At 44.2% G+C, this 288,358-nt stretch overlaps 4 protein-coding genes across 4 annotated transcripts in view; 2 read left to right on the top strand and 2 right to left on the bottom strand.

Annotated features, from left to right (window-relative positions):
- fam43b (family with sequence similarity 43 member B) overlaps positions 1-2,409 on the bottom strand; it is a 3,774-nt gene extending 1,365 nt beyond the window's left edge. The window contains exon 1 of the mRNA XM_073032338.1: positions 1-2,409. This exon is cut by the window's left edge and continues 1,365 nt beyond it. Within this exon, the coding sequence (XP_072888439.1) occupies positions 901-1,797 (897 nt within the window). The 5' untranslated portion in view covers positions 1,798-2,409 and the 3' untranslated portion in view covers positions 1-900.
- A 19,743-nt stretch (positions 2,410-22,152) lies between these two features.
- On the top strand, positions 22,153-38,231 carry mul1 (mitochondrial E3 ubiquitin protein ligase 1). Its single transcript, XM_073032337.1, has 4 exons — positions 22,153-22,288; positions 26,852-26,939; positions 33,645-33,765; positions 36,541-38,231. Exons 1-4 carry the CDS (start codon positions 22,184-22,186, stop codon positions 37,268-37,270), a joined length of 1,044 nt encoding a protein of 347 aa, XP_072888438.1. The 5' UTR covers positions 22,153-22,183; the 3' UTR covers positions 37,271-38,231.
- A 9,230-nt stretch (positions 38,232-47,461) lies between these two features.
- Positions 47,462-50,490, top strand: camk2n1b (calcium/calmodulin-dependent protein kinase II inhibitor 1b). Its single transcript, XM_073032542.1, has 2 exons — positions 47,462-47,995; positions 49,403-50,490. The coding sequence occupies exons 1-2, from the start codon at positions 47,827-47,829 to the stop codon at positions 49,471-49,473; spliced, it is 240 nt and encodes a 79-aa protein (XP_072888643.1). The 5' UTR covers positions 47,462-47,826; the 3' UTR covers positions 49,474-50,490.
- Positions 50,491-113,060: 62,570 nt separating this feature from the next.
- Positions 113,061-281,602, bottom strand: vwa5b1 (von Willebrand factor A domain containing 5B1). The gene is made up of 23 exons (XM_073032499.1): positions 281,212-281,602; positions 242,243-242,428; positions 237,624-237,785; positions 228,660-228,879; positions 227,836-227,845; positions 223,755-223,899; positions 221,403-221,534; positions 203,906-204,030; positions 202,704-202,880; positions 200,511-200,621; positions 188,594-188,796; positions 183,776-183,890; positions 179,612-179,797; positions 177,501-177,651; positions 176,462-176,661; positions 170,153-170,384; positions 156,374-156,682; positions 151,843-151,980; positions 146,771-146,905; positions 128,448-128,513; positions 125,028-125,088; positions 119,899-120,022; positions 113,061-115,128 (listed from the first exon to the last, which is right to left on the bottom strand). Exons 2-23 carry the CDS (start codon positions 242,379-242,381, stop codon positions 114,391-114,393), a joined length of 3,879 nt encoding a protein of 1,292 aa, XP_072888600.1. The 5' UTR covers positions 242,382-242,428; positions 281,212-281,602; the 3' UTR covers positions 113,061-114,390.
- Between the last annotated feature and the right edge of the window lie 6,756 nt (positions 281,603-288,358).

Here is a 288,358-nt window from a genome sequence, read left to right as displayed (position 1 = left end):
AATGCTCCCCACAGACGCTGCTGGTCGAGCTGAGTTCCCCCAGCTCTTGGAGAGTCGCCCCAGATTCGGGCATTTGCAGCCTCTTGATCCTCCAACATTACAGCCCGCGACTGGTTCCATTTCCTCTTCGCTGTCCACGGGACTACTGACAGAGGCCGCTTGGTAACTTCACCCTCTGAACCAACGAATTGGTCACCCGGTAGCTCCGTGCCCTGTCCCCAATCAACGAACAACTTCACTTTCCCCAAAAGTTAACCAGTCAGTTCATACTCGCGTGTCTCTCGAACACTTCGCTGGTAAAAACAGTTTCTAAAGCTGTTCAGAACATGGATTTGGCTCCTGTGACTCGAGCCTGGCAGCGGGATGGTAAACCGGCATTTAAGGTTCCTTCTTGTATCGCAGAGCCGATCTGTCAGCGGCCTCCGACCCGGGTGCGTAGTGTCCGAAGTGAGCGGCGTTAGTCTGACCAATTACTGGTGCGATCCCGTCCCGATTCACAGCTGGGCTCCGATCGCGACGATGCACCGGCTGTCCACTGACTCCTTCTGCCCTGGTGGGATCTGGGCAGGGGACAGAGAGTGGGAAAGGAGGGAGCGTGGGTTCGGGGTGGGGGGGAGGAGAGGAATCTGGGTCAGAATTCAAGGCGAGGGTGGGGTGAGAGTGGGCGAATGGGTTGGAAGTGAGTCGGGGGAAGGGGATTGGAGGAAAGAGTGTTGGAGCTGGTGGGGGTGAGGTTAGTGTGGGAGCAAAGGGGGAACGGAGGGGTAGGCAAATAAAGTGGAGGGGAGGGTTGTAAAGTGGGAGAGGAGATGGAGTATCTGGAGAACAGAGTGGGGAGAAAACAAAAAGTGTTGGAGGACGGAGCGCCTCCTGTTGTCCTCGGGACCCCCGGTGGAGAGATCAGTTAGAGCCCGGCGAAGACGCCTTAGAGCGGCCGCCCGGGTGGGTTGGAGCTTCGTCGGCGATGGTGCAGGAGCCGATCCGCCGGGAGATGCCACCGACATCGGGCTCATCGTCCTCCTGCTCGCCCGCCGCGTCTTCGGCGATGGAGCAGAGCGCCGCCGGGTTCCTCCAGCGCTCGGAGCCCGCCCGGTACGGGCACGGTGAGTTGAGCAGCCTCCGGAGCGGAGCCAGGGGCAATGCAGGGTCCCCGAGCCGCTCCTGTCGCCGGTGCCGGGCGTCCTCCAGCCGCTTGAGCCGCTTGAAATCGTCGAGAGCCGAGCTGGAGGTGCGCAGCAGGAAGAGGGCGACGTCCCGGGCTTTGGTCGCCTTGCTCAGCCGAACGGCGTGACATCGCAGCAACACCGCCTTGTTCTTAAGCTGGTGCCGGTAGACCCAGGCGAAGACCTGCGGGCGCTGGACGTCGGCTCCGCAGTGGGTGATCCGGCGCAGCAAGTACAGATGGCCCGAGTGGCCGCCGCAGGGGTCGGTGGGGCACAGGCGGATCCCATGCGGCCCGACCGTCAATTGCATCCGCGCCCCGGCCGTGCCCTGGTCGCTCCTGGCCCAGATCTTACTCACCACCTGGTCGGTGCAACCTTCACCCCTGGCCCGTAGGGTCACCGCATTGCCCAGGTAGCGCACGCTGTGGCTCGGGTTGTCCCTGTTCAACTGGACCTTGCGCCGGCGGCGCTTGAAGATCCCTCCGAGCCGCTGGAGAGGGCGGTCGGACCAGAAACCTGGGCAAGCCCGCCGGGCCACCGAGGCAAGCAACGAGCGCTCGGACAGCCACCGCTTCGCTTTCCGCCGCCCCTCGTCCTCCGCCAGCACCGCTTTGCCCCTCCGCCACGGCAGCATGGCCGGCTCGCTGGGGCTCCGAGACGGCGAGTGGCCAGCTGCCTCGGAACACTCGCCCCTCCCTCCCTCCTTCCAGCACCCGGTACCCCGCCTCTTGAACGGGGAGGTGTGGCTTTCATCCGTGCCCAGAATCGGGGGAACACCCACAAACACACAGCCGGGAATCACACGCGTTCTTCGTTCACCATCTCTTCTCTAAGACCCTGTCCATGAAATTCTCCGGATGGAATTCAAATGCCGCTACAGATCAGGCAATCTTCATTACTCACGGTTCGGAGTACAGGTTGGAAGGGATTGGCAATCGGCGTTTACATACTCTCAGCGGGATATCCGCACCGGTCCTTCGTCTCTGTAGCCGAGGGTCTCAGAATACCGCTTCGCTGAAAACGATGGGCGCGCCGTCCCGAGGGAAAGTTCACACCGTGATTTGTTTAACTTTTTCCATCAAGCGAAACGCCCGCTGTCAGTTTACTGTTACTCCGGCGTGTGTGTGTGTGTGTATATGTGAGCTCATAACTCGATTGGCGTCAGTTCCTGCTAAGGTTGGCGTCAAATCAACCTTGGAGATCAGGTATTGTCGTGACACGATATTTGTGCACGGTCAGGCTGTGCACTAGTGAATGTATTTTGTGTGCCTTGGTGACCTCGCCGTGTCAGTGTGCTCTGTAGTGAGAGGTGGGCTTGAGGTTTGCCTGTAGTTGATGTGTGTGAGTCTGAGAGAGAGGGCGAGGATGGAGTGGGTGGATGTTTGCGTCTGTATGTGGGTGAGCTGTGTTGCTGAGGAAGGAAAATGTGTAAGCTTTACTGTCTAAGGCTGTTTTGCCCTGTAGATGTGTGTGCATCTGTTGTAATTGTGTGTGTGTCTGTGTGTATGTGTGTCTCAACAGGTATGTATCTGAGTGTGTGTGTGTGTGTCTGTGTGTCTCAACAGGTATGTATCTGAGTGTGTGTGTGTGTCTGAGTGTGTCTTTCTGTGTCTCACCAAGTGTGTGTATATGTGTGTCTGTGTGTCTCAACAGGTATGTATCTGAGTGTGTGTGTGTGCGCACGCGCGTGTCTTTCTGTGTCTCAGCAAGTGTGGTACATAGAACAGGGCACGTTACAGAACAGGAAGACCTGCACTGGAATGATGACAAACTAAACTACAGCAACACACTCAGAGCTGGAGGAACTCAGACGACCGACTTTCCATTTCCCTCCATAGATGCTGTCTGAGCTGCAGAGTTCCGCCAGCATTTTGTGTGTTGCTGTAGATTTCCAGCATCTGCAGAATATACGTGATTCTGAGCACTCCATCCCCTGCATGTTTAACAGCCTCTTTAAAACTATTACTGTCGGCTTCCACCACCATACCCAACAGCACAGTGTAAAAAAAAATCTGCCCCACATATCTCCTTTAACCCTATGTCTCTCACCGTAAATGTATGTCTTCTAGTACTTCTACACCGAGAGAGAAAAAGATTCTGACTATGTTCCATCTCGATGTCTCCCATAATTCTTGTAAACTTCCATTTGGTCTTCCCTCAATCTCTGAAACTCTTTTATTAAAAACACAATTCCGGTTTGCCTAACCTCTCCGGAAGGGAGGGAAGGGTTAGTTTAGAGTACAAGATGGTGGGCTGAAGGGTCCGTACTGTGAGGTAATGTTCTATGTTCTCTCCTTGTAGTTCACGATTCTATGTGCAAGTGTGAATCTTGCCATGCGGGGAGAATGGCTGTTAACACTTTGGGGAAATGTAAGAAAATTAATTTACAAGTACAGTGAGGTAATGTTGCAGCTCTCTCAAACTCTCAGATGTGGACTATTGTTTTCAGTTTGTTCCCCTCATTATAGGAAGGACATGGGAGCTTTAGAGAGGGTGCAGAGGAGATTTACCGGGATGCTGCCAGGATTAGGGATCATGCCTTAGGAGGATAGGTTGAGTGAGCTGAGGTCTTTCTCTTTGGGACGAAGGAGGATGAGAAGTGACTTGACAGAGGTGTACAATATGATAAGAGGCGTAGATCGAGTGGACACACAGAGACTGGTTCCCAGGGCAGAGATTGTTAATATGAGAAGGCATGATTTTAAGGTAATTGCAGAAATGTATAGGGAGGATATCAGAGGTAATTTCTTTACACAGTGTGTACTGGGTGCACTTGCCAGGGGTGGTGGTAAAAGCAGATACATTAGGGGCATTTAAGAAACTCTTAAATGGATGATGAAAAATGGAGGTCTATGTAGCAGAGAAAGGTTAGATTGATCTTAGAGTAGGTTAGAAGGTCTAACGACATGTTGGGCTGAAGGGTCTGAACTGTTCTAAGCTTTTATCTCTATAATTTAAAAAAAAGTGTAATGAAGAAAACTAAGCAAATATGGAATGTTGTTTAGCAGAAAAGTAATTTTGAAGCTGCAAGGAAAAGCATAAGGAAAGGTGTTGTCTCTCCAAAGCCTCAAGATTTAGGAGAGCTATGCAACTTACTAAATATATAAATGTTACTAATTTACTAAATATATAGATGTTACTAATAATCCTTGCCTTAATCACAGTCATGTGCTTCAGGCATAATGGATAATTAACAGAGAGATTTTGAGATCATTCACATCCACGTGTAGTTCAGAGGCTCATGGAAGTCTATTTCACCAGAAACCTTTATCTACTGCTTATTCAATGTCAAAATCGAAATCGAGTTTATTGTCATGTACACAAGTTCAGTTTATTGTCTTTCAGCTGTATAAATGCATACCACCAAAAGAAACAATGTTCCTTTGAACCAAGGTACACAAGACAGGGTATATAATTCATGCACAACATGTAACATATGAAGGTGCAATGAAGAATTTACACATAACATCATATAAGCAGCATTAATAAGAAAAAATATAAATTGTACACATTTTTTATTAGAAAGGACACAATTAGAACAAAATACTGTTGTCCATTTTAGTGCAAAGTGATCAAAGTGGTCACAAAGGGCACGGTATTGTAGCACGGTATTGTAGCACGGTACTGTATTGTAGCACAATTGTAGCACAAACGGTATTGTATTGTAGCACAATACAATACTGTATTGTATTGTACAATACAATACAATACAATACTGTATTGTAGCACAACGCTCCACAGTACCAGCAACCCGGGTTCAATTCCCGCCACTGCCTGTAAGGAGTTTAGATGTTCTCCCCCTTGACACCGTGGGTTTCTGCCAGGTGATCCAGTTTCCTCCCACAGTCCAAAGATGTACTGGTTGGTAGGTTAATTGATCATTGTAAATTGTCGCACGACTAGGCTCAGATTAAATCTGGAGATTGCTGGGTGGCATGACTCAAAGGCCCGGATGGACACTGTATCTTAATAAATAAATAAAATGTTGCTACAAACACAAAATGCTGGAGAAACTCAATAGGTCAGACAACATGTATGAAAATGACTAAACAGTCAACATTTTGGCTGAGACCCTTCATCAGAGCTGGAAAGGAAGTGGGAAGAAGCCAGAATAAGAAGGTGGCGGTGGATGAGGAGTACAATAGGTGAAAGCAGGTGAGGGAGAAGTTGAGTTGATTGGGAGGTGAGGATGAAGTAAGAAAGCTGGGTGGTGATAGGTGGAAGAGTTAAAGGGCTAAAGAAGGAGAGGATAATGTTGCTATAATGGGATAGTAATTAAAGTTTTGTCAAGTGGCTCAAGAACTAAACATTTGAAGAGAAGTAACAATTATTGAGCTGGTGGTGTGGGGCCTCAGTAACTCCTGCCCGATGGATGGGAGCTAAAACAGATGACGTGGACCTTCCTTCCTTTAATACAATGATTGGTGACTGCTAAGAACACTTCTCTGGGAGAATTCTGGAAAATCTTTGTCTTCTTTCAAGCTCAAGGTCCTTCCCTTTCACAGAACAAATTAGATTAACCAAAAGATATTTTTCATTGCAAGTTTGAGGCACTGCGGTGGAGATTTGTGCTTGGATGAAGTTGAATGAATTACTGTTGTTCTAATGGCAATCTATCATTTCTTTTATTAGTGTTACTGCCTGAAGATTGGATCGGAATCAAGTTTATTACTACTGACATGTCATGAAATTTGTTGTTTTGTGGCAGCAGTTCAATGCAATACATAAAATTACTATAAATTACAATGAAAATATATACTAAATAAATAAAAAGTGCAAAAAGAGAGGAAAATAGTGAGATGGTGTTCATGAACTATTCATAAATCTGATGGCAGAGGGGAAGAAACTGTTCCTGAAACATAGAGTGTGTGTCTTCAGGCTCTTGTACCTCCACCCTGATGGTGGTAATGAGAAGAAGGTGTGTCCTGGGTGATGGGGGACCTTAATGATCAATACTGCCTTCTTGAGACACTGCCTGATGACGATGTCTTCCATCGCGTGGAGGTTAGTGCTCATGATGGAGCTGGCAAAGCTTACAGCCCTCTGCACCTTTTTCCAATGCCGTGCAGTGGCCCCTCTGTACCAGACAGTGATGCAAACTAGTTAGAATGCTTTCCACGGCTCATCTGTAGAAATTTGGTGATATACCAAATCTCCTCAAACTTCTGATGAAATGGTTGTGCCTTCTCTGTAATTGCATCAGCGTGCTGGGCCCCCGGGAGATCCTCAGAGATGCTGGCACTTGGGAACATGAAGCTGCTCACCCCTTCCACTGCTGAACCTCAGTGAGATATCATATACACAGTAATTGTAAACCATCAACACAGTCTTTGCCATTAAAATATGGCAATAAACCCTGATTGAATTGCTGTGAAAAGATTTGTAAAGCACAATAAGGAAGTTATTAAACATTTCTCACCCTTGCCCTGCTTTCCCACCCCCCCCCCCCCAACCTTAAGCTTTCCTGCCAGATAGATTTTGGCTAATCTGCAACTTAATTCTTTTTGCTATTCTTTAACTGAAAGCCTTTTTCCTGCCTTGGGTTTGAAAGTTAATTGCACTTTTCTGTGAGAAAGAGAGAAATCCAATTTCCATTACTCCTCAAGTCATAGAGCACTACAGCACAGAAAAAGGCTTTTTTCCTGTCTAGTCCATGCTCAACTGTTATTCTACCTTGTCCTATCAACGTGCATCTGGACCACGGCCCTCATACCCCTCCCATCCATATATCCACCCAGATATCTCATAAGTTTTTAAATCAAACCCACCTCCACCACTTCCTCTGGCAGTTCGTTACACACTCACATCACCCTCTGAGTGAAGAAATGCCCCCTCAGGTTCCCCTTAAATATTTCACCTTTCACTCTTAACCTATGGCCTCTGGTTCTAGTCTCACACAAAAGCAGTGGAAAAAGCCTTCTTGCATTTACTCACCCCTTATTATCCTTCTTAATTTTATAACCTCTACAACATCTCCCTCATTCTCCTACGCTCCAGCAAATGAAATCCCAATCTAGTCAACCTTTCCCGGTACAGTAGCATAGTGGTTGGCACAACGTTTTACAGCACCAGTGACCTGGGTTCAATTCCTGTTGCTGTCTATAAGGAGTTTGTACGCTCTCCCCGTGACAGCGTGGGTTTCCTCCGGGTGCTCCAGTTTCCTCTGACAGTCCCAAGACACACCGGTTGGTAGGTTAATTGGTCATTGTAATTTGTCCTGTGATTAGGCTAGGGTTAAATTGGGGATATTGCTGGGTGGTGTGACTCAAAGGGGCCAGAAGGGCCTATTCCACGCTGTTTCTCAGTAAATAAATAAATGTATACAACCAAACAAGCCAGTGTTCCTTTGGACCAAGGTGCACAACACAGTACATATAACTCACACACAACAGATAAAAAATAATGTCACCACTAATAAATTAACAAATACTAAAATATATTCCAGCACTCCCTGAGCCGGCCATTGAGGAATCGATGTGTGTTTTGCTCAGGTAAGAAGTCATGGTCTCCCACTGCAACCAAGGAAGGCCCCAATTGTGACAGAAGGGCCAGTTCTGTGCTGTATCTCAATCAATGAAAAAAACTCAGGTTCTCTGGTCCCATCTGTACTCTTTCAATCTTATCGATGCCTGAGGAAGAGTATCTTTATGTCTTCCCTGAATGGCTTGGTTCCTGTTTTAAGATCATGACCTCTTTCATTTCAGTGCACTTGCTGAATTTTACTGCATGCATGTTTGCAGGTTCAGTCCTTGCACTGCGGAGGTAAGTAATCTCCAATATATACTGCTGGCTATAAAGTGCATTGGGATGTTCCAAGGCTGCAGAAGTTCTTCCTCATGTGCTCAAATAAATATTGGTTTCCTGGCCTTTATGAGTCAGAAATGCTTCACTTGGCCAACGATCCAATTAAGGGTAAACCGTGGGAGCCCATTTTTGATAACAGGAGCGATATACTAGATTCAGTCACAGCCGAGACCCTTCTGTGAAGAAGCTTGTTTATATTCAGTGATACCAAAATGTTGGAAGAATTCAACAGCTCACACATAAAATGCTGGAGAAACTCAGCAGGTCAGGCAGCATCTGTGGAGAGGAATAAATTGTCTGAGACCCTTCACCAGTTCTGCATTTTGAGCTGTTGCTCTGGATTCCCAGTAGCTGCAGAAGCTCTTGTTTAGGAATTCAGCAGGTCAGGCAGCAGTATGGCGGAAAATGGACAGTGAATGCTTCTTGCCAAGGTCAGGGTGTGTATATCATGTTTGAAGCTTGACTGGTTCCAGCTAAGGTGAGCACCAAATCAACCTTTGAGATGAGGTATTGTCATGACAACGCTTTGTGCATGAACAGGCTGTGTACTAGTGAGTGTATTATATGTTCCAGTGTTCACTCTCTGTCAGTTGTACTGTTATGAGAGGCTGAAAAGCATTGTGTGTGTGTGTGTGTGTGTGTGTGTGTGTGTGTGTGTGTGTGTGTGTGTGTGTGTGTGTGTGTGTGTGTGTGTGTGTGTGTGTGTGTGTGTGTGTGTGTGTGGTGAACTTACAAAGGTATAACATTTCCTCAGGTTGGATGAAGATAGAACTAAATGTCCAGAAGAACCAGCAGCAAGGCCTAGATAAAGTGGATTTGGAGAGGATGTTTCCTATATTGGGGGAGTCTAGGACCAGAGGACACAGCCTCAGAACAGCCTTTAGATGGGATGAGGAGGAATTTCCTTAGTCAGCGGATGGTGAATCTGTGGAGTTCATTGCCACAGATGGCTGTGAGTTCATTGGGTGTATTTAAAGCAGAGGTTGGTAGGTTCTTGATTAGTGAGGGTGTCAAAGGTTATGGGGAGAAGACCGAAGAATGGGGTTGAGAGGGACAAGAAATCAGAATCAGGTTTAATATCGCTGGCATGGATTTTCATGTTTTGTGGCAGCAGTACATTGCAATACATATTATTAAAAACTATAAATTACAATAAGAAGTACATATATTTACATTAAATAAGTAGCGCAAAAAGAGAGGAAAATAGTGAGGTAGTGTCCATGGTTTTATTGTCCATTGAGAAATCTGATAACGAAGGGGAAGAAGCTGTTCCTGAAATGTTGCGTGTGTGCCATCAGGCTCCTGTGCCTCCCTGATGGTAGCAATGGGAAGAAGGAATGCCCTGGATGGCGGGCATCCTTGATGATGGATGCCACCTTTTGGAGGCATCAGCCACGATGGAGTGGCGGAACAGACTCAATGAGCTGAATTTCCTTATTCTGCTCCTATGCATTATGGTTTTAAACAAGCCATGACAGAGTGATGGAGAATCCTCTGAGCTCTGGGTCTGAATCTCTTGACTCTAAGCTAACAATCTAGGGCAGTGGGTTGGCATTGAGTTATAGTTAATAAACCTGCAGACTACGGTGGCTACCCAGCAACAACGTTCACGATTTGTTAAATACACAGCATCATTCACCACAGATTTCATGCTTTATCCACTCTAGATACTGGTTCTGCGCTTTATTTGTATCTATACAGTAAATGCAGCGGAATTACCATACGTGCATACATATTTTTCCTACGTTCACGAGGTGGCTGGAGTTGTGTTTGCATCAGCACGTCCTTAAATTGCTGATAGATGGACCAATTGAGAATTCCACCTGCTTCTGGCAGCGTAGCGGTCAGCGTAACGCTTTCACAGCGCCAGCGACCCAGGTTCAGTTCCCGTGGCTCTAAGCAAGGTGCTTGTAATTTCTCCCCCGAATGTTTCTTTTTAATAGTAGGTTGATTGGTCACATAAGTGTGATTGGGCACTGTGGGTTTATTGGGCTGGAATGTCCTGGTTACTATGCTGTTACTTCAAGTGATTGATTGAATTTTCAAGACTAACAACCAGAGTGACTGATTAAATGAATGAAACGAAGAAACTGATAAACAAACACAGGGCTGTATTAATTCATTCCTGAGGTCCCGTTGCATTCAATGTTCTGACTGGAGTAGCCTCTGGGTTAGTCTATAGGACACGTGAAAAGGATCAGATTCAGAATCAGAATTCCACATCTTCTTCGTGTCTCCTTTCGTGGGTGGCATAGCACTACTACAGAGCCAGCGACCCTGGTTCGATTCCCGCCACTGTCTGTAAGGTGTTTGAATGTTCTCCCCGTGACCTCCGGGTGCTGCAGTTTAACGTCCCACATTCCAAAGACAATCAGGTTTTAGGTTAATTGGTCACATGGGTATAATTGGGCAGTGTGGGCTTGTTGGGCCAGAAGGGCCTGTTACTGTGCTGTATCTCTAAATAAACAAACAAACAAATAAATAAATAGGTGAAAAGTGAAAAAGAGAAAGTTTAAGGGACATGTGTGAGGCCAGTCATAGCCTGTTATTTAGACCATAAGATAAAGGAGCATAATCAGGCCATTTCGCCCATCAAGTCTGCACCACCGTTCTATCTTGATTGACTTATTACTTCTCTCAACTGCACTCTTCTGCCTTCTCCCGTAATCTTTGACACCCTGAAACTATCAGCCTCTGCTGTGAATATATGCAATGACTTGGCCACCACAGCTGCCTGTGGCAGTGAACTCCACAGATACACCACCCTTTGACTAAAGAATTTCCTTCTCATCTCTGTTCTAAATGGACGTCCCTCTATTCTGAGATTGTGCTCTCTGGTCCTAGACTCCCCCTCTATGGAAATCTCCTCTCCACTTCCACTCTTTCTAGGCCTTTCAATCAGAATCAGAATCAGAATCAGAATCAGACTTTAATCGCCAAGTACCTATGCACATACAAGGAATTTACTTCCGGCAGATGTTGTCTCTCTGCTCATAACAATAATAATGATAAATATAAATGAAAATATAAATTGTACATACAGGTAGTGCAATCCAAGTAATAGTTAGCCGACAGTTAACCGGCAGTTAACTGTTCAGCAAAGTGACCGCAGTAGGGAAAAAACTTCTCCAGTGCCTATTAGTCTTAGTCTGGAGGAATCTGAAGCGCCTACCAGACGGAAGCAGATCAAACAGTCCGTGCGCAGGATGGGAGGAGTCCTTTATGATGTCCCCCGCCCTCTTCTTCAACCTGGAAGAGTACAGGTCCACAATAGAGGGCAGGGAGGCTCCAATATTTGATATTTCAACGAGATGTGCCCTAATTCCTCTAAACTCCAGTGAGTGCAGGCCCAGAGCCATCAAATGCTCCTCATATGTTAACCCTCTCATTCCCAGGATCATTCTCACATATCTTCTCTGGACCCTCTCCAATGGCAGCACATCCTTTCATAGGTAAAGGTCCCAAAATTGGTCACAATACTCTAAACATGGTTTGACAATGCCTTAGAAACCTAAGCATTATATCCTTGACTTATACTCTATTGCCCTCGAAATGAATGCTAATGTGGCATTTTCCTTCCTTACCACCAACTCAGTCTGCACGTTAACCTTTAGGGAATATTGCACTCGGACTCTTTCAACTATGATTTCTGAATTCACCCTCTGCTTGGAAAATAATATATTCCTTTTTTTCTTCTAACAAAGTGCATGACCATACACTTCCCAACACTGTATTCCATCTGCCATTCCTTCGCTCATTTTCCTAATCTGCGTAAGTCCTTCTGTAGCCTCTCTACTTCCTCAACACTACCTGTCCCTCTGCTGACCTCCTTATCCACAAAAACGTAGCCACAAAGCCAGCAATTTTGTTATCGAAATCGTTGACATATAACATGAAAAAGTAGCAGACCAAGTACTGACCCCCGCAGAGCTCCACAGGTCACCAGCAGCCAACCAGAAAAGGGCCCCTTTATTCCCACTCTTTGCCTCTTGCCAGTCAGTCAATCTTCTATCCATGCCAGAATCGTTCCTGTAATACCATGGGGTCTTATCTTGTTAAGCAGCACCTTGTCAAAGGCTTTCTGAAAATCCAAAGAAACAACATTCCCTCGATCTTCTTTGTCTATCCAGCCTGTTATTTCCTCAAACAATTCCAACAGATTTGTCAAGAAGATTTCCTCTTAAGGAAACCATGCTGACTTTGGCCTATTTCATCACGTGCCTCCAAGTACCCCGAAACCACATACTTAATAATGGACTCCAACATCTTCCCAATCAATGAAGTCAGGCTAACTGGCCTACAATTTCCTTTCCTTTGCCTCCCTCCTTCTTAAAGAGTGGAGTGACATTTGCCATTTTCCAGTCCTCCAAAACTATTCTTGAATCTCATGATTCTTGAAAGATCATTACTACTGCCTCCACCCCTTTCAGAACCCTGGGGTGTATTCCACCTGGTCCAGGAGACCTATCCACCTTTATCGATTTCAGCTTCCCAAGCACCTTCTCCTTAGTAATAGTGACTACATTTATTTCTCCCCTCTGATACTCTTGAATTTCTGGCATGCTGCTGGTGTCTTCCACAGTGAAGCCTGTCGCAAACGACTTATAAAGTTCATCTGCCATTTCTTTGTCCCCCCATTACTACCTCTCCAGTGTCATTTTCCAGTGATCCAATGTTCTCCCTTGCCTTCCTTTTATTCTTTGTATATCTGAAAAAGTAAACTTTTGGCACCCTCTGTTATATCTTTGAAGCGCTACTGGCGCTTCATATAAATGCTACTTCCAGCCACTGTCTGTAAGGAGTTTGTATGTTCTCACCATGACCACATGGCTTTCCTCTGGGTGCTCCAGTTTCCTCCCACATTCCAAAGGCATACCGGTTGGTGGGTTAATTGGTCATTGTAAATTGTCTCATAATTGGGTTAGGATTGGATTAGGGGATTGCTAGGCAGCATGGCTCGAAGGGCGGCTGGGCCTGTTCCGTGCTGTATCTCATAAATAAATACGTGATGAGACCTGGGTGGCGGCAGGGAATTCAGTAGGTTTTACAGCCTGGGGGGGGCGGGGGGTGGGGGGAAGCCGTTTCCCATCCTAACAGTCCTTGTCGTAATGCTACAGTACCTCCACACCTGATGGTAGGGGTCAAACAGATTGTTGGACAGATGGAAGGGCTCATTGACAATGCTCAGGGCCCTACGCTCCTGATAAAAGTTCAAAGTAAATTTTATGATCAGAGTACATATGTCACCTGAGATTTGTTTTCCTGCAGTCATGCTCAGCAAAGCTATAGAACAGTGACTGCAATATGAGCAATGAAAGGTCAAGTAGAGCATAGAAGACAGCAGACTCTACAAATGCAAATATAACAATAAATAATGAGAGCATGAAATAACAAGATAGCTAACATCTCAGTAGATGAGTGTAATTATCCCCCTTTGTTGAAGAGCCTGATGGTTGAGGGGTAGTAACTGTTCTCGAACCTGGTGGTGTGAGTGATTACTATCTCTGATGTGACTGTTGAGTTTGAGCCGTATGGTCTCGCGTGCGTCAGTGAAATTGATGGTAGCTCGGAACCTTATCTCGGAATAAGCATGAACACTGGCGTCATCTTGGTACTGCAGCTCGATTACTGAGGCTTGTCTGACCTTGCTACAATAGATTTCTCATTATTTCTTTAGATTAGTTCCTGATATGTTCATAAAAATAAACAACTGACTGTATGTTGGGTGAATGGACATTATTAACCCCTTAGCCGGGAAGAGTTTTCACTCACTTATTCACTTGATGCAGATTCAATCATTCTTTAACACAAAATTAAAAGGATCTGGCAATACAGGTCCACAATTCATTGAAGGTGTTGTCTCAGGTAGATAGGGTCGTAGAGAAAACTTATGGCACATTGCCCTTCAGAAATCAAAGTACTGAGTACAGGAAATGGGATGTTATATTGAAACCATATAAAAAAACATGGTGAGGCCTAATTTGGAGTATTGTGTGCAGCTTTGGTCACCTACCTACAGGAAAGATGTAATTAAGGTTAAAGAGAAAAGAGAAAATTTACAAGGATGTTGCCGGGTCTGGAGGACCTGAGTTGTAAGGAAAGATTGAATAGGACTTTATTCCTTGGAATGTAGAAGATTGAGAGGTATAGTAGGGTAAATGCTTTTTCCACTAAGGTTGGGCGGGACTACAACCAGTCGTCATGGGTTAAGGTTGAAAGGTGAAATGTTTAAGGGGAACATGAGGGGAAACTTCTTCACTCAGAGGGTCACGAGTGTATGGAGTGAGCTGCCAGGACAAGTAGTGCATGCGAGATCGAAGTTTGGACAGTTATGGACATGGATGGTAGAGATATGGAGAGCCATGGTCCCAGTGAAGGTTGATGAGACAAGGTAGTTTAAGTGGTTTGGCACTGAAGGGCCTATTTCTGTGCTGTCCTTTCCTATGACTCTATAACTCTAAGAGATTCTGCAAATGCTGGAGGAACTCAGCAGGTTAGGCAACCTCTACGAAGGGTAAATGACGGTCAGGATGAAGTCCTGATGAAGGATCTTGTCCTGAAACATTGACTATTTATTCCACTCCATAAGCTCGATCATTCTTTGTTTATTATAAATGATGCAATACCAGTGATGTACGTATTATGGGCCGCAATCAGTGTGAGAGGTTGTTGATTGTTGACACAGTGCGAGGTTTAAAAAGAGCTCAGGAGCTTTTGGGACTTTTTGGTGGTCTGCAATTATAGAGAGAGGTCATTATTTGGTGATGTGACACAAGGTTTAAAAAAGTCTTAGGTGCTTTCGGGACTTCTCAATAGGCTGCATTCATAACTATTAGGCACCCGGCAGGGGCCAGTAAAAGGAAGCGAGGTGTAAGTGGCCATTGTGCGAGTGGACAGTGTTAAAGTGGTCAGGCTTTGGCTCAACAGGCTTAGCTGAGAACAGACTTAGGCAGATGTTCTAAGTAAATTTCTAGTAAGTTGCTTTTTCTGTTACTGCGCTGAGAATGGGTCCAGAGTTAATGGCATGTTCCTTGTGTGAGAGGTGTAAACTTTGGGAGATCTCCAGGATAACTCCATCCGTACGAAGTGCAGCTCCTTAGAGACCATGTTAACCAACTGGAGCTGCAGCTCCATGACCTTCTGCTCACACAGGAAAGTGAGGAGTTGATAGATAGGAGCTACAGGGAGGTAGTCACCTCTGAGTTAACCAACTGGAGCTGCAGCTCCATGACGAAAATGAGGAGTTGATAGATAGGAGCTACAGGGAGGCAGGTACTTGGGTGATTATCGGATGAGAGAAAGGGAATAGGCAGCCATTGCAAAGTACCCCTGTGGCCGTTCCTCTCAGTAATAAGTGTACTACTTTGGATACTATTGGGAGGTAGAACCTACTGGGAGAAGCCACAGCAACCTGATCTTTGGCAGTGAGTCTGATCCTGGCTCAGAAGGGAAGGGAGCAGAAGAGGAGTGCAGTAGTGACAGAGGATTCAATAATTAGGGGAGCAGACACGAGATTCTGTGGGTGTAAAAGAGACGCCCGGATGGTATGTTTCCTCCCAGGTGCCAGGGTCAGAGATGTCTCAAATTAGGTCCACAACATTCTAAATGGGGAGGGTAGACAGCTGGAAGTTGTGGTACGCATTGGTACCAATGACATAGGTAGGGAAAGGGAGGAGGTCCTGAAGGGAGAATAAAGTGGGTTAGGGAGAAAGCTGGAAAGCAGGACCTCCAGGGTAGTAATCTCTGGATTGCTGCCTGTGTCACGCACAGTGAGGATATAGAATGATTTGACAGATGTATGTGTGCCTGAGGAATTGGTGCAGGGGACAGAGTTTCAGATTTCTGGATCATTGGGATCTCTTCTGGGGAAGGTTCGACCTGTACAGAAAAGACTGGGCTACACAGAACATAAGAAATAGGAGCAGGAGTAGGTAATCCGGCCCATCGAGCCTGCCCTGCCATTCAATAAGATCAGGAACCATAGGGTGACCAATATCCTCGTGGGCAGGGGGAGGGTTTAAACTAATTTGGTGGGGGTGGGGGGTGGGAACCAGAGTGATAGTACTGAGGATGGGACAGTTGGTATACAACTAATGCTGTGTGTAGTGAGACTGTAGAGGAAGGACAGGCAGATGATAGGGCAAAGTTGCACACAATGGGATGAGGTAAAAGGTAACGGGGGGCCAACGTTGAAAATGGTGATGGACACAGGACTGAAGGTGTTACATGTGAATGCATGCAGTATATGGAATAAGGTAGATAATCTTGTTGTGCATTTAGGGGTTGGTCGGTGTGACATTATGGGCATCGCTGAGTCATGGCAGAAAGAAGATCATAAATGGGAGCTTAACTTTCAAGGATACAACTTGTTTCAAAAGGACAGGCAGGTAGGCAGAGAGGCTCTGTTGGTAAAAAATGAAATTAATTCCTTAGAAATAGGTGACATAAGACCAGATGTAGAATCCTTGTGGGTAGAATTAAGAAACTGCAAGGCTAAAAAGACCCTAATGGGAGTTACATGAAGGCCTCCGAGCAGTGGCCAGTGTGTGGGCTACGAATTACAATGGGAGATAGAAAGCACATACAAAGGGGGAATATTGCGAATGGGGAAGATCGGGAAAACCAGGTTGGTGCTGGATCCCAAGAGGCAATTTGTAAAAGTGCCATGAGATGCCTTAATGAGAGCAGCTTGTAGGCTGAGCCCACACGAGGAAATCTGCAGATGCTGGAAATTCAAACAACAACACACACAAAATGCTGGTGGGACACAGCAGGCCAGGCAGCAGCTATAGGGAGAAGCACTGTCACTCTCCCCCCACTACTTTCAAATCTCTTACTATCTTTCCTTTCGGTTAGTCCTGACGACAGTGCTTCTCCCTATAGATGCTGCCTGGCCTGCTGTGTCCCACCAGCATTTTGTGTGTGTTGTTGTGGCTGAGCCCACTAGGGGAATAGCAATTCTATATTGGGTTATAAGTAATAACCAGATTTGATTAGGGAACTTAAGCTAAAGGAACACTTAGGAGGCAGTGAGCATAACATGATAGAATCCACGCTGCAGTTTGAGAAGCAGGAGCTAAAGTTGGATGTTTCATAATTAGAGTGGAATAAAGGGAATTAAAGATATGAGAGAGTTGATTGGAGGGAGACACGAGCAGGGATGATGGGTGAACAGCAATAGCAGCAGTTTCTGAGGAGAAATTCAGAAAGAGCAGGAAAGATGCATTCCAAAGATAAGGAAGTATTATGAAGGGAGAATGAGGCAGCCGTGGCTGACAAGGGAAATCAAAGACAGCACAAAAGCAAAAGAGAGTACATATAATCAAGCAAAAATTAATGAGAAGGTAGAAGATTGAGAAACTTTTAGAAATCAACAGAAGGCAAGTAGAAAACTCATAAAGAGAGAAATGAAATATGAAGGTATGTTAGCCAGTAATATAAAAGAGGATGCAAGAAGTTTTTTCAGATATATAAAGAATAAAAGAGAGATGAGAGTGGATATCAGACAACTAGAAAATGACGCTGGAGAGGTAGTAATGGGGGATAAAGAAATGGCGGATGAACTTAATAAGTATTTTGTGTCAATCTTCACTGTGAAAAAAGACTGGCAGAATGCCAGAAATTCAAGAGTGTCAGGGACAGAGGAAAGCATTGTTGCTGTCACTTGGATAAGATGGAGTACACCCCAGGATTCTAACAGAGGTAGCTGAAGGGATTGTGGAGGCATTACTAATAATCTTTCAGGAATCACTGGAAAATTGCAAATATCATTTCACTCTTTAAGAAAGGAGGGAGGCAAAAGAAAGGAAACTATAGGCCAGTGGGAAAGATGTTGGAGTCTATTACCAAGGATGAGGTTTTGGGGTATTTGGAGGCACATGATAGAACAGGCCATGCTCAGCATGGTTTTCTAAAGCAGAAATCTTGCCTGACTAATCTGTTGGAATTCTTTAACGGAAAAACAAGGAGAGTTAGTGGATGTTGTTTATTTGGATTTTCAGAAGGCCTTTGACTAAGTGCCACACATGAGGCTGCTTAACAAAATAAGAGCCTATGATATTACAGCAAAGGTACTAGCATGGATAGAAGATTGGGTGGCTGGCAGGAGGCAAAGAGTGGCTGTTGGTGAATAGTTGTGTTCCGCAGGGGTCAGTGTTGGGACTACTTCTTTTTACATTGTATATCAATGATCTGGATGAATGACTTGATGGCTTTGTGGCCAAGTCTGCAGATGATACAAAGATAGATGGAGAGGCAGGTAGTGTTGAGGAAGCAGAGATGCTGCAGATAGACAGACAGATTAGGACACTGGACAAAGAAGTGGCAGATGGAATACAGTTTCAGGAAGTGTATGGTCATGCACTTTGGTAGAAGGAATAAAAGTGTAGACTATTTTCTAAACGGGGAGAAAATTCAAAAATATGAGTTGCAAAGTGACTTGAAAGTCGTCGTTGGGATTCCCTAAAGGTTAACTTACCGGTAGAGTCGGTGGTGAGGAAGGTAAATGCAATGTTAGCATTCGTTTCAAGAGGACTAGAATACAAGGATGTAGTGCTAAGCCTTTGTAAGGCATTGGTCAGACCACTTCTGAAGTACTGTGAGCAGTTTTGGGCCCCTTATCTAAAAAAGAGTATGCTGGCATTGAAGAGGATGCAGAATGATCCTGAGAATGAAAGGGTTAACAAATGAGGAGCATTTGATGGCTCTGGGTCTGTACTCGCTGGAGTTTAGAAGAATGAGTGGGGAATCTCATTGAAACCTATTGAATATTGAAAGGCCCAGATAGAGTGGATGTGGAGAGGATGTTTCCTATAGCAGTGGAGTCTAGGACCAGAGGACACAGGCCTCAGAACAGAAGGTTATCTATTTAGAATGGAAATGAGGAAACTTTTCTTTAGCCAGAGGGTGGAGAATCTGTGGAACTCTTTGTCACAGACAGCTGTGGAGACCAAGTCATTGAGTATATTTAAGGCAGAAATTGATAGGTTCTTGATTAGTCAGGGCATCAAAGGTTACGGGGAGAAGGCAGGAGAATGGAGTTGAAAGGGATAATAAATCAGCCGTGATAGAATGGCAGAGCAGACCCGATAGGCCAAATGGCCTCATTCTGCTCCTATGTCTTTTGGTCCTATTATTTTGAATTTGAATGTTTCCTTTCTCCATATTATGGTTCCCACAGTGGCACAGCTGATAGAGATGCTGCCTCACAACCCCAACAGCTCATGTTCAATACTGACCTGGGTGTTGTCTGTGTGGAGTCTGCAAGTTCTCCCTGTGACCACACGGGTTTCCTCCCATATCCCAACGTCTTGCAGGTTAGTACATTAATTGACAACTGTAAATTTTCCCCAGTGTATGAGTGAATGGTAGAGTTGGGGGAACTGGAAGGGGCTGAGATGACAAATAAATAAGACTTGTATGGAACTAGTAGGGTGGAGGGGTGGAGATACGTCTCTACCAAAGGAGGTGTAAGGTGCTTCTTCCCCCCGCTAGCCTACAAGTCACTCTTGGAAAAGGTGTAACACCAACCCCACCCTTGATCAGGGTCACGCGAAGCCATGGGAGCAGGTGGTAGGTGGTCATATGAGCAGCTGGTGCATATCACAAGTCCAGGTTATGCACTGTCACCAGGCAGACAATCTCTGAAGAGTATTGATAATGACAGGAATCACCTGTCTAGTAAAGAAACTGCCCAGAAGGCAGCAATGGCAAACCACTTCTGCAGAAAAATTTCCCAAGAACAATCATGGCCATTTGACCATGATCGCCCATGTTATGACATGGCACCTAATGATGATGATGGTGATGGAACTAGTGTAAATAGTTCTTGTATTAATAGGAGTTGTATTATTATTATTATTAGTAGTGGTAAAATAGTAATAGTATTAGTGTTGTTACTATTTGTTGTAGTATTAATAATAATATTAGCAGTGGTATTAATGGTGGCAGTAGTATTAATAGTATTTATATGGGACTAGTGTAAATGGGTTCCTGTTGGTCAGCATGGTCTTAGATTAAAGAGATTAGAGACTGTCTGTCCATTGGAACATTGAAACATACAGTGAAATGGGTCCTTTTTTGTGCCAATGACCAATATGGTCTGAGGATGTGCTGGAGCAGCCCACACGTATCACCCTGCTTTTGACACTGACATCCATACGTGTTCGGAATTGGAGCACCTGAAGGAAAGCAACATGGTGATGGAGAGGAGGCACAATGTTCTTATGGATAACACAGGAGTCAAACCCAGGCCCTTCATCAGGACCAGAAATGAAAGCAGCAGAAAGCTTAGATCTTGGCAAAGATTCAGCATGACACCTAAAACTTTGACAAACTTCCACAGAAGTGCAGTGGAGAGTATATTGACTGGTTGCATCATGGAAACACCAATGCCCTTGAACAGAAAACCCGACAAAAAATATTGTATACGGCCCAGTCCATGACGGGTAAAGACCTTCCCACCATTGAGCGCTGTTGCAGGAAAGCAGTGTCCATCATCAGGGACCCACCACCCGCCTCCACCCCAGCACCCAGACCAGGCTCTCTTCTCACTGCTGCCATCAGGAACCCCACCACCAGGTTCAGTAACAGTTATTACCCCTCAACCATCAGACTCTTAAACAAAAGGGGATAACTTCACTCACCCCATCACTGAACTGTTCCCACAACCTATGGACTCACTTTCAAGGACTCTTCATCTCATGTTCTTGAAATTTACTGCTTACTTAATCATTATTATTAGGACAGATTAGGTACCCTTCATCCGAAATTCCAAAATCCAAAAACCTCTGAAATCTGAATTTTTTAGCACTGACATGATATAACAATTGGAAAATTCCACAAGGTGCTGGGAAGGGTCCCAGGCGATGAACCACTGACAGTTCTGAGAAGTGACCTCACATATGTAATGAATAGAAGTTCATGAACAATCGAGAAACACTGCATGAAATGAAATATGAAGATCTCAATCATGTATTGTCAGAGTCAGCGTGAACATATGCTGCTTATCAGTAAGCTGATCATGGAACAGTGAAGACCAACCACGATGAAATGAACATTGAAGATAACTGTTTATAACTGTAAATGTTTAGCATGCTGGCTGCAGTAATTTAAGACAAGACACAACAATAATGCCTGCTAATCATGAGAATCTAATACCAGAAAACGTCTATGATGCTGATTATTGTTGTACCTTACATAAACCATTACGATTTTAAACTGTTGCTGGATCAAATCTAACCCCAGAACAAGTCTATGATGCTGATTGTTTTTATACGTTATAACCTAAAAACAGTAAAATACAAATACGGTGTACTGTAACCTTTTAATCGAGACATGGCATCGTAGGTGGAGACTGTCGTTTGTTTTTGTAAAACAGCTGATTCAGGTCTCTCCCGATGCTGCTGAACTGCTTTTCTTACCCTGGACACGCTATATTTTCATCATATTAATGGTATATAACAATTTTTACTGTTTCTTTTACAGTATTTTTATTTTATAATAATTTTTACTATTAAGTACGTATGTGTGATCAACAAGTGTAAGACAAAGACTGCTTACCGGTAGCACATAAATTCAGGGTTGGGAATGATGGCGATCCCAAGCTGTCTCATTATATATTCCAAAATCTGAAAAAATCAAAAATCCAAAACATTTCCAGCCCCAAGCTTTTTATTTATTTGTATTTGTAGTTTGTTGCCTTTTGCACACTGGTTGCTTGTCCGTCCTGTTGTGTGAGGTAGTTCATTGATTCTGTTGTGTTTCTTGTATTCGCTGTGAATGCCTGCAAGAAAATGAATCTCAGGGTTGTATATGGTGACAAATGTACTTTGATAAAAGTTTATTTTGAACTTGGGTTGGACAGCAATTGTGGGGACAGGGAGGCCGGCCGATGAGTGAAGGGCCACAGCGGAAAGCCCAGGAGTGGGGTTAATTATGAACGTTAACATTCCAGGGGGCATACAATAGGTGAAGGGGTAGAGCCATCAGTCTGGGGGCGGAGTGATGAGTGAATGAGCGGGGCTACCAGTCTGGGAGGCGGGGTGATGAGTGAGTGGGCGGGGCTACCAGACTGGGGTGGGGGAGTGATGATTGAATGGCGGAGCCACCAATCTTGGAGACGGGACAATGTGAGAAGGGGCGGAGTTTCGATCGGAAGGGGCGGGACACCACGGACGGCTGCTCGGCAACGGGCGGAAGTGGTGGAGTACAGGGCGATGGCGGTGCTGTTGGGGCTCGGAGTGGTGGTCACGTTCGGGACCGGGACCGCGTTTTGTTACTGGAGGCTCCGCCAGGCCCGCACCGCCGCCCGCCACCTGCAGGTCAGCACCGGGCCGGGGGAGCGGACTACCTGCGGTGGGGACGGGGGCTGAGGCCGTGCCTCTGTGGGGTGGGGGCTGGTGAGGGTGAGGTCCTGATGAAGGGTCTCGCCCCGAAACATTGACTCTTTACTCCTCCATAGATGTTTAAATTGCTGAGCTCCTCCAGCATCTTGTGTGTGTTGCTCTGGATTTCCAGCATCTCTAGGTCTCTCACGAGGATGCAGGGAGACTTCAGGATATGGTCATAAAACACCACAGCACAGAAACAGGTCCTTTGGCCCATCTAGTCCATGCCAAAATGTTAATCTGTCTAGTTCCATCGACCTGCGCCCGGATCGTAGCTTTCCATACCCCTCGCATCCATGTACTTATCCAAACTTCACTTTTAAGTATTGAAATTGAATCTGCATCCACCACTTCTGCCTGCAGCACGTTTCACACTCTCACCACACTTTGTGTGAAGAAGTTACCCCTTAGGTTCCCTTTAAATATTTTACCTTTCATCTTTAACCCATGACCTCTCGTTCTGGTCTCACCCAACCTCAGTGGAAAAAGCCTGCTTGCATTTACCCTGTCTGTACCCCTAATTTGGGTGGCATGGTGGAGATATGTCTCCATCAAAGGAGGTGTGAGGTGCTTCTTCCCTCCGCTAGCCTGCAGGTCACCCTTGGGCACCTGCTTAGCCCACCCACCATCTCTGGGCCACATGAAACCACATGAGCAGGTGGTGGATGGTTGTATGAGCAGTTGGTGCTTAGCTCAAGTCCTGGTCCTGATGTCAGGCAATCTCTGAAGTGTATTGATAATGGCTGGGGTCACCCGTTTTGTAAAGACACTGCCCAGAAGAAGGCAATGGCAAACCACTTCTGTAGAAAGATTTGCCAAGAACAATCATGGTCACGGAAAGACCAGGATCGCCCACGTCATACGATGTGGCACATGATGATGATGATGAGAATACTCATAATTTTGAATAATCCTATCAAGTCACCCCTCATTCTCCTACGCTGTAGGGAACAAATCTCCCAAAAGGTCTCGGAGGGATGTAAAGAAGAGAACAGAATGTGGGGAATAAAATGCAGTCGCCCTCTTCAGTAGAAGAATAGAGATGGGAGGAACAACACAACGCGTTGGAGGAACTCACCAGATCAGGAAATCAAGAAACACTGAACGTTTTTGGCTGGGCCAGTTTATCAGGACTGATTAGGAAGGGGGAAGACTCCAGAATAAGAAGTTGGGAGGAGGGAAGGAGGATAGCTATAAGGTGATAGGTGCTTCCAGGTGGGTGGGGAAGGTAAAGGGCTGGAGAAGAAGGAATCTAATCAGAGGGGAGAGTGGACCATCAGAGGGAGGGGACCCGGGGAAAGTAATAGGCAGGTGCGAAGAAGTAAGGAGGCAAGCAGAGAAAGGAAAAGTCGTTTTGAAGAGACGGATTTGAGTCACACAGGTCCAGCAGGCGCTCAGGGAATTGGTGCTGGAGGATTTGAAGACAAGAGCAGACATGACTGGCTGTAACTCCGTACAGCCTGCTGAGACTCCATCTGGAATATTGTGTCATCTTGACGAAGGAGGTACAGTACTGAGGACAGAAGGAGCGTAGCAAATGTTCACCAGATTGGTTCCCTGGCTGGCAGGCTTGTCAGAGAGGAGAGATTGAGCAGAGAATAGGTCTTTATTTAGAGATGGAATAGAATAGAACTTTATTGTCATTGCTCAAGAGAACGAGTTTGTGGTGTTACTCCAGTCCATGAAAAACAGATATTTACAATGCATGCAGTAAGGCTTAATTTAAAAAAATTCCCATATTTACATGCAACAAGTGACTTCGATGGTCCGTAACACTCAAAGGCCATCAGCAAGCTGGGGTGTCGCATTATTCCGCTGCACAACAGCCCTCGGGAAGAAGCTGTTTCTCAGTCTTGCTGTCTTGGCTAAGCTGTTTCTGTATCTCCTGCCAGATGGCAGGAGATTGAACAGACAGTGTCTGAGATGGGATGGGTCTTTAATGATGTTTCGAGTGCGCTGTAGGTGTCAGAGCTGTAGATTGTCTCCAGGTTCAGTAATTGAGTCTCAATGATGTGCTGAGCCATCCTAATCACCGGTTGGAGTGCTTGTGATCAACTAGAGTCCCACACTGTCATTCCGTATGTCAGTATGCTCTCTGCCACACACTGATAAAAGTTGGCCAGCAATTTTTGAAGCTGATTAGCTCTCCTTAAGCACCTCGGGTAGTATAGTTGCTGTTGTGCCTTCCCTGCTATCAAGAGAGCTCCTCGGATATGTTCATCCCCAACAACTTGAAACTGGACACCCTTTCCACTACCTCACCATAGTGGAGCTTGATCGGGACCTCCTGCCTTTCTGAAGTCAATTATCACTTCTTTTGTCATCTTGATGTTGACTGATAGGTTGTGGTTCCTGCACCAATCGGACAGTTTCAGCACCTCCTCTCTATATGCAGATTTGTTGTTGTATGATACAGCACGGTAACAATGAGCCCACACTGCCAATTTACCTACTAAGCCATGTGTCTTTGGCCTGTGCTATGAAACTGGAGCACCCAGAGGAAACCCACACAGTCATGGGGAGAATGTACAAACTCGTTAACGGCAGAGTCGAATTGAACCTGGAACACTGGTGCTGTGTAGCTCTGTTCCATTAACCACAATGCCACCATTCTGTAGGCTGAAGTTGAAAGGAGTAATGTGATCTATTGATGCTGCCGAGATTAGGGGGTATGTGCTGTGATGAGAGGTTGGACAAACTTGAGTATTTTTCTCTGCAGTGGCAGAGACTAAGGACAGATCTGAGACTATTTAAGGTGGGAGAGGGTATATTCAAAGGAGATGTTTACATAGAGAGTGGAGGATGCCTGGAATGCGCTGTCTGGGGTGGTGATAGAGGCAGAAACTTTAGAGCCTCTTTAAGAGACATTTAGACAGGCACATGAATGTGAGGAAAGTGGAGGGATATGGACATCGTGTAGGCAGAAGGGATTAGTTTAATTGGCCATGTGATTACTAATTTAATTGGTTCAGTAATTGTGGGCCGAAGGGCCTGTTTCTGTGCTGTACTGTGCTATGTATAAAATTCTTACGGATGTGACGGGTTAGACGCAGAGCTGATGTTTGTCGCGGATTGCATGTCAAAATAAAAGAGCTTGCTCATTCATATCAGACAGATGAGAAGTTTCTGCACTGAGAGGGGAGTAAATCTTTGGAGTACTCTATCCAAGGGAGCAGTGAGAGCTGTCACAGTGTATACTGAAGACAGACTAATATGTTGTGTGGCACGGTAGCATTGTGGTTAGCACAATGCTCTATAGCGCCAGTGATGTGGGTTGATTCCTGCCGCTGTCTGTAAGGAGTTCGTACGTTCTCCCTGCACAAAATTGATGCAGCACAAAAAAAACACAAGATAAAGAACACAATGATTTAAAATACATAATACATAAAAGAGTTTGTATATATAGATTGTGTGTCCATAAAGTGATGCTAGGCACAGGAGTGTCTGTACATAAAGTAGTGGTGGTTGGGGGTGTGGAGGCATTGATCAGCCTTACGACTTGAGGAAAGTAACTCTTTTTGAGTCTGGTGGCCCTGTTGTGGATGTTATCTACCCTCGTCTGTGAATGCCGTGGGACAAACAGTTCATGAGCAGGGTGGGTGGGATCCTTCATGATGTTACCATCCCGTTTCTGACACCTTTCTGTATAGATGCTCTTGAAGGTGAGTAGGCTGATGCTGCTAGTGCATTGGGCAGTTCTGAATACCCATTGTAGAGCCTTCCTGTATGCCGTCGGATGCCACATACTGTTACTCTGCAGGTTCATTGTCAGAACAAAAGCCAGGTAACTCATAGCTTCACCTCACTATAATTACAGCCTGTGGTTAAGGATGTTTTTGGTTCTGCTTTGTACAACTGGTATCTTTGATTCTGATGCGGGATCATTTCAGTCTATGCAGTCTGGGAAGACGTATCAGAATCAAGTTTAATATCACCAGCATATATCGTAAAATGTGTTGTTTTGTGGCAGCAGTGCAGTGCAATACGTAATAAAAACAACTGTAAATTATAATGAGGAGTGTATATATAAAATGTTAAATAAATGGAGCAAAAAGAGAGCAAAATAGAAAAAAAAATTAGTGAGATAGTGTTCATCGTCCATTCAGAAATCCGATGTGGAGGGGCTACTATCTCTACGTTCTCCATGTGGTCCCATGGGTTTCCTCTGGGTGCTCCGGTTTCCTCCCACAGTCCAAAGACGTAGCAGTTGGTAGGTTAATTGGTTATTCTAAATTGTCCCATGATTAGGCTCGGCTGAAATTGGGAGTTGCCGGGTGGCGCTGCTCAAGGGGCTGGAAGGGCCTGTTCTGCACTGCATCTCACTAGTAATAAAAAGCTGTTCCTGAAACCGTGTGTTTGTTTTAAGGCTCCTGTACCTCCTCACTGATGGTAGCAATAAGCAGAGGGCATGTCCTGGATGATGGGGAGGCTGTGCAGTGGCCCCTCTGCAGCAGATATGTTTTTGATTTTTTAAAAATAAAATCTGTTTATTTTTAGGAAGCACCAAAATTTCCATTGGATCAAGACCTCAAGTCTGTTCTGTTAAATGCACCAGGGAAATGCCTTCCATACGCTGTGGTAGAAGGTACAAGTTATTAGTGTTATTGTGTACACTCTGGCCACTTTATTATATACCTACTGTACCTAATGAAGTGTTTGCTTAGTTTATATTCATAGTCTTCTGCTGCTGTAGCCCATTTACTTCAGGTTTGACGTGTTGTGGGTTCAGAGATACTCTTCTGCACACCACTCTTGTAACATGTGGTTATTTAATTGCTGTCAGTGTGAACCAGTCTGGCCATTCCCCTCTGATCTCTCTCATTAACACCCACAGAACTGCTGCTCACTGGAAGCCTTTTTTGTTTTTTCACACCACTCTCTGTAAGTACTGGAGACTGTTGTGTCTGAAAATCCCAGGAAATCAACAAATTCTGAGACACTCAAACCACCCTGTCTGGTACCAACAATCATTCCACGGTCAAAGTCATTTACTGTAGATCACGTTTCTTCCCCATTCTGCTATTTGATCTGAACAACAACTGAACCTCTTGACCATGTGTGCATGCTATTATGCATCGAGTTGCTGCCACATGATTGGCTGATGAGATATTTGCATTAATGACAGGTGTACTGGTGTGCCTGATAAAGTCACAAACACAGGAAAATCTTGCAAATCCAGAGCAACACACACACAATGCTGGAGGAACCGAGCAGGCCAGGCAGCATCTACGGAAAAGAATAAACAGTTGACATTTTGGGCCGAGAGCTTTCTTCAGGGCTGGAAAGGAAGTGGAGAAGTTAGAGTAAGCAGATGGGAGGAGGGATGGAAGAAGTACATAATATAGTGTCTGTTGAGTGTATATTTATTCATTTTTGGAGATCTGGGTATTGCTTGCAAGACCAGCATTCATTACTCATCCCGAATTGCTTGTGAGGAAGTGGTGGCTAAGCACTGCCTTCTCCCTCTCAACCCCATTCCTCTGCCTCTCCCTCTCAACCCCATTCCTCTGCCTCTCCCTCTCAACCCCACTCCTCTGCCTTCTCCCTCTCAACCCCACTCCTCTGCCTTCTCCCTCTCAACCCCACTCCTCTGCCTTCTCCCTCTCAACCCCACTCCTCTGCCTTCTCCCTCTCAACCCCACTCCTCTGCCTTCACCCTCTCAACCCCACTCCTCTGACTTCTCCCTCTCAACCCCATTCCTCTGCCTTCTCCCTCTCAACCCCATTCCTCTGCCTTCTCCCTCTCAACCCCACTCCTCTGCCTTCACCCTCTCAACCCCACTCCTCTGCCTTCTCCCTCTCAACCCCACTCCTCTGCCTTCTCCCTCTCAACCCCATTCCTCTGCCTCTCCCTCTCAACCCCACTCCTCTGCCTTCTCCCTCTCAACCCCACTCCTCTGACTTCTCCCTCTCAACCCCATTCCTCTGCCTTCTCCCTCTCAACCCCATTCCTCTGCCTTCTCCCTCTCAACCCCATTCCTCTGCCTTCTCCCTCTCAACCCCATTCCTCTGCCTTCTCCCTCTCAACCCCACTCCTCTGCCTTCTCCCTCTCAACCCCACTCCTCTGCCTTCTCCCTCTCAACCCCACTCCTCTGACTTCTCCCTCTCAACCCCATTCCTCTGCCTTCTCCCTCTCAACCCCATTCCTCTGCCTTCTCCCTCTCAACCCCATTCCTCTGCCTTCTCCCTCTCAACCCCATTCCTCTGCCTTCTCCCTCTCAACCCCATTCCTCTGCCTTCTCCCTCTCAACCCCACTCCTCTGCCTTCTCCCTCTCAACCCCACTCCTCTGCCTTCTCCCTCTCAACCCCACTCCTCTGCCTTCTCCCTCTCAACCCCACTCCTCTGCCTTCTCCCTCTCAACCCCACTCCTCTGCCTTCTCCCTCTCAACCCCATTCCTCTGCCTTCTCCCTCTCAACCCCATTCCTCTGCCTTCTCCCTCTCAACCCCATTCCTCTGCCTTCTCCCCTTTACCTTTGACACCATGATTGATCAAGAACCTATCAACCTCTGTTTTAAATGTATTCAATAGTTTGTCCTTAACAGTGGAGCGGATGTTACCTGTAGTGGGAGAGCCTTGGACCAGAGAGCACAACCTCAGAATTTGGAACAGAGATTACGAGGAGTCTCTCCAGCCAGAGGGTGGTGAAGCTGTGGAAGCCAAGTCATTGCTAGACCTAAAGTGGGAGTTGATAGGTTGTTGATTAGCCGGGGCATCATAGTTTATGGAAGAAGTGCATTGGGGCTGGCAGTGGTTAGCATAACACCATTACGGTGCCACATCCTAGGTTCAGTTCCAACACTGACCAGAAGGAATTCGTGTGTTTTCTCCGTGACCTTGTGGGTTTCCTCTTGATTCTCGTTTTCCTGTTACATTTCAAATGTGTATAGGCTAGGGTTAGTAAGTTGTGGGCATGCTATGTTGGCACCAGAATGTGTGACAATGCTTTCAGGCTGCTCCAGTACATCTTTGCGTTGTGTTGGCTGTGACGCATTTCACTGTATGTTTCAGTGTGCGTGTGATTAATAAATGAACCTGAATCTGATGTCCTGATTGTGAAAGGGATAATAAATCAGCCATGATGGAATGGCCGAGCAGAACTGATGGATCGAATGGCCTAATTCTGCTCTAGTGCTGAGGTTTGGATAATTGCATTAGTGGAGAAGTTCTGTTTTATGTGGGCTCAAATTCATTCCGGTCTCTATAATTGATTCTGTGACTTTGTGGCATACCAGACTATCCACGCTCGTGTGAGCTAATCCCTCCCAAACACACGTACAGTCAGAGCTTCTCAGCTCCATGGCCTGCAGACAGCTCCTTTGACTCAACCTGTAAGTTCGGAATTTATTTTTATTTTATTTTGACATACAACGCGCAACAGGCCTTTCTGGCTCAGTGAGCCACATCAACCCACCTGCTTAACACTAGCCTAATCACAGGATAATTTACAATCAACCTACTAACCGGTACGTCTTTGGACTGTGGGAGGGAACTGGAGTACCCAGAGGAAACCCGCATTTTCCATATTCCCTTATTGAGGATGCTGGGATTGAACTCTGAACTCTGAGGCCCCGAGCTGTAATAGTGTCACGCTAGCTGCTACACTACTGTGGCACCCAAATGCTGACATTGGATTAAAATCTATCATCCGCCAGCTTCTCACTTCATTCCATCCCTCTGCCCACCCAGTTTCCACCTCAGCTGTTCTCGCCTATCACCTCCCAGTGTCTCGCTTTATTCCCCCCCCACCACCACCACCATCCTTTCCCCTCAGCTGGTCTCACCTATCACCTCCCAGTGTATCACTTCATTCCCCTCCCAACCCCCATCCTTCCCCCTCAGCTGGTCTCGCCTATCACCTCCCAGTGTCTCACTTCATTCCGCTCCCCAACCACCATCCTTCCCCCTCAACTGGTCTCACCTATCACCTCCCAGTGTCTCACTTCATTCCCCTCCCAACCCCCATCCTTCCCCCTCAGCTGGTCTCACCTATCACCTCCCAGTGTCTCACTTCATTCCACCCCCCAACCACCATCTTTCCCCCTCAGCTGGTCTCACCTATCACCTCTCAGTGTCTCACTTCATTCCACCCCCCAACCACCATCTTTCCCCCTCAGCTATCCGTTCTCAGCTTGAACTCCTTCCCTTCTCCCACCTTCTTATTCTGGCTTCTTCCCCCTTCATTTCCAGTCCTAATGAAGGGTCTCAGTACAAAATGTCAGCTGCTGATTTCCCTACATAGATGCTGCCTGATCTGCTGATTCCCTCCATAATTTTAAGACTATAAGACATAGGAGTCATTTGACCCATTGAGCCTACTTCACCATTCCATCATGGATTATTTGTTATCTTTCTCAACCCTATGCTTCTGTCTTCTCCCTGTAACCTTTGACGTCCTGACTAACCAAGAATGTAGCAACCTCCAATTTAAATGTACCCAATGATTTGGCCTCCACAGCTGTCTGTGGCAATAGATGCCATGGGTTTTGTGTGTGTTGCTCTGGATTTCCAGCATCTGCAGAATCTCCTGTGTGCACAGCAAAGGCATGTGACTTTGTCATCATTTAATCTGTACTGGGCAGCACGATTCATTACATGAAAACTGAAGCAGCAGGGGACTGTGGCTGACACAGATTTCTAGCAGTAGATGCTGGTACATTGACTCTCTTCCTGAAGCACTGACCTTTAGTGGTAATTAAGATTCTGCTTCCCATCTCACTGTGCTCTGATTTTTAAACACTCACACTTTATGCATCATTTTGGAATGGCTCTGGCACAATGCATTAGTTCGAGTTCAAGTTTATCATCATCTGACTGTACATATATACAACCAAACAAAACAGCATTCCTGTGGACCACGGTGCACACACAGCACATAAACCAATAATTACCATAAATTAATAAAATATAATTCAAAATGCACGTGAGGTGTGCTGCACAAGTAAACAGCTCACTGCCCTAGTGATGAGACCTCAGTGGTGGCAGGGTATTCATTCATCTCACAGCCTGAGGGATAAAGCTGTGCCCAGTTTGGCAGTCCTAGTCCGATGCTACTGTACCTCCTTCCTGATGGTAGTGGGTCAAGCATTTGAAACATATTTCCTTTGTCCAAGTGGAATTACCAGCCTGAAATTCTTATTCAGTCTGGGACTATTTAGAGATACTGAACTGTAAAAGGCCCTTCCAGTCCAACGAGCCCATGCCGCTGAACTACACCAGTGTGACTAATTAACCTATCAACCGATATGCCTTTGGAATGTGGGAGGAAACTGGAGCACCCGGAGGAATCCTACACGGTCATGTGGAGAATGTACAAATTCTTTACAAACAGCAGTGTGAATTGAACCCTGAATGGTGATTGTGGACAGTGTAATAGCGTAACGGGGACAGGTGATTCCTGGGCTGGATGTCCTGATCACTTAAGGAAGGTGGACTGTCTTCAGTTGCCTCTCCTTTCCGGGTGTAGTGATATAGCATATTTTGTGAAGTTTGTTGTTATGTGGCAGAGGTATATGTGTACTGTACACAGTATATGTATGTATACACTCACAGCTCACATAACGCTACCCTGCTTAGAGCTGATTGGTTACAATGCGATTATTCAATTCTTACTGAAATTTTTTTAAATGTCAAAAATTCATTCTAAACAACACTTAAAACTTCTCATGCATGGCTGCCACTACAGTAAACATTTAATCAGCCAATGAGAGTGCTCTATATGCACTCTGAGCCTCTCACAGCTAATCGCATTTTAGTTCAAGCTCAGTTTCCCCCGTGTGTGTAAACGTTCTTGCTCCCTCGCCAATTTATTCCAATTTTTTTTACCCTTAATGTCTGGAAAATGGCTTCCAACTTCCAGTGAGGGTAGTACATCTAAGATGGCAGAGCAACACATCCTGGGTGAATCCGAGGACATGGATGGAGAAGAGGAAACAACAGCAAGAAAACTCACCACAAAATTCCTGAACGCTCGCCTCACCACGATCACACAAATCACGGACCAGTTCATCGATAACGACCCTGACTGAAAGCAAAGCAATAAGGCAAAGAGAGGTGTACTCAACGTGATTTCCTGCTACCGAGAACTGCTCATAAAAGGAAACTTAAGAAAAGCCAGTTAAATCTCAACACCTACTTGAAGAATCAGAAGTTAGTGGAGGACCCACAGCCTGTCCCTCCTCTCAGATGTAATCACCACCACTGCTGCCGCCATGTATTGCTGCTCCACTGATGTACGGGTTAGGCCTGTTTGTGTGTTTGTTACTCCAGGAATTACTGTGTGTACATAAAATAATATTTTAAACATCTCGAGTTTCATTGTTTTTTATCAGACACACATGTCCATTTATGTGATGTTATAATGGCTGATCTTCAGCATTAAGTGAGGTTTGTGTGTGTATATATGTATATAATATATACAAACAGAGTAAATTTGTATATGATTGTATAGATTAAAAGTATGTGGGTGTGTATATACATTAAAGTAAATAAGCATTGCAAAAAGGTGGGGGGAAAGGATGTTGGAAATGGCGAGGGTGCAGCGCTGCAGGCGGAGTGTGGGACGGTGGGTCAGAAGGAGCACCAGGGAGTTGGGGGAGGGGGCCAGACACACCCAGCCCTGAGCTACCAGGCAAGTTTATTTGGTTCTAAACAATTGGTTTATTGATTATTTCGGAATGTCTCTCTGGTGCTTCCCACTCCTTCCCTTTGTCCTTCCCCTTTTCCCGACCATGATTCTCCTCTCCCTGTCCCCTTCCCACTCTCAGTTCACAAGAGAGACCCATATCAGACTCGGGTTTGTCATCACTCACTTATATCATGAAATTTGTCTTTTGTGGCTGCAGTACAATACAATACATAAAATTACTACAGTACTGTGCAAAAGTCTTAGGCACCCTTGCAATATATAGTACATCTGCCTAAGACTTTTACACTACTGTATTTTAAAAGATTTAAACATTTATTTATTCAGAAAATTAGCCCCCATGCTTGTAAATTAAATTTCTCACATTCAGAGAGGCCCTGTAATAGTTATCACTCATCAAATTGCTTAAAAACTTGCAGGAGCCCTCAGACAGGCTATCAGACAAGTCCTGGACACAGACGTCCATGCTGATAGTCTCGTTGAGGGGGGCAGCCTGTGTATCTCAGACAGCAAATTCCACTCAATAGCTGGAAACTTTACAATGGTTTGTTATGCAGAGTGAATGTGTGCTCAGATTATAGAAAAGCTACCTAAGCAAGTCACGGGTAACTGCTGTTGAGTGACAGCTTTAATTTTGTTTTAGGTTTGGTCACCCCTGTCAATGAGATGTTGAACAGCCAGTTTGTGGACAGTTGCAGAGGGGTAATACATCGTTTGGTTTTAAAAGAGCACAATGCAGTGTGGAATCGGACCACGCACCTTTGGTAAGTTTGAGCACGTGGTCCGTCGTATCTGATTGAAGAGTAAGTTTAGACCATTGCCTTTTCACAGATTTTGCCTGATCTGCTAAGCAATTCAGTGTTTTAACCAATTCCAGAAGCAGTATCTGTTGTAATCTGTTTTAGATCTAATCTAATCTCCACTTCCCCTCCCCCACCCCTTGATCTTTCCTCTGATTGGTTTTTCACCTGGCACCTACCAGCCTTCTTCCCACCCTCTCCCCACCTTCTTTATGGGGCCCCTGCCCCCTCTGTCTTCAGTCTTGATGAAGGGTCTTGGTCCAAAACGTTGACTGCTCGTTTCCACGGATGCTGCCCGACCTGCTGAGTTCTTCCAGCTTGTTTGTATATGCTGATTTTACCACAGCATCTGCAGTGTACTTTGTGTTTAGATCTAATCTGATAGTTGTGCTATTTGGAACTGCAAATCACAACTTTTTGATTAAAAATAAAGTTTTCCATATATTCTATTGACAAACCTCAACTCATTCAGAACATCACTGCTAGACTTTTAACCAAAACCAGGATGAGGGGGCATATCATTCCCATACTCGCTATTCTGTAGCGGCTTCCTGTATCTTATGAAATTGATTTTAATGGTATCTTACTAGTTTTTAAACATCTCAAAGATCTAGCACCAGAGTATGTCACAGAATTGTTTCCATTTTATAATCCTACTCAAGTGCTCAGGTCTTTTTCTGCTGATCTCTTAAATTTAAACAAACTCCCTCAAAGAAGATTGGGGCTGAGGGGGAAAATGGATCAGCCACGATGAAATGGAGGAGTAGCCTCGATGGGGCAAATGGCCTACTTCTGCTCCTATATCTTAATGTCTAATGGTTGAAACGATAATTGGTAGGTCAGCTTTTTGAACTATGCTCCCAAACTGTGGAATTCAATGCCTAAAACTATAAGAGGTGCAGACTCAGTTGACACTTTTAAACACCAGTTCAAAACCTATTTATTTAATCTTTTAACTAACATCTTTTTGTCTTTTATTTTCATGTTTATTTTTATTTTATTTTCATATTTCTACTTTTCTCCCATTGTAAAGCATTCTGAACTACTTCATCTGCATGAAAAATGCTCTGTAAATAAACCTATTATTATTACTTTAGTTTCTCAGTTATGTGGGGATAAATTTTCTAAGATTAAAATGAAAGCATCAATTGGAGTCAATTATCAGTTCATTATTGCAAAGGAAAAAAAATCAGTTTTCAGCTATGTTCCTCAAAGACATATTAAAAAAAAATCAAAAAATGGTTAACATTTGCAATTCAGTGTGGTTGTCCTAGTGTGAGCCAGGACTTGGTGCGGGAATATGCCTACAAACTTCTTGTGTAATCAGTTTAGTTTATTGTCATGTGGACAACGATGTAATAAAATTCCTTGTTCATATTAAGTTCACGGGGTGAACTCTGTTACAAAGCTGAGCTTAATTTGCTCAAGCAAGTAACAAACTTTAAAGCTACTCATATACCTGACCCATATTTCCAAATATCAATTTCACTGAGACATGAATTGTCTCAACAAATACGCTTTCACCTATGTATATAATTCTAACCCTTCCCTCCTTCGTAACCCTCCGCTTTTCTAAGTCTCTTGAATGTCCCTAATATATCTTTCTTTTTAAAAAAGAATATATATACCAATTAAGCTCCATCTTCCACTTCTCAGCTGAGCTCTATATCCTGCCAATGTCCTTTTGTAACCTATGACAACCTTCTTTCCTATCCACTACCGTGTACAGTATTGGTGTACATTTAGTGTCAGCGATGCACACACTATGGACACAGGCCGTTCGGCCCAACCAGGATAACCTTTCAAGCTACGCACTTCTCCGGATTGATCTCCATCTGCCATTGACAACAGTTTGTGGTACCATGACTCTATGACTGTTTGGAGCACTAGCTGAAAATAAGCTGGGCAGGGTGACCTGTACATTACAAAGCAGATGAATTGCAAAAAGAACCGTTTATCTGCTTCACTCACTTGATGTTAGTCCAGAGAATTGCTTTTCAACCCTTAATTTGTCACTGAGCCATTAACCTTATTTAATTGTCCCCATCTTATTCATTGCCACAGATGACCACGGAGGCCAAGTAATTGGATATATTTAAAGCAGGGGTTGGAGGTTCTTTTAGTAAGGGAGAAAGCAGGAGAATTGAGTTGAGAGGGATAATAAATCAGCCATGATGGAGTAGAGTCGATGGGCTGTATGGCCTAATTCTGCTCCTATGTCTTATAATCTAAATGCCAGGTTACAACTTGCTTCACACATGTCCTCTTTCACCTTACACCTATTTGTCTGCTTGTTTGTTTGTTTATATATTTAGAGATACAACACAGTACAGGCCCTTCTGGCACCAAGAGACTGTGATGTCCAGTTAAACTGCTAACTCATATGTCTTCAGAATGTGGGAGGAAACCGGAGCACCTGGAGGAAACAAACAGGCCAAAAGGCATCAAGGGATATGAGGAGGAGGAGGTTGAGAAGGATAAAAAATTGAGCATGATTGAATGGTGGAGCAGACCTGATGGGCCAAATGGCCTCATTCTGCTCATGTCTTATGGTCTTGTGTTAGTGATGCATTTTGGAAAAACAAAGCAAAAAATACAATTGGGAAACTGAATATATTTTTCTTGGAAAGAGCAGAAGTAGGTTAAATAAACTTTGGTTGATGAGGAGAGATTACACGTGAGCAAGATTTTACTGTGTCAGTTCCTTTAACTGCTGACTTGATTCTTTTCCTTTGATAGGAATGACTATGAAAAGGTTCTACATCAAAGGACTAACACTGTACCCTTTGACCTTCTGCTGACTGATGGCAACCTTGGTGTATCAGTGAGGGTGATGAAACCCTTGGCATCGTCGGAACTGGACCTGGAAACGGTGTACAGGAAGTTCCACCCCGTAGTGCAGACACTCCCTAACATCATCGTTCATTATATTAGTGGGGAGCGGCCAAAGGGGATCACAGAGATGGAACAAATGCTCAGGGCTGGTGATGTCGTCACAGGGGTCGGCGAACTTGTTTTGGACAATAATCTTATAAAACTTCAGCCTCCTAAGCAAGGGCTTCAGTACTTCATCTGCAGACTCAGTTTCCAGTCTCTCATTGAAAAGCACAAGGCCAAGGTAATGCAGTGGAAAGTCTTGACTATTGTGTTTGGAATTGTAACATGTGCTACTCTATCCTATACGTTATGGCGGCGGTATAAACGGCACAAGATGAAAGAGGAGCAGACGAGGGAGGAGGAAGAGAAGCTGGCAATGAAGAAACGACGCATCCAGGAACTAGGCTTGACGGAAGAAGAGGTCCCTCAAAGTGCATGTACCATCTGCCTGATCAGGGAGCAGAACTGTGTCTTTCTGCAATGTGGACACATTTGTTCCTGCCATGAATGCTATAAGGCACAACTCGTTCCCAAAATATGCCCCATTTGTAAGGATCCCATCTCCAGAGTAGTCCTGTTGTACAATAGCTAAATATTCACCACCCCAATCTCTTCACCCAGCTATGGATACCTCACATTTGCTTTACAACAGGATATACATTTATTGAGAACAATGATAACAGGTACCACGGTGATCGCACTACTACTACTTGTATTACTGGTAATACAAATGCCACTGGGAGCTCGTAGTTATCGCCCGATCTGGACAACACACCTGTCAGTTACAGTGAACAAAATCTACACTGGGTTTCACTTTATATATAACATAGCAAAGGCTTTGATCGCCATCTTGTGGAAGAATAGAGTAGAACATCAAAACCTGCTGGTTTGAAATGAGAACATCTTCAGCATGCATCAGTCCTGATGAAGGTTTCGGCCTGAAATGTCAGCTGTTTATTCAGTTCCTCCAGAATTTTGTGGTTATTGCTCTGGATTTTCAGCATCTGCAGCATTTCTTGTGTTTAAATTGTGCTGCTTGCTTCATCGATTGGATTTATGATTATAAATCTTAATTACTTAAGATGGAAATTTGAAAAATTTGTGGTGGTCTGTAGGTTTAGATCCCCTTCTTCAGCCCTTTACCTCCTCAACCTATCACCCCCCCCCCACATCTTATTTCATTGCACCCTCCCCCTCTCCTGGTCTCACAATCACCTGTAAGTTTGTCCTCTTTCCACATTCCTCCTCCTCCTCAATCTGACATCTTCCCGCTTCCTCTCTCGTCCAAACGACGGGTCTTAGTCCAAACTGTCGACTGTATGTTCCCCTCCGTTTGATGCACAAAGTTCAAAGTAAAGTTACTATCGAAGTACATATATGTCACCGTATCCAATCCTGAGATTAATTTTCTTGAGGGCATACTCAATAAATCAATAGTAGAATAATCATAACAGAATCTGTGAAAGACCACACTAACTTTTGTGTTTGACCAGTGTGCTAAAGACAACAAATTGTGCAGGTACAAAAAGAAAGAAAGAATAATAAATCAATAAGCAATACATTTCAAGTTCCTTCAGCAAGTTGTGAAGTAGGCCAAAAGTGATCCACATTTCTACCAACACTAGAAATATTTAATGCATGAATTAACTTTTTGATGTGTATGAAGCTGTCAGGATTCACTGGTCTGTGCAGATGTGAACACATCTGTATTGATTGCAATAATCTCAAGACACTGCAATGCCATATTCAGAAAGACTGCAATCAGATTGTACCTTGAATATTTTCTCCTCTAGGTAAAATCATATCAGAATATTTCAGTGCGGAACTTGATCTGCGGCTGTGGTCTGAAGCCATTGACACAGCGCTGAACTGAATGACAGTGGCTGTGGCTCCTGGGCTGGTTTTACTCCCCTTGGTGACTCATGGCTATGCACTCACTTCTAGGGACTCGACGGTTTGATGTTTTGTGTGTTATTTGTTCCCTTTTTATTGTTAGTATGATTTGTTCATTTTGTTTGTCTCGTGTGAGGGTTTTCTTTAAGCAGGTTCTATGGTGCTTCTTTGTTTTGAGGTTGTCTGCAAGAGGATGAACCTCAAGGTTGTATACTGTATCCATACCTTGATAATTAATGTACTTTGGACCATAAAACCAGAAGATATAGCAGAATTAGGCCATTTGGCCCATTGAGTCTGCTCCACCATTTTATCATGGCTGATCCAATTTTCCTCTCGGCCCCGGTCTCCTGCCTTCTTCCTGTATTCCTTCATGCCCTGACCAATCAACCAGGCCTTAAATATAGCCAATGACGGCCTCCACCATCAACTGTGGCAAATAATTCCACAGATTCACCACTTCTCATCTCCATTCTCAAAGGACAACCTCTATTCTGAGGTTGTGTACTGTGGATTTAGACTCTCCTACTGTAGGAAACATCCACTTCATCAAGGCCTTTCACCATTCGATAGGTTTTAATGAGGTCACCCCTCATTCTTCTGAATTCTAGTGAATACAGGCCCTGAGCCGTCAAACACTCTTCACATGACAAGCCATTTAATCCTGGAATCACACTTTGATCTTGATCCTTGAATTATTCCAAAATATGCCAAATCTAATATACTTTACACCCCTCTGATTCAATCACATTTTTATTTGATCTGAAGAGCATTTTTTCCAGCACTGATCCCCAGTAGGGGTGGCACCCTGGCATAGAGGTTAGTCCTTTGCTTTACAGTACTGGGGTTCAATTCCTGCTGCTGTCTGTAAGGAGTTTGTACATTCCCCCTGTGACTGGATTTCCTCCCACATTCTAATGATGTATGGTCCAATGGTTCAGTTTAATATGTGAGAAAGTATACAGTATACATCCTGAAATTACTCTTCACAGACATCCATGAAACAGAGAAGAATGGGTTAGGGTTGGTAAGTTGTGTGCATGCTATGTTGGCTCCAGAAACTTGGCAACACTTGTGGGCTGCCCCCATCCTCAAGACTATTGGCCATTGATGCAAATGACACATTTCATGTTTTGATGTATACGTGACAAATAAAGCTAACCTTTTTGTTCCTTTAACTTTAATAGCCCACCAAATGTAAACATGAAATGCTGAAAGAACTCAGTGTGTCAGGCAGCATCTGTGGAAGGAAATGGGCAGTCAGCAATTTGCGTCGAAACCCTTCATCCCGATTCCAACAGTATGATTTTTGCTCCAGATTCCAGCCACTGCAATCTCCATCCTACCCACATTGCACTTTTTTCCGAAAGCTTTTACACTTTATTCTGCATTGTTATTGTTTTACATCATTCTAGCTCAATGCACTGTGTAATGATCTGATCAGTAGGAACAAAACAAGTTTTTCACTGCATCTTGGACCATGTGCCAATAATAAACTAATACCAGTACAATACATCTTCAAGAGGTGGTGCCTCGAGAAGCCACATCCATCACTAAGGCCCCTCGCCGTTTGGAGCACGTCCTCTTCCCATCAGGGAGGAGATACAGGAGGCTGCACACCCGCACTCAAATTACCACAAACAGCTTCTTCCCTGCCATCAGATTTCTGAATGGTCCATGAATCCACAAAAAACACTTCATCATTTACACTGAGATGCTGGAAATCCAAAGTAACACATACCAAATGCTGGGGGAGCTCAGCAGGTCAGGCAGATCTATGGAAATAAAAAAAAGAGTCGATGTTTCAGGCTGGGACCCTTTTTCAGGATCGGAAAGGAAGGGGGAACACCACCACATCATTACTTTTTGATGTGCGCTGTTTATTTGTATTGTATTACAGATGTTTACATCTTTGCACTGTACTGCTATTTCAAAACAAATTTCACGTCAGGTCTGATGAAGGTCTTGGCCTGAAATGTTGATTTTATTCCCTTCCATAAATGTAGGTGGTGGCTTGGAGACACTTCTCTACCAAAGGAGGCGTAAAGTATGGTGCTCCTTCCCTCCACTAATCTTGGGCAAGGTGTGGTACCTGCTTCGCCTCCTTCCCCCAAACCGTATCAGGGTTATGTGGAGTCACGGGAGCAGCTGGTGCATATCACGTTCTGGTTATGTGACCACTGATGCCAGGCAGACAATCTCTGAAAAGTATTGTCATACGAGGGGTGCTTGATAAGTTTGTGGCTTAAGGTAGGAGTCAATTTTAGAAAACCTAGCATGTTTATTTTTCAACATAGTCCTCTCCTACATTTACAAACTTAGTCCAGCGGTCGTGGAGCATACGGATCTTGGACCTTCAGAAAATGTCCACAACTTGGGTGATTGATAAATTTGTGGCCTAAGGTAGAAGGCGATGAGTTATACAGCTCTCATTACATGCACATGTTGTTCAACTCTTTGAGTGATTATGCAGAAAGTGTGAAGCTAACTCATCGGAGTGATTGATAAATTCATGGCCTAAGATAGGAGGAGATGAGTTATTAACTTCAAACTTTGCATAATCACTCAAAAAGTTGAACTGCTTATGCATATTACGAGAGCTGTATAACTCATCGCTGTCTACTTTAGGCCACGAACTTATGAATCGCCTCTGCTGTGGACACTTTCTGGAGGCCCAAGATCTGTATGCTCCACGACTGCTGGACTAAGTTTGTAAATGTAGGAGAGGACTATGTAGAAAAATAAATGTGCTAGGTTTTCTAAAGTTGACTCCTCCTACCTTAGACAATAGGTGCAGGAGTAGGCCATTTGGCCCTTCGAGCCAGCACCGCCATTCACTGTGATCATGGCTGATCATCCACAATCAGTACCCCATTCCTGCCTTCTCCCCATATCCCTTGACTCCGCTATCTTTAAGAGCTATATCTAACTTTTTCTCGAAAGCATCCAGAGAATTGGCCTCCACTGCCTTCTGAGGCAGAGCATTCCATAGATCCACAACTCTCTGGGTGAAAAAGTTTTTTCTGAACTCCATTCTTAAACTATGGCTTCTGGTTTTGGACTCCCCCAACATTGGGAAAGTGTTTCCTGCCTCTAGCGTGTCCAATCCCTTAATAATCATATATTTCAATCAGATCCCCTCTCATCCTTCTAAATTCCAGTGTATACAAGCCCAGTCGCTCCAATCTTTAAGGCCACAAACTTATCAATTACCCCTCGTACGTTTGGGGGGGGGGGGGGGGGGTTAATCTATTAATGACACAGCCCAGAAGAAGACAATGACAAAGAAGAAATTTGCCAAGAGTGGTAATGGAAAGACAGTGATCATGCATGTCATACACCATGGCACATGATGAACAAACGTATAAATGCTGCTGACCTGCCTAGTTCCTCCAGCATTGCGTGTGTTGCTCAGGATATCCAGCGTTTGCAGAATGTCTTGTCTTAAATTTCCCATCATATGTCAGTGATAATAAACCTAATTCTGATTCATTCACTGGATATAGATGGGCACAGGTCCTTCTGGCCTAATGAACTGGCACTGCCCAATTACACCCATGTGACCAATTAACCTACTAACTTGTGTGCCTTTGGAATGTGGGAGGAAATCAGAGCACCCAGCAGTCACGGGGAGAATGTACAAACTCCTTACAGGCAGCAGTGTGAATTGAACCCAGGTTGCTGTAATGGTTGCACTACCATATAATTGGAAATGCCGCCAACATTTATAATCATACAAAACTGGCCCTCCACAGCCTCCCTGGGAAGTATGTTCTAGGTAACTACCACTCTCTGCGTAAAAAGAAAATCATGCTGTGCAAGTCTCCTTTCAGCTGTCACTCTATCGCTTTAAAGCTGCCGTTTCCAATGTTTGACATTTCCACCCTGGGGAACAGGGTAACGTACCACTTCAGTTCATTCCAAACAGAGGTTGAATACCTCTGGACATTCTGGGATATGTGGATGGTGTTGTGATATGAGGGAAGTGGAGCTGATATTAATTGGCCATGAATGGCAAAGCATGTGTGAAAGGCTGAGTGTTCTCGCCCTCCACTTCCTTGTGTTTCTCCATTACATAAAACCATAAGACGTAGGAGCTGAATTAGGCCATTTGGCCCATTGAGTCTGCTCCACCATTGAACCATGGCTGATCATTTTTCCCATCCTCAGCCCTGCTCCACGTAACCTTTGATGCTGTCTCCAAACTAGAACATATAAATCTCTGCCTTCAATACACCTAATAACATGGTCTCAACAGCTGCCTGTGGTAACAAATTGCACAAATCCACCATCTTCTAGCTGAAGAGATTTCTTCCTATCTCCTTTTTAAATGGACGCCCCTTTATCTTGAGGCTGTGCCCTCTAGCCCTAGACTCCCCCACCATGGGAAACATCCTTTCCACTTCTTTGTCTGGCCCTTTCAACGTCCAAAATGTTTCAATGAGATCCCTCCTCATCCTTCTAAATTCCAGTGAGTTCAGATCCAGGGCCATCAAACTTTCCTCATATCATCCTTGTGAACCTCCTCTGAACCTTCTCTGGTGTTAGCACATCTTTTCATAGATGAGGAGCTCAAAACTGTTCACAATACTCATGGTGAGGCCTCACCAGTGCCTTATAAAGCCTCAGCATCACATCCCTGCTCTTGTATTCTAGACCTCCTGAAGTGAATGTTAACATTGCATTTGCCTTCCTCACCACTGACTCTACCTGCAAGTCAACCTCTAAGGTGTTCTGCACAAGGACTCCCAAGTCCCTTTGCATCTCAGATTTTTGGATTTTCTTCCTGTTTAGAAGATAGTCTGCACATTTATTTCTACTACCATAGTGTATGGCTGTGCATTTTCTAACATTATATTCTATTTGCCACTTTCTTGCCTATTCTCCTGCAGCCTACCTGTTTCCTCAACACTACCTGCTGTCTTTGTATCATCTGCAAACTTGGCAACATAACTATCTATTCCATCATCTAAATCAGTATAAAAAGTGGTCCCAACACCGACCCCAGCAGACCACTAGTCACTGGCAGCCAACCAGAAAAGGATCCTTTTATTTCCACTCGCTGCTTCCTACCAATCAGTCAATGCTCTAATCATGCCAGTAACATTCTTGCAATACCATGGGCTCCTAACTTGGTAAGCAGCCTCATGTGTGGCATCTTGTCAAAGGCCTTCTGAAAATCCAAATTTACAACATCCACTGCATCCTGTTTATCTATCCTGCTTGTAATCTCCTTAAAGAATTCCAACAGGTTCATCGGGCAAGATTTTCCTTTAAGGAGACCACATTGACTTTGTCCTATCTTCTGTATCACCAAATACTCCATAACCTCATCCTTAACAATTGATTCCAACATTCCCAGTGACCAAGGTCAGGCTAACTGGTCCATAATTTCCTTTCTGTTGCCTTCACCTTTAAAAAGAGCGGAGTGACATTTACAATTTTCCAGTCCTCTGGCACCATGCCAGAGTCCAAGGATTCTTGAAAGATCATTACTAATGCCTCCACAATCTCAACCGCTACCTCTTTCAGAACCCTGTGGTGTAGTTCATCCTGTCTGGTGACTTAAGTACCTTTAGGTCTTTCAGCTTTTTGAGCAACTTCTCCCTTGTAATAGTAACTGCACTCACTTCTCTTCCCTCACACCCTTCAACATCTGGCACACTGGTAGTTCTTCTATGGTGATGACAGAAACAAAATACTCACCCTGCCTCTCTCTGTTCTCTCCCCATCCCACCTATTATTATTTCTCTGACCTAATTTTCTAGCCATCCTGTTTCCATTCTCACCTCTTTTTTTTTACATTCTTGAAAAAGCTTTTACGATCCACTTTGATATTATTTGCTACCTTGCTTTCATATTTCATCTTTTCCCTCCTAATGATTCTTTTAGTTGCTCTGTGTAGATTTTTATAAGCTTCCCAATCATCTGTCTTGCTGCTAATTTTTTGCTGTGTTGTATGCCCTCTCTTTTTCTTTTACATTAGCTTTGACTCCCCTCATCAGCCACAATTGTACTATTTTGCCATTTGAGTATTTCTTTGTTTTTGGAATAGATCTATCCTCATTTTTTCCCAGAAAAACAAGCTATTGCTGCTCTGCTGTCATCTCTGCCAGCATATCCTTCCAATTTACTTTGGCCAATTCCTCTCTCATACCGCTGTAATTTCCTTTACTCCACTGAAATACTGCTACATCAGACTTTACTTTCTCCCTAGTTTCAAGTTGAACTCAGTCATATTGTGATCACTGTCTCCTGAGGGTTCTTTTACCTTAAGCTCCCTCATCACCTTCATTTCATGACATAACTCCCAATCCAGTATAGCTGATCCCCTAATAGGCTCAATGACAAACTGCTCTAAGAAGCATCTCATAGGCATTCAACAAACTCACTCCCTTGAGATCCATTACCAACCTGAATTTCCCAAAAAAATCTACCATCACTATCATAACATTGCCCTTTTGTCACGCCTTTTCTATTTCCCATTCTAATCTGTGGTCCACATCCCAACTACTGTTGGGAGCCCTGTAGAGAACTGCCATAAGGGTCCTTTTACCCTTGCAGTTTCTTAACCCACAAGGATTCAAAATTTTCCGATCCTATGTCACAACTTTCTACTGATTTGATGCCATTCTTTACCAGCAGAGCCATGCCACCCCCTCTGCCTACCTTCCTGTCCCTCTGATACACTGTGTAACTTTGGACATTCAGCTCCCACCCATCCTTCAGCCATGGTGGCCACAACATTATATCTGACAATCTGTAGTAGTGCAATAAGATCATCCACCTTATTTCTAATACTCTGTACATTGAGATATAACACTTTGAGTGCTGTTTTTGCAACCCTTTTTGATTCTGCATCCTTAATGCACTGATCTCACCCATCAAGTTTATTCTATTGTCTGCCCGCTCTTCCTGACAGTTTGACTGCATGCTATCTTCGTTTTTTCCATCTGTCCTAATCTGAGTCCAGTTCCCACCTCGGCTCCCCGGCCACATTAATGTAATCCCTCCCTAAAAGCTCTAACAAATGTGCCACGAGAATATTTGTCCCCCTTGGGTTCAGGTACACCTGTCTCTTTTGAACAGGTCATACCTCCCCAGAAGAGATCCCAATGATTCAAGAACCTGAAGCCTTGCCCCCTGCACCAGCTTCTCAGCCACACATCTATCTGCCAGATCATCCTGTTTCTACCCTCACTGGCGCGTGGTAGAGGCAACAATCCAGAAATTACTACCCTGGAGATCCTGCTTCTCAGGTTTCTGCCTAGTTCTCTAAATTCTCTCTTCAGGACCTCTCTACTTTTCCTTCCTTTGTCATTGGTACCAATATGTACCAAGACATCCGGCTGCTCTCCCTCCACCTCCAAAATGTTGTGGATGCGATCCAAGACATCCCTGACCCTGGCACCTGGGAGTGAGCATGCCATCCGTTCATGTCCATAGAATCTCCTATCTGTTCCTCTGACTATTGAGTCCCCTATCACTCCTACAGTCCCCTGTCACTACATATACAGTACCTGTTGTAGATATACACACACATAGCTGTTCCACCCTTACACACACACACACACACACACACACACACACACACACACACACACACACACACACACACACACACACACACACACACACACACACACATCCTTAAGATTGTTATAGTCAGGGGTGGTAGTGGGGATAAGCTTCCATTACGCATTAAATGCTCCCAATGGCTCGCATCTCAAATTGCCTCTGACAACAAAGTCCAGCTCCAGACCTTCACATGTGGTTTAGCTGCTAAGCCCGGTGGAACCGTTTCTACTGACAGGAGAAAGGACAAAAGTGGGTTACCATTGCCTTAAAACTAGTCACTTTGGGCAGACGGAGCTTGTCTGCCGTGGTTGGCCGCTCATCTAGGAGAAGGAAAATTCTGATCGCAAACCTCCACCCCCAAACACCACCACTTTATCATTTCCTGTCAGTCACCTCATGTACAGACACTCGTGTGCCTAGTGTCACTGTATGGACATAAAATCAATCTGTGTATATCAGCTTTCTCATGGATTCGTATTTATTGTGTTCTTTATGTGTGCTGCATCGGATCCAGAGTAAAAATTATTTTGTTCTCCTTTACATTTGTGTGCTGGAAATAATATTAAACAATCTTGAACTTGAACTTGTCTTTGTAGTTGGTGGACCCGGCCTTCTGTCCCTGCCACCACCCCCCTCCCCGCTAAATCTCCCCCAACCCCGCTCCTGTGCGGGCTGGGGAAGTCACCAGTCTCATTCGCCAGGCACAGTGTGTCAAAAAAACCCGATTGCAACTCGGGTCGGATTATCCGAGCATTGAGCATGTGCTGGGGTGGGGGAGGGGGGGAGAGAGAGAGAATGTGTGTGTGAGTCAGAAAGATGAGAGAAAGGTGAGAGAGGGAGAGGGAGAGAGAGAATGTGCGTGTCAGAAAGGTGAGAGAGGGAGAGAGGGAGGGAGGGAGAGAGAGGGAGGGGGGAGAGAGAATGTGTGTGTCAGAAAGATGAGAGAAAGGTGAGAGAGAGAGGGAGGGAGAGAGAGAGAATGTGTGTGTCAGAAAGATGAGAGAAAGGTGAGAGAGGGAGAGAGAGAGAGAATGTGTGTGTCAGAAAGATGAGAGAAAGGTGAGAGAGAGGGAGGGAGAGAGAGAATGTGTGTGTCAGAAAGATGAGAGAAAGGTGAGAGGGAGAGAGGGAAGGAGAGAGAGAATGTGTGTGTTAGAAAGATGAGAGAAAGGTGAGAGAGAGAGAGGGAGAGAGAGAATGTGTGTCAGAAAGGTGAGAGAGAGAGAGAGAGAGAGAGAGAGAGGGAGGGAGGGAGGGAGAGAGAGAGAGGGAGGGAGGGGGGGGGGAGAGAGAGGGAGGGAGGGGGGGGGGAGAGAGAGGGAGATGCAGAGAGCGGAGCTCCGGCGCACGGAGAGGCGGCGAGTGATGTACTTGCGTTGCGCGCCCGTGAACCAACCCCCCTACTCGCCGCTCCTTCTGCAATCCACCGACACGAGTCCCGGGTCACCGCCAGCGACAGATAGATAGCAATCACAGACAACAGCAACAACGACAAGAGACCCAAACAGAAACGCCCCGGGAATTCACCGGGACGCGGCGGACGGTCGGGAATACCAGAGGATGTGAGTGAGCCTCAGCGCGCTGAATGACTGGGAAGAGCGCGTCTGCATTGCTGCCGTCTACAGCCCGCCAGCACTCTCCCTCTCCTCCCGCCAGCACTCGGCTCACAGCAGCGCCATGTCCCAGGTTATGCCTTACAGCGAAGAAAAGATTGCGCACTATGGCGACGCGGCGGAGGTGGGCCAGCCGCTCTTCACCTGCCGCCTGCATGACACCGGCAATTTCTTCGGGTCCGCTCCGAACAAGAGGGCGCCCAAGCTGGGCCAGATCGGCAGGAGCAAGCGGGGTAGGTGACGGCGCTCTCCGGGAACCCCCTCACACCCTCCACCGTCGGTGTGCTGCGAACATTTCCCAGCCCTCCCGTTGAACTCTGGCAACATTTCCGAGGGGGTAATCCTTGGGTGTGGGTCTAAGTGAGGGGATGGGGATTGAAGATTGAGAATATCCCGCCACACAGCATGCAGAGGTGTGTGTGTGTGTGGGGGGGGGGGGGGTCGGGGGTTAATGTGGCAGCGTGAAGCGTTGGACTTCGGGTGATCCTCCTAAACCCCGTGCTCCGGTCGTTTGTGCGGCTTTGTGTGATTAATTCATTCAGGGAATAAAAGGGTTAACATTTTAGGAGCATTTGATGGCTCTGGGCCTGTACTCACTGGAGTTTGTAAGAAAGGGGGGGGGGGGTGTCTCATTAAAACCTATCGAACACTGAAAGGTCTGGATAAAGTGGATGTGGAGAGCATGTTTCCTATAGTGGGGGAGTCTAGGACCAGAGGACACAGATAGAGTGGATGTGGAGAGCATGTTTCCTATAGTGGGGGAGTCTAGGACCAGAGGACACAGATAGAGTGGATGTGGAGAGCATGTTTCCTATAGTGAGGGAGTCTAGGACCAGAGGACACAGATAGAGTGGATGTGGAGAGCATGTTTCCTATAGTGGGGGAGTCTAGGACCAGAGGACACAGATAGAGTGGATGTGGAGAGCATGTTTCCTATAGTGGGGGAGTCTAGGACCAGAGGGCACAGATAGAGTGGATGTGGAGAGGATGTTTCCTATAGTGGGGGAGTCTAGGACCAGAGGACACAGATAGAGTGGATGTGGAGAGCATGTTTCCTATAGTGGGGGAGTCTAGGACCAGAGGACTCAGATAGAGTGGATGTGGAGAGCATGTTTCCTATAGTGGGGGAGTCTAGGACCAGAGGACACAGATAGAGTGGATGTGGAGAGCATGTTTCCTATAGTGGGGGAGTCTAGGACCAGAGGACACAGATAGAGTGGATGTGGAGAGCATGTTTCCTATAGTGGGGGAGTCTAGGACCAGAGGACACAGATAGAGTGGATGTGGAGAGCATGTTTCCTATAGTGGGGGCGTCTAGGACCAGAGGACACAGCATCAGAATCGAGGGATTTCCCTTTAGAACAAAGCTGAGGAGAAATTTCTTGAGGCAGAGGGTGGTGAATTCATTGGCACAGGCGGATGTGGAGCCCAAGTCATTGGGTATATTTAAGGTGGAGGTTGATAGGTTCTTGATCAGTCAGGATGTCAAAGGTTAAGGGGTGAAGGCAGGAGAATGGGGTTGAGAGGGCTAATAAATCAGCCATGATCAAATGGTGAAGCAGATTTGATGGGCCAAATAGCTTAATTCTGCTCCTATGTCTTATGGTCTTAATGGTCTTTCTCTTCCCCCCACGTTGCAGTTGTCATAGAAGATGACAGAATTGACGACGTGTTGAAAACTATGACAGAGAAATCCCCGCCTGGCGTTTAAACGAAACGACTCCGCGATGCGTTCGACAATAACCCTTAAAGCAAGTCTTTTGGTTAAAATGCAAGCAGTTCGAGACACTTTAAAAAGCTGTGCGCCGTGTTACTAAAACAGAAAACTATTGTATTTCACGCTTAGACACGAGGGTGAGCAGGGGAAGAGGGTCAGGTAAATGAGGTGAGGCTGAGCGTTGGTCTGCGGCTGTCGTCTATACGGACATTGTTTTAACCCCCCCACGTTACAGCTTGTCTCTGGCGGACTGGCGAAAGCCGGCGAGCGGCTAAGCATCGGGACGGGAGAATGTAGCAGGCACACCCGTGTATTATACATCAGTGTATCGTGTTGCTACCCGCCTGTAATTATGAATGGAGCGCCGTGTTTACGTTTTCTTTACCGCGCGAACACTATAATACCGTGCACCTTGAATGTGAAACCTTATTTTTATTCCCCTCCTCCTTTATTGCAACGTCGAGGAATGTTAAAAATAATATTTTATAGGAATGAAGAGAATGTTTCTTTTTAATTTAGAACTTCCCGTGCAGCTTGAACCCCACCCCCTTGCTAAAATGCAGCCTGCTGAGTTTAAAGTGGAAAGGAATATTTTATATATTAGGATTTATAAACGATATCCTACCGTGCAGTTATGAGGTACCTTTGTTATCGTGCAGTCATCTACTTTCTAGAATGTATGAAGCGCCATCACAACAGTGCCAAATTTCTCGAGAATGCCAGCATTTGCCTATCAGTTTGTCTGTGCTCTTGGTGAATGTATAATTTAATGCTACTTGGCTGCCAGTTTTTATGTTAAAGAGACTAAATTTCCTTTCTTACTGGTGAGATTACTGCACCGCATGAACCTGTGTAAACGCCTGGTGTGGTGGTTTCGTTCTTCACTATGAATCTTGTTTGCAACTTTGAATGGTAGACCTCGATATTTTAATTTCTTAATTGAATATACCGAATGTTGCATCTCTCTCTCTATAGGGCTATACTACAAAGTATAATAAAAAGATGAACCTATGTGTTTGTGAGAGAGAGTGTGTTTCTGTGTGAGTGTGTGTGTGAGAAAGAGTGTTTGCATATGAGTGCTTTTGTGTGTGTGTCCGTGTATGCGTGTTTGTGCGTCTGTGTGTGTGTGTGTGTGTGTGTGTGTGTGTGTGTGTGTGTGTGTGTTTGTGCGTCTGTGTGTGTGTTTCTGTGTTTGTGCGTCTGTGTGTGTGTGTGTGCGTGTTTCTGTGTGTGTGTTCGAATTGTATTTGGTTTACTATTGTCACATGTACGGCGATACAGTGAAAAGTTTGTCGTGCAAACTGTTCACACAGAACGGATCATTACACAATGCTTTGAGGTAGAACAAGGAAAATCAATAACAGAATGCAGGACGAAGTGTAACAGCTACAGAGAAAGTGCGGGTAAACAGTAAGGTGCAAGATCATACCGAGTAGATTGTCCGACCAAGAATTCCTTTCATTGTACCAAAGAACGGTTGCAACATCTAAGAGAGGTTTGGTAAGCACATGGATTGGAGGGGTGTGGAGGACAATGGTCCAGGTGCGGGTGGACGAGCCTAGGCAGAATAACATTTCAACATGGACTCGATGAACCGATTGGCCCATTTCTGTGCTGTAGTGTCTGTGACTCCAACCATTCTAAATGGTGTGGGCTAAAACCCGTTTTTCAGCCTCTTTGATACGTGTGTGTGTGTGTGTGTGTGTGTGTGTGTGTGTGTGTGTGTGTGTGTGTGTGTGTGTGTGTGTGTGTGTGTGTGTGTGTGTGTGTGTGTGTGTGTGTGTGTGTGTGAGAGAGAGAGAGAGAGAGAGTGTGTGTGTGTGTGTGTGTGTGAGAGAGAGAGAGAGTGTGTGTGTGTGAGAGAGAGAGAGTGTGTGTGTGGGGCTTGTTCGGAATGTTTCTCGCATAAATTTATTACGTGCTGAATTCCAGTAATTAGGTGAATTCATACAAAGTGTGCGTGTGTGAGGCGGGTAAACGCGGGAGACCCATCGATCATGAACCCACTGGAATCTACATTAACTACACAAATAAGAGATGTCTGCATGCTGCACGGCCCAGTGTGATTTTAAGGCAATTGTAGCATCGAACATTACATACTGACGTGGACCAGCTGGTCCGTGAACTACAATGAACCGGCAAGACCGTTCTTTAATATTACAGTACTCTGCAGTGTGCGGGAATCCCGACAAACATTCCCCTGCCGTCCAATCCAGCGGTTAATTAAATCATAATTTATTTTTTCTATATCTTCATGAAATAAATTCCATGGCATTGTTTCAGTTAAATATGAACGAGCATGTCTCGTAATTTTGTGCAATGAATTAATCCTTTGGGCAGTTCCAAGATCTACGAGGGAGCTGTTAATGTACCCGCTGCATCATCCGTTCTTCACCTCTCCATCGGCTGAACGGACAAGATGAGCGAAGTGCGGATTGAAATGTTTGTGTGGAGGTGATGGCTGATAAACCGCGGAGTTAATTAGAGGATTTAGCAATGCGTCTGTGTATTGTGTGTTTGAGACAGAGAGGGAGTGGGGTGTGCGTGTGATTGTGTGCTGAGAGACGGAGAGAAAGTGTGAGTGTGGTAAGTGCTTGTGTAGTGTGAGTTTGTATGTGGTATGCGTGTGAGTTTGTGTAAAGCAGGTATATTTGTGTGTTTTATATGTTAAGTGTGAGCCGTATACGTGAGAGAGAACGCGTATCATCTATGTGTGTATCTGATTGTGTGTGTGTGTCTGCTTCTCTGTGTGTTTGTGTGAATAGCTGTGCGCGTGAGTGTCTGTGCGTCTATGCCATCATTTCTGTCTGTGTGTTTGTGTGCGTCCGTGATTGTAATTGTGTGTGTGTGTGTGTCTGTGTGTGTTTTTGTGACCGTGAGTATGTTTGTGTCTCTGCGAGTCTGTCTGTGTTTTTGTATCTGTGTGAGTGTATGTGTGCCTGTGTGTGTGTATGTGTGTGTGCCTGTGTATGTGTGTTTTTGTGTGTCTGTGCATGTGTATGTGTGTGTGTGTGCCTATGTATGTGTGTGTTTGTGTGTGTGTGTGCGTATGTGTCCCTCACCTCCCACATGTGCCGAAGGGGGAAGGGAGGGTCTGTGACAAGCGAGGGTGTCTCATGATAGCGTTCCTTTAGAGCTGGTCTCTGAGCCTCTGATATCCGGCCATCCGCGCCTTACTGCGGACAGTTCACGCCGAAATTCTTAACAATTTGAAGGAAAGCTACTCCATAAAAGGTCTGATCAATCCCGCTTTCAACCTTCCCATCGAGATAAAGATTGTAGATATTAGCAAATTAAAGAATCTCCGTAATCCCCTGTCATTAACGGAGTAGGCGCAATCTCCTTTGCTTCACATCGCACTGAAACTGGAAGGTCCGAGATGCTCGGAACTGATAAATGCAGACATTGAGAGGTGGATCGTTCACGGTAGAAGCAAAATATTAAAGCTGGAGCTTTCTGAACAGAGGGCTAAACTTTGGCAGTGAGTGAGGCTAGAATTATACTTCTGCTCAACGTGTGTGTGGCGGGGTGGGGTGGGGGGGCGGAAAGAATGTGGAGAGCCGATGTTAGATTTTTGGAACCTTAGACAAACACGAGATTCCGCAGATGCTGGAAATCCAGAGCAACAGACACACACACACACACACACACACACACACACACACACACACACACACACACACACACACACACACACACACACACTCACACACTCACACACTGCGAGAGGAACTCAGTAGGTCAGGTAACTTCTACGGAAATGAATGAACAGTGGACGTTTCAGGCCATCAGGAATGTTGACCGCTTTGGTCTTGGCTGAAACGTCGACCACATGGTGAATTCATCACCACAGATGCTGCCTGACCTGTGACTCCCTCCAACACTGTAGTGTAATTCACCATGGGAACAGCCTGAGGCCCAACTCATCCTAGCTACCAAGATGCCCACCGGAAGCACTATTTGCTGGCGTTTGGTTCAAATCGCTCTAAACATTTCCTATCTATGTACCTGTCCAAATGTCTTTCAAATGTCATTATTATACCTGGCTCAACCACTTCCTCTGACATCTTGTTCCATACAATCACCAGCCTCTGTGTGAAGTTGCTCGTCAGGTCTCTCCTCACCTTAATCAATGTCCTCTAGTCTCCCCGCCCCTAACCCACCAATCTCCCCTCGGAGGAATCTGATAGGAGAGGACAGTAAACCATGGAAAGGGAAGGAGAAGGAGGCGAGAGGAAGAGGGGACCAACATCGGATCCGGAGTACCGATAATTTTGTTCTCCTTTACACTCGTAAACTGAAGAATGACAATAAGCAACGTTGAATCGTGAATCACAATGTTCCAGGAACAGCTTCTACCCCTCCGCCATCAGATTTCGCACGTCTCTGTTAACCCGTGACCACTACCTCGCTATACCTCCAAGCACACATTTCATACCCTATACCAGTGATAACAAACCTGATTCTGAGACGGAAACAGGATATCACCTTCCTTGAAGTTATTCTGAAACAAAAGGCGTTACCGATCTGAATCGTCTATAATTACACTGGACTGAGGGGGAATGCATAGAAATTCTCTAATTAATTTTGAATGGCCAACCGGCCTTTAACAATGGTGAGCCGATCCGGGATTGAACGTGATAGCCGGAGTCATTTTATCAATGAAGACCTTGGGTATCCCTAACCATTAGCAACACCACACTACAACAGCCAAGCATTCTGGGATATCGGATGAAATTGCTTCTGGTGAGCAAATTTTGTCTTTAAACAATAGACACCTGTTTTCAGGGGGTTAAGTCAATATAGATCAGATTGCAAGGTTGACTATAAAATGCTGAGAGGAAATGGTGCCTCATTTTCACTAAATTATATATTGCAACCCTATAGACTCGTAGGCTATCAATATAACTGGGGCGCCTAAGACTTTTGCACGGTGCAGTATTTGTCGACGTGGACCGGACAGCGAGTTCGCCGGTGCTGACTCCTCACCCCTGCTAAACGCTGGGTGTATCGTGTCATTACTTTAGGTGCCATCATGGAGTGCTGAAGCCTGCAGATGCTCCCACATATTTTTTTTTTTTTGTTTTCTCACACCAACACCATTCTCTGTAAACTCTAGAGACGGTTGTGTGTGAAAATCCCAGGAGATCAGCAGTTTCTGAGATACTCAAACCACCCCATCTGGCACCAACAATCACTTCATGGTCAAAGTCACTTAGATCACATTTCTCCCCCGTTTGAATGATTTCAAATTGAAAGTCAGTAAAGGCTAATGAATGAATTGGCTTTCCGGAGAATTCCGGGCTGCTGCAGCCTGTCGTGGGGCTGAAGATTAACATTCTGGCGGAAATTATACAAGAATCACCTACAAAGGTCTCTTTGGGGCGGCATTTTCGACCAAGAATGCAGGCAACGGTATAACCTGCCTCAGGCTCAGCGGCAACAAGACACGTGGCTGGGAGAGGAGGTGGGATTCTCGCAACCGGACACGTTTCCTTTCTGCTCAGGGCGCCGTGTTAGATACGAGAGTGCCCAGCAGAATCCGGGGAGGAGGCGCAACGAGATCCTGCCAGCATTCTCTCGTTTTCCAGCTGTCTCAGCTGTTCGGCGTTGCCTGAAGCTGGGACTTCCCTCCAGACTAATCGGACTTCATCGGTACCAGAGTCAGAACATCACTGATACATATCGTCAAATTTGTTGTTTTTGCAATGTAATACATAATAAACTATAAATTACTATAAGAAATATTAGTATTGAATATACAACACTGTTCAGAAGTAACAATGAAATGAAAATTTCATTAAGTATCAGAAAATTTGCTACAAAGAGCAGTAAGCAGTAAAAAAAAAACTAAATTAAATCAATATTTGGTGTGAACACCCTTTGCCCTTAAAACTCCATCACTCCTTAGGCACACTGTCATTCAGTTTTATAAGGAAATCAATTGGTTGTTGCAAGCATCTTGGAGAACTTGCCACGATTCGTCTGCAGACTTTGCCCGTCTCGCTTGCTACTGTCTCTGCAGGTAATCCCAGACAGCCTCGATGATGTTGAGAACTGGGTGCTGTCGAGGTCATAGCATCTGAAACCATAGAAGGTATCTGGCGTGCCTCAGAGTTTTGCACAGTACTGTATTGGATAAGTAGTGTCAAAAGAGCGGGAAAAATAATGAGAGAGTGTACATGGATTCATTGTCCATTTAGAAATCTGATGGCGGGGAGGAAGACTCTGCTCCTGACGCCGTCTTCAGGCTCCTAAAGCTCCTCAGCAAGAGGAGTGCAAGTCCTGGGTGGTGGGGAATGATGATCTGACAGCCGATGTGCGGTTATGGCCCAAGTGCAGAGGGAGAGACACTAAAACGGATCAACAGTTCACTGACTTTTAATAGGAACTGTGCAGAATTCAAGAAAAAAAAACAATAAACGCTAGACAACAGGGCCGTTAATTAAAACTTTCAAGCTAACAGCTAACGTCAACATAATGGCTCGGAAGCCGCACTGATCACTAGATATCAGCCCTTCAGCGTCAATATAAACGACCTAACTTTCCTGGAACAAGCATAAACGTAAATCGGGAGTGTTGATTTTGCTGTGATTTTGGTCAAGACCCAACAGGACTGAAGGGAGTTAAATACAAACATACCAAAACACGAGTTGGCTGGAAGGTGCATTCTCACGAACGTGATCACCAACCCCGTTCCGCAGCCCATCCACCAGGGCAGCCAGATTCCGCATCACAGTCCATGGTTGTGACATGTTCCTGTTCAAATGGATGCAGTATAAAGTTGTAAACAGACAATGGAGGGGTCTAGCACACACACACACACACACACACACACACACACACACACACACACACACACACACACACACACACACACACACACACACACACACACACACACACACATCCAGAGGTACCTACCCTCCCTGAACATGCAATACACCCCCATACATCCTGGTTAAGTCTCTCCCTTAGCCTTCCCTACATTAAAGAAAATGATCCAATCATTCCCTGGAGCAAATATTTTCCAATCCTGGCAACAACTTGGCAAATCTCATCCAATTCAATCACATCTTTTCTGCAAAGTGGTGATCAGAAATGAATTCTGTATTCCAGCCAAGCATCTAACTAGTTTTGCACTGTGTTCCAACACAACCTCAATAATCTCTGATAAAACAGGTCCTTGTGCTTTTGGAACACACACGAAATGCTGAAGGAACTCTGCATGTCTGGGCAGCATTTATGGAAATGAATAAACAGCCAATGTTTCAGATCGAACCAACAAGACATAGGAGGAGAATTAGGCCATATCGCCATTGAAGTCTGTCCACCATTCCATCTTGGCTGATAATATGCCTCTCAACCCCATTCTCCTCCCTTCTCCTTGTAACTTTTGACGCTCTGAATTATCAAAACTTATCAACCACTGCTTTACATATACCCAATGACTTGGCCTCCAAAGTTGACTGTGGTGATGAATTCCACAGATTCATCACTCACTCTATATATCTGTTCTAAAGGGAATACTTCTATTCTGAGGCTGTTCCCTCTGGCCCTAGATTCCTCCACTATAGAAACATCCTCTCCACGTTAATTCTGTCTAGGCCTTTCAATATTCAATAGATTCCAATGAGATACCCCAACCCCCATTCTTCTCCACTGAGCCATCAAAATATTCCTCAAATGTTAATCCTCACATACCCAGAATTATTCTTATGAATCTTCATTGGAGATCCTTTCTTAGATAAGTGGCTCAAACTGCTCATGGTACTTTCTTAACCCCTTTCCAGGTCCCTAAACATACACTCCAAATTACTTTCCCTCTCTATCAATACACACCATTACACATGGCATGGCAGTAACTACACTCAGTGGCCACATTATTGGCTACCTTCTCATCTACTCCAAGGTTCAATGTGTTGTGCATTCAGAGATGCTCTTCTGCACACCACTGTTGTAACGTGTGGTTACTTAAGTTACTGTCACCTTCCTGGCAGCTCGAACCAGTCTGGCCATTCTCCTCTGACCTCTCTCATTAACCAGTCATCCTGACCCAGTCTGGCCATTCTCCTCTGACCTCTCTCATTAACAAGGTGTTTTCACCCACAGAACTGCCACTCACTGGATGCTTTTGTTTTGCGCACCATTCTCTGTAAACTCCAGAAACTGTTATATGTGAAAATCCTCGGAAATCTGCAGTTTCTGAATAGTCGAACCACCCCGCCTGGGACCAACAATCATTCCACAGTCAAAGTAATTTAGATCACATTTCTTCCCCCATTCTGATGTTTGGTCTGAACAACTGAATCTCTTGACCATGTCTGCATGCTTTTATGTATTGATTGGCTGATTAGATATTTGCATGTACAGGTGTACCTAATAAAGTGGCCAGTCAATGTACTCATCAAACCTCTTTTCCTCTATATCACTCCACATGATTATGCATGGTCAGGCAGTAACTATTTACCAAGTAACTGTTAGACAGTGTGATCCCTTCAGTAGAAATGTCCTTCTACTCGTTACCCGACCTAAGTGCGTAATATAATACATTTAATACTGATCTCCTCTTTAACAATAAAGTTCAGGTGACGTTGGAAGGAACAACGATGTCAGCACTTTTATTTATTTATTTATTGAGATGCAGCGCAGAACAGGCCCTCCGGCCCTTTGAGCTGTACCGCCCAGCAATCCCCTGATTTAACCCCTGCCTAACCACAGCTCAATTTACAATGACCAGATAGATAGATAGATAGATACTTTATTCATCCCCATGGGGAAATTCAACATTTTTTCCAATGTCCCATACACTTGTTTTAGCAAAACTAATTACATAAATTACTCAGTAAAAATATGATATGCATCTAAATCACTCTCTCAAAAAGCATTAATAATAGCTTTTAAAAAGTTCTTAAGTAGTTTACTTAAATACATTAAATACAATCAACCCCGGCACTTTAACATATCTTACTCCTGGGCGGTTGAATTGTAAAGCCTAATGGCATTGGGGAGTATTGACCTCTTCATCCTGTCTGAGGAGCATTGCATCGATAGCAACCTGTCGCTGAAACTGCTTCTCTGTCTCTGGATGGTGCTATGTAGAGGATGTTCAGGGTTTTCCATAATTGACCGTAGCCTACTCAGCGCCCTTCGCTCAGCTACCGATGTTATACTCTCCAGTAACCCGTCTTTGGACTGTGGGAGGAAACCAGGGCACCTGGAGGAAACACACGGCCACAAAGGAGCAACCTACCAACCCCTTACGGATAGAGACGGGAACAATTAACACAGAAAAAAAAAACAAAAGCTTTGACATTTATAAACTATCTAGGACATGTAGATCAGGATGAAACCATTTGCCTAGAAGCTACCATTATAAACATTAAGTCCTGAATTTTGTTTGGACAAAGTCCCTGAGTAAACATCAGCTTCCAATCGCTCTGGGTGCTGAAGTTATCTGGAGTTTAAAATAAAATTAAACAGTGACAGAGTGGACAGCCAAAGACTTTTCCCAGGGCAGAAATGGCTAACATAAGAGCACATGGACAGTTCGGTTGATCACTGAGAAGATTAAAGGTTGCCTCAACATCAGGAGCTGAAAAGCTGGCACGGTGATGCAGTGTTCTATCTTCGAAGATGATGTAGATTGTGAAGGGTAAACTGAGTATTATGGGAAAGACCAAAGAGTACAATCGAAATTAGGTTTGAAATTCAATTGGGCGCAGGGTACCGAGAATCTCTGCAAACATTGGAGAACACAGAACTCAGAACGTAGATCAGTACAGCACAGAATGTCCACAATGTTGTACTGGCCATTTAACGTAATTGATCTAACCCTTCCCTCCTATATAGCCCTCCATTTTTCTATCACCCACGTGCCTGTCTGAGACTCTCTTAAATGTCCCTAATGTATCTGCCTTTACCCCTGGCAGTGTGTTCCAGACATCTGTGTAAAAACACTGGCTCGTTTCAACCAGAGTATGTGAATGTTTATAAACTCAAACCCGTCCCACCAGCTAGAAACACACATCATGGGGCATGCGGAGTACTTTGCTGCGGATGCTGGAAGCCTGAAATAAAACAGCAAGTGCAGGAAAAGCTGAACAAATCAGGCTGCATCTGTGGAGAAGGGTTAAACTGAACATGGAACCATACAAACTGGACAACATCATACCTATAGACACCAATTTATACCAACGCCCTCTTCCTGAGTATCGTCCATAACCCCCTATCCCGTCATCTTCAAGTGTGTGTGTGTGTGTGTGTGTGTGTGTGTGTGTGTGTGTGTGTGTGTGTGTGTGTGTGTGTGTGTGTGTGTGTGTGTGCGCGCGATTACGTCTGTGTGTGTATGTGTGTGTGTCTATGTCCATGTGTGAGTGTATGTTTCTGTGTGTATGTCTGTATGTTTGTAAGTGTGTGTGTGAGTATGTCTGTGTGTTTGTAAGTGTGTGTGTGTCTGATTCATCAGTGTCAATTCTGGGTAACACAGCAGATACCTGACTGGAAGGGTTAACTGGTCTGTGGGATTTCACAGCCTAAATGTGCTTCCTAAACAGAGAAGATTAAGTGGTTGCTTTCAGTAAACTGATTAAGATTCAAGATCATTTACTGTTGTTCTTCAGTAACGTGTATAAAGGAGAAGGAAATGATTGTTACTCCGATCCGATGCAGCACAAAAATCAGCACGAGCATAAAAACACAACAAGTAACATGAGTGAATCTCCTGCAATTATGAAGAGAATGTCTGGTTGTTTCTTTAGTAGAGAGCTGATGGTACACTACAGTTGTCCTGGTATGTCCTTGGCGCTGGATGTGGAGAGCGCTGGTAAGACGATTAACTGATACGACTGCGTTGATAGAAACCAATTTATCTTAAGGGGGTACTGGAGATTAGAATGGGGACAGGAAAATCGGGGGTCAGCTCTTTGGGGGTCTTAAGAAAATGTCTTTACACTTAGGGCATAGCAGACAAAACTGAGCAGCTTTAGACCCCATTTCTCAGAAAGGATGTTCTGGCGTTAGAGAGGGTCCAGAGGATGGTGACGAGAATGACCCCAGGAATGAAAGGGTTAACACTTGATGGCTCTGGGCTGGAGTTTAGAAGAATTAGGGGGATCTCATTGAAACCTATTGACTATTCATAGGCCTAGATGGAGTTCATATGGAGAGGATGTGTCCTATATGGGAGAGTCTGGGACCAGAGGGCACAGCCTCAGAATAGAGGGACGTCCATTTAAAACAGAGATGAGGAGGAATTTCTTTTGCCAGAGAGTGGTGAATCTGTGGAATTCATTGCAACAGACAGCTGTGGAGGCCAAGTCATGGGATATATTTAAAGTGGAGGTTGACAGGTTCTTGATTAGTAAGGGTGTCAAAGGTTACTGGGAGAAGGCTGGTGAATGGGGTTACCTGCCTTCATGGATAATAACTCAACTATGGAGGAATGGTGCAGCAGACACGATGGGCTGAATGGCTCAATTCTGCTCCAGCATCTAATGGTTTTATGGTCTTCAGGGGTGGTGGTAGAAGCAGACATATTAGAGACATTTGTGAGGCTCATAGTTGGCACACCCATTACTCCCTGTGTAAAAAACCTACCTTTGACATCTCCTCTATACTTTCCTCCAATCACTTTAAAATTACATCCCGTCATATTAGCCATTTTCACCCTGGGGAAAAAGCTTCTGGCTATCCACTTGATCTATGCTTCTGATCATCCTGTACAGTATTCAGCTCAACATTGTGGGCCAAAGGGCCTGTTCTTATGTTTCACTGATTGATGTTCATTTAGAGATACAGGGCAGAACTGGCCTGTCTGACCCAACGAGCCACACCGCCCAGCAACCCACCAGTTTAACCCTAACCTAATCACAGGACTGACTTATTAACCAGTATGTCTTTGGACTGTGGGAGGAAACTGGAGCACCTGGAGGAAACCCACGCAGTTCTTGGGAAGAATGTACAAACTCCTAACAGACAGTGCAGGAGTTGAACTATGAACTCCGACACCCCGAGCTGTAATCATGTTGCATGAATTGCTGCACTACTGAGGCGCCCATCTATGCTCTGCGTTCTACTCGTCTGGGCACCATGATAGTGTGATGCTATTACAGCTTAGGGATTCCAGTGTTCAGAGCTCAGTTCTGGTGGTGTCTGTAAGGAGTTTGTATGTTCTCACTGTCAACCATATGGGGTTCCTCCAGGTGCTCCAGTTTCCTCTCATACTCCAAGGATGTACCAGTTAGTGGGTTAATTGATCAATGTAAATTGTCTTGTGATTAGGCTAGGGTTAAATAGCTGGGTGACACAGTTCATTGAGTCAGAAGGGCCTGTTCCATACTGTATCTCTATCGAAATGAATTGAATTGACTTTATTACTTATATCCTTCATATACATGAGGAGTAAAAATCTTTACATTACGTCTCCATCTAAATGTGCAATGTGCAATTTATAGTAATGTGTAATAAACAGTATGTACAACAGGACAGTCAATATGACATAGAAATACAATTGCGTCAGTGTGAATTAATCAGTCTGATGGCCTGGTGGAAGAAGCTGTCCCGGAGCCTGTTGGTCCTGGCTTTTATGCTGCGGTACCATTTCCCGGATGGTAGCAGCTGGAACAGTTTGTGTTTGGGGTGACTCGGGTTCCCAATGACCCTTTGGGCCGTTTTTACACACCTGTCTTTGTAAATGTCCTGAATCATGGGAAGTTCACATCTACAGATGTGCTGGGCTGTCCACACCACTCTCTGCAGAGTCCTGCGATTAAGGGAGGTACAGTTCCCGTACCAGCCAGTGATGCAGCCAGTCGAGATGCTCTCAATTGTGCCCCTGTGAAAAGTTCTTAGGATTTGGGGACTCACACCAAACTTCTTCAACCTCCTGAGATGAAAGAGGCGCTGTTGTTCCTTTTTCACCACACAGCTGGTGTGTACAGACCACAGGAGATCCGCGGTGATGGGTATGCTGAGGAACTTAAAGCTGATCACCCTCTCAATCCCAGATCCATTGATGTCAATAGGGGTTAGCCCGTCTCCATTCCTCCTGTAGTCCACAACCAGCTCCTTTGTTTTTGCGACATTGAGGGAGAGGTTGTTTTCTTGACACCACTGTGTCAGGGTGATGACTTCTTCTCTGTAGACTGCCTTATTATTATTTGAGATTAGGCCAATAAATGTAGTATCATCATCAAATAAAATAAATTTTAAAAATATTCTATTTTCTGTGACTGGAGGGATTAAACAAAAAGCTTATCTCTCTGGTGGAATTGCAAACTGACCCAAGTCAAGTTGAATCCCATGTTGTGAGTTCAGCCAGCTGTTTTGCTGACAGTTTTGTCAATGGATTTGACTTTGACAACTGACACGGTCCACCACAGGAAGAGAATGGTAATGATTACACAGCACTGCCTGGTCCCAGTGTCATAAAGCTGTCAGCAGTATTTCTGATATGTGGCAAGTTGACCATTAATGAATATTGGATTGTGGTTGGGAGAGGCAGCGGCGAGTGGGAATTGTCCAGTATTGCCGTTTCATCTCATCATTTGTCAATCTTTTTCTACATTTGATCAGTTTTGCAGATCACTTTCCAAATATGAGGAAGGAATGATGCGTTCTGAGAAAGACAAGTTTTATTTATTACATGTCTGTTGGAACATGTCCACCTATAAATTTCCTGACAACACATTCGTTGTTGGCAGAGTTTCAGATAGTGATGAGAGGGCGTACAGGAGCAAGATGAACCAGCTGGTTGAGTGGTGTTGCAACAACACCCTTGCACTCAACTTCAATAAGACTAAAGAACTGATTGTGGGCTTATTCTGGCTTCGTCCCCTGTCCTTTCCCATCCCGAGGAAGAATCTCGGCCCAAAACGTCGACTCTTTATTCATCTCCACAGATGCTGCGTGACCTGCTAAGTTCCTCCAGCACTTTGTGTGTGTGTGTTGCTTTGGATGTCCAGCACCTGCAGAATCTCTCGTGTTTAGGAACAAAAGCCTCGGTTTTACAGTCACCTGCTGAAACCACGGCAGTGTAATGGTTAGCACAATGCTATTCCTGTGCAGTGCTAGAGTTCAGAGTTCAATCCCAGCATCCTCTGTAAGGAGTTTGTACATTCTCCCTGTGAATGTGTGGGTTTCCTCTGGGTGCTCTGGTTTCCTCCCACAGTCCAAAGGTTGTTCAAGTCAAGTCAAGTCACTTCTTATTGTCATTTCGACCATAACTGCTGGTACAGTACACAGTGAAAATGAGACAACATTTTTCAGGACCATGGTGCTACATGAAACAGTACAAAAACTACACTGAACTACGTAAAACAACACAGAGAAAAAAATACTAGACTACAGACCTACCCAGCTTTGGGTATTGAGGAGTCTGATAGCTTGGGGGAAGAAACTGCTACATAGTCTGGTCGTGAGAGCCCGAATGCTTCAGAGCCTTTTCCCAGATGGCAAGAGGGAGAAGAGTTTGTATGAGGGGTACGTGGGGTCCTTCATAATGCTGTTTCCTTTGCGGATGCAGCGTGTAGTGTAAATGTTCGTGATAACGGGAAGAGAGACCCCGATGATCTTCTCAGCTGACCTCACTATCCGCTGCAGGGTCTTGCGATCCGAGATGGTGCAATTTCCGAACCAGGAAATTGTTGGTATGTGAATTGGTCGTTGTAAATTATCCAGTGAACAGGTTAGGGTTAAAGAGATGGGTTGCTAATGGTGTGGCTTGAAGGGGCAGAATGGTCTGTTCCACACTGTATTTCCGAATAAATGGGTAAAATAAAATGATAGTCTGTTGCTAGGGATTAGAGAGAGAGAGAGAGAGAGAGAGAGAGAGAGAGAGGCTTATGGATATTGAACCAATTCAGAACGTGACAAATGCCTGCTGAAATTGTGTGCTTGCTGCTTCTGGCACCGCGTACGATTTCTATAGTTAATTATCACATTTGTCGTCTTTGTTAACAGGACTGCGAGTTGCAATTAGGCAAATGTGATACACAGGCATCGGTTTACAGGAGGTTATCTGCTCCCTGGAAACAGTGAGAGCACATTGAAATGAAGAGTGCGGTGTTGCCCACAATCCACCATGGTGCACTAACTGCCAGCACCTTGCCGTGTCCATGGCAACAGTTATTAAAGTTGTGTTCTGTTGCAACCAAGCTTAGGAAGCAGTAACTAATTAAAACAAAATGCTAGAAGAACTCAGCAGGTCAGGCAGTATCTACGGAGAGGAATAAGCAGTCAATGTTTTGGGCCAAGACCCTTCATCAGATCTTGATCAAAGGTCTCGGCCTAAAAAGTTGGCTCTTTATTCCCATCCACTGATGCTGCCTGACCTGCTGAGCTCCTGTAGCACATTGTGTGTATTATGCTGGACTTTCAACATTTGCAGAATCTCTTGTGTTAATAACTAATTAGCTCTTCCCACGATGAATCACGTGTATGGAATTCCTCTTTTGAATGGCATGGTAGTGTAGTGGTTACAGCACCAGAGTCAGGGTTGAATTCCTTAAGGGACTTTGTACATTCTCTCTGTGACAGTGTGGGTTTCCTCTAGGTGCTCTGGTTTCCTCCCACATTCCAAAGACGTACCAGTTAGTAGGTTAATTGGTCATTGTAAACTGCCCTGTGATTAGATTAGAGTTAAGTAGGTGGGTTCTGGGTGGCATGGCTCATTGGGCTGGAATGGCGTGTTCTGCGTTGTATTTCTAGATAAATAAATAAATAAATAAAATGAATATACATTGAAGCAAACAGTAAAATGTGTTGTTTGTGTTCACAACCACACACTCGAGGATGTGCTGGGGGCAGCCTGCAAGTGTTACCACACCTTCCAACACCAACATAGCATCCCCACAATTCTCAGAGCGAAGATGTCTGCAACCCTTCTACGGTACGATCTCCTGATGGTTACAGTATGCGATTTCCATGGTCTGAGCATGAATTTGCTTTGGCTTCAGTTACAGTGATTCCCCAAAGGAGCATATTAATTTCTGCTAATTTAAGGAGATATGCGTCCCAGCTGACACTGGCCAGTGCTAATTGGCATTACAACTGTTGTGTATTTAACATTTTAGTAGTATTTGAGTAATATTGTAAATATATTGTTTCATTAAGGATTGTTTGTTGCTTGCATAATGCATTGTGGGTTATCTGTAAAAGTAAGTAAATGGCATACGTCATCATGTCACCATGTGATAAGTGTGCGCCTTGTTAGAAGTAAAAATGAACTAAGGCTCGTATCTCTTGGCTTCCTCATTTTCCTTTCAAATAGCTTTATGTTTTGGAGTTACGAAACAGAACAGTGGTGACAAGGAGCAGCACATTTTCTTGCAAATAGAAAAACGATTGAGTAAAGTAATGGCAAAAAAACAGAAGAATTCATGGGTTTGCAAACAGTGAGTACCAGGTGATAATAATCATTAAAAAGAAAAGAGTAGAAATGGAAATATTGATGCATTTGATTACACAACAGATAACTGGACATTATATATGGAGCGGATTGGGCAGTATTTTAAAGCAAACGGAATAGTCAATGAGAAACAAGTATCAGTTTTGCTAGGTGCACTGGATTTAATGGCATACAATTTGCTTAGAAACTTAACTGCTCCAACCAAGACAGCTGAAATGAACCATGCTGATATTGTAAAAGTAATGCAGGAATATTTAGGAAAGAAACCATTGTTGAATTGAAGAGCATTGTCGGTTCAATGATGAGCTTAATGATGCACTGAGAGATTGTTTAGTTTGTGGGATCTTACAAGAAAGTATTCAAAAACGGCTCCGAACTGAAGCCCAACTCACATTTAAAAGATCAGTTGAATTAGCTGTATCAATAGAAACAGCAGACAGAGACGCAATTGAGTTGCAGTTGGGAATGAAGTGAGCATGAACAAAATTGCAATGTCCAAGCAGAAACCAGCCTGGCCAAAAAACTTATGTTTCGCTATGGCAAGGGATCACGTACACCAGACAAAAGTGAAACTTGCAGAAAATGCAACAAAGTAGGACACATACAAAGACCGTGTCGGGCCGATGGAAATAAATCGACTGCTGAGGGAAGCAATAAAGATAAAATGTAAAGTTGCAGTTTCAAAAAGAGCACTAATCTGCATGCTGTTGATGAAGAATCTGACTGATGAGAGTGACTCAAGACTGGCTGGCCTAGATAGTTACAATGTTAAACCTAACAATAGTCAATCTATACGGCTTATACCAGAAGTGAATGGCAAATCAATTAAAATGGAATTGAACACTGGTTTGGCTGTTTCAGGCATTCCACAAAATGAGTTTGAATGGCATTTCAAAGATACTGAACTGAAGCCAGCAGATATCCAACTAAGAACTGATACTGGAGAAAAGATAACTCCTGTGGGAATGACATTCATAACAGTGAAATACCCAACCAACAAGCCACATTGCGCTTGTATGTGGTAAAAACAGGAGGACCAGCATTGTGGGAGGCATAATTGGCTGAGATGTCTATAACTAGACCGGAGATCCATCCACAATTTGCATCCCTGTGATGAAACCATATGAAAGTGAATTAAGAAAAGCACTGGATGATGCCACAGCAGTGTTGAAGGACGGCATTGGAAAACTCAAACATAAAGGGTAAAATAGTGTTAAATGAAAATGCTGCACCCAAGATTTATAAAGCCCATCCGATTCCTTTGACCATCCATGATAAAATAGCCAGTGAGCTATATCGCACGGAGGCTGAAGGAGTTCTTTCAAAGGTTGAGTGGAACCCATGCGTAATGCCAGTGGTCCCAGTGGCCAAGAAGAATGGGTCTGTCAGGATCAGCCCAGCACAGAGAGTAGGTCAAAGTCCTCTGTCCAGGACAGAAGATATCTTTGCAAACCTTTCTGGAGGAAAACACTTCAGGAAAGTGGACTTCCTTATGGAAGGAGAGTCCAAACTTTTTCCCACTCTAAACACTCAGAAAGGCTTTATCGCTGTGATAGGCTTATCTTTGGAGTAGCTTCTGCACCTGCACTCTGGCTGAAAGCTATGGACCAGGTGCTGCAAAGCTACCCAGGCATTCAGTAATGGTGTAATTGTTACTGGTAAGGATGACAAGGGACATCTCAAAAATCTTTAAACAGTGTTAAAACATTAGAAGATTATGGGCACAGAGCACGACACAACAAGTGTGAATCCTTTAAACCAAGCATCACTTACTGTGGTTGCACCATTGACACACAAGTGAACAGTGGAAATTCAGGCAGAGGTGGTTGCTCCAAGGCTAAAGGACATGTCACAGTAGGATTTCTCAATTACTATAACAGAGTCCTGCCAAACTTTGCCACTGCGCTCCAGTCCCTGAACTCATTACTACAGACCAGGAAGACATGGCAATGGACGAAGCAGTGCGAGGTGGCTTTTCAAAAGGTAAAAGAAAGGGTGACATCGGACACTGCACTGACACATTATGATCCTCATTGTCCAGTGAAGCTTGTCTGTGATGCCCCACATTATGATATGGGTCAGACATGTCACATGTCATGAGTGATGGACGGGAACGCCCCATAGTCTTTGCATCACCTTCCCTTACCGCTGCAGAGAAAAATTGCACACAGATTGACAGAGAAACCTTAAGAACATTTTAACTAGTACGTGCATGGGAGGGGGTTTACCCTCATTACAGATCTTCCTTATTGCTTGTACATAGTGATGGAGATGCTACTAAAGATTTTCACTCCCTCATGTTGTGTGATGGATGTAAGAAATGAAAAGTTACAATTCCAATTCGAATTCCGATCAAACACTAGTGTCTATTTTCCATCCGCAGAAGGGCGTTCCATTAACAACAGCAGCACGAATGAAGAGCTGGGCTCTGTTTCTTGGAGAACATCATTACAAGATTAAATTCAAGAGGAATAATCATGGAAATGGTGATGGATTGTCCTGTTTACCCTTTGAAAAGGAAACACCTGAAAAATTTGCAGAAGAGGACACTCCTCTTGACCTATTCTCCCTAAACCTATTAAAAGGAGCAGAATTAGGCCACTTGGCCAGTCGAGTCTGCTCCACAGAGATTATTATGTCAGAGATGGTTCAAAGGGAAACCAGGAAAAACTCCACACAGTCTCAGGTCTATATGGCCACCTCAGGTGGTTGGAATGTGCAGCAGGAACGCCAGTTCCTCCATTTCCACCATTCCCGGGATGAACTTGCCCTTGATGGAGGTTGAGAGGTGAAGCGTTAGAGGAGCTCTGTCAAAATGAAAGCATTGGCTCAAAGCTTTGTCTGGTGGCCTGGGATAGATCAGCAGATCAAGCAGCCTGCCATGCACTGGTAGAGATGGCAACACGTCCAGAAGATGCCAAGAGCAGCACCTCGCCATCCCTGGGAATGGCCTGCACTACCCTGGTAGAAGATCAATGTGGATTTTGCCAGACAATTTCGTGGTAGCAGCGGCTGCAGCTACTAAGTGGCCAGAAGTGTTCCCAATCGCCTCCACCACAGCCCTGCACTCTGCTGGGAAGCCTCAATGCAAGGACTGGTGATCCACAACACTCAGTCAGCGACAATAGACCACAGCTAGTTGAAAAACAGTTTCAGCCATTCCTGAAAATGAATGGAATAAAGCATATTACATCTGCACTCTACAAGTAGCTTGTCAGAAAGGTTTGTTCAGAGACTAAGGAATGCACTGTGATCAATGTCAGTAGAACACACTACACTCACTCTGAACCAGAAGCTCACCAATTTCCTCCTTGCATGTCGCAGTGCATCACACTCCACAGCTCACCAGCTATGCTTTTCCTGGGTCGTCCCTTAGTCAAACCCAACCTCAGAAGGAGGATGCAGGACAGACAGCTGAGACAAATTGAAGGCTCCTCAAACAAGAGGCTCGATGTTTCATTCCTGGACAAGCAGTCCTGGCGAGGAACTACAGAGATGATCGAAGGTAGGCAATCAGAAAGATTAAGGACAGAACTGGACCACTCTCCTACCCAGTGGAGACTGTGTCTGATATTATCTGGAGATGACATTTTGATCATTTGAGTAGAGCAGAGTCAATCGTTAGAGAAGAAAGCTGGCCAGAGCCGGAGGCTTCAAACCCGAGATTGTTTCAAAGCCACAAAGACTCAACTGCAAAGCGGAGCGACCCCCCACTCGCTGGGACAGAAGAGTAAGAAATCCTCCACAGCAATTGCCTTTTGGCCTGATTGGCGCAATTGAAAATTCACTCTGCTGTAGATATCTGTATATAGTAGTTGTATTATGTAGTGCACTGAGTATATAGTTGAGATGCATTCTATATTGAGTTGGAGATTATAGCTAAGCAGAGAGGAGTGTAATGTATTTCATATTTCAGTAATATTGTAAATATATTGTTTGATTAAGCATTCCTTGTTGTTTACATAGTGCATTGCGGGTTATCGTATGTGATGTATGTGAATGGCCTACGTCACCACATGATAAGTGTGCACCTCACTTCAAGTAAAAATATCAACTAATCACCTGCCTCCCTAATTTTCCTTTCAATTTGCTTTGATTCCTTGGAATTACAAAACAGAACAGCAACCCTCTCGGGTATTACTCTGAGTCCATCCACACTCATTGGGTGTGAATGAGCAAACGACAACAGATTAGAACCTTTGTGCAGCTAAACTAGATAGTTATTTTAATATCCCTTGCTAAGCAAATCTGATTTAGAGTGATGTTGCCATAGCAGAGCACTACAGATTCATCCTGATGAAAAATGCAAGTGATCACAAATATTTTGACTTTACTTAAAGTGGCCTAGATTTCTGAAACTTTTTACAGTTTGCGAGGTGATTTAGCATATGGTGTGGTGGCCTTTATTAGTTCAAGAGCTGTGACGTGATGTTGCAGCTCCACAAAGCCAGGGATAGATCTCAATTGAAATATTGTGGTCCGTTCTGGTCACCTCATTACAGGAAGGATGTGGAAGCTTTGGAGAGGGTGCAGAGGAGATTTACCAGGATGCTGCCTGGATTAGAGAGGGTGCAGAGGAGATTCACCAGGATGCTGCCTGGATTAGAGAGGGTGCAGAGGAGATTCACCAGGATGCTGCCTGGATTAGAGAGGGTGCAGAGGAGATTTACCAGGATGCTGCCTGGATTAGAGAGGGTGCAGAGGAGATTCACCAGGACGCTGCCTGGATTAGAAAGGGTGCAGAGGAGATTCACCGGGATGCTGCCTGGATTAAAGAGGGTGCAGAGGAGATTTGCCAGGATGCTGCCTGGATTAGAGAGGGTGCAGAGGAGATTCACCAGGACGCTGCCTGGATTAGAGAGGGTGCAGAGGAGATTTACCAGGATGTTGCCTGGATTGGAGAGGGTGCAGAGGAGATTTACCAGGATGCTGCCTGGATTGGAGAGGGTGCAGAGGAGATTTACCAGGATGCTGCCTGGATTGGAGAGGGTGCAGAGGAGATTTACCAGGATGCTGCCTGGATTGGAGAGGGTGCAGAGGAGATTTACCAGGATGCTGCCTGGATTAGAGAGGGTGCAGAGGAGATTTACCAGGATGCTGCCTGGATTGGAGAGGGTGCAGAGGAGATTTACCAGGATGCTGCCTGGATTGGAGAGGGTGCAGAGGAGATTTACCAGGATGCTGCCTGGATTAGAGAGGCTGCAGAGGAGATTCACCAGGATGCTGCCTGGATTGGAGAGGGTGCAGAGGAGATTTACCAGGATGCTGCCTGGATTGGAGAGGGTGCAGAGGAGATTTACCAGGATGCTGCCTGGATTAGAGAGGGTGCAGAGGAGATTCACCAGGATGCTGCCTGGATTAGAGAGGGTGCAGAGGAGATTTACCAGGATGCTGCCTGGATCGGAGAGCGTGTCTTATGAGGATAGGTTGAGCTTTTCACTTCGGAGTGAAGGAGATGACTTGTTAGAGGTGTACAAGATGATAAGATGCATAGATCGAGTGGACAGCCAGAGACTTTTCCCCGGGGCAGAGTACAAGGGGGCATAATTTTTAGGTAATTGGAGGAAACTATAGTGGAAGTGTCAGGTCTTTTACACAGACACCAGTGGCTGTGTGGAATACACTGCCAGGGTTGATGGATGAAAGAAAAATGGAGGGATATGTGGAAGGGAAGAGTTAGACTGATCTTAGAGTAGGTTGAAAGTTTGCAGAACATCGTGTGCCGAAGGGCTTGTACTGTTCTGTAATGTTCTATGCTCTATGTTCAACTTGATGTCATAGTCCATGTGAAGTGTCTAGTCCCTCACATTGGAATCAGAATCTGAATCGAAATCAGAATTGAAATCAGGATCAGGGTATAAAATTATGAAAATTAATATAAGTTAAATTAAGAAACGCTGAACATAGAAAGTAAATAAATAGTGTAAAAAGAGTGAAACAGTGAGGTGATGTTCATGGATTCACAGACTGTTCAAAAATCTGAAGGTGGATGGGAGGAATTCTTTCCTAAAACATTGAGTGTAGGTCTTCCGTCATTAAGGACCCTCAGCGTTCAGGACATACACCTACTCCTACAGGGACACCTGCTCCTACAGGGACACCTACTCCTACAGGGACACCTGCTCCTACAGGGACACCTACTCCTACAGGGACACCTGCTCCTAGCATATATGTCAAACTCAAGGCCCGCGGTGGAATTATCTTTGGCCCGCGAGATAATATCTAATTACTATTAAAGCTGGCCCCAGTAATCGAAGCGCCTATGGCGTATGATATGGCTAATGCTGAGTTTATTCAGGTACCAGGTTTTCAGGGTTTTTAGTGTTTATTCGGCAGTCTTGCTCGGCAGTCTTCTTCATAAGAAACGGAATTTGTAAAGTGAAACACTTTGTAGTTATAGCAGAGACTGAGACACATGAGAGCAGGCTGAAAAAACGGAGGCAACAAAAGCACAGGGACACCTACTCCTACAGGGACAGGAGCCAGATGACACCCTCTCACAGCTTAAAACCAGCTTCTTCTCCTCCACCATCAGATTTCTGAATGGCCCACGGAACTAGAAGCACTTCCTCAGTGTTTTTCTATTTTTCCACTAGTGATGTTGAATCTTTGTTCCAATTTAATATGAATGCAGACAGAATCAGAATCAGGTTTGTTATCACCGACAGATGTCGTGACATTTCTTGCCTGGTGGCAGCAGTACAGTGCAATGCATAAAATATATTATAAATCGCAATAAGAAATGTATCTAAAATGTATAAGTAGTGGAAAAAGAGAGCAAAGATAGTGAAGCAGTGTTCATGTTTTCATTGACGACACAGAAATCTGATGATAGAGGGGAAGAACGTTGAGTGTGGGTTTTCAATTATTGTCATTAAAAGCAGGCTGATGGAAGTGACTGTTTTACAGGATGAGCCTGCAGTCAATATCTTCGTGCAGGGTTAATCCACCAGGAAATGATGACACCCTTCATGAATGTAAACAGACAGCATCAGCTTTGCCAGGTAGAGTACTGCTGATTGATGGATTATAATTGGTGAATCGATCACGAGTTCTATGTCTTAGAAGATTAATGACACATTTATCTTGGCCTCAGCCCACAGCCCAATGCTGACAATACCAAATACACGTTGATACACGCACACGTAAATTTATTCCCTCTCCTTTTGCACTACTTATTTAATTTATATATAGATCTTCTGCACATGTAAAAAACATCTGTAAAGTGAAGATGCTGCCAAAAATAATGAAATGAAAAGTTTCTAAACATCAAAAAATTACTAAAAGAGCAATAAACAATAAAAAGCTAAATCAAATCAGTAATTGGTGTGACCACCCTTTGCTTTTAAATGCAGACAAGTGTGAGATGTTAGGACCAATCAGATTAGGTCTTCCACAACGTATGGCGGGGCACTGAGGAGTGCTGTAGGACAAAGGGACCCGGGAATACAGGTCCATAATTCATTGAGAGTCGTATCAGAAGTAGAAAGGGTCTTAAAGAAAGCTTTTGGAACATCACCCTTCATAAATCAAAGTATTGAATATAGGACATGGCATGTTATGTTGAAGTTGTGTAAGACACAGTAAGGACTAATTTGAAAGCCGGATATATGGTACAGGGAAGATGTATATAAGGTTGAAAGAGTACAAAGAAAATTTACAAGGATATTGCCTGGTCTGGAGGACTGAAGTTATAAGGAAAGATTAAAAAGGTAAGGACTGTATTCTTTAGAATGTAGACGATTGAGAGGAAATTTGATAAAAGTATATAAAATTATGAGGGGTGTAGATAGGGTATATGCAGCCTTTTTCCATTGAGGTTGGGTGGGTCTACAACTAGAGGTCATGGGTTAAGGGTGTAATGTGAAAAGTTTAAGAGGAACATGAGGGGAAACTTCTTCACTCAGAGAGTCATGAGAATGTGGAACGAGCTCCTAGCGTAAGTGGTGTATCTGAGTTCGATTTCAATGTTCAGGAGACGTTTGGATGGGTGCCTGGATGGTAAAGGTATGGAGGGCTATTGTCCCGGTACAGGTTGATGGGAGTGGGCAGTTTAAATGGTTTTGGCATGGACTAGATGGGCTGAAGGGCCTGTTTCTGTGCTGTACTTCTCTGTGACTCCATAGCTCTAATTCACAGTTGCGCAGTTTCATAAGAAAATCGGCTGATAGGTTGTTCCAAGCATCTTGGAGAACTTGCTGCGGTTCTGCTGCAAGCTTCGGCTGTCTCGCTTGCTTCTGCCTCTCCGGGGGGATTGCAGGCAGGTCCTGTGAAGGGCATCTCATCTCAGACTATAGAGAAGTCTAGCTGCCTAAGGCTTTTGCACAGTACTGTATACACCTCTGAGTGTGATTTACAGTTATTACTAATATGTATTGCAATGTGCTGCAGGGAAACAACAAATTTCATGACATACATCAGTGATATTAAACCTGATTTTGATCTGGAGACATCCTTCTGTGAACTTGCTGCCTATGCATAACTTTCAAGCTTCAGTTTATGATCTTGGGCATGCATACACAGGATATCAATTCCACATCAAACACTGCCTCAAATTCCAAACATTAATTGTACACCAGAGACTAACAAAGCTAATGAACTGATTCCAGCTTCGGCATAAAGAATCATTTACGCATCTTTGCAACCAAAATGAATACAAATGTAAATGGCTCTATATAATATGCCATCAATTCTGTGTTCCGCTATCTGTTCGTATTAATTTCCCTCTGTGGTAAAGCACTAATCAGATAACAGTAGTAGTGTGGTCACTCCAGTCGTGTATGGTGTTCTCCCAAGGGGTTGCTTCCTTAATGGAGATTACTTGTGTGTGACTTTGTTTAACGTGGGGAGGCTGATGCATGGGCAGCCATAACTCAATCCCTGAGAAATCAGGGTCAGGGATAACATGGGATGCAAGATGGCTGGGGACCCTTCATTGCGACAGGTTCCCTCTGCCCTTGCTGTCGTTGCGATCTATCTTCTTCCGCCAGCCTCACTTTGAGGCCTTGGTCGGATCGTTCTTTGTCTGAAATGTCCCCATTGACCTTACCACAATGGGTAGCCTTACCAAGAGCAAAATAACAGTAGTAACGTGAACACTTGAGTTGAGGATGCTGTTCTCCCAAGGGTTTGTTTCCTAAATGGAGAATGCCTGTGTGTGATGTTGTTTAGCTCTATCCTTGGCAGATCGGGGTCACGGTCCAGTGGCATGGCATCCAAGAAGACTGGGGGCCCTTCACTGCCCTTGTGATGTGTCATAATCTTCTGCCCACTCCACCATTAAGGTCTTGGTTGGATCAGTTTTTGGCTGGGACATTTTCCTTGACCTTAGCCACCATGGGTGACCCTACCAGGAACTAAGATCCAGATGGCATCAGTCTTAGGATTTCAGGAGCTTACAAGCCTCTCAACCAAGCCAAGGTGATGGTGTTCAAGAAGTCACAAAAATTAACTTAGTGAAGCAGCAACACACTATAGACATAGCAAACTTAGACTTTAAACAAAGTAAACTAAAATATAAAATATACCAACAAGACCTCAACTGCAAGCTTATTGTATTTATTTTTATTTACAGATACCACATGGAAACAAGGTGAAAGAAGGAAGGAATCGAGTCTGGGGTAGTGTTCAGATTGGTTCAGGAACTTGATGGTGGTGGCGGGGGGGAAGCTGTTATTGAACCCTGAGGTGTGTGTCTTCAGGTGCCTGATGCAGCTACGAGAAGAGGGAGTGGCCCAAATGGTGGCAGGTCCCTGGTGAGGAATGTCCCCTTCTGGAGACAGCGCCTCTTGTAGATGTCCTTGACGGTGCGGGCAGCTGTACTGGTGTTGGAATAGGCCGAGTCCCTTGCTTTCCTATGGGTTGGCATTTCCAAACCAGGCTGTGAAGCAACCAGCATCCAGAGCCATTGACGGGAACAGCGTTATACTGATGACTGTGAGGCTAAGCGCAGCTCCAATACCATACTTAAGTTTGCCGATGACACCACTGTCAGTGGCCGAGTCAAAAGTGGTGATGAATTAGTATATAGGAGGGAGACTGAAAATCTGTCTGAGTTGTGCCAAAACATCAAACTCTCTCTAAATCTCAGCAAGATCAAAAAGCTGATTTTTTTTAATGTATAAGAGCAAAAGGCCACATCATTAGTCCTTATGTGCTCGGCTCTAGAAACACTAACATCCACAAATACATATTCGTGGATCTAAGCTTACAATTAGGGATGTAAGGGGATAGACACTCCAAAATATACAAAGCTAGATAAAGAACACAATAATAAAAAATCATAATAAATAGAAATACATAATATTGCTTATATATATTGATTGCATGTCCATAAAGTGACACAGGCACAAGAGTATTTGTAGATAAGGTGACAAGTTTACCTCTGCCCTCCCTCTATTCCCTGGTCTGATCTTTTACTTCTTCTGACCTGCCTAAGACTTTCTCCTGGTGACCCTGCTCCTCCCCTTTCTCCTATGGTCCACTCCTCCCCTATCAGATTCCTTCCTTTCCAGCCCTTGACCTTTCCCACCCATCTGGTTTCATCTTTCGCCTTCCAGCTAGCCTCCTTCCCCTTCCCCTACCTTCTTATTCTGGCATCTATCCCCTTCCTTCTCAGTCTTGAAGAAGGGTCTCGGCCTGAAACATCAACTGTCTATTCAGTTGCATAGATGCTGCCTGACCTGCTGAATTCCTCCAGCGTTTTGTGTGCGTTGCTTCTGTATATATGTCCTTGGTGCTGGTGGTGCATTGGTCAGTTTTGAATACCCGTTGTAGATCTTTCCCGTCCACTTCAGTTCAGTTTCCAGTGATGCAGCTGGTTAGCATGCTCTCCACTGTGCATCTGTAGAAGGACATAAGCGTTGATGTACATCGACATATAGACCACTCATTGAAGTTGTGATTAATCCAATTCTAACCTTACCTCTGCATTGTAACCTTTCTTTACCTTGTTTATCAACCATCAATTTACATCTGCAGGCGGATGGGGCTCACCTGCCGCAGCAGGCAGCTCATCGAGCAGAAAAATTCTCATCTCAAACCTCTGTTGCTTTGTGGCTATACCTGGTCATGGGGAAGGGTTTGGGAGTAAACCCTGAGGATAACTCCAGAGCTGGAGTCCCTAAGGCAGTCCCACTTTGAGTCCATCACTGACCAGAGGCTGGAGTCCCTAAGGCAGTCCCACTTTGAGTCCATCACTGACCAGAGGCTGGAGTCCCTAAGGCAGTCCCACTTTGAGTCCATCACTGACCAGAGGCTGGAGTCCCTAAGGCAGTCCCACTTTGAGTCCATCACTGACCAGAGGCTGGAGTCCCTAAGGCAGTCCCACTTTGAGTCCATCACTGACCAGAGGCTGGAGTCCCTAAGGCAGTCCCACTTTGAGTCCATCACTGACCAGAGGCTGGAGTCCCTAAGGCTGTCCCACTTTGAGTCCATCACTGACCAGAGGCTGGAGTCCCTAAGGCAGTCCCACTTTGAGTCCATCACTGACCAGAGGCTGGAGTCCCTAAGGCAGTCCCACTTTGAGTCCATCACTGACCAGAGCTCCTGCAACGGTGTTGGTACCAAACTTTGGAGTCGTCAGCTGTGTGGAGAGGGGAGCCTGCTGCGTGGACAACTGCTTGCTCTCCATATCGTACTGCCCTGACTTGCGTATTGACTTCGATAGCTAGGATGCAACATCTGTGGTTGATTCCTAACATCGGAGGGCCTTCATCTGCCATGAAGAGTCTGATGGGTTAAGAGCCTTGAAAAGATTCATGATTCTTTGTCTTCTGCTGCTATGCTCCCGCATCTAAGCTCCATCTCTGCCTGAATTTTTCTTCATGCTTGTAGAAATCCCTACAGAGATCAGGATGCCGTTTTCTCCTGTACTTGAACGCTATTTTTATTAGAAGGGGCACCAGCATTTATTGCCATTCTTATATAATAAAGGAGATCGAGTGCTGTGTTTTATTTAACTATGAAGAATGGAAAGTAACGGTCTCATCCCTAGTAATAAGATTAGAAGTTCAAAATTCAAAGTTCAAACTAAATGTATTTGCAAAATAAATATATGTCACCATTTGTAACCCTGAGATTCATTTTCTTGTGGGCATACTCAGTAAATCCAATAGCCGTAATAGAATCAATGAAAGACCCACACCCAATAGGACGGACAAACAGCCAATGTGCAAAGGACAACAAACTGTGCAAATACAAAGGAAAAAAATAATAATAAATATATAAACAATAAATATCAAGAGCATAAGCTGAAGAGTCCTTGGAAATGAGTCCATAGGTTGTGTGAACAGTTAGTGTTGGGGTGAGTGAAGTTATCCCCTCTGGTTCAAGATCCTGATGGGTGAGGGGTAATAACTGTTCCTGAAGCTGGTGGCGTGAGGCTCGAAACTCCTGTACCTTCCTCCTGATGGCAACTTTAAAATGATAAATGATTTGGAGAACCAAATCCAATATCAGGATTTGTAACAAAGTGGATATCATATTGGACCTCAGATGTGTGAGCCAGTAATGCAAATATGGTGGTTTTAAGTTCCGCCAGAGTGAGCGATTTTTAAAAGGGATGGCAACATGGCAGTTAGCACATTTTCTTAATAGCACCAACAATCATTGTTTAGTGTTCAATTCCCACTGCTGCCTGTAAGGAATTTGTATGTTCCTCGAGATCGCATGGGTTTCCTCTGGGTGCCCTGGTTTCCTCCCACAGCCCAACGATTTGTGGTCAGTTGTGGACATGCTTTATTGGCACTAGAAGCATGGCTGCACTTGGGGCTTGCATGCCCAGTACAATCCTTGGGTTGTGTTGGTCACTGAAGCAAATGAGGCATTTTACTGTATGTTTGGGGTGCCATGGCAGTGTAGCAGTTAACAGAACACAATTACAATTCATGGCTTTGGAGTTTGGAGCTCAATTCCAGCATCTGCTGTAAGGTATTTGTATGTCTTTCCCATGAATCATGTAGGTTTCCTCTGGGTGCACCTGCTTCCTCCCAAAATCCAAAGGTGTACCGGCTGGACATTGTAAATTGTCTTGTGATTAGGCTAGGGTTAAATCGGTGGGTTGCTGGTGTTGTAGCTCATTGGGCTGGATGGCCTGTTCCGCACTGTATCTCTGAATAAGTAAATAGACAATTAATTTACAGAGCAATCAACCTCAAAGAGGAAAAATGAACAGAGCAGCACAGGACATACACAGGCCCTTCAGCCCATCTAGTCCATGTTGAACTGCTATTCTACGCAGTCCCTTTTACTGGCACCTGGACCATTGCCCTCCACACCCCTCCAATCCATGTGCATACCAAACCCCTCTTAGATGTTGCAACCGTTCTTTGGTACAATGAAAGGAATTCTTGGTCGGACAATCTACTCGGTATGATCTTACACCTTACTGTTTACCCGCACTTTCTCTGTAGCTGTTACACTTCGTCCTGCATTCTGTTATTGATTTTCCTTGTTCTACCTCAAAGCATTGTGTAATGATCCGATCTGTGTGAACAGTTTGCACGACAAACTTTTCACTGTATCGCCATACATGTGACAATAGTAAACCAATTACAATTCGAACACACACACAGAAACACGCACACACACACACAGACGCACACACGCACACACACACACACACACACACACCTTTCATTGACAGCTCGTTCCACACTCTCACCACCCTCTGAGTGAAGAATTTCCCCTTAAACATTTCACCTTTCACCTTTAACTTATGACTTCTAGTTAGACCATGAGGCCATAAGGTATAGGAACAGAATCAGACCATTCCATGAAGGCTGATTTATTTTCCCTCTCAACCACATTCTCTCCATTGACACCCTTACTAATTAAGAGCTTATCAACCCTCCACTTTAAATACACCCAATGATTTGGCCTCCACAACCGTCTGTGGCAATAAATTCCACAGATTGACTACTCTCTGGTTAAAAATGTAAATATATCCTCATCTCTTTTAAAGGGATGTCCCTCTATTTTGAGTCTGCTCCCTCTGGTCTTAATCTCCCCCACCACAGGCAATATGCCCTCCACTTCCTCCCTATCTAGCCCTTTCAATATTCCAACAGTTGACTGTTTATTCCTCTCCATAGACGCTGAGTTCCTCCAGCATTTTGTGTGTGTGTTGCTCTAGGTTTCCAGCATCTGCAGAATCTCTTGTGTTTATAAATACATACACAGAATGTAAGTGTGTGGGTAAGAGGGGGAAGGTGTGAGCAGGTGGAAGGGGGGAGGCTGTGAGGAGATGTTGGGAGGGGTAGAGAATAGGAAGGGGAGGGTATATATTGGGCAGATGGATTACTGGGTGTGAAAGAAGTTGAGTTCAAGTTTTTTAGTTGCTGTAAGCAGGGATATACGGGGAAATGTCAGAATAATTTGCTATTTTCAGCAGCAGAAGTGGCCGTGTGGGAGGACTTAAGGCAACTTCTTACATAACACCAGAGTGTGTGAAACGTGTTAAAGAATGCAGCTTCTGAATCTTCTCCGCTTACTTCAGTTCTGGTTGGTTAAAGATCTGTACTTTCTCTCTCTCTCTCTTGTTTGCACCAGGAATTTGTGCTGTTGCAGTTTAACCTGTGTGTTTATCAATTCACGTTCAGCTTTCCGAAGTGTTAGAAGTAATCTTTAGGCTTTTGGGTCATGAGGCAGAGTGGATTTGTTTGGAAAATGTGCACATTAGTTGTGGACCGGCTATTAATTAAGGTACATTTATTGTCAAGTATGCATACAACCTTGAGATTGTATCCTTGCAGGCAGCCACCAAACAGTGAAACACGATAGAACCCACACAACAAAGACCATCAAACACACAATGTGCAAAAAAAAGAACAAGTCGTGCAATCAGCCAAACATCAGCTTGTTATCCGCTTTTGGGTCTGGGCTCCACCACAAGGACCCGGCCCCAAGTCCACTCCAGCAATGGCCAAAGTTAAACAGTAGTGTGACAGTTAATTTCACCACCGTTAATTCTAGTGGATGTTGTTTTATTTCTCAGTGTGAGCTATTAGTGAACTTTAAAATAATTATCAGTTATGCAATCTGAGATTTTTTTTAGAAGATTGCATTTGCTTGTTGTCATTATTGCCAGTTTTTAATTAGCTTGATTTTATCCTTATGAACACTGAGATTAAACATTGAAAATATAGAAATACATAACAGATGCAGTCTGAAAGTTTTTTAAATTCAGGAAACACTCAGCAGGTAATAGGAACTGGTTTATTATTGTTGCATTACTCTTCAACCGTCAGGCTCCTGAACCAACATGGGCATCTTCACTCACCTCAACGCTGAACTGATTATTGAACACAACCTCTGGACTCATGTTCTCAGTTTTATCTGAACTGAATTTTACAGGAGCCCCATTGAGAGCGTCCTGACAAGCTGCACCTCTATCTGGTACAGGAGCCGTAGAGCATCGGACTAAGAATGGCTGAGAGGGACATAGGAGCCTCCCTACCATCCACTGGGGATGTTTATCAGGAGTGAGGAATACGCAGGGCCCTTAGTTTTACTAAGAGTCCTACCCATCCATCCAGCATTCTCTTTGATATTCTACCATCAGGCAGGAGACTCCGATGCATAAAGACAAGAACGGTCAGGATGGGAAACGGCTTCTTCCCTCAGGCCATTAGGCTTCTCAACTCTCTGCCACATTGCATGGAAATGTCACCAATTAATCTGTTCTGTACCTGACAATATTTAATTTATGCACTTTATTTATTTATGCATAACTCATTTGTGGATTTAAATCTGCTCTTCAGCTTTCTTTCTGTTTTCTCCAGTCCTGCTGAAGGGTCTTGGTACAGAACGTCCACTGTGCTCTTTTCCATGGGTGCTGCTTGGCCTGTTGAGTCCCTCGCAGAGCAGCGAGCAGAATCTGAATGGCATTTTAATTTTTTTAATTGATAGTGTAATACTATTTAATTTTAAGGCACATTGTCTCCCTAAAACTATGAGCTGTTAAATCTCAAGTTAATCATTTGCAGTTTCTCAGCTGCAGAGAGAGGAGATGATTTCCTTTATTCTCGAGATTGCCATGTTGGGTAGATCTTTGGGTTTAGTAGGTAGATCTCTGGGTTTAGTTGGGAAGATCTCTGGGTTCAGTTGGGAAGATCTCTGGGTTCAGTTGGGAAGATCTCTGGGTTCAGTTGGGTAGATCTCTGGGTTTAGTTGGGAAGATCTCTGGGTTTAGTAGGTAATTCTCTGGGTAAAGTGGGAAGATCTCTGGGTTCAGTTGGGAAGATCTCTGGGTTTAGTAGGTAATTCTCTGGGTTTAGTTGGAAAGATCTCTGGGTTTAGTAGGTAGATCTCTGGGTTTAGTTGGGAAGATCTCTGGGTTTAGTAGGTAGATCTCTGGGTTTAGTAGGTAGATCTCTGGGTTTAGTTGGGAAGATCTCTGGGTTTAGTTGGGAAGATCTTTGGGTTCAGTTGGGAAGATCTTTGGGTTCAGTTGGGAAGATCTCTGGGTTTAGTTGGTAATTCTCTGAGTTTAGTTGGGAAGATCTCTGGGTTTAGTAGGTAGATCTCTGGGTTTAGTTGGGAAGATCTCTGGGTTTAGTAGGTAGATCTCTGGGTTTAGTTGGGAAGATCTCTGGGTTTAGTAGGTAGATCTCTGGGTTTAGTTGGGAAGATCTCTGGGTTTAGTAGGTAGATCTCTGGGTTTAGTTGGGAAGATCTCTGGGTTTAGTAGGTAGATCTCTGGGTTTAGTAGGTAGATCTCTGGGTTTAGTTGGGAAGATCTCTGGGTTTAGTAGGTAATTCTCTGGGTTTAGTTGGAAAGATCTCTGGGTTTAGTAGGTAGATCTCTGGGTTTAGTAGGTAGATCTCTGGGTTTAGTAGGTAATTCTCTGGGTTTATTTGGGTAGATCTCTGGGTTCAGTTGGGAAGATCTCTGGGTTCAGTTGGGAAGATCTCTGGGTTTAGTAGGTAATTCTCTGGGTTCAGTTGGGAAGATCTCTGGGTTCAGTTGGAAAGATCTCTGGGTTCAGTTGGGAAGATCTCTGGGTTTAGTAGGTAGATCTTTGGGTTTAGTTGAAAAGATCTCTGGGTTCAGTTGGGAAGATGCTCTGGGTTTAGTAGGTAATTCTCTGGGTAAAGTGGGAAGATCTCTGGGTTCAGTTGGGAAGATCTTTGGGTTCAGTTGGGAAGATCTCTGGGTTCAGTTGGGAAGATCTCTGGGTTCAGTTGGAAAGATCTCTGGGTTCAGTTGGGAAGATCTCTGGGTTTAGTAGGTAGATCTTTGGGTTTAGTTGAAAAGATCTCTGGGTTCAGTTGGGAAGATGCTCTGGGTTCAGTTGGGAAGATGCTCTGGGTTTAGTAGGTAATTCTCTGGGTAAAGTGGGAAGATCTCTGGGTTCAGTTGGGAAGATCTCTGGGTTCAGTTGGGAAGATCCCTGGGTTCAGTTGGAAAGATCTCTGGGTTCAGTTGGGAAGATCTCTGGGTTTAGTAGGTAGATCTTTGGGTTTAGTTGAAAAGATCTCTGGGTTTAGTTGGAAAGATGCTCTGGGTTTAGTAGGTAATTCTCTGGGTAAAGTGGGAAGATCTCTGGGTTCAGTTGGAAAGATCTCTGGGTTCAGTTTGGTAGATCTCTGGGTTTAGTAGGTAATTCTCTGGGTAAAGTGGGTAGATCTCTGGGTTTAGTTGGGAAGATCTCTGGGTTTAGTTGGGTAGGTATTCTGTTTCAGCCTAAGACAGGGTACTCGACAGGGTACTCAATATGCCGAGTGGCCTAATTCTGCTCCTACGTCTGATGGTCTTATCAGACCGTAGGGTATAGGAGCAGAATTGGGCCATTTGGCCCATTGAGTCTGCTCCATCATTTCACCATGGCTGATCCAATTTTCCTCTCAGCGCCAATCTCTCGCCTTCACCCCGTATCCCTTCGTGCCCTGACCAATCAAGAATCTGTCAACCTCTGCCATAAATATACTTAAAGACTTGGCCTCCACAGCCGCCTGTGGCAAAGAATTCCACAGATTCACCACTCTCTGTGACTGTGGCACCACAAACAGATGCGCTGCAAGGCCGTGTGGCTCTTTGGGCTGTATGAGCCTGTTCTGTGTTGTATCTCTAAATAAGTAAATAAATAAACACGGTTGAAGAAATGCTTGTTGGGAAGATGTTTTGGGTTTCAACCTGAGACATTTGCCTTTCTCTCAAACAGCAGGCTTGCAAGATGTTCACAGCTTATAGTGTTGCCAAGGTCAAGTCATGAATATTCATCAAGTTTTAACTATCTGCAAAATAAACAAGACAAAAATAAACCCAAGCAAATCAAAAGTTGACAATCACTTAAATGTATTCTCTCCAAAACCCCACCCTCTTTTCTTTTCTTTTTTTTAGTTTTTTAATACATTTTCTACAAAGATACAGATAAGAAAAACCCCGGATCAAAATGAAGAACATTGATACAGTGCAAAAATAAACATACAATAATAATATGATACAAAGAAAGATAATTGAGAAAGCACCCAAATTGAAGATATGTAAAATTAGTATCCTCCCCAAGCCCCGCAACAAAAAAAAACTCCAGACCAACCACAACACAATATAGAGAATATAAATCAGGACAATCAAACCCCCAAAACTGTAAATACACTTAGCAACAGAAGATATTAATACCTACTACAAAAAAAAAGGAGCTGAAAGCAAGGGGCCGAAAAAAAACCTTAGTTAAGAGGAAGGTTATGAAAGTACTCAATAAAAGGTCCCCAGACCTTATGGAACTTTAAATCTGAATTAAGGACTGAATAATGAATTTTTTCAAGGTCTAAGCAGGCCATAATATCGTTAAGCCATTGAGCATGTGTGGGCGGGGCAACATCCCTCCATCTAAGGAGGATTAAACGTCTAGCCAGGAGAGAGGCAAAAGATAATATTTGACACTTAGTCGAACTCAGACGTAAATCTGTCTCACCCAAAAAACCGAACAAAGCAATTAAAGGGTTAGGTTCTAGGTGGTGATTCAGAATATACGATAACGTTATGAAGACAGTCCACCCTCTTTTCTTGCTGTTGCCGTCAGGAAGGAGGTACAGGAGCCTCAGGATTTACACCTCCAGCTTCAGGAACAGTTGCTACCCCTCAACCATCAGGCTCCTGAACCAGAGGGGATAACTTCACTGAACTGTTCGCACAACCAATGGACTCTCTTTCAAGGACTCTTCATCTCATGTTCTTGATATTTATTGTTTATTTATTTATTATTATTATTATCATTTCATTTTGTATTTGCACAGTTTGTTGTCATTTGCACACTGGGTATCTGTCTTTGTCATATCTGGCCATTCATTGACTCTATTGTCTTTCATGTATTTACTGGGAATACTCACAAGAAAATGATTCTCAGCGCTGTATATGGTGACATAAATGTACTTTGAAGAGCATGTTGAGGAAGATGGAGGCTCAGAAGAGTGAAAATTCTGAAACCTGGTGCAAGCAGCCTCAGCACTGAATGGATTCCACAACTGCGGCCTGCAGGCAATGGGCTCCGGGTCCGGCAGCACTCACCTCAACACAGAAACCGGGCTCCTGGACTAGTTTCATTCACATCAGCGCCGAACTGGCTCCATGGCTGTGGATTCACCTTCAGGAAATCTGAACACTCCCTTTGGCCCTTTAAACCGTGCCTTCCAGAACCCCTGACAACACCCTAGCCTAATCACGGGACAAATTAACCTACTAATTAGTACATCTATGGACCGAGGGAGGAAACCGGCACACGTGGGAAAACCCATGCAGTCACGGTGAGAACATACGAACTCTTAATAGACAGTGTCAGAATTCCGTTCCAAACTCCACTGCCCTGAGTAGCATCACACTGACTGCTACGCTACCATGGCAACCCCGGCTTCTGTTTGTTATTTATTTGCATTTACTTTTGTTTGCTTGATTTGTTCTTTCTTCGTACATTGGCAGTTTGATGGTCTTTGTGGTGTGGAATCTCTCAAGGATTCTCTTGCGTTCCTTCATTTTGTGGCTGCCTGCAAGAAGGCGAGTCTCAAGTCTCTGTATGGTGGACGTACTTTGATAATGAATGTGCTTTGAATCAACAGGTAGGGCAGCATCTGTGGTGGGAAATGGACAGTCGATGTTTCGATCCTGCATTGGTGAGACGGGGACGTGCCTATCCTAGCGAGTGAAGTCAGCTCTGGTGCAGTCCTGGGTGTGATCTACAGTGAGATCCAACAGCCAGGAAGGTGGTTCCGCAGTTCTGGAGCGGAGAGTGAAGGGCATGGTGAGGCACCGCGGTGAGAGGTCATGGTCATCCACTGAAATTGACTATCCGTACCACTGGGCCCAGACCTCTAAGGTCAAGAGAGTGGAACTCCCCCAGTTCAACAGCTTTTCCACTTTAAAAACTCTCCCACAACGGTCGCCTGTCATTGTTGGATATGATGGACAACCGTAAAAGATTAAAGATTACCTTCATTTGTCACATGCACATCAAAGGATTGAAACATTCATTGTTCATCCATCTTGTCTGAGGTCTTGCACTGATTCCTTTGTGTTTCTTTGTTCTACTGTGAATGCCGGCAAGAAAACGAATCGTATATGGTAACGTGCATGTACTTTGATAATAAATTTACTTTGGACTTTAAACTTCAATTCACATTATGTACAAGGATGCTGTCCCAAATGACAGACCATGTCGGCGATGATTCACTTAACTGACCATTTTACCTCCAGATTGTTTGAGGACACACAATCAGCTCGGTCAAACCCTTTGTCACTTTCAGTCACACCCACGGTAACAACTTACATCAGGAAGACAATATGAATTTGCACCAAGAACTACCATCTGATTGTTGAAAGCACAAGTAGTGGCTATTGAACCCGAGTCGTGGATGCTGCAAAAGTGCTATGCTAACCAGTCTGTTTTACAGTCAATTAATTCATATCCAGTTGATTCTGGTTAATTAGGACACATTGGGACCAGTACATTTCGATCCAATTTAGCAGATACCCCAATTAACCAAAGTTTCATGGAGATATGTAAAAAGATATATAACGACTAATTGAGTAACAAATGATCTATTTAGATGGAATACAGACAAATTAGAACCCTACCAATACCACTACAGTACTATAAAACTGTGTATTATTCCTAATAGTTATTGACAGAGATATTAATCCATTGCTGTGTTCTTTTGATTGACTGTATATTAACAAGATCGGTGCAGACACCTAGTGCAGATAACGGACTGCCTTCAAACAATGCTTTTGACGATTTCATCCTCCAAATCTTCATTTCCATTGTAACATTCAAGATGATTGCTGATACCTTCAAATTGTTCATAGTTCCTAACTTGTTAGAGCAGTGAAATTTTCACCCTCAGCCGTTTCTGGCATCTCCGAGCATGAATGCCTGAAATCACAGTGTGCAAAGCAGTTCAGACTTGTCTCACTGCTTATTTCTCACCAACTACCAATGACAAAAATTGCTACCTTTTGACCACAAACACACACAACTGAAGCAATTTAAAAATTGTTCGCTCTAAGCATGTATCTAACAGCCACAGAATGTGCACACGATTGATGCTAATTAGAAACTGCTTGATAGCAGCCCCCTGTCCCAATTAAATGACATAGCATCCCAAATAAATGAAGGGAATCCTGGCTATTTTACTGATTAGTTTTTATTTCTTGATGAATTGTCCCAAATATGTGGCTGCCCTGTTTAACCAATGGCCCAGTTAACTGGAATCCACTGTATTTCAAAGGTATTCACGCCGAGATTGCTGGGACTGCTTTGAACTGGAGCTGACAATGAAGTTCCAATGGCAGCAGCTTCTAACAATGTGGTAGGATGTTTATCACAAGCAGTTAGCCTTTGTTTAAGAGCAGCTTCAACTTTCCACCCATCTGGAGGTAGTTATCCCCACTCAGTCTAACAATACTGAGATCAGTCTCATCACCAGGTCTTTCCTAAAGTACTTCTATCTGCCTGGATTAAAGTGCGTGTGCTCGAAGATTCATTGGCAAGGCCGATGATGGAGGCCTCGGTTGTGGTGCGGACCAGGCCTTCATGCCACAGGTTTAGATACATCTCCACCAAAGGAGGTGTAAGGCACTCCTTCCCTCTGCTAGCCTGTAGGACTCCCTTGGGCAAGATGTAGCACTGGTCAAGTGAGGCCATGGGAGGAGGTGGTGGATGGTCGGTTGAGCAGCTGGTGCATATCACCTGTCCTGTTACGCGATCACTGACGCCAGGCAGACAATCTCTGAAGAGTATTGATGATGGCTAGGGTCACCCGTCTTGTAAAGACACTGTCCAGAAGAAGACAATAGCAAACCAGTCCTGTAGAAATATTTGCCAAGAGCAATCATGGTCACGGATAGAGAAAAGAAAAAGAACAACAGTGTGAATGGGGTCTTCCGCACAGGCAATGTTCAGATTAAGGACAAGTGGAAGACCATGTCTGCCCACATGGCACATAATGATGATGATAATTGTAATTTATAGTAATGTTTAAGTCTTGCACTGTATTGCGATCACTCAAGTCAAGTATGAAGCTCTCCCGAGGGGTTAGTCAAGGCATCTGGGGACCCTTCCCTGCTGCAGCCATCCTGCACCATCGCTGGCCTTGTGATGTGCCATCATCTTCCACCAGCCCCACCATCGCTGGCCTTGTGATGTGCCATCATCTTCCACCAGCCTTCCTGCACCATCGCTGGCCTTGTGATGTGCCATCATCTTCCACCAGCCTTCCTGCACCATCGCTGGCCTTGTGATGTGCCATCATCTTCCACCAGCTCCACCATCGCTGGCCTTGTGATGTGCCATCATCTTCCACCAGCTCCACCATCGCTGGCCTTGTGATGTGCCATCATCTTCCACCAGCTCCACCATCGCTGGCCTTGTGATGTGCCATCATCTTCCACCAGCCCCACCATCGCTGGCCTTGTGATGTGCCATCATCTTCCACCAGCTCCACCATCGCTGGCCTTGTGATGTGCCATCATCTTCCACCAGCCTTCCTGCACCATCGCTGGCCTTGTGATGTGCCATCATCTTCCACCAGCTCCACCATCGCTGGCCTTGTGATGTGCCATCATCTTCCACCAGCTCCACCATCGCTGGCCTTGTGATGTGCCATCATCTTCCACCAGCCTTCCTGCACCATCGCTGGCCTTGTGATGTGCCATCATCTTCCACCAGCTCCACCATCGCTGGCCTTGTGATGTGCCATCATCTTCCACCAGCCCCACCATCGCTGGCCTTGTGATGTGCCATCATCTTCCACCAGCTCCACCATCGCTGGCCTTGTGATGTGCCATCAGCTTCCACCAGCCTTCCTGCACCATCGCTGGCCTTGTGATGTGCCATCATCTTCCACCAGCTCCACCATCGAGGTTTTGGTTGGATCACTCTTTGTCTACAGCCTCCCTCTTGAGCTTACTGCCAAGGGTGAGCCTACCAGGAGCTAAGCTCTGGACACCATTGTCCTCGGGATCTCAGGCACTCTCAAGCCTCTCCACCAGTCTCCGAGGAGACTGTATTGAACTGCTGCCACAAAGCAACAAATTTCATGAAATATGTCAGTGATAATAAACCTGACTCTAATCTTTAAAAATAAAATCATTGTTACCAGTTACATTTTGCAGAGATTAAAGAATTTGCTTATACCTACTTAGTAATCTTTTTTTTCCTATCGTCCTCATTTGAAGGACAGTATTGACCATGTGGCCACATCATGTGGCAACCTTGCCTTTTCATTTCTTTAGCATTTTTGTCTGTGTAACACGCTGTAAGGTTTCACTGCTAATGTAACGGCTTCTCTGTGATGTTCCACTGCTGAGGTAATGGTTTCTCTGTAGCAGCAATGTTTGGGTTATGACTAGAGATAACAGGGCATGTTAGCCAATGAGCAGGATGTTGTTCTTTCTTGTGTGTCCGGGAGCCGGGAATTTGCGTTCTTTTGCCGGGGAGAGATCGGGGAGAAGAGACGAATGGAGAGAGTTGGTAGACTGCTGGATGGAGTGGATTTGGAGCGAGGGTCCGAAGGTCGGAGGAGGTCGAAGGTGGACGATCGGAAGAGGTCAATGGTGGACGAACGGCCTTATCAGTGAGCTCCAATGTTGTAGATTAGCCCTGTCTCATGAGAGTGGGCCCTTTTTTTGTTTTTTTTTTACTAACTATAGTCAATTAAGAATTATAAAGCTCAATCGTTCAATTGTTTAATCACATATTGTAACAGGAAACACATCACATGGCATCCACCCAAACGAAACGAGATTTCTTAAGTTTGGTCTGGTCTGGGAGCTATCATCCCCTAAATTAAGCCGCTAGCTGAACCAAGAGTTACATCTGTTTTTTTCTGCTACCAAGTTGCTAGCTCAGCCATATCCAACACAGATGGAAAGCATGCAAGGAGCTGGCCAGATTCAAACCCAGGACCATTAGCCTCAAAGTCCAGAGCTGATGCCACTATACCACAGGCCAGCTAATGTAATGTAATTGTGATGTAGGGACAGCATTTTGGATTTTAGGACAGATATTTATAAATACTGTGTTGATATCAAGGCTTAACCTGATATTTCTTTCAGACTGCTGACATTTTGCACTAATTTTCTGTAATGACTATAATCATTTTCTAATTAAGCAAAGTGCTAGGGTTTAGTTGTGAAGAAAATTATGAGTAATATTCAAATTAACCCTTCACTGTTTTCCTCCAGATAGTTTAAAATAGAAACAGTCAGTTGTAGATTGCCTGCGATGGGATTGTCTGCCACAGCTGTAATTCCGGCCCATTCCAGTCACCGGTCGGAGATGATTTATATACACCTCCAAGGATTGTCACTTTGTACAGGAAATGACATTAAAAAATTTGTAAACTTGAATCTTGAATCTAGATCTTGAGCTTTGCATTTGTCATTTGCTGTAAGTCAACTGTCTATTCCACAAGGCAACACGAGTGAATCTGCAGATGCTGGAAATAAATAAAAACACAAAATGTTGGCAGAACTCAGCAGGCCAAAACGTCGTCACTACCTCCTCTCATAGATGCTGTCTGGCCTGCTGAGTTCTGCCAGCATTTTGTGTTTTTATTTTTTTTGTATATTCCACAGAGTGTCTAAGGGGACATTGCAAACAGGCCAAGATAATTTTCAATCCTTAGATAGTCCCAGATGGCACGCTGCACCGAGGGTTGGCCATATTTAAGTCTTTTATAATCCCAGGATTCCAATATTCGATCTTCCGAGGGAACAGCGATGTTCATAATAACAGCAGTCCCCTCCGTAGGAACCCTGGGCTCCTCCAACACCTCGTGTCCCCCTCGCCGAATGGATTTTGCTACCAAATGGGCAACCCGATTATGCCTTGCGCAGTGTGCATCATGAGTGACAGAGCACGACTGCAGGATGTGACTCAAGGACTCGGGTGCCCCACACAGACCTCGGCAGTTAGTGTCCACACCCCCCGGTCGGCCACCGGACCTCCGTACTTTGGTCCCCAGGGTGTTGGCTCTCAGCTGTGGTCCACGAATGAAGAGCCTGGGAAACACCCTGTCAGGTGACTCGATCCAAGCTCTTGATTCACGAATCACCTCAACGTGGCGCAGATATTTACAGTCCAGGTTGACCGCCAGTGCGGATCGCCAGGTGGCCCTCGCTTCGAGTTTGGTTCCCCCCGGGGTTCCAGGAAGGGTGAATTGCGAGATGACTTTCGCAAACTCCGGCAAACCCGAAGGACCGGATTGTGTGAGGCGAGGAGTTTCTCCATCCGCACCATGGGCATATTCCTTATATTTCCCCTGAGAATTCCAGATTGATTATATTACACCCCACTGAACATACTGTGACCACTAGAGGACGTATTGAACAATTGCATATACATATTGTGATCACTAGGGGGACACACTGAGCAATTGCATATACACACTGTGACCACTAGGAAACATACTAAACAGTTACACTTATATAGGTAGTTATATGTAATCCAAACAAACAATTAATTAATTGTTAAATTGCAAATAACAATTAAGCAGAGTAATCCTACAGCTCCAACCTCCAGAATTCAGTAGACTTGCAGATTTGTAGACACTGAGCCTCAATATCCCTAATGGAAATCCACATATCAACACAGCTACTGCATTCACATGAGGTGATCATTGTTAACAGTCAATGTTTATCTCACAATTAGAAGGTTACAAGAAAATACCATCTGGACAGACATCAACACCAAACTCCGATGCCAGACGAAATGTAAAATAATAAAGATGTTGGAAGTTTTGAAATGAAATGAAATTTTTAGGCAGATTTGTTTAGTTCAAGCTCAAGTTTATTGTATTCTGACTGTACATATATACAACCAATTTAAACAATGTTCCTCCGGACCACAGTGCACCTACAAAACATACATCACACTCAGCACATAAAACAAAATATCACCACAAATAAGTTAATAAAATTTAATTCAAAATGCACGTGAAGTGCAGAACACAGGTAAACTGTAAACAAGATAGCAAATAGCTCACTGTCCTAGTGATGAGACATTAGTGGTGGCAGGGTATTCATTAGTCATCTGCTAGAGACTGTTAGATAGGTACATGGATGAAAGACACAAAACTTTGAAAGCATGTACCATTTGAACAAGGACTGCTTCTGTTTGAATAGTGTCCTAGCATGATACGATGGACTCTTGTCCTCACATTTACCTTGTTATGGCCTTTCACCTACTATCGGCACTTTCTCTGTAACTGTAACACTTTATTTTGCATGCTGTTATGGTTTTCCCCTGTACTACCTCTGTGCACCATGTAATGAATTGATCTGTGTGCAGGAGCAGTTTCTCACTGTACCTTGGCACATGTGGTGTTAATACACCAATTTACTGATTTATATTCCTTTACTAATTGTGTTTTGTGGACTTTAAATCCACACAAGACATGTCAACATCCAGAAAACACATCCCTCAAACTCTTTGGCCACCCTTTTCTACAATTTCCCTACACTCCCTGCACAACTATAATACACGACCTCTCTCCATCACAGAAATACAGCCACATACTCCACTCACACACCCACAGTCTACAGTGTATGCAGACACACACACACACACACACATGCCCACAGCGTCCAGCGTACACACACAGACACATACTCATAGATATCTTCACACTCACATTGTCTCTCACTCTCTCTCTCACTTCTTTCACACACACACAGACACACTCACACTCACAATAACTCACACACATAGATGTAGTCTCACACAATCACACATACACTATGACATAAACACACATACACAAACACACACACACACACACACACACATTTATGTACATTATTCATTGTTTCTCAAGAAGTCTTTAAATATCCACAAACAAAATGGATGTACTTGCAAATAGTGAGATGGAATAAACGAGAATCAATCACTCTTTGATTCACAGGTTTAATTTAGTTTGATTTATGAAGACAACAGTTGAAATGATTGAGTGATAAAGAGGCTCCACTCAATTCATTTCAATTTGACTTCCCATTCTCATTCTGCCATGTCAGTCCATAACCTCCTCTTCTGCCACGATGATGCCAAACTCAAGTTGGAGGAGGAATACCTCTTATTTCATCTGGGTACCCCCCAACTTGATGGCATGGACATCAATTTCTCTAACTTTTGATAATTTCTCCCTCCATCCCTTCTCTCTTTCTCCATTCTCCCTCACCTCACCAGCCAGCATGTACTCTTTCCCCTTCCCCACCTTCTTATTCTGGCTTCTTCTCCCTTCATTTCCAGTCCTGATAAAGGATCTCGGCCTGAAACATCGACTGGTTATTTCCCTCCATAGATGCTGCCTGACCTGCTGAGTTTCCCTAACGTTTTACGTGTGTTGCTCACTGGGGGCATTGATGGGTAATTGGTTTATATTGTAATGAGATAAAGTGTTGAGATGGCCTGTTTCCGTGCTGTAATTGTTATATGGTTATACACGTAGAGAGATTACAGTATGGAACAGGCCTTTCCGCCCTAACAAACTGCACTGCCCAGCAACCCACCAGACAACTGTACAATGGCCAATTAACCTGCTAACTTTGTCTTTGGACTATGGGAGGAAACTGAAGCACCCGGAGGAAACCCACGTGCTTGCGGGGGGAATGTACAAACTCCTTACAGCTGGCAGTGGAATTGAACTCTGAACTCCGATGCTCTGAGCTGTATTTGTGTTGTGCCAACCAATACACTGTCGTGACACCAGGGTGAGGAACACTATCTACACGCCATCCACACCGATCATTTCACCTCATCAGTATGCCAAGGTAGTACAAAGGAAAGGACCCGGTGGCACAGCCTCAGAAAAGGACAATGTCCCCTTTAGTACAGAGATGAGGAGGAATTTGTATGCGTCCATTAGAATCATTTAGCCAGAGGGAGGTGAATCTTGGAATTCATTGTCACGGTTATCTGTGAAGGCCAAATCATTTCCTATATTTAAGGCAGAAGTTGATAGGTTCTTGATTAGTCAGCGTGTCAAAGGTTACGGGGAGAATATGAGGTTACAGTTGAGAAGGAAAATAAATCAGCCATGATGGAATGGCAGAGCAGATTCAATGGGCTGAATGGCCTAATTCTGCTCCGATGCCTTGTGGTCTTATAGGAAACAATAACAGAATGGAGAACGAAGTGTTACGATTACATAGGAAGTGCAACGCAGGCAGGAGCCTGCTGGCTGAAGATTAGCAATTGTTTCTGAACCTGGTGCTGTGGGACATAAAGATCCTTCTTGATGGGTCCCTGATTGTGAGTAATGTGTTAAACAGAAATTTCAAAGTTAATGATTAGAACTTGCTTCCTGCATTAATGGATCGACTGTTATTAAACTTGAATACAGTTATCTTAAAAAAAAGTGAGAATGGATTATCTCCTACATTTCTAGATACGGCAAAAAAGCCTAATATAGCCCTGACCTTCAAAGCAGGTCAGAGGAAAGGAAAGATATTCAGGTTCCGTTGTTGTTCAGAGAAAACAGCAGAATGCGGAAGACTTTGACTGTGGAATGAGTGTTGGTGCCAGACGGGGTGGTTTGAGGATCTCAGAAACTGCTGATCTCCTGGGATTTTCACACACAACGGTCTTTAGAGTTTACAGTTAATGGTGCGAAAAGCAAAAAAAAATCCAGTCAGCAGCAGTTCTGTGGGTGAAAGCACCGTGTTAATGAGAGAGGTCAGAGGAGAATGGCCAGACTGGTTCAAGCTGACGGGAAGGTGACAGTAACTCAAATAACCACATGTTACAACAGTGGTGTGCAGAAGAGCATCTCTGAATGCACAACATGTCGAACCTTGAAGTGGATGGGCCACAGCCTGTGAAGACCACACCAGGTTTATTAACTTATTTAATGAGATACAGCACAGAATAGGCCTTTCTGGCCCTTCAAGTCGTGCTGCCCAGCAGTCCCCAATTTAACCCTAGCCTAATCATAGGACAATTTGCAGTGACCAATTAACCTGCCAATCGGGACTTTAGGAGGAAACCACGGGGATTTCATACAATCTCTCTACAGGCAGCAGTGGGAATTGAACCGTAAAGCATTGCGCTAGCCACCATACTCCTGTACCTAATGAGTGTAAGTCTGTCATTCTCCAGTTGCGAGCGCTAGTGCTGTGTGCAGTTCTGTCACTTTGATTCCTACTGGGAGGTTAAGCATTAATTAACCTTGTTTTCTCTTTGCGTTTCCCATGCTGTTTCTTTGCTGGGTTCCAATTAGTGCTCCTGAAATCAGGAAACAATTCGGCCTTCTTAGAGAACAAAACACTCCAAGCTCAAGTGGGAAGAAGCGAAGAAAGGTTCCACAAATAAAAATCTTTGATGAAGGTGTGAGGTTAATTTGACATTCTGAAAGCAATGTACACCAAAAAACAAACTAGCCAATGTTTATTTTCTTGCGACTTAGTATTCCCTACAGCATGTTGTGAAGACCGAGGCCTGGGGCCCGCCTTTGGTCAGGGTTGACCATCGATGTTGTATCCTAGCTGTCTACCTGATACGCAAACCTGGGCAGTTCCACATGGAGAGCAAGCTGCTGCCCGTGCTGCAGCCTCCCCTTCTTCACGCAGCTAACGAATCCGTATGAATGGCAGAGACCCACACGGTTTGGCACCAGCAGTGTCGCCGGAACTGCCGGTCAAAGTTGAACTCAACATAAGGCTGCCTTAGGGGTTCCTGCTGTGGATTTTTCCTTGGGGTTTGTTCCCGAAGCCTTTCCATTGAGTGGGAAAGACAGCAAGGCAGCGGAGAGTTGAGATCAGAGTTTTCCTTCTCCTAGATGAGTTGCCAACCACAGCGGACAAGCCCCATCTGTCCAGAAAGACCAGTTTGAACCCGACTTCCCCCTTCTCCTGTCAGTACAAATGGTTCCACTGGGCTTAGTAGTTAAGCCACACGTGAAGGCCAGGAGCTGGACTTGGTTGTCAGAGACTATTTGAGACGCATGTCATTGGGAGCATTTAATAGGTATTGGGAGCTTATCCCCACCACCTTCCCCACCTTCAGCTATGACAGCCTTAAGGAACCACAATGCTAACTGTAGAGTTGTTGATGTTGAGTGGGTAATTTTATTAAACCATGAGAAATTTAGCTACTCCTTTGGAAAGGTTCTCAGTGTTTTAGATACTACACAGAAATAGGGCATTTGGCTCTTTGAGTCCTCACTGGCCAGTAAGCACTAAGTTGCATTTTGACATCCAGGATCCTGGGCATTACTATTTCACAGAATCAAGATTAACAGAAGGCTCGGCCGAGGATGTCCTTCTTGCCGCAGTTGGTAAAATTCCACCTTCCCCGGAACATCCTGGTGCAATTCCACACTGTCATCATGGAGAGCATCCTCACATCAGCCATTACTGTCTGGTTTGGTGCGGCATCCCCTCACAATGTACACAAACTCCAGCGAGCTGTCAGGTCAGCAGAAAAGGTTATTTGTTGCAGTCTGCCATCATATGTGTATATGTCCAGGACAAAGAAGCAGGCAGGAAAAAAAATCATTGTGGGCACTACTCACCCTGAAAACTGCCTTCCTCAAAAGCTCCCTTCTGGAAATTCCTATAGGGCTCTTAAAACAAACTTCACACCATGTTTAAAGATCTTTCCCCCACACATTTAATCTGATCAACCATATTCATTAGCTCACCCCACCCTCCTCTACCCTTGTCACTGTGCTGTAAGCATTTTAAACCACATTTTATAATGCCATTTATATTTTGAATACATGCTGGTATTTGTGTATGTTATTCCTTATCTGTACTTTAAGTTAATTTTTAATTTTTTTATTCTTTATAATTGATGTTTCGGTTGTAGTGAGAACTAGGCCTTAAGCCTCAGGCTGGCCTGCACTGCAGACCGGGTGAGAGGCATGGCGCCCGAGCTCGGCTGGGGCCTGGCCTCTCCCATCAGTGCTGCCCTCCTGTGTTCGAACGGTGGAATGACAGGCTGGACTGTATGGATTTGCTCATGCCAGGAGACTGTGCCATCGATTGCTGGTCCTTGTTGCTCAGGGTCTTGGATTATGTTTTTTTGAGTGAACGTGCTCCTTCGCTCACTATCTTGAATTAAAGTACTTGCCATTTTTGAAAGTTTGCTTGCTACTTTGAATGCTTTGCACCTTGACACCAGAGGAATTAAACTTGATTTCACATTCTCAGTTTAACTGTTGTTCATTCTTTGGGGCACTGCTCTGCTTTTGTGGATGTTTGTGAAGAAAAAGCATTTCAGGATGTATATTGTGTACATTTCTCTGACATTAAGTTGAACCTTTGATTTGATTTGATATGATAATTTTTTATTGCTGCATGTTTCACCCTGACCAACACACCACAGCAAATTTCTAATCCATGTAGATGTATATGGAGAATAAAGCTGATCCTTGATGCTTGTTCTCCAGCCATTTTCATCAACTTCCCCCAGATTCTACCACACTCAGGCCATAAGGCACAGGAGCAGAATTAGGCCATTTGGCCCATCAGAACTATTCTCCCATTCCATCATGGCTGATTTATTTTTCTCTCTCAACCCCATTTTCCTGTCTTCTTCTTTTACACCCTGACTGATCAAGAACCTATCAACCTCTGCTTTAAATATACCCAATGATTTGGCCTCCACGGCCACCTGTGGCGATTAGTTCCACAGGTTCACCTTCCTCTGGCTAAAGGGCCAGAGCATTAATGGCTCCTCTCGTGCTATCCCCTGCATTTCCGGGATCATTCTTTTCAGACTTCACTGGACTCTCTCCGAAGCCAGCACGTCCCTTCTTAGATAAGGGGCACAAAACTGCTCACAACACTCCAAGTGAGGTCTGAACAATGCCTCAGTCAATGTCAAGTCATGTTCAAGTTTATATCAGTTGACTGTACAACCAAATGAAACGATGTTCCTCTGGACCATAGTGCACCCTCAAAACATGTGTCACACACAGCACAATAAAATAAAAACATTACCACAAATAAGTTAATAAATATCAATTCCATGTGCATGTAGCGTGCAGCACAGGTAAACAGTAAACATCTCACTGTCCTAGTGATGAGACCTCGGTGGTGACAGGGTATTCATTTGCCTCACAGGCTGAGGGAAGAGGCTGTTACCCAGTCTGGCAGTCCTAGTCCTGATGCTCCTGACAGTAGTGGGTCAGAGATTGGATGGTAGGGATCTTCAACAATGCCTCGGGCTCTTCACCTGCAACACTCCCGATAATCTTCCCAACAGCTTTTACGGTCTCTGCAGCACACGCAAAATGCTGGAGGAACTCAGCAGGTCACACTTTGAGACCCTTCTTCAGGATTGGAAAGGAAGGGAGACGATGCCTGAATAAAAAAGAATGGGGGGAGGGGAAGCAGGATAGCTAGAAGGAGATAGTAGCTAAGTGGGTGGGAGAGGTAAAGGGCTGGAGAAGAAGGAATCTGATAGGAGAGGTGAGTGGACCATGGGAGAAAGGGAAGGAGGAGGGGCCCCGGGGGAGGTGGGGGAGGGGGAGAGAAAATGCCTTTAATGTAAGGAGAAGTCAATATTCATGCCATCAGGTTGGAGGCTACCCAGATGGAATATAAGGTGTTGCCTCTCCTCCTCTGTAGGATCTTGCCTCGCAGCTTCCATACCGCACATTGATGCAGCCTGACATGAAACTCTCAACAGAGCTCCTATAGGAAGTTGTTAGAGTGGGGACGGGGAGCCTCGCCCGCCACTATCTTTCTAGAAAGTGTAGGCGCTGCTGTGCCTTCTTGACTAATGAGGAGGTGTGGTGGGTCCAAGTTAGATCGTCCACACACAGGAACACTCAATGTGAGTCACTGAGGGACAATTTAGAGCAGCCAATTACTAACCTGCCAATGTGTACGTGTTTGGAATTGAGAGGAAAACGGAGGATCCTGGGGAAGTGTACGCGGCAGCAGGGAGGCAGCAAACGCAGCCCAGAGGTGTTCAAAGTCAAGTTTATTGTCATCCTTGCAAGTCCGTGTGTACAGAGCTGCGATGAGAAACTTCCTCGCTGCAGGATCACAGGCACACTGCCTCGGAGACTCAACGCCCACAAGGAAAACATCAATTACACAACATTTTACAAGAAAAAACACATCAGAACAAAAAGATTTTAGAAAATACTGAAGTGTTTTCATTGGAAGCAAACTGTTTACTCAATATACTGGTCTACAAAACATTGATTTCTCCAGCTTTCAGTAATTTCTCCCCCTTCCCCTTTCCTCTTCTTCAATTCCTTGCCCTGGGCCCCCTCTTACCCCTTCTATTCTCCTCACCTGTCTATCACCTCCCCTGATGCCCCTCCTTTTTCCCTCTCTCCCGTGGTCCATTCTTCTCTCCTATCAGATTGCTTTTACTTCAGCCCTTTGCCTTTTCCACTGATCACGTCCCAGCTTCTTTCCTCATTTCCCCCTCCTGGTCTTACCTATCATCTTCTAGCTCGTTCTTATTCTGACTTCTTTCCAGTCCCGATTAAGGATTTGGGCCAGAAACATCAACTGTTTATTCATTTCCATAGATGTTGCCTGACTTGCGGAGTCTCTCCAGTATTTTGTGTGCGTTGCTCTGCTCTGTAAAGAGCTTTCCAAACTGTACTTTGACCTGACTTCCAACTCCTTCTCAACCCCGGCACTCTTACCAGTTCCTTCCAAACCTATCGAGTCTTTCCTGTTTGACGAGGGAAGGACGGTTATTCAGTCTTCTCCGAGGAGCATCATCTTGTTGTGGTGGAGAGGCTTGTGAGTTCCTGGGATCCCAAGAGTGATGCTGTCTGGAGCTTAGGTCCTGGTAGGGTCACCCATGGCGGTAAGGTCAAGGGGAAGTTCCAGACAGAATGATCAGAATCAGGTTTAAAATCATTGGCGTATGTTGTGAAATTTGTTGTTTACGACAGCAGTACTTTGTAATACAAAATAATAAAAACTGTAAATTTTTAGTATAAAATTAGATATTAGTATATAATTAAAATTAGTATAAAATGTTAAATTAGATAAGTAGTGCAAAAAAAGAAACAGAGTAGTGAGGTTCATAGGTATTTTAAATGCCAACACGATGTTGCATACTGTATAGCTGTAGCTGTGGGCTAAAACAGGAATATCTGATGATTTCTATCATAGCTGCTCAACAAAGTCACCTTCTCAATGGTGCCACCAGCAATTCCTGGATGGTGGGTCTGGCAGAAGATGGTAACACATCATATGCAATGACGGAGGCCGCAGCAGTGAAGGGTCCCAAGGTGCCTCCTACTCCATGCCACTGGACCCGACCCCGATCTGTCAAGGCCTGTGCCTCAGCCTCCACATGTCGTCAAACCCATGCACCGACTTTGCCCATTAAAGGAATAACCCCTTTGGAGAACATTATACACAACTTCTACTGTTATCAGATTAACCCTTTATCACACGGAGAAGTTAATACGAACAGATAGTGGAACACAGAATTGATGGCATATTATATAGAGCCATTTACATTTGTATTCATTTTGGTTGCAAAGATGTGTAAATGGTTCTTTATACTGAAGCTGGAATCAGCTCGTTAGCTCTGTTAGTTTCTGGTGTACAATTAATGTTCGGAACCTGAGACAGGTTTTAAGTTTGTTCCAGAGGTATTTGGAGTGCAAAGTATTAAAGCAATTTTTCATGCTGATGGAATGCATACAATTATAACCTGCAGACAACGTCATGTTGAAACGCTCAGCAGAGAGCGATGGTGAGGGGGCTGCTGGAACATTTCAAATTGTAGCTCTGTTTCAATTTTCTTTTCCCATGACCGTTTTTTAATGACTTTAAGATTCAACATAGTTTAAGGTTATTTAATGTCATTTCCAGTACACAAGTGTAAAGGAGAACAAAATAATTGTTACTCTGGATATGATGCAACACAAAAAAAATCACGATAAGATAAAGAACACAATAATAATTTAAAAGCACAATAAATATAATTACATAAATTAGTTTATATATGTAGATTGATTGTATGTCCATAGAGTGATGCTAGGCACAGGAATGTCTGATAGGAAATGATAAAGTAGTGGAGAGGTGGGTTTGTGGGTGGAGTGTAGATCAGCCTTACTTATAGCCATCTCGTAGGCATTCTAGAAATTCCCCCTCTTGGAATCCCACACCAACCTGATTTTCCCAACCTACCTGCATATTGAAACCCCCCACGGCTATTATAACATCACTCTTTTGACATGCATTTTCTATTTCCCATTACAATTTGTAGAACACATCTTTACTACTGTTTGGGGTCAGTGTACATCTCCCATCAGGGTCTTCTTGCCCTTGCAGTTCCTTAGCTCGATCCACAACAATTCATCACCGTCCCACCTTATGTCATCTCTTTCTAATGATTTAACTTCACTTTTTTACCAACAGAGCAACACCACCCCCTCTGCCTTCCTGCCTGTCCTTTCTAAACGATGTGCATCCTTGGACATGAAGCTCCCAGCTATAATCTCCTTTCAGCCATGGTTCAGTGATGCCTATAACATCATACATGCCAATCTGCAACCACGCTGCAGGTTCATCTACCTTATTCCGTATACTGTGTGCATTCAACTATAACACCTACAGGCCTGTGCTCACCGTTCTCGATTTTTATGTTGCAGCTCATCCTGTTGACTGCAATTTTGCCCTGTCATCTGCCTCATAGGAGTCTCATTACACATTACCTCCGTTTGTGAACCAACTACCTCATCCTCAGCACTATCACTCCAGTTCCCATCCCCCTGCCAAATTAGTTCAAATTCACCCAAACAACTCTAGTCAACCTGTCTGCAATGATATTGGACCCCCTCAGGTTTTGGTGCAACCTGTCCCTTTCATATAGGTCAATCTTTCCCCAGAAGAGATTCCAATGATCCAGAAATCTGAACCCCTGACCCCTGCATCTGTTCCTCAGCCACGCATTCACCTGCCTAATCATCCTGTTCTTACCCTCACTGGCACTTGGCACAGGCAGCAATCTAGAGATTTCTACACTGGAGGTCCTGTTTCTCAGTTTTTTACCAAGATCCTTAAGATTTCTCTTCAGGACCTCCTCACCTTGTCTACCTATGTCATTGGTGCCAACATATATCAAAATTTCTGGCTGCTGACCCTCACCTTTGAGAATGCCATGGACCGGATCAGAGACATCCCTGATCCTGGCTCCAGGGAGGCAACATACCGTCCGGGTGTCTCTATCTTTCTCTATTCTAGAGCTTCTTCTCTATTCCTCTGTCTAAAGAATTTCCTATCGGCACTGCCGTCCTCTTCACCTCCCTGCTCTTCTGAGCCACAGCACCAGACTCAATGCCAGAGACCCGGTCACTCTGGCTCCCCCCAGAAGGTCATTCCCCCCAAAAGTATCTAACGTTATATTCTTATTATTGAGGGGAACTGTCACAGGTGTTCTCTGTGCATTTCCCCTCCTTCTCCTGACAGTCACCCAGTTATCTAGGGGTAACTATCTCCCTGTATCTCCTGTCTTATGAGATCTTGTTCTCTTGTATGAGTCGAAGGTCACTGAGCTGTAACTCCAGTTCCTGAATACGTTCTCTCAGGAGCTGCAGACTGAGACTTTATAAAGCACTGGTGAGGCCTCACTTGGAGTATTGAGAGCAGGTTTGGGCTCGTTACCTCAGAATGCATGTGCTGAAACTGGAGAGGGTTCAAAGGAGGTTTGCGAAAATCATTCCAGGATTGAATGGCTTGTCATATGAAGAGCGTTTGATGGCTCTGGGCCTGTATTCACTGGAATTCAGAAGAATGAGGGGTGACTTCATTGAAACCTATCGAACGGTGAAAGGCCTTGATAGAGTGGATGTGGAGAGGATGTTTCCTATGATGGGAGAGTCTTGGACCAGCGGACACAGACTCAAAATAGAGAGGCATCCTTTCAGATGAGATGAGAAGGAATTTCTTTAGCTAAAGAGTGATGGAGCTGTGGAATTCATTACCACTGATAGCTGTGGAGGCCAAGTCTTTATATATATTTAAGGCAGAGAGTGGTAGATTCTTGATTAGTCTAGCCATGAAAGGATATGGGGAGAAGGCAGGAGATTGGTGCTGAGGTGAAAACTGGATGAGCCATGATGAAATTACGGAAGCAGACTCCATGGGCCAAAAGGCCTAGTTCTGCTCCTATTTCTTATGGTATGATGGATACTCTGTCTATAAAATCTCCATCACAGTAAAAGTCGCTCTTTCTCCACACCCCTGGATTGTCCGACTGAGAGAGGACTGGCTCAGATCTCCGCATTTTAATTCTCGAACACGGACCTGACTGTAAGGTAGCTCTTTTTCACGCATTGCCTCTTGCTGATTATTCTCTCCTCAACTCAGAGGAGCTGCCGTGAAACTCTGCCTTTGAGAGCTCGATCACCGCCCTGATTAAAAAGTGCAGCCCTGGTGTGGGTTGTCCAACTCAGCAGAACCAGCTTGTAAGTTTCCTCTGCACACTTTGTACACTTTCAATCGTACTAATCCTGTAGTTAGCTGACGATACTGCTAGTTAGGCCTCAGCAATGTCCTATGCACCTTCAGCAGAACATACCAACTCCTGTACTCAGTAGCCTGTGAAAATCCAAGCAACACTCACAGAGTGCTGGAGGAACTCAGCAGGCCAGGCAGCGTTTATAGAAAGTGACCTCATCGTGACAGTGGAGGATGTCATGGATGGACATACCGGAATGGGAATGGGAAGTGGAATTAAAATGAATTAAAATTAAACTTCCTAGTCCCATTCCCATGCCCCCCAACCCCCTCCGTCACAGTTTTCCATCCCCTTTTCCCTCTCTCACCTTACCTCTTTGCCCACCAACTGCCTCCTCCTTTTCTTTCTTCTATGTCCTGCCGAAGGGTCTCAGCCCGAAATGTTGACCGCACTCTTTTCTTACATGCTGCCTGGCCTGCTGAGATCCCACTGTTCTACCACAGTCCTCAGTGCTCTATTGCTCACTGTGTAAGACCCACCCTGGTTGGTCCTCCCAAAGTGTAACACTTCACACCTATTTGCATTAAATTCCATCTGCCATTTTTCAGCCTATTCTTCCAGCTGGTCCAGACCCCTCTGCAAGCCCTGATAGTCTATCTCTCTGTCCACTACATCCCCAATCTTGGTGTCATCCACAAATTATCTGATATAGTTAACCACAGGTCAACAGGTCATTGATATAGACGGCAAACAACAATGGACCCTGCTGCAGTCTCCAGTCAGAGAGGCAACCATCTACTCCCACGTGGTCTAAGTCCTGAAACTTCCTCCCCAGAAGCAGCCTGGTGTACTCTCTCCTGAGGATCCGTCCACTCACTGCCACAGACAGGACATTGACAGAGAGGTACAATATATTCCCTTCCCCGAGGATCGTCACCTTGTGAGAATGAAGCAAATCGGAACATTCAACGTTGTTCAATGTCATTTCCAGTACACAAGTGTAAAGGAGAATGAAACAATTGTTACTCCGGGTTCGATGCAGCACAAGAAAACACAACGGCGAGTAGGCTGATGGTGAAACGAGTCCTGCTAGACGTATCAAGCTGTCAATAAGTGTGCTGGCTCTCCTCTCCCATACAACATAACCATTGACCCCACTGAGAGAGGTTCAGAGGAAGGCAGAGAGAGACATTGTCAACCCTCCCTGTTGCTAACTCCTTTCTTTATTAACACAACTGAGCAGACGTTAAACCATAGAACTTTAACTAAAGCCTGTATTGGGCGTTAGTGAGGTTTCCACCTAGATCCAAAGCTCCTGGCTGGAAATGAAAAATCCATTGACTGCTTTCACGTAGAGGCACTGTTGTCACTGTAAATTGAACATAGGACATAGGACACGGGACATGGGACATGGACACAAGACATTCGACATGGGACACTGGGACACAGGACATAATGCATAGGACACAACATAGAACATAGAAAACAGAACATAGGGCACAGAACACAGGACATACGACATAGAATACAGCGCAGTATGTGCCCTCCAGCCCCCCAAAGTCGTGCTGACCTTTCAACCTACTCCAAGATCTATCTAACCCTTCCCCCCCCCCACAGAGCCCTCCATTTTCCCAACATCCATGTGCCTGTCTGATGTAATGTCCCTAATGTAGAGTATCTTCCTCTACTACCACCCCAAGAAATGTGTTCCACGTCCCCAGCACTCTCTGTGCAAAATACCTACCTTTGATATCCCCATTACTCAACTCAAATCACCTTAAATTACCATCTCTCGTATTAGGCATTTCCGCCTTGGGAGAATGTCTCTGGCTGTCCATCCCATCAATGCCTCTTATCATCTTGTACTCCCCTATCAAGTCACCTCTCATCCTCCGTCACTCTAAAGACAGAAGCTGTAGCTCACTCAATCTACCTTCATAAAACAAGTCCTGGACCCTGGATGAGGACCTGAAACACTAGGCCTTGAACTCCGCAGTCTCCGATGACCAGAAATGCAAACACTAGGCCTCGAATGCCAGACTCTTTGAAGACCAGAAACCCGAACAGTAGGCCTTGATGGTCAGACTCCCTGATACCAGGACTCTGAACAATAGGCCTTGAATGCCAGACTCTCTGATAACCAGGACTCCAAACACTAGGCCCCAATGTCTGGACTCCTTGATGATAATGTTTTGCATTTAATATTGCAGTCATATTTGAGTGATATTGAGACTATATTATTTTATTGAGCATTCTTTGTTGTTTAAATAATTCATTACAGGTTATATGTAAACATACATGAATTGCATACGTCATGACGCTACTAGGTGATAAGTGCTCTGCTTGCTTGAAGTAAAACTTAATGTATCTGAGTTACTTCCCGGTTTTAAAGTTCCAAAACATAACAGACCAGAACCACAAAAACTAGGCCGCGTATGCCAGACTCTCCGATAACCGGGACCCCAAACACTAGGCCTTGAAATCCTGTCTCTCCAATGACCAGAACCCTGAACACTTGGCATTGAATGCCATACTCTCTGATGACCAGGACCTCAAACAGTAGGCCTTCAACGTTACACACTCTAATGACAAGTACCCACGCTCTAGATCTTGAACGCTGGACTCTCAGATGACCAGAATTTTGAACACCAGGCCTCAAATGCTGGATTCCCTGATGACTGAGACCCCTAGAACTCTGTTCTCGCCAATTTGCATGCCAAGGGGGTCACTGACGCTTGTGCAGCTTACCTGCAAGGAATCCTGATCTCTGGCCACAACAACGGCCAAATAATGAGGTAAGCATCACAGATCCAACTATTATATTTTGAGGAGTGTAGACAGGGTATATGCCAGTAGGCTTTTTCCACTGAGGTTGGGTGAGATTAGAATTAGACATCACTTGTTAAGGGTTAATGGTGTACTTTTTAAGGAGCATGTGAGGGGAAAATTCTTCACTCAGAATTTGGTAAGAGTGTGTAATGAGTTGCTAGCAGAAGTTGGATTTCAACATTTAATGGAAATTTGGACAGGTACATATATGGGAGGGGGGATGGAGGGCCATGACCCAGGAGGAGGTTGATGGGAGTAGGCAGAATAATAGTCAGCATAGACTAGATGGGCCAAAGGGCCTGCTTCTGTAGTCTAGTGTTCTATGACTATTTTCTTTGCAATAAAAAGACTAACTCTGAGGTAGTGAACCAGTTACTCTTTAATGCATCGTATTCTTTTCCAAGGAAGGTCAACGTTAATTACTGCCATGGATTTGTTGAAACATTAAGCGAACGTTCTTGTCAGCATTACTTTCAAACACTCAACAGAATAAGAAACAGAGAAAAACAAACTGATTATATTCCATCCCATTACCAATGCAGCTCCTAGGAACATCGGTGTGGAGCACTCTGGTATACGTGTCACCTGTAAACATTCACCCCGCTTTCATCTTTAGTTTTACATTTACACAATGACACTACTTAGGCACTTCATGAAGATCAAGCTGAACCAGAAATGACAAACTCCCACAGCACAGAACACGCCATTTATCTTATTATATCTGGGTTGGCTCTTTTAGCTCATAAAACATAGAGATAGAATTAGGCCTTTCAGCCCATCAAGTCTGCTATACCATTCCATCGTGCTGATTTATTAACCCTCACAACCCCATTCTCCTGCCTTCTCCTCATAATCTTTGACACCCTGACTAATCAAGAACCTATCAACCTCCTCTTTAAATATACCCAATGACTTGGCCTCAACAGCCATCTGTGGCAATGAATTCCACAGATTCACCACCCTCCGGCTAAAGAAATTCCTCCTCATCTCTATTCTGAAGGGACGTCCTTGCCTTCTGATCCTAGTTTTTCCCACTATTGGAAACATCCTCTCCACGTCCACTCAAGCACATCCTTTTAATATTTGATAGGTTTCAATGAAATCCCCCTTCATTCTGCTAAACTCCAGTAGGTACAGGGCCAGAGGCATCAATCAATGCTCATGCGTTAGCCTTTTCATTTCTGGGATCATTTTTGCGAACCTCCTCTGGAACCTTTCCAATGCCAGCACATCTTTTCCTGTATATGTGGCCCAATTTTATACAGCTCTCTACTCCCTCCCTCCCTCCTGAACTTTTCCCACAGTCCTGTAATTTTTCCTTTCATTTATCCCAATTTCTTCTATCCAATATTTCAGGCGGTGCGAGTCAGATTACAGTAACTTGTTGCATTTATCCTCACCTCCTGCTGTTGCCCCTTGTCGATCACCTTAACCTTATGTCTATTGTTCTCAAGCTTCCAGTTAGTGCGCTCAATAAAATAACTGTAAAACTTCTACCTAACCTTTGCTACTCAAAAGCAATTGATCTAGTTTCTTTCTGTCTCCGGGGTTCCTTGTGATTTGGAACCACTTGAATGAGGGTTGAGAAATTCAACACATCTAAAACGCCTCCAGGGACAGGCCCAAGCCCGGATGCAAAAGGAGTAGGATTGGGCATGGGACTAGAAGCCCCATCTTGCAAAACCCAGAGCTATAGAAACACCAACATAAGCTCCAAACACCTGGGAGAGGAAGGACCTTCAAAGATGAGTTACACCTGGGGACAGTTTGAAAGACTGGCCTGGGCTCAGGAAGAAGAGAAGAACAAGATGGTGGCAGAGATGCTTACATCTAATCAAGATTTCTTAAGCTCTTTAGATCTTCATCCATACCATAGGCACGATGTATTTCTCTGAGCTGTTGGGCAGTACACTGTAATTCATTTGGTACAAGAACAGTGTCAGACAAATATGACTCATTTAGGAGAATGAGGGGATCTCATTGAACCCTCCCAAATATTGAAAGGCCTCGATAGAGTGGACGTGGAGAAAGTGATTCCTATAATGGGGGAATCTAAGATCAGAGGGCATAGCCTCAGAACACAAGGATGTCTCTTTAAAGTAGAGATGAGGTGAATTTTCCTTAGCTGAAGGGTGATGAATCTGTGGAATTCATTGCCACAGATAGTTGTGGAGGTCAAATCATTGGGTATATTTAGAGTGGAGGTTCGTAGGCTCTTGATTAGTAAGACCATTAAAGGTTACAGGGAGAAGGCAGCAGAATGGGATGGGGGGGGGGGGGGGGGAATACATCAGCCATGATGGAATGCTGGAGCAGACTCAATGGGCTGAATGAGTGACTTCTGCAGAGTGTGTCCAGGACTGGCTGGAATAAGACTGACGTGTCGTGTCTTCAGCACACATTACCATCAAGCATTGACAAGTCAAATCACAGAAGCAGGAAATGACAGACTGATGTCTCCCAGCCGCGAACACAGAGAGCTGAAATGGTTCACTACACGTTTCACAATATTCGCATGCAGGCTATTCGGTAAGCGGAGTCGCCCTGGCATTCAGGACTGTCTTCAAAAATCAAAAACGAACATGACACCGAAAGTTTGCTTCATTTACCTGACAACACAGATCTGACAATCCGCATGCGTACCTGCTGATCGGCAATATGTACAGATTTACTCTGGGCTAAGCCATGAGGCAATTTGATCAGGATGTTGTGGTGCCATTCAGCATAGCAGTTAGCACAACGCTACAACAGCGCCGGCAGTCAGGGTTAAATTCCCGCCAATGTCCATATAGGGCAATTTATATCTGTAGTTGCGTCGCAGTCTGTGAAACACTCTCAGTGCTAGCGAAACGGGGTTCAATTCCTGCAGCAGTCTGTTAGGAGTCTGCATGCTCTTCCAGGAAGGCGTCGCTTTCCTCCTACATTCCAAAGTCGTACATGTTAAGGTGGGTCAGTACGCCGTGAGCACGCTATGCAGGAAGCATGGTGACACTTGCAGGCTGCCACCAACACGTTCACAGACTGTGTTGTCTGTTGACGCAAATGATGCATCTCACTGTCTGTTTCGATGTACGTGTGACAAATACACTCAGTGGCCACTTTATTAGGTACTTCCAGTGTGTTTGTATGTTCATGGACTTCAGCTGCTGTAGCCCATCCATTTCAAGGTTTGATGTGTTGTGTATTCAGAGCTGCTCTTCTGCACACCACTGTTGTAACGTGTGGTTATCTGAGTTACTGTCACCTTCCTGTCAGCTTGAACCAGTCTGGCCGTTCTCCTCTGACCTCTCTCATTAACAAGGTGTCTTCACCCACAGAACTACCCCTCAATGAAATTTTTTTTGCTTTTTGCACCATTCTCTGTAAACTCTAGAAATTGTTGTGTGAAAATCCCAGGAGATCAGCAGTTTCTGAGATACTCAAACCACCCCATCTGACACCAACAATCATTCCACAGTCAAAGTCACTAAGATCACATTTCTTCCCCATTCTGATATCTTGTTTGAACAACAACTGACTCTTTTGACCATGTCTGCATGCTTTTATACATTGAGTTGCTGCTGCATGATTGGCTGTTAGATACGTGCATTAATGAGCAGGGGTACAGGTGTATCTAATAAAGTGGCTATTGAGTTTAAAACTAATCTTGAATGGTACTGATGCAGGCAATGATCCAGAAGTCAGAAGCAGTCATAATAAAGCAGAGAATTTACTGGAACTTTACCCATTAACTTTAACCTTTGGAGTGCCAGCACACATCTTGAACAATGAAAATAAGAACAGATGGACTTGCATTAATTGGAGATGACCTGGGACATCCAGGACACTGGGAGGATGTCACGGGTGATCTCCAGTTAATGAAGGGTGACCACTGCAGTACTGAGGAAACAAGAGCAATAATTTGTCTTGTCTTGTCCATACTGTACCAGCTGCTGCCACTGGGCTGTAAACGTACAGGAGCAATGTGTGGTTAAGTGCCTTGCTCAAGGACACACATGCTGCCTCAGCTGAGACTCGAACTAATGACCTTCAGATCACCAGCCCAAAGCCTTAACCACTTGGCCACGCACCCCTCATGCATAGCAAGCTTCCATAAATGAAGTTCTGCTAGAGACCAGAAGATTATAGTTTGGGGTTAGATATTGGCCAGGAAGGACCACATTGTTCTTCTTCAAATTTACCCTGTTGAACCGGTTGCATGCAACTGAGTGAGGAGGTCAGCCTTCATTTGGCATCCAATCCAAAACAGTGCAGCCCCCTCCAGTACCCCTGCACCCCAGTAGCTCTCCCCCCTAAATTCTTTACTTGTGCTGAGATCTAGGTGTGTAAAAGGGATCGTTAGTGATTTTCTGAAATTGCTTTATTGATTTCTAATATTTTTTGCATCAAAGGAGAAAGGGTCAAGGCCTAGCCAGTGTCTGAGCCTTTCCGCTGTTTCATAGAACTGGCTTTGAGTTGGAAAGGAAGTCTTTGAGCAAAACAGAACCAAATTGCTGGAGGAACTCAGCAGGCTGAGTCACATCTGTGGAGGCAGAGGAATGTTTCAGATCAAGTCCATCAAAATAGAGAGAGTACAGAGAAGATTTACTAGAATGTTACCTGGGTTTCAGCACCTAAGTTACAGAGAAAGACTGAACAAGTTAGGTCTTTATTCTTTGGAGCGTAGAAGGTTGAGGGGGGACTTGATAGAGGTATTTAAAATTATGAGGGGGATAGATAGAGTTGACGTGGATAGGCTTTTTCCATTGAGAGTAGGGGAGATTCAAACAAGAGGACATGAGTTGAAGTTAGGGGGCAAAAGTTTAGGGGTAACACGAGGGGGAATTTCTCTACTCAGAGAGTGGTAGCTGTGTGGGACGAGCTTCCAGTAGAACTGATAGGGGCAGGTTCGGTATTGTCATTTAAAGCAAAATTGGATAGGTATATGGACAGGAAAGGAATGGAGGGTTATGGGCTGAGTGTGGGTCAGTGGGACTAGGTGAGAGTAAGCGTTCAGCACGGATTAGAAGGGCCGAGATGGCCTGTTTCCGTGCTGTAATTGTTATATGGACAGAGAGTGCAGAGAAGAAAAACCTGGCACCAAGCAGACACTCAGACTGCGGGAGTAACTGACGTTTGAAGAACATGTTCTGTAACTCCATCGCCAGGAATCTAAAAGCTTCATTTCACTGACTCACACAAAACTCTGGAGGAACACAGCAGGTCAGGCAGCATCCATGGAGGGGAATAAATAGTCAATGTTTCAGGACAAGACTCTTCATCAAGACTGGAAATAAAGGGGGAAGATGCCAGAATAAAAGGTGGGGTGAGGGGAATATGGACAATCTAGAAGGTCACAGGTGAAGCTAGGTGTGTGGGAAAGGTCTTGGGCTGGAGAGGAAGGGATCTGACAAGGAGAGAAGAGTTGTCCATAGGAGAAGGGGAAGGAGGAAGAAACCCAGGAGGAGCTGATGGGCAGGTGAGAAGAGGTAGGAGGCCAGAGTGGGGAAAAGAAGAGGGCAGGGGAGGGAAAATTTATTTCCCGGAGGGAGAAATCGATATTTATGCCATCAGGTTGAAGGCTACCCAGATGGATAATAAGGTGTTGCTCCTCTCTGAACAGATTCCTTCCTCTTCCCACCTGGCTTCACCTATAACCTTTAGCTATCCTTCCCCCATTAACCTCCCCCGCCCCACCTTCTTATTCTGGCATCTTCCCCCTTCCTTTTCAGTCCTGAAGAAGTGACTGAGCCCGTTCGTTTCTATAGATGCTGCCTGACCCGCTGACTTCCTCCAGCGATTTTTGTGTGGTGATCTGGATTTCCTTGTGTTTATTCATTTCACTGAGCTGCCTGATATCAGTCTCCATTATGTTTAAAGACATTATTTCATCTTTGCCTTTGTTTTTAAGTCGGAACACATTTAGAAAAGTAGTCTTTTCACTCTGACAAAATACTGAAAATTTTCCCAACCAATCAAATGACCGTCAGCTACACAAGTCAGGAAGAGTTGCCCAAGGGCATTACATTCAGCAACCATTTTACTAGTTACACCTGTGCACCAGCTCGTTAATGCAAATATCTAATCAGCCAATCACGTGGCAGCAAGTTAATGCATAAAAGCATGTAGGCATGGTCAAGAGGTTCAGTTGTTGTTCAGACCAAACATCAGAATGGGGAAGAAATGTGATCTAAGTGACTTTGACCGTGGAATGATTGTTGGTGCCAGACGGGGTGGTTTGAGTATATCAGAAACTGCTGATCTCCTGGGATTTTCACACACAACAGTCTCTAGAGTTTTCAGAGAATGATGCGAAAAATGAAACACATCCGGTGAGCAGCAGTTCTATGGGAAAAAAACACCTGGTTAATGAGAGAGGTCAGAGGAGAATGGCCAGACTGGTTCAAGCTGACAGGAAGGTGACAGTAACTCAAATAACCACACGTTACAACAGAAGAGCATCTCTGAATGTACAAAACATCAAACCTTGAAGTGGACGGGCTACAGCAACAGAAGATTACAAGCAGTGACATGGAGGTGGGAACCTTCATGAGCACTACCTCTGCCTACTGTTAGGTAGAGGTAAATACATCACTATTTTTTGCTCTATTTTAGCACTGCTTACTTAATTTAATTTTTTATATATATTTCTTATTGTAATTTTTGGTTTAAAAATTATGTATTACAATATACTGCTGACATGGAACAGCAAATTTCTCATCATCTGGCAATGATATTAATTCAGATTCTGATTAGGTACAGGAGGTAGCTAATAAAGTGGCCGTTGAGTTTAGATGAAACAGCCCTCCAACCAGGTAATGTTTGTGGGAAGCAGAAGATTCATAAAGCAAAGGGTTCTGCCGAGACTTTGCTGAACAATTACTCAAGACCTGGGTTTGAAACGTGGAGCAATAATTTCTTCTGGGAGATACAACCAGTAAACACAGCACTATCCTCAAATACTGTCCCATCTCTATTGCCACCCCCACAACAGCAGCGTCATAGGCGAAGGAGTCCACTGAGTGTGTTGTAGATCTAAAATTATGGAAAAATTGTCTGTAAAGTTAAGGTGGCAGCGCACTTGGACACAGCTGCCTCCACGTGCCAAACGCTGGACCTTAAGAACTTCGAGTAAGGCAGGCCTTCCGCACCAGCAATTTGCTGGCTGGTGGAGGAACTGAGGAAGCTGGATCGTGTTGCTGCCTGATCAGAGAGGCATCGGAGTCTGCTCGCAAAGGCGGCGTGCAGTCTGACAACAAGCGTTCATCTTGGTCATTTTTCTTGTGATTGCAAAACCCTATTGGGCATTGGTAATGTGGAACACTGCAAGTCCAGTTCAGGGGTTTATTGGCGGGTGACGGCAGGCGGGGGAGATGCGTGGCCTGGGCTGTAGCACGGACTAGCCCTCATGCCGCAGTGACGCCTGTGGCGGATGCCCGGGAGAGGTGACTCCAGAGGCGGTGGGGCATGGTGTCAATGCTGGCATCGGTGCTGCCCTCTAGTGTTCGCTTGGTCGAAGACAAGATGGATTGTGTTTGTCTGCAGACTGTTGCACGCTTGTTCTTTCTGACAGCGTCCATGGACTCATTATTGTGTGGCTGTATTTTACTGCTCTCTTCTATGTGCTATATGTGCCTTGTGCCGTGTGTGACTGTTGATACTGTGTCTTGCACCTTGGCCCTGGAGTATTGTTTCGTTTGGCTGTATTCATAGATATTCATGTATAGTTGAATGACAATTAAACTTGAATTTGAGTTACACTAAGGATAAATACTGACTCGGCTGCCTAAGGACTCCGAGGGAAAGCTGTTAAACACTGTTCGGGTTGTAGCACAACATATTCAGCTGTAGGTTTTCATCCCAGTGACGTAACAAGACAAAGAGTTGCCTTGCTGCTGCTTTGACAGAGGCAAGGTCCCTCTCCTCCGGTATCTCCTGGGCCTCCAGCCACATGCAGGCCTTGGCAGCCACCAGCTCCCACTCAATGAAGTAGGCGGCCGACCGGTGCTCCAGCCAGGCCAGGGCCACCGCCGTGGACCAGACTGCTCCCTCAGCGTGCGGAGGTTGCTGCCACTCACCAGGGGCGGTCAGGAACGGACCGCTGGCGGCACTCGTCTCGGGAGCGCCGTCGGCCCGCGTGGCGTTTGAGGCCTGGGGGATCCCTGGGGAGGAAGATCGGCGAACGGGAGCCGGCGGATTGAGCAGCTCACAACTTCCACTGGCATCCCCCGACTGGATCTCCACCAGGCTGCTCGAGAAGTGGCGAGACCTTAACCTGTTGGACTCTCCCCCAACCCCGTCTATGTCCAAGTAACTCAGACTCCCCGTGTTCCCTGCTTCCTTCTGAGGAGCGCTCTCTGCAGACCCATTCCTCTGGGATGCCCTCTTGCTGGCGAATCCGCGGGCGTGCATGTGCGTCGTGGGGCTGACGCTGGAGCGGTGGCACATGAAGGGGGAGGTCCACTTCAGCTGATCCATGGAGATGTTGATGGCTTCGCAAAACGCTGGGCTAAGCAGGAAAGCCCCAGATGCCAACTGCAAGTTGACCTGCACAATAGAACAACATTAACCCTTCCACAAATGTAGTAAGCACAGCGTAATACAGACACACACCTGTGTTTCATCGTAAGACCATAAGATGCAGGAGCCATTTGGCCCATAGAACCTGCTCCACCATTCCAATATGACTGAGTTATTAATTCTCTCAAACCCACTCTCCTGTCTTCTCCCCTCAGTGATGGGAGAGAGAAATAAACTGAAAATTGTGATTATTCACAAAAATATCAGCAGATGCTGGAAAACCAGAATATCACACACAAAATGCTGGAGGAACTCAGCAGGTCAGACAGCATCTATGGAGAGGGATAACCAGTTGACGTTTTTGGCCGAGGCCCTTCGTCAGGCCTGGAAGGGAAAGGGAAGAAGGCAGAATACGAAGGTGGGGGAGGGGAAGGAGTACAAGCTGGCAGGTGATAGGTGAGAGCAGGTGAGGGGAAGGGCGGAGGAGGGAAAAGAGAAGCTGGGATGGGATAGGTGGAAAAGGTAAAGGGCTGAAGAAGAGGAATCTGATAGGAGAGAAAACTGGGTTGACTCTACTCCTTCCCTTTCTCCCATGGTCCACTCTCCAATGAGATTCCTTCTTCTTCAGCCCTTTATATCTTCCACCTATCACCTTCTCGCTTCTCACATCATTCCCCTCGCCCCCCCCAAACCACTTTCCCCCTCACCTGGTCTCCCCTCTCACATACCAGCTTGTACTTATTCCCCAATCACATCTTCTTATTCTGTCTTCTGCCTCCTTCCTTTCCATTCCTGATGAAGGGTCCCAACCCAAGACGTCGACTGTTCCTCTCTACAGATGCTGCCTGACCTGCTGAGTTCCTCCAGCATTTTGTGTTTACAATCATTTCTGACTAATTTTGAAATCAGGTCATTTGGAAACATCATCAAGGCTCCATTGTGTGGATTTGACTTTGGGAGATCAAAGAACCATTGTAAATAAGCACATTCAAAGGTATAGGACAACAAGCTATGAACTACAAAAGGTGCATATTAAATATTCATCATTGTCTTCTTATTGGGTAGAGTCAATTCCAAATGGGCATTGCGCAAAGGTCTTTGTTTGGTCCAACTCATAACATATTCAGACCATAGGATCAGGAGACATGGGAGCGGAATTAGGCCATTGGACCCATTGAGTTGCTCCGTCATCCCATCACGGCAGATTTATTATCTCTCTCAACCCCATTCTCCTGCCTTCTCGCCGTAACCATTGATGCCCTGAATTATCAAAAGCCTGTCAACCTCCACTTCAAATAGACTCAGTGACTCGGCCTCCACGGTCATCTGTGGCAATGAATTCCACAAAGCCGCCACCTTCTGGCTAAAGAAATTCCTCCTCACTTCTGTTCTAAAGGGACGTCCTTGTACTCTGAGGCTGTGCCTTCTGGTCCTAGACTCCCCCTCGATAGGAAACATCCTCACCACATCCACTCTATCTGTGTCCTCTGGTCCTAGACTCCCCCACGATAGGAAACATCCTCACCACATCCACTCTATCTAAGCCTTTTAAAATTCAACAGGTTTCAATGAGTTCCCCCCATTCTCCTAAACTTCAGCGAGTACAAGCCCAGAATCATCAAGCACTCCTCACTTGTTAACCTTTTCATTCCCAGGATCATTCTCGTGAACCTCCTCTGCTCCTGATCCAAAGCCAGCACAGCCTTTCTTAGGTAAGCAGCCCAAAACCGCCTCACAATACTCCAAACGTGGGTTGATGCTTTGCTGCTGCATGCACACGGGAGGGCAAGAGGGGTTCTGGGGTTCTAACATTTCTCTGTCATTCATTATTTGGGGCTCTCTTCTGTTTCATGGATGTCTGTGAAGAGTAAGAATTTCAGGTTGCATACTGTATACATTCTCTGATATTAAATTGAACCATTGAAGCAAACCCTTGTAAAGCCTCAGCATTATGTGCTTGCTTTTATATTCTAGAACCACAGTGGCATACTGGTTAGCATGACACTATTACAGCTTGGCACGTCAGAGTTTGGGGTTCAATCCTGGCATCCTCTGTAAAGAGCGTCTCCATGTCCTCCCCATGGAATGAGTGGGTTTCCCTCGGGTGCCTCAGTTTCCTCCTACAGTCCAAAGATGTACTGGGTAGGCTAACTGATCACTTTAAATTGTCCTGTTAGGTTAGGGTTAAATCAGGGTTGTTGGAGGTTGCTGGGCAGCATAGCTCGAAGGACCAGGAGGGTCTATTCCACGCTATATTGCCAAATAACAATAAAACAAATAAACACTTGAAATTAATTTCGACAATGGATTTGCTAAATAGTTATTATATTTCCCTTTCTCCGCACCGCCATTGTGTCTGTAGTTTTAGTGTTTTAATTTATTGATGAGGCAGACAGCCCTCCCATGGTCTATCAGTTGATGAGAGAGACTATGCCAACAGAATCAATTCTTGTAGAATGTGTCAGTTTAAGGTGTGGACATGCCTTTCTCTGCTGCCCTAGATGCATCAACGTAACAGGCAGTAATTATCCAACACCTTTCTCCCTGAAGCGATTGTCTAATGTTAAATGTCATTTCCAGTACTCAAGTGTAAAGGAGAACAAAATAATTGCTTCTCCAGATTCGATTCAGAACCAAAAAAACACAATAACACAAAGAAGACAATAAATAGAAATATAAATAACAAAGAAAGACCTTTGTGCGATACCTATTTGAAACTGACTGTTCCTAATAACAAACTATTGCACTGGGGTAGTTCCACAGTCTCGACCTTTGAAGGATGGTTCCAGTGCCACACATAGTCATCTTCCTTGGTTACAGTGGATGACCATGACTTCTGTGCCTTGTCATGCCCTTGGCTCTCCACAAATACACAAGATAGTTTATATACAGTGACTATTTGCATCCCCACAAAGTGATGCTGGTCACATCACCTGTCTGCACATAAGGTGACTCTGACAGGAAATGATAAAGAGGTGGTAGTAGGGGGTGTGGAGGGGTGGGTCAGTGGGTGGAGGTGTTGATCAGTCTTACTGCTTGGGGAAAGTAACTGTTTTTGAGTCTGGAGGTCCTGGTGTGGATGCTACGTAGCCTCTTCCCTGATGGGAGTGGGACAAACAGTCCATGAGCAGGGTGGGTGGGATCCTTCATGAAGTTACTGGCCCTTTTCTGGCACCATTCGGTATATGCAGTGCCTATAAAAAGTATTAACCCCCATCCCTAGAGGTTTTCATGTTTATTGTTTTACAACATTGAATCACAGTGGATTTAACTTGACCTTTTTTGGGACAAGAATCAACAAAAAAGACTCTTTCATGTCGAAGTGAAAATAGATCTCTACAAAGCTACCTAATTACACACAGAAAACACAAAATAATTGATTGCATAAGTTTTCAATCCCTTCAAGTCAGTATTTAGTGGATGCAGTATTTAGTATTTATATATTTTAGTATTTATTATTTCAGTATTTAGTCCATGTGGATAGGTCTCTATCAGCTTTGCACATCCGGGCTCTGTAGTTTTTCCCCATTCTTCTTTACAAAACTGCTCAAGCTCTGTCAGATTGCATGGGGATTGTGAGTGAACAGCCCTTTTCAAGTCCAGCCACAAATTCTCAATTGGATTGAGGTCTGGACTCTGACGTGGCCACTCCACGACACTAACTTTGTTGTTTTGAAGTTATTCCTGTGTAGCTTTGGCTTTCTGCTTGGGGTCATCGTCTTACTGGAAAACAAATCTCCCAAGTCACAGTTCTCTTGCAGACTGCATCAGGTTTTCCTCCAGGACTTCCCTGTATTTTGTTGTATCCATTTTACCCTCTACCTTCACAAGCCTTCCAGGATCTGCTGCAGTGAAGCATCCCCACAGCATGATGCAGCTGCCACAGTGCTTCACGATTGGGATGGTGTCTTTTTGATGATGTGTGGTGTTTGGCTTATGCCAAACATAGCATTTAGTTTGATGGCCAAAAAGCTCAATTTTGGTTTCATCAGACCATAGAACCTTCTTCGAGCTGACCTCAGAATCTCCCACATGCTTTCTGGCAAACTCTAGCCGAGATTTCATGTGAGTTTTTTCAACAGTGGCTTTCCCTTTGCCACTCTCCCATAAAACTCCGACTGGTGAATCACCTGGGCAATAGTTCTATGCACAGTCTCTCCCATCTCAGCCACTGAAGCTTGTAACTCCTCTAGAGTTGTCATGGGTCTCTTGGTGGCCTCCCTCACCTTTTGCCTGGTCTCAGTTTTTGATGACCCCCTGCTCTGGGCAGATTTACAGCTGCGCCATATTCTTTCCATTTCTTGATGATTGACTTAACTGTACTCCAAGGGATATTCAGTGACTTGGAACTTATTTTGTATCCATCTCCTGACTTGTGCTTTTCAATAGCTTTTTTGCATAGTTGCTAGGAGTGTTCTTTTGGCTTCATGGTGTAGTTTTTACCAGGATACTGACTCACCAGCAGTTGGACCTTCCAGCTACAGGTGTATTTTTACTACAATCAATTGAAACACCTCGACTGTACATGGTGATCACCATTTAACTAATTATGTGACTTCTAAAGCCAATTGGTTACACCAGTGATGATTTGGCGTGTCATATTAAAGGGGGTGTTTAAAAAAAGCCAAATTAAATCCACTGTGATTCAATGTTGTAAAACAATAAAACATGAACGTTTCCAGGAAGTGAATACGTTTTAGAGGCACAGTATCTCCTTGATGGCGGGTAAGCTGGTGCTGGTAATGTATTAGGCATTTTTCAACGGTGGAATGAGCCCAAAACAATACTGTTTCTCACCAGAGGGGTGTAGTCGTTGTTTTTGGTCTCCGGCTCACTAATCGACTCACTCATCTTGCTGGGTGACCGGGACATGAAGCCTTTTGCAGCCAGGGACAACATTCGAGTCTTGTTGAAGCTCAGTCTTGAAGAAAAGACAAGAAAAAGATTCTTCAAAGTTCTGCCTGTGCTTGGCAAGATGCTATTGACAACAACTGGGCAGTTTACTCTCTGATTTAATTCTGGCATCTGTTCATGCAGGAACCAAATGCAACCCTAATACTGGACTGAGCACAAGGTCCAAAAAGAAATGTCTGCTGGATATTTCAAATGTTTACTATTAAAAAATAACATTTCAATGTTTTGTGATGTTAATCATCATTTGCAAATCCTTGAACAAGTTCCATCAAACATTTTAAAATGACTTAATAATAGTGCAAGCTTAATTGGAATCATTGAGTACTATAGTAGAGAAGCAGACCCTTCAGTCTATCTAGCCCATGCTATCATGGTCTGCCCAGACCCAATGATCCACACCTAGACCAGAGACCCCTTACCCCTCCCATCCATGTTCCTATCCAAACTTCTCTTAAATGTTGAAATCAACCCTGCATCCACCACTTGCTCTGGCAGCTTGTTGCACGTTTGCACTGCTGGAATGGAAGCACAGTGATTAGCGTAACACTGTTACAGCACCAGTGATGATGGTTCATTCCCCGCCGCTGTCTCCAAGGAGGTTGTCCGTTCTTCCCGTGGCCATGTGGGTTTCCTCCCCCACTCCAAAGGTGTCCGGGTTAGGCTTAGTGAGCTATGGGCCTGCCATGTTGGGTCTGTGTTGTTGTTGTTTCATTTGGCAGGTGCTTTTCTCTTCACACTTGCTAATGGTTTTTGTCAAGTCACCCCTCCAGCTCGTGGCTGCAATGATGGACCACGGCAAAGCCGTCTCGGATCTTGGTGCGAGGGCATATTTGGACTAGGTGGAGGACATCCTGGGTTGCGGCATACTGGGGTTTCTGGTGGCTCTGAAGAGTGGTGACTCTTGCAGGCTGCTCCCAGGACATACTTGATGCAAAATGACACAATTCACTAGATGTTTCGATGTTTTGATGTACATAAGGTCATAGATTACAAGAAATAGGAGCAGAATTAGGCCATTTGGTCCATCAAGTCTGCTCCACCATTTCATCATGACTGATCCAATTTTCCTCTCAGTCCCAGTCTTCCGCCTTCTCCCCATATCCCTTCATGCCCTGACTAATCACGAATTTATCACCCTCTGGACCAGGCAGATGAGGTTCGGTGCCTGTACAACTGGCCCAGATGTGAGGTTGGATCACGCTGGGTGCTGAGTTGATTTGAAGAGCTTGAAAGTGGCTTCGGGCCGGGTGTTGAAATCTGGGCCTGGGGCAAGTTACTGGGCAACGTGGTCCAGGCCCGGAGCTTTTTGCTGCAGCAGTGCCTGGCTCCTAGTGCGAGGTACAATTTACGGCTTAGACAATTTAAAAGCTGGCCCAGGTCGGAGTTGAGAGCCGATTTCGCTCGATCTGCACGATGTGTACTCCTCTCTCCAGGACGTGGAGCCTTTAGCTGTTCTGTTGTTTGGTCAATTTAAATGCTGGCCCACGTGGACTGAAAAGTCAAGGTTTCGGGATTCGGGTCACTCGTTCTCCACGATGGTCACTCCTCTCTCCATGGCACGGAGGCTATGAGGACTGCCCAGCTGCTGTGCTCCATGTCTGCCAATATGATGAACTGATAAACGAGGCCTATCTACTCCAGGCTGCTCCGGAATTTGGATCCGAGGACTCACTTTTGGTTCGGAATGCTATTGTTTGCATGATCTATGTTCTTTTTCCTCTTGCATGTCAGGTGTTGGTCTTTTTTTATCTTTAATCGGTTTCTTTCAGGTTTCTTGCTTTGTGGCTACCTGTGAGCAATCAAATCTCAAGTTTGTATAATTTATACATTCATTGATATACTTTGAATCTTTGAATTTTAAGTATACCCAGTGACTTGACCTTCTCAGCCAGAAGTAGTAATGGATTCCACAGATTCACCACCCTCTGGCTAAAGAAATTCTTCCTCGTCCCTCTGCTAAAAGGATGCCCCTTCATTCTGAGGCTGTGTCCTCTGGTCTCAGACTCCCCCCACCAGAGGAAGGATCCTCTCCACATCCACTCTATTGAGGCCTTTCAACATTCAATAAGTTTATATGTGACAAATAAATCAAATTTTTAAAGTCCTTGTCAGGATATTCCATCGGAAGTTCTACTTTGTTGTACGTTCGTCAACGGGGGACTACTTTTAAATGGCTGTGCGGAAATGTGATGTGGTTATAGGGTGGCTCAGAGAGTGGAGGACAAGCAGGAAAAAGGAGTAAAGATGAGATTCAACCGTGAAAGTGGATAGTCCCCTCTTCCTCAATGATCAATGATCTTAGATTCAGAAAAGATAGGGAGGTGATAGGCAGACGAGGAGAAGAAAATGGGCAAGAGAGGAACCAGAATGGGGATGGAAAAAGAGAGAAGGGGTGAGGGAGAAATTAGTGAAGTTGATGTTTATGTTATGAAATTACTGGATTTCAGTAATTACTGAAATAACTGGAATTGGGAGGAGAAATTACTGGAAGTTAGTGAAATTATGCTTATACCATCGGGCTGGAGGCTACCCAGATGGAATGTGAGGTGTCGCGTCTTCAATCTGAGTTTGACCTCACCACGGCAGAAGAGGAAGCCATGGACCAACATGTCAGAATGGGAATGGATAGTTGAAATGAAATGACAAAGAAGAGAAAATCTGCAGATGCCCGAAATGTGGACTATACATTTTGCAAAGATGCTGCCTGGCCTGCTGAGTTCCTCCAGCGCTTTGTGTGTGTTACTTGAATTGAAATGGCTGGCAGACGGTGTGAAGGTGCTTGATGAAACAGTCCTCCAGTCTGCTTTGGGGTGTCACCAATGTATAGAAGGCCACATCGGGAGCACTGATACAATGGACGACTCCAGTACAGATCACACTGTAGTGCACCTTGCACCCTGAGATCCCCTCCACAGGATCGTGGACAGAGTGACCCTGAGATCCCCTCCACAGGACCATAGACAGAGTGACCCTGAGATCCCCTCCACAGGACCATAGACAGAGTGACCCTGAGATCCCCTCCACAGGACCATGGATAGAGTGACCCTGAGATCCCCTCCACAGGACCATAGACAGAGTGACCCTGAGATCCCCTCCACTGGACCGTGGACAGAGTGACCCTGAGATCCCCTCCACAGGACCGTGGACAGAGTGACCCTGAGATCCCCTCCACAGGACCGTGGACAGAGTGACCCTGAGATCCCCTCCACAGGACCGTGGACATAAACTTTTCAGAGTGAGAATGCTTGGATATTCTGCACTTGTAAAGCAGAAGTCTCATCTTCCCTTGCCTCCTGCCTCCCTCATTTGTGACATTTACCGGGAGCATTGTAGATGAAGGGCCCAAGGCGTTGTTGAGGATCCCTGCCACCCATCCCACAATCTCTTTGACCAACTGCCATCAGGAAGGAGGTACTGGAGCATCAGGTCTAGGAATGCCAAACTGGGTAACAGGCTGTGAGACTAATGAACACCTTGTCCCCACCGAGGTCTCATCACCTGGACAGTTTACATGCACTTTGAATTCTGTTTTATTATCTTATTTATGGTAATATTTTATTTTTATGTACTGTATGTGATACATGTATTATGGGTGCACCGTGGTCTGGGGGAACTTACTTTCATTTGGTTGTATATATGTACATTGAGATGACAATAAACTTGAACCTGAGAAGTGAAAATGTTTCCCTCCCTCCCCGGAGCTCCCTCTTTCCCTACAATGAGAGCCGCAGCGAGGTTTTTCTGTGTCCCATGGTTGTGTAACAGTTAGCACAACACTAATACAGCTTGGGCCGTTCTGGAGTTCAGAGTTCAATTCCGTTGGCATTCATATGGAGTCTGTATGCGTTTCCTGCGGAATGCGTGGATTTTCTCCCAGTGCTCCGATTTCCTCCCACAACCCAATGATGTAGAGCGTAGGTTAATTGATGATTGTAGATTATCCCGTGATAAGATTAGGGTTAAATTGGGATTGTTGAGGGTTGCTGGGCTGTGCAGATGGAAGGGCTGGAAGGGCCTATTTGGTGCTGTATCTCAATAATTAAATAGCAGGATTGAAAGTGACTCCATGATGGGTTAGCACACACAGATAGCAACACTGTAAAAAAGCCAATTAGGCATTCCTGCAATTCCATCTCTACCCATTAACTTAAATAAAGTGCAAATAATTTCACTGCCTGCAGCTCAGAAAGAAAGAAACAAGCATTTGTTTTTGTGAATGTATTTGTTTAACGTTTTATGGATCTTGTTGACATTTAAAAGCTGGGAAAATAAAACAATGAGGCCTTGTTGGAGGCTTAGAAAAATGAACAGTCTTCTGGCTGTGCAATCAAATTGTAGTTTAGCAACTCTCACATAGACCAATGATAAATTAGTGTGACTAATTGATCCTCGTTCCAAAAAACTGCTACAGAGAATGGGATTGGGAGAAGGGGAGAGTTTTCTTTTATTGAGAAAGGCATTGAGATGTCACTGGGAACCACGGAACTGCAGGTACATGAGGAATGACAGGTACACAGGGAACGGTAGGCAGCTGGTGGACAGCAGGTACACAGGGGGAGCTACTGGTAACCACAGATGCACTAGTAAAGAATAGCTTTATCTTTGTCACGTTACATTGCAACTTACAGTGAAATGCTTCACTTGTTTTGGGGATGTGCTGGGAATGTACAAATTCTTTACAGGTATGTACAAGGAACTTTAAATGACTACAGGCGAACCAGGGATCTGCAGGTGACTGCAGATGCACAAGGGACTGTAAATGCCCACAGGTACACAGATTGTCTACAATCTCTTCAGTGACTGAGGAGTGCAGCAAGCAACAACCATTTATGGACACATGACAGACTCTAATACTTCAAAAACAGCAATGCGAAGCAAGGAAGTTCCAAGTTAGTGATGTTTCAGATGGCACCCTGAGCGGGACAACAGCAGATCACCGGTGGACTGGGAATGGGTAGCATCCAATTCCAAAGCTGAGGAATTAAGTTAATAAAGACATTAATTTCAGCTACCTTGCAGAAAAAAGGCTCTCGGTGGATCGTTGTGATGAAATTGAAGGACTTTTCAGTGAAGCTGTAAGACACAGAGAGGAAGTAGTCAGATATTTCAAGGTGACTGGCTTGTCACGTAGTAAATTGTGTTTCAGAATCCACTGTAGGTGTACGTAAAACTTCACCAGAAAGTCTCGAAGACGAGATTAGTTTTATTGTCACACGTACATTGAAGCATTCAGTGAAATGCGTCATTTGCGTCAAATCAAATCAGAGAGGGTTGTACTGGGCAGCCTGCTTGTGTCTGCATACTTCCAGTGCCAACAACTTACTAACCCTAACCCTCACCTACCAACCCATGAACTTCCACATCCAACACATCATTCTCTACAACTTCCGCCATTTTCAATGGGATCCCACATTCAAATCCATCTTTACCTGCCCCACTGCCCACACTTCCCACTTTGTGCAGGAATGCTTGTCCATTCATCCGTCCTCAATAATCTTCCCCCCGGCACCTACCCCTGAAAGCGGCAGAGGTGCTACACCTGCCCATTCACCTCCTCCCTCACCTCCATTCCCAAACAGTCCTTCCAGGTGAAGCAACACTTCACCTGTGAGTCTGCTGGGGTTGCCTGTTGTATGCAGTGCTCCCAGTGTGGTCTCCTCTATATCGGTGAGGCCTGATGATAATTGGGGGACCACTTTGCTGGGCACCATTGCTCTATTTGCAAATTGCAGGATTTCCTATCCCTATTCATGTTCTGACATGTCGCTCCATTGCCTCCTCTTCTACCGTGATGAGAGCACCCTCAGGTTGGAGGAACAACACCTCATATTTCGTCTAGGTAGCTTCCAACCTGATGGTATGAGTATCGATTTCTCCAACTTCCACTAAATTTTCCCTCCCCCTTCCCTCTTCTTTTATTCCCCCTTTGGCCTCTCATCTCTCTGCCTATCACCTCCCCCTGTTGCACCTCCTCCTTCCCTTTCTCCTGTAGTCCACTCTCCTCTCCTATCAGATTCCTTCTTCTTCAGCCCTTTACATTTTTCACCTATCACCTCCCAGTTTCTTACTTCATCCCCTGTTCCCCACCCATCTGGCTTCACCTATCACCTTCTAGCTTGTCTTCCTACCCCTCCCCAACCCCCCCCGCCCCTCACTTTCTTATTCTGGCATCTTCCTTTCCAGTCCAGGTGAAGGGTCTCGGCACAAAACGTCGACTGCTTATTCCTCTCTATAGATGCTGCCTAATCTGTTGAGTTCCTCCTGTATTTTAAGTGTGTAACCCTAACCATACATCTTAGCAATGTGGGAGGAAACTGGAGCATCTGGAAGAAACTCACACAGTCATGGGGAAGACGTACAAACTCCTTAGAGAGAGCAGAGGGAATCAAACCCTAATCACTGGCACTGTAAACTATTATGCTGATGGCTATATATAGTGATGTAGTGTACATGGGTTCGTTGTTCATTCAGAAACTGATGGCGAAGGAATAATTGAGTGTCTGTCTTCAGGTTCCTTTAACTTCTCCCTGATTGTAGTAATGAGAAGGAGCATGTCCTGGCTGGTGAGGATCCTTAATGATGAATGTTGACTTATTGAAGAAGATGTCCTCGATGTTGGGGTGGCAAGTGCCATGATGGGTCTGGCTGAGTTTACACCCTCCTGCAGCTCTTTCCCATCCTGTGCATTGGAGCCTCGATGCCAAATGGTGGTGTAACCAGTCAAGATACTTTCCATAGTATATCCATAGAAATTTGCTAGAGTCTTTGGTGACACACTGAAGTTCCTCAAACTCCTAATGGGGTGTGCCTTCTTCATGATTCCATCATTATGTTGTGACCAGGATAGATCTTCAGAGATGTTGACACCCAGGAACTTGAAATTTCTGTGACCCTTTGATCCAATGGATTTGTCACTCAATGATTCCTCCACTATAATAATCAAGATGTTTAAGATTGTTAACATAAATGTTATTTACACTCAGTGGCCATGTTATTAGGTACAGGGGTGGAACCTGGTGTGACCTGCTGCTGTAGCCCATCCACTTCAAGGTTCAACATATTGTGTATTCAGGGATCCTCTTCTGCACACCACTGTTATAAAGTGCAGTTATTTGAGTTACTGTCACCTTTCTGTCAGTTTGAACCAGTCTGGCTATTCTCCTCTGACCTCTCTCATTAACAAGGTGTTTTTGTCCACAGAACTGCCACTCACTGGATGTTCTTTGATTTTTCACACTATTCTCTGTAAACTCTAGAGACTGTTATACATGAAAATCCCAGGAGATCAGCAGTTTCTGAGATACTCAAACTACCCTATCTGGCACCAACAATCATTCCATGGCCAAAGTCTCTTAGATTACACTTCTTCCCTGTTCTGATGCTTGGTCTGAACAGCAACTGAACCTCTTGACCATGTCTGCATGCTTTTATGTACTGAGTTGCTGCCACACGATTGGCTGATTAGGTATTTGCATTAATGAGCAGGAGTAGAGATGTACCTAATAAAGTGGTCACTGAATGTATACTCCCACGGGAGCTGCCTCACTCTAAAATGTGCCACATTCCACTCCTCAGCCATTTGAGGTGTTAACGTACATCAAAACAGAGCAAACATGAAAGAGTCCCATCACCATGGCAATAAGATTTAGTTAATTAGATATTGCATTTCTCTGACTTCTTATACTGATCTTCTCCAGTGAGTGAAAGCCTAATATTACATAAGAATAAGATTTAATATTCTCCACACAACAGTTAATGAAATCTTCTGGATGTATTTGAGTCACAGGCTACTGTTGAAATCTATTACGTGCAGTTAGACAAAAGGCAAATCACACAAGCAGTCACAGTCCCGCCATGGGTGGCATATTAGCAACGGTTAGTGTAACACTATTACAGCACAGGTGACCCTGGTTCAGCACCTGCCACAGTCTGTAGGGAGTTTGTATGTTCTCCATCTGACCACGTGGGATTTCTCCGGACTTTCTGGTTTCTTCCCACATTCTAAAGGCTAGAGTTAGTAAGTTGTAGGAATGCTATGTTGGTGGCAACACTTGCTGGCTGCTTAATACAATCTTTGTTACTTTGATTTGATGCAGACGACACACTTCACTGTATGTTTTGACGTCAATGTAACAAAAAAGGTGGTGAAAACAAGTAAAAATTAATTTACGATAAAACTATATATAGGATGGCACAGTAACGTAGTGGTTAGCATAACGGTATCACCGCGCTAGCAGCCCAGGTTCAATTCCCGCCACAGTCTGTAAGGAGTTTGTACGTGGCCTCCCGCATTCCAAAGATGTACCGGTTAATAGGTTAGGGTTAGGCCAGATAGGTGTAACTGGAGAGCGCAGGCTCATTGGGCTGAAAGCACCTGTTACTGTGCTGTACATCTAAAGCAAGAATAAAGAGTAAATTTATCTAGTCTGTACCTTCAGTGTTTCTCTCCCACCCCGAGGACGAAGGAGATGTGCAGGGTGATTTAGTATTCTCTGATGCTGGAAAATATACAAACACATAAAATATCTCATCAGAATTAGGTTAATTATTACTGCAATACATAAAATATTACTATAAATCACAATAGGAATATGTAAAAAAAGAGGTGGTGCAAAAAAAGAGAATAAAATAGTGAGGTGGTGTTCACAGATACACTGTCTGGTCAGAAATCTGATGGCAGAGAGGAGGAGGCTGTTCCTGAAATGTTGAATGTGTGTCTTCAGGCTCCTGTACCTCATCCCTGATGCATGCCAACTTTCTAAGGCATCGCCTTTTTAAGATGGCCTCTGTAGCAGGGAAAGACATGCCCATGATGGAGCTGTCTGAGTTAACAGCCCTCTTCAGCTTTTTACAGTCCTCTACAGTGGTCCCTCAATAACAACGTTAGAATATTCTCCACAGTACAAAGTTTGGATTTGGCCTTGGCAGAGAAATGTTATGGCCCACTGGTCCATGCATGTGGGCACTCCTTTGGATACAAAGAGCCAGTCTCACAGGAACTCAATACTCCTGGAAAGTGATGCAGAGCTGGGGCCCACCTCCAGAATATGCCTCAAAAAGAACGTGCCACCCATCAAAACTGTGAAAGATAGTCAAAACTGCCCAACGCATCACCGGCACCAGCCTACTCACCATCAGGACAGATATACAGAAAGATGCTGGAAAAGGGCCAGTAACGTCATGAAGGATCCCACCCACCCTGCTCATAGACTGTTTGTCCCACTCCCATCAGGGAGGAGGCTACGTAGCATCCACACCAGGACCACTAGACTCAAAAACAGTTACTTTCCCCAAGCAGTAAGGCTGATCAACACCTCCACCCGCTAACTCCACCACTTCTTTATATTTCCCATCAGTCTCCTGACATATAGCCTAGTGTCACTTTATGGACATGTAATCAATCTGTGTATATAAGCTATCTTATGTATTTATATTTATTGTATGTGTTTTTACTATAATTGTGTTCTTTATCGTAATGTGTTTTTTCGTGCTGCATCAGATCCGGAATAACAATTATTTCGTTCTCCTTTCACTTGTGTACAGGAAATTACATTAAACAATCTTGAATATTGAAATATTAAGGTAAAGTAAAAATTAATGCTTCCCCATCTCCCAATCAGTAATCCTTGAACACTAATGTGTCTAGTTCTAGACTGTTATAGAATTCAGTTGATAGTTCCAGATGGAATGCCAGGGAAACCCAGCGAGACAGGGCTCTACCATTGAACTCTGTGGCACAGAGTTTGGAGGCACAGTAGCGTAGCTGGTAGAGATGCTGCCTCGCAGTGCCAGAGTCTCAGGTTCAATCCTGGCTTCGGGTGCTGTCAGTGTGGATCTTGCATGTTCTCCCTGTAACTGTAAGAGTTTCCTCTGGATGTTCTGGTTTCCTCTCATGTCCCAGGAGACGCGCGTTGATTCAAGTACAGTCCAAAGACAGTTTCTACCCCTCAACCATCAGGCTCGACTAAAAGGGGATAAAGCAATTACAGCACCAATGACCCAGGTTCAATTCCGCCACTGTCTGTAAGGAGATTATGTGTTCTCTTCTACTTTTCTCCTATGTTTTATGATCACATCAAGTTCAAGTTTACTGCCATTCAACCGTACATATGTATACTGTTAATCGAGACAACATTCCTCTGGACCAAGGTACACAGCACTGTACACGCAACTCACACGCATAACACATAAAGTAATATTAAATATTACGGCAATATTCATAACACAGAAGTAATATTGCCTCAAATAAATTAACAAAAATCAATAACAAATATGATCTTATGGATTTAGACCCAGTGATGACGAAGGGCCAGTGACATATTTCCGAATCAGGATGACATGGGCCTTGAGGGGATAGAAGATATGAAGATGATAATGTTTTCCTGCATCCGCTGGTCCACATTTGGAGAGAGGTCACATAGTTGAGAAGTGCTGTATATTCTTGCCTTTATCTTTCATGAGCCATTGTCACGTCATCAGAACTGTTACGAGCTATATATTCCAGATTTAATTAATTACATGATTTCAAATTCACCAGCTACCGTGGTGAGAGTTGAAATTCCACCCATGGATTAAAAATTAAATAGCTGAACAGTAACTTAATCACGATATTGCCATACTCTGATTCATTAACTTGTAAAGTATAATCATGTGAAATCTCTTCAGGTTGCTAAGTGGTTTTTTTTGGTATTAAATTAGTTAAATTTGCCTTTGAAATTCTTTAAATGTTTAATTACCTTCAGGTTGTATTCAGCGGTGAATTCAACAAGGCAAAAGTCCTACATTACTCAGAAATAACCTACTTTCACCTGTAAAATTATCTCTCTTTGTTCTTGTTTCTATCTAATGTTTTGCCAGCAGTCAGACCACACATGGGACAAGGATGTAGAAAAATGTGGTGTTTACAGAGAGTGGTGGACCTATCTCAGTCCACCACTGAGCACAGATACTATACGAGGAGAGCTACCACCATCCCGGCCATGCTGCCATTAGGCAAGAAGTACAGGAGCCTGAGGTCCCACACCACCAGGTTCAGGAGTAGTTATTATCCCTCAACCATCAGACTCCTGAACCAGTGTGAATAACTTCACTCACCTGAACTCTGAACTGATTCCACAACCTACAGGCTCACTTTCAAAGACTCCACAACCATGTTCTCAGTATTGTTTGTTTATTTTTATTTGCAGAATTGTCTTTTCTTTTAGTTGTTTGTCAGTCTTTGCGTATAGTTTTTCATAAATTCTACTGTGTTTCTTTATTTTTCTGTAAATGCCTGCAAGAAAATGAATCTCAGATGGTATAAGAGAACGTATACATACTTTGACAATACATTTGACTTTGACTGTGGAGTGAGTGCAGGAAAGGTTCACCAGAATGATGCCTCAATTTGAGGGTATGGTTTTAAAAGACTCTGGGATAGACACAAGCATGTAAGAAAAATGGAAGGTTATGGTCTGTGTAGGAGGGAAGGGTTAGATTTATCAATATATTTCTTTCCCTCCACCCCACCTTCTTATTCTGGCATTGTCCCCCCTCTACAGTCCTGAAGAAGGGTCTCAGCCCAAAACGTCCACTGTTCATTCATTTCCATTGATGCTGCCTGGCCTGCTGAGTTCCTGCAGAATTTTGTGTGTGCTGCGATCATGAGATTGTTTAGTTATTGCAAGACAGTCTTCTGCACAGGTTCACTGAAGTGATTGAATGGCTGAATCTATGTGCAGAAAGAGGTAAGTGGTAAATCATAAACATAAGAGACTCTGCAGATGCTGGAAATCCAGAGCAACACACACACAAAATGCTGGAGGAACTCAGCATGGCAGGCAGCATCTGTGGAGAGGTCAGGTAAAGATGGCAGATTTTCTTTCCTGAAGAATTCAGGAAATCACAGCCATCATTACTAAGAAGTGATATTTTAAAAATTCTGAAATACTTAATAAACGGGGTTTAAATTTCACAGTTATTACAGACTTTAAACACAACAGAATCTGCAGATGCTGGAAATCTTGAGGAACACACACAGAATGCTGGGGGGCCTACAGGTCAGGCAGTATCTATGGAGGGAAATAAACAGTTGACGTTTCGGACCAAGACGCTTATCAAGTAATTGGTTAATCATTATGCATTGTAATAATCAATAAGTTGACATATTGTTAGCCTGCTTTTGAAAAACAAAATTTGATGGTTTGCAGTTAAGAAGTTGTATGGTGTGTTGGCCTTCATCAGTTGGGGGATTAAGTTCAAGAGCACGAGGTAATGTCACAGTTCTATAAAACCCTGAGTAGACCACACTTGGAATATTGTGTTCAGCTCTGGTCCCTCGTTGTTGGAAGGATGTGAAAGCTCTGGGGGGAGGGGGTTTGCAGAGGAGATTTACCAGGAGGATGCCTGGATTAGAGAGCAAATCTTTTGAGGAAAGATTGAGCAAGCTAGGGCTTTTCTCTTTGAAGTGAAGGAGGATGAGAGGTGACCTGATAGAAGTTTACAAGATGATCAAGTGGACGGCCTGAGGCTTTTTCCCAGGACAGAAATGGTTAATACGAGAGGGCATAATTTTAAAGTGGTTGGAGGAAAGTGCAGAGTTAATGATTTTACATTGAAGTGGTGGGTGTGTGATATGTGCTGTCAGGGGTGGTGATAGAGACAGATGCATTAGAGACTCTTACATAGGCACCTGAATGACAGAAAAATGAAGGGCTATGGGGGAGGGAAGGGTTAGATTGATCTAGAGTTGGTTAAAAGTTGGCACAACATGATGAGCTGAAGAGGCTGTACTAGGCTCTATTGTTCTGTCTTCTATGATAATACCCAAAGGCTGGGGTAGCAAAAATAGCAAAGATAAAAGATGCAGGAGCGTTATCTCAGGATCCCTGAGTAAATGCAGCCATTTCCCTGGATACTGAGATTAATGTTATGTTGTTGGCTTTTGCAGTTGGATATTAATCTGTTGAGCTATGTGTTAGGACAGAGACTAAAATGCTTCTGCACTGCCTAACTCACTGAATCAGAAATATACCGGAACAGAGCAAACACACACAAAATGCTGGAGGAGCTCAGCAGGCCAGGGAGCAACTATGGAAAAGAGTAAACAGTTGACATTTTGGGCCGGGACCCTTCATCAGGACTGGAGAGGAAGGGGGATGAAGCCAGACTAAGAAGCTGGGGAACAAGCTGGCAGGTTTATAGGTGAGAGCAGGTGGGTGGGGGAGGGGATGAACAAAGAAGATGGGAGGTGATAGCTGGAAGAGGTAAAGGGCTGAAGAAGAAGGAATTTGATTGGAGAGGAGAGTGGACCATGGGAGAAAGGGAAGGAGAAGGGACATCAAAGTGAGGTGAGGAGAAGAGAGGGGAGAGAGGGGAACCAGAATGGGGGAATGGAAAAAGAGAGAAAGAGGATATGGAGAAATTACCAGAAGTTGGAGAAATCAATATTCATGCCATCAGGTTGGAGGTTCCTCAGACGGAATTCGAGGTGTTGCCTCTCCAAACTGTGCGAAGCACTGATATCTGGTATATTGCGCATGGATGGCTTATCTCTAGACCCAGGTTTTCAAGATTCAGGTTTACTTATCATGCGTACATCAAAACGTACAGTGAAATGTGTTGTTCGCACTGACGACCAGCACAGCCAAGGGTGTGCTGGGTCTAGCCCATGAGTGTCACCACACAATCATTCACCGCTCTGTCGGAAAGTGAAGCCGTCGGCTGCCACCCTCTCCGGCTGAAAAGAGTCAATTTCTAAACTGCTAATCACAAATAATTACACGTCCACATATGTACACGCCCACACCTTCTCCATTTCATGTGCTTCATTAAAGTATATTGAACCTTAATAGAAACCTAATCTGCTTCATCACTACAGTCTAACATCATTATTTCACACTCCCACACAAACACACACACTGCACTTTATGGAGCGGTGCCTTGAGCTGTTATTAGCACACAGTATACTCATCAAGTTCAGGAAATAAGACATAGGAGCAGAATTGGACCATTCGGCCCATCGAGCCTGTTCTGGAATTCCATCACGGCTGATTTGTTTTCCCTCTCAACCCCATTCTCCTAATAGCATAGCGGTTAGCACAACATTATTACAGCTCGGGGTGTTCTGGAATTTGGAATTCAGTTCCTGTGCTGCTCTGTAAGGAGTGTCTGTACCCGTGGGTTTCTGCAGGTCCTCCTCGTTCCTCATTAAGTGGTGATTGTAAACTGTCCCATGATTACATTAGGGTTAATGGGGGTTGTGGGGTTGCTGAGGTGGTGAGGCTTGAAGGGCTGGGAGGGCCTACTCCACACTGTATCTGAAAAGAAATTAATAATCAGAACGTATTAACCTCCACTTTCAGTACCACAGCCTTCCGTGGCAATGAATTCCACAGATTCACCACCCTCTGGCTAAAGAAATTCCTCCTCATCTCTGTTCTAAATGGATGTCCTTCTCTTCTGAGGCTGTGCCCACTGGTCCTAGACTCCAACACACTTGGAAACATCCATACCACATCCATTCTATCCACACCTTTCAATATCTGACAGGTTTTAATGAGGTCTCCCCTCATTCTTCTAAACTCCAGTAAGCACAGGCCAAGAGTCATCGAACACTTCTCCTTATTAACTCTTTTAGTCCCAAGATCATTCTTGTGAAGCTCCTCTGGACCCTCTCCAATGCCGACACATCCTCGGTTTGTAACAAATAATCACTATGTAATGCTCTGGGAAAGGTTTTACTCTAATGTAGCTGCAGCGTTTGGGTTATGACAAGAAATAACGAGGGCTTTGGAATGTACAGTGTCCAATGAGGGGAGTGATGCACCATCAATAATTCTCGGAGACAGGAGGCAAAAGATAGGCTTTTATTAGCTGCAAACGTGACCACGACATCTTGGAGACTGAGGGAGGAGCAGTGCCTCCAATCGCCTTTATACAGGGGTCTGTGGGAGGAGCCACAGGAGCAGTCAGCAGAGGGGCGTGTCCAGACAGGTATACACATAGTTTACCACAGGGAGGTTTTCCTTTTTTGCATGCCCAAGAGCGAGGGATTCGCGGGCTTTTGTTTGGCGGAAGATGGAAAGAGAAGATGCCAGAATGGAGAGGTCGTAGACTACAGGACGGAGGGGACGTAGAATGGGCTGGAAGTCAACGACACCCGGGGGAAATCGATGGAGAACTAATGGACATGAGCAGTATCTGGGAGTACAGTTAGACGAGAAGCTAGACTGGACTGCCAACACAGATGCCTTGTGCAGGAGGGCACAGAGTCGACTGTACTTCCTAAGAAGGTTGGCGTCATTCAATGTCTGTAGTGAGATGCTGAAGATGTTCTATAGGTCAGTTGTGGAGAGCGCCCTCTTCTTTGTGGTGGCGTGTTGGGGAGGAAGCATTAAGAAGAGGGACGCCTCACGTCTTAATAAGCTGGTAAGGAAGGCGGGCTCTGTCGTGGGCAAAGTACTGGAGAGTTTAACATTGGTAGCTGAGCGAAGGGCGCTGAGTAGGCTACGGTCAATTATGGATAACTCTGAACATCCTCTACATAGCACCATCCAGAGACAGAGAAGCAGTTTCAGCGACAGGTTACTATCGATACAATGCTCCTCAGACAGGATGAAGAGGTCAATACTCCCCAATGCCATTAGGCTTTACAATTCTACCGCCAGGACTTAAGAACTTTTTAAAAGCTATTATTAATGCTTTTTGAGATAGTGATTTAGATGCATATCATATTTTTTACTGAGTTAAGTATTGTATGTAATTAGTTTTGCTACAACAAGTGTATGGGACATTGGAAAAAAAGTTGAATTTCCCCATGGGGATGAATAAAGTATCTATCTATCTATCTATCATCTATCTTAAAATGGGCCCTTTTTCTTTTTGTTTTTCTTTACTAATCCTCTTGTCAAATTAAGAATTATAAAGCTAAATCTTTTAATTGCACGTGGTGTACTGTTTGTGATTTCGTGGTACTGATTTGTAACGGTGGAAAACTGCTGCGCAGTAACCACACAAACGAGATTTCTGGGGACGGTCTTCTCCTAGACTAATGCCACCAGCCGAACCTGAGGGTTACAACTATTTAAATAACTTCCTAACCAGGTCTAAGAACTCAAAGGAATAATGCACAGGATTATAAACACAAGAGGTTCTGCAGATGCTGGAAATCTAGAGCAACACACACAATGCCGGAGGAACTCAGCAGGTCAGGCAGAGTCTACGGAAATGAAAAGCAGTCTATGTTTCGAGCCGAGTCCCTTCATAAGGACTCCATGTGTAGAGGATTAGCATCCTAGATTGATAGCCTCTCCCTGACATTACCTTCTGAAAATCCAAGTACACAACATTAACTGATTCTCCTTTGTCTATCCTGCTTTTTACTTCTTCGATAACTCCAACATATTTATCAGGCAAGATTTTCCCTTGAGGAAACCATGCTGACTACAACCTATTTTATCATGTGCCTCCAAGTACCCTGATTAGTAATCAGCTCCAACATATTCCCAACCACTGAGGTCAGAATAACTGGCCTATAGTTTCCTTTTCTGGTCTTTTGGAAACATTCCAGAATCTAGTGATTCTTGAAAGATCATTATTAATGCAAATTTACATGGAAAGCTCAGTGCAAATGTTCAAAAGTTTGTTTCCCTGCTGGAAAGGACCATATTAAGCTCACCAGACAGTCTGCAAAATAATTGTATGATTCAGCCTATTGTTCTTTGGATAATGTTAGCTTGAAACACATTAGTGTGCTCCATCTACTATCAGAATAATTCAGCTGCATACCTCAAATGAGCCAGTAACTCTGGAAAGATGGAGATTGAATATTTTTTGTTCATGATGACAGGGGAATTTGCTATTTATTATTTATTTATTGAGATACAGCAATAAATAAATTCCGGCCCTTCGAACTGTGCTGCCCAGCAACCACTAGCCCACTAGCCTAAGCACGGGGAAATTAACAATGATCAATTAACCTGCTAACCAGTCCATCTTTGGACTGTGGGAGGGAACCAGGGCACCCGGAGAAAACCCCAGCATACAGACTCCTTACAGATGACGTCGGAATTGAACTCTAAACTCTGATGCCCTGAGCTGTGAGAGTGTCGTTAATCACTAACTGCCTACTCTCAGAAGAACAAGCTAGGCAGCAGAGTTTAAGCTTTTAACTAAAGAGGGCATAGCACTATTACAGTGCCAGCCATCTGGATTCAATTCCCACCACAGTCTGTAAGGAGTCTGTATGTTCCGTGTGGCCTGTCTCCGTGTGCTCTGGCTTCCTCCCACATTACAAAGGTGTACAGCTCCCGTTAGTGCATTTTATCCATTTATTCAGATAAAGTGCGGAATGTTGGACAGTAAGGCTCCAAGGGCCCATTCCGTGCTGTATATCTAAAATAAAAAAAATTTAAAAATTAATGTGATGATCAACATACTCTTCAAATTGAAAAATATTCATCATTAAACCCTCATTAATTAGGCTGTAGTGATTGCATAAACTAGTTTTAATCAGGGAAATGGCACTCCTGCAAAATCTTAAAATGTGTGCAGCAACACTTTCACAAATCCCAGTAGAATAACAGTCAAGGTTTCTGCATTTTCGAATTAACAAGATCACTGCAATAAATTGATTGCTTTGCAATTAATATAAAAATATTTTTTAAAATGGAAGATTCTTCAATGGGTAAGGACAGTAATGAAGTTAATATTAAGTTGCAGTGAGAGTGGGGAAGGGATGGATAGGGAAGAATCTACACTCAGAGGTACACCTGTACCCCTGCTCGTTAATGCAACGATCTAATCAGCCAATCACGCAGCAGCAACTCAATGTATAAAAACATGCAGTCACTGTCTGGTATGGAGGGGCTACTGTACAGGACTGAAAGAAGCTGCAGGAGGTAGTAATTCTAGTCAATTCCATCTTAGGTACTAGCCTACAAAGTACCCAGGATATCTTCAGGGAGCGGGGTCTCAGAAAGGCAGCGTTCATTATTAAGGACCTCCAGCACCCAGGGCATGCTCTTTTCTTACTGTTACCGTCAGGAAGGAGGTACAGAAGCCTGAAGGCACACACTCAGCGATTCAGGAACAGCTTCTTCTCCTCTGCCATCCGATTCCTAAATGGACATTGAAGCTTTGGACACTACCTCACTTTTTTAAATATACAGTATTTCTGTTTTTGCTCGTTTTTTAAAAACCATGGTCCTGGAGGAACATTGTTTCATTTTTACTGTGTACTGTACCAGCAGTTATGGTTGAAATGACAATAAAAAGTGACTTGACTTGAATATGCATATACCGTAACTGATTTACTTATTTATTATTATTTTTAAAAATTTTATTTTTTTTCTCTGCTATATTATGTATTGCATTGAACTGCTGCTGCTAAGTTAACAAATTTCATGTCACGTGCCGGTGATAATGAACCTGATTCTGATTCTAGTCAAGAAGTTCAATTGTTGTTCAAACCAAACATCCGAGTGGGGAAGAAATGTGATCTAAGTGACTTTGACCGTGGTGCCAGACGAGGTGATTCTCAGAGAATCTAATGATCTCCTGGGATTTTCACGCACAACAGTCTCTAGAATTTACAGAGAATGTTGCAAAGAACAAAAAGCATCCAGTGAGCAGCAGTGCTGTGGGTTAATGAGAGAGGTCAGAGGAGAACGGCCAGACTGGTTCAAGCTGACAGGAAGGTGACAGTAACTCAAATAACCACATGTTACAACAGTGGTGTGCAGAAGAGGATCTCTGAATGCACAGCATTTCGAATGTTGAATTGGATCGATTACAGCAGCAGAAGACTGCAAACATACACTCAATTGCCACCTTATTATGTGCAGGAGGTACCTAATAAAGTGGCCACTGTGTGTATATTGGTTTATAACTGAGGGATGCTCCCCTAAGTGAACTTGTGCTGAGAATTCATTTTCCATGATAGTATCAGCTGCTCTTGATTTATTGAGTGTCATTGATCAACATTCAGTACTTCCTACTGAATTGGAGCAGATTGCCCCAGGTTACAGTCACTTTCAGAAGGTTGTGATAGTACTAGACTTAGTACAGTGTATTAACTTGCAACACCAGATGAATTAAAGTAGTTTTTTTTTGTTGGTAAGGTTGTTTGCCAAGCCTGGAGGTTAGGTTGCGAATGCTTCATCACCAGTCGAGGTGACATCATCAGTACTAACTGCTGATGAAACGTGGGCGACCTCACCTCTGGGCTCAGCAAACAACCCAACAAACTAGGAGCCGGCCCAAGCTACCAATCTTCTCTTTCATTTCAAACTTATTTTTATTACTTATTTAGGGATACAGCGCGGAACAGCCCCTTCCTGACTCTCGAGCCACCCCAATTTAACCCTAGCCTAATCACAGGACAAGTCACAATGACCAACTGTCCAGTACGTCTTTGGACTGTGGGAGAAAACCAGATCACCCGGAGAAAACTCGTGCATTCCATGGGGAGGATGCTGGGAACTCCAATGCCCTGATCTGTAACAGTATCGCGCTAACCGTTACGCTACCACGGCGCCCTTAATAATTTAATATGGTAATTTAAAAGTGATTCTGGTCCTGCACTGAGCTTATCTGTTTGTTGATGCCAAATTCTTCGTGAAGATACTTGGAACATCGTCTGTGAAATTGGCTTTAAAAAATAAAAATCCCTTCAATTTTAAGGTATTCAGCACTACAAGGATGTTGCCTGGATTGGGGAGCATGCCTTATGAGAATAGGTTGAGTGAACTCGGCCTTTTCTCCTTGGAGCGACAGAGAATGACAGGTGACCTGATAGAGGTGTATAAGATGATGAGAGGCATTGATCATGTGGCTAGTCAGAGGCTTTTTCCCAGGGCTGAAATGGTTGCCACAAGAGGACACAGGTTTAAGGTGCTGGGGAGTAGGTACAGAGGAGGTGTCAAGGGGTAAGTTTTTTACTCAGAGAGTGGTGAGTGCGTAGAATGGGCTGCCAGCAACAGTGGTGGAGGCGGATACGATAGGGTCTTTTAAGAGGCTTTTATGGGGAGTAGGTACAGAGGAGATGTCAGGGGTAAGTTTTTTGCTCAGAGAGTGGTGAGTGCGTGGAATGGGCTGCCGGCGACGGTGGTGGAGGCGGATATGATAGGGTCTTTTAAGAGGCTTTTAAATAGGTACATGGAGCTTAGTAAAATAGAGGGCTATAGGTAAGCCTAGTAATTTCTAAGGTAGGGACATGTTCGGCACAACTTTGTGGGCTGAAGGGCCTGTATTGAGCTGTAGGTTTTCTATGTTTCTATGTTACTATTTCATTGTTTTACAAGCTGTGGACTCACTTTCAAGGCTCTTCATCTCATGTTCTCCATATTTAATGTTTATTTATTATTATTATTTTCCTTTTGTTTTTGCTCAGTTTGCCATCTTTTTCACATTGGTCATTTGTCCATTATGATGTGCATAGTTTTTTCCATTGATTCTATTGTGTTTCTTTGTATCTACTGTGAATACCCACAAGAAAATGAATCTCACGGGTGTATATGCTGACGTGGACAGTACTGTGCAAAAGACTTAGGCACATATATTTAGCTAGGTTACTGTAGTAATTTTATGTATTGCACTGTATTGTTGCCGCAAAAAAATAACAAATTTCATGCCATATGTGAGTGATGATAAACCTGACTCTGATATGGGTCTCTATTGTGGACCAAGAGTGGGAAGGGGGCATAAGACTGATTTCGGGAATGCAAGGGTTAACATATCAGGAATGTTTGACGGCTCGGGGCCTGTACTCACTGGAGTTTAGAAGAATGAAGGGAGATCTCATTGAAGGCTATCAAATATTGAAAGGTCCAGATACAGTGGATGTAGGGAGGATGTTTCTTGTAGCAGGTGAGTCTAGGACCAGAGGGCACACCTCAAACCAGAGGAATGTCCATTTAGAGCAGAGATGAGGAATTTCTTTAGCCAGACAGTAGTGAATCTGTGGAATTCATTGCCACAGATGGCTGTCGAGGCCAAATCATTGAGTATATTTAAAGTGGGGGTTGATAGGTTCTTAATTAATCAGGGCATTAAAGGTTACAGGGTGAAGGCAGGAGAATGGGATTGAGAGGGATAATAAATCTGCCGTGATGGGATGGTGAAGCAGACTCAATAGGTCAAATAGCGTAATTCTGCTCCTATGTCTTTATGGTCGACCACTTCCTCTGGCAGCTCATTCCACATACTGACGACAATCTGGGTGATAAATGCCTTTCATATTCTTATTTAATCTCTCTCTCAGCTTAAATCTATTCTCTCTAGCTCTTGATTCCCCAACCCAGGGGAAAAAGACTACACACATTCACCCTATCCATGTCTCTCATAATTTAATACACCTCTATAAGATTTATTTATTTGGAGATACAGAGTGGGACAGGCCTTTCTGGCACAACGAGCCGCACCAGTCAGCAACCCACCGATTTAACCCCAGCCTGATCACAGGACAATTTACAATGACCACTTAACCTACCACCCAATACATCTTTGGAATGTGGGAGGAGACTGGAGCACCCAGAGGAAACCCACACGGTTCACGGGGAGAACGTAGGAACTCCGTACAGGTGGCACCAGAATTGAACTCTGAACTCTGGAACGCCCCAAGATTTAATATTGTCATGGTAAATGCTAGACTACTGTAGTGCTCTAATCACCTACAATGAATAAACTCATAGCCTGCTCAGCCTCTCTCTATAGCTCAATTTCTTGAGTCCATTCTCCTTGTTGGACATACCTTTATAGATTATATTTAATTGTATAGGATACAGTACACAGAAAGAGGTCCTTTGGCTCAACTCTGTGTTGGGACTTTTGTTTCATTCAACCCTGCTCAGCCAAGGATTAATTCTCTTCTCCCTCAAACGCTTGCGTACCTTCACTGAGAAACACCTCACCCGCCACCTCTCACCACGCTTTGTGTAAAGTGGCTTCTGTTAAATTCCCTATTTGATTTGTCTGCCTCTTTCTGATATCGTTGGACTCTGGTTACGCAGTCCTCCAGAAGGGAAAACGTCCTTTCAGTGTCCTCTCTATCAAAACCCTTCAGGGCTGGAGTTAAGTTACCTCTTGTCTTATTTACTCAGGGGGACAGAAACACAGTCCTCATGAAGGGTGTCAGCCCAAAATGATGATTTTATTCTCCTCCACAGATGCTACCTGACCTACAGCATTTTGTGTGTGTGTGTTTCCCTCCCCCTTCCCTCTTCTTCTATTTCCTGCTCTGACCTCCTGCCTCTTCTCCTCAACTGCCTATCGCCAGCTCTGGTGTCTCTTCTCCTTCCCTTATCCATGGTCCAATCTCCTCCCCTGTCCAATTCCTTCTTCTCTAGCCCTTTGCCTTTTCCACTTGTTGCCTCCCAGGTCTTTCCCCTCCCCCTTCCTCACCTGCCTGGCTTCACCTGTTGCCTTTTAGCTTGTCCTCCTTCCCCCTTTTCCCTTTTTATTCTGGCATCTTCCCCCTTCCTTTCCAGTCCTGAAGAAGGGCCTCAGCCTGAAATGACCCGTTTATTCATTCGCACAGGTGCTGCCTGACCTGCTGAGTTCTTCTGGCATTTTGTGTGTGTTGAGCAAATTATTTTCTTTTTTTGGAATAGACACTGGTCTATCTGCATCATAGACGAACAGGAAGCACGGGGAAGCATTAGAGAGGGTGCAGAGAAGATTTACCAGGATGCTGCCTGGACTACAGGCTATGTCTTATAGGCTGAGTGAGCTAGAGCTTTCTTCTTTGGAGCAAAAAAGGATGAGAGCTGACTTGACAGTGTACAAGGTAAGAGGCATAGATCGAGTGGATAGTCAAAGACTTTTCCCAGGGTGGAAATGGCTAATACAAGAGGTGATTGGAGTAAAGGGGTGATGTCAGAGTTAAATGGTGGGTGCATGGAATGTGTGGTCAGGCATGCCGTTAGAGGCGGATGCATGTGGGGCATTTAAAAACTCTTAAGGAGGCACGTGGATTATAGAAAAATGGAAGGTTATGTAGGAGGGAAGGGTTAGATTGATCTTCGAGTAGGTTAAAAGGGTGGCACAATATTGGGGGCTGAGGGGTCTATGCTGTGCTATAATGTTCTATGTTTTCTGTTCTGTGTAGGACTGTCAAAGTTTGCATCAGGGCTGAGGCTATGTGAGGAAGTTGGTCTGGGGCCTCCATTCGAAAGGACACGAGAAGCTGCAGCGGGTTGGTGACTCAGCCAGCTCCATCGTGGGCACAACCCTCACCACCCTCAGGGACACCTCGAGCAGGAGGCAGCTATCACTAAGGTCCCTCACCATCCAGGACCTGCCCCTTCTCATTGCTACCACAAGACAGAACATACAGGAGCTCGAAGACACTCACTCCAGGATTCAGGAACATTTTCTCCCCCTGCACCATCAGATTTCTCTGTGCACACTACCTTGTTATTTTGTTCTCTTACTTTATTTTGCTTCTCATAGTATTTTCATCTTTGTGCTGCTGTCACAAACATATAAGTTAGTGATAATAAACCTGATTCTGATTTGGATCAAAATTTATTCAGAACAAGCCTTCTCCCATAATCGGCATCCGTCTCCACTTCAGAGAAGCACCAAACTTGGAAACTGATCTATTGGAGTAGATGTAAACAGAGGAAATAAAAGCGGAGAGGGAAAGTGATGTTGGGAGTATGAGGTACCAAAAAAAATCTTTTATTTCTCTTTCCTCCATCTTGATTCATCTGCCCCTGCTTACATCTTCTTTGAGTTTCATTTCCGTTTTATTGGTATAGATTTGCTGAGGCTCATTACAACATGATTTGAACTCCTTCATGGACGGTCCCAAGCCTAGGAGAACTGGGAATGGGGCTAGCAACTCTACCCCATAAAAACCCAGAACTACTGAGACACCAGCAGAGCTTCAAAGACCTTATTCCTGGGAGAGGAACGACGTTTGCCCAGAAGGCTTATGAAGGCGTGTCATAAGAAATGCTAGTCTGTGGAAGTAACAGGGTTGATCAACCTTCTAGCATCCAGGACTACCACCAGACTGGCCCAGGACAGAGGGCTCTGGCGAGCTGTTGTTAGCAGCCTTTGCACCAGCAGGAATAATGGGCTTAACTAACTCACTACAACATGCTTCAAAGACCAGTTCATTCAGCTCAGACATTCATGTGCAACACTGGTAAATTCATCAATACAACCATGACAAAGACTTCAATGAAATACAAAAAGATTTCTTCAGCTTGTAGGAGACAATTTGTCCTTTCAATTGTCTAGTTCAATTTGCTTTTGAAATCCTTTACTAAGGTGTACAGTTTCAGTATTTACAGTAGTTTAGACTCACCGCTGGAAAGATGTCAGTTCTGAGCTGATATCACAGATAATAATTGGATGCTTTCTCATCACTGTATAAACAGCATAACAGTTACCACAGCAACACACTCAAAGTGCTAAAAGGACTCAGCTGGTTAGGCAGCATCTGTGGAAATGAATTAACAGTCAACATTTCAGGTTGAGATGAAGAGTCTCGGCCCAAAATGTCAACCTGCTGAGTTCCTCCAGTATTTTGTGTGTGTTGCTTTCGACTCCCCGAATCTTCAGAATCCCTTGTGTTTATGGTAGTTACTACACAGCTTGGTGTAGGGAGCCATAGTCTGGTCAAGACAAAGTCAAAGAAAAATTATTATCAAAGTTCGTAAATCTCACCACGTACTACCTTGGGATTCATTTTCTTGCAAACATTTACAGGAAAATGAAGAAATACAATAGAACTTAGGAAAAACTACACATAAGTAAAGACTGACAAACAACCAACTTGATGAACTGTGCAAATAAAAAATAGATAACACTGAGAATATCAGCTGTAAAGTCCAACACTACAATTAAAGGGTAGGGTAATTGGTCATTGTAAATTGTCTCGTGATTATGTTAGGGTTAATCGGGGTCGAGAGGCCGCTGGGGCAGCACAGCCCGAAGGGCAGGAAGGGCCTACCCCATGCTGTATCACAACAAAAATAAATAAATAAGGAAGTGAACCTGTAGGCTGTGGAATCAGTTCAGTGTTAGGTGAGTGGCGTTATCCACGCCAGTTCAAGAACCTGATGGTTCAAGAGTAATAACTTTTCCTGAACCTGGTGGTGTGGGACCTAAGGCTTCTTTACCTCCTTTCTGATGGTAGCAGTGAGACGAGAGCGGGCCTAGGTGGTGGGGGTACATGATTAAATGACTGGCATGCCCAGGTCTCCTCTAACAGAACCATCATCTCAATGACCTGGAGAGCTAGGTTGGCTGGAGTCAAGACTTAATGCTTTGGCTCTTGGTAGGGTCACCATGCCAAGCAGGTCAAAGGTTAGAGGCTAGTCTAAGAGTGGTCCACCAGTCCTCCAGGTTCGGGGGTTCTGCTCAGGGCTAACAAACCTGACTGGTCAAGCAAAATTTTTACAGAAACAGGAATGAAGAACCATTCTACATCTGAGCGTGATGGTATTCCTAACTGTCCATTGGGACTTGCATGACTGAAACGAATGAAAAACGAGCTACTGACTCGATGAAGGAAGTCCTGAACACCACCAGAAATGGAGAGCCTTCGTCGCTGTCCTAAACGCCAGCGGTGTTACGGGCAGTCGAGAGCAGAGATGTAAGGTTCTCAAACAATTCAAAGCCTTGTGGTTTTCTTTGTGAATACAATGAATCGATAATATTAGTCATATTATGTCAGCAATAATACACAAGTATTCTGTTGGCACTGAAGATCTGTAATATAAACTAATAGACAGTGTCTGTGATGACAGTATCTCCTGAGTGAGCGAGTACTGGTCTGACCACCGATGCTCTGGTTCCAAGTGTGACAAGCTTTAAAACTGGTGCTGACGTCTTTGAGATCAGTGAGACCCAACTTCAGGAAAGGTGAGTTCTGACCACTGTTGCCCCACGATTGAACCCCCAGAGCTGTCTGCTGAAGGAAGTCGCCCCCCCCCCATCTTACAGCTCAGATGTAGATAGAATATTAGCCCTGCATTTCTGTGCTGTGAACGTGGTTGTAGTTATTGCAGCTCTAGAACCTACACTTCATTAGGCTCACCTGTGCATCTGCTCATTGATGCAAATATCTAATCAGCCAATCGTGTGGCAGCAGACATGGTCAAGCACTTCAGTTGTTGCTCAGACCAAACATCAGAATGGGGAATAAGTGTGATCTAAGTGACTTTGACCATGGAATGATTGTTGGTGCCAGATAGGGTGGTTTGAGTATCTCAGAAACTGCTGATCTTCTGGGATTTTCACACACAACAGTCTCTAGAGTTTACAGAGAATGGTGTGAAATGCAAAATACATCCAGTGAGTGGAAGTTCTATATGTGAAAATGCCTTGTTAATGAGAGAGGTCAGAGGAGAATGGCCAGATTGGTTCAAGCTGACAGGAAGGCAACAGTAACTCAAATAACAATGTGTTACAACAGTGGTGTGCAGAAGAGTATCTCTGAATGCACAACATGTTGAACCTTGAAGTGGATAGGCTACAGCAGAAGACCACGAACATTCACTCAGTGGCCACTTCTTTATGTGCAGGAGGTACTTTATGAAGTAGCCACTAGTTCACTGTATATGTCCGGATACCAAGGTAACAACCTTTAAAAGTGCAAGTTCCACATAATAATTAATGAAAGGTTAGCTGTGAGGTATTGTAATTTTGATGTAGATAGGTCACCATGGATGTGATGGACCAAATGGCCTGTTCATGTGTTGTGTGATACTGTGACTCTATGACTGTCACAAATCAAATAATGGAAGTCTTGTGGCCTTACTCAGAACAGACAAAGCATCTTCTATTCCATCGGGTGTGTATCCAGACTGTGAGCGTCCAAGGCTCCCAGAGTATGCTCTGTTCCTCCGACTTCCTGAGTGTGACCTCCTGTAACTTCCTGGCTTTGACCCAACAGCTGTTGATGAAAATTAAAACAGAATTGGTTATTAATTCTGCCAAACAACACTGGTTCAAAGCACTGCTGTCCAGCACATCAGTAATCCATTCTACACCTTCGCTTCCAACTTCAGCAGACACTTGTGCCCATTTCATCCACTACAGATGAGGAACACCCTAATCATTAGGCCATTCAGCCCATCAATTCTGCTCCATCATTCCATCATTCTGATTTAATTTCTCTCTCAACCCCATTCTCCTTCCTTCTCCTCGAAACCTTTTAATGACCTGACTAATCAAGAACCTATCAGCCTTCACTTTAAATATACCCAATAACTTGGGCTCCACAGCCATGTGTGGCAATGAATTTCACAGATTCACCACCTTCTGGCTAAAGAAATTCCTCCTCATCTCTGTTCCAAAGGGATGTCCTTGTGTTCTGAGGCTGTGCCTCTGGTCCTAGATTCTCCCGTTATTGGAAACATCCTCTTCATGTCCACTCTGTCTAGGCCTTTCAATATTTGACCGGTTGCAATGAGATCTCCCCCCGCATCCTTCTAAACTCCAGTGAGTACAGGCTCTGTTGTAATCACTACAGTTTAGCACCACTATGACTGTTCAGATCACTTTGCATTAAAATGGACGTTGTTTTGTTTTTATTCTGATTGCAATCATTCCAGCACCTCTATATAATCTAGTTACATATATTTATTTATTCATTGAGATACAGTGCAGAACAGGCTCTTCCAGCCCTTTGATCCACGCTGCCCAGCAACCCCCAATTTAATCCAAGCTTCATCACAGGACAATTTACAATGACCAATTAACCTAATTGGTACGTCTTTGGACTGTGGGAAGGAGCAGCTGGAGGAAACCCCAGTGGCCACGGGGAGAATGTACAAAGTCCTTACAGAAACTGGTGGGAATTGAACCCGAGTCTCTAACCACTATGTTACCATGGCACCCTAAATGCCGACTTTGGTGGGACTCGAACCCAAAACCTTCGAATTAGTTCATCGCACCGGCTGCAAGTGTGGTCTAACCAAATCTTAATTAGATCACACTTATAGTATTCTGTTCAGTTCTCATTACCTCATTGTAGGAAGGATGTGGAAGCTGTAGAGAGAGTGCAGAGGAGATTTATTAGGATGCTGACTGGATTAGAGAACATGCCTTACGAGGAAGGGTTAAGGGAGATAGGGCTTTTCTCTTTGGAGAGAAGGAGGATGGATAAGAAGTGGCTCTTGAACTGAATCTCCCAACTAATGAAAACCAACATAACCTACACCTTTGTAACCACCCCATCAACTTGCCCAGCAACTTTGATGGTTTTATGCATGTGGACCCCAACTTCTTCCACACTGCCAAGAATCCTGCTAGTAATCTTGTACACTGCCTTCTGGATGATGGGGTGGAGATATCTCTCTACCAACAGAGGTGTAAGGCACTCCTTCCTTCCACTAGTCTGCAGGTCACCCCTGGGCAAGATGTAGCACCTGATAAGCCCCCAATCAGTGTCATGTGAATCCATGGGAGCAGGTGGTGGATGGTCATATGAGCAGCCGGTGCATATCACAAGTCCTGGTTATACAACCATGATACCAGGCAGACGATCTCTGAAGAGTATTGATAATGGCTGGGGTCACCCATCTTGTAAAGACACTTCCCTGAAGTAGGCAATGGCAAACCACTTCTGTAGAAAAATTTGCCAAGAACAGTCATGATCATGAAACCATGATTGCCAAGTCATACAACACAGCACATAATAATGATGATGACTTTGCTTTCAAGTTCAAACTTCCAAAGTGAATTACTTCACACTTTTCCAGACTGAACTCCATTTGCCAGTTCTCAGCCCAGCTCTGTACCCTGTCAATATCTGATCGGAAAACCTAGGACACCGTTTTACACTATCCTCAACACCACTACATCTGGAGTACTGTATACAGTATTGGTCTACATCTAGGGTCAGGGTATCACATAATAGAAATGAAACAGACCATTCGGCCCAACTGCTTCATGCCAACTGAGATACCCATCCATACTAGTCCCATTTGCCAGCATTTTGCCCGTTTCCTTTTCCGGAATGAATATTCCAAGTGGGGTCTAACCAGGGTTTTATAGAGCTGCAAAATTACTTTGAGGCTCTTGAGCTCAATCCCCTGTCTAATAAAGGACAACACACATTACACCTTCTTAACCACTCTATCAACTTGCGTGGCAACTTCATCAGATCTATGGGCAGAACTCTGTTCCTCCTCTCTGCTAATTCCTGCCATTACCCTGTACTCTTCAGGTTTGACCTTCCAACTGAATTAATTCACTCTTTTCTGGATTGAACTCCATCTGCCACTTCTCAGCCCAGCTCTGCATCCTATCAAAGTCCAGTCGTAACCCTTGACAACCTTCTACACCATCTACAACACCATCAACCTTTGTATCATCCTTCGGATGTTATGAATGTAAAGTGAATGAAGAGAATGCTAGATGACACAGAGCGATGACTCATAAAGATTAAAAGTTATGAAATGGTAACTAACGCTAATGTCTAATTTAATAATTCAGATACCCTGTTGGATTGCTAGAGCGAAACAAACAATGATTAAATGTTCAATTAAATGAGTACATCCTAATACCTTTGATTTTCTTAATACTTCCAGGAAATCTAAATGAAGAATTATTCAGCAGCTGCTCAGTTGTGATACAGTTTCTTCAGGAATACAGAGGATAACTGTAATATTAATTGTTCCTGATGGACTACAATAACATGCGTCTGTCTATTCCATCTGAACCTTTCAATCAGTGATGCAAAAAATAGCTTTCAACGTGCATTTGATTTCCTTCCGCTGTTCCGCCAACGCTGAACAAACTTCACTGAGAAAGCCCCTGAGACTCAGTCTTATACCTTTCCAAACTTCACAGGTAAACAGAGTGCTAGAGAGAGCTTTTGATACATTTTGACCAGTCCTGATAAAAGGTCTCAGCCTGAAACGATGACTGCTTCTTCCCTCCTGACCTGAGGAGTTCCACCACTATTTTGTGTGGATTTCCAGCATCTGAAGTTTTGACATGTTGGCTCTCATAAATCAGACCTGGCTTCAACTATCACCTTCCAGCCTCTCCCCACCTTCTTATTCTGGCTTCTTCCCCCTTCCTTTTCAGTCCTGATGAAGGGTCTCAGCTTGCGATGAGCATTCTTAATTCCTTTCATAGAGTCACAGAACGGTGCGGCACAGAAACAGGCCCTTTGGCCCATCTAGCCCATGCCAAACTATTAATCTGCCTAGTGCCATCAAACTGCATCTGGACATAGCCTCCATACCCCTTACATCCATGTATTTGTCCAAATTTCTCTTAAATATTGAAATCAAACCCACAATCACCACTTCCACTGGCAGCTCGTTCCACACTCTCACCACCCTCTGAGTGAAGAAGTTCCCCCTCATGTTCCCCTTAAACATTTCATCTTTTACCCTTAACCCATGACCCCTAGTTCTGGTCCCACCCAACCTCTGTGGAAAAAGCCTGCTTGCATTTACCCCGTTTATACCCCTCATAATTTTGTATACCTCTATCAAATCTCTCCTCATTCTCCTACACTCCAGGGAATAAAGTACAAACCTATTCAACCTTTCCCTAAAATTCATCTCCTCAGATCCTTGCAACAGCCTTGTAAAATTTCCCTGCATTCATAGATGATTTCCATAGATTCTGCCTGATCTGTTGAGTTCCTCCAGCATGTTGTGTGTGTTCCTCTGGATATCCAGCACCTGCACAATATCTTGTGTTGAGTACAGGAGTTGGGATGTTATGTCGAATTTGTATAAGATTTTAGTGAGGCTAAATTTGGAGTATTGTGTGCAGTTCTGGTCACCTTCCTACAGGAAAGATACCAATAAGATTGAACGAATATAAAGAAAATTTGCAAGAATGTTGCCATGACTTGAGGATCTGAGTTATGGGGAAAGGTTGAATAGATTAAGACTTTTTGCCTGAAATGCAGAAGAGTGAAGGGAGATTTGATAGAGGGTTACAAAAGTATGTGGGGTATAGATAGGGTAGATGAAAGCAGGCTTTTTTTTACTGAGTTGGATGAGATTAGAACTAAAGGGCATAGGCTAAGGGTGAAAGGTAAAATATTTAAGGGGAATCTGAGGGTGGTGTAAGTGTGATAAAACTGGTGATAAAGATTTAGGTTTACTTGTCACATGGAGACATGGAATCTTAAACTGAAATGCTTCATTTCTGTCAAATCAAATCAAATCAAATCAGCGAGGATTGTTCTGGGCAGCCTACAAGTGTTGTCCAGCTTCCGGCACCAACGTAGCATGGCCACAGCTAACTACGCCTAACCTTTGGAATGTGTGAGGAAACCGGAGCACCTGGAGGAGGAAAGCCACACGGCCAGGGCAGAGAACAAACAAACTCCTCACAGACAGCAGCAGGAACTGAACTCTGATCAATCATCGCTGGTGTTGTAAAGCAATGCTCCTAACCACTATGCTACCGTGCGCCAGTGGAACTGATGGATACCAGTACGATTATATCATCTAAAGAGAAGTTGGCATGTGTATGGATGGGAGAGGTATGGAGGGCTATGGGGTGGGTCAATGGGACCAGGCAGAGTAACAGATTGGCATAGACTAGATGGGCAGAAGGGCCTGTTTCTGTGCTGTAGTGCTCTATGACTCTATGGTTCAATGTGCAAGTGTCTGGCAACAGCATTAATCCTGGGTCAAGTTGATAGGAAGGCAACAGTAACTCAAATAACCACATGTTACAGCTGTGGTGTGCAGATTGGATGAAAATTGTTAAAGTGGGGGTGCCCAGAGAATGGAAGAATTTCCTTTTTGTAACTGCGATCATTCCCTCTCAATCGCTTGGACATACTGTTAAATAACGAGCAATATTCTGAAGAACCTGTTGACATTAGGTCAGCATAGCACAGCATATTACCTGAACTTGAATACTCGATAACGTTTGGCAGATACTCTTTGTTGTCGAGATAGATAGGGACAAAAGCTGTGTACTTGCTGATGACATTGCACACTTTGCTGGTTTGAATTGCGTTCAGCTGGTATCTTCGTCCAGAGCCTGCAGCCCAAAGGCAAAAATCACATGCACATTTGGTAATCTGAACTTTGGTGTACTGATAAGATCATTGTAGAGAAATACTCACAGTGGCCACTTTATTAGGTACACCTGTACACCTACTTGTTAATGCAAATATCTAATCAGCCAATCATGTGGCAGCAACTCAATGCATAAAAGCATGCAGACATGGTCAAGAGGTTTGGTTGTTCAGACCAAATGTCAAAATGGGGAAGTAATGTGATCTAAGTGACTAGAGTGATTGTTGGTGCCAGACAGGGTGGTTTGAGGATCTCAGAAACTGCTGATCTCTTGGGATTTTCATGCACAACAGTCTCTAGAGTTTACAGAGAAAGGTGTGAAAAACAAAAAAAAATCCAGTGAATGGCATCTGTGAGTGAAAACACCTTGTTAATGAGAGAGGTCAGAGGAGAATGGCCAGACCAGTTCAAGCTGACAGGAAGGTGACAGTAACTCAAATAACCACACGTTACAACAGTGGTGTGCAGAGGAGTATCTCTGAATGCACAACACGTTGAACCTTGAAGTGGATGGACCACAGCAGCAGACCATGGACATACACTCAGTGACCACATTATTAGGTACAGGAAGTAACTAATAAGATCGCCACTTGTATATATGTATTTGTTTAAATTAAATAATATATATTTGCTATGATCAGCTGTGTCCACTTCTGGTCTTGTTTAGCATTCACACAAAACAAAATTTATTAATGACAAAACATAGATACTCCCCATAGCATATCCATGGGATAAATAACAATTAAATTATATTTCAGTAACTCTGTGACAATTCATTATCTGCACAAAATGCTGGAGGAACTCAGCAAGCCAGGCAGCATCTATGAAAAGAGCACAGTCGATGTTTTGAGCCGAGACTCTTCAGCAGGAATATTGTGTTCAGTTTTGGTCGCCTCGTTATAGGAAGGACGTGAAAGTTTTAGAGAGGATGCAGATGAGGATGCTACCTGGGTTAGAGAGTGTGTCCAATGAGAATATGTTGAGCAAGCTCGGGCTTTTCTCTCTGGAGCAAAGGAGGATGAGAAGAGACTTGCTAGAGGTGTATAAGACGATAAGAGGCAAGGATAAACTATACAGCAGAGACTTTTTACCCTGTATGGAAATGGCTAATATGAAAGGGCATAACTTCTGGGAGATTGTTGGAAAGTTTAGAGGTAGTTTTTTCACACAGAGAGTGGGATGCATTGCTTGGGGAGATGGCAGAAGCAGATACATTAGGGACATATAAGGAATTCTTAAGACAGGCACATGGATGAAAGAAAAATGGAGGGCTATGTGGGAGGGAAGGGTTAGATGGATCTTAGTGTAGGTTGGCACATTGTGAACAAAAAGCTCTGTACTGTGTTGTAACGTTCTACGTTTAAGAACGGTTTGTAGAGCTATGGGAAAAGACAGAAATGTTCTACAAAAAAGGGGAACCTCAATGCTTTAAGTTCTTTGTGAAAAGTGAACTTGGACCTGGGAGGCAAAGTGCTGTGAGTGGAGACACTCACTGGGAGTAGATTTTAATTTGCAGATGTAAGTTGTGTTTCCCAGACATCAATCAATTCTCAGGCTCCAGGCAATCCATTACGCACAGACGGGGAAATAAACACAGAGGAAACACAATTAAAAATTAATATTTACAAGAGGTTCTGCAAGTGCTGGATATCCCGAACCACACACACACAATGCTTGAGGAGCTCAGCAGGTCAGGCTGCATCTATGGAGGGGAATAAAGTCAAACTTTTGGAAAGCGACCCTTCATCAGGACTGGAAAGGAAGGGAGCATGAGGCAAAACAATGGGGGGGGGGGGAGGTGAGTAGCTGGAATAACAAGTTGGGAAGGGAGGAGGAGGAGTACAAGCTGGCAAGTGATAGGTAAGGGGGAAGGTGGGTGGGGGAGGAGGGATGAAATTAAAAAACTGGAAGGTGATAGGTGGAAGATGTGAAGGGATCTGATAGGAGAGGAGAGTGGACTATGGGAGAAATGGAAGAAGGAGAGGAATCAGGTGGAGCTGAATAGAAGGGGAATGAGAGGTGCCAGAATGGAGCATGGGAAAAGAGAGAAGGGTGAAGGAGAAGAAATTACTGGATGTTGGAGAAATTAATGTTCATGCCATCATGTTGGAGGCTACCTAGGTGGAATATGAGGTGCTGCTCCCCCAACCTGAGAGTGGCCTCATCGTGGCAGTGGGAAAGGCCATGGACCAACATGTAGGTATGGGAAGTTTAATTGAAATGGGTGGCCACCGGGAACCTTTTGTGTTCAACAGAGCAGTCGGCAAAAAGGAATAGGGGAGTGCTGAAATAAAAAACTTATTTTGGACGTAATTGGTAGCTTTAACTCAAATTTCCCAGGACGTTGATTTGGTGGCTGCTCATTGACATTTTCTGTATGAACAATGTGGTCATGCTTGTAACTGAATGTAACAGACCTCGTGTCATGCACTGAATGCAAGTATTTCTCTATTTACAAGCATTCTAATCATACATTTTCACTGGCGCGGTGATACAGGCACAGTGAGCAGTCTGCTTACAAATTACAACTCTTTTTTTCATCATCTTGAAAGGTTCTCTGCCCAAGAATACACTTTCCAAAATATATTAGTGATCTGGCTTCTAAAGGGGCAGTTCAGTTTGTATGACCATCATTTCCTGTTTATATACCACTTCGTGCGCAGTTTTTATTCTGATTTGAGGCAAGATATTCATCTCCATCCATTCTTTATTTGCTCTTGAAACAGCAACATCTTTTCACTCTACTGCTCTCAGAGTAAGAAACACAATTAAAAATGAACATGGTGGATTCTGATTAATTGGGGCACTTCAGGACCAGTACATTTTGGCCCAATTAGCTGAAATTTCACAGAAATAGTAAAAAATGTATAAAAAAGATGAACTACCAGTTAACTGAGTAACAATTTATGTATTTAACTGAAATACAGAACAAATTAGAACACTACCAGTACTACTACAGTACTATAAAACTGTGTATTAGTTCCTAACAGTTATCGATGGAGGAAATCATCTTGTGTACACTGCTGTGTTCTTTCGGTTGACTGTGAACATATTGGTACAAACACCTAGGGCAGATAATGGACAGCCTTTATACAATGTGTTTGATGATTTCATCCTCCAAATCTTCTTTTTTATTGTAACATTCAAGAGGATTGATGTTACCTTCAAATCCTTTGTAGTTCCTAAATTGTTGAAGTAGTGAAATCATTTCATTTTCACTCCCAGCTTTTTCTGGCATCTCCAGGCCTGAATGTTTGAAACTGCAGTGAGCGAAACAGTTCTGAATTGTCTTACTGCTTACTTCTTGCCAATTATCAGTGACAAAAATCACTGTTTCGTGAACACAAACACATACCACTGATGCTATTTAAAAACTGTTCGCTCTAAGTATGACATAGTGCTTAGCAGTCATGTGACTGATGCTAGTTAGAAACTGCAGCAACAATCTCCTGACCCAATTTAGTGGCATAATGTCTCAAGTAGTGAAAGGAATCCAGGCTATTTTTATCAATAAGTTTTTGTTCTTTAAGAATTGTCCTAAATAAACAGTTGCCCCAATTAACCGATGGTCCAATCTACTGTATTTAAAAGAGGTTCTGCAGATGCCGTGCGTGTGGACACAACTATGCAGCAAGATAAAACATCTTCTCATTAAAAACCCTGAAAGAAAGTTTCCATCTTGTGTCATGTTTGATAAATTGTTTAGCTCACTGCATAGCTGCGTCCACATGCACATTGAGGGCAACAGAGATAAAATCTTTTGACCAGCCATTTCAACATGAAATTTTACTTGACAAAGCATTTTTTAGAAACACAACCTTCCGTAACTTGAAAAATGATTGTTCTCTTTATGGTCATCGTGTAGAGATGGGTTCTCCCTATCCAATACGAGTCAATGCAGAGAAAATTGACAAGGACGTCGCCAGCCCTTGAGGACCTGAGCTTTAGGGAGATGTTAGGACTTTATTCCATTGAAGAATGGGGGGAGATTTGAGAGAGGTATACAAGATTATGTGAGGTATAGATAGGGTACATGCACTAAGGCTGTGACAGACTAGGACTAAAGGTCATTGGTTAAGGGTGAAAGGTGAAATGTTTAAGGGGAAAATGACAGGAAACCTCTTCACTCAGAGGGTGGTGAGAGAGTGCAAGGAGCTGTTAGAGGAAGTGGTGGATACAGGTTCGATTTCAACGTTTAAGAGAAATTTGGATGGGTATATGGATGGGAAGTGCATGTAAGGCAATAGTCTGGATACAGATTGATGGGACTAACAGTTTTACACAGACTAGATGGGCCAAAAGGCCTGCTTCTGTGCTGTCTGTTCTATGATTCTATGACCCCTTCATGTCCTTACCCTGTTCTAGCTCCGCCTCTTTCTCGGCCAGTTGCTCAAAGTCTCGGATAAGGGACTTGGCTGCCAGCTGGTGGATTGTTTCACTCCACAAGTCTTCCTGCGGCGTCTTACAGTTTGCCCGCTGATTAAGAAGTGACTGAAGATCGAACGTGACTTCCCACTCAGCGACTTTGCCACAGAGCAACCCAGAAATGACTGCCTTGCAATCGAGCTTGCTCTGAAGGCAGCCTGCATTACAAATCTGCGACTGCTCTTGGAGATCAAATGATGGCTCATCTTCGAGAGTCGAGGATCGATAGTGAAAATATCCTAAAAACAAGATTCAAGAAATAGTGCTTCAAAAGAGATATTAAAATGCAGACAGATCCATAGATGTGCTAATCTAACGTGTCACAGTCAAAGTCAATTATCAATATATATAATAATATTTAAATATAATATTCAAATATAATATTCTACACTCAGTGGCCACTTTATTGGGTACAGGAGCCCATGGAGTATATTCACAGGTGTGTCAAACAGGATGAATCAAGTGTCAAAGTTCAAAGTAAATTTATTATCAAAGTACATTCATCTTGTCACGTACAACTCTGAGATTAATTTTCTCGCGGCCATTTACAATAAATCATAATAGAAAAATAACAATGAAAGACTGCACAAATTTGAGTGTTCAATCAGCATGCAAAAGACTCAACAAAGTGTGAAAATACAAAAAGAAAGAAATAATAATGATAAATAAATAAGCAATAAATATCGAGAACATGAGATGTCAAGTGCTTGAAAGTGAGTCCATAGGTTGTGGGAACATATACAGGGGGCAAGTAAAGTTGAGTGAAGTTATCCCCTTTGTTTCAAGAGCCTGATGGTTGAGGAGTAATAACTGTTCCTGAACTTGGTGGTGTGGGTCCTGAAGCTCTTGTACCTTCTTTCTGATGGCAGCTGTGAGAGAGAGAATGCCCTGTGTGGTGGGGTCCCTGATGATGGATGCTGCTTTCCTGTGACAATGTTTCTTGTAACCATGGTTTCTCAATGGTTGGGAGGGCTTTACCTGTGATGGACTGGCCGTATCCACTACTTTTTGTAGGATTTCCTATTTTAGGATTATGTAATGTAATAATAAAATATAGTACTATAATAGTAAATCCATTACCATAATAGTGTCCTATAAGCTCCCAAGCCAGGTGAAGTGAGGATATGACAGAAGAAAATAAGATTTAAAAAATACTTTGAGGAAGGTAGACATACAACAAGGAGGTTAGGGCTTGATCCACTGGAGCATAGGAGAAAGAGTGGAGATCCTATAGAGGGATACAAAATTATGAGGGGCAGAGGCAGGGTGAATGTTTGCAGGCACTTACCCCTCAGGTTGGGGGAGACTGGAACTAGAAGTCATACGTTGACGGTGACAGGTGAAAAATTGAAGTAGTCCCCTTTAGATTCCCTTTAAAAATTACTTTATCTAAATAAGGAAAAGTAAGATAAGACTTGAGGGGAACCTAAGGAGAAACTTCTTCACTCAGAGGTTGGTGCGGGTGTGGAATAAGCTGCCAGTGGAAAAGATAGATGCAGATTCAATTGTAATATTTAAGAGAAGTTCCAATTGGTATGTAGATGAGAGGGGTATGTAGGGCTATGATTCAGGTGCTGGTAGACAGCACTAGGGAGAAGACCGGGTTGGCATTCCCTAAATGGGCTGAGTGGCCTGTTTCTGTGCTATTGTATTTTATGACACTGAGAATAGAAAGCAGATAGTAATTGTTAAATAGATTGCTTTCGTACTGCCTTAAAACCGTTACCTCTCAGCTATGATGAAAGTTCATCAGCAAGTTAATTTGGATAGCACTTTTCAAACACTAGGCAGTTCAAAGTACTTTACATAAAAGAAGATATAGAAATCAAATGTCAAGATTCAGACAATATATTAGAGAATAAAATCACACAAAAATAGATTTGATTAATAAAACTTACAGTGCCAAACATTCTAATTAAAAACTACAACAAAAAGAAAAGTTTTAAGCCTCAATTTAAAAGAGCTTAAAGTTGGGGCAGACTTCAGATCCTCTGGAAGGTTATTCCAGATATGTGGAGCAGAGTAACTAAATGCTCCTTAATCATGTTTAGATTTGACCCTGGGGTTGGTAACCCACCCCAGATGACCTGTGATCTCGGGAAGGTTCATAATACATCATGATAAAGGTGTTGTATTTTGGCCCCAGACCATTCAGTGCTTTCGGGCAGAACCATCTCTCTTGAGGCAAAGAATTCTATCATTCCATGATTTTCTCATCCTGTAAGTGAATTGTTTACGTATAGCTTTTCATAAAAATCTATTGTATTTCTTTATCTTCTTGTAAATGCCTGAAAGAAAATGAATCTCAGGGTAATACACGGTGACATATATGTACCTTGATAATAAATTGACTTTGGTTTTGTCGTTGAATTAGACCATAAGATATAGGAGCATAATTAGGCCATTTGGCCCATCAAGTCTACTCCACCATTTCATAATGGCTGATCCATTTCCCTGTCAACCCCAATCTCCTGCCTTCTCCCCATAACCTTTCATGCCCTGACTAATCACGAATTTATCAACCTCCGCCTTAAATGCACCCAGAGACTTGGCCTCCAAGGGCTATGAATTTCACCGATTTACCATCCTCTAGCTAAAGAAATTCCTCCTCATCTCTGTTCTAAATGGACATCCCTCTATTTTGAGGCTGTGCCCTCTGGTCCTAGACCCAGTCACCACATCCTCTCCACATCAGCTCTATCGAGGCCTTTCAATATTCAATGTTTCAATGAGATCCCTCCTCATTCTTCTAAATCCCAGCGAGTACAGGCCCAGACCCTTCAAACACTACTCATATGATAACCTGTCCATTCCCATAATACTTCTCATGAACCTCCTCTGAACTCTCTCTACTGTCGCTCCGATATTGGGTTAATTGGTGAAGGTATCTCATGTACTCTGTAGTACAGTGTTGAGTAATCCCAAACACCTTGAATGACCTGTGTGTGTGGCTAGGTTCCAGCTAATGACAGTGGAATTATTGATTTATGTATATCTAGACCACTAGTTTAACAAATGTCCTCTTAAAGAAACAACCTAATATTTCCTGATGCTCTCCGTAAGAAATGAATCAATTTAAATGAAACGTAAATTAAATTTCCGCCTAATATTAGATGCACCATTAATTTTGAGAACAGAAATAAGATAATCGTTTCCATATAGACCATAGGACCATAAGACATAGGAGGAGAATTAGGCCATTCAGCCCATCAAGTCTGCTCTGCCATTCCATCATGGCTGATTTTTTTTATCCCACTCAACCCTATTCTCCTGCTTTCACCTCATAACCTTTGACACCCTTGCTAATCAAGAACCAGTCAGCCTCCATGCTAAATATACCCAATGTCTTGACCTTCACAGCCATCTGTGGCAATGAATTCCACAGATTCCTCCCCTCTGGTTAAATAAATTACTTATCATCTCTGTTCTAAATGGACACCCCTCTATTCTGAGGCTATACCCTCTGGTTCTAGACTCCCCCACTACAGGAAATGTCCTGTCCACATCCACTCTGTCTAGGCCTTTCAATATTCAATAGGTTTCAATGAGAATCCCCTTCCCCCCCCCCCCCCCCTTTATTCTTCTAAACTTCAGCAAGTACAGGCCCAGAGCCATCAAATGCTCATCATATATTACCCCCTTCATTCCTGGAATCATTTTCATGAACCTCCTCTGGACCCTCTACAATGTCAGCACGTCCTTTCTTAGATAAGGGGCCCAAAACTGCTCATGATACTCCAAGTGAGACCTCACCAGGGCCTTATAATTCCTCAACATTACATCCTTGCTTTTATATTGTAGTCCTCTCGAAATGAATGCTCAGATTGCATTTGCTTTCATTACCAACAACTCAACCTGCAAATTAACCTTTAGGGAATCCTGCATCAGGACTCCCTAGTCCCTTTGCACCTCTGATTGTTTCTCCCTATTTAGAAAATAGTCTATGTGTTTATTCCTTCTATCAAAATGCAACAAAAGCAGTATTCACAAGAAAAACAATAAGCATTTAATGCCACTGCAGCCTTGTGTGTCTCTGTGTTAATTCGATTTCCCTCTCCGCAGATTCAGCCTAATCTGCTGAAGATCTCCAGCAGATTTATTACTGAACTGTCAGCTCTGTAGTTCCTCCCTTCAGATAGTCACAAGCCTCTCAGGCAGATGGAAATCTGTCTCCAGCTGCTGTTGGGGACATCTAGACTTCAGTGCCTAAAGACACATCCAAGAATTTAATTTGAGCCCAGCAGCGTTGTGACTGGCTTTGTTCTCAGAGATTTCAGATCTCTGTAATTTCCCAACCAGACCAGTAAATGTTTGCAACGTCTGTCACCAATACCACATCAATTAGATTAACTGGCTGTTAAATCAGTTCACTCGGTGCACAGCAGGGATGGACTGAAGCTAGCTTATTATGTTTTATCGCTGCTAATTAAATCTTGTTGCAAGCCACATCCTTACTAACAGTGAGTTTGAATAAACTCCTTTTATATAAAGTTGTTGAGTCAATTCGATAAACCTCTGTAAGTTTGTAGATAGTGGCCCTGTGATGCTGCCGAGTGGAATAGTGGGTAGCTTCATCAGTCTTACTGGAGGGAGATAAATACAAATCCTATCAAATCCTGGTCAAAATATGAATACAGAGAAGATTTACAAGGTGTTGCTGAAATTTGAGCACCTGAGTTACAGGTAAAGGTTGAATGGGCATTATAGACTTTATTCACTGGAGCATAGGAGGATGAGCTCAAAGTTCAAAGTAAATTTATTATCAATGTATGTTTATATCACCATATACAACCTTGAGATTTATTTTCTTGCAGGCATTCACAGTGGAACAAAGAAACACAATAGAATCAATGAGAAACTACACACAGACAGACAATCAATGTGCAAAAGTAGATCAATTGTGTAAGCTCGAAAACACAAATAATGCTAATAATTAATAAATAAGTAAACACAAATAATAATGAGAACAAGAGATTAATTTTCTTGCAGGCATTTACAGAAAAATGAAGACATACAGCAGAATTTATGAAAAACTATACGCAAAGACTGACAAACAACCAAAAGAAAAGACAATTCTGCAAATAAAAATAAACAAACAATACTGAGAACATGGTTGTGGAGTCTTTGAAAGTGAGCCTGTAGGTTGTGGAATCAGTTCAGAGTTCAGGTGAGTGAAGTTATTCACACTGATTCAGGAGCCTGATGGTTAAGGGGTAATAACTATTCCTGAACCTGGTGGTGTGAGCCCTGAGGCTCCTGTACTTCTTGCCTAATGGCAGCAGCAAGAAGAGAGCATGGCCGGGTTGGTGGGGGTCCTTTATGATGGATGTGCTTTCCTGTGGAATAAAGGGAGATTTGTTTAGGTATACAAAACTATGAGGGGTATAGATAGGCTAAATGAAAGTAGGCCTTTTCCAATGAGTTTGGGTGAGACTAAGAAGAGTTCATAGGAAGGGTGAAATATTTAAGAGGAAACTAAGGGGGAACATCTTCACTCAGAGAGTGGTGTGAATGTGGAAGAAGCCACCAGAGGAAGTGGTAGATGTGGGATCGATATCAACATTGGGATGGTCCAGCTGTGGGTCGATGGAATTAAGCAGAGTAGCAGCTTGGCTCAGACCAGATGGATGAAAGGGCCTGTTTCTGTGCTGTGGTCTCTGTGACTCTAACCAGTTATCAAAGTGATTTCCACCCGTTTCAGGTTCAGATTTTCAGTGTCCCAGGGACTGGGCTTTGGTGTTGATGTGAGGACCTCTCCTTGAATTTGTATCCATTAGGAAGTATAAAAGGATAAAGATTCCTTATGCTGGATCATTCTGCACCTGGCGTAATATGAAGCTCTCAACATAGAACATGGAACACTACAGTGTAGTATGGTGGAGGTTTGAGACCAGTGCTTTCCTCTGCTAGACGAGCTGCTGACCACGGCTGACTAATCTGCCATATCTGCCTCTACCGCCACCTCTGGCAGCGTGTTCCATGCACCCACCACTCTCTACGTAAAGAACTTACTTCTTACATCCCGTCCCCTATATTGTCTTCCAATCACCTTTAAAGTATGGCCCCGAAATTAGCCATTACTGTCCTGGGAAAAAGTTTCTGCCCACTCGATCTATGCCTCTCACTATCTTGTACACCTCTAGCAAGTCACCTCTCATCCTCCTTCACTCCAAAGAGAAAAGCCCGAGCTCACTCAGCCTATCCCCAGAAGACATGCTCGCTAATCCAGGCAGCATCCTGGTAAATCTCCTCTGCACCCTCTCTAAAGCTTCCATATCCTTCATATAATGAGGCGACTCAAAGTGATCAGAATATTCCAAGTGTGAGCCAACCAGAGACTTACAGAGCTGCGATATTACCTTAAACACCAAGTACACTGCAGATGCTGGGGTCAAAGCAAGGCGTACTAGAGGAACTCAGCAGGTCGGGCAGTATCCGTGGAAACGAGCAGTCAACGTTTTGGACCGAGACCCTTCGTCAGGACAGACTTCATCCTGACAAAGGGTCTTGGCCCAAAACATTGACTGTTTGTTTTCACGGATGCTGAGCTCCTCCAGTTTGTTGTACGTGTTGCGATATCATCTTGCAGCTCCTGAACTTGTGGGTTTTCTCCATTCCTTGCACATCGCAAAGATGAACAGGTCAAGGTTAGTGAGTTGCGGGCATGCTGTATTGGTGCCAGAAACATGGCGATGTTTGGGGCTGTCCACAAGCACGTCCCCGGACTGTGTAGGTCATTGATGCAAACAATACATTTCACTGCATGTTTTGATGTACACATGACAAATAAAGCTGATCTTTAAAAATCTTTTTTTGTTAGTGCTGAACAGAGGTCAGTGATCTCTTAAGTATTTCGTGGCATGTATTTCCAGGATGACAGCCTTTACTTTTCTTTCATTCTTGTACTCAAAAGCATAAACAGTACCAGCTGGCAAACAGTGAAGCAGAGGCTGTACGAAGAAGACTGTACTTTGTAACCACAATAAATCAGTGCAGTTCCACCACTTCCCCTGTCTAGATTCCAATTGTGTTGAATTCTCAACACTATTAAAGAGAAGTATCTCATTAAAACAAGTGCATCACATAAAAGATGCATTTAATAACTAATTAGCTTCTCCGCATATATCCTATTGTTACTAAGAACAATAGCTTGCAATCACGAGCACACTGGAGAAGATTAGAATTCAGCTGCTTTCCCGTGGGTTACCTATGATTCATATTACTAAACACAACCTTTCCTTACAGTGTCATCCCACCTTTTCCTCACAAGCCTGACCATCATGCAGCTTCGCTGATGGTTTACTCTGAGCCCGACCTCGCTTTAGTAAATCCCTTTTGTGACACTAATTTACATTTTCCTTTCTTCATCAGCTTCCCCCTCTCATTTAATTTGAAATGGAGTAGCTATTACAATGGCTCTTGTACTTGACAAAGTCAACGTCACTGTCAAAAACACAAGAGATGCTGGTAATAAGACAAAGTGCTGGAGGAACTCAGCAGGTCTATGGAGAGAATAAGCAGTTGATGTTTCGGACTGAGACGCTTCATCAGGACTGGAAAGGAAGGGGAAGAGGCCAGAATCAGAAGCTGGAGGGAGAGGGAGGAGGACAAGCTGGCAGGTGATAGGAGAGACCAGATGGGGGAAGGTTAAACATAGAAACACAGAAAATAGGTGCAGGAGTAGGCCATTCAGTATGATCATGGCTGATCATCCAACTCAGAACTCTGTACTTGCTTTCTCTCCATACCCCCTGATCCCTTTACCCACAAGGGCCATATCTAACTTCCTCTTAAATATAGCCAATGAACCGGCCTCAACTGTTTCCTGTGGCAGAGGATTCCACAGATTCACCACTCTCTGTGTGAAGAAGTTTTTCCTCATCTCGGTCCTAAAAGGCTTCCCCTTTATCCTTAAACTGTGACCCCTCGTTCTGGACTTCCCCAACATCGGAAACAATCTTCCTGCATCTAGCCTGTCCAATCCCTTTAGAATTTTATACGTTTCAATAAGATTCCCCCTCAATCTTCTAAATTCCAGTGAGTATAAGCCTAGTTGATCCAGTCTTTCTTCATATGAAAGTCCTGCCATCCCAGGAATCAATCTGGTGAACCTTCTCTGTACTCCCTCTATGGCAAGAATGTCTTTCCTCAGATTAGGGGACCAAAACTGCACACAATATTCTAGGTGTGGTCTCACCAAGGCATTGTACAACTGCAGTAGAACCTCCCTGCTCCTGTACTCAAATCCTTTTGCTATGAATGCCAACATACCATTTGCCTTTTTCACCGCCTACTGTACCTGCATGACTTCAATGACTGGTGTACAATGACACCCAGGTCTCGTTGCATCTCCACTTTTCCTAATCGGCCACTGGTCAGATAATAATCTGTTTTCCTGTTCTTGCAACCAAGTGGATAACCTCACATTTATCCACATTAAATTGCATCTGCCATGAATTTGCCCACTCACCTAACCTATCCAAGTCACCCTGCATCCTCCTCACAGCTAACACCGCCACCCAGCTTCGTGTCATCCGCAAACTTGAAGATGCTGCATTTAATTCCCTCGTCTAAATCATTAATATATATTGTAAACAACTGGGGTCCCAGCACTGAGCCTTACGGTACCCCACTAGTCACTGCCTGCCATTCTGAAAAGGTCCCATTTACTCCCACTCTTTGCTTCCTGTCTGCCAACCAATTCTCTATCCACATCAATACCATACCCCCAATACCGTGTGCTTTAAGTTTGCACACTAATCTCCTGTGTGGGACCTTGTCAAAAGCCTTTTGAAAATCTAAATATACCACATCCACTGGCTCTCCCCTATCCACATCTTAAAAAAATTCTATAAGATTCATCAGACATGATTTTCCTTTCACAAATCCATGCTGACTTTGTCCAATGATTTCACCTCTTTCCAAATGTGCTGTGATCACATCTTTGATAACTGACTCTAGCATTTTCCCCACCACCGATGTCAGACTAACCGGTCTATAATTCCCCGGTTTCTCTCTCCCTCCTTTTTTAAAAAGTGGGGTTACATTAGCCACCCTCCAATCCTCAGGAACTAATCCAGAATCTAAGGAGTTTTGAAAAATTATCACTAATGCATCCACTATTTCTTGGATTCCTTAAGCACTCTGGGATGCAGACCATCTGGCCCTGGGGATTTATCTGCCTTTAATCCCTTCAATTTACCTAACACCACTTCCCTACTAACATGTATTTCCCTCAGTTCCTCCATCTCACTAGACCCTCCGTCCCTTACTATTTCTGGAAGATTATTTATGTCCTCCTCAGTGAAGACAGAGCCAAAGTAGTTATTCAATTGGTCTGCCATGTCTTTGTTCTCAATGATCAATTCACCTGTTTCTGACTGTAAAGGACCTATATTTGTCTTGACCAATCTTTTTCTTTTCACGCATCTATAAAAGCTTTTACAGTCAGTTTTTATGTTCCCTGCCAGCTTTCTCTCATAATCTTTTTCCCCTTTCCTAATTAAGTCCTTTGTCCTCCTCTGCTGGTCTCTGAATTTCTCCCAGTCCTCAGGTTGTTGAAGCAACAACCTCCGTTGTTGAAGGTTGATGGAGAGGGGGATGAAATAAGAAGCTGGGAGGTGATAGGTGGAAAAGGTAAAGAGATGAAGAAGGAGGAATCTGATAGGAGAGGAGAGTGGACCCTGGGTGAAAGGGAGGGAGGAGGGTCTCCAGAGGAAGTTGATGGGTGTCTGAGGAGAAATGAGAGGAAGAGCCAAAATAAGGAATGGAAAAGGAGAGAAAGAGGAAAGGGAATTGGAGAGATCAATATTCTTGTCATATGCACAAGTATTGTTGCAATGAAGCACAATTAGAACAAAAATATATATATTTACCCTACTCCAAGATCATTCTACTGCTTCCCTCCATTGTTCTATCATCCATGTGCCTACCTATCAGTTTTGTAAATGGGGCTAATGTATCTGCCTCCACCACCACCTCTGACAGGTCTTTCCACGCACCCACCACTTCCTGTAAAAAAGAATCGTATCCTGGTCCTTCCCCTATATTTTCCTCCAATCACCTTAAAGTTATGCTCTCTTGTATTAACCATTTTGGCCCTGGGAAAAAGTCTCTGGCTGTCCACTCTATCTCTGCCTCTATGCTTCTATCAAGTCACCTCTCATCCTCCTTTGCTCAAACTGTCCTCATAAGACGTACCCTATAGTTCAGTCAGCATCCTGATAAACCTCCTCTGCACGCTCTCGAAAGCTCCCACATCCTTCCTATAATGGGGTGACCAGAAATGACCACAATATTCCTAGTGTGGTGTAACCTGGGTTATACATCTGCAACAATACCTCATGGCTCTTGAATTCAGTTTCCCCCCAGTAATGAAGGCAGCAGGCTCTTGAATTCAGTCCTTCAACAAGGCATCGGAGCAGAGACGATGGGCTGAATGGCCTAATTCTGCTCCCAACTCTTATGGTGTAATCTTTCTTTTCCTTTTAAATCTTTTTATTGAATTTTTCAAAAACAGATACTTAACGGTCATAGCAGTGTAATCTAACAAATCTCAGACGGTTGATTACACGCATACTCTGAATCCATAATTCAGTGAACTGCAAACACACATTCCTTCCCCAAGACTCACATCACAGTAACTTCTGTACGTAAAAAAGACAGGAACTTAATTTGGTTTTTAAAAATTAATCTGAGGAATCAAAATTCAGAGAAGAAAATCTTGAGCTGAGACATCTTACCTTGCTCCTGATGTTAAATTGCTGATTATTTCACTTTTCTAAAAGCTGGATAACATTCAGCTTTCACTTACCCAACACACATTCCTGATTAATTATTCATATACCAGTTTATAAGTTTTAACATCCATCTTTAACTCTGTTGGGGCACGTGGGACTGAGCCATTAAGGCATTAATAAACATGTGTCTGATCAACCATGCCAGTTGTGAACCGCCTTCTGCAATCAGCAGTGAATGCTAATTAGCCCTTGGCAGCATTCGTGTGTTGCGACATCCACGTGACAAACCGAGCTGCTTTTCTGTCAGAATCAGCGAACAAAGCATCTCCCTGGCCTGATCCAAAATTGATACGTCTGATAAACCTGTTATTATTTCATGACAAAGCCTTCCTCCCTAAACAAAGCAGATAACCACAAATTCAAAATTAAAATGCTCCCATGGGAAACCTCAGCATTTAATAAAATGTCAGTTTATATGTGATTTTCTGACATGTTCCGTGAACTTTAGAGATTCCGTATAATGTCCTTGTTCATGTAAGAGCTGTCTATTAACTCTCAGAATTGGTTAAGACTGAATTTCAGATTTATTTATCACAGTGATATCAACCGACACAACTTCGGGATCAGCTGGGGGCAGCCCACAAGTGCCACCACACATTCTGGTGCCAACAGGGCATACCCACAATGCTCAGCAGAAAAGACAGAACGCATCAAGCAATAAGATATGTGCTTTCCAACCATGTGATCCAGACCTTATGAAGCTTATCATACGAGGAGTGTTTGACGGCTCTGGGCCTCTTCTCACTGGAATTCAGAATAATGAGGGTGACCTCATTGAAACTGATGGAATGTTGAAAGGCCTCAATAGAGTGGATGGGGAGAGGCTCGTAGGGCTGGAAGGGTTTGTCCTGTGCTGCATCTCAATAGATAGATAGATAGTACAAGTCGTTCCTTCTCCAGGAAAGGATTCTGCCTGCCTGCTTCTCACAGTTCCAGAAACTTCTATCAGGTCTCCCCATCAGCCTGCGGCACCCCACAGTAAACAATCCAACTTGCCCTGCGCATCTTTAAACATTCCCCCTTCACCTTACATGGTCTTCCTCCTGCACAACTTCTCATGGTCCCAGAACAAATCCTACACAGTCAAGAAAGCTCACCCACTTTCTGAGGAGAGCTGGACCTTGCACACCTGTTCTCACAGCACTCTACAGATGTGCAGTAGAGAGAATCCTGACCAGCTGCATCACTGTTCAGTACAGAAACTGCACTGACACAGACAGGAAGCCTCTACAACAGGTCGTCAAAGCAGCCCAACACATCACTGGCACCAGCCGACCCACCATCAAGGACACATATGCAGAAAGGTGCTGGAAACGGGCCAGTAACATCAGGAAGGATCCCAGTCCCATCAGTGGGGAGGCTACGTAGCATCCACACCAGGACCACCAGACTCAAAAACAGTTACTTTCCCCGAGCAGTAAGGCTGATCAACACCTCTTCCCACTACTTAATTATTTCTGGTCAGTCGCCTTATGTCAGTTTATGGACATGCAATCAATCACTATATATAAGCTATCTTGTGTATTTATATTTATTGAATTGTTATTATTATTATGTTCTTTATCTTTTGTGATTTTGTTTTGTGCTGCATCGGATCCAGACTAAGATTTATTTTGTTCTCTTTAAACTGTATACAAGAAGTGACATTAAACTATATTGAATCTTGCATTTTGAAGTGCAGGTCCTCTCCTATTTGATTCTACTATTCTCTTTGTGTTTGACTGGTGAGCCCTGTTTCTTCACATAATAAGAGCCAATATTGAACAAAGGGGAGCCACTGGCAGTGGGCTGCTCGTAAAGGATCAGCAAAGAGCTCGAGCCGCAGGAACACATTTATTGTTATAACCAAGACATATAAGTTGACAGTATAGGGTTAATGACGGGATTCATTGCAGTGTGGAGGAACAGAGGGATCTTGGGGTCCATGTCTATAGATCCCTCGAAGTTGCCATGCAAGTTGTTCGGGTTGTTATGAAGGCACATGGTGTGTTGGCTTCATTAGTCGGGGAACTGAGTTGAAGAGCCATTAGGTAATGTTGCTGCTCTGTAAAACTCTGATTAGACCACGCCTGGAATATTGTGCTCAGTTCTGCCTGTCTCATTATAGGAAGGATGTGGAAGCTTTAGAGAAGCTGCACAGGAGATTTACCAGGGTGCTACCTGGTTTAGAGAGAGTGTCCTATGAGGATAAGTTGAGCAAGCTAGGGCTTTTCTCACTGGAGAGAAGGAGGATGGTGTGTTGCTTGATGGAGGGGTATAAAATGATAAGAGGCATAGATTGCGAAGATAGCCAGATACTTTATCCCAGGATGAAAGTGGCTAATACGGGGGGGGGGGGTTGATTTTAAGGTAATTGGAGGAAAGTCTGAGGGGGATGTCAGAGATACGTTCTTTACACTGAGTGATGAGTGCATAGAATACCCTGCTAGAAGTGGCGATAGAGGCAGATACATTACTCTCCTCCATAGATGAGACCACACAATATAGGAGCAGAATTAGGCCATTCAGCCCATCAAACCTGTTTTGCCATTCTATCCTGGCTGATTTATTATTCCTCTCAACCCCATTCTCCTGTCTCCTGCCCATAACCTTTGACACACTGAATTATCAACCTTCACTTTAAATATACTCATTGACTTGGCCTCAACTGCCGCCTGTGACAAAGAAATCCACAGATTCTCCATCCTCCGGTTAATCTCTATTCTAAGATGCTGTCTGACATTGAGTTTCTCCAGCATTTTGTATGAGTTATTCAACATTGCCAACATCTGCAGAATCTTTTGTGTTTTTTCACCACTCTGTCAGCCTGTGACTCCAAAATCTTCCAACCACAGATTTCCACTTGCTGCCTCAGTCCCCAGGCATCCCACTTCACCCACCCATCCTCCACATCCTGGCACCTCGTCTCACCAGGTTCGGTGCTGCTGCCAAAGGACGCACTCTCTGTCGATGATCTGGAGGTGAGGCTCCCCTCACAGGGCAACATGCCCCTTGCTGAGGGTCCCTGCTGAGTGATACACTGCATCTGGGAGGACTCCGAATCCTGACTGTTTGAAACACAGCTCTGATGCAGCAAGGACGGTCTTATCTTCCCACCGAGTCTCGACCCTGTGATGTTCATGTACGAGCTTGCTCCATCTCTCTGCAGAGAAACAGAACACAGTTAAAGAGATTAAAGATTAGCTTTATTTTGTCACATCTGCATAGAAACATACAGTGAAATGTGTTGTTTGCTTAAACAACCAACATAGTCCAACATAGCATGTCCAGACTCTTTAACCCTAACTCGTATGTGAGGAAACAAGAACGTCCAGAGGAGGCCCACGTGGTCACAAGGAGAACATTCAATCTCATGACAAACAGCAGTGGGAATTGAAACCCAATCACTAGCACTGTAATCATGTTACATATACCATCCCGCTATCATGCTCAAAACAGAGTTATTGAAAGGATTGCTCAGTGGAAATTCAGAAAAAACTTTTAGATAGTAAAGTCCCTAGTGCTGGACTGATATAACTTAGCATTTCCAAAAACTCTCTTCTGGAAAGTGCTATTGGGCTACTAAAATGAAAACTTCACGCCATGTTAGAAGTGTCTTCAACCAGGCAGTTAATCTGATCAACCATTCTAGTTAGCAATCCCCCACCCCCTCTATCTACAAACATGTATTACACTGTAAACACATTAAACCATTTTTTATAATGCTGTTTACACTGTAAATACATGCTGGTATTTATGTATTTATGCACATTTTACCCTCTTATTTTATTTTATTCTTTATTCTGTATAATTGTTGAGTGTTGAATACTAAAGATGGCGCCAGAAGTTTTTGCGGACATGGGTGACTTCCTCCAGTTCAACCAGTTCACCCTGCGAAACTGTTTTTTTTTCCTTTTCAAGGTGGCTTGGGTCCTGTAGGAGTCCGTGATCTACAGCTGCACTCAAACAATGTTCTTCACTGGCAGTGGGTTCTCACTCTTGTGACCCTCCTAGCAGCCTGGCGGTCTGGGATCTTCAGGTGCACCTTCGGGGTGAGCTCCTGTGGATGACCTGATTCCTCACCGATGTTGCCAACTGAAGCGTCATGGGAGGTTGAAACATCGAGACAGCTGTCAGAGGCCCCGGCACTTGAGCGATCTCTCTGTCTCTCGATGCTGAGCAAGACTCTGTTGGTCTTCGAGTCAGGAGGCTCAGACAAGTGACGCCGCAGATTGGAACACTGGAACAGCGAGCTTCTGGTCTCTCTCGTGTTTGTTGGAGGAGTGGTATCCTGCTCCCTCACTTGTGAGCGAGAGAGACTGTCTGAGTTGTCGAAATGTTGTGATGGACAGTAGTTTTTGATGGACTCTAGACCATGGTTTCTGAAGGCTTTGCTATGTTTGTGCGGTGGGTGGTGGGGAGGAGTTGATGCTTTTGCTGGAGCAAGTGGGGGGGTGGATACATTGCTGCTGCTTGTGCATGGGTAGGGGCTTTGGGATTCTAATGAATTTCTATCAATCATTCTTTGAGTTTTTTCTCTCTGTTTTGAGGATGTCTGTGAAGAGTAAGAATTTCAGGTTGTATACTATATACATTCTCAGACTTTATTTGAACCACTGAACCACTGAATGCTACTTTTTGTTGCAATTCACGCCTGAGCACCACACCACAGCAAATTCCTAATATACGTAAACATATATGGTGACTAACGTTGATCCTTTGGTGTTGATCTTTGCTTTCTCGCTGACCACAGGACCAGTACCTGATGTTTGGAGGGTGGCAAATATAATTCCTTTGTACAAGAAAGTAGGGAGAACCCTGAGAATTATCGACCAATGAGTCTTACTTCAGTGGTGGGAGAATTATTGCCTAGAGATGGGATTTGTGAGCATTTGGAGAAGCATTGGCTGATTAGGGATTGTCAGCCTGTCTTTGTCAGGGGCGTTCATGCCTTATTAGACTGATTGCCTTTTTTTGAGGAAGTTACAAAACAAATTGATGAAGGTAGAGCAACAGATGTGGTATGTATATGGATTTTAGTAAGACATTTGACAAGTTTCCTCATGGTGGGCCCATTCAGAAAGTCAGGAGACATGGGATCCAGGGAAACTTGGCCGTGTGGATTTGGAATTGGCTTATCCACAGAAGGCAGAAGGTGTTAGTAGATATTCTGACTGGAGGTCAGTGACCAGCAGTATTCCACAAGGATCTGTAGTGGGACCCCTTCTCTTTGTGTTTTTATGAATAACTTGGATGAGGAGGTGGAAGGGAAGGTTAGTAAATTTACAGATGACATGAAGTTTGGTGGAGTTAATGGGTAGTGTTGTAGATTATAATGGGATTGACAGGATGCATGGCTCTGAAGTGGAAGGTGAAGATCAGCCCAGAAAAGTGTAAGTTATTTGCTTTGGAGGGCTGAATTTGAAGGTAAAAATTTAGAGTTAATGACAGAACTCTTAACAGTGTGGAGGATTCGACTTCATACATTAACACAAAATGGGAGAAGGAAGGAGGGATAATTATATCTGAGGAAGAATGGACAACAATATGGAGGTATCAATGGAAGTGTACCAGTTCATAGAAATGGAGGGAGTTTGGATGGAAAAACTTGATAAGATATTTTATTACACCCTCTCAGAAATCCCATTATGATAGTAACCTCCCTGTTTGCTGGAGAAATTGTGGAAATCAAAATACATATCATTATCATATTTTTTGGGACTGCCCTGTTATCAAAAACTATTGGAGGGGGATACACAATGCCCTACAAGACATCTTTAAATGTGAAATACCTTTGGAGAGTAAGACCATATATTTTGGATATATACCTCAAGAATGGTTGAAAAGAGATAAATATTTAATGAATATACTGTTGGTGGCTAGTAAAAAGACTCTTACTAGGAAATGGTTATCACAGGAGGCCTAACTTTAAATGCATGGATGGAAATTACAATGGACATTTACAAAATGAAGAAGATAACAGCATCTGTTAATCATAAGCTAGAACAATTTGATTCATACTGGGAAAAATGGTTTAACTACATAATGCCTCATAGGCCTGATTTTATTCTCACAAATCAATGAAACTGTTGTAAAAAAAGATCACTCCCTACTTGTACATATTTCTTTCCTTTTGCTTGTTTTTTCTTTCCACTCTTTTCTATAAGTGTATACCCCAGATAAATACTTTGTGGAGATTTGTGATATATATGATTATATGATATATATGTACAATGTCTGAAATACATCTTATGGAAATGTTTGTTTGATGATGAACTTCAATAAAAAAAATTACCAAAAAAAAGTGTGGAGGAACAAAGGGATCATGGGGTCCACGTCCATAGGTCCCTCCAAGATGGCGTGGAATCTTGAGGTTTGATAGAATTGCTAAAAGCCATATGGTGTGTTGGCCTTCATTAATTGGAGCATTGAGTTCAAGAGGTAATGTTTTAGCTCTATAAAACCCTGCTTAGACCACACTTGGAACATTGTGTTCAGCTCTGGTTGCCTCATTATGTGGAAGCTTTAAAAAGGGTTCAGAGGAGATTTATCAGGATGCTGTCTGGAATAGAGAGTGTGAGGACAGGCTGAGCGAGCTGGGGCTTTTCTCTTTAAAGTGAAAGAGGATGAGAGGTGACTTGATGGAGATGTACAAGATGATAAGAGGCAGAGATCAAGTGGATAGTCAGAGACTTTTTTTCCAGGGTGGAAATGGCTAATAGATGGGGGCATGATTTTAAGGAGATTGGTGAAAGCTATAGGTGAGTCACAGAATTAAGTATTTTACAGAGTGGTGAGTGCATAGAATGTGCTGCCAGGGGTGGTGGTAAGGGTCATTTAAAAGACTCTTAGATAGACACATGGATGATAGAAAAATGGAGGGCTATGTGGGAGGGAAGGGATAGATTAATCTTGGAGTAGGTTAAAGGTCAGCACACCATCACGGGCCGAATGGCCTGTACTTGCTCTACTGTTACGTGGTCTATGTTCTAGTCCAACCCAACACTTAATTTGTCCCATCTAGAGATAAAGGTTAGCTTTGTTAGTCACAAGTACATCGAAACATAGAATGGAACAGAGTTCGGTGCTTTGCTGAGGACAACCCACTATTGTCGCCATGCTTCAAATGCCAACATAGAATGCCCACAGTTTACTGACCCTCACTCTAACCTCTTTGAAACGTGGGAGGAACCTGGAGCACCCAGAGGAAATCCGCATGGTCAAAGGAAAAACATAAAAATTCCTTACGGACAGCAGCTGGAATTGAACCCAGGTAGCTGGCACAGTAATAGTGTTGTGCTAACTCCACTGTGCTACAATGCTGCTAAGCATTCCCTTCTCCACCTGCTAACCCCAACAGAGATGGGCCAATTAGTGCAGTTAGCAAATGCAACCGGAGTTTTGCCAATTATAAAGACTTCACAGATTATAACAATGGTACTCAATTAAGCTCATTTGTAATTTGCAGTGTACTTTTTCCTTGAGTACACATTAAATGCCCTTCATTAAATGTTGCTTCAACGCACTCAAATGTCAAACACATGACATTTAGAGTTCTACAGGATTAATATCTTACTCATTAAATGCCAGAGACAACGGCTAAAATAGGAAACAATGTTCAGCATTGAGTTTGGAGACTTGCAAAACATTAGCTCAATGGATTCAAGCTCAGGCTTTATAAGGCATTGGTCAGACCATGCTTGCAGTATCTGTGCAGATTTGGGCTCCTTATCTAAGAAGGGCTGTGTGGGCATTGGAGAGGGTGCAGAGCAGGTTCACGAGAATGATTCCTGGAATGAAAAGGTTAATGTATGAGGAGTCCTGATGAAGGGCCTCAGCCCAAAATGTCGGCTGTTTACTCTTTTCCATAGACGCTGCCTGGCCTGCTGAGTTCCTCCAGCATTTTGTGCGTGTCATTTGGATTTCCAGTATCTGCAGATTTTCTCGAGTATGAGGAATGTTTAATATCTCTGGGCTTGTATTCGCTGCAGTTCAGAAGAATGAGGGGCGATTCTCATTGAAACTATTGAATACTGAAAGGCCTAGTTAGAGTGGCTGTAATGAGGGTGTTACCAGTAGTGGGGGAGTTTAGGACCTGAGGGCATAGCCTAAGAATAGAGATGAGGAGGAATTTCTATAGCCAGAGGGTCATAAATCTGTGGAATTCATTCCACAGAAGTCTGTGCAGGCCAGGTTATTGGGTATGGTTAAAGTGGAGGTTGATAGGTTCTTGATTAGTCAGGGTGTCAAAGGTTAAAGGGAGAAGGCAGGAGAATGGGATTGAGTGAGATAATAAATCAGCCATGATGGAATGGTGGAGCAGACTCAATGGGCTGAATGACCTAATTCAGCTCCTGCATCGCATTGTCTTATGGTCATATGGATTCATGGAACTCACTTTTCTGGATTGCTGAAGTTATGTAAGCTTAGAGTTTTGTTGGAAGTTGCATTGACTGAAATGTTGTATTTGGGAATAGAACCATCGAATACTACTGCACTGAAGGAGTTGACATTCCACAAAAGGTTTTAATAAGGCCACATCAATCAAGCCCACTCCCCATACAGCCCCCATGATTCCAGAGCTTCAAGTTCCTGGGTGTCAACATCTCTGGAGATCCATCCTGAGTCCAACATATTGATGCACTTACAAATTGATGAAATTGCTCAGATGCACCATGGAGAGCACTTGGAATAGTTGCATCTCTGTCTGGTACGGAGGGGCCACTGCACAGGGTGGGAAAAAGCTGCAGAGGGCTGTAAATTCAGCCAGGTCCGTCATGGGCACTCGTCTCCCCAGCATCGAGGATGTCTTCAAAAAGCAGTGCCTCAAAAAGCAGGCATCCATCTTTAAGGACCCCCACCACCCAGGACATGCCCCCTTCTCATTGCTACCGTCAAAGAGGAGGTACAGGAGCCTGAAGACACACACTCAATGATTTAGGAACAGCTTCTTCCATCAGATTTCTGAATGGACAATAAATCCATGAACACTATCTCACCATTTTAATCTCTTTTTTTGCACTACTGACTAAATTTATATATATATTTCTTAATGTAGTTAACAGTATTACAATTTTTATTGTAATTTATACTAATAGCAATGTACTGCTGCCGCAAAACAACAATTTCATGACGTGTCAGTGATATTAAACCTGTTCTAATTCTAATTCACATTTTGAGTTGCAGGAAAATAATTTCTTCATTCATTTTTGCAGAGGTGTCGAGATGAAGAAAAATTACCGGGAAGTCCCCTGGAGATGGAGAGAATCGTTCCGGGCTGCTCCCTCCCACAAGCTGCTGAGCACGTGCCCTTCGAAGAGGGTTTTTATTGAACACTGACCCCGGGTCACTGGGGGTGAAAGATCTCTTGGAGTCACGCTGTCTGCCGATGCAATTGCTACTGAAAGCTCGTCTTCTGTGAGCGGTTTCTGTGTCGACACCTGGAAATACCGAATTTGACAGGATTTAATGTCAACCATCATTCCATAAATCTGCTGATTATTATTCTTGTTCCTGAGTTTAGCTTCCATTCACCAAATTGGCTTTATTTGCAACATATATTTTAAAACATACAGTGAAATGTGGTTTGCCTTCATGGTTAGGTGAGACTAGAACTAGAGATCATAGGTTGAGGGTGAAAGGTGAAACGTTTAAGGGGAATCTGAGAGGGAAATCCTTCACTCAGAAGCTGGTGTGAGTGTGGAACGAGCTGCCTGCAGAAGTGGTGGGTATGTGTTCAATTGTATCTTTTTAAGAGGTTTTGGATAAGCACAGGACGGATATGGAGGGCTCTGGCCCAGGCGTGGCTTGATGGGATTAGGTAGAATTTCATTTTTTTAAAGATGAACTTTATTTGTCACAGGTACATCAAAGTAGACAGCGAAACACGTTGTTTGCATCAATGACTGACACAGTCCGAAGATGTGCTGGGGGCAGCCCACAAGTGTTGCCATGCTTCCGGTGCCAACAACTTCCTATCTGTAACTTGTAAAACTTTGGAATGTGGGAGGAAACGAAAGCACTCGGAGGAAACCCACGCGGTCATGGGGCGAACGTACAAACTCCTTACAGAAGGCGGTGGGAATTGAACTCTGATCGGTAATCAACGACGCTGTAAAGCGTTACTATGCTACTGGGCCATTCCTACTATCTAAACATCACGAAGGCCAACTCTGGTCAAGGTGAACTTCAGAATTTCATTGACTGCTGGTTCTGCTGGGTATTTGGGACTCTGTAACGTTAAACTCTGCTCAAAGTTTCCCGACCCCAACCGGCTTACCTTCCTTCTCAGGGTCATCAATCACGGAGGTGGCTTCCCGGGCGGAATCTCGGCACCCTCTCCAGTTCTCGGCGTCCTCCTCCTGCGAGTGGTAAAAGACCGAGCTGCTGGACTGCTGGGACCAGGTCTGGCTGCACCTCCACTCATCGCTCTCAAACAAGACAAGAGAACAGCAGAACTGAGAGTCTGCTCCACTATTCAATAAGATCAAAACCGTAAGAAATAGGAGCAGAATTGGGCCTTTGGCTAAACGAGTCTGTTCCGCCATTTCATCGCGGCTGACATTATCCCTCTCAACCCCATTCTCCTGCCTTCTCCCTGTCACCTTCAGCACCCTTACTAATCCAAAATCTATCAACCTCCGCTTTAAATATACCCAATAACTTGGCATCCACAGTCATCTGTGGCAATGAATTCTACAGATTCATCACCCTCTTGCTACAGAAGTTCCTCCTCATCTCTGTTCTAAATGAACCTCCCCCTCTTCTGAGGCTTTGCCCTCTGGTCCTAGATACCCCCTGCTATAGGAAACATCCTGTTCACGTTCACTTTATCTCGATGTTCAACAGGTTTCAATGAGATCCTCCCTTATTATTGTAAACTCCAGTGAGTACAGGCCCAGAGTCATCAAAGCCTCCTCATATGTTAACTGTTTCATTCCTGGGATCATTCTCGTGAACCTCCTCTGGACCTGCTCCAATGCCAGCACATCTTTTCATAGACAAGGGGCCCAAAACTGCTGACAATAGTCCGAGTGGGGCCTGATCAATGCCTGATAAAGCCTCGGGGTGATGAGCTTTGATCAGCAATCAAGGCTGTTTCATTCTTGGTATCGAACCTGCACTCAGTGGCGAGGATGCAGAGGCGTTCATCAGGACCCTGCCTGGGCTACAGGGCTCAAGAGTATAGCTAGAGCAAGCTAGGGCTTTACTCTTTGGAGTGAAGAGGATGAAAGGCGGCTTGATAGAGGAATACAAGATAATAGGACATAGATCGAGTGGACAACTGTGGCGGAGCTGGTCTTTTACAAGGGGGCACAGCTTTAAGGTTTTCAGAGGAAAGTATGGGGGATGTTGTAGCTTGTTTTTTACACTGGGAGTGGCGGGTGTTTGGAATGCGCCAGTGATGGTAGATACAAGTGCATTAGGGACGTTTAAGAGACTCTTAGGGAGGCACATTGATGACAGGCATATAGAGGGCAGTGTGTGAGGGAAGGGATTGATCTTGGAGCAGATTAAAAGATCGGCAAAGGGCCGTAATGCTGTAATGTTCGATATTCTAGATTCTCTTAATCTTTACTGATCTACTAATTTCTTCCAGGATTTCACAGAAGTTGCATCATTAAGACACTCGCACGGAATTCATTCTGAAAGCAAACAGCTGTCACACAGGAGCTCAACACTGAGGAGATTTATGATAGAACTGCAGGCTTGTTGTGGCAAAGAAGGCCATTTGACTAATCCAGTCTATGCCAGCTCCTTGTAGAGCAATCCAGTGGAGTCCTTTTGCTAGACACAAGAAGCTCTGTGCTTTCTTCCATCAATCGCTGATCTACACAGGTGATTATGTACCCATGCACCATCAAGCTTCAGGCCATACTGGGCTAATATTAGATTTTTGTGACTGCACTGCATGTGCTATTGAAACTTTGTGTTATGCGCTGTGTGTGACTGTACATATTGTGTGTGACTGTATGTATTGTGTGTGATTGTACATATTGTGTGTGACTGTACATATTGTGTGTGACTGTACGTATTGTGTGTGACTGTACATATTGTGTGCGACTGTACGTATTGTGTGTGACTGTACATATTGTGTGTGACTGTACATATTGTGTGTGACTGTACGTATTGTGTGTGACTGTATGTACTGTGTGTGACTACGTATTGTGTGTGACTGTACGTGCCGTGTATGTCTGTCAGTACTCTGTTCTGCTCTCTGGCCCTGGAGGTACACTGTTTTATTTAGCTGTATACATGAGTTGAATGACAATTGAGCTTGAACTTGAACTTATCACCATAGTTTGTGATTAATTCAATCTGATTAGTGCAAACCTATCACTTTTAAGTGACCGGTGTGCAACAGAACAAATTGCAGGATTTCATACTTACTGACTTGGAGTTAGACTGATATCTTGAAGTGTCACACACAACGCAATATTCGATTAATCTGTCTCCGGGGAACAGAAAACTCGTCCCTATTGGAGACGGGAGAACCTCGGTTGTCACAGGAAAGAACCAATTAACAGTGACGTCACTGAGGAAGGGGGCCATGGCTTTCTTCAGGGATTTTACCATCTACAAAACAGAGAACAGAGCAATTAATCTGTCCATCACTGTCATTTAATTTATGTCTCTACTCCTGAAGATACATTGCTTCTGTACCATAACAATCAGCCGCTATATTTCATTAGGGCATATATGTCAAACTCAAGGCCCGCGGGCCAAATCCAGCCCGCGGTGGAATTATCTTTGGCCCGCGAGATAATATCTAATTACTATTAAAGCTGGCCCCAGTAATCAAAGCGCCTATGGTGTATGATATGGCTAATGTTGAGTTTATTCAGGTACCAGGTTTTCAGGGTTTTTAGTGTTTATTCGGCAGTCTTGCTCGGCAGTCTTCTTCATAAGAAATGGAATTTGTAAGGTGAAACACTTTGTAGTTATTGCAGAGACTGAGACACATGAGAGCAGGCTGAAAAAACGGAGGCAACGAAAGCTGCGTTCGCACGCGTCCGACTGATCCGGCCCGTATGAAGCTGCGTTTTGCTCAATCCGGCCCGTGACCTAAAATGAGTTTGACACCCCTGCATTAGGGGTTTGAGGAGACTCGGTATGTCCCCAAAGTCTCTCGCAAATTTCTATGGATGTACCCTGGATTTCTATGGATGTACCCTGGATTTCTGTGGATGTACCCTGGATTTCTATGGATGTACCCAGGATTTCTATGGATGTACCCTGGATTTCTATGGATGTACCGTGGATTTCTATGGATGTGCCGTGGATTTCTATGGATGTGCCCTGGATTTCTGTGGATGTGCCCTGGATTTCTGTGGATGTACCGTGGATTTCTATGGATGTACCGTGGATTTCTGTGGATGTACCGTGGATTTCTGTGGATGTACCGTGGATTTCTGTGGATGTACCCTGGATTTCTGTGGATGTACCGTGGATTTCTATGGATGTACCGTGGATTTCTGTGGATGTACCCAGGATTTCTGTGGATGTACCCTGGATTTCTGTGGATGTACCCTGGATTTCTATGGATGTACCCTGGATTTCTGTGGATGTACCCTGGATTTCTGTGGATGTACCCTGGATTTCTGTGGATGTACCGTGGATTTCTATGGATGTACCGTGGATTTCTGTGGATGTACCCAGGATTTCTGTGGATGTACCCTGGATTTCTGTGGATGTACCCTGGATTTCTATGGATGTACCCTAGATTTCTGTGGATGTACCCTGGATTTCTATGGATGTACCGTGGATTTCTATGGATGTACCGTGGATTTCTGTGGATGTACCGTGGATTTCTGTGGATGTACCCTGGATTTCTATGGATGTACCCTGGATTTCTGTGGATGTACCGTGGAGAGCATTCTCATTGGTTGCACCCCCAACTGAATGGAGTTTTTCAAAGACCTGACAAATTAGTTTCTCAATGTTATTTATTTATTTAGTTATATTTTACTTATTTATTTACTTATTTTTACTTATTTATTTACTTTTCATCCTCAACTCAAGTTGGTAAAACCTGAGGTACGGGCATAGCGGAGCACACTCATTTGTCAATTGCTTGGAACCGTCAGACTATTCCAGTGGTGTTTAATATTGTGGCTTTCTGAAGGTTTACATAGATATTGCTGTGTAGCCGTAATTGTTTAATGCTATTGTGTGGTGAGTTTGAGATGATACCAGCTGTAGGTATAGCTACTGGGACATTGTATACCCTGTTCATGTTCCATTGTCTTACAATTTTCCCTTTTAATTCAGCAATTTTCTGGTGTTTTATTGACTTCTGTATGTTTTGTGTGTTTGGAATAACTGTATCAATTAAATAAGTTGTTGTTTTTCTTTGTGTTTTTTTAGCATGTCGCTCCAGACAGTCAGCCATTCGTGTCTGGCATGTGGTGTCAGGACGAGGGGTTCGATTAACCGGGTCACAGCATAAACATTCCTAACTCGACCCTTCTTTTTACGAGGCCGAGTGGCTGGCTCGACACTCAACCCGGCACGGATGGAGAGCGTGCTCGGGGGTGGCCCGAGTTGGATTCGAACTCGGGAGCCTTCGCTCCGGAGTCCGGCGCTGATGCCATTGTGCCACCAGCCGGACTCTCCTTCATTTATCCTGTATTATTAAATCCAGATGGTTATTATGGATTGTCCTACCTGTAATAATGCATCAACCAGAATGTAATTTGTAGGTCTCTGACCCTAAAACTGGATGCCTTGCATTTATAGTAAGATATGGTGTCTTTTACGAGTTTGTATTTTAAAGCAAGATTTTGGTGAATGGTGTTTGCTGCTTGATTGTGCCTGTGTAAGAAATCAGATTGAGTTAAACTGCTGCAGGATCTCGTAATCTGTTGGATTATTTCTTTAGTTATTATTATTTAATTATTTTGTATTTGCAGTTTGTCTTTTTTGCATATTGGTTGTTTGTCCATTTTTGTGCATAATTTTGATTAATTCTATTGTGTTTCTGCATATTTACTGTGAATGCCTGCAAGAAGATGAATCTCAGGGTTGTATATCGTGACAGTAACATACTTTGATAATAAACTTCCTTTGAACTTTGAACCTTGGCATGGAGACACCAAAGCACAGGATCGGAAAAAGCTGTAGAGGGTTGTAAACGCAGCCATCTCTATCAACCTTCCCCACCGTTGAGGACGTCCTCAAAAGACGATGCCTCAGGAAGGCAGCATCCATCATTAAGGACCCACATGACCCAGGACGTGCCCTCTTCTCATCATGGATGGGGTGTAGAAGCTTGAAGACATACACTCAACATTTTAGAAACAGCTTCTACACCTCCTCTATCAAACTTCAGAAACGTCCATGAACACTAGAAACCTATTTCCTCATTTTTGTACTACTTATTTTTCATGATCTTAATTGTAAGTCATAGTAACTTTCCTATGTGTTATACTGTACTACTGCTGCAAAACAACAAATTTAATGACGTATGTCAGAGGCAATAACCTTGATTCCGAATCTAATCCCATTCATGTGGCCTGTAGACTAACCAAGTGGTTCCAGTCAGAACATTTAATGCAACGGGACCTCAGGAATGAATTAATAGAGCCTTGTGATTGTTTGTCAGTTTCGTCATTTCATTTATTTAATAATTACTCTGCTTGCTAGTCTTGAAAATTGAAATTATTTTGGAGATACAGCACAGGAACAGGCCCTTCTAGCCCAATGAGCCTGCACTGCCCTACAACCCTTTTGTCTTCGGGACATGGGAGGAAACCAGAGCACCCACTGCAAACCGATGTGGTGATGGGGAGCATGTGCAAGCTCTGTACAGACAGCAGCAGCGACTGAACCTGGGTCACCGGTCTGAAATAGTGTTATGCTATTGTGACTGTGACGAGAGGCCTAGGGAAGGATAGCTACGCCCCAAGTTCTGGAGTATGTGAGACTAGAATCGAGAGAGAATACAAGACTGAAACGAGGACAGGGTGCTAGCTAAGAATCCAGAGTTGAGCTGAAGATTCAGCACCGAACCTCAGTTCAGGGTACTCTTTAAGTGTTAAAATCCTGGCATCATAGGTACATTGAAACGTACAGTGAAATGTGTTGTTTGCATCAACGGCTAACACAGTCCGACAATGTGCTGGGGGCAGCCCACAAGGGTCAACATGCTTCCAGTGCCTACATGGCAAGCACACAACACACTAACCCAAATCCATTCATAGATCATAACACACAGGACCAAAATTAGGCCGTCTGGACCATTAAATCTGATCCACTATTCCATCAGGGCTTATCCCACTCAACCCCATTCTCCTGGCCTCTCCCTGTAACCTTTGATGCCCTTACTAATGAAGAACCTATCAGCTTCTGCTTTACCACATATCTGGAATGTGGGTGGAAACCAGGGCACCTGGAGTTAACACACGTGTTCAGGGGGAGAACATTTACTGAAATGGAATGTTTACTAAAATTCCAAATTTTAGTTTAATCCATGTGACTCTTCAGATGAAGGTTACTCATTTAACTTCCTCACATTTAATCAGACTGAGCTCTGCACGACGCCTGCTCTGGTACCTTTGGCTGCAATCTTTCCCCTTCGTCCAGAAACTCCGCCACACCTTTCGAAGCAGAGGCAAGTCCCAGGACAAGTCTTCGGGAGGCATTCTGTCCAATACCAAAACTATAGCACCTGAGGAGAGGAAAGATTCCAGATCTGAGATTCGATTCGAGATACTTTGTCAGTCTTCAGTACACAATTGTAAAGGAGCGAAAAAGTTGTTACTTCAGATCCAATGCAGCATGAAAAACACAATAAATATAAATGTAAAAACAATCCAATAAAATACAAGGCACAACTGTTTGAGTGTGGCCATATTTACATAAGATTAGCTTATAGACACAGACCGATTGTAGATAAAGGGACGGGAGGTGCAGGAGTTTCTGAACATTGGGTCACCCTGACAGGAGATGATAAAGTGACAATGTGACTCTTGACAAGAGACACTCCTCTAGGTGGCAGGGCCAATGGGAACACGGCAGGACAGTGACTGTGTCAGTGTAGGGATGAGGGGTGGAGTGTCAGTATAGAGTGACAGTGAATCAAGGGTGGTGAGGGGCTGTGGAGAGGAGTGTGTCAGTGTAGGGATGAGGTGTGGAGTGTCAGTGTAGAGTGTCAGTGAATCGAGGGATGGAGAGGGTGGTGAGGGACTGTGGAGAGGAGTGTCAGTGTAGGGATGAGGTGTGGAGTGTCAGTGTAGAGTGTCAGTGAATCGAGGGATGGAGAGGGTGGTGAGGGACTGTGGAGAGGAGTGTGTCAGTGTAGGGATGAGGTATGGAGTGTCAGTGTCGAGTGACAGTGAATCGAGGGATGGAAGGGGAGGTGAGGGACTGTGGAGAGGAGTGTGTCGGTGTAGGGATGAGGTGTGAAGTGACAGTGAAGGGGGTGGTGAGGGACTGTGGAGAGGAGTGTGTCAGTGTAGGGATGAGGTGTGGAGTGTCAGTGTAGAGTGACAGTAAATCGAGGGATGGAGGGAGTGGTGAGGACTGTGTCCATGTGGGTATGAGGTGTGGAGGTCAGTGTAATGTGACAGTGAACAGGGCAGTGCATTGACATGTTCTGCCCTAATTTTGGGTGGGAATGTGGCAGAGTCTGAAATGGGGTTTGTATTGGATTGGTGTACATGGGTGCTTGATGGCCAGTATGATACGATGGGCTGAAGAGCCTGTGTCCGTGCTGCCTCACTTTAGTCAACTATCAGAGAAGAATCTGGAGCCGCATGCCCTATCTCCAGATCTGGCAGGTTCTCGTTCACCGTTCACAGCACCACCACTGTGGAGATGCGTCATTGCCAGTGGACGGGTTTGGAACATCTGGAGGTCATGGCTGGTGGTAGCGAAATGCAGGTAGTTTTTCATCTTCCCTTGGCATGATGAGGAAGTTCACCCAGACACCATCTCCACTCAGGACTACTGTGTGGTCTGCCAGGAGATGTGTGTGGTGTCCTGACTGCCCCATTCTGGGTATCCCCGAGCCACTGAAAGAAACAAGGCAGCCATTTTGTCAGCTGACTGCAGCACCACCATAACGTTTAGCGTGACACTAATACAGCTCAGCGCGTGGAGTTCAGAGTTCAATCCCAATGAGTCGCTGTCTCTCCTCCCCGTGGAACGTGTTGGTTTTCAAAGACATACCAGTTCACTTAATTGGTCATTGTAAATTGTCCTGTGATTAGGCAGGGATTAAATTGGTGGGTTGCTGGATGATGCTGGAAGGGTCTGTTCTGCACTGTATCTCTGATTAAATAAAAATAATACCCAAGGTTGTATTTTAATTGAAACTGGCTGATCGGATGAAAATTAAAGTCCGGTCAAAACAGAATGGTTGACCCTGGTGCAGGCTTAGATGAACATTCATATTCTTGTACTTTGTAGGAAAACCATAAGACATAGGAACAAAATTAGGCCATTCAGCCCATCGATTCTGCTCTGCCATTCCATCATGGCTGATTTATTATCCCTCTCAACCCCATTCTCCTGTAACCTTTGACACCCTGACTCATCATGAAATTCAAGAAACTGTCAACCTCCACTTAAATATCCCCAATAACCCGGCAAAGAATTCCGCAGATTCACCAGACTTGGGCTAAAGAAACTCCTCCTCATCTCTGTTCTAAATGGATGTCCCTCTATTCTGAGGCTGTGTCCACCAGTCCTAGACTTCTCCACTATAGGAAACATCCTCTCCACATCCACTCTATCTGTGCCCACTGGTCCTAGACTCCCCCACTATAGGAAACATCCTCTCCATGTCCACACACTATCTAGGCTTTTTGAAAACTCATCGGGACAAAGTCACGGAGGAGTTCAGGATGATAGGGGAAATTAATTATGGACTATAAAGCTATCAGATCAATGACTGAAGGAGCAAGGTTTTTGTAATGGTGTCACCTCATTTGGTATATATTGATAAATGTCATGATTTCTAGAACATTACAGCACAGTAAGGCCCTTCAGCACAGGATATTGTGCTGACCATATAACCTACTTCAATATCAATCTAACCCTTCCCTCCTACATAACCCTCCACATTTCTATCATCCATGTGCCCATCTAAGAATTTCTTAAATCTCCCTAATGTATCTGTGTCGCCCACTGCTGGCAGTCCAAGCACCCACCACTCTCTGTAAAACACCGACCTCTCGCTCCCTATGCTTCCTTCCAATCACCTTAAATTAACGTACACCTCCTCGGATTAGCCATTTCCACCCTGGAAGAAAAGTCTCTCAGTCTATGCCTTTTATCATCTTGTACACCGCTATCGAGTCTCTTCTTATCCTCCTTTGCGTTCCAAAGGGAAAATCCCCAGCTTGCTCTATCTATCCTCATAACACGTGCCCCCTAATCCAGGCAGCATCGTGATAAGTCTCCTCTGCACCCTCTCAAAATCTTCCGCATCCTTCTGTAATGGGGCATCCAGAACGGAACACAGTATACTAAGTGTAATCCACGCGAGTTTTTTAGAGCTGCAACATTACCTCACAGCTCTTAAAATTAATCCCTCGATGAAAAAAGGTCAACACCCCTTACACCTTTTTAAAAACCTTATCAATTTGCTCAACAGCTTTGAGGATTCTATGGACATGAACCTCAAGATCCGTCTGTTCCTCCACACTGTTAAGAATCATTGTTTCATGTAGCACCATGGTCCTGAAAAAATTTGTCTTGTTTTTACTGTGTACTGTACCAGCAGTTATGGTTGAAATGACAATAAAAGTGACTTGACTTGTCTTGACTTGGAATCTGCCATTAACTCTGTATTTGATCTTTAAATTCAACCATCCAAAGTGAATCACTTCACTCCTTTCCAGACTGAACTCCATCTGCCACTTCTCAGCCCAGCTCTGCACCCTATGACAAACTTGTACACTAATTCTTGACTGGAAAACATTTAATCTGGAAGGTGACAGGGAGGAAACAGGAATGGCCTCAGGGAATTGGAAACTACATTAATTCATGAAAGTAAACAGCACGGAAGCAGGTCCTTTGGCCGAACTCATCCATTCTGACTGAGGTACCTGCCTGAGCTCATCCCTTTCACCTGGGTTTGGATCATATTCTTCTGAACCTTCCCTTTCCTACCCAAGTATCTAAGTGCTTTTTAAACACTATGATGTTATCTGCCTCTCCCACTTACTCATCAGCTTGTCCCACAGACCCTCATGTCACTTTTAAATCTTCAAAGCTAAACCACTTTAAACCTACTCCCCTTAATTCTGCACTCCCATAATATAGAGAAAAGACTGTCAACTTTTGCTTTATCTACACTCCTCATAAGTTTATAAACATCCGTCATCTCACCCTTCAGCCATCTACATTCAAAGCAAAACCCAACCCATCCTTCCCTTCTCCTATGATCTACTCCCCTCTCTTACCAGAATCCTTCTTCTAAACCCCTTACCCTTTCCACCCATCATCTCTCAGCTTCTTCATTCAAACCCCTCCCCACCTATCATTCTCCCCCCTCTCCTGGCTTCACCTATCACCTGCCAGCTTGTACTCCTTCCCCATCCCCTTTTTCTGGCTCCTTCCCCCTTCCTTTCCAGCACAAAAAGTCGATTAAATGATCATTCCACTCCATAGTTGCTGCCTGACTTGAAGAGTATTTTGTGTGTGTTGCTCTGGATTTCCAGCATCTAATCTCTCCTTATAACTGAAGCCATGTCCTCGTGCTAACTTATAAGAGAAAGGCCCATTATGACAAAATTTTATTAAAATTAAGATAAAAGTTTGAAAGACAAATTTTCAGAAAAAAAGGACATTATCTCCTTATTGACATCCCATATAACTGGACTGAAAACTATCACACAATGGTAAATTCAACAGAATTTTCTTAAAGTTCTTTTCAGAGATACAGCACAGAACAGGCCCTTCTTGCCTAGGGAGCTGGGCCACCCAGCAACCCACTGATTTAACCCTAGTCTAATCACAGGACAACTTACAATGACCAATTAACTAGTGTGTCTTTGGACTGTCGGAGGAAACCGGAGCACCCAGGGGAAACACACGCACCCGCACAGTCCTTACAGATAGTGCCGTAAATGAACTCTGAACTCTGATGTCACAAGCTGTAATAGCGTCACGCTAACTGCTACATCGTGCCATGGACAGTCCCAAGCCTGGTTGCAAATGGAGGAGGGTCGTTCATGGGACCAACAACTACAGAAAAACCAACAGAAGCTCCAGAGAGCCCATCCATGGGGTGACGAGGCTTAACTAACTAACTAACTAACTAACCGCTGCACTACTGTAGTGCCAAAGATACCAAATGAACAGGGTACATTGTTACTGCTGGGGATATTTTGAATTCAGGACCAAGATGCGCTGACGTGGTACCTGCAGGTCTGCGCATGGTTGCGGATAAGAGTGATTACTTTTCCCACGTTGCTAACGGAGCCGTCTGTCAGCAGGAACAGGAGGCGGGGGTGACCCCTGTGGACGGGTTGCCGGAAGATCCAGTTCAGTGGAGTCAGCAGGTTTGTGGAGCCCATGTCAGCCCTGACCTTCCTGATGTAGTCACAAGCTGCAGCCAGCGACTCCTGCAGGGGATTACAGAGTCACAGCACTGTACAGCACAGAGGAACAGTTCAGATTAAATTTATTATCAAAGTACGTATAGGTCAGCACATGTCACCTCTTCCCACTGCCACCATTGGCTGGAAGGTACAGGAGCCTTAGATCCCACAGCTCAAGAATGTTTGATGTAATTTCCAGTATGCAAGTGTAAAGAAGAATGAAATAATTGTTACTCCAGATCTGATTCAACGAAACAAACACAATAACATAAAGAACACTATAACAAAAAAAACCACAATAAATATAAATACATATGATAGCTTATATACATAGATTGATTTTATGTCCATAAAGTGATTCTGGGCACAGGAGTGTCTGTACATAAGGTGACTCTGACAGGAAATGATAAAGTAGTGGTGGTTGGGGGTGTGGAGGGGTGGAATAGTGGGTGGAGGTGTTGATCAGCCTTACTGCTCGGGGAAAGTAACTGTTTTTGAGTCTGGTGGTCCTGGTGTGGATGCTACGTAGCCTCTTCCCTGATGGGAGTGGGACAAACAGTCCATGGGCAGGGTGGGTGGGATCCTTCATGATGTTACTGGTCCTTTTCTGGCATATTTCTGCAGCAGTGCCCTCGATGGCGGGTAGGCCGGTGCCAGAGTTGCTCTGGGCAGTTTTGACTACCCAATGGAGAGCCTTCTTGTCTGCCGCAGTGCCGTTTCTTCTCAGTTATCTGGGCCAGTCTCATGTTTGCATCAAAGATTGTTTCCATAGCTATAAAGGAAAAGCAATATTAAGGCAAATTGTGTCTGCTGCTGGGCTCGAGCTACGAGCTATGTGCGGTAGTAATGATGCTTAATTGGACTCTGCGTTGGAGAAGATCTTTGATCTTGAGATGTGTGGGTGGATGTTAGTAGAAGCGATACTCTGCTTGCTTCCTGTGGACATGTCTTTGGTCCTGTGAGAATGTGAAAGCGAATATCATTAGCTTTCTGCTAGGCAGTTGCGAGGGAGAGCAAACATAAAAAGTGTGGAGTGTTAGGGGTGACATCCAAAGCTGATCAGCGGCAGATCAGAGAACAGCTGCCTTAGCTGTTGGGATCAATCACCATGTTATAACAGCACAGTCCACTATGGACAAATCACAGACAGAAATGAAATGAAACACAGACCCATACGGTGAAAACAACCACTATCTGATCTAGCCTTTGAGTCACACAGCACAGAAACAGGCTCTTTGGCCCATCTAGTTGATGCTGACCAAGACGCCTCATTCAAACTAGCCCCATTTTGCCAACTTTTGACCCATAACCTCTAAACCGTTAGACTATGAGACTCTAAGATCTAGGAGCTGAACTAGGTCATCCAGATCATCGTCTGCTCCACTATTTCATTATGGCTGATTTATTATCCCTCTCAGCCCCATTCTCCTGGCTTCTCCTTTGACACCCTGATTAATCAAGAACCTGTTAACCACCACATTAAACATACCCAATAACCTGGCCTCCACAGCCACCTGTGGCAAGAATTCTACAGATTCACCACCCTTTGGCTAAAGAAACTCCTCCTTATCTCTGTTCTAAAGTTATTCTGAAACTGCACCCTCTGGTCCAAGACTCCGCCACTATAGGAAACACCCTCTCCACATGCACTCTACCTAGGCCTTTCAATATTCAATAGGTTTCATTCTTCTAAACTTCAGTGAGCACAGGCCCAGAGCCATATGTTAACCGTTTCATTCCCGGAATTATTCTTGCGAAACCCCTCTGGACCCTCTCCAATGCCAGCACATTTTTTCTTAGATAAGGGGCCCAAAGCTGCTCACAATACTCCAGACGGATACATTTCATATCCATGCCCCTGTCCAACTGTCTTTTAAAATTTGTTATTGTATCGGCTTCAACCTCTTCCTCTGGCAGCTCATTTCACACAGACACTACCTTTGTGTAATAAAAGCTGTTCCTCTCGTTCCTTTTATACTTCTGCCCTTAAACCTTTGCTTCCTAGTTCTTGAATAAAAACACTGAGACTGTTAACTTAGTTTCCTTAGTAACAATGGAATTGTACACAAGTCTACAGGTGTGCAGTGGAGAGCACCCGATCGAACTGCGTCACTGCTCGGTACGGAAACTGCGCTGTGGTGGACAGGAAGGCTCTACAATGGGTAGTCAAAACTGCCCAAAGCATCACCGGCACTGGCCTACCCACCAACAAGAACACAGACACAGAAAGGTGCCGGAAAAGGGCCAGTAACATCATGAAGGATCCCACCCACCCTGCTCATGGACTGTTGGTCCCACTCCCATCAGAGTTATTTTCCCCAAGCAGTAAGGCTGATCAACACCTCCACCCACTAAACCACCCCTCCACATCTCCAAACACCACTACTTTATCATTTCCTGTCAGTCGCCTTATGTACAGACACTTCTATGTTGAACGCAAACACGAGGAAATCTGCAGATGCTGGAAATTCAAGCAACACACACAAAATGCTTGTGGAACGCAGCAAGCCAGGCAGCATCTATAGGAAGAAGTACAGTTGACTTTTCAGGCTGAGGCCCTTTATCAGGATTCGGGGTCTCGACCCAAAACATCGACTGCACTTCTTCCTATAGATGCTGCCTGGCCTGCTGCATTCCACCGGCATTTTGTGTGTGTTACTTCTATGTTAAGAGTCACTTAATGGACATATAATTAATCTAAGTATAGAAACTATCTTATGTATTTATATTTATTGTGTTTTTTTATCATTGTGATTTATTTATCTTATTGTGTTTTTTGTGCTGCATCGGATCCAGAGTAACAATTATTTTGTCTCCTTTACGCCTCAGCACTGGGAATGCCATTAAGCAGTCCCAAATACATAAAAATCTGTTGTTTGCATGTCATCTGGACAGACCGTGCAATATATGTATGTATATATATATATGGGTAAAATAGTGAAACACAGTGTTGTAGCTACAGAGAGAGTGCAGTGCAGCTAAACCAAGTTCAAAGATCACATAGAGGTAGATTAGGAAATCAAGTGCTCATCACTAAGTGTTTGAGAAATCCATTCAAGAATCTGATAACAATGGGATTGCTGTCAGACCTGTTCCCCCTGACATCTCCTAACCTGCAAGTGCAGGCACCTCCCAGTCTCCACCCAGCTAATAGGATTCACCTGCCACTCATTCCAGACACATCACCTGCAGCCTATTTAATCCCAGTTCTCATCCACAGTCCTTGTTCACTCATCAAACCAGCCAGCTACTCTGAACTGTCACTCTCCTTGCCTAAAGTTTACCTTGTTGACTGTTCTCTCTTGTTTTGTGGCCCCTTGTGGCTTGTTATTTTATTAAAGTTATTATTTACTGCTAAATCATCTCTGCTGCTTTGCTTTTAGGTCAAGCCTCCTTGTTATGGTCCTGATTGAAAAGTGGCAGCCATTCAAGTTTTGGCATTCCAGTTCCCTGGAGTATGGTCAGCTGCCACTGTCCATTTAAAGCTCAGACTGACAATTATTGCCTGCCATATTCCTTCATGGAAGGTCTGTACTTAAAGGCCTTGTCCTAAGCACTCAGTGCTCAAAAATGTGAGTTCCATTTCCAATACTACTGCTTGTGATCTTGACTTTGGATTTTGTTTTGAGTTGTCTTGTTTCACCTGAGTCTGAGTTAATTCTAGATGTTTCTCTACACTTGGGTTCACGGCTCTCTCATTACACTCCTCTACAATTCCTGACGGGTGGTCATGCCTTCAGGTTTTTCCATCTTTTGCCTAACAGGAGAGGGAAAAGAGTACGTCTGGGGAGAGAGGGGTCCTTGATTACATTGGTACCAGGAACTGCAGATGGGGTGGCTGGTTTTGCTGACATACTGAGCCATATCCACAACTCTGTCGCTTCTTATGATCTTGGGCAGAGCAGCTGCAGTACCATCCAGCGGTGCATCGATGTAGGACACTTTCTACGGATCATCTGGAAAAACTAAGTTATTGAGGACATGCCAGATTTCCTCAGCCTCATGAGGAGGTAGAAATGTTGGTATACTTTCTTGGCTGCGTATGCAGTGCACACAGAGACAGATTGTTTACAAGAGATTGATTTTAACAGAAATGAATCACTTTATTTTTCATGAGCTGAGGGCTCTGGTTTTGAAACATGCCTTTTTGAAGATTGCTTTTGTGAGCACGTTTGACATCAGCCTAGAGCGAAGCAGACACTCCCTTTCACACAGTCTAATTAACTCCTGCCCTGAAATCTTGTGGCTATCCTTTGGGTTAGAGTGGTATGTTAACATTAGTAATAACAGTGAATACTTCATTGATCCCCAGTGGGAAATTCTTATGTTGCAGCAGCAACATTTAAAAACACACTTAGCAGACTTGGCTAATAAAGTGCAAAATAATTTACCAAGGTGCAGTAATTTGCGATCGTAATGCACGAAATAAAACAGAGATTATTGTTAGTGTAGCAGCATAATGTTTTACAATGTCAGCAACCCGGGTTCAATTCTTGCTGCTGACTGTAGGAGAGTATATATTCTCCCCATGAAAGTGTACTCGGGTTTCCTCCCAAATTCCAAAGACGTGTGGGTTTGTAGGCTAATTGGCTATCTGGGTGTATTTGTGCAGCATGGGCTCGTTGGGATGGGAGGGCCTGTTACCGTGCTGTATCTCTAAATAAATAAGAGAATTCACCAGATGTGTGGGTGGTGAGGAAGACAAGTGCAATGTTAGCATTCATTTCAAGAGAACTAGATTATAAAAACAAGAGCGTAATGCTGAGGCCTTATGGCATTGGTTGGACCACATCTGGAGTACCATGAGCAACTTTGGGGCCTGTATCCAAGATGTAATTGCTCTGGAGAGAGTCCAGAGGAGGTTCACAAGATGATCCCAGGAATGGAAGGGTTAACATATAAGGAGCATTTAATGTCTCTGGGCCTGTACTCACTGGGGTTTAAAAGAATGGGGGAGTATCTTAAAACCCAGTGATACCTAACAGGCCTGGATGGAGTGGATTTGGAGAGGATCTTTCCATTAGCAGGAAGGTCAAAGCTCCAGGGGCACAGCCTCATGATAAAGGAAAATCCCTTCAGAATTGACATTAGGAGGAATTTTTTTAGCCAAGAGGTGGTGAATCCGTGGAATTCGTTGCTACAGATGGCTGTGGGCTGTGGGGGCCATGTCATTGGGCATACTTAAAGACAGAGTTTGATAAGTTCTTGATGAAGGACTTCAGGGAAGGGGCAGAAAATGGGGTTGAAAAAATATCTGTCATGATTGAATGACACAGCAGTCTCAATAAACCAAATGGCCTAATTCCGCTCCTATATCTTGTGATCTCCTACCCAGACACCCCACAGAGTTGGCCTCTGAACCCTTTTGCTTACCATCACAGCATCTCGAACATCGAGGACAAAATGCTGCTTTTGAAACACTGATGCTCTGCAGGCAGCTTACAAGGTACAGGTCTAACACCACCAGGTTCTTGAACCAGTGGGGATAGCTTCACCCAACTCCACTTGCCCCATCACTGAACTGTTCCCACAAACTATGTTCTCACTTTCAAGGACTCTTCATCTCATGTTATCAATATTTATTGATTATTATTATTGTATTTTTATTTTTTTCTCAGCTCAAGCTGGTGAAAACCCAAGGTTCAGACATAGCCAAACACATTCATTTGTCAATTGCTAGGAACTTTTAGAAGAAAGTGGCTTTCTGAAGATTTACATAAATATTGCTGTGTAGGCTTAATTGTTTGATGACTTTGGGATGATACCGGTTGTAGATATTACCATTGTAAAAATGTATATCCTGTTCATGTTCCAAAGTCTTTCAATTTCCTCTTTTAATTCAGCATGTTAGATCTATTGAGTAAATTGTTTTTGCTTGTTTGTCGTGTAATATTATATCCAAAGGTTCAAAGGTCCAATTAATGTCAGAAATGTATACAATATACATCCTGAAATGCTTTCTCTTCACAAACATCCACACAAACAGAGAAGTGCCCCAAAGAACGAACGACAGATAAACGTAAGAACCGGAACTCCGCCCCAGCTCCTCCCCTCCCACATGAAAGCGGCAGTGAGCAAATATTCCCCCCCCCCCCCCGCCACAGCAAAATAAAACAAGCATTGGCACCATCATCAAGCACTCAAGCGTGAGAGTCCGAACAGTTATTATGGGTTGTAATATAATTTGCTGGACTCTGACTCTGAAACTGGACCAGCTTGTATTTATAGTAAGGTATGGTGTCTTCTTTGAGTTTGTATTTTAAAGAAGGACTTTAGTGGATGGTATTTGCCACCTGATTGTGCCTGTATACATATTCAGAATGAGTTACTATTATTTCTGCTCTTTCTGTTTTCTTTTTGTATTTGTTGTCTTCTACACATTGCAGAATATGATTTCTTTAGGGGAAAGGATTTAAGAAAAACTTGCAGGAAACATCATCCATCATCAGGGACCCGCACCACCCAGGTCATGCTCTCTTCTCACTGCTGCCATCAGGAAGGAGGTACAGAAGCTTCAGGACCCACACCAGCAGGTTCAGGGACAGGTATTACCCCCTCAGCCATCAGGGTATTGAACCAGAGGGGATAACTTCACTTAACTTCACTTGCCTTGTCATTAAAATGTTTCCACAACCAATTGACTCACTTTCAAGGACTCTTCGTCTCATGTTCTCAAAGTTTATTGCTTATTCACATATTATTATTATTTTGTATGTTTTTTGCTTCTTTGTATTTACTGTGAATGCCTGCAAGAAATGGATCTCAGGGTTGTACCAGGTAAAATGTATGTACCTTGATAATAAATTGACCCTGAACTTTGAACTTTTTGTTGGGTCTTCCCCCTTCCAGTTGAGTCAGATGTCCATGCATCACATCACCCTCATGAAGGAGGCAGATTTAGAGCGCTGTTTCAAGATATAACATCACGTTGAATTATCTGAGGAGGTCTGCTTTGAGGATTGAAGTCATTATTTGTTTTTATTGCTGTTGTGCATTGTAGATGATCATGGCCGGGGTCAGGCGCCGGCGTTATTTGCTCAGCTGTGTGGATGGGAGTCTCTGATCCTGATTTATTCAACGTGAACATTTCCGATGGAGAAGCAGAGCGCAGCTTGCAAATCTGTCGGAAGCCAGCCGCTCCTCTAGTGCAGCAGAACTGGCTTTTCACACAAGGTGCTCGGTGATGGAGGGGGGTGACTGGAAGCAGCTTGGGTAGAAATCAAGGTGAGGAAGGAGCCAGGATGCAGAGAATTAAAACAGTGCTTTCTGACGGTTCCAATTCCAACTGGTCTCCGTAACCGAGTAAACAGTGGGAGTAATTCAGCATTACCAGGGTTTTATAGAGCTGCAAATTACTTTGTGGCTCTTGAAGTCACTCTTGACTACCAGCACACCATACACCATTTTAACCACCCTAAGAGGCCTCATTGGAAGGTTAGCCAATAGGAACGTTGTCATGCTTACTTCTTTGCACAAGTTCGTGTGAACCATGCCCTGAAAATTCAATAACTTTAGCTTGGCCATGCAGAGAATATTAATCAATATTGAAGCAGGTCTGTCCAGCGTTTGGCACAATATTATGGGCCAAAGGGCTTGTATTGTTCTATACTCAGTTGCCCCTTTACTGGCTACCTCCTGTAACTAATAAAGTGGCCACTAAATCTGCTGTTCATAGTCTTCTGTTGTTGTAGCCTATTCACTTCAAGGTTCAACGTGTTGTACGTTCAGAGATGCTCTTCTGCACACCACTGTTGTAACGTGTGGTTAATTGAGTTACTGTCACCTTCCTGTCAGCTTGAAACAGTCTGGCCATTCTCCTCTGACCTCTCTCATTAACAGGACATTTTCACCCACAGAACTGCTGCTCCCTAGATGTTTTTTGTTTTTCAGACCATTCTCTGTAAATTCCGAAAACTGTTGTGCATGAAAACCCCAGGAGATCGGCAGTTTCTGAGATACTCAAACCACCCCATCAAGCACCAAGAATCAATCCAGAGTCAAAGTCCCTTAGGTCACATTCTTCCCCATTCTGTTGTTTGGTCTGAACAACAACTGAACCTCTTGACCAGGTCTGCAAGCTTTTGTGCGCTGGGCTGCTGCCATGTGATCGACTGATCAGAAGCTTATATAGTGATACACTGCAAAATAGGCCCTTCCAGTCCTTTAAGCCACTCCGCTACAACTACACAACCCTGATTAACCCTAACCTAATAATGGAACAATTTAAATGGTCAGTTAACCTACCAACCGGTAACCAGTTAACCTACTAACCAGTCTTTGGACTGTGGCAGGAAACTAGTCCACCCGGGGAAAACGCACACATTCCACGGACAGAGACTCCTTACAGAATGGTGCTGGAATTGAAATCCGAAGCCCGGAATGCCAAGCGCGGTAACAGCGCTGCACTAACCATTACACTACCATTGACGAGCAGGTGTACCTAATAAAGTGGCCATTGAGTGTGTACTGATGATACAGTCAATAGTCAGAAACTCTTTTAAATTATTCACAGAATGTGAACAATGCAGACAAGGCAGACAAACACATGAACACACAAATTAGGAGCAGGATTAGATCACTCAACCTTCGAACCTGTTTGATAATTCAATAAGATCTGATTCGAGCTCAAACTTTGCGTTCCAACCTGCGATATGCTATTTATCGAGATAACACAGAAAGCATCCTATTTGCTCTGCCCATGACTGCGAGAAACTGCAGAGGACTTCTCGCTGCATCTGTAAAGCAGCCAAACCACCCCTGGATAGTCTCTCTTCCCCCCTCTCCCACTGGGCAGAAGATAAAAACGTCCTAGAGCACATCCCGCTGAAGTTCCATGTTCAAAGGAAATTTATTATTGAAGTACATATATATCACCATATACAACCCTGAGATTCATTTTCTTGTGGGCATTCACAGTAAATACAAAGAAACACAATAGAATCAATGCAAAACCACACCCATCAAGATGGACAAACAACCAGTGTGCAAAAGACAATGGACTGTGCAAATACTAACAGAAAAAAAATACTAACCCTAGCCCCCACCACCCCCCATCCAGGTCATGCTCTCTTCTCACTGCTGCCATCAGGAAGAAGGTTCAGGAGCCTCAGGACCCACACCACCAGGTTCAGGAACAGTTATAACCCCCCCAACCATCAGGCTCCTGAACCAAAGGGGATAACTTCGCTCAACTTCACTTGGCCCATCATTGAAATATTCCCACAACCTATGGACTCACTTTCAAAGACTCTTCACCTCATGTTCTTGATATTTATTACTTATTTATTATAATTATTTCTTTCTTTTTGTATTTGCACAGTTTGTTGTCTTTTGAGGACATGAGTTGAGAGTTAGGGGGCAAAAGTTTAAGGGTAACACGAGGGGGAATTTCTTTACTTTCAGAGAGTGGTAGCTGTGTGGAATGAGCTTCCAGTAGAAGTGGTAGAGGCAGGTTCGGTATTGTCATTTAAATTAAAAATTGGATTGGTATATGGACAGGAAAGGAATGGAGGGTTATGGGCTGAGTGCGAGTCAGTGGGACTAGGTGAGAGTAAGTGTTCGGCATGAACTAGAAGGGCCGAGATGGCCTGTTTCCGTGCTGTAATTGTTATATGGTTTTGCACATTGTTTGAACACCCAAGTTGGTGTGGTCTTTCATGGTTATTATTCTATGGACTTAATGAGTATATCTGCAAGACAATGAATCTCAGGGTTGTATGTGATGACACTTAAGTACTTTGATTAATAAATAAGCAATAAATATCAAGGATATAGGCTCAAGATTCTATTCCACTGGTACAAGACTATTGAAGAGTTTCTTAGTAGTTAAGATGGACCCTTGATCTCACAACCTACCTCATCATAGCTTTGAACCTCATTGTCTGCCTGCACTGCACTTTCTCGGTAACTGTAACACACTCCGTAAGCACACAGGAGATTCTGCTGATGTTAAAATCTTGGGCAACACACACAAAATGCTGGAGGAACTCAGCCGGTCAGGCAGCATCTGTGGAGCAGATGAAGGGGGTCAGCCTGAACCCTAACCTGAGGCCCTGCACAGATGCTGCTTGGCTACCTGAGTTCCTTCAGCATTTTGTGTGACTCTGCTTTATGTTAATGTTTTGCCTCGTACTACCTCAACGCATTGATGTGATGCAATAATCTGTATGCATTGCAGGTAAAACAAAGTGTTTCACTGCACCCTGGTACGCGTGATAGTCATAAACTAATTAGATACAGTAAATACAATTATGTGTAACAATAAACCAATTATAGCAAAAGAAAAACTGACAATCGGTGTTAAAAAGAAGACACATTGTGCAAATAAAAAATAGCACTGAGAATATGAGTTGTAAATGCAATGATGTACAAACGAGGATGTAATGCTGAGGTATCAGCAAGGCTACTGAAGCAGCTTTGTGCCCTTTATCGAAGAAAGGATGTACTGACGTTGGAGAGGGTTCAGAGGAGGTTCATGAGAATGATTCCAGGAATGACAGGGTTAACATACGAGGAGTGTTTGTTGGCTCTGGGCCTGAGCTCACTGGAGTTTAGAAGAATGAGGAAGAATCTTAATGAAACTTATTGAATATTGAAAAGCCTGGATAGAGTGGATGTGGAGAGGATGTTTTATATAGTGGGGGAGTCAAGGACCAGAGGGCTCAATCTCAGAAAAGAGGGACGACTCTATAGAACAGGGGCTCCCAGCCTGGGGTACATGGACCCCTTGCTTAATGGTATTGTGTGTGTGTGTGTGTGTGTGTGTGTGTGTGTGTGTGTGTGTGTGTGTGTGTGTGTGTGTGTGTGTGTGTGTGTGTGTGTGTGTGTGTGTGTGTGTGTGTGTGTGTGTGTGTGCGCGCGCGCCCTTAACCCCTGGTGGAGTCGTCGGGGCGCCGTCATGACAAGCTTTTTGCACCGATCTTTTGGTGATTGCTCATCATACGGCGTGTCTTGGGCATCTGAAACCTGGCGGAGCCCATCCCTCTCCGGGTTTTTGGAGCTGGCTGGTTTCGAACTTGGGAGCCTTTGCTCCGAAGTCCAGCGCTGATGCCACTACACCACCAGCCAGCCTTATGGTATTGGTCCATGGCATAAAAAAATAGCAAGTTGAAGAGGAATTTTTTTAGCCAGAGGGTGGTGAATCTGTGGAATTCATGGCTTTGGAGGACAGGTCATTGGGCATATTTAAGGTGGAGGTTGATAGGTTCTTGATCAGTCAGGGTGTCGAAGGTTACGGGGTGAAGGCAGGAGAACTGGGTTGAGAGGGATAATAGATCAGCCATGATGGAGTGGCAGAGCAGACTCAATGGGCCAAATGGCCTAATTCTATTCATATGTCTTTGGCCTTATGGTCTAAAGTGTCATTGAAAGTGGGTCTGTACACTGTGGAATCGGCTCGGAATTGTGGTGAGTGAAGTTGTATGTGCCAGCTGAGTGGATTGAACCAAGATTATCAAGAGCAAGAGGCATTCAGAAGGTTAACAAACGTTGATGAAATAGCAAGAAAAATGCTTATGATGTGGAGAATAAGATGTCTGACGATGAGCATTAGCAACAATGAAAAGGCCAAGGTTCGTGCCAGTCCCATTAACACCAATTATTTTCTAGCAGCTTTTACACTTGATATTCAATTACGTATTCTTAATGAATGTTGAAAAGTAATTTAAATCAGTTCAAAAATACAAGCAGCCTCCTAATGTGTGATTTTTCATGATAAATTGACAAAGATAATGACTTACTTCATTGTAAGACCTGCTCGCTGGGAACAAGGTCCGGAACGTGGAGCCAAAGCCAATGATGTTAAACAGACACGATGGCACCAGGCTCTTCAGGACAACCAGCATTGCTTCCTTTACAACAGCAAGAAAAGATGAAGAGTGAGGGTAAACTGTACTCAACAGGTCTGAAGCTGAACAACGGTGTGCTGGTCAATTCAGCAGGCCGGGTGGCAACTATGGAGGGAAATGTACTGTCCACATTTCCGGCTGAGACCCTTCATCAGGACTGGGAAGGAAAAGGGCAGAAACCAGAATATGAAGATGGGGGGGGGGGGGGGGAGGGGGAAGGGGGAAGGATTACAACCTGATAAGGTTGGAGAAGCAACTCTTCATATTTTGTCTGGGTAGTCTCCAGCCTAATGGCATGAATATCGATTTCTCTATATTCCAGTAATTCTGCACCCCCTCCCCATTTCTCTCTTTTTCCATTCCCTATTCTGGCACCCCTCCCACTTCTTCTCCTCACCAGCCTATCACCTCCCCGCCCCAGTGCCCCTCCTCCTCCTCCTCCCCTTTCTCCCATGGTCCACTCTCCTTTCCTATCAGATTCCTTCTTCTTCAGTCCTTTACCTCTTCCACCTATCACCTTCCAGCTTCTCACTTCATCCCCCTTCTCCCTCACCTTATCTCACCTGCCAGCTTGTACCGCCCCCTCCCTCTTCTCCCAATCATCTTAGAACAGCTGGTTAACTCACCTCTATGTCTTTGGGATGTGAAAGGAAATGAGGGACTAGAAGTCGACCCGTGTAGCCACGGGTAGAACGTGCAAACTCCATACGGATAGCACCCAAGGTGAGGATGAACACAGGTCACTGACGCTCTAAGAGGGCAACTCTGCTGGCCACACCACTGACAACACTCAGAGGGCCATTCTACCTCTTCAGTCTGTACTAGCTCTTTCTGCTTGTAAGGAGTTTCCTCTCCATTCCAAATACGTATGGGTGAAGACTAGTAAATTGTGAGCATGCTATGTTGGCAGCAGAGTTGTAGCATCACTCGTGGGCTTCCGTCAGCACTGTCCTTGGACTGTATTGGTTGTCGATGCAACCAACTCATTTGACCGTATGTTTCGATGTTCATATGACAAATAACGCTAAGGTTACAAACACAAGAGATTCCACGGGTGCTGGAAATCCAGAGTATCTCAGAGGTCCTGATGAGGGATCACGGCCCGAAATGTCAATTGCTTTATCCCTCTCCATAGATGCTACCTGACCTGCTGAGCTCCTCCAGATTCCCAGCATCTGCAGAATCACTTGTGTTTATAGTTTTAACTATGCTGGCGGCTTTACTGAGGCAGTGAGAAGTGTAGACAGAGTCCACAAGTCAAATGTACAGATGCTCATCGCCAGCCAAGGCAGGCTTTGTCCTCTAGGCAGGCCAGCTCTCAAAGTTATTCCAGCTTCTTCCCCTTCCTTTCCAATCCTAATAAAGGGTCTCTATCTGAAACATTGACTGTTTATCTCCCCTCCATAGGTGCTGCCTGACCTGCTGAGTTCCTCCAGCATTTTACGTGTCAGAATTAGAAGCCGGCACAATATCACAGGCGTATGTCATGAAATTTGTTAACTTTGCAGCAGCAGTACAATGCAATACATAATAATAGAGACAGAAGACTGTGAATTGCAGGAAGTATATGTATATTAAATAGTTAAATTAATTAAGCAGTGCAAAAATAGAAATAAAAAGGTAGTGAGGTAGTGTTCATTGGTTCAATGTCCATCCAGAAATCGGATGGCAGAGGGGAAGAAGCTGTTTCTGAATTATTGAGTGTGGGCCTTCAGGCTCCTGTACCTCCTCCCTGATGTTAGCAATGAGAAGAGGGCATGTCCTGGGTGATGAGGGTTTTTATTGATGGATGTTGCCTTTTTGAGGCATTGCTCCTTAAAGATGTCCTGGATACTACAGCGGCTAGTGCCCATGATGGAGCTGACTGAGTTTACAACTCTCTGCAGCTTACTTTAATACCCTGCAGTAGCCCTCCACCCCCATACCAGACGTGATGCAGCCAGTTAGAATGCTAAACATATGTTACTAGAGCTAACACTGTGCGACACGTCAAGTTGCAGAGTGCTGGAATTTTTCTGGGAATGGCTTTGGGTGGGGAGACTTTCACAGGCTGTCAATAGCAATGTTCAAAGCGGCTGTTGTTACCTTAACTCGACTGATGTTTATCCCACTCATACTTCCACTGCGGTCAATGAGGAAAATGAATTCTCCTTGAGCCATCCTTAGGTCGGGGTGGGAGCTCTTTAAATCCGGGCAGAAATTCAGCATGACGACAGGGTGGTGCCCAATGTCCTTGTTCAGGCGTTTTCTAATTATCTCCCTCTGTCAGAGAATGAAGAGACCAGCTGAGGGAACGTACGTGCAGTGACACAGATCTGTGAGGGGACTTTGGCCAGTTCCTCACTGACCATCAGCACAGGAGGTATGCTTGGCTCTCTTTACACCCGCGATTGTGTGGCTACAACACTACCTACAATTTCACCAATGACACAACTGTTATACATGCAGTGGCCTCCTTCTTAGGTACAGCTGTACACATTAACACAAACATGTAATCAGCCAGTCATGTGACAGCTACACACAGTCATCGTCAAGGGGTTCAGTTGTTGCTCAGGCCAAACATCAGAATGGGGAAGAAATGAAATCTAGGGAACTTTGACTGTGGAATGATTGTTGGTGCCAGATGGGGTCGTTTGAGTAACTTAGAAATTGCTGATCTCCTGGGATTTTCATGCACAGCAGTCTCTAGAATTTACAGAGAATGATGTGAAAAACAAAAAAAAAAATCCAGCGAGTGGCAGTTCTGTGGGCAAAAACACCTTGTCAATGAGAGGTCAGAGGAGAACGGCCAGATTGGTTCAAGATGACAGGAAGGTGATAGTAACTCAGATAACCACACGTTACAACAGTGGTATGCAGAAGAGCATCTCTGAATGCACAACACATCGAACCTTGAAGTGAATGGACTACAGCAGCAGAAAACCATGAACATACACTCAGTGGCCACTTTATGAGGTGCAGGAACTACCTTATAAAGTAGCATCTGTGTGTAAAGCCATGGAATACAGGCCTCCGGCCTAACCAATTCATGCTGAGCACGTTGCCATGGTGACTACGAGTGCCATAGGAAGTCTGGGTGAGTGGTGACACAATAACAATCTCTCTGCTGATCTCCAGCACAGAAAGCTAGACTACAGCCCAACAAGTCCAGCTGACCACATTACCCACCCTGCTAGTCCTTATTTCCAGTATTCAAACCCTATCTCTCCAGGACCTGCCCCTCTATTAGAAATACTCCTGACTTGAAACTAAAGCATTCCTGCAAACTTTTTGCTGCTAGCTGTTACCTTCTTTTCTGAGCTTGGATTCTTTTTGGTTCCTTTGACAAAATCACTTTTTCCTTTTAAAAGTTGCTCATATTCATCAGCTGCCATATCTCCGCTCTCCACCAAGATATGAGGCACGTGTGGTTCTGAAACGAGATAGTCACAATAATACATCAGGGAATATAAAGGTTAAAGACCTTAACAATTAGCTTTTTTGTCACATGTACAGTACTGTGCAAAGGTTTTAGACACACACACACACACACATATATAACTAGGGGGCCTAAAACCTTTGCACAGTACTGTAACTGTCAATATGGAGCAGAGAGCAAGTTTGTAAAATCTGGTGGGAACAAAGGGCGTTGGGAATGGGGAGGGTGGAGCCCCGTGGGAGTGGTGTGGGGGCAGGTAGCAGAGGAGGAGTGCTAGGGATGGGCGGGTGGAGTGGGTGCAGACACACCCAGCCCTGAGACACCAAGCAAGGTCATTTGATTCCAAACAATTGGTTTATTGATCATTACAAAATGTCTCTCCAGGTATTCCTGCTCCCTCCTCTCTCTCTTCCCCTTTTCTGAACCATGATTCCCGTCTCCCTACCCCCTTCCCATTCTCAGTCCACAATAGAGACCCATATCAGAATCAGGTTTATCATCACTCACGAATGTCATGAAATTAAGTTATTTTTGCAGCAGCAGTACAGTGTAATACATAAAATGACTACAGTACTGTGATATACATTCCTCAGACTTTTGTGCCATTTGCATCAATGACACTCGCGGTCCGAGGATGTGCTGGGGCAGCCCCCAAGTGTCGCTATGCTTCAGGTGGCAGCATGGTGTACCCACACCTTACTAACCCTAACCCATATGTAGACTATAAGACCATAGGTATAGGGGCAGAATTGGGCCATTCAGCCCATCATCCGCTCCACCATTCCATTATGGTTGATTTATTATCCCTCTCAACCCCATTCTCTTGCCTTCTTGCACACGGCACTAACCCTAACCTGTACCTTTTTTTTGGAATGTAGGAGGAATCTAGAGAGTCCGCAGGGTCATGGAGAGAACATGCAAACTCCTTTCAGACAGTAACTGAAGCTTGATCACGGATCACTAGCATGGTTAAGCGCTACGCTAGCTACCACGCTATATTGGTAAGCGGTGTCTATGTGCGACAGGACATGGCTGACGGGCCACCTCGTTAAAGACGGCAGACATGCGGTAAGGATCCAGACTACAATGTTGATCTCTGAGCATCTTTGTTATGTGTGTGGGTGGGTGGGAGGGAGGGATGGGGCTTGTTTTGCTGTCATTGTTTCATTGCTTGTTGTGTTCTGTGTTGTTCTGTGGGTGAGCTACGTTGGCACCGGAATATGCGGTGACTCTTGCAGGCTGCCTCCAGAACAGCCTACGGTTGTGCAGGTTGTTAAAGCAAATGACACATTTCACTGTGAATACCTGAATCCAAACTTCAGAACAGTTTGGTGATCGGGACCATGTTCTTCCCCTTCTGTGATTCAAGAATGAGTTAGAGAATTTAGATGATTGTGAAGCAGAATGCATTAAAAGTTTAGAAAAAAAAATTTATGTAGTTAAAAAGTACTTTATCAAGTCAACATTAATAGGTTTGTCTGCAGAACTCTCCACTTGCAATCTCTGGCGTGTACCACTTTAGAATACACCGTCCTTCAAGGATCAGAACTCTGAACTAATCAGCAAGAAATGGGATTGTTCAAGTGTGTCGGTTTGAGCACTGCCTCGATAGCAGCAAGTGTACTGCCTGAATTTGATTGGGGTAGTTCAGATGCATTGATCTGAAATAATGCAGAGAGAGTCTAACATGGTATGGACTGAAATATAGTTGGTAAAGCGTCTAGCACGTCACGCACCCAAGCACAAGGGTGTGTGCCCACTAGTAACCTCGTTTATTCACGCTGCGATAGTGCACAGTTTACCTGTCACTTCTCGTCCCGGCAGGAGTCTGAAGTAGTCAGTTAGAGGCCTCCGTCAGTCAGAGATGACTATGGATTGTGTGTCCTAGCTGTCTAGATATGCAAGCATAGGCTGTATGATATGGAGAGGAAGTTGTTGCCCATGTAGCAGGCTCCCCCTCTCCACGCATCTGATGAACCCAAAGGAACGGCAGAGACCGATACAGTTTGGCATCAACAGCAGTGCAGGAGTTGTCAGCCAGCGTTGAACTCAATGTAAGACTGCCTTATGGACTGCCGAGCTGGATTTTTCCTTGGGGTTTACTCCCGAAGACTTCCCCAGCAGTGGGTACAACTGCAAGGCAGTGGAGGTTTGAGATCAGAGTTTTCCTTCTCCTAGGTGAGCTGTCAACCATGACTGACGAGCCCCATCTGCCTGATTCTGAAGCAGAGGGCCCAAGAAAAGTCGGTTTACTGCCAACGGAAGCAGAGATTAAACAAGCAGCAATAATATTTTATATTTATTTCAGAGTGAGATTAAAACCACCATTCCGTAAGGCAGAAGCCTCCTTCAAAAGGCAGTGCCTCCATGCATTAAGGACCCCCACCACTTCTTCTCATTACTACCGTGAAGGCGGAGGAGCCTGAGACACACACTCAGTGTTTTAGAAACAGCTTCTTCCCCTCCACCATCAGATTTCTGAACAGATGGTGATTCCTATGAATCAAACTGGCTACTTTTGTTGTCTTTTTGCACTACTTACTAATTTTTATATATCCTCCTTATGGTAATTGATAATATTTTAATGTATTGACTGTAATGGATCTCAAGAGAACTACAATACAAAGGCAAGGATGTAATGCTGAGGTTTTATATCGGACAGAGTGCACTTGGAGTATTGTGAGCAGCTTTGAGCCCCTTATCCATGAAAAAATGTGCTGTCATTGGAGAGGGTCCCGAGGATGTACACGAGAATTATTTTGGGCATGAAAGGGTTAATGTATGAAGAGCGTTTGATTCTGGGCCTGTGCTCACTGGAGTTTAGAACAATAGGGGTATCTCAATTGAACCTTACAAATATTGAAAAGCCTAGATGGAGTGGATATGGAGAGGATACTTCTGATGGTGGGGGGAAGTCAAGACCAGAGGGCACAGACTCAGAATAGAGGCACATCCATTTATAACAGAGAATTTATTTAGCCAGAGGATGGTGAATCTGTGGAATTCATTTCCACTGATGGCTTTGGAGGCCAGATCATTGGGTATATTTAAAGCAGAACCTGATAAATTCTTGATTAGTAAGGGCTTCAAAGATTATAGGGCTAAAGCAAGAGAGTAGAGTTGAGAGGGGTAATAAATCAGCCATGATGGAATGGCGCAGCAAAGTTGATGGGCTGAATTCCAGCTCCTATCTCTTATGGTCTGTATTGCTGCTACAAAACAACACATTTCACAACGTCTGTGATAATAAACCTGATTCTCATTCTGCTTCTGCCCTTCAAAGCCCATAAGGCACAGAGGTTCTGCTTATTCAATAGAAAGCTGAAAAAGCAAAAACATTTGGAAATTACTCTGCTGACACAGGGTACAGTTGGACATCAAGAACAGCCGGCAGGGCTCTCCTGTGGGAGTATAGCCAACCACTTTCAGTGGGAAAGGTTTGATAACATATTGCCACAAAATGTCTGAATGTCCTGATGAAGGGTCTCAGCTCAAAATATCAACTGCTTATTCCTTTCCGTAGTTGCTGCCTGACCCGCTGCATGCCTCCAGCATTTTCTGTGTGTGTTGCTCTGGATTTCCAGCATCTGTAGAATCCCTTGTGTTCAGGGTTTAGGATGGGAGGGGAAAGATTTCAAAGGGACCCAAGGGGCAATTTTTTCACATCGGTGAGTATATGGAAGGAGTCACCAGAAGAAATGGTTGAGGCAGGTACAAGAGTATCTTTTCAGAAATGGAAAGAATGAACTAATACAGTGAGACATAAACACAAGAGATTCTGCAGATCTCCTGTCTGCCTACCATCCCCCTCACCTGCTCCACCTATCACCTCCCAGCCTCTATCTCTATTCCTACTCACCCTTCCCCTGGCTGTCTATCATCCCCATCACCTGGATCCAATCATCACCTGCTATACCTTGCTCCAATTCTTCCACTTGCCTCTTTATACCAATTATCTCCCCTCTAACTTTCAGTCCAGATGAAGGGCCATGGCCTGAACAGTTGACAATTCATTTTCCCTTCACAGATGCTGCCTGACCCACTGAGCCCCTCCATCATCTTGTTTGTTGCTGTACGTTCATGCTGTTCTGCTGCTGTAGCCCATCCACTTAACAGTTCAGCATGTTGTGGGTTCAGAGATGATCTTCTGCACACCACTCTTGTAACACGTGGTTACTTCAACTACTGCTGCCTGCCTCTCAGCTTGAACCCGTCTGGCCATTCTCCTCTCACCTCTCTCATTAACAAGGTGCTTTCACCCACAGAACTGCCACTCACTGGATGTTTTTTTCTGTACCATTCTCTGTAAACTCTAGAGACGGTTATGGGTGAGAATCCCATGAAATCGCCTGTTTCTGAGATACTCAAACCACCCCATCTGGCACCAACAATCACTCAACAGTCAAAGTCACTTACAGTAGATCACATTTCTTCCCCATTCTAATGTTTGGTCTGAACAACAACTGAGCCTCTTGACCGTGTCTGCATGCTTTTATGCATTGAGTTGCTGCCACATGATTGGCTGATAAAATATTTGCATTAATGAGTTTGTGTACAGGTGTACCTAATAAAGTGGCCACTATCACTTTTCTCGAATGAGTATATCAGAACAGTCTCGAACGGACCGATGTAAAGGCACAGTTTGCTTTCGATGAACCAGGCTTGAGATTTGATTGGTCTGCAGTGGTTTCAGCTTGAATTCGGTGGCCAGTGGAGTGTCTATCCAGTGCTGCACTGTGAGGTATGGCACTTGTCAAAGAGGATGAGGCTTTCCATTGGTCAAAGTCGACCATGGATGTTGTGTCCTACCTGCCTACGTTGTTGATGCAGTGCCGTCAGTCAATACACAAGCAACGGCAGTGCTTTATGGAGAGCAGGCTGTTGCCCGTGTAGCAAGCTCCCCCTCTCCACGCAGCTGATGAACCCAAAGGAACGGCAGAGACCGATACAGTCTGGCACCAGCAGCGTTGCAGGAGTTGTCAGCTTGCATTGACCTCAATATAGGACTGTCCTAGGGACTCCAGCTCCAGACCTTTCTTGTGTTTACTCACAAAGTCTTCCCCATGAAGTGCATATAGACACAAGGCAGCGGAGGTTTCAGATCAGTTTTCCTTCTTCTAGATGAGCTGCCTACCTCAGCTGGCAAGCCCCACCTGCCCGAGTGACTGGTTTTAAGGTGCCTGCAACCCGCTTTGCCCCTTCTCCTGTCAGCAGAGATGGTTCCTCTGCGCTTAGTAGCTAAGCCACACGTGAAGGCCAGGAGCTGGACCTGGTTGTCAGAGACTATTTGTGTCGCACATCATTGGGAGCATTTAATAGGTAGTGGAACCTGTCCCCATCACCACCCCCAGCTACAACAACCATAAGGAACCTCAGGGCGTTAATGAACCTGCATCTTCAAGCATTCGTGCTGCATTCAGACTGGCACTGTATTGGTTAGTGTAGTGCTTTACAGAACAGGTGATCAGGGTTCAATTCCCGCTGCAATCTGTAAGGAATTTGTACGTTGTCCCCATGGCTGCATGGGCTTCCCCTGGGTCATCCAGTTTCTTCTCACAGTCCAAAGACTTATGGATTGTTAGGTTAATTTTTCCCCTGGGTGTAATTGGACAATGTGGGCTCGTTGGGCCTGAAGGCCCAGTGCCATGCTGTATGTCTTAAGAAATAAAGAGAACAACACATTTCCCTGTATGTTTCTATAACTCCATTTATTTATTTAGAGATTCAGCACAGAACAGGCTGTTCTGGTCCAGCAGGCCACACTGCCCGCTAACCCACCTATTTAACCCTGGCCTAATCACAGGACAATTTACAATGACCAATTAACCTAACTACCGGTACCTACCTAACTTTGGACTGTGGGAGGAAACCAGAGCACCCGGAGGAAACCCACACAGTCCACAGGAGGAATGTGTGAACCTGCTCACAGAGGGCGTCGGGACTGAGCTCTGAACTCCGACGGCCCGAGCTGTAATGTTGTTGCGCTAACTGCTGAGCTACTGTGGCGCTCTTAAGGAAGAGAATTTAAATATGAACCAGCGAGGAGAAAGCAGCACTCGAGTGACACCTTTGGCATTCATTCCCTCGCCCTCTGCAGTGTGAACCATCTCCACAGTCGCTCATCTGGCCTATTCTAACAGTGCCTCCTGACTGCGGCCTCCACCACCGTAAACAAGAGCAGCCTGCAGGGTTTTTATTTTATTTCATTTTAGAGAAACAGCGCAAGATAGGCCCTTCCAGTCCTATGAGCCGGACAGTCCAGCAATCCATCTATTTAATATGAGCCTAATCACGGGCCAATTAACCTAACAACCGGTACATCTTTGGACTATGGGAGGAAATCAGAGCACCTGGAGGAAACCCACGCACTCACGGAAAGGACATACAACCTCCTTACAGATGGCACGGGAATTGAACTCTGAACTCTGGAATGCCTCGAGCTGTAATAGCACCATGCTAACCGCTATGCTACCATGGCGCCTCACACCATACTCCACTGTAACCGAAGCATGGTGGGAGCACCTTCACCTGTAGGACTGCAGCGGTTTACAGAGGCAGCTCACCACAGCATGGCCAAGGGCAATAACCGGAGGCCGTCAACTCTGGCTTCACCCAGATCCTCCCCCCACACTAAAACTAAATCAATAAATAAGCACATGGGGAAAATAGTGTTTCATTCCAGTTTCATCTCAGGCAGTTAATCTGATCGGTTTAGCCTCCCCAATCCCCTCTATCTATTACCTTAGGTCAGTGAGTCCACAGTGGACAAAGGAAACGCATCAAAGACATCAGAATCAGCATGAGGGAATTCAACATGACATGTAAAAACTGGGACGAGATTGCACTCAGTAGACACTGGGGGAAATCTGCTCAAGAGGGAGCTGTGTCACATGAGAATGATCTCCACTGTGTCACAGAGAACAAATGGCAGCTGAGAAAGGAGAGACTGAACAACTAAACTACCCAAACACCAACCACAGTCACCACCTACTCTTGCTCACACTGCACCAGAATATGTGGATCCCAGATCGGCCCATACAGTGACCTGAGGACCCATCAATAGGCAATCCCTATGGTCACCTGAGGACCCACCAATAGACAATCCCTATGGTCACCTGAGGACCCACCAATAGACAACCCCTATGGTCACCTGAGGGTCACCAATAGACAACCCCTACAGTCACCTGAGGACCCACCGATAGACAACCCCTATGGTCACCTGAGGACCCACCGATAGACAACCCCTATGGTCACCTGAGGGCCACCAATAGACAATCCCTACGGTCACCTGAGGGTCACCAATAGACAATCCCTACGGTCACCTGAGGACCACCAATAGATAACCCCTACGGTCATCCTAGGACCCACCAATAGACAACCCCTACGTTCACCTGAGGACCCACCAATAGACAATACCAACGGTCACCTGATGGCCACCAATAGATAACCCCTACGGTCACCTGAGGACCCACCAATAGACAAACCCTACGGTCACCTGATGGCCACCAATAGACAAACCCTACGGTCACCTGAGGACCACCAATAGATAACCCCTACGGTCATCCTAGGACCCACCAATAGACAATACCTACGGTCACCTGATGGCCACCAATAGATAACCCCTACGGTCACCTGAGGACCCACCAATAGACAACCCCTACGGTCACCTGAGGACCCACCAATAGACAATACCTACGGTCACCTGATGGCCACCAATAGATAACCCCTTAGGAGAACATCACACTCGACTCAAGTGATTATATTACTACTACTGCACTGTAAACACTTTAAGCCACTTTCTAAAATACTGTTTACATTGTAAATATATGCTGGTATTTATGTATTTATGCACTGTTTATTCCATATCTGTACTTTATCCTCTAACTTTATTTTTATGTAATTCTTTATTCTTTATCGTTGTTGAATGTTGTTTTCTGTTGCATGTCACGTCATCACACCACAGCAAATGTAAATGTATTTGGCAAGTAAAGTTGACCCTTGATCCTCAATTTGCCATCTCTGATTACCCCAGAGTCCGGCACAAACTCTGACTGCCTCAACGTTCTGAATGACTCAGCATCTACAACTCCCCAGTGGAGAAAATTCCATGAGTCATGACTTTCAGAGAACGAAATTACTGCACATCTGCATTTAAAGTGGCCAATCCTTGATCTGAACCTGATTCTCACATCTTTCCCCATCAGGAGAAACTACCTCTCAGAATCTACCCTGCCAAACCTCTCGGGCTTGATTCTATACAATTTCAAGTTCAAGTTTATCGTTATCTGGCTGTCCATTTATACAACCAAATAAAACAATGTTCCTCTGGACTATGATACACAAAACATATCACACAAAGCACATACATCACCTCTCTTTCTTTTAAATTCCAGAAGAGGTCCTTAATCTTCTTCTGCCTGTTTTGCCAAAAACAGCCACGGCTCTAGAATGTTCAGCTCCTAGCCTTATAACCTTTCAATCATCGTGATGGTATTAAATTAATTCCAGTTATCAGTAGTTCATTCATTCATACATTTAGTTGCAGTTGTCCATCTGCACTTCCTTTGTAACTGCAACACTATGTTATATTCTGTCTTCTTTTTACCAATGTATGCAGTAATCTGTCCAAATGCAATGCAAGAGCAAAAAGTTTTCACAGTATCTCAGTTGTGGTTGTGCGATTATGATGTTAGAAACATAAAAAACCGACAGCACAATACAGGCCCTTCAGCCCACAATCTTGTGCCGAACATGTACTTACTTTAGAAATTACCTAGGGTTACCCATAGCTCTCTATTTTTCTAAGCTCCATGTACCTATCTAGGAGTCTCTTAAAAGACCCTATCATATCCGCCTCCACCACCGTCGCCGGCAGCCCATTCCACGCACTCACATCACTCTGCTTAAAAAAACCTACCCCTGACATCTCCTCTGTTCTCCTAAAGGATTGGCTATTGGTAACCCCAGGAAGTTAGGGTGGATTCTGCTAATGGAGAATGCCTGTACGTGACTTTGTTTAACATGGGGAGGCTGATGCAAGGGCAGCCAGCACACGGTCCTCGACAGATCAGGGCCAGGGTTCAGTGACATGGAGTACAAGATGACTGGGGCCTTCCTCTGCCTTCACCACCTTTGTGATCCGTCATCTTGCACCAGCTCCACTGTTGAGAACTTGGTCAGATCATTCTTGGCCTTCAACCTCCCCCTTGACCTTATCACCATGGGTGACTCTACCAGGAGCTATGGGCCAGGTGGTTAAACTTCAGATGACATTGCTCCTGGGACCTCTGGAACAGACAAACCTCTCCGCCACGACAAGGAGACAATCCACAGAGAAGAGTATCTCAGTACATGTGACAATAATAATCCATTTCCAAGTGCTTTCTTGAATTCAGAAAGACTGACTTTCATTTTGGTATTGATGTACCTGCATCATCCTGGGGTGAGGAGGTCTGACGTCTGTGAATCTGAGTACTTGGGGGAAGAAGGACTGCTGACTGGAGGGGGACTGTCTGGGTGTGAGGGAGGGATGGGAAAGGGGCTTGTTTTGCTGTTGGTGTCTTATTTTGTTTTTGCTGCTTGTGTTGTTCTGCAGACGGCCAATGTTGGTGCTGGCGTGTGTGGTGACACTTGTGGGCTGCCACCAGCACGTGCGTGGCTGTGTTGTTTGTTAACACCGGTGACACATTTCACTGTTTCGATGTACATGTGACAAATAAATCTGAACCTGCTGCTGCATTAGTTCCTGGGCACCAGTCACACCCTGCTTATCATTGACAACTCCACACCATAACATTCTCTCTTCCCTCGTAAAGGTCTAAAAGATGCAATGTTAGCATTCGTATCGAGTATAAAAGCAAGGATGTCATGCTGAGGCTGCACTCGGAGTGTTATGAGCAGTTCCAGGCCCTTTATCCAAGGAAGGATTTGCTGACATTGGCGAGGTTCCAGTGGAGGTCCACGAGAATGATCTTGAGAATAAAAGGGTTAACATATGAGGAGCGTTTGATGGCTCTGGACCTGTATTCACTGGAATTCAGTAGAATAAGGGAGGATCCCATTGAAGTCTATCAATATTGGAAGGCCTAGATAGGCTGCTTCTTATGATGGGGTGGTCTAGTACCAGAGGGCACAGCCTGAGAATAGAGGGACGTCCTTTTAGAACAGAGATGAGGAGGAATTTCCTTAGCCAGAGGGTGGTGAATCTATGGAGTTCCTTGCCACGGACGGCTGTGGAGGATAGTCATTGGGTATATTTAAAGTGGGAATTTGATAAGTTCTTGATTAATTAGGGCATTAAAGATTACAGGGAGAAGGCAGGAGAATGGGGGTTAAAAGGGATAATAAATCAGCCATGATGGAGCGGCGGAGCAGATTCAATAGCCTAATTCTGCTCCGATGTCTTATGGGCTTCATGATATTTCCCATCAAAATACACCCACCAGCATCAGGAGAAAATATCACATCAAGAATATCACAGCATTGTGGGCCGAAGGGCCTGTATTGTGCTGTAGGTTTTCTCTGTTTCTAAGAATATACCACGTCAAAGTTACAGAGACAAATTATTAATGACATTGACTGTTATTAATATTCTTCAATCAATTGTGTTGATGAACTCCCCGCACACAAAGGCAGATATAATTTTCTATCAATATCCCTGTATGGATGACACTTAGAACCCTTGTACACACTCAGAATCGTTTCCAATCACTGGTCCCTTTCATTATCAGCCAACAAGAAGGTACTTTGCTTTTTATTTCACTCCACTGCAGACGTTTAATGCACAGACCAGCCTCACAGACTGATTAGTATTCTCCACACAGCCAAGCTAAAGTTGCTGAATTTTCAGGACACGGTTCACTGAGGTTTGGCGCAGGAAGCTGAGAGCTGATCTTATCGGCTGTTTCCATCATTAAGGACACCCATCTCCCAGGACGTGCCCTCTTCTCATTGCTACCATCAGGGAGGAGGTACAGAAGCCTGAAGACACACACTCAATGTTTCAGGAACAGCTTCTTCCCCTCTGCTATCAGATTCCTCAATGACCAATGAACCCATGAACATTACCTCACTATTTTTGCTCGCTTTTTGCACTACTTACTTAATTTGATGTTATACAATGTTTTGCACAGTACTGTAGTAATTTTACGTATTGCATGTACTGCTGCCACAAAAAAAATCATGATATCTGTGAATGATAAACCCTGATTCTGATAGGGGGAAAGGGGGAGGGAGAGGGGAATCATGGTTGGGAAAAAAGGAAGGGAGAGGGGAGTGGGAAGCACCGGAGAAACAATCTGTAATGTTCAATAAACCAATTGTTTGGAATCAAATGGCCTTGTCCGGTGTCTGCACTCGCACCGCCCTCCCACTCTGGAACTTCTCTGCCACCTGCCCTACAACCCTCCCGCTGCGTTCTACCCTCACTATTCCCAACATCCTTTACTCCCACCAGATTTATGAACTCACTTTCTGCTCCACATTGACAAATACAGTACTGTGCACAAGTCTTTTGTGTGTGTGTGTGTAAAACTATATATATGTGCCTAAGACTTTTATATATGTATATATTTATAATTTTTATTATTATACATTGCAATGTACCGCTGCTGGAAAACGACAGATTTCATGACATTTGCCGCTGATATTAAACCTGATTCCGTTCTGCCTTTTGGTTGTGTCCTGCCGAGCCAGGAGGCTGCCAGTGACAACAAACACTACGGAGGTGACCAGAGGCTACATGGACGCCAGTGTTCAGTGAGATATCCTATGCACAGAGTTCAATTCCCTCAAATCTGGTCAGAGTTTTGGACCATTTCACAGCAATAATTTAGTTAAATAATAAAAAGCAAACATACAGAGTGTTAATGGCAAAACAAACAAAATGCTGGAGGAACTCAGCAGGTCAGGAAGGATCTGTGGAGGGGAATGAACAGTCAATGTTTCAGGCTGAGGCCCTTCATCAGGACTGGAAAGGGAGAGGAGAGGTCAGAGTAAGAAGCTGGGGGGGGGGGAGGAAGAAGTACAGGATGATAGGTGATGGTGAAACTGGGAGAGCGGGAGGGGTGAAGTAAAGAGCTGGGAAGTTGACTGGTTAAAGACATAAAGGGCTGGAGAAAAAGGGAATCTGATAGGATAGGACAGAAGGCTATGGAAGAAAGGAAAAGGGGGAGGAGCACTAGAGGGAAGTGATGACCAAGTAAGGAGATAAGGTGAGAGAGGGAAATGGGAATGGGGAATGTTGAAGGATGGGGGAGGCAGTTAACAGAAGTTCGAGAAATCGATTTTCATGCTATCACGTTGGAGGCTACCCAGATGCTAGAAATCACAGGTGTTGCTCCTCCAACCTGAGTGTGGCCTCATCGCGACAGTAGAGGAGGCAGGTGAGGTGACACTTCACCTGTGAGTCTTTTGGGGTCACGTACTGTGTCTGCTGCTCCCACCATAGACTCCTGTATATCGGTGAGACCCCTCGTAGATTGGGAGACCGTTTCACTGAGCACCTACACTCCGTCCTCCAGAAGAAGTGGGATCTCCCAGTGGCCACCCATTTTAATTCCACTTCCCATTCCCATTCCGATATGTCAATCCATGGCCCCCTTTATAGTCATGATGAGGCCACACTTAGGTTGGAGGAACAACACCTTATATTCCGTCTGGGTAGCCTCCAACCTGATGGCATGAACATTGATTTCTCTAACTTCCAATAATGGCCCATCCCCACTTCACCATTCTCCATCACCTTATCCCATCTTTCACCTTACCTCCTCATCCTAATGCCTAATGCCTGCTCCTCTCCCCTTTTCTCTCTTCCATGGCCTTATGGTCCTCTCCTATTAGATTCCCCCTTCTCCAGCCCTGTATCTCTTTCACCAATCAACTTCCCAGCTCTTTACTTCATCTCTCCCTCTCCTGGTTTCACCTACCATCTTGTATTTCTCCCTCCCCTCCACTCACCTTTTAAATCCACTGCTCATCTTTTTTTTGTCCAGACCTGCTAAAGGGTCTCAGCCCCAAATGTCGATTATACTGTTTTCCATAGATGCTGCCTGGCCTGCTGAGTTCCTCCAGCATTTTGTGTTGACACTCTGCCAGATGGATTCTCTTAGTTCAACCTGTCAGCAAAGCCCGTTTCAATTTGTTCCATTTATCAGTGAATACATTGCCTCCATTGGTGATTATGCAGCTTACTTTTTATGCCTAATGAATCACAAAGGCACCTGTCAGTCCCCTGAGCAAATCTCTCTCTCTCTTTACCTCAAAACACAAGGATTGTCTGCCATTCAGTCTCATTGTTCAACGGTGAATCGCACTTTTCATTAACAAGCACTTCACTCTCTCTCTCTCTCACACACACACACACACACACACACACACACACACACACACACACACACACACACACACACACACACACACACACACACACACACACACACCACACACACCCCCCCCCCCCCCCCCCCCCCCCCCAATAGCACAACACAGGCCCCCTTCGGCCCACAATACTGTACCGAACATGTCCTTACCTTAGGAATTACCTAGGGGTTACCCATAGCCCTCTATTTTACTAAGCTCCGTGTACCTATCCAGGAGTCACTTCAAAGACCCTATCGTATCCACCTCCACCACTGTCACCGCAGTCCATTCCATGCACTCATCACTCTCTGCGTAAAAAAACTTACCCCTGACATCTCCTTTGTACCTACTTCCAAGTACCTTAAAGCTGTACCCTCTCATGTCAGCCATTTCAGCCCTGGGAAAAAGCCCTCTGACTATCCACATGATCAATGGCTCTCATCATCTTATATACCTCTATCAGGTCACCTCTCATCCTCCGTCGCTCCGAGGAGGAAACACACGCACACACAAGAGCATCGAGCTGCTGCTACGACGACATCTTGTAGTTCAAACAGCAGTCCGTACAAAGATAGAACATACACTCTGTGGCTGCTTTATTAGACACACCTGCCCCTTAATACAAATATCTAATCAGCCAATCATGTGGTAGAAACTCAAAGCATAAAAGCATGCAGACATGACCAAAAGGTTCAAATGTTGTTGACAATAAATATCAGAATGGGGAAGAAATGGGATCTAAGTGACTTTGATCATGGAATAATTGTTGGTGCCAGATGGGGTGCTTTGAGTATTTCAGAAATTGCTGATCTCCTGGGATTCTTGCCAATAATAGTCTCTAGAGTTTACAAAGAATGTTGCGAAAAACAGGAAACATCCAGTGAGCAACAGTTCTGTGGGCAAGAATGCCTTATTAATGAGGGAGGTCGGAGGAGAACGGCAGACTGGTTCAAGCTGACAGGAAGGCGACAGTAACTCAAATAACCACACGTTACAACAGCGGTGTGCAGAAGAGCATCTCTGAATGCTCAACACATCAAAACTTGAAGTGGATGGGCTACAGCAGCAGAAGACCATGAACGTACACTGAATGGCCACTTTATTAGGTACCTCTTGCACCTGATAAAGTATCCACTGAGTGTAGAACACTAACACACGATACAGGTCCTTCGGCACATGATATTGTGCCAAATGATGGGCAGACCTGCTTCAGGGACTGATTGGTGTCACTGGACATCAATGTTTTTTGAAAGCATTGCTTCCTCAGAATTTCTTTTGTCATGATAGACCGCTCAGAGCTGAACACAAGTATAATTTCAGATTACTTGAATTGCTTAGGGACTTGGAGGAAGAAGAAATTAACTTTTATTGAATATAATGCATTTAATTGCATAATGGTGCTGATGTTTTGCAATAGTTCACTTAAGCTAGAAATGTTTTGTTGATGATTTTCATTTGTACTCAGTGCCTGAGGCTTATCGCTTAAGTGTCCAACAATAATCAGCCAACGTTGATGGATTCCAGTTACCCTGACACTGTTACTCCATGACCACAATGACCTGGTGAAACCTTTCACCGTGCTCGTCTCTGACAGTGCCAAGATTTGCAGGGAAGGAGTCTAAACGGGAATGCAGAAAATGGATCTTTAGTGACATGTTGCACTTCATGTTTTGTATGCTTGAAGAATGCTGTCAACCAGATACACGTAGTTTGATGCTCTGTAGTTGCCAAGAAAAATTTCAACAACATCCTTGAAAGCTTTCCGTGTGATTTTCTCCGGTGCCAATGGAAGTTCGTCAAATTGCCCGTCATTGATGACCTGTTTGAACTGTGAACCAACAAAAAATGTTTTCCTCAGTCTTGGCATCAGTTATCCTGACTCGAATTCTGAACTGAAATCACAAATACTGATGACTTCAAAAACATGGAGTGTGGTCAGGAAATTTCATGGTGATCTTCCTGTTCAGCAGCTCAAAATCCATAAGATACATCCAGAAGTATTCAGGAAGCAAGATCTTTGTTGTCCAGTGTATTCTCTGCAGAGCTAACCTACAACTGCTGAATTTTCAGGCCACAGTTCACAAAAACTTGCACTGAGAAGCAGGTATGACAACAGTCCCATTGGCTAACTGTTCAGTAAAGCATCTTCGAGTGGTTAAGAAGGCGTATGGTGTACTGTCTTCATTAGTCAGGTGACTGAGTTCAGGAGCCACAAAGTAACGTTGATAGACAATCGGAATATGTGTTCAGCTTCATTACAGGAGCAATGTGGAAGCTTTAGAGTGTGTGTAGAGGAGATTCACCAGGATGCTGTTTGGATTAGAGAAAACATCTCATGAGGATAGGTTGAGTGAACAAGGGCTCTTTGGAGTGAAGGAGGATGAGAGGTGACTTGATAGAGGTGTACAGATGATAAGAGGAATAGATTGAGTGGGCAGCTAGAGATTTTTTCCCAGGGTGGAAATAGCTAATACAAAGGGGGTAAATGTTAAGGTGATTGGAGGAAAGCACAAATGGGATGTCAGAGTAGTGGATGCGTGGAACACCCTGCCAGGGGTGGCGGTAGAGGCAGATACATTAGGGGTATTTAAGAGACTTTTAGATAGGCACATGGGTGAAAACAAAATGGAGGGAAGGGTTAGATTGATCTTAGAATAGGTTAAAAGATCAGCACCCACATAGGTCTATAGCGGATGCAATCTCACTGGCTCTCCACTCAGCTTTGGATCACCTGGACAATAGCAATATCTATGTCAGGCTGCAATCCCCCTCAGTACTAATCAACAAGTGTCGGAACCTGGGCCTCTGTACCTCCCTCTGCAACTGGATCATCATTGGAAAACGCAGTCAGTGTCGATCAGAAGTAACATCACCTCCTCGTTGACTATCAGCACTGGCGCACCTCAAGGATGTGTCCTTAGCCCACTGTTCTACTCTCTCTACGCCCAGAATTGTGTGGATCGGCACAGCTCAAACACCATCTCTAAATTTGCCAATGACACAACTATTGTTGTCAGAATTTCAGATGGTGACATGGAGAGTGAGACAAATCAGCTGGTTGACTGGTGTCGCAGCAATAACCTTGCACTTAACATCAGTAAGACCAAGAAACTGATTGTGGACTTCAGGAAGGGGTAGTCAAGGGAACACACACCAGTCCTCATCGAAGAACCAGAAGTGGAAAGGGTGAGCAGCTTCAAGTTCCTGGTGTTAACATCTCTTAAGTTCATTCCTGGGCCCAACACTTTGATGCAACTATAAAGAAGTCACAACAGCATCTGTATTTCATTAGTAGTTTGAACAGATTTGGTATGTCACCAAAGAATCTAACAGATTTCTGCAGGTGTACTATGTAAACAATTCTAACTGCAGAAAGTTGTAAACACAGCCAGCTCCTCCCCCAGCATGGACGACACCTTCAAAAGGCGATGCCTCAAAAAGGGAACGTCCATCATTGAGGGACCCCCATCACCTAGGACATGCCCTCTTCTCATTGCTACTATCAGAGAGGAGATACAGGAGCCTGAAGGCCCATATTCAATGTTTCAGGAATAGCTTCTTCCCCTTCCTCCATCAGATTTCTGAATGGACAGTGAACATAGGAACACCACCTCTGTATTATTTGTTTGCTTTTTGCACTACTCATTTAATTATATGTACAGTACATATTTCTTATTGTGCTTTGTAGTAATTTTTTATGTATTACACTGTACTGCTGCCACAAAACAACAAATTTCATGACAAATGTCAGTGATTAAAAAACCCAATTTTGATTCTGTAAGCTGTGCAATCATGCTCGATGTTAATTACACCATTCTAGGGAAAGGATTCACAGAGCTGATTTGCACAGCTCTGCCCTTAGGATCATTAAAAATTAAAGAAACTGGGACATCCCCATTTTCAAATCTTTCTAGTTTTGTGCACAATGAGCCGATCTGTTGGCAGGGTTCACAGGTATATCATAGATCACATGGACCAGAATTTAAGAAAAGGAAACATTTCCCAACCGCTGGGATGAATGATGATCTCCACAGGTCTGTCGAAGGTGTGCTTCTCTGCCAAGGTGATCGTCACGCTGCTAGCACATACTGCAGTGGGGTCGGCGTCAGCGCGGATCGAGTGCGTCGGGCTTTCGACACTGCAGAGGACAGAATCCGAGGGTCACTCAGGGCCACCAGTAATGGCTTCCACACCAAACCAAGGTAGGAGATAACCAAAATAAAGATTCTGGTACAGTCACCAAGGAGAAGATACAGGAGCCGGAAGGCACTCAGCATTTCAGGAACAGCTGCTTCCCCTCCGCCATCAGATTTCTGAATGGCCCATAAACGCATGAACACCACCTCACTACTTTTTCACCATCTATTCATCTATCTAACGTTGACTGTTTATTCCTCTCCACAGATGCTGCCTGACCTCCTGAGTTCCTCCAGCATTTTGTGTGTGCTGTCTATCACAATCTACCACAATCTGTCTTCAGTAAGGACAATAAAGTTCTATTGTATTGTATACTGTTTGTCTGTCTATCTCTCCACCTCGATCTCTCTATATATTTTTGTAACTTAGTAATTTTTTATGTCTTGCACAGTCCTACTGCCACAAAACAACAAATTTCACGACGTCTGTCAGTGATAATAAACCCTATTCTGATTCCTCATTCTTCTGAGCTCCAAGGTTCTAGTTTAAAAATCAGACATGAATGTTCAGTCCTTGATCCCAGATTCCCCTCCACCATCAGATTTCTGAACAGTCCACGTTCCCAAGAACTCTCCCTCACTATTCCTTTCTGTTGCACTACGCATTTATTTTCTAATTCATGGTATTTTTATGCCTTTGCCTGCCCTGCTGTTACAAAGCAACAAATTTCACAGGTTACATATCACATCCTGAATGGCGGCCCTGCAGCGTAGCAGTTACCAGCGAGCGAAGTTCAATTCCCACTGCTGTCTGTAAGGAGTTTGTACATTCCTCCCCGTGACCATGTGTGCTTCCTCGGGCTGACTCCGTTTCTTCCCACATTCCAAGGATGTATTGGTTAGCGTTACTGAGTTGCAGGCATGCTATGTTGGTATTGAAAGTGGACTGCCCCCCAGCAAGTAAGACCATAAGACATAGGAGCGTAGTTAGTCCTTCTAGGTGAGGCGACACTTCACTTGTGAGTCAGCTGGTGTGGTATACTGCATCCGGTGCTCCCGTGCGGCCTTTTATATATTGGTGAGACCCGACGCAGACTGGGAGACCATTTCGCTGAACACCTACCGCCAGAGAAAGCAGGATCTCTCAGTGGCCACACATTTTAATTCCATGTCCCATTCCCATTCTGATATGTCTATCTATGGCCTCCCCTACTGTCAAGATGAAGCCACACTCAGGTTGGAGGAACAACACCTTATATATCGGCTGGGTAGCCTCCAACCTGATGGCATGAACATTGACTTCTCTAATTTCCGTTGATGCCCCTCCTCCCCTTCTAACCCCATCCCTGATATATTTAGTTTTTTCCCCCCGCTTTTTTTTTTCTTTCTCTCTCTGCCCATCACTCTGCCTGCTCTCCATCTCCCTCTGGTGCTCCCCTCCCCCTCTCTTTCTCCCGAGGCCTCCCATCCCATGATCCTTTCCCTTCCCCAGCTCTGTATCCCTTTTGCCAATCACCTTTCCAGCTCTTAGCTTCATCCCACTCCCTCCGGTCTTCTCCTATCATTTCGCATTTTCCCCTCCCCCTCCTACTTTCAAATCTCTTAATATCTTTCCTTTCAGTTAGTCCTGACGAAGGTCTCGGCCCGAAACGTCGACATTGCTTCTCCCTATAGATGCTGCTTGGCCTGCTGTGTTCCACCAGCATTTTTGTGTGTGTTGCCGGAGCATAGTTAGACCATTCGTCCCATTGAGCCTGCTCTGCCATTCCATCATGGCTCTCAACCCCATTTTCCTACCTTCGACACCCTGACAAATCAAGAATCTATCAACCATCACTTTAAAAATATCCAATGATTTTGCCTCCACAGCTCCCTGTGGCACTGAATTCCACCCATCTCTGTTCTAAAGGGATATCCCTCTATTGCAGGGGTTCCCAGCCTGGGGCCCAAGGACGCCATGCTTGATTGTACCCGGTCCATGGCATGAAAGAAGTTTGGAACCTCTGCTCTATTCTGAGGCTGTGTCCTCTGGTCCTGGACTTCCCCACAAAAGGAAATATCCTCTCCACATCCTCGGACTGTGTTGGTCATTGGTGCAAATGACACATTTCACTGTGTGATCGTCAGTGCTGTAGAGCGTGACGCTACCGTGATTGCCCAGACCCCTGAACAAAAGGAGAAGGCTGCACAACCCACGAGGAGAGTGACTGTTTCAGTTCTGACCTGCCAGCAAGCACGGTGCTCGTATTTCAAGGTGAAAACTGAAGTCATACACGATGGCGTTGGTGACCTCATCATCCAAGAGCTTTGCTAAACACGCGGGCTGCCAGTCTCCTTGTGATGTTGGTGGTTTGAGCAGCAGCGGTCTCTATTCCTCCTGGAAGCACATGGAATTCAATAGGCCAGTTAATGTGGGCAGCTTGGGGTAATTTTATGTTCTTAACAAATAAAATCAGGCATCACTCTCCATTCTGAATACAAAAGATCCTGCGAATGCTGGTTATCCAAAGAAACACACACAAAGAGCTGGAGGAGCTCGACAGGTCAGGTGGCATCTACAGAAATGAATTAACAGTCCATGTTTCAAGCTGAGATGCTTTAAGGACATTGAAGAATACAGCTTAGGAACAGGACATACAGCCCACAATGATGTGCCAAACCAACTAAAAAGCGAATCAAAGACACCCAAACACTCATCCCTTCTACCTACACCACGTCCATATCCCTCCACCCTCTTAATATCCATTTACCTATCCAAATATGTCTTAGCAGCCTCTACCACCGTACCAGGCAGCATATTCTATCAAGGATGAGGGACCCGAGTCCATCATGAGTAAAACCCTCCCACCACTGAGGAGATCTACATGGAGGGTTGTCACAGGAAAGCAGCGTCCATCATCAGGGACCCCCACCACCCAGGTCATGCTCTCTTCTCACTGCTGCCATTAGGCAAGAAGTACAGGAGCTTCAGGCTTCACACCACCAGGTTCAGGAACAGTTACTACCCCTCAACCATCAGGCTATTGAACCAAAGAAGATAACTACACTCAACTTCACTTACCCCATCACTGACTGTACCCACAGCCAATGGACTCACTTTCAAGGACTCTTCATCTCATGCTCTCGATATTTATTGTTTATTTATTGTTATTATTATTTCTTCTTTTTGCATTTGCATTGTTTGTTGTCTTCTGCATTCTGGTTGAAAGCCCTAGTTGAGCAGTCCTTCATTGATTCTGTTATGGTTATTATTCTATAGATTTATTGAGTGTGCCCACAAGAAATAAGAATTTCAGAGTTGTGTATATGCACTTTGCACTTTGATAATAAAATTTACTTTGAACTTCATCAGGACTGTAAAGGAAGGGGGAAGAAGCTGACTCATTTAAGTCAGTGATAATAGATAGATAGATAGATAGATAGATAGATACTTTATTCATCCCCATGGGGAAATTCAACTTTTTTTTCCAATGTCCCATACACTTGTTGTAGCAAAACTAATTACATACAATACTTAACTCAGTAAAAAATATGATATGCATCTAAATCACTATCTCAAAAAGCATTAATAATAGCTTTTAAAAAGTTCTTAAGTCCTGGCGGTTGAATTGTAAAGCCTAATGGCATTGGGGAGTATTGACCTCTTCATCCTGTCTGAGGAGCATTGCATCGATAGTAACCTGTCGCTGAAACTGCTTCTCTGTCTCTGGATGGTGCTATGTAGAGGATGTTCAGAGTTATCCATAATTGACCGTAGCCTACTCAGCGCCCTTCGCTCAGCTACCAATGTTAAACTCTCCAGTACTTTGCCCACGACAGAGCCCGCCTTCCTTACCAGCTTATTAAGACGTGAGGCGTCCCTCTTCTTAATGCTTCCTCCCCAACACGCCACCACAAAGAAGAGGGCGCTCTCCACAACTGACCTATAGAACATCTTCAGCATCTCACTACAGACATTGAATGACGCCAACCTTCTAAGGAAGTACAGTCGACTCTGTGCCTTCCTGCACAAGGCATCTGTGTTGGCAGTCCAGTCTAGCTTCTTGTCTAACTGTACTCCCAGATACTTGTAGGTCTTAACCTGCTCCACACATTCTCCATTAATGATCACTGGCTCCATATGAGGCCTAGATCTCCTAAAGTCCACCACCATCTCCTTGGTCTTGGTGATATTGAGACGCAGGTAGTTTGAGTTGCACCATATCACAAAGTCCTGTATCAGTTTCCTATACTCCTCCTCCTGTCCATTCCTGACACACCCCACTATGGCCGTGTCATCAGCGAACTTCTGCACATGGCAGGACTCCGAGTTATATTGGAAGCCTGATTCTGGCATTGTCTTACACCCTTTCCTCCACTGGTGGACTCCCATATGGCTGGATGAACATAGAACCACAGAACTGTAGAACCATGGACAGCTAGGCCTGGTGTTAGAGTGGGATTATAGGCCTGGTGTCAGAGTGGGATTATAGGCCTGGTGTCAGAGTGGGATTATAGGCCTGGTGTCGGAGTGGGATTATAGGCCTAGTGTCGGAGTGGGATTATAGGCCTGGTGTCGGAGTGGGATTATAGGCCTGGTGTCGGAGTGGGATTATAGACCTGGTGTCGGAGTGGGGTTATAGACCTGGTGTCGGAGTGGGATTATAGGCCTGGTGTCGGAGTGGGATTATAGGCCTGGTGTCAGAGTGGGATTATAGGCCTGGTGTCAGACTGGAACATAGAACCACAAACTGTAGAACCATGGACAGCCAGGCCTGGTGTCGGAGTGAGATTCTCTATTATGTGAATTGGGATTCCAGATTAGGAAATATTATTAAATGTTTGATAATATTTGTTAGCTGAACATTTTTCAATTATTTATTAGTGTTTTAATGCACTTTAATATATTTTCAAAAATTGTTATGAGGTTTTTAAATAATTTAAAGCAAATTTAATGGTTTTTTAATGCCTAGTGAAAGACATCAGCTCTGGAATACTGGAATTAGCTGAAAACTGTCTTTGGCTTTACAGAGAATGGAGAATAGTACAGCACAGGAACAGGCCCTTCAGCCCACAATTTTTGTGCTGAATATGAATATCTTCTGCCTGCACACAATCCATATCCATCTATTCTTGGCCTCTTCAACTGCCAATTTAAAAGCCTTTTAAGCCTTTTAAAAGTTGATTTTCTTCCACACAATTCCTGGCAGTCCATTCCAGGCACCATTCTCTGTGTAAAACGAATTTGCCCCATACATTTCCCTTAAACGGCACAGTAGTGTAGTGGTCAGCACAACGCTTTACAGTTCCAGTGACCGGTGTTCAATTCCCACCACTGCCTGTAAGGAGTTTGTACATTCTCCTTGTGTCTGTGTGTGTTTCCTCCCACAGTCGAAAGACTGGAGTATGGGTTGGTATGTTAATTGGTCATTGTAAATTGCCCTGAGATTAGGTTAGAATGAAATCGGGGGATTGCTGGGCAGCAGGCTTGTAGAGCCAGAGAGCCTATTCTGTGCTCCATCTATCTATCAATCTATCTAAATAAATAAATAAACAAACAAACCCCCTCCCCCGACTTTCACCTTAAATGCATCTCCTCCAGTATATGAGATTGCCTACCCTGGGAAAAAGATCCATCCTCTCTATGGCTCTCACAATCTTGAGTCAAGATGGCACTAAACTGTCGATAGCCTGACTGTGTGTATGAGGGGGTGGGGGATAGGTACGAAAGGAGCTTGTTTTGCTGTTGTGGCCTTGTTGTGTTGTTGTTGCCGCTTGTGGTGTTTTGTTAAACATTGTGGACATGCTGTATTGATGCAGAATGTGAGGTGACTCTTGCAGGCTGCCCCCAGCACCTCCTTGGGGGTGTTAGTCATTTATGCAAACAGCACATTTCACTGTATGCTTCAAAATACCTGTGATAAATAAATCTGAATCAGAATCTAATTTTATGATGTGGCGACCTGAGGAATCTGGTGAGGAGGGAAATGGAAATGATCAGGGAGCACAATCAAAGGTAGGTAATCTGGTACAGGTAGCTGCGGCTCCTATGGAGAGCGAGTGAGCTCCCTATCCTGATGAAGGTTCTCAGCCTGAAACATCGACTCTTTATCCTTCCACAGACACTGCCTGACCTGCTGAGTTCCTCCAGCATTTTGTGTGTTGCTCTGGATTTCCAGCGTCTGTGAAATCTCTTGTGTTTACGATCAGCTCTCCATCTTCTCTGGCCTGGGGATTCTGTCGATTTCAGCTTCCTCTTCTCCGAGCCCACTCAGAACCAAAGGCCAAGGGTTTTGCAAAACCTCAATAAAAATTTAGCTTTTACTTTTCTATCCCTGAAAATTAATTGGAATAAATGAAGCTTACAATTTTTATGTTCACTATTCTATATTTTTACTCCCTTTTTGCAATATTTATTTTATTTATATATATATATATATAATTTATTGGTTTTTTATTATTATGTACTTGTGGTGAACTACATATACCTGTCTGGACACGCCCCCCCCCCCACCCCCCCGCTGACTGCTCCTGTGGCTCCTCCCACAGACCCCTGTATAAAGGCGATTGGAGGCACTGCTCCTCCCTCAGTCTCCAGGATGTTGTGTGGTGGTCTCTTGCTACTAATCGTGGTCTCTTGCAGCTAATAAAAGCCTATTGTTCACCTCCCGTCTCCTAGAGTTAGTGATGGTGCATCAGTACTGCTGCTGCATTAATCCATCATTAAGGACTCCTGTCACCAGGACATGCCCTCTTCTCATTGCTACCATCAGGGAGGAGGTACAAGAGCCTTAAGACACACACTCAATGATTTGGGAACAGCTTCTTCCTCTCTGCCATCAGATTTCTGAATTGACAATGAATCCAAGAACACTTTCTCACTCATTTTTGTTCTCATTTTGCACTACTTATTTAATTTTATATATATATAATAACATATTATTTCTTATTTTAACTTACAGTATTTTGTTGTATATTTTATGTATTACAATGTACTACTGCTGCAAAATAACAAATTTCACAACATATTCTGGTGATATTAAACCTGATTCTGAATCTAAAAATAATCAATTCTTTTGACAATCAAATTTCCAAATCGCCTGTCTTGGTGGCCAAAATAACGTCTGACACAGCCGATGTACGACTTACCTTTTGAGCTGGCTTTCTGCCGTGGTCTGTGAATCGCTGCCAAGCGTAACCAGCGTGGGGACGTAGACGGATGGAAGCACCAGCCGGATGGTGCCATTGGGCAAAGTCTGTAGCTCCAGCGAGGTGCTTATCAAAATGGTCACTGTTTCCAGTGGAGTGATTGTCCCCAAATTCACTGCAAACACCGTCCTCTCCAAGTCCTCATCCAGTACAAAGTGACCTGCCAGAGAAGGAAAGCAAGCTATTCTCATCCTCAATATGAATTCAATTTAAATAGTACGTTTTTAATCCACCAGCATTTTCAGACACTTAACTGAATCTGTTCATGACATTTCACTGAATGGCTGGTCTTCCATACAGAAAAGGCTCACAGAGATATGGTCATATAATTGAAGGAACAATAGACTTACAGGCTTACTGTCAGGTTGTTAAATAAATTTTATTTAATTAATATCTCAAGAGCCAAAGTAACCCACATAAAATGCCGAAGGAACTCAGCAGGTCAGGTAGCATCTATGGATGGGAATAAGCAGTCAACATTTCAGGGCAAGACCCCTCGTCAGGATGGGAAAGGAAGGGGGAAGAAGGCAGAATAAGTAGGTGGGGGTGTGAAAGGGAAGGGGTACAAGTTGGCAGGTGATAGGTGAGACCAGGTGAGGGGGAAGATGAAGTAAGAAGCTGGGAGGTAATAGGTGAAAGAGCTAAAGAGTTGAAGAAGAAGGAATCTGATAGGAGAGGAGGGTGGGCCATGTGAGAAAGAGAAGGAGGAGGAGTTTCTGGAGAAGGTAACAGGCAGGTGAGGAGAAGAGAAGGGGTAAGTCAGAGATGGGGTAGGTACAGCCTGACTCACTCACTTCAGATGGAAGGCACTTGATTATGTGCGTTTGGTTCGGGTCAGGCCAAGCCTGTCTCATTATGATTTTGTCAGTGTCACTACACATCTTCTCTGTTCATGGTCAGTCAAAATTGAGTCTATTGTCATATCTATGGTGGCTTAACAGTTAGCCCTAACGCTTTACGGTGTCAAAGATCCAGGTTCAATTTCCGCTGCTGTCTGTAAACAGTTTGTACGTTCTCCCTGTGACCATGTGGGTTTCCTCCAGATGCTCCAGTTTCCTCCCACAGACCAAAACCATATCGGTTAGGGTTAGTGAGTGGACAAGGGACATGACCCAGACAGGAAGGTGATCTTCAGGGCATGCTGTGTTGTAACCGGAAGCATGGTAACACTTCCTTGGACTGTGAGCTACTTGATGCAAAGTGGGACATCTCCCTGTGTTTTGGTGTTTCAATATATAAGTGTCTAATAAAGTGAAACTTAATCTTAAATATTAAATATGTGTACAGGGACAGCGAAAAACTTGCAGCAGTATCACAGGTGCATAGTGACAGGCACACACCATTTTCAAGAAAAACATAAACTACACAAAAGTAAATTATACAAGAAAGAAGACAATAAGAATGTGAAAAATCTCCATTGTAGTGCAAAGTGATTGTACTATTGCCATGCTGACGGAGTGATGAGGGTTGTGCTGGTTGGTTCAAGAACCGAATGGCTGAAGGGAGGCGTCTGTTCCTGAACGTGGCGATGTGGAATTTCAGGCATCTGTACCTCCTGCCCGATGGGAGCTGTGAGAAGATGGCAGGGTCCAGACAATGGAGATCTTTGATGATTGTTGCCCTCAGGGTCAAGTTCTTCATGGACTCAGGGTCTAAGGTCTAGGACTATTATTTTGTGTGATGATTTTACTGATATAATATATGTGCTTGCTACCTGTATGTGTTCTGTGTGCCTTGTGCTGTGTATGACTGTTGGTTCTGTTTTGTACCTTAGGTCCAGAGTAATACTGTTTCATTTGGCAGTATTCATGGGGATTCATGTACTGAACTTGAACTTGAACTTGAGACAGTGCCTCCTGTAGATACTACCGATGGAGGGGAGGGATGTGCCCGTGAACTCTCCTCACCTTTAGATACTTATCCACCATTGAGCACATTTGCACGGAGCACTGCCACTTGAGAGCAGCATCCATCATCAAAGACCCCCACCGGCCAGGCCCTGCCCTCGGCTCAAAATCAGAATCAGCTTTAATATCACTGGCATGTGTCGTGAAATTTGTTGTTTTGTGGCAGCAGTACATTGCAGTACAGAATAATAAAAACCATAAATTACAAGAAGAAATACATTTGACAAAACTAAATTAGATAAATTGGGTAAAAAGAGAGCAAAACAAAAGAAAAAATATTGAGATAGTGTTCATAGGTTCATTCAGAAATCTGATGATGGAGGGGACGATGTTCCTGAATCACTGAGTGTGTGTCTTCAGGCATCTGTACCTCCTCTTTGATGGTAGCAATGAGAAGAGGGTGTTGGGGCGGTCTTTTCTGAGGCATCACCTTTTGAAGATGTCCTCAATGTTGGGGAGGCTAGTGCCCGTGATGGAGCTGGCTGAGTTTACAACTTTCTGCAGCTCTTTACAATCCCGTGTCGTGATTCCCTCCAGTCGGTGATGTGACCAATTAAATACTCTCCATAGCATGTCTGTAAGAATCTGTGAGAGTCTTTGGTGCCATACCGTTGTCTCAGACTTCTGCTGAAATATACCATTGAGCAGGAGGTACACTGCCTGATGAGATTTCCTGCACAAGGAGTCTCAGAGAAAACACGTATTAATCCACCCAAGAGAAACCTAATCCAAGATTGCGGTACAGAAAGAAAAAACTTTGCTTCAATGTTAATGTTGGATGAACACACACAAAATGCAGGTGGAACACAGCAGGCCAGGCAGCATCTATAGGGAGACGTCTTGGACCGAAACGTCGACAGCACTTCTCCCTATAGATGCTGCCAGGCCTGCTGTGTTCCACCAGCATTTTGTGTCTGTTGCTTGAATTTCCAGCATCTGCAGATTTCCTCATGTTTGTTAATGTTGGATGAGACTGGTTAGTTGTTACTTTCTTTGCAGCTTAACAATTTATGTCTGCTAGTATTTTTATACTACTTATAGCTGTGACTGTTTAGTATAAACACAAGAAATTCTGCAGATGCTGGAAATCCAGAGCAACACACACAAAATGATGGAGGAACTCAGCAGGTCAGGCAGCGTCTATGGAAATGAATAAACAGTCAATGTTTCAGGCCGAGACCCTTCATCAGAACTGGAAAGGAAGGGGGAAGATGCCAGAATAAAAAGATGGGGAGGGAGCGGGGTGGAGGATAGCTAGAAGGTGATAGGTGAAGCCAGGTGGGTGGGAAAGGCAAAGGGCTGGAGAAGAAAGAATCTGATAGGAGAGTGGACCGTGGGAGAAAGGGAAGGAGGAGGGGCACCAGAGGGAGGTGATAGTTAGGTATAAGAAGGTCAGAGTGTGGAATAGAGTGGGCAGCGGAGCGGGAGTAAGGAGTGCTTGAGGTCGACAGACGACTGGAGATCGGAGGATCAGCCGTTGTAGGTAGGCCGAGACCCTCGGACCTACCTGGAGAGTACCTGAGGAGGAAGGTAAAACTGCGCAGGCGCGGGTGACGTCAGCGGCGAGCGCGGGGTTTGAAAAGAGGCCCACGTTCAGTAGAGGGCAGCGTCCATTAAGCTGGGTGCCAACCGCCGTAAAACAAGACGGAGAGAGGGCAGCGTCCATTAAGCTGGGTGCCAACCGCCGTAAAACAAGACGGAGAGAGGGCAGCGTCCATTAAGCTGGGTGCCAACCGCCGTAAAACAAGACGGAGAGAGGGCAGCGTCCATTAAGCTGGGTGCCAACCGCCGTAAAACAAGACGGAGAGAGGGCAGCGTCCATTAAGCTGGGTGCCAACCGCCGTAAAACAAGACGGAGAGAGGGCAGCGGAGTGCGCGGGAGCAGAGTGCCGGGCTTCGACGCAAGGGGACTTCGCTGAGAGGAAATCAGTGAGCCTGACTACGTGCTTGCTGAGGTAAAAAAGGTAAGGTCAGTAGGTACTTTTTTCATTTATTCTGACTAATCTGGGATCAGGTAATGGGGGAGACAGTTAGAGCAGTGGTGTGCTCCCTATGCAGTATGTGGGAGGTCAGGGTCAACACAGTTGTCCCTGATGACCACACCTGCAATAGGTGCATCCAGCTGCAGCTCCTATCAGACCGAGTTAGGGAATTGGAGCAGGAGCTGGATGAACTACGGATCATTCGGGAGGCAGAGGCAGAGATAGATAAGAGTTATCGGGAGGCAGTCACACCGAGAAGACAGGAGGTAGGCAAATGGGTGACAGTCAAGAGAGGCAGGGGGAACAGTCAGAGAGAGCAGAGCACCCCTGTGGCCGTTCCCATCAACAATAAGTATACCGTTTTGGATACTGTTGGTGGGGATGACCTACCAGGGACAAGCTGCAGTGGTCCTGTCTCTGGCACTGAGGTTGGACCCTCGACTAGGAAGGGGAGGAGGGAAGAGAAGAGAGCGGTAGTGATAGGGGATTCTACAGTCAGGGGGGGGCGGATAGGAGATTTTGTGGGGAAGATCGGGAGTCTCGGATGGTATGTTGCTTCCCTGGTGCCGGGGTCCGGGACAACTCAGATCGGGTGCAGGTTATTCTCGAGAGGGAGGGCAAGAACCCAGATGTTGTAGTCCATGTAGGGACCAACGACGTGGGTAGGATGAGTTCAGGGAGTTAGGTGCGAAGCTGAAGAGCAGGACCTCCAGGGTAACAATCTCAGGATTGCTACCTGTGCCACGTGCGAGTGAGGCAAGGAACAGAAGGATTATACAAATTAATACGTGGCTGAGAGGATGGTGCAGGAGGGAGGGCTTCAGGTTTTTAGATAATTGGGCTTTGTTCCAGGGAAGGTGGGGTCTGTTCCGACGGGACGGTTTACACCTGAACTGGAGCGGTACTAACATTCTTGCAGGAAAGTTTGCTAGTGCTTCTGGGGGGGGGATCCAGAATGCGAGAGGATAGCGAGATGAAGAATAAAGGACAGGTGGGGACTACACGGTTCCGGAATATTAAGTGTGTAGTAGAGAAAGGTGAGGCGGAACAAGTGATAAGGAGGACACATGTACAGAGGGATGGTCTGACGGAACATGGAGTTAAATGTGTTGAAAGAATAAGTAAATTTAGGAAGGACAACAAAATTCAAGGGGTGTATAGCCCGATGGGAGTTCGGGGAGCTGGGTTAAGCACAATAGGCAGCGATTTAAACAGAGAGAGGAGAAATGGGCTAAAAATTCTATATCTGAATGCACGAAGTGTCAGAAATAAGGCAGATGAGCTTGAAGCTCAGGTGCGAATGGGTAACTATGATGTTGTTGGGATAACGGAGACATGGCTGCAGGGAGATCAGACCTGGGAAATGAATGTACAAGGGTATACGTGCTATGGTAGGGACAGGAATGTGGGCAGAGGGGGTGGGGTGGCCCTGTTGGTGAGGAATGAGATTCAATCCTTTGCAAGGGGGGACATAGGATCAGGAGAAGTGGAGTCTGTGTGGATAGAACTGAGGAACAGTAAGGGCAAAAAGACCCTAATGGATGTTGTCTACAGGCCACCAAACAGTAGCATGGATATTGGGTGCAAGTTGAATAGGGAGTTAACATTGGCATGTGGCAAAGGTAATGTCATAGTAGTTATGGGGGATTTCAACATGCAGGTGAACTGGGAGAATCAGGTTGGTGCTGGACCCCAGGATAGGGAGTTTGTAGAGTGCCTACGGGATGCATTCTTGGAACAGCTTGTACGAGAGCCGACCAGGGACAAGGCTATTCTGGATTTAGTGTTGTGAAATGAACAGGATTTGATAAGCGATCTTGAAGTAAAGGAACCATTAGGAGGTAGTGACCATAATATGAGAAGTTTTTATCTGCAATTTGAGAAGGATAAGGGCAGATCGGAGGTGTCAGTGTTGCAGTTGATCGGGGGAAACTATGGAGCCATGAGGGAGGAGCTGGCCAAAGTTAACTGGACGGATATCCTAGCAGAAAAGACAGTGGAACAGCAATGGCAGGTATACTTGGGAATAATGCACAAGGTGCAAAATCAGTTCATCCCCCGGAGAAGGAAGGATTCAAAGGGGGGAAAGGGGCCACAGTGGTTGACAAAGGAAGTCAGAGATTGCATAGCATTTTTTTTTAAAAAAAGGGAAGTATGACAGAGCTAAGGTGAGTGGGAGGACAGATGATTGGGAAATTTTTAAGGAACAACAGAACTTAACTAAAAAGGCCATATGGGGAGAAAAAATGAGGTAAAAACGCAAGCTAGCCAGGAATATAAAGGAGGATAGCAAAAGCTTTTTTAGGTATGTGAAGAGAAAGAAGATAGTTAAGAACAATGTTGGGCCCTTGAAGAATGAATTGGGTGAAATTGTTATGGGAAACAGAGAAATGGCAGAAGAATTTAATAAGTACTTTAGATCTGTCTTCACTAGGGAAGACACAAGCAATCTCCCAGATGTATGGATGGGCCAAGGACATAGGGTAACAGAGGAAATGAAACAGATTGACATTAGGAGGGAAACGGTGATGAGTAGACTGATGGGACTGAAGGCTGACAAATCCCCAGGTCCAGATGGTCTGCATCCTAGGGTACTAAAGGAGGTGGCCCTAGAAATTGCGGATGCATTGGTAATCATTTTCCAATGTTCCTTAGATTCAGGATCAGTTCCTGAGGATTGGAGAATGGCTAATGTTATCCCACTTTTTAAGAAAGGAGGGAGGGAGAAAACAGAGAACTATCGTCCTGTCAGCCTAACATCAATAGTGGGGAAGATGCTAGAGTCCATTATTAAAGATGAAATAGTGGCATATCTAGATAGCAGTGATAGGATTGGGCCGAGCCAGCATGGATTTACCAAGGGTAAATCATGCTTAACTAATCTATTTGAGGATGTAACCAGGAAGTTAGACAAGGGAGATCCAGCGGATGTAGTGTACCTCGATTTTCAGAAGGCATTTGATAAGGTCCCACATAGGAGATTGGTGGGTAAAATCAGAGCTCATGGCATTGGGGGGAAGATATTGACATGGATAGAAAACTGGTTGGCAGATAGAAAGCAAAGGGTAACGGTGAATGGGTGTTTCTCGGAATGGCAGGTGGTGACTAGTGGGGTGCCACAGGGCTCGGTATTGGGACCACAGATGTTTACGATTTACATCAACAATTTAGATGAAGGCATTGAGAATAACATCAGCAGGTTTGCTGATGATACTAAGCTGGGTGGCAGTGTGACATGTGATGAGGATGTTAGGAGAATTCAGGGTGACTTGGATAGGCTGAGTGAGTGGGCAGATACTTGGCAGATGATGTTTAATGTGAATAAGTGTGAGGTTATCCACTTTGGGAGTAAGAACAGGAAGGCAGATTATTATCTGAACGGTGTAGAGTTAGGTAAGGGAGAAATACGAAGAGATCTAGGAGTCCTTGTTCATCTGTCACTGAAGGTGAATGAGCAAGTGCAACAGGCAGTGAAGAAGGCTAATGGAATGTTGGCCTTTATTACAAAGGGAATTGCGTACAAGAGCAAGGAAATCCTTTTGCATTTGTACAGGGCCCCAGTGAGACCACACCTGGAGTATTGTGTACAGTTTTGGTCTCCAGGGTTAAGGAAGGACATCCTGGCTGTAGAGGAAGTGCAGCGTAGATTCACGAGGTTAATTCCTGGGATGTCCGGACTGTCTTACGCAGAGAGGTTAGAGAGACTGGGCTTGTACACGCTGGAATTTGGGAGATTGAGAGGGGATCTGATTGCAACATATAAGATTATTAAGGGATTGGACAAGATAGAGGCAGGAAATATGTTCCAGCTGCTGGGAGAGTCCAGTACCAGAGGGCATGGTTTGAAATAAGGGGTAGGTCATTTAGGACAGAGTTAAGGAAAAATTTCTTCTCCCAGAGAGTTGCGGGGGTGTGGAATGCACTGCCTCGGAAGGCAGTGGAGGCCAGTTCTCTGGATGCTTTCAAGAAGGAGCAAGATGGGTATCTTATGGATAGGGGAATCAAGGGATATGGGGACAAGGCAGAAACTGGGTATTGATAGTAGATGATCAGCCATGATCTCAGAATGGCGGTGCAGGCTCGAAGGGCCAAATGGTCTACTTCTGTACCTATTGTCTAGAAGAACATAGAAGGAGAAATCAATACACATGCCATCAGGTAGGAGGCTATACAGACAGAATGTAGGGTATTGCTTTTCCACCCTGAGAGGCATCATCGTGGCACAAGAGGAGGCCATGGACCGACATGTTTGAACAGGAATGGGAATTATAATGGTATTCCACTGGGAAGTTCTACTTTTGGCAGATGGCGAAAGTGTTCGGCGAAGTGGTCCCCAAATTTATGACGGTTCTCACCATTGTATATTAGGAGCTATATCAGGAGCACCAGACACAATGGACGACTCCTGCAGATTCACAGGTGAAGTGTTGCCTCACCGGAAAGGACTGTTTAGGGCCCTGAGTGGAGGTGATAGAGGAGGTGAATGGGCAGGTGAAGCTCTTTATATTTATATTGCTGTATTTCTACACTATCCTTGGTTGGTGCAACTATAACGAAACCCAATTTCCCTTGGGATCAATAAAGTATGTCTGTCTGTCTGTCTCTTTGAGCTGTTTAGTACGTCCCCTAGTGGTTATAGTATGTAATTGCAGTTGTTCAATGTGTTCACTAGTGGTCACAGTACTTTGCAAGTTCTGGAAGTGTCTCTGGTGCTGCATTATTTGAATAATGGCTATCTGATTGGTTAGCTATTAACTACGAATTTGAATGGAATGTTTCTTATCTGTGGGTATAAAAAATGCTGACCACATGGCTCCGCAATGTCCTTTTCCTTCTTCTCTCCCTCCAACTACCAGTATCTGCTCCTGTTACTGTCCATTTCCAATTCTCCTTGCTCTATCAACGTTTAATAAAATGATTGTGAAACAAGTTTTGTGCCTCTTCCTGACTTCTGAAAGATCCTTAAAAACATAAGAATTCAAATTTAAGTAATACAAATCTTTAAGGAGTTTTACCATTGCCATTCTGGAAGGTTCCAGATGAAGTATTACTGCAGTCAAAATAACAGTCATCTAATTTAGCTTTGTCTTTTATTTGCAATGTTACTATGCGCCCAGAAACTGTTGCCTCGAATCCAACCACGGTAGTGAACTCATCCACAGGATAGATGAAAAGTCCTGCAGGGAAATAGAATTGATAAACTCAAAGAACCAACAAATGGCACAGGTTTTTCAACGAAGCACACAGAGAGGCAATATCATCATAATAAGCACAGGAGATTCCACAGATGCTGGAAATCTTGAGCAACACACACAAAATTCTGGAGGAACTCAGCAAGTCAGGCAGCATCTCTGGCGGAATATAAACAACGGAATATCGATTCCTCTAACTTCCGGTAATTTCTGTCACCCTCTTTCCTTCTCTCTTTTTCCATTCCCCGTTCTGATTCCCAGCACAACCTTTCTCCTCTCCTCACCTCCCTTGGGATCTACCCTGCATCTTTCCCTTTTTCCCATGGCCCACTATCGTCTCTGGTCAGATTCCTTCTTCTTCAGCCCTTTAAATCAGTCACAAATCACCTCTCAGCTTCTTACTTCACCTCCCCTTCCCCCTCACCTGGTCTCATCTATCACCAGCCAGCTTGTCCTCCCACCCTTTCCCTCAGTTCCTTATTCTGGCTTCTTCCTTCTTCTTTTCCAGCCCTGGTGAAGGGTCTTGACCTGAAAGATCGACTGTTTATTTCTCTCTTTAGAAGCTGCCTGACCTGCTGAGTTCCTCCAGTATTTTGCATAATAACATGGTCCTCCAGGTTCAGGGGTTCAGCTGAGGGCTAGCGAAACTGCTATGGAAATGGTAAAGAAGAATCCTTCTACATCTGAGTGAGGCAGTATTCTGAGTTTCTACCCGGGCCTTGCATAGTGACAGAAGGGAAAACCAAGAGGAAGTTACTGACATGATGAAGGAAGCCCTGGACACTGCCAGAGATGCAGGACCTTCATTGCTGCCCGAAACACCAGTGGCGAAACAGGCAGAAAGTAAATATTCATATTAACAATCAAGCCTGAATTTTCAACACGCTGGAGGAACTCAGCAGGTCGGGCAGCATCCGTGAAAACAAACAGTCAACGTTTCGGGCCGAGACCCTTCATCAGGACTGGTTGTTTGTTTGTTTCCACGGACGGTGCCCGACCTGCTGAGTTCCTCCAGCGTGTTGTGCGTGTTGCTTTGACCCCAGCATCTGCAGAGTATTTTGTTTTTAGGCCTGAATTTTCTCCTCTTTCTGCATTGATTCCATTGGATTAAAGAACAGTTACATACAATCAAACAGTTAGCTTGGACAGATGATTTAAATAGGAGGATAAGAAATGTATTGACATTGTGGGTGACATGGTAGAGTAGTGGTTAGTGTAATCACTTTACAGCCGCAGTGATCACCAGTCAGAGTTCAATTCCCACAGCTGTCAGTAAGGAAATTTTTACGCTCTCCCCGTGACCACGTGGGTTTCCTCCGGGTGCTCCTGTTTCTGCCCACATTCCAAAGACATGCGGGTTAGTGGTACAGAGTTGTGGGCATGCTGTTTTAGTGCTGGAGGTGTGGCGACTCTTATGGGCTGTCTCCAACATCACTGGAATGTGTTTCTTGTTCATGTTTCACTATGTTTTGATGTTTCAACGTACATATGTCAAACAAAACTAATCATTAAAGATTTTGTCAGGATATTCCATCAGGATTTCTACTTTGTTGTACGTTTGTCAATAGAGGACTTACTTTTAAATGGCTGTGCAGAAATGCAATGTGGAGGTGGGGTGGCTCAGGGTGTGGAGAACAGGCAGGAAAATGGAGTAGAGGTGAGATTAGACCAGCTGTGGGTTTATCAAAAGTAGAAAAGACCAAAGAGGTCAGACGATCCCCTCTTTCTCAACGATCTGAGGTTAAAAAAATTTCCCCTGTAGTGCATAAACACAAGAGATTCTGCAGGTGAGACTAGAACTAGAGGTCATAGGTCTCAGGTAAAAGTTGAGATACTTAAGGAGAAAATTAGGGAGAACTTTTTCGCTCAGAGGGTGGTGAGAGTGCGGAATAAACTGCCAGAGGAAGTAATGGCTGTGTGCTCGCGTGTGACGCTTGAGAAGTTTGGACAAGAGAGGGTCCACGATCAGGTAGATGGGACTTGGCAGTAGATCGGGTAGGCATGGACTAGATGGACTGAATAGCCTGTTTTTGTGCTGCGGTATTCTGTGACTCTGTATTGTTGAATTCACATTGACTTCTACCTCTAAAGATCTCAGCACATTCCAAAACACCTCACAACTCAGCAAGTATCTTTTTGAAAGGAGTCATAATTTTTCCGGTTCAACTACCAGTCTGAGCAGTGTGAAAGGTAAAAGACAGGATTATCTGTTTAGCTGACGCTGCTTGATAGCAGATTGCTGAATCTGGAATTCGCTCTCTTGCCCTCTCCCCCTCTCGAGCTCTCACTCCTCCTTGAAGCTCTCTTCGACCAAGGTTTCTTGGGGAGATTCTCTGCCATCTCCTCATGGGACCCTGTGTTGGTAATCACTCTTGGCATTTTTGCAATTTTATAATTGCTCTGTAAGTGGAAATTATTGTTGGTGTTGCCCTAAAATAAACCTGAAGAAGGAAGTTCACCTGCTAATGAATTAATTAAGATGTTGGAGCATACATTTGTTGAACTTAATGCAGAGGATTTATAAATGGACAATTGCTGTGAAGTTGCCTTCATAGGACATCAGCCTATTTATCCCTAGTAACTATATCAGTTAGCAGGACACTATTACAGCTCTGAACATCGAAGTTCGGAGTTCAATTGCCTGTAAGGGGTTCATATGTCTGCCCCATGGAATGCATGGGGTTTTTCCCAAATCCGGTTTCCTCCCACAGTCCAAAGCTGTACCAGGTAGATTAATTAGTCGTCAATGATTAGGTTAGGATAAAACCAGGGTTGTCTGGGTTGCTGGATGGCAAGGCTCAAAGAGCTGGAAAGGCCTATTGCATGCTGTATCTCTAAGTAAAATTAAGAAAAATAATAATTATGCAGAAATATTATCTGTGTATGTTGCATGGTGTATGCATTCATGGTCCCATAACCATAAATTGTTCTTGGCAAACTTTTCCACAGAAGTGGTTTGCCATTGCCCTCTTCTGGGCAGTGTCTTTACAAGACCAGTGACCCCAGCCATCAATACTCTTCAGAGATTGTCTGCCTACTGTCAGTGGTCACATAACCAGGACTTGTGATATGCACCAGCTGCTCGTACGACCATCCACCATCAGCTCCCATAGCTACACCCTGATCGGGGGCTAAGCAGGTGATACACCTTATTCAAGGGTGACCTGCAGGCCAGCAGGGTGAAGTAGCACCTTAACACCTCCTTTGGTATCTCCACCCCATCACCCGGCAGAAATATCATGAGGCATTTAACACAAAAAAAAGGTTCTTGACTTGATCAAGAGGAAGAGAAACTTCCCCTGGAAATGAAGGTGAAGCAAAGCTGCTGTGACTTTATAAGACATTGATCATCTGCACCTGGAGTATTGAGAGCCATTTTGGGTCCCTTTTCTAAGAAAGAAGTTGCCTGCATAGGAGAGGGTTCAGAGGAGGTTTCTGAGAATGATTCCAGAAATGAAAGGGTTAATGTGTGCAGTGTGTTTGATAGCTCTGAGGCTGTACTTGCTGGAGTTTAGAAGTATGAGGGGGGATCTCACTGAAACCTATGGAATATTGGAAGGCCAAAATAGAGTGAACTTGGAGAGGATGTAACCAGGGAGTCTAGGACCAGAGAGCACAGCCTCAGAATACAAGGATATCCCTTAAGAACAGAGATGAGGAGGAATTTAGCCAGAGGGTGGTGAATCTGTGGAATTCATTGCCACAGATGACTGTGGAGACCAAGTCATTGGGTAGACTTAAAGCAGAGGGAGATAGGTTCTTGATTAGTTGGGGCATCAAAGGTTATGGGGAGAAGGCAGGAGAGTAGGTTGAGAGGGATAATAGACTGGATATGATGGAGCACTCTCATTGGACCAAATGGCCCATGCCTTATTGAGATTTATTTACATGCTGGAGTATGCTGTAGTGATAATGGAAGGATTGTGGTGGTGATTGGGTGGGGGGGGGGAGCAAGAAGAAATGAAACACATCTTCCAATTGTTCGCAAAATAATAGCTCTACTGCTCACTGTGAGAAGCAAACAACTTCACCTGACATCTGGCAACGGATCTCAACTGGGGTCGCATGATGGTGTAGCAATTAGCATAATGCTTTACTGTGCTAACAATCACCAATCAGTGTTCAATTCCTGCCACTGTCTGCAAGGAGTGTGTACGTTCTCCCTGTGACTGTGTGGGTTTCCTCCGGGTGCTCTGATTTCCTCCCACATTCCAAAGACAGACGGGTTAGTGAAGGTTAGTATGTTCTGGACACCCTGTGTTGGTGCCGGAAGCGTGGTGATACTTGTGGGCTGCCCCCAGCATGTCCTTGGACTGCACTTGTCATTGACGCCAAACGACGCTGTTTGCTGTATATTTCAGTGTACATCTGACAAATAAAGCTAAAGATTATCTTTTAATCTTTATCTTTGTAAACGTAAGTCTCTGAGAATGGGTGTGAACCTTCGACTGGGTGATCCTCCATGTTGGTGTAGGTTAATGAGGCACACATCCCGAGGGTGTAGCCAGTCATACAAGACGAGACTTTGGATGAACTGAGCAGCAGATTCTGGCCGTTCTCTGGGTTGATAAGACCTGGCATCTTGTTGCAGAAACTTTCCTTCCAGCGAGGCCCAAAGTGATGATAGTCTGGTTGAGAGAAGGGAAAAAGTGAAAAGCCAAACACCCTCCGGCAGTGAGATGGGTCATCCTCTACCACCCCCCTCTCCTCTCCAGCTGAGAGCGGCCTGCTTTGACCTTCACACAAACTAGCAGCATGTACGGCATTATTTCAGGTAGCGTACCTGAGTTCGATTCCCAACGCTGTCTGAAGGAGTTTGCACATTCTCCTCATGACCGCGTGTGTCTCCTCCAGGTACGCTACTTTCCGCCCACATTCTAAAAGAAACATGTATGGGCTTGTAGGTTACATAACTTTAAGGTGTTTGGAGGGATGTCGGAGGTATGTTTTTTAGAGAGTGGTAGGAAGGCATATGGCATGTTGACCTTCAAGTCAGGGGGTTGAGTTCACAAGGGGATGTTGCAGCTCTATAAAACCCTGGTTACACCACACCAGGAGTGTTGTGTTCAGTTCTGGTCACCTCATTATCGGAAGGATGTGGAAGCTTCAGAGAAACTGCAGAGGAGATTCACCGGGACGATGCCTGAACCAGAGGGTATGTCTTATGAAGACAGTGTGAGCAAAGTAGAGCTTTTCTCATTGGAGCAATGGAGGATGAGAGGTGGCTTGATAGAGGTGTACAAGATGATAAGGGGCATAGATAGCGCGGAGAGTCAGAAACTTCTTCCCAGCGCTGAAATGGTTAATATAAGGGAGCATAATTTTAAAGTGATTGGAGGGAAGTATGGGGGGGGGGGGGGGTCCAAAATAAGTTTCTATTTTACAGAGAGTAGTGGAACAACCTGCCAAGGGTGATAGTAGAGGCAGAATCATTAGGGACATACAAGAGACACATGGATGATAGAAAAGTAGAAGACTCCGTGGGAGGGAACGGTGGGATTGATTTTAGAGTCGGTTAAAAAGTCGGTACAACATTATGGGCTGAACAGCCTGTGCTCTAGGCTCCATGTTAATTGGTCACATGGGTGTAATTGGGGAGTGCGGGCTCATTGGGCTGGAAGGGCCTGTTACTGTGCTGTATATCTAAATAAATAAATGAATGAGTGAGTGAGTGAATAAATAAACAAACAAATAAATAGACAAACAGTCAGATAGATAAGAAATTAAATGGATAGATAGATAACAGGCCATATCAAAGGTGGTGATGAATCGGCATATAGGAAGGAGATTGGAGATCTGGCTGAGCGTTGTCATGACAACAACCTCTCACTCAGTGTCAGCAGAACCAAGAAACTGATTATTGACTCCAGGAGGAGGAGACCAGAGGTCGAGGAGCCAGTCCTCATCGGAGGATCAGAGGTAGAAAGGGTTAGGAGCTTTGAACTCCTCAGTGTTATTATCTCAGAGGACCTGTCCTCAGCCCAGCAATGATGAAGGACGGCAGTGACTACTTAGAAGTTTGTAGAGATTTGACACGAGATAGAAAACTTCAACAAACTTCTACAGATGTATGGTGGAGAGTATATGAACTGGCTGAATCACCACTTGGTATGGAAACTGCTGGGATCTGAAGCAGAGAACAATCTGCTGAAGGAACTCAGGAGGTCGAGCAGCATCTGTGGGGGGAAAAGAATGGTTGGCATTTCAGGTCAAGGCCAGTCTGAATCAGTCCCAGCCTGAACCGGCAGCCGTTGCTCTGCCTCCATAGATGCTGCCTGACCTGCTGTGTTCTTCCACTATTTTGTTTTTGTTCACCTCCCGTCTCCTTTTGCAACAAGTATCAGCAATCTCCTTTAAAGAACTACACATCACCAGTGCAAGTCTACCCGTCCTCAAAGAAATGTGCTGGAAAAGGGCTAGTTACATCATGAAGGATCCCACCCACCCTGCTCATGGACTGTTTGCCCCACTCCCATCAGGGGGGAGGCTACGTAGCATCCACACCAGGACCACCAGACTCAAAAACAGTTACTTTCCCCAAGCAGTAAGACTGATCAACACCTCCACACCCCCAACCAGCACTACTTTATCATTTCCTGTCAGAGTCCCCTTGTGTACAGACACTCCTGTGCCTAGCGTCACTTTATGGACAATCTATGTATATAAACTATCTTACGTACTTACATTTGTTAAAATTATTATTGTGTTCTTTTTTTTTGTGCTGCATCAGATTTGGAGTAACAATTATTTCATCCTCCTTTACACTTGTACATTGGAAATAATATTAAAGTATTCTGAAGAAGTGTCTTTGTATGAGGCTGGATGAAGGGAAGACGATTCCCTGGGCTGGGGAATCAAGGGTCAGATGTCATGGTCTCAGAATATTGATTGAACGGTACAAGACTGGGGTGAGGAGAAATCTCCCCCCCCCCCCCCCCCCCCCGACCAGCTGAACCTTTAGAATTAGCTACTCCAGAGAAATGTGTGGGAGAGGGACTGGATTTTTTCAAAACAGCGATGGCTGGATTTAGACCATAAAACCATAATACATAGGAGCAGAACTAGGCCATTCAGCCTATCGAGTCTGCTATTCCATTTCATCATGGCTAATTTATTATCCCTCTCAACCCCATTTCCCTGCCTTCTCCTTGGAACGATTGACACCCTTACTAATCAAGAGCCAATAGACCCAATATCTTGGCCTCCACAACCATTTGTGGCAATGAATTCCACAAATTCACCACCCTCTAGTTAAAGAAATTCCTCCTCATCTCTGTTCTAAATGGATGTCCCTCTATTCTGAAGCTGTGTCATCTGCTCCTAGACTCCCCCACTACGGAAAACATCTTCTCCACATCCGCTATATCTTGGCCTTTCAATATTTGATAAGCTTCAGTGAGGTTCCCACCTCCTCTTCTAAACTCCAGCGAGTATAGGACCAGAGCATCAAAAGCTGCCCATATGTTAACCCTTTCATTTCAGGGATCATTCTCATGAACCTCCTCTGGACCCTCTCCAATGCCAGCACATCTTTTCTTAGATAAGGGGCCCAAAACTGCTCATGATACTCCGAGAGTTGTCTGACTAATGCCTTATAAAGCCTCAGCATCACATCCTTGCTTTTGTATTCTAGTTCTCTCGAAGTGCATTTGCCTTCCTTACTACCAACTCACCTGTAGGTTAATCTTTTGGAAAAACTGCATGAGGACTCCCAAGTCCCTTTGCATCTGTATTTTGAGATATTAAAGGGTTGGTATAGGACTACTCCAGTGATGTTTAGTATTGTGGCTTTCTGGAGATTTACATAAATATTGCTGTAATTGTTTAATGCTATTGTGTAGTGCCTTTGAGATGATACCAGTTATAGATATTAATATCGGGACGATGCATACCCTGTTCATGTTCCAAATTCTTTCAATTTCCTCTTTTAATTCAGCATATTTCTGGTATTTTTCACTTATTGATTTCTGTGAGTTATGTGGGTTTAGAATGGCTAGATCGATTAAATAAGTTGTTCTTGCTTGTTTACCCTGTAATATTATATCCGGACAACTATTGTGCATTGTCCTATTTGTAGTAATGGATCAGTTGTAATGTAATTTGTGGGAGTCTAGCTCCATAACTGGATCAGGGTTGTATCTATAGTCAGGTATGATTTACTTTATGAGTTTGTATTTTAAGCAAAAGTTTGGAGAATGGTGTTTGCCATCCTGTAATGTGTTGGATTGGTTTTGCTTTCTCTGGCATCGTCTGCATTTATTGCCTCGAATTTGTTGGTCTTTTGTTATGTATTTTTGTTAGTTTTTTTGTGTTAACCTCCTGGTCCTGTATTGCTACAAGCAACCCTTTTGATTCTGAGAAGAGGTCTCCAACTCTGAGCCAGGCGTTTGACGCCTCCTTGTTGACACCTAGTTTACTCAGGTCATTCGGATGTCTTCCATGGAGGGTCATGCTCTTCCATTGGTTAACTTTTTCTTCTGTAGTGATACTTTCTTCACTTTTTTGGGTAGTGCTTTCATTTAAGTTTAGTGCTGATCAGAATTGCATATGCTCACCTGGAGTGCTGAATCCTGTTTTTGTTGCTGAAGATATATCCTTATGAGTTTTATCTGACTGTTGTGTAAATGTTTATGTCTGTCATTCCTCCTCCTCCTTCTGTCCTAGTTAGTGTTAATCTAAGGACATTCAAATGTGCATAACGTTTTCTGAAACTTGTCATTTCAGTTCTTATTTTTCTTTGTAAATTTTCCAGATCGGTTTTGAACCAAGATATTATGCCAAAAGAATGTGTTAATATGGGTATTGCAAAAGTGTTTATTGCCTTTGTTGTATTTTTACTGTTGAGCTCTGTTTGAATGACTTTCTTAAGCCTTGAAGTAAGTTCTGTGGAAAGTTTTCCCTTTATTGCACAATGGTCTATTTTCTTTACCTGTTGACGATCATATGAAATATGACTGTTTCATATTCATCCAACAGTTGTATCGTATCCTGCCACTCTGGTGCACCTTTCCTTATGCTTAATGTTCTGCACTTCTCTCGACCAAAGTTCACGTTTATATCTTTAGAAAATAGTTCTACTATTTGAATTGTTTACTGATGAAAGCATTGTATAATTTCGAATTATCCAAGGTGAGTCAAGGTTTAATTCATTTTATCATCCTGGATGCCCAATTTTCATCCAATTCAGTATATTAGAGAGCAGGTTTAAAGCTAAACAGAACCATAGTGGGCTTAGAGAGTCCCTATGGAAAACGTTTTGGCTTCTTTTGATAATGGCATTTGTTCTTTTTTAGCCTGTTAATAGATAGGGTGATTGTAGTATTCCAATGCTTCATCAGATGCTGTAGGAATTTCACAATTCTTGAGAACTCTTTCACAATTACTGGTATTTTTTCGCAGCTCAAGCTGATTATTATTATTATTTTGTATTTGCACAGCTTGCCTTCTTTTGCACTTTGATTGTCAGTCTCTGTGTGTAGTTTTTCATTGATTTTATTGTGTTTCTGTTTTACTCTGAATGCCCACAAGAAAATGAATCTCATGGTTGCATTTGGTAATATACATGCACTTTGCTAATGAATTTACTTCAAACATTGATGGGAGAGGGGAGAAGGGAGAATGTCGGGTGGGAGGGTGGGGTCTTTGGTTGAGCTGGCTGCCTTACGGAGGCAGTGGGAAATGTGGACAGTGTTCATAGAAGGGGTCATAAGGATTGTAGAGGAACACAGAGCTGAGGAGAAAGATGATCTATGATGATCCCAGCAGTCTCAAAAGCAAATTCTATCCCTATGTTAGAACATACATAGAACAGTACCACACGGGACAGGCCATTCAACCCCTCTATACTGTGTGGATCTTGATGCCAATCTATGCTAAATGTCCTCCTTGTGTGCATCATAAACTTTGCTCCCTTCATATTGCTGTGTCAATTCAAAAGCTCCCTCCCTCTGAATGCGAGGGAATAATTAGTAAGCATGGGGTGCTGACTGTATGACTGAGTGCCTCCTGCTAACGTGGGTATTTACAAATGCTTGATATGAGTGGGCACCACATGAATCACAAACTCGTTAGCCACAAATAACCCCGATAAAAGTCTGTGAAATCCGAAACTACTAAACCTGTATAAAACAGCCGCTGAGAGGCCAAGGATTCAATATGAAAGGTGGTTAAGACGGCATATGGCATGCTCACCTTTATTAGTCAAGGGATTGAGTTCAAAAGTCAGAAAGATATGTTGGAGTTTTATAAATCTCTAGTTAAGCTGCATCTGGGGTATTGCATTACAGGAAGGATGTCAGTGCTTTGGAGAGGGTGCAGATGAGGTTTACCAGAATGTTGTTTGCATGTGCTATAATGAGAAGATGGACTAATGGGTTGTTTTCTCTGCAGCGCCGGAGGCTGAGGCAGACCTGATAGAGGTTTATAGGACTGAGAGGCATAGATGGAGTAGACAGACAGTATCTTTCTCCCAGGGTTTAAATGTCTGGTACCAGAGGGCATGCTTCTAAGGTGAAAGTGGGGTGAGTTAAAAGGAGCCGAGAGAGACAAGTTTTTTTTTTGAAACAGAGAGAGCGATGGGTACATCACATCAATTAAACATTGCAAACGGGAATGAAAGATCATTGGGTCACAGGGACCTTTCTCCCTGTGGAAAATACTCATCTTCTCACTGTATATTGAGATTCACACAGCATGTCCTTTGTACAAAGTCCAAGTGCTGTTCAAGAAACAGCTTGACTTTTTTATCCACCCTCACGCCGAGCGGTGCCATGTCATTAGTAGCTGTGAATTGTGACTGGCGAAGAAGCAGATTGAGAAAAACATGACAATCACTTTGCCACATCTTTCTCCCGGCAGTCAGGAGGCTAAGGGTGTCTTGACAGTTCGCATCACTCGTGAAGTATTGCTTGCAGTTAATTAGAGACTGTGCTCAGACTCAGACTGTGTATTCAACCCTGAGTAGTTCTGGTTGCAACCAAGGATTGTGCTCCATTGAGATGTGTGAATGGTTTAGCAATTCTTCTGAAACTATCAGGAATGAAAGGGTTAACACAAGTGGAGCATTTGATGGCTCCAGGCCTGTACTCGCTGGAGTTTTGAAGAATGGGGGAGGATCTTGTTGAAACCTTTTGAATATTGAAAGGATGTGGAGAGGATGTTTCCAGTTGAGGGGGAGTCTAGGGCCAGAGGGCACAGATAGACAATAGGTGTAGAAGTAGGCCATTCAGCCATTCTAGACAGCACCACCATTCACTGTGATCATGGCTGATCATACACAGTCAGTACCCCATTCCTGCCCTCTTCCCATATCCCTTGACCCCGCTATCTATAAGAGCTCTATCTAATTCTCTCTTGAAAGCATCCAGAGACTTGGCCTCCACTGCCTTCTGGGGCAGAGCATTCCACATATATTCCACACATATGTGGAGAGGATGTTTCCAATTGTGGGGGAGTCTAGGACCAGAGGGCACAGATAAGAGTGGATGTGGAGAGGATGTTTCCTATAGTGGGGGAGTCTAGGACCAGAGGGCACAGGTAGAGTGGATGTGGAGAGGATGTTTCCTATGGTGGGGGAGTCTAGGACAGAGGGCACAGATAGAGTGGATATGGAGAGGATGTTTCCTATAGTGGGGGAGTCTAGGACCAGAGGACACAGATAGAGTGGATTTGGAGAGGATGTTTCCTATAGTGGGGGAGTCTAGGACCAGAGGGCACAGCCTCAGACTGGAAGGACATCCCTTTAGAGCAGAGATGAATCAGAATCAGAATCAGCTCTAATATCACTGGCACATGTTGTGAATTTTGTTGTTTTGTGGCAGAACTACAATGCAATGCTTAATAGTAAAAATATTATCATGATTGTAAATTACAGCAAGAAGTAGATATATATTTTAAAAAGTTAAATTAAATAGGTAGTGTAAAAAGAGAAAGAAGTAGTGAGGTAATGTTCTTGTGCTTTATCAAGGGGGCAGTGAATCTGGAATTCATTGCAACAGACAGCTGTGGAGGCAAAGTCACTGGGCATATTAAAAGCGGAGGTTGATAGGTTCTTCATTAGGGTGTCAAAGGGTATGGGGAGAAGGCCGAAGAGTGGGGTTGATAGGAATAATAAATCAGCCATGATGGAATGGCAGGGAAGACTCGATGGACTGAATGGACTAAATCTATCTTTTTGTCTTATGGTCTATCTGGCTCTATCCCCATGTCCTGAAATCCATTGTTCTCCATTTTAGATAAACCCAAAGCTTAAACATCTCAAACATCACCACTTGTTATGGTACAGCTCTTCCAAGACCACAAGAAATTGCAGAGAGTTGTGGACACCATTCAGACCCAGCCTCCCCTCCAATAACTGTACATTCTTCACACTCTATAGTAACGTTTCCAGAAGTGTGTTGGTCATTGACGCAAACGATATATTTCACTGCCTGCTTCATTGTATATGTGACAAATAAAATTGATCCTAAATCTAATCTGTCACAGAAAGGCAGATAAAACACTCCACCTACCCCAGACATTCTCCCCTCCTCCCCCCCCCCCCCCCCCCCACCAGGCAGAAGACACAGAAGTCTGAACACACATACCACCAGTCTTGAGGGCAGTTCCTATCAGAATATTGAACTGCTCCCAGTACGATACGGAGAACTCCTGATCTCTCATGACCTCGCACATTATTGTCCACCTGCACTGCACTTTCTCTGTAGCTGTTACACTTTATTCTGCATTCTGTTATTGTTCTCCCTTGTTTAACCTCAATGTACTTACAGTACTGTGCAAAAGTCTTTGTTGCATATGTAGTACATAGCAAGGGTGCCTAAGGCTTTTGCACACTACTGTATTTGTCAACATGGAGCAGAGAGCAAGTTTGAAAATCTAGCGGGAGCAATGGATGTTGGGAATGGTGAGGGTGGAGCAGGTGGCAGAGCTGGAGCTCCAGGAGCAGGAGGTGGTGCAGATGCAGGGTCATTTAATTCTAAACAATTGGTTTATTGATCACTACAGAATGTCTCTCTGGTGCTTCCTGATCCCTCCCCACTTCCTTCCCATTTTCCCAACCATAATTCCCCACTCCCACAGGTCTTAAGGTGATAAGTCACCTGGACCAGATGGACTACATCCCAGAGTCCCGAGAGAGGTTGCTGAAGAGATAACAGATCCATTGGTCATAATCTTTCAAGAATCACTTGATTCCAGCATGGCCCCAGAGGACTGGAAGATTGCAAATGTCACTCCACTCCTTAAGAAGGGAAGAAGGTAAAAGAAAGGAAATTATAGGCCAGTTAGCCTAACTTCAGTAGTTGGGAAAGTGTTGGAGTTGATTATTAAGGATGAGGATTTGGGGGTACCTGGAGCCTAATGATAAGATAAATCAAAACATGGTTTCTATGAAGGGAAATCATGCCTGACAAATCTGTTAGAGTTCTTCAAGGAAGTAACAAGCAGGGTGGACAAGTGAGTGTTGTTTACTTTGATTTTCAAAAGGCATTTGATAAGGTGCCACAAATGAGGCTGCTTAACAAGATAAAATCCTATGGTGTTGCAGGAAAGATACTGGCATGGTCAGAGGAATGGCTGACAGGCAGGAGGAAGTGAGTGGGAATAAAGGGGGCCTTTTCTGGGTGGCTGCCAGTGACTAGTGGTGTTCCTCAGGGGTGAGTATTGGGACTGCTGCTTTTCACATTGTTTGTCAATGATTTGTATAATGGAATTGATAGCTTTGTGGCAAAGTTTGGGGATTATACGAAGATAGGTGGAGGGGTAGGTAGTGCTGAGGAAGCAATGCCATTGCAGCAGGACTTAGACAAAATGGAAGAATGGGCAAAAAAGTGGCAGATGGAATATAGTGTTGGGAAATAATGATAATGCATTTTGGTAAAAGGAACAATAGTGCAGACTATTATCTAAATGGGAAGAAAATTCAAACATCAGAAGTGCAGAGGGACTTAGGAGTTCTTGTGCAAGACACCCAGAAGGTTAATTTACAGATTGAGTCTGTGGTAAAGAAGGCAAATGCAAAGTTGGCATTTATTTCAAGGGGAATAGAATATAAAAGCAAGGAGATAATGCTGAGGCTTTATAAGACACTAGTCAGGCTGCACTTGGAGTATTGTCAACAGTTTTGGACCCTGTATTTCAGAAATGATATGTTGTCATTGGAGAGAGTCCAAAGGAGGTTCATGAGGATGATTCTGGGAATGAAGGGGTTAACATACGAGGAGTGTTTGGTAGCTTTGGGCCTGTATTCACTGGAATTTAGAAGAATGCTGGGGGCGGGGGGACCTCATTGAAACCTACTGAATGTTGAAAGGACTAGATAGGGTGGATGTGGAGAGGATGTTTTCTATGGAGGGGGTATTGAAAATGAGAGACCACAGCCTCAGAATTGAGGGGCAACCCTTTAGAACAGAGATGAGGAAGAATTTCTTTGGCCAGAGGGTGTGCAATCTGTGGAATTCATTGCCACATTACTGTGGAGACCAAGTCATTGGATATATTTAAAATGGAAATTTTAGGTTCTTGATTAGTCAGGGTGTCAAAGGCGAAAAAGCTGCAGAAAGTTGTAAATCAGCCGGCGCCACTTTGGGCACTCGCCTCCTCAACATGGAGGACATCTTCAAGACGATGCCTCAAAAAGGTGGCATCCATCACTGAGGACCTCCACCACCCAGGACATTCCCTCGTCTCATTACTACCATCAGGGAGGAGGTACAGAAGCCTAAGACACACAGTCAATGTTTCAGGAACAGCTTCTTCCCCTCTGCCATCAGATTTCTGAATGAACAATGAACCCATGAACACTACCAATTTATTTTTGCTTTTTTCTGTTCTCTTTTTGTACTACTTATTGAATTTATTTTTATATATACTTTCTATTACAATTGATAGTGTTTTTATTATTATGTTTACAATGTACAGCTGCTGCAAAAGCTACAAATTTCACAGCAGTGGTGTTAACCCTGACTCTCTGCTCCTTATAGTCTATAAATAGTGAGATCAGAAACACAAGAGGTCATGGAATGAAACGACAATTGTTCATCCCTCTCCATAGTTGCTGCCTGGAGTTCCTCCAGCAATTTTGTGCATGTTAAATAGTGAGATTATTCATTTTTTGCAAGATTTCTAGTCACTGAAGACGGAGGCAGTGTGCCAGCTATGAATAGAAATGGTGATACACCAGGGAACACTGATCAGGAGTGAAGCTCTCCATCTGCCTCAAGGAAAGGTTTGCTCCCAACAGTTATACAACAGTTCTTTGCACAGACTGAGCGATAGATGCTGCATTAATAAAAAGTCATAAATAAATCCCCTTTTTATGTCTCACATAGCGTTCTACTCACTACAGATTGATTTTAATAGGATTAACCATTAGAATTCATATTTGGTTGGACATTACACAGAATAGCAAGTTCAAGAGTCGCACAGTAATATTGCAGCTCTATAAAACTCTGGTTAGGCTACACTTGGAGTATTGTGTTCAATTCTGGTCACCTCATTACAGGAAGGATGTGGAAGCTATAGAGAGAATGCAGATGAGATTTACCAGGATGCTGCCTGGATTAGAGAGGGTGCAGAGGAGATTTACCAGGATGCTGCCTGGATTAGAGAGGGTGCAGAGGAGATTTACCAGGATGCTGCCTGGATTAGAGAGGGTGCAGAGGAGATTCACCAGGATGCTGCCTGGATTAGAAAGGGTGCAGAGGAGATTTACCAGGATGCTGCCTGGATTAGAGAGGGTGCAGAGGAGATTCACCAGGATGCTGCCTGGATTAGAGAGGGTGCAGAGGAGATTTACCAGGATGCTGCCTGAATTAGAGAGGGTGCAGAGGAGATTCACCAGGATGCTGCCTGGATTAGAGAGCATTTCTTATGAGGATAAGTAGAGCGAGCTGGGGCTTTTCTCTTTGGAACAGGAGAGGATCAGAAGTGACCTGACAGAGATGCATAAGATGATGAGGCATCAATAGACTGGAGGGCCAGAGACTTTTTCCCAGAATAGAAATGGCTAATAGCAAGGGGTCACAGTTTTAAGGTCTTTAGAGCAAAGTACAAGTGGGAGGCAGGTTTTTCACACAGAGTGGTGGGAGTGTAGAACACATTGCCTGGGGTGGGGGTAGAGGCAGATACATTAGGGACATTTAAGAGAGTCTTAGACTGGTACATGAATGATAGAAAAATAGTGCAATAGTTCCATTTAATATCAGAGAGTATTTACAAATACAGCCTGAAATTCTTGTTCTTCGCAGCCATCCATGAAAACAGAAGAGCACTCCAAAGAATGAGTGACAGAAAAAAAACATTGGGACCCTAAAGCCCCCACCCCCCCCCCCGCCCATGCACAAGCTGCAGCAAAGTATCGACCTTCCCCTCTGCCGCTCACTCCAGCAAAAAGCATCAGCACTATCCACTCCCCCCCCCCCAAACAACGAATAGCGAGAGCCCCAAGGAAGACCACGATCTGCAGTACAACAAAAACAAATCATTTGCATGACAATTCGACATGCCACAGGATCTCTCTCTCCCTAATAAAGGGGCAGAGAGGTGTCACACAGCAAGAAGCCAATAAAAAACACTCGCTGATTTACGGTTAAAAGAATGAAAGGCTACAAAGGTTGATCTTGGAGCTGATTAAACGTGGGCTGAAGGGCCTGTACTGTTCTATGTTCTCTATTTTATTTTATTTAGAGAACCAGCGTGGAACAGGCCCTTCTGGCCCAACAAGTCACCCCACTCAGCAACCCACATATTTAACACTAGCTTAATGACAGGACAACTTACATTGACCAATTAATCTGCTAATCAGTACATCTTTGGACTGTGGGTGGAAACCAGGGCACTTGGAGGAAACCCACACACTCCCAGCAAGAATGTCAAGTCACTTTTATTGTCATTTGGACCATAACTGCTGGTACAGTACACAGTAAAAATGAGACAACGTTTTTCAGGACCATGGTGTTACATGACACAGTACAAAAACTAGACTGAACTTCGTAAAAAAAAAAAAAAAAAAAAACAACAACATGGAGAAAGTTACACTAGACTACAGACCTACACAGGACTACATAAAGTGCACAAAAACAGTGCAGACATTACAATAAATAATAAACAGGACGCTAGGGCAAGGTGTCAGTCCAGGCTTCGGGTATTGAGGAGTCTGATAGCTTGGGGGAAGAAACTGTTACATAGTCTGGCTGTGACAGCCAGAATGCTTCGGAGCCTTTTCCCAGACGGCAGGAGGGAGAAGAGATTGTATGAGGGGTGCGTGGGGTCCTTCATAATGCTGTTTCCTTTGCAGATGCAGCGTGTAATGTAAATGTCCATGATGGTGGGAAGAGAGACCCCGATGATCTTCTCAGCTGACCTCACTATCCGCTGCAGGGTCTTGTGATCCGAGATGGTGCAATTTCCGAACCAGGCAGTGATGCAAATTTTCTTGCAGGGGAAGTTGGAAACGAACTCTGTACTTCGACACCCTGAGCTGCAACAGCATCGCAGTGACCACTATGTAGTCTATTTCATTTTTTTTTGTTCACTACTGAATGGAGCTGACTCTAGGAACTACACTTTTAAAATATTTAAATGTTTAGATGATACAAAACTTGACCTAGTAATAACTATTGCTGCGGCTCGGTGACCAATACTGGGAACTAAATGTTGACATTTGGAAAGGACAGACTAAAAGCTGATGTGGTTTAAAGGGACGTGGGATGACCTAACGATGACAGATCATCTGGGGAGCACAGTGAAGATTGATCTGTGCTGCTTCTATAATCAGGAGATGGAACCATGGAGACACAAGCTGCTCGAATCTCAAGCAAAAATTAATCTGCTGGAGGAATTCGGTGGGTTCAGAAACATCTGTGGAGGGAAATGAGCAGTTGACATTTTTGGTTCAGACTCGTTTTCTTTCTAGAGTAACACGCATAAAATGGAGACCCGTATCAGAATCAGGTTTATCGTCACTCACATGTCATGAAATTAGTTTTTTTCTGTGGCAGGAGTACAGTGCGATACATAAAATTACTACAGTCCTGTGCAAAAGTCTTAGGCTCCCTAGCTGTATATATGCACCCTAGACTTTTGTACACCACTGTAGGTGATTATATAAATATACAAACAGGTAAGAAAATTACTCGGAAAATACCAATCCTGCACCCTAATCCAGCACCCGAAACGTCATCTGTCCATTTCCTTCCAGAGACACAGCCGGAATCATGGAATTCTTCCAGTAGTTCATCTTACACCGTGGGGAATATTATAATACTGAGATTAGAGATAACAGAAGTCAAAAATATCTTGTAGGGAATTCTTATGAGTATTGACCATGCTGTTAGAGAGAGAATTAATCAAAAACTTGTAGAAAACCTAAAACAGCAGTCAGGATGACAGAAATCTGAGCCTTAGGTCCCACGTGACCAGGTTCAGGACGAGTCATTACCCTTCAACCACCAGGCTCCTGAACCGGTGTGGATAATTTCACTCACTTCAACACTGAACTGATTCCATAACCTCAGGACTCACTCTCAATTACTCTACAACTCATGATCACAGTATGATTTATTTACTTGCTAATATATCAGCATCATCGTTATTATTATTTCTATTTTATTTGCAGTTTGTCTTTTGTACATTGTCAGTCATTGTATGTAGTTTTTCATTAATTCTATTGTGTTTCTTTGTTCTTCTGTGAATTCCCAGAAGAAAATTAATCTCATGGTATAATATATGGTGACATATAAGTACTTTGATGGCATGAATATTGATTTCTCCTTCCGATAAACAAATTTCCTCCCCTCCTCTATTCCCCCCCTAACCTTCTCACCTGCCTATCACCCCCTCCTCCTTCCCTTTTTCCCATTGTTCACTCTCCTCTCCAATCACATTCTTTTTTCTCCGGCCCTTGACCTTTCCCACCCACCTGGCTTCACCTTTCACCTTCCAGCTGGCCTCTTTCCCCTCCCCTGCCTTTTAATTTGGCATCTTCCCCTACCCCCTTCCTTCTCAGTCTCGGAAGAAGGGTCTCTGACCAAAATGTCAACTGTTTATTCTTTTCCACTGATGCTGCCTGACCTGCTGAGTTCCTTCAGCCTTTTTCCGTGTGTGTACTTTGACAGTACATGTACTTTCACATTGATCTTTACACAGTATGGGGATGTTGAATTTGAAAATATAATGCAGATATTGTAGTTAGGGAGGTTTCCTGGCACAGTTGGAACCACGCAGGATCAAGCTATGGAAGACTGTGGAGTTAATGCATTGCCAACATCACTGAGCACCTCCCCACGTTGTCTGCAGCCATGCCCATGAGGCACCTGTGCAGGCAGCTCGCTGCTCTCACTGGACAGCTGTGGCCCAGACTGAGAGTGTGTCGGTGTGACACGCACAGAGGGCAGGAAGAGCTCAGCAGGTCAGGGGAAACGAATCGACAGTCAATAATAGGCAGGTGTCAGTGTGATTGTCTTTCAATATCTTTGCCATTTACGCTCAGTAACACTGAGGTAAATGAACAAGTATTGTTAGAGAAAAAATGCAATTTTTATCTTTAAATTTATAAATTCAGAAATTTTGATTTTAAAAAATTTATTTCAATTTATCATTATCTGTGGAACTGATCACCATAGTGAGCTGTGGAGTTATGGGTAGGTGAATAATCCTGGAATGAAAGAGTTAACGTATGAGGAGCATTTGATGGCTCTGGGCCTGTACTCGCTGGAGTTTTGAAGAATGAAGGGGAATCACAATGAAACCTACCGAATATTGAAAGACCGAGATAGAGTGGATGTGGAGAGGATGTTCCCTAAATATTCCCACTGCTGTATAGAATTTGTACATTCTCCCGGTGAGCGTGTGGGTTTCCTCCAGGTGCTCTGGTTTCCTCCCACAGTCCAAAGACGTACTGGTTGGTAGGTTAAACAGTCATTGTAAATTGTCCTGATATTAGGTTAGGGTTAAATCAGGGGTTACTGGGCAGCCTGGTTCAAAGGGCCGGAACAGCCTATTCCGCACTGTATCACAATAAATAAATAAAAATATAGTGGGGGAGCCTAGACCTGTCAGTGCAGACTCAGGATAAAAGGATGTCCCCTTAGAACAGAGATGAGAAGGAACTCCTTTAGCCAGAGGGTAGTGAATCTATGGAATTCATTGCCAAGATAGCCATGGAGGTCAAGTCATTGGGTATATTTAAAGGAGAGGTTGATAGGTTTTTGATTAGTCAGGGTATCAAAGGTTACAGGGAGAAGGAAGGAGAATGGTGATGAGAGGGATGGTAAATCAGCCATGATCAAATGGCAGTGCAAACTTGATGGGCCAAATGGCCTAATTTTGTTTCTATATCTTATGGTGTATTAAGCCAGGAAGAACACATGCTGAATAAAAATCAACCCACATTTAGCCTAACTTAAATAAATAATAATATACAAATACTTGTCTTCTCCCCCACCCCAGACGCAATGTTGCCGTTTCAGTGAATGAGATCTGCCAAATCCACGATAGTGTAGCTTTTAGAGCAGTGGAGATCGAGCTTCATTTCCCATTGCTGTCTCCCTGTTCTCTGTCACACAGAAAACGTACAAACTCCTCTGGATGCACCTGTTTCCTCCCACATTCTAAAGACATACGAGTTAGGGTTAGAGAGTTGTGGGCATGCTATGTTGGCACGAGATGCATGACAATACTTGTGCAATGTGTTAATTGTTTATGCAAAAGACACATTTCACTCTATGTTCCAGTGTTCCGATTTACATGGGACAAATGAGGCTGATCACTAAATCTTTACACCTTGGGTTTAACCTGCCTCAGGTTCAGGCTCTAAGGTGCAATCATAGATAAGTCGGAGATTACAAGATAATAGAAAGATGAAATTAAAGGTTCTGAACACATTTGGTTTTCGAAATAAAATCGGCCAACTGATGGGGCAAAGAGGAATAAGTAGGTAGAACGTGAAGCAGGGTTGTAACAACTCTACAAATCCCTGGTTGGGCCACACTTGGAGTATTGTGATCAGTTCTTGTCATCTCAGTATCTGGAGAAAGTGGAAGCTTTAAAGAGCGTGCAGAGGAGATTCACCGGGATTCTGCCCGGATTAGAGAGGGTGCAGAGATTTACCAGGATGCTGTCTGGATTAGAGAGAGTGCAGAGGAGATTTACCAGGATGCTGCCTGGATTAGAGAGCGTGCCTCATGAGGATAGGTCGAGTGAGCTAGGGGTTTTCCTCTTTGCAGTGAAGGAGGATGAAAGGTGACCAGACAGAGATGCACACGATTGTAAAAGGCATGCACTGTGCTGTAATGTTCTATGTTCTATTTATACACCAGGGTCTGAATATTGAAGGCTAGAAGACAGGAAACTTGGAAAGGGCTCTCTTAATTGATGGCGAGTTCAGTGGAATAAAGAGGCATGGCGACACGGTCAGGAATCCAGGACGTAGAAGTGAGTCTGGTGAAATAAATAGCACTTTTAATTTAAATAAATTAAATTAATTGCCACTTTATGTGATTTTGATTGGGATGGACAAGCTCTGCAGCTTGCAGTCAATCAAATATTGAACCGAACTGAACTAAACATACCTGGACTCTGTGGTTTGATGTTTTACGTTATGTGTGTTTTTAGCTCGTCGTTTCGCTGACTGCATGATTTATTCTTTTTTTTGGTGCGTGGGGTGTTTGATGTTTCTCATTGAACAGGTTCTATGGTTTTCTTTGTTTCATGGCTGTCCGTGGGAAGATGAATCTCAGTGGTGTATACTGCATAAATTCTTTGATAATCAATGTACTGTGTATAAAAACAGAGAAAAAGATAGTGAGGTAAGCTGTCAAGATGCTTTCAACAGTACGTCGATAAAAGCTTGTTAGAGAGTTTGGTAACAAACCAAATGTCCTTAAACTTCTGAGAACTGGTATACTGGGGTATACGAAGAACCAAAGAGATCATTCCAGGGATATGAATCCAGAGGTTAAAAGGAAGCTGGCCCTGGGGCTCAAAGAATAGTTTGTTGTAGACACAAATATTGAGGTGTTTCCCGAAACTTGGAATTGTGCACTGAAATAGGATTATCTTCCTGAGAACGCCCCTAGGCGGCTGTGTTCCTAATAGAATTGAATCTTAAGATTCAGCTAGAGGGAGAGAAGAGTGAATCGAAGACTAGCATTTTAAACTTAATTATAGGCTTGTAAAAACAGAACTGGCTAAAGTGGACTGCCGAGTTAGATTAAGGGATCAGTCACTCAGCAGGCAGAGGCTAGGATTTAAAGGGATCATTCAGATTCTGCAGAATATTTATTTATTTAGAGATACAGCATGCATCAGACCTTTCCAGTTCAATGAGCCACACTGCCCACAGTCCCATCGTGTTTATTTTGTAAGTGCGTTTAAACTCAATATATATAATCAGGTGAATGGGGTTGAAATCTGTACCACACTTCACTGTAAGTGTCGATATCCATGTGACAGATAAAACTAATCTTTTTCTATTATAGTTTATTAGCATATTGTGCATAATGGAAACTCAAAAGTTCAAAGTGAATTTATTATGGAAGTACATATGTCACCATATACAACTCCGAGATTTGTTTTCTTGAGGGAATACTCAGTAAATCCAAGAAACACAATAGAATCAATTGAAGACCAAACCTAACAGGATAGACAAGCAGCAAAAGGAAACGATAATAATAAGTAAATAAACAATAAATACGGAGAACATGAGATGAAGAGTCCTTGAAAGTGAGTCTTTTGGTTGTGGGAACAGTTCAGTGATGGGGGGGTAAGTGATCTTGAGTGAAAATTATACCCTCTGGTTCAGGAGCCTGATGGTTGAGGGGTCATAACTGTTCCTGAACTTGGTGGTGTGAGCCCTGATGCTTCGGTACCTCCTTCCTGATGGCAGCAGTGAGAAGAGAGCATGTTCTGGGTGGTGGGGGTCCCTGATGATGGATGCTGCATTCCTGCAACAGCACTCCATGTAGATGTACTCAGTAGTAGGGAGGCGTTACCTGTGATGGACACGGCCATATTCACTACTTCTTGTTGGATTTTTCATTCCAGGACTGTGGTGTTTCCATACCAGGCGGTGATGCGGCCAGTCAGGATAACTGCACCACACATCTATAGAAGTTTGTCAAGGTTTTAAATGTCATGCAAATCTCTGCAAACTCTTAAGGAAGTAGAGGCACTGCTATGCATTCTTTGTAATTGCACTTTCATGCTGGGACCAAGATAAGTTCCCTGAAATGATAACATCAAGCTGCTGATCCTGTTCATCTCTGATTCCCCCATTGAGGATAGGCTCATAGACCTCCAGTTACCTCCTCCCAAAGTCAATAATCAATCCTTTGGTTTTGCTAACATTGGGTGAGAGGTAGCTGTGACACCATGCAGCCAGATTTTCAATCTCCCTCCTATGTGCTGATTCAGCTAGCAACAGTGGAGTCATCAGGAAACTTGAATATGGCATTGGACCTGGGCTTAGCCTCACAGACATAAGCATAAAGTGAGTAGAACAGAGGGTTAAGAATACAGCCTTGTGATACACCTGTGCTGATGGTGTTTGGAGTTTATACAAACATGGAAAACATACAGCACAATACCGGCCCTTCGGCCAAACATGTCCCTACCTTAGAACTACGTAGGCTTTACCCGTAGCCCTCTATTTTTCTAAGCTCCATGTAGCCATCCAGGAGTGTTTTAAAGAACCCTATCGTTTTCGCCTCCACCGCCGCTGGCAGCCCATTCCATGCACTCACCACTCTCTGCGTTAATAAAAAAAAAATTAAAAAAAAAAAAATTACCCCTGACATCTCCTCTGTACCTACTTCCAAGCACCTTAAAACTATGCCCTCTCATGCTAACCATTTCAGCCCTGGAGAAAAGCCTCTGACTATCCACATGATCAATGCATCTCATTATCTTGTACACCTCTGTCAAGTCACCTCTCATCCTCCGTTGCTCCAAGGAGAAAAGGCTGAGTTCACTCAACCTATTCTCATAAGGCATGCTCCCCAATCCAGGCAACATCCTTGTAAATCTCCTCTGTACCCTTTCTATGGTTCCCACATCCTTTTTTAAAAGATTGGAGACAGTTGCTTTTAATGCTAAACCACTGAAAATTAGAATAAAGAATAATGAAGAAATTAAGAAAAATAATAAAGAAAATAGAATAAAGAAATAATGTAAATAGTAGTTAGACCACAACTAGTGTGTGGAATTCTGGTCAACTACTGCAGGACTTGTTCAGCTTGGTCTAGATGGGCTGAAGGGCCTGTTTCTGTGCTGTACTTTTTTATGACTCTATGAAAGCTGTAGCAGCACTAAAAGACTGAGAGAATTTCCAAAGATATGATTAAAGCTGGTGAAGTGTGGTTGCAGAGAAAGTATTGAACATGGGATGGGATTGTTCGCTGTGATTTGATTGAACTCTTGTTGAGTTTCTGACTGAAAAGCAATTACCTGTAGTAAAGTATCTGGGCTATTGGCATTCATCAGTCCAAGGGTTCAGCATGGCTCCAAGAATACTGGACCGAGTTTATTGTCAGTTAGATACAATGACAGTTCTGGGCGCCTTTGCACGTGAAAACAGAGTGGAACAAGCAAGTATTCCAGCGCAGGATAGGGCTGGAGAAGGGTTGCACCTTGAGATTATTTTGCAGAGGATAGCAGACATTGGAGAAGCCTCATTTGGAGTATTGTGTGCAGTTCTGGTCACCTTCCTACAGGAAAGATGTGCTTACTTGCTTATCTTAATAAGATTGGAAGAGCACAGAGACAAATTACAAGGATGAGGCCAGGACTTGAGGACCTGAGTTACAAGGAAAGGTTGATTAGGTTTAGACTTCATTCCCTGGGGTATAGAAGAATAAGGGGAGATTTAATAAAGATATATAAAATTATGAGGGATATAGATAGGGTAAATGCAAGCAGGCTTTCTCCACTGAGATGGATGAGACTAGAACTATTATTCATGGGTTAAGGGTGAAATATTTAAAGAGAATACGAGGGCAGCTTCTTCACTCAGAGGGAGGTGAGAGTGGAATGAACTGCCAGTGGAAGTGGTGGATGCAGGCTTGATTTCATCATTTAAGTGAAATTTGCATAGGTACATGGATGGGAGGGGTGTGGAGGGCTATGGTCCAGGTGCAGGCCAATAAGATTTGGTAGATTAATGGTACACCACAGACTAGATGGGCCAAAGGGTCTGTTTCTGTGCTGTTGTGTTCTATGGTTCTAGCTGGTGTAACAGAGGACCACATTTCAGTGATTTGTGTGCTGATAACCAGAATAGTGAAGTTCCATAGTCTTATTAGAATTGAAGATTTTTCATTCATTATCACATACTCCACATTTAATCTGGCAGGATGTTAGTTTTGACAGCAATCCTGACCTGAAGTAACTTTCACAGTTTCTGACACACGGTTTATGATCAACAATCAATTTAGAATAATGGTGATGGACAATCCCAGCATTATGAACATTCACAGTGAAATTTAACTTCCCCATTGCTAACACGAGCAGTCCTGTCTGCTATTACAGCCATTCAGTGACTTTCTACAGACTGCAATGCAGGCCCCACCCAACAACACCTCAAAATCATAAAGAGTACATCATATAGAACTGACATCATATGGATCAAAGATTGATTTTGATCACAGCTACACAGAGCGCTGTTGCAGGAAAGCAGCATCCATCATCAAGGATTGCCACCATCCAGGCCATCCTCTCTCCTTACTATTGCATTGGGAAGGAGATACAAGAGCCTCAGGACCCACACACACCACAACTTGAAATTCTTTGGTGGTATCACTTCAGAGGATCGTAAGTGCAATTATGAAGAAAGCACGACAGTGCCTCTACTTCTTTAGGAGTTTGTGAAGATTTGCAATACATCTAAAACTCTGATGAGCTTCTACAGAAGAGTGATGGGGAGTATATTGACTGCATCATGGCTGGTGTGGAAACACCAGTGCTCTTGACTGGAAATTACTACAGTCTATCATGAGTAAAGCCCTCCCCACCACTGAGTACATCTACATAGAGCATTGTCACAGGAAAGCATTATCCATCATCAGATCACCACCCACTTCATGCTCTCTTCTCACTGCTGCCATCAGGAAGAAGGTACAGGAGCCTCAGGACCCACACCACCAGGTTCAGGAACAGTTATTTACCCCTCAACCATCAGGCTCTTGAACCAAAGAGGATAACTTCACTCACCCCATCACTGAACTCTTCCCACAACCTATGGACTCAATTTCAAGGACTCTTCATTTCATGTTCTCCATATTTATTGCTTATCTGTCTATTTATTATTATGTTTTTCTTTTTGTATGTGCACAGTTTGTTGTCGTTTGCACATTGGTTGTTTGTCTTGGTGAGTGGTTTTTCAATTATTCTATTGTGTTTCTTTTTATTTAATCTGTGTACCCATGATAAAATGAATCACGGGGTTGCATATGGTGACACATATGTAATTTGACAATAAATTTACTTTGAGTTTTGAATTTCGAACCTTTTCTACCATATACATTTAACATGGATTAGGAATTTGCCATGGTGCATTGGTGCAATGTGCAAAAAAAAAATTCAACAATTATAAAGATGGAAAATTATATGAAAATAACATTTGAGGTTAAAATACAAATATAGAATAAAATGTACATAAATACCAGCATGTATTTACAAGGTAAACAGCTTTGTAAAAAGTGGTTTAAACAGCTTAGCGTGCAGTGTAGTAATGGGGGGGTAAAAGATAGAGGGAAATGGGGGGGGCAACTAGAACAATTGATCAGATTAACTGCCTAAGGGAAGAAACTTCTAAAAGGCATGAAGTTTTTGTTTTGTTAGCCTTATAGTGCTTTCCGGAAGGGAGCTTTTGGAAAAGGCGGTGTGTTGGGTGAGTAGTGTCTGCAATGATTTTCCCTGCCATTTTCTTTTCCTGGACAGATACAAGATTCCTGCCTGAAACAGGCAGGTCTACGTAATACATCAGGGTGAAGGTACTGGAGCCTGAAGACCCATACTCAATACTTCAGGAGCAGTTTCTTCCCTCCACCATCAGAGTTCTCAATGGACAATGAACCCATGAACACTATCTCAGTACATGTCTCTCTTTTTGCACTACTCATTCATTATCTATTGATTTCAAAGGATTCAAAGTACATTTATTATTGAATTATTTATGCATTATACAACCCTGAGATTCATCTTCTCCACAGACAGCCATGAAACAAAGAAAACCATGGAACCTGTTCAATGAGAAACATCAACCACCCCCACTCCCACATGCAAAAAACAAATCGCACAGATGGCTATAAGAAAGAACAAGTGGAAATACAGAATATAAAACACAAAATTGAGGAGTCCATATTCAGATCAGCTCAGTGACTTTATCTGCAAGCCTTGCAGATTCAGTCGCCTAGAATAGCAACAGAATAAGAAGCAGTTCAATCCACAAACTGCAGACCCAGAACTTCAGTACCATCCTCCAACAGCATCGAGAGAGGGAGAGAGAGAAAACACCTTCCCTCGGGAGCAGCAAGCAAGCGACCATCACACACAGACACCTTCCTCTGGGAGCAGTGAGTGAGAGGCTGGTAGACGCCGTTGAGCACTTGCTTGCCTTTTGTACTCACCTCGGTTTTCAGTCCTCCTTGATGCTTTCATCAGCAAGATCAGCGTGAAATGGGGTCTATAATGTGCTTGAACTCTGTCTCTAAGTTCTTGGACTTGAGGCCGCTCACCTCCTGGAAACTTCTTAGAGACAGCAAAGCACCTGATCGTTCAACTGGCCCAAAAACACATGGTCATACTGCAGATAACAGACTGCAACAGTACCAGACCCACATTTAAAAGAAATAGATGTGAAAGAAACCGCTTTCTGGGCCTTCTGGAGAATGTTGCACGTGGTGACATTGTTCACTGGTGTCATGTTCATTCTTCATTTCACTGAGTTATTTATCTATTCATTCATCCAACCATTTATAGGCCTTTCCATCTATCCACCTGTCTATCTATCTAGCTAGCTAGCTGTCTGTCTATCTATCCATCCAATTACCCATCTATTTATTCCTCTTTTGCACTATTAATTTATCTTATAACTTGTAGTGATTTTTGTATCATGCACTTTACTGTTGCTACAGAACAGACTTGACAATATACAAGCAACGCACACAAGATGCTGGAGGAACTCAGCAGTCCAGGCAGATTCCATGGAAAAGAGTGAACAGTTGACGTTTTGGGCTGAGGCTCTTCATCAGACCTGGAGAGGTCCTCCAGCATTTTGCGTGTGTTGCTTGGTTTCCAGTGTCGGCGGATTTTCTGGTGTTTGTGACTTGACGACACCTGCCAGTGATAATAAACCTGATTCTGATTCACCTCTGGGTGAAGGTGGCATGCTTGGTGGGTGCTTTGGGCCTAGTCTGGAGCCTGGAGATGGTGAATTTGGCAAAAGGGCGGGGGGGGGGGGGGGGTTGAGGGGAATTGGTAATCATTTAGCGTTGTCACATGTGCTGAGGAACTGCGTGAAAACTTCATTTGCGTGCCATCTGGATAGATCATTTCAGAACACAAGTACCACAACGTAGTCACGGTAGCGTAGCAGTTAGCACCACACTGTTACAGCTCGGGGCTTCAGAGTTCGGAGTTCAATTCCAATGTCCTCAAGTTAGAGTTCAAGTTGCTTTTATTGTCACTTCGACCATAAACCATGGTACAGTACAAAGTAAAAACAAAACAACGTTCCTCCAGGACCCTGGTGCTACATGAAACAATACAAAACTACACTAGACTATGTGAGACAGCACGAGGCTACACTAGACTACATAAAACAACATAAAAACTGCACTAGACTGCAGACCTGCACAGGACTACATAAAGTGCACAAAACAGTGCAGGGCAGTACAATAATTAATAAACAAGACAATAGGCACAGTAGAGGACACATTACAATGTCAGTCTAGACTCTGAGTATTGGAGTCTGATGGCTTGGAGGAAGAAACTGTTGCACAGTCTGGTCGTGAGAGCTTGAATGGTTCGGTACCTTTTACTGGATGGCAGGAGGGAGAAGAGTTTGTGTGAGGGGTGCGTGGGGTCCTTCACTATGCTGTTAGCTTTGCGGGTGCAGTGTGTGGTGTAAGTGTCTGTAATAGCAGGAAGAGAGATCCCGATGATCTCAGCTGACCTCACTACCCGCTGCAGGGTCTTGCGATCCGAGACGGTGCAATTCCCGAGCCAGGGAGTGAACCAGGCTGCTCTCAATACATCTTCTGTAGAATGTGGTGAGGATGGTTTGTAAGTTCCTTCCCGTGAGCACGTGGATTTCCTCTGGGTGGCCTGGTTTCCTCCCAAAGTCCAAAAAAAGTGTACCGGTTAGTAAGTTAGTGGTCGCTATAGATTGTCCAGTAGTTAGGCCAGGTCAGAAGGGCCTGTTCCATATTTTATCTCTAAATAAACAAGTAAAAACAGCAGACCGAAAGCTTTAGAATTTAGAACAGTAGAATGGCACATAACGAATTCATTCGCCGTGGGCAGTTTGCAAAGAATCATCAATTTTTCTGTCACCTAACTGTCTTAGTTAGGCCTGTGGATGAACTTGATGGGTATATTTGACATGGGGAGTTGGTAGAGTGGACAGCCAGGAACTTTTTCCAGGGACGGAAATGGCTAATACAGGGGGGATTGTTTTAAACTGATTGGTGAAAAGTTTTATGGACAATGTCAGAACTGGGTTTTGTTTATCACAGAGAGGGTGGGTTTGTTGAACACCCTTCCAGGGGTGGAGGTTGAGGAAGATACATTAGGGACATTTTAGAGGCTTTTAGATAGACACATGGTTGATAGAAAAATGGAGGGCAATGTGTGAGCAAAGGGTTAGATTGAACTCAGAGTAGATTAAAAGGTCAGTACAACTTTGTGGACTGAAGGGCCTATACTGCACTGTACTGAGCTATGTTCTATGAGTTGTCAAAGGCAATTGGAGATTCTGATGAGAGAGATAACACATCAGCTCCCCTGTTCTGCTGCAACCCTGTATCTGCCAGTATACCAGGTAAAGTGCAAAAAGTGCTCTAAATCGGTAGTCCATACCTCACTGCCCCCACCCCTGCTCACCAGAAGGTGCCAGATGCTGGACTGGAGTGAATCATCGACTGACAAGCCTCCCCTCACCCTGAGAGCTGTCTCACTTCAGCTGACAGCCCTCCCACACTTGCTTGCTAAATCCGGCAGCTCACCGGGTGGATTCACAGCATCTCTACATTCTGGCACTTGAAGTCCCTCACTAAGATTTGCTCAGCAGGGGCATCTGCTGTAATTCCCTCTGCATTTCATTAAAGACCCACCGGCAGACCTTCATTAGGAATTATATTGAGTTCTTAGAGGATTATTGTCATCGAGAGTCATATAAGGCAACACAGCATAGATAGCTGCCCAATGGCCTAATCAGGCTATGCTGACCACAGTACCCACCCAGTTAGTCCCTGAAACAGATCGGATCGATCGCACGAAGGTGGCAAGTGCACACATGGACATTTTATAACGATGAACCCACTGGGTCTCTTATGCATGGACAACTCACTATTTGTGGCGCAGGCCATCATGTGAGCTTGTTTTTGTCTCGATGGGCTCGGTTTGTCACTCCCACACTGAAAGTGCCCAGTGTTTACCATTGCTAAGATGACTCAGGACAAACATTTAATCAGATTACTCTGTTGCAGTTCTTGCTCCGTGCATGTGTAACAGTCCCAATTTCCTGCATTCGGTCTGTATCCCTCTCTGACCAGCCCCATCATTACCTATTCAAGTGCTTCTTAAATGGTATGATTATACTGTCTCAGCCTCTTCCTCTGGCAGCTCATTCCATGCACTCACCATCAGCATGAAAACCTTGTCCTCAGGTCTCTTTTAAATCTTTCCTCTCTCACACTAAATCTATACCCTAAACACAAGAGGTCCTGCAGGTGCTGGAAATCCAGAGCAACACACGCAAAATGCTGGAGGAACTCAGCAGGTCAGGCAGCATCTATGGAAATGAATAAACAGTGGACCTTTCTGGCTGAGACCCTTCATCAGAACCGGCCTGCCTACCCCCCAGTTTTGAACTCCCAACCCTGGGGAAAATACTGTGACCATCCACCCCTCATGATGTTATTAACCACCGTGGGATGTGGGAGGAAGCAGGAGCACACGGGGGGAAAACGTGCAAACTGCATGCAGACAGCACCTAATGTCAGGAATGAACCCAGGTCTCTGGAGCTACAAGACAGGTCTATGAACTGTGCAAGCAACCATCTTAATCAAATCCCCTCCCACCCCGGGCATTCTCTCTTCTGGACAGGAGGTGCAAAAGAATTGGAGTAGGATTTAATATCATTGGCATATGTTGTAAAATTTGTTGTTTTGCAGCAGCAGAATACATAATAAAAAACTATAAATTACAGTAAGAAGTACATATATTTAGATATAAGACATAGGAGCAGAATTAGGCCATTCAGCCCATCAAGTCTGTTGTACCATTTGATCATCCATTTCCATCTCAACATCATTCTCGTGCCTTCTCCCCATAACCTTTCATGCCCTGACTAATCAAGGACCTGTCAACTTCCACCTTAAATACACCCAATGACACTGCCAACTGTGGCAACAAATTCTACAGATTCACCACCCTCTGGTGAAAGAAATCCCTCCTCATTTCCATTCTAAGTCTATGTCCCTCTATTCTGAGGTTTAATTGTACCAGCATATGTTGTGAAATCTGTTGATTTGCAGCAACAGTACATTGCAAAACATAGTAATAAAAAAAATCTATAAATTACAATAAGGAATATTTATATATATTGCATTAAATGAGTAGTGCAAAAAGAGAGCAAATAAAGAAAGGTAGTGTACACGGGTTCATTGTCCACTCAGAAATCTGACCGCAGAGGGAAAGAAGCTGTTCTTAAAAAGCTTGAGTGTGTGTCTTCAAACTCCTGTACCTCCTCTTGACGGTAGCAATGAGATGAGAGCATGTTCTGGGTGGCAGGGGCCTTAGTGATGGAAGCTGCCTTTTTGAGCCTGAAAACACATATCACCAGGTTCAAGGACAGTTTTTACCCCAATGGTTCTCTAGAGTAGGATGAACCTTTGACCACACTATGATCTTGCACCTTATTGTCTGCCTGCACTGCATTCTCTGTGGCTGTTACTCTCTATTCTGCATGTTGCTATTATTTTACCTTGCTCTATTTCGACGCACAGTGTATCAAATGAATCTGTACGAGCAGTGTATGAGACAAGGTTCTCACTGTTCCTCAGTATATGTGATAATGATAAACCAATTCCAATTCCAGTTTCCACAGCACAAACAACATCTCCATGGGTTTACTCGCCAATGTAGTCACACCTTTCCTTGAAGACCAGAACTGCTGAAGCAGCTTGCATCTTTCAATATGGCTAAGTCGATGTTCAGTTCCCTGAAGGGTATCCTTGGGTATGAATGAGTTCCGTTTTTACTGCAATCTTTAAATATCTTTAAACTACACAAAACTCATGCAGCCACAGGGAGAGTGTGAAAACCTCACACACACAGCACCCAGGTCAAAGTTCAAAGTAAATTTGTTATCCAAGTATGAGTATGTCACCATTATGATGAAGGAGGACTTTACCATGTTTCTGCGGTTCTGAACGTGTGTATGGACTGTGGTTTTTATATTCTGCATTTTTATTGCCCATTCCTTTTCTGTTTTGTTGTGTGAGGGGAGGGCGTTTGGGGTTGATATTCTGTTGGATTCTGTCAGTATTTTTTGTGAGGGGTCAATGTTACTGTTCCCTTTTGGGGGCTGATGGTCAGGATGCTGTCCTTGTTTGTGTGGGGGGTTGGTCTGGTGTTGGTCTCTGAACGGCTTTCATGTTTGTTTCACAGCTATCTGGTGAAGGCACATTCTGGAGTTACCATACGTACGGATAATAAATGAACTTTTGAACCTTCGATATACTGGCTTGAGATTTTCTTGTGGGCATTCACAGTAGAGACAAAGAAACTCAATAGCTTCAATGAAAAACTACACACAAACAAAGACAGACAAACAGCCAATCTGGAAAAGAAGGCCAATTGTGCAAATGCAAAAAAGTAATAAAATAAATTTATAAATAATAAATAATACTGATATAGTAATAAATAGTATTAATATCACTCGATACAGTAACCACAGTATTGTAATGATTATGACACCAAAGGGGTGTCATACTTAGAGGCATCAGTTAGCACGATGCTATGACAGCTCGAGGTGTCGGAGTTTGGAGTTCAATTCCGGTGCATTCTCTAAGGAATTTGTACGTCCTTCGCACAATGCGTGGGAGGAAACCAGGTTCTCCAGTTTCCTCCCACATTCCGTTAGCAGGTTAATTGGTCGTTGTAACTTGTCCCGTGATTAGGCTAGGGTTAAATCGGCAGGTCGCTGGGCGGCGTGTTTCATTGGACCAGGAGGGTCTGTTCTGTGCTGTATCCCTAAATAAAATAAAAACAAAAACAAATAAGATGTGTATGAAAAAAAATGACTATAGAAGTTTGCCATCATAATTTTATAATTTTTTTTTGCTTTTTTTGTGAGGGAGGGGGTGGGGACGATCTGTGAGTTTTTTGTGTGAGGGAGGGGGTGGGGTGGTTTTGCGGTTTGCCAGTTTTGTTTCTTTTTTTTGTGTTGGCTTTTCTTTTCAACAACTTGCGTGGTTTTTCAGTATTCTGTGGCTATCTACAGGAGACGAATACAGAGTTGTATTGTATGTGCATATGTTGCCGAAAAAACGAACCTTTGAAGCTTAAAGTGGAGAAATTGCAAATCCATTTTAAAAAAATCATGGAACAGATAAAGGAGAATCAATAACAAGTCCTAGCCTTTCCTCTATATCTTTGGTTCATTACAGTGTAATTATGAACACGCAACATCTAACTACACCTAGCATTAAATTATAGAGTATCACCATGCTTTTATAAAAAGAGCCCACAAATTAATGTTTATAGGCAGCAAGCCCAAGTAGATTCATTTAAAATTTAAATATCAATATTTAAGTAAGTCAAATAAAACCATATATGTGCACTGGATAATGAGGGAGATTAAAAACAAAAATTAATTCAAAAACCAAAAATTAATTAATCCAGAGCTCCTACCGAGGTAGAGTGAACATTTTTATTTTGTGTGTCATCAACGCAGATCATCTACACTCCAGGATTCTGAAAAAGTTGGCTGGGGAGATTGTGGAGGCACTGGTAATAATCTTTGAAGAATCACTAGATTCTGGCATGGTTCCGGAGAACTGGAAAATTGCAGATGTTACTCCAGGAAGGGAGAGAGGCAGAAGAAAGGAAATTATAGGCCAGTTTGCCTGACCTCAGCAGCTGGGAAGATGTTGGGGTCAATTGTTACGGATGAGGTCTCGGAGCCAGATCAATGACTGCATTGAAGGCGGAGGTTGATAGGTTTTTGATAAGTCAGGGCGTGAAAAAATATGCGGAGAAGGCAGGTGAAAATGGATTAGCCATGATGAAATGGTGGAGCAGTCTCAATGGGCCAAATGGCCTAACTCTGCTCCTATATATGTCATAGTGGCAGCGGCGCTGGACTTTGGGGCGAGATGTCCCAAGTTCAAATCCAGCTGGCTCCTATTAAGACATGTGATCTCTTAAAAAAAACTCACCTAGCAGAAGGCAATGGCAAAACTGCTATAACTTACCTAGTACACGATTTCCAAATACATCAGAGCGGTGTGGAAGGAAATCGCCCGCTACCTGGAAATAGTTCCGGAGGCGACGTACAATATACTTTATAGTCTGATGGTCTTTTTTTTACAGCATCAGTACATTGAAATCGTACGAGGGAAAATCAATAAGAGGATGCAGAATAGCTACAAGGAAGGTGTAGAGCAGACATAATAAAATGGTGAGTTAGACTGTAAAGATAAAGATTGGCTTTATTTGTCACATACATCGCAGATGGTGCTGGGGGCAGCCCACAAGTTTTACCATGCTTCCAGTTCCAACATAGTATGCCCACGACTTACCAACCCTGAACCGCACTGTATGTGGGAGGAAACTGGATCACCTGGAAAGAACCCACACAGTCACAGGGAGAACATGCAAACTCCTCACAGACAGCGGTGGGAATGGAATTCCGATCGATGATCGTTGGCATTGTCATGTGATTGCGTTAATCTTTCTGCTACCATGCCACCCCTGCGAAGTCAACAGTCCACCTCATTGTACTGAGGGTATTCAAAGGCCTTATCACTGCAGGATAGTCCTTACATACTTTCAGACATTTGTATCTTCTCCCGATGGGAGGAGGGGTGAAGAGAGAATGCCCAAGTTGTGTGGATCTTTGATAACGTTGCCTGCTTTCCCGAGGCAGCATGAAGTGTGGGGGGCACGTTCAGTGATTAAATTACTCAACTAGTATCCATGGATCCATGGGTACAAATCTGGAAACACAAGCTAAACTCAGCAGTGTAGTTCAGCAATACAAATTTGGTAATTTTTGAACTATTAATCTGGAATTTTAAAAAGCCAGGACCAGTTACAGTGACCATCAAAAGGCTTAACTATCCTAAATACCTCTCACTCACTATTGTCCTTAATGGAAGGAAATTTACCCTCCATAATAAACGCAGAGAACTTTGGAAATATTCAGTGCATCAGTCAGCATCTTTGGAGAAAGGGTTTATTTATTTATCAAGATTAAGCATGGAATAGGCTCTTTTGGCCTCCCCGAGCTGTGCCACCCAGCAATCTTTGATTTAGCCCCGGCCTAATCATGAGACAATTTACAATGACCAACTAACCCACCAAACGATACACCTATGGAATATAGGAGGAAACCAGAGCACTCGGAGGAAACCCACGCGGTCACAGGGAGAACGTACAAACATCTTACAGACAGCGGCAGGTATTGAACCAGGGTCGCTGGTATTGTAAAGTACTGTGCTAGCCACTGCTCTACTGTGTGGTGCTACCTTGTCAACGACCTTACATCAGAACCAGGAAACTTCAAGATCTCTAACATTTTGTCGTTCTTCTGTATGTGAGTCCACCTAAAATTTGCCCCCTGTTTACTCCACCACTGATGCACAACTCTTGCCACCTCTTACTTCAGATTTCAGCACCAATGATTGTTCCCCCTTCATAACTCGTCCTTTCCTGGTCTTGATCCTCAAAAGGCAATGCCTCAAAAAGGCAGGAGTCTGAAGACACACACTCAATGATTCAGGAACAGCTTCTTCCCCACCGCCATCATGTTTCTGAATGGTCCATGAATCCATGAACACTACCTCAATATTTTTGCTCTATTTTTGCACTACTTATTAATTTTTCATATATTTCTAATTGTAACAATAATAACAATGAGAGCAACCGAACAACATCAACAAAGCTAGTGTGTACCAGCACTGTTGAATGCATGTGGCAGCGCTATAGTGATGGTCAAAGGTCAACAAAAGGAGCGTGGGGCACAGTATAAAAGGAACACTGTGACCAATAGGACCCCCTCCCTGTTAAATCACCTCTCTCTCTCTCTCTCTTTCTCTCTTCCCCCCCCCCCCCCCCCCCCGTAAGATGTAGGAGCAGAATTAGGCCATTCGACCCATCGAGTCTGCTCCGCCATTCCATCATGGCTGATTTATTATCCCTATCAGCCTCATCCTCCTGCCTTCTCCCTGTAAACCAGCGGTTCCCAACCTGGGGTCCCTGGACCCCTCGGTTAATGGTAGGGGTCCATGGCATAAAAAAGGTTGGGAACCCCTGCTGAAACCTTTGGCACCCTGACTGGTCAAGAACATATCAACCTCTACATTAAATATACCTGGTGACTTGGCCTCCACCGCCATCTGTGGCAATGAATTCCACAGATTCTCCATCCTCTGGCTGAAGAAATTCAAGGTGTATTTATTATTAAAGTATGTATGCAGTATACAGCTCTGAGATCCAGACAACTATGGCAATCTGTAGCAATGAATTCCACAGATTCTCCATCCTCTGGCTGAAACATCAACTCCTCCCCCTCCTCACGAGCTAAAAAAATCATGCAGATGGCTTCAAGAACCTTAAATCCTTCCTCATCTCTGTTCTAAATGGACGTTCCTCTGTTCTGAGGCTGTGCCCTCTGGTTCTAGACTCCTCCAGTATAGGAAACATCCTCTCCACATCCACTCTATCCAGGCCTTTCAACATTACTACAACTTGGTGAATTGTTCACTCTCCCCCCCACCCCCGTTTTCCTATCCCCTGAAGGTGAAAATCAAATCAAGCCCACTTCATGTCATCCTGTTACATGTCAAATGGAAAGTTTCATCTAACGCATAATCCAATCTTCATTTCAACCTTTGTCTTTAAATGTATTACAGTTCCTAAGACATGTCAACATCATTACCAGAACTAATAGACTCTGGCAAGTATAGCGGCATTTATCTCAACACAATAGAGACAGAAATAGAAAGACAGGTGGCACAGTGACATTCAATTAAGATATAATTGTTATTTTTTTAAATTTTGCTCATGATATTTAATATTCCACTAAGTTCAAGGGGGATAAATTGCAAAATTATTTTTAAAAGATCTCATACCAGATGAATCAAAAACATGTCCTACCCGTTCCTCGATATCTTTGGTTCGTTACAGTGCAATATGAACATACAACATCTAATTACACTGAGCATTAAATTATACAGTATCACTGTGCTTTTATAAAGATACCCCACAAATTAATGCTTATTTAGTAGCAAGCCCATGTAGATTCATTTAAAGTCTAAGTCTCAATGTTTAAGAAAGTCAAATAGAACCATAAATGTGCACTGGATAATGAAAGAGATTAAAAAAAAGGAAACTTAATTCTAAAACCTCAGCTTCCTGGACTTCTGCAGTTCACTGGATTATCATAAGAGGGCTTTAGGCATACTCAAAACAGGATAATAGCAGGATTTCCTGATAGCCAACCATTTTAATTTCACTCCGCATGTTAGTCCATGGCCTCCTCTTCTGCCATGGAATGGCCACGCTCAGGGTGCAGGAGCAATGCCTCATATTCCGTCTGGCTAGCCTCCAACCTGTTGGCATGAACGTCGATTTCTCCAGTTTCCAGTCATTATTCACCCTCTCCTCCCCCCACCCCCCCCACCAATGAGGCATCACCTTTTGAAGATGTTCTCGATGACAGGGCGGGTTGTGCCCGTGAAGGAGCTGGCTGAGTTTACAGCCCTCTGCAGCCTCTAGCCATCCTACACGTTGGATGCTGCACAGCAGTCAGCGATGCAACCCAGCAGAATGCTTCTCATCTGCAGAAATGTCAGTGGTCTTCGGTGACACACCAAATCTCCTCAAACTCCTAATGAAGTATAGCCACTGATCTGCCTCGTACATGATTACATTGACGTGTTGGGCCCACTGCAGCTCCTTGGAGATTTTGCCTTGAAGCTGCCGGCCCCTCAGCGAAGACTGGTGTGTGCTCTACCAACACAATCAATTCCTTGGCCTTGCTGACACTCTGTCTTCTGAGCACGAACCTTGGCCCACACACACCCACCCAGCACCTTCCTGCTACCTATCCAAAAGGGACAGCGTGCTTTACAACCTATCTGATCATTGAAATTAAATAAATGACAATAAAATATTTGGCTTTAGCCCTCAAGCATTAAAAAAAACGCTGGATTAACAAGTGGGGAAAGAAAGCCAAGCTGCAGTGTTAAATCTTCAGGCCTCAATATCAGTATTAACTAAGAGAACCAGAGACTATAATCATCCCACCGGCTTTTCTCGCATCCTGGATGTCTTAGTAGCCCTAAAGCGCCTTCCAGAAGGGAGTTTTTGGAAAAGGCAAGTAGGTAATGTCTCAGCTTCAGGACTAGGGCTGCCAGACTGGGTAACAGCTTCTTCCCTTGGGCTACGAGACTGATGAACACCCTGCCATCACTGAGGCCCCATCACTAGGACAGCGAACTGTTTACAGTTTACCTGGGCTGCGCACCACACACTTTTTCAGTTATATTTTATTAAATTATTTCTGGTATTATTTTGTGTTATGTGCTGTGTGTGACATATGTTTTGTGGGTGCACCGTGGTCCAGAGGAACACTTTTTGGTTGTGTATATGTAGTCAGATGATAATAAACTTGGAAGAGAAGTGTTTTCCTTCTCTGATTTATAGCAATATTACATTGTACAGATTGAAATTAGTGTGTTCTAATTGCTTCTCTATAACTCAAAGAAAGGACGGTATTTCAAAGTTCTAAGTAGATTGATTATAAAAAGAGCATATAGAAGAGAGCATGGCCAGGATGATGGGGATTCTTGACGTGGATGCTGCTTTCTTGTGGCAGTGCTCTTTGTAAATGTGCTCAATTGTATGAAGAGCTTCGCCAGTGATGGACTAGGCTCTTCTGTTCTTGGGCATTGATGTTTCCTAACCAGGCCGTGATGCCACCAGTCCGGATACGCTCCACTGTGCATCAAAAGAAGTTTATTTCTGGCTTTGCCTCAACAAGTCTTTGCTCAGTTTCTCTGTCAGGAGATTGAGGAAAGAAGTCTTTGACAGTGACTGTCAAATTACAGCTCAGATGGGCCAGGAAGGATTGGAAATCACAGAGGTGTGCCCATGACCTTCCAAACAGTAGAACTGGTTCAGGCACGGTAAGCACAAGAGATTCTGCAGATGCTGGAAATCCAGAGTAACACACACAAAATGTCTTTCAGCTGAATTCACTCTATTGTGGTCACCTTTGTGAAGCCATTTCTCTATCTTCTACAGGAAAAATAGCACAGAGGTGGCAATCTGTATTGGTTCTGTGTTTCATTAATGTAGCGACAAGGTGCTGAGTAATGGAAGCATAGAACAAGATGATGCAAGGTAAAATCCAATAATGCAGTGACCAGAACGGCTCCAAAAGGGGGTCCACGGTAGCATAGTGGTTTAATGATACTGTTACAGCTCGCAGCATTCCAGAGTTCGGAGTTCAATTCCAGCATTTTCTGCAAGCTAACTTGTACGTTTCTTCTAGTTGTACCAAACTACGATTCAAGATTGTTTAATGTCATTTCCAGTTCACAAGTGTAAAGGAGAACAAAATGACTGTTACTCCAAATCCCATGCAGCACAAATGAAAACTTAATTAGGTAAAGAACACAATAAATATAAATACAGGAGATAGCTTATATCAGACTTGTAGCTTACATATACAGAACATAGACCTCAATAGAGTGAACGCTGAGAGGATCTTTCCTCTGGTGGGGGGAGTCTAAGAACAGAGGTCACAGCCTCAGAATACAGGGGCATCCTTTTAGAACAGAGATGAGGAGGAATTTCTTTAGCCAGAGGGTGGTGAATCTATGGAATTCATTGCCACAGGTGGTTGTGGAGGCCAAGTCATCGGATATACGTATTTATGGCAGAGGTTGATAGATTCTTGATTAGTCAGGGTATGAAGGGATATGGGGAGAAGGCAGGGAATTGGGACTGAGAGGGAAAATGGATTGGCCATGATGAAATGATGGAGGAGACTCGATGGGCCAAATGGCCTAACTCTTATGGTCTTCTTTACAGGTATGTACATAGATTGATTGTATGTCCATGAAATGTCACTAGGCACAGAAGTGTCTGTACATAATGTGATTTGGGGCAGGCTCTGTGAGACTCATAGTCACAGTGGCAAATCCACACTACTTCCTGCCCTGTTAACTAGGTAGATAGAGATTACTGGATCGGGACAATTTAGAACATGGACTGTAGGACAGCACAGAACGTTCAGCCCATGAGGAGAGGGCTAGCGTTTCGTTATATATATCTAACTACAAGAAGTGTTGAGGTATTTTCTTGCCCATCACCCCAAGAAAAAACAGGGAGCAAAGCTGTACAGGGACTTTGGCCCACGATGTCGTCCCGACCCGGTAACCTACTCTAAGATCAAACTAACCCTTCCTTCCCACATAGTCCTCCATTTTTCTATCAACCACGTGCCTATCTAATAGTCTCCTAAATGTCCTAATGTATCTGCCTCTACAATCACCCCATCAGTGTGTACCACGCACCCACCATTCTCTGTGTAAGAAACCTACCTCTGATGTCCCCCCCTATACTTTCCTCCAATCAGAGTCATTTAAATGCCCCTAGTGTATCTGGCTCCACCACCACCCCTTTCACCTTCAAGTTGTTGATTCTTGTTCTTCTAGAACAAAGAACAGGCCCTTCGGCCCATGATGCAGTGCCAGCCCTTTAACCTACTCCAAGACCAATCAGAATCAGGTTTAATATCACCCATCTACACTGTGAAACTTGTTGGCTTTGCAGTTGCAGTAGAATGCAATACATAATAATAAAACTGTGAATTACAGTAAGCAAGTAAATAAATAAATAAATATAATAGTTAAATTAAATAAATAATGCAAAAAAATAGTGAGGTAGTGTTCATGGGTTCAATGTCCATTCAGAAATCTGATGGCAGAGGGAGAGAATCTGTCCTTGAATCATCGAGTGTGTGTTTTTAGGTTCCTGTACCTCCTTCCTGACGGGTAGCAATGAGAAGAGAGCACGTCCTGGGTGATGGGGGTCCTTAATGATGGATGCCGCCTTTTTGAGGCTTTGCTCCTTGAAGGTGTCCTGGACCTAACCCTTCCCTCCATTTTTCTTTCATCCATGTGGCAGACTTGTCTCACAGTGAGAGTCCCTGATCAGATACATCGCACTGTTGTGAATTCACAGGTAGTTTAACCTCTCATCAATCACATAAAAAACAAGGCAATGCAGCTTACGAGAAATTAATTCTAATGCGTTTTGCAGTGCCAAATACCTAACATTTCAGGAATATTTGGTCACCATGCAACCGTCTGACACCATAGCATCTGTCGAATTCAATTCCATACAATTAATTGCTCGGAAAGAGAGGCATTAACTTTTACACAAACAAGAGAACCCGACTGGAGCTGTCTGCAATACAAACACTGGCCCTGCTAAACTAAGAAGAACAAATACATCACTAATACTTTTACAATGAGTTTTTTTAAAACTAGAATCGGAATCAGGTTTAATATCACTAACATATGTCGTGAAATATGTTTTCACGACCAGAATGAAAGACCTTCCCTTTTTGTGAGGGAGTCAGAAACCAGAGAAGCAACTTACAACTCTCTAGTCTCATAATGAACATAAGATATAGGAGCAGCATTAGGCCATTCAGCCCATCAAGTCTGCTCTGTCATTCCATCATGGATGATTTATCTTCCCTCTCAACTCCATTCTCCTGCCTACCAATGAACAAAAGCAGCAGAATTCTATTCACTTCACCACCAAGTGAAGCCACCATCAGTTCATTTAAAGAAGAAAATATACATAAAATTTGCATAATTTACATAATTTAGGTAGTAATTGCTGCTATTGGGCCAGATAGTATTACAAATAGCCAAGCTGAGATCCAAAAAATCCTTTCATCTTCATTTAAACTATTTTAAAAGCATTGCTTGCAATGATCATTTTGGATTTATTGAATACATCGTGCAGCTGTCAACCATTTCAGTGGTAGAAAAATTGTAAATTCATTACTCAGTAATGACCTCAAATATTTGGCAAAGAAATTAATGGAGCAAGCATTCTATTTTATATATTTTCCATAATTATTTTTGATTTTAAACTTTTAAAAGTATTTGGAGTAACATGCACAAATTGCTGGGGGAGCACAGCAGGTAGTGCAGCATCTCTGGATAGAACTATGACTACGACTGTTTATTCCCTTCCACAGATAGAACGCAGAACAGCACAGCCCAGGAACGGGCCCTTCGGCCCACAATGTTGTGCCGATCCGATTAAATTAGTCATCAAATGGCCAACCAAACTAATCTCTTCTGCCTACACAACGTCCATATCCCTCGACTTTCCTCACTTTCATGTGTCCATCTAAAATCTCTTAAAAGTCCCCAGTGTATCTGTCTCTACCCAGTCAGCACATTCCAGGCACTCTCCACTCTCTGTGTAAAAAACTTGCCCCTCAATTCTCCTTTGAAGTTTCCCCCTCTCACTTTAAATGCACGCCCTCTGGTATTAAACATTTCAACCTGATACTGTCTGTCAAATGAACAGTTGCATTTCCTCTCCATAGATGCTGTCTGACCTGTTGAGTTCCCCCACCATTATGTCTGTGTTACTCTGGATTTCCAGCGTCTGCAGAACCTCTTGAGTCAATGAATTAAGACCCGTATCTCAATAGCATTGTATTGTTGATATGAAGAGGCGTGTTTCTTGGTAAATGTTTTGATATTTCAACATGTGACAAATAAAACTAATCATTAATCTTTACTTAATTTAATCAACAGACTAAAAGTAACATTCTCAACTACAATGCTGCAACATTTGACTACATGAGTAATCTTCCAGCCAAGATGATATTCAGAGAAGGAAGTTGACAGGAAACGATAAACTTACCGTTTAGATTCAGTTTCAAGTGCCCTCCCTCCTTGGTCAGTGGCCCGAAGGAGAGGGTGAGAGAATCTCACAAATACCTGTAGATCTGTAATGGTGACTGTCGCTCATTTTCAGCTTTGTGCTCTTTGAGACGGTTTCTTGAAAAATAAATATCTGCCAACAACATGTGTCATTGTCAGAGCAAGCTCCTGTCAGTATAGGATCGGTGCTCTTCAAACACCAATTACCAGTGATCAGTAGTGCTTTCAAAGAAAAAAATACTTGCAGACCTTGAATGAGAGCTTTCGATGGAAATATCTTTGGTAACTGCATTATAGAGGCATCATTGCACAGACTGTCTGTTTGTCAGCATGTAACCATGGCGATCGACGCGTAGCTCTGTGTGTGTGTGTTTGTGTGTCTTCCTTAAAGCACACTGCAAAGTCTGCAACCAAATTTTCTTTTATTTTCCCCACTGTGTAGTTATTTCAGTTCTGCTTCCTGGTAGTAGAGCAGACTAATTTCCATCAAACAGGTGGCGACAAACAACTAGGAGATGAGGGCTGTATCAAGTACAGTTCCTGATGTGTGATACTGTTAGCCTTCTGGACACCCTGCCACCACCCAGCACGTAAGGACACCCTGTCTGAATGCCCTGTGCACCCCCCCCCCCCCTCACCACAGCTCACAGACACGCTCTCACCCTGCACTGGTCACCCCTCATCTGTTATTGCTGCTGCTTCACTTATTTATGCAACTACCTTTATAAATGATGGACCCCATCAGCCAGGACATGCCCTCTTCTCGTTGCTACCATCAGGGAGAGGATACAGGAAACACTCAATGTTTCAGGAACAGCTTCTTCCCCTCCACCATCAGATTCCTGAATGGATATTGAATTCATGAACACTGCCTCACTACTTTTTTAATCTCTTTTTCCACTATGTATTTAACTTTTTTTGTTTTATATATGTATGTATTTACTGTAATTTATTTTTTTATTATTACTGCGTAACAACAATCACGACATATATTGGTGATATTAAACCTGATTCTGATGATAATAGTGACAGTGACATTATACTCTTGCACATAAATATGCACATTGCACTTTATATCAACGTCAGGCCAAGCCTCTCTGGAGCTTGTGCTAATATTATTTTGTGACAGTAGCCACTTTATTTATTTATTGATACAGCATGAAACAAGCCCTTCCAGCCCTTTGAGCCATGCCGCTCACCAATCCCCTGATCTTCATCCTTGCCAGGTCACGGGAAAATTTACAGTGACCAATTAACCTACCAACCAGTAGGTCTTTGGACTGTAGGAGGAAACCAGAGCACCCGGAGGAAATCTACATGGTCACGGAGAAAACATACTGACTCCTTATAGAGAGTGTTGGGAATTGAACCCGGGTTGCTGGTACTGTAAAGCATTGAGCCAATCACCCTCCCATATCCCTGTATTTAATAAAGTTGTCCCTGAGTTCTGCTGACCATGTCTGCATGCTTTTATGCACTGAGTTCTCTAGATTGCTAAAGAATCAGGATCCAACAGGTACACACTCCGAATGAAGTAGATTGTGAGTTTAAGAGTCTATCTTTTCGTATCAGGGCATTGCTGACTGAATATTTCCCTCCACAGACGCTGCCTGATCCTCTGTTCATCCAGCTGTTGGATTTTTTTGCTCCAGATTTATCATCTGCTGTTCCTTGTGTCTTTGCTATATTTCTGACTGTTCATGTGTAACATCTGGAAATCTCCAATTGAGAGAGAGAGAGAGAGAGATGTGGGTCTCAGAGTTTATTCAGTATGGAAATACTATCTTCCCTTTGAAGGTTGGTGGATTCACTTGCCAGTTCAAGCTCAAGCTCAAGTTTACTGCCATTCCTCCATTCACACGTGTACAGCTAAATGAATCAACGTTCCTCCAGGGACAAGATGCTTGTTCTACACAGTTGCCATATTTTCTGGAACCAATCTACATGCGCGGCCATGAACTGGCGGGCCAGGTGTGGGAATGTAGCGCTCGACCCCATATTTTGTGAATGATTTAACATTGCAAATCTGCAAATTGTTTAGTTACGTCTCCCTGTCACTGTGGAAGGGCGACGCCTCTCTGTCTCTTTATTAGGGAGAGAGAGAGTCTGTGGCATGTCAAACTGTTGATTAGCCTGTGTTGTAACGCAGATCACGGTCTTTCTTGGCCCCTTGGTGGGCGGAGGGTGCTGATGCTGTTTTGTGGAAGTGGGTCGGGGTGGGGGGGGGGCCGTTGCTTTGCTGCTGCTTGTGTGTGGGAGGGGGGGAGTAGGGGGCTCGGGGTTTCTACCATGTTAATTGTCACTCATTCTTTAGGGCACTCTGCTGTCTGCGAAGAAAAACGATTTCAAGATGTACATTGCATACATTTCTCTGATACTAAATGGAATTATTGAACTGTACTGGAGAATGTGGGCTTGCTGGGGTCTGGGAATTCGCCCAGCAGATGAGTAAACTCACATGCGATGGTGCATGTGCTTGACAGAGTCGTTGTGGGGAACTTGCTGGGGAGCAGGGTAACAACCCAAAATCCTTGACATTCACAATCTGGCTGTTCTTAAGATTGACTAACAATCCTTGAGCACACAGGAAACCTGCTCCGAGCAGAGGTCTATCCACTTTTGCCAGGACAAAATCCCAGGTGTAATGTCACCCACTGAAGCAGAGCGTCACCCATCGTGTCCCATAGGCCCGGATCCTGCTGCGATTGGCGGCCTCCAGCGAGGTTTCATTGCTCTTTGCCTTCTCATCAATAGGTGATGCTGGCAGCTCACTCACTTGAGCACCCGTGTCACACAAGAAGCATCACCCTGAAAGGGTGTCTGTGATGAACAGGAGACATCCCTGGCAGCTGGAACCCACAGCGTTCCCAGACCTCTGATGTCCTGATGCACTGGCACTGTCAACGCTGCAAGGCAGTCGTCACTTCCTAGCCTTCCTACCAAAGCAAGCAGGGTAAAAGCACGGGCCCAGTGTCATCTGTTTCAGAGGCACGGGTGTCCTTATGTTGACCAGACTTACTGAGGTGGAGAAAGGAGGAGGAATGATGTATCACTGCTTGGCTGAGTGTCGACTGGCAGCCATTTTAGCAAGCTCCCATTCGTCCATCACAGGTGAATCAGCCAGGGCTACGTGAACTGGACCAGGCATGAAGAGTTCTTTAAAAAAAAACGAGGATGGTGATTTCCCAGGAGAGACAGCATGTGGTCCATTAGCTCTGTAGGCTTACCATCGCTGAGACTGGACAAGGAGAGCAACTGTTTGGCATGCACAGACACCGATAGTCCAAAAGTCTGTAAAAGGTGAGTGTTCAGTGGTCGGTAGTTATCGTGTTCAGGTGGCTGTTCTAGTAGACTCACCACCTTCGTTGCCGTACAGTTACTGAGCAACACTACCACATAGAAATATTTGGTGTTGTCAGCGGTGATTTCTCACAGCACGAATTGGGCCCCAGGTTGTACAAACCAAAGAACACACACAAAATGCTGGTGGAACGCAGAAGGCCAGGCAGCATCTATAGGAAGAAGTTCAGTCGACGTTTCAGGCCGAGACCCTTCGTCAGGACCCTTTGTCAGGTCTCGGCCTGAAACATCAACTGTACTTCTTCCTACAGATGCTGCCTTGCCTGCTGCATTCCACAAGCATTTTGTGTGTGTTGCTTGAATTTCCAGCATCTGCAGATTTCCTCGTGTTTGCGTGTACAATCCAAGGAATGGCATTCTGTTCCAAAAACTCCTGCAGTTTCAAAGTGATTGCATTGGCCAACATGTTAAAAAACTCTGGAATAATCCTAGAGTATCGGGGTCACCAATGTTGGTTTTCACAAATAAAACAAAATGAGGTGTTTTATGTTTAAGAAAGTACCAAAAACTAAACACAAAGTGCAGTAAAAATACTTTACGTAATCACATCAGAGCAGCCTCTTAAGGTGAATACCAATTCAGTGTCGGTGGCTTGAAATTCTGTACGTTTCCATAAATTACATTACCTTACAGGGGATACGGCCCAGTCCATCACGGATAAAGTGCTCCCCCCTCACCCCCCGCTGAACATATCTACATGGAGAATTGTCTCAGGAAAGCAGCATCCATCATCAGGGACCCCCACCACCCAGGCCATGCTCTCTTCTGTTCTCGCTGCTGCCATCAGGAAGAAGGTACAGGAGACTCAGGACCCACAGCACCAGTTATTACTCCTCAACCATCAGGCTCTTGAACCAAATGGATAACCTCACTTGCCCCATCATTGAAATGTTCCCACAGCCTATGGACTCTTCATCTGATGTTCTCAATATTTATTGCTTATTTATTATTATTCTCTCCTTTCATCTTTCTCTTCATATTTGCACAGTTTATTGTCCTTTGTACACCGGTTGCCCATGATGTTGGTGCGATCTTTCCTTAATTCCATTATGGTTACTGGATTTATTGAGTATGTCTGCAAGAAAATTAATCTCGGGGTTGTATGTGGTGACAAATTGTGGTAAACTATGTATACCTGTCTGGACACGCCCCTCTGCTGAGTGCTCCTGTGGCTCCTCCCACAGACCCCTGTATAAAGGAAATTGGAGGCAGTGCTCCTCCCTCAGTCTCCAAGATGTTGTGGTCACTTTTGCAGCTAATAAGAGCCTATCGTTTGCCTCCCGTCTCCGAGAGTTATTGATGGTGCATCACAAATATAGTATGTACTTTGATAATAAGTTTATTTTGAACTTTGAACTTTAATTTCTACAGATGTGCTGCTTAAAGAGCACTCTAACTGGTTGCATCACCATCCCGTATGGCGGAGTCAATGCACAGGATTGGAAAAGACTGGAGAGGATGGTAACCTCATTCATGGGCATGAGCCCCCCCCCCCACCCGAATCTGAGGACTCCTTGAAAAGGAGATGTAAAAAAAAATTTAAAAAAAAGAAAAGGAGATGCTTTAACAAGGTGGCATCCATCATTGACGACCTCCACCATCCGACACATGCCCTCTTCTCATTGCTACCATCAGGGAGGAGGTACAGAAGCCTGAAGGCACACACTCAGCAGTTCAGGAACAGCTTCTTCCCTTCCACCATCAGATCTCCATATGTTCAAAAAAAGCCAAAAGTCAAAAGTTAATTTATTATCAAAGAACATATATGTTATGATATACTATCCTGAGATTCACTTTTTTGCAGGCATTTATAGAATCAATGGAAAACTACACACAAGCAAAGACTGATAATTAATGTGCAAAAGAAGCCAAACTGGGCAAATATAAAATATAAATAAACAGTACAGAGAACATGGGTTGGAGAGTCCATGAAAGTGGGTCTGTGGGTTGTGGAATCGGTTCAGGGATGAGGTGAGAGAAGTTATCCACGCCGGTTCAGGAGCCTGATGGTTGCAGGGTATAAACACTAACTCACTGTATTGCTCTCTTTATGTGCCATGTGGTTAGTTATGTTTATATACTGCTATTGCAAAACAACAAATTTCATAGCATTATGCCAGTGATAATAAACCTGATTCTGATTCCGATAATCTTATTTTCCATTTTTCCTTTCAAAGTGGATGACCTTGCATTTACCTATGCTGTACTCCATTGGACAGAATCTTGCCCACTCACTTAACTTATTTATATCTTTCTCCAGGCTCTCTGCATCCTCTGCACTAGTTGCTTTTCCACTTGATTTAGTGTCATCAGTAAACTTATACTTGGCTGCCTGTTCCTAATCGTTCGGTATATCGTGAGTTCATGTCTATTGTGGGCCAAGCACTGACCACTACAGCACTCTGCACAACACTGACTGCCAACTAGATAAACACCCATTTATCCCAACGCTCTGTCCTCTATCCACTAACCAATCCTCTATCTGTGCTAATACATTTCCACCAACTCTGTGCAGACCATTCACTGCAGAACTGGTCCAATGCAAAGGTGGAGGACAATGTTCACCATCATCTTCTTTGACAGATGTCCAGCTGACTGCCCATTTCTAATAAAAGCCAAGCTGAGTTGTCAGTTGTTGCACACTATTGGAAGTTGAAACACACACAAAATGCTGGAGGAACTCAGCAGGTCAGGCAACATCTATGGAGGTGAATAAATAGTTGACATTTCGGGCGAGACCCTTCATCAGGACTGGAATAAACAGTCGATGTTTTGTGCTGAGACCCTTCATCAGGATTCAGATGAAACAGCCCTCCTTTTTTCTCAAGTCCTGATGAAGGGTCTCGTATTTTGTGAGTGTTGCTCTGGATTTCCAGCACCTGCAGAATCTCTTGTGTTTATGTCTCACTGTATCAGTTCACCTCTTTCCATTTCAAGTACCTAACCAAGTGGTTAAGTGACACCGCTGTATCTTCCTCTGGCAGCTCTTCCATACACTCATCAGCCTCTGTGTGAGAAAGTTGCCCCTCAGGTCCCTTTCAAATCTCTCTCCTCGCACCCCAAACACAATTTTGTAGATTCTGCAGATGCTGAAAATCCACAAAGGGCTGGAAGAGAGGATGAGGAAGTCAGAATAAGGGAGGAGGGGGAGGATACAAGCTGGAAGGCAACTGGTGAGATCAGCTGAGGAGGAACGTGAGTGAGTGGGAGAATAAAATAAAAAACACGGCAACACGAGTATTGATTTCTTCAACTTCTGGTAATTTCTCACACTCCTCATTCTCTTTACCATTCCTCATTCCTCTTTTACTCCTTCTCTTCTGCCTATCACCTCCCCCGGTGCTCCTCCTCCTTCCCTTTTTCCCACGGTCCACTCTCCTCTCCTATCAGATTCCTCCTTCTGCAACCCTTTGCCTTTTCCACCTGTCACCTCCCAGCTTCTAACTTCATTCCCCATCCCCCTCGATGATTACTGATAAAGCTTACCCCTCAAAAACAAGGCCAGAACATTTATAACGTTAGTATCGGTGTTGACTCATTTTAACTCTTTCTTTAAGATTGCAGTGGGAAATCCAGTTTTATTCCCAGAGACTGGGTTTGTAAAGGGAAATTCAGTTTTGTTCCCAGGGATAACTTTCAGATGGAGGTGAAACCAGATTGTGAGATATCAATCTGCTCTGGATATATAAACGCTGCCTCACTACTCTTACGCACTGCTTATTTAATTTACTTTTTTCATGCGTACTTTTTATCGCCATTTATAGTTT

Source organism: Hemitrygon akajei, chromosome 29 (genome assembly GCF_048418815.1).
Source record: "Hemitrygon akajei chromosome 29, sHemAka1.3, whole genome shotgun sequence".
In the NCBI taxonomy this organism is placed as follows: domain Eukaryota; kingdom Metazoa; phylum Chordata; class Chondrichthyes; order Myliobatiformes; family Dasyatidae; genus Hemitrygon; species Hemitrygon akajei.
Note: the sequence above shows the minus strand (reverse complement) of the source record. Positions and strands in the feature narration are given on the sequence as shown.

Excerpts from the sequence above, each read along its gene's own strand:
- mul1 (XM_073032337.1), top strand. The coding sequence starts at position 22,184 with ATGGCGGTGCTGTTGGGGCTCGGAGTGGTGGTCACGTTCGGGACCGGG. Across the intron at positions 26,940-33,644 it reads TCCATACGCTGTGGTAGAAG|GTTTGGTCACCCCTGTCAAT; the intron begins GTACAAGTTATT and ends ATTTTGTTTTAG. Across the intron at positions 33,766-36,540 it reads AATCGGACCACGCACCTTTG|GAATGACTATGAAAAGGTTC; the intron begins GTAAGTTTGAGC and ends TTCCTTTGATAG.
- camk2n1b (XM_073032542.1), top strand. The coding sequence starts at position 47,827 with ATGTCCCAGGTTATGCCTTACAGCGAAGAAAAGATTGCGCACTATGGC. Across the intron at positions 47,996-49,402 it reads GATCGGCAGGAGCAAGCGGG|TTGTCATAGAAGATGACAGA; the intron begins GTAGGTGACGGC and ends CCCACGTTGCAG.
- vwa5b1 (XM_073032499.1), bottom strand. The coding sequence starts at position 242,381 with ATGCCAGGTCTTATCAACCCAGAGAACGGCCAGAATCTGCTGCTCAGT. Across the intron at positions 170,385-176,461 it reads CATCTCCAGGGGACTTCCCG|AGAGATGGAGCAAGCTCGTA; the intron begins GTAATTTTTCTT and ends GTTTCTCTGCAG. Across the intron at positions 156,683-170,152 it reads TGGCAGCAGCACCGAACCTG|GATATTTTCACTATCGATCC; the intron begins GTGAGACGAGGT and ends TCTTGTTTTTAG.